The sequence below is a fragment of the Rhipicephalus sanguineus genome, chromosome 1 (assembly GCF_013339695.2).
Source record: "Rhipicephalus sanguineus isolate Rsan-2018 chromosome 1, BIME_Rsan_1.4, whole genome shotgun sequence".
NCBI lineage: Eukaryota > Metazoa > Arthropoda > Arachnida > Ixodida > Ixodidae > Rhipicephalus > Rhipicephalus sanguineus.
Window position 1 is genome coordinate 339,488,788 of NC_051176.1, and position 206,671 is coordinate 339,695,458.

Below are 206,671 nucleotides of genomic sequence, written 5' to 3' on the forward strand. Positions count from 1 at the left end.
CCCGCTACTTTCGGGTCGGCAGTCGAGCACCGTAAGCACATGTGCCACCGCGGCGGACAATGCACTAGGATACTTATGCAAATTCTCTTTGGGTTGGACGGCGACGCCCGAGGGCGGAGCTAAAATTTTTTCTTAGGTCGTAACCTACTATAAAGTACGTTAAACGAGGCAACAACGAGAAAATTCCGGCTCATTCGGGTAATGGTGCGGCGTAACGACCTACCGTAGAAGCATAACGGTGCGATACGTTTTTCGCCACAATGTTTACATGCAACGAAGAGGATACAAGCAATTTACTACTACTCACCGCGGTCGTCCAGTAGCTATGGTGCATTGATACACAGCGCCAGGATGCGAGCTCGGTTTTCGGCATGGGCGACATGTGGCGGAAAGCAGGGAATTTAGGAACAATCCTGCGATATCTGCAGCGGCGAAGGGCCGCCTTTGCCGATTGAATACTGTTTCGCTACACTGAACTCTAAAAATCTGGGCTTTTCCGTGCCTAAACCGCGATCCAATAATGAGGCATGACGTAATGGGGCGACGACAGAATGATTTTGACCACCTCGGGTTCATTAAAGCGCACCTAAATTTAAGTATACGCGGGTTTGTGCCCTTGGCACCCTTTGGAGTTCAGCCGTCACAGCCGCGGGGCAAAGCCCTCGAGCTCAGTAGTGCAACGCCATATCCACTAAGCCCCTACGGCGGGTGCCTGAAGACTCCTGCGACCACGGCCGTTCGACTGAAAACTATACCTGCACACACCACAGTGGTCTATAGTGGTTATGGTACTCGACTGCTGACCCAAAGGTCGCGGGACCGAATCCCGGCTGCGGCGGCGGCATTTTCGATGGAGGGGAGAATGCTCGAGGTCCGTGTACTTACATTTATGAGCACGTTAAAGAACCCCAGGTGGTCGAAATTTCCGGAGCCCTCCGCTACGGCGTCCCTCATAATCATATCGTGGTTTTCGGAAGTAAAACCACAACAATTAAATTATTATGAAGGCTACCTGCTTCTCGGCGCTTATAATCACCCTACGTTGACGTTAGTCTTTGACACTGTTCTCCTTTCGCAGAACTTCATCTGTCATCTGCTGAATCGCAAATCAACGCCGATTTTACGAGCTACAGACACGCGGGCAAGTGCAGTGACTGCTGTTCTCTCTGAAATTTACGCGAAAATGTCCCCACTGTCCGCGTCTACGTTGCGCACGCTGCCAATCTCGCACGAACTCTTCGAGTGTGCAGGTCGTGCAGTAAATAGCGCAGGGGTTAGAACTTCCAGCGCAACAGTGCCATAGTGGCACGAGATTCAATGCCCAGTGGTGGTAATTTGTAAAGGTTTTAGTTACGAAACAGGCCTATCGCGCTCGTTGGCCTGTCGCGCTATGGTTAAGGCACGGCTTGAGATCAAACCAACGACCTTACGGTTTCAAGCGAGCCGTTCTAATCAGTACGCTACATCTGCCCCGCAAAAATGAACAGATGGCTGCATTCGGCGCCGACAAACAGTCGAGGGTTTTCTGTCGGGCCCAAAGTGGAACGTGGGAGCCATGCAGCTGCGGATAGCGAGTGCAACGTAAGCTAAATACAGGACGTTTGCGATCAAAACAAATCGTCGGTGGGATCTGCGACGCGTCCTTCGTTCGTTACACTGGTTTTCGCATTGCGCTGTGCTTGCATTCTGCGCAGATATGCAAGGAATCAGACCAGAATAAAATAAAAAAAAAAAGAAGATTCGTAAAGGCAGCCAGGCGTGATGGTCTCAGCAAAGATCTTTTACTAAATTATGATTACGTGCGATTGTCTACATATATTGAAATGTCGGAGGCTCTTATTTATTCCTCCCAGTACTATGTTAGGAACATCAGTCATTCAAGTACGTTATTTATTGTCCTCTTCACTATGATGTCGTCACGTGATGGCGACACGCTGGCGGCGTGCACCGACCAACCAACGGTCTCTTCGGCAGGTCGACATGGGTGGCTCTCTCAAGTTTGCGCACTAAATTGCCGTGAAAAGCTCTCGTATTTAGGTTAGACCAGGCTCACATTAAATCGTGATTACAAATACAGAGTGCTTCTCAAATGCATAGCACACTGTGTAGCTTGGAGCGTGAAACTGCCAGCAGTAGATAATTGCCCCTTCTTCCGCGCATGAAGATATCGAGATACCGGTGTATACGACTGTACGAAATACTATCATCAGCTCTGTATAGCACGTCGTATGCCGTGCGAGCATCCTGTGTCAAGGGATCCCGTCTGTCTCGATATTGGCTCAGCCAGGTCAAATGGGGTTATTACTTTGTGCAAAAAAAGCCGCATCGATGCTGTAATTTATGAATATTCTCCGCACTTAAGGGAGTCTTATATTTGCTTAAAAGCTGCCCGCGACGCCGGTATGCTGTCAACGGGGATATGCACCTTGTTGAAACAGAAATGGTTGCACAAACTTCTTCATTTCATAGGCGTGCGAAGGGTCATTAGGGGAAGCCAAGTATCTCCGCAGACACCCCCCCCCCCCCCCCCAAGTGCTCGAGTCCGAAAGAAAACAAAAGTCGCAATAGATGCAAGAATGCAAACGAAGCGACGACACGCCTTTGGTATCCAGCTCTCCTGGGACAAATTTGGGAAGTAAACGGCGCTTAACATGCGACATCAGGGGCCCCCGGCCACCATTATCGTCAAAAACCTGCATCGCTATAACACTGTACATTAAATAATGACGGGACAGGTCGGACTGAGTAAAGGTGTGGGGCAGACAAGACCCCCCCTCCATCCCCCCCCCCCCCCTTTTTTTTTTGCGCACGCCTACGGTTCCTTTCCATATGTCCGAAGCCATTCCCCCTGACTGCGCGCTTCCCGGACGTGCGCACGCTCTGCTTGGAGCAGCAAGCGGGTTTTCCTGCACGACGCCGGAGTCCTTCAGCGTAGTGCGCAGAAGCGTGACCCAAGCGGGCGAGGCAAAAGCTACGTTCCCCTGGAACGTGCGCGCTTTTAATGGGGTGAAGACTTAATGGACGACTCTTCGTCGCTAACAGTAAACAAACCGTATGCGAAACCACAACGACACCTATGGGCTCGGGTTGACGCACCAATGACTTTGGTTACTAACCCCTGCAACAAGCTTGGCTGAACTCGCGACGCACTTTACGAGTCGGAAAGAACAGAGTGGGTTGTAGGACACGCGTTTATAATGCCACGGTTTTCTGGCTCGGACACCGGCTCGGACTAGTCTTAACACAGCAGAACATGACTCACATAGTGACTTCGCTTTTTCAGTTACCTACGTACGCGACGCAAGCCGTACGCCATCAATTCAATCAGAATACAAGAGAGCGGTGTGATGAAACGCTGTGTGCTAGCAGACCATAGCAAGCCATCTGTTCCGGACCATTTATAAGCATAAATGAACCTGCAGGAAATGCGGCCGCCTAGCTCTTGGCAAGCGTCACCGCTTAAGACGAGGAAATAGGTCGGAAGCGGCGGTAAAGTGCCGTGCGCATAAACAGCACCGCATCTTGTAGAATCGAGCGCGCGGTGCTCGATCGCGTGGTTCTCGTACGAATTACTGCATACACCACAGCTGAGATCCAGTGTCTGTATCGATGATACGCTGGTCCCCTAGTTCCTAATCGGATGGGCGCGACATCAACACCGTGCGCGTTGTGAAACAGCATCTGCAACCTTAAAGATAATGTACTGGAGGTTGTTATCTTTCCCGTTTAAAATCTCCCGGCCTGTTCTATGACGGACCATCAAGCATTAGAAGATCAGGTATCGGAATAGCATTAAAACAACCCGGTAAGACCACGTACAGCTATATAGAGCTATGGAAAATAATTGCGGGACGCATAGCGCAAGAAATTCAGTACAGCAGAACTCATGTCAGTGCTACATGTGCAGCGCAGCGGAGTGATCATTTTTATTCACCGGTCTAAAAAAAAAAAAACAATGCCAAGCCATCGCTCAGCTAGCGCCAGTAACCTATTTTGATTGCTTACGGCTGAGCCCGTGGCGACACGACACATGTGCTTTAGCTGCGCATGGCAAAATACACTTCCCAGGTGGCACAGTCGGGAAAGTGCAATGCCTGCGCGGTCAAATGCGCTTCCGGTCTCCACATCGTTTTCGCTGGAACTGGCGTCCTGGCAGGTGAAGCGGAAAATAATGACGGTTAAACTGTCTCAAAACGACAAAGAAAAACGACTTTCCTTTCAGCTAGATCACAATAGGCGCACATGTCCGGCTTTGGCAACTGGCGATCATAACAAGACATATAGTCGCAGGTTCTGAAACAAAAGCGACGCGATATGGATCGACTACTTCGGGCACCATGTTCACATTTGTGTTATGCTACATACTTGGTGAAAACGTTAGCTCTGCGTCTCGTCTCCCTCGCCGCACGTCCCATGCGACGTGTAAAGAAAAAAGACAAAAAAAAAGGAACCGCCCGTTTCCACGAGTTTCGTCGTTCCCGCTGGTTTGACCAATCCGAGGGCACCGAGGCAGAGACCGAGAGAGAAGAATGACATGGCACTACATGGACAATTCATTATTCGCAAACAAGGGGTCATGGGTTGCGATTTTGCAAGGCTGCACGCTACACGATTTTGCGCTCAAGCAAGCGCGTATTCCCTCCCCTGCCGCACCAACACTGCTCTCATTGCTCTGGCGCCACTGTCCCCTGCATCCGCGCCGCAATAACTGTCTTCAAATTTTCGAGTCCTTCCGAGATAAGGAATTTCAAGGCTTTCGCTTCATCACTTATGAGACATTGAGCAACCTTTATCTTGAAGGTATACGTCAACCGCAGCAACCACAGAGCCCGCTGGCGGAGTGCACGCTGGACAGATTAAAAAAAAAAAAAGTGTACAGTCGCGCTCAGTATTACTTGCAACACAGGAGCGCGTGGCATCACGACCTCAAAGATTGCACATGGCTTCAACGTCACCTCATGTCCACAAGTAGATGATATTTTCATTATTGGGGATCACCCCTAAGCGCGAGAATGGCGTTTATTTCATGAAATACGGACAAGTTGAAGCCACGCACAATCTTTGAGGTCGTGAGGCCACGCGCTCCCGCGTTGCAAGTCATATTGAGCGCGACTGTATATACAATGTCTGTAGCATGTACTTAAGCAAAGGAATGGGGAAAGCTCTGGCAGATTGACATTAGCGCAAAGGCTATTCGTGTGCTGGCAACAGTGGGTAAGAAACAGAGGAAGTGTCGGTAGCCCACTTTCCGCGACCTTTTAGAATTTGGAAAGCATACTTAATCAGGCAAAACCGCAAACGAAATGAGTTCGCGATGGGGAAAGACGGGGAAGGGGTGAGTAAAGTACACAGGTCTCGCTGCTTATTATTATATACATATATATTTCATGGCGGTGATAGCGACGACTGTAAAGGGGACAACATGCATACGCCTTTTAAAAAAAAAGATAAATCAACGTCGTTTCGACAGAAACGCAAGGAACCGCAGCAGGAAACTTTTCGCGGCAAAATCCGTCCCACGGCGACCGAGAAGTGGATTGATAAAAACACAATGTTTTAGCGAAAAAGCGAGCATTAAGGCTGGCTAGTGATGCTTTTAGGAGAGTCAAGATTACGTCGCGTCACTTTTTACAACGATTTTCGCGCCAATGAAAGCGGTAGCGCAATGTTTCGTAGAAAGTGTCATTCACGACATTTCGCGCCAAAAGTTTCACTTGCAAATGATGCAAATGATGCCAAGTAGATCTGTGTGTTGCAGGCACACACGCACTAACGTCTTCCCGTTTTCCAGAGCGGCGCAGAAGCATTACGACGAAGCCGCGAAGCGGCACGGTAGACGTCACTGCTTTCGTTCTTGCACGACGCGTGCAGCCGGCGCTGGCACCAGACGGCAAAACTGGCAGCCAGGCGCCACTCAGCTGGACTCCGTCAAGGCGGCTCTCTTGCGCTTGCGATGGTTGGTCACCATGGGAGCCGTGGCGATTCGGTGCGACTCGCGACGCAGCCAGCGCTGAAGATCCTCCAGCGCCTCGCGCCCCAGCGAGAACAATGCACGTTCGGACAATGTCCAGCCCGCGCCGTCACGTCCAGCGCGTCCTCTTTGAGGCTACTTGGGAGCAGTCCATGATGTGCCGGAATCGGTTTTGAACGCCTGCGAACGGAATAACATAGGCAAGAGATCGTGCGCTCATTGACAGAGGAAAGGGATAACTTACTGACCGCAGTGTAAGTGTTGGTGCACTGTGCGGCCGGCACCTGGACATAGCGAGAGAGGAGAATGGAAAAAAAAAAAAAAAAGCCGGCAGATCCCACGCATTGTGAGAATCGATGTAATGCGAAGCAGCCAGCAACGAGCTGCATACATCGTCTTGTATGTCATTGAGGAAAATGCGTGTCATGGTTTCCATGTTGACTCCTATATTTATGTTCGTCACACAGTAACGTCGCGCAATACCAACTTCGGGGTCGATCAAGCTAGAGAAACGGCTGCCAGCGCACCATGAGCGTGGCACGTAAGTCATGCTGTACATGACATGTGTGTCATGACTTTCACGTTAACTCGTTTTAATTATGTTCGTCACACAGTCACGTCGCAAGATACCAATTTCGGTGTATATCAAGCTAGCGAAACGGCCGCCAGTGCTCCATGAGCGTGGCACGTAAGTCATGCTGTATATGACACGCGTGTCAAGATTTTCATGTTAACTCGTGTTATTTATAGTCGTTACACAGTCACGTCGCAAGATACCAATTTTGGTGTATATAAAGCTAGCGCAACGGCCGCCAGCGCCCCATGAGCGTGGCACGTAAGTCATGCTGTACATGACATGCGTGTCATGATTTTCATGTTAACTCCTATTATTTATGTTCGTCACACAGTCACGTCGCAAGATACCAATTTTGGTGTATATCAAGCTAGCGAAACGGCCGCCAGCGCACCATGAACGTGGCACGTAAGTCATGCTGTACATGACATGCGTGTCATGATTTTCATGTTAACTCCTATTATTTATATTCGTCACACAGTCACGTCGCAAGATACCAATTTTGGGGTAGATCAAGCTAGCGAAACGGCCGCCAGTGCTCCATGAGCGTGGCACGTAAGTCATGCTGTACATGACATGCGTGTCATGATTTTCATGTTAACTCGTGTTATTTATGTTCGTTACACAGTCACGTCACAAGATACCAATTTTGGTGTATATAATCTAGCGCAACGGCCGCCAGCGCCCATGAGCGTGGCACGTAAGTCATGCTGTACATGACATGCGTGTCATGATTTTCACGTTAACTCGTGTTATTTATGTTCGTTACACAGTCACGTTGCAAGATACCAATTTTGGTGTATATAAAGCTAGCGAAACAGCCGCCAGCGCACCATGAGCCTGGCACGTAAGTCATGCTGTACATGACATGCGTGTCATGATTTTCATGTTATGACTTGTATTTATGTTCGTCATACAGTCATGTTACGCCATACCAATTTTGGTGCACGTTTGATTAACCAAGCGACCAGGAGAGCACAAAGTCGTAGGCGGATAGATAGATAGATAGATAGATAGATAGATAGATAGATAGATAGATAGATAGATAGATAGATAGATAGATAGATAGATAGATAGATAGATAGATAGATAGATAGATATAGATAGATATAGTAGATAGATAGATAGTAGATAGATAGATAGATAGATTAGATAGATAGATAGATAGATAGATAGATAGATAGATAGATAGCTAGATAGATAGATAGATAGATAGATAGATAGATAGATAGATACGCTCAAAGTCGCAGAAGTTCGCTAAGAAATGCTTCGCATTTAAAAAAAAACGTAACAGAGCGGGGCAAGAAAAGAAGCGTTGACCAGCAAGCTATGCTCGTATACACTGCTCACCAAACGCTACACGTCGGGGCTCTCTCTCTTTCACAGACACGTACGCCCCAAGACGGTAAAAAAAGAAAGAAAAACCAGGAAGCGAAAAGAATCACGACGTCAGTTCACCTCGCGCACTCACATACCCCGTCGTTCCAATCCAAACTCCTCCCGATTCAGAATACCAAGGCAATTTAACTAAATGTCAACAACAGGCACTCCTATACATTACTCATGGTTGCAATAGTAACCAGGTTCGTAGGCTTCCCTCGGCCACTGCGATGCACAAATCTCGTTCGCTCTGAAATGCGAAGACTCGTAGTTTCCATTTACGAGGTTTATTCAAAAAGTAAGGGCTGTGTGGTCCGACAAAAATAAATGTTCCTTAGTAAAAGTCTTTATTGGCTGGTTTAGTTTAGTACAAAACTACTCGACTTTTCTATACAATCACTACCAACTTCTAAGCACTTTTCGTACCGCTGCACCAGTTTCTTTAGTCCCTCTGCATAGACGTTCGCCGCCCGGGAATTCTTTGCTGTTTGAGTTGGTGGGTAAGTATATTTAGTACCCTCCTTGCACACAACATGTGATATCCGAGCTTCTCAGTTACAATCGTGCAAATTGTAGTGCGGCTGACTAGAGGAAATTCATCCGACAGACCACTAACACTCAGTCGTCAATTTATTCGCAATTCCCGGTCCACTTGTGGAACAGTTTCAGTGGTCTGGATTCTGGCCCTTCCACTCCGCTCTTCGTCGTGCACATTTGTGCGGCCATTTGTGAAGTCTCGACACGATTTTATTACCTTTCCTTCACTCATCACTTCGGGTCCATAATTTAGGCACAACTCGGCATAAATTTGAGAAGCTGATGATCCTTTTGCATGCAAAAATCGAATTACAGCTCGCACGCTACAAGAGGCGAGAGCAACGATTTTCGCAGACATTGTCGTTTGCATTCCCCAACAAGCAGGCGACTACTTAGTCAGAACAATAATTTCAGTACGTTCGCGAAGAATTAACAGATGGCGCTGCACAAATAAATCTTTATTCTGACGTGTAAATATTTAAATATTAGCACACAGCCCTTACTTTTTGAATAGCCCTCGTATTTATTTATTTATTTATTTATTTGTGTTATTGATCGTAGACAATGGTAACTAAATACTGATCATACGCAAAGCTTCTGCGAAAGAGCTTCTGGCACGAAGAACTTCTGTACATTATCGTGCTGGATTTTCCAGAGGTAAGGTGCGATGGATCACTAAATGTCGCAATGTATTTGTATAAGAGACTCACGTAGTGAGTAAACAGCTAAACATGTTCAATATGACAGCCCCAGCCGTACAGTTACTGGATAATTAAATTTCCATACGCGATCGGAGTACAGCGGTTAAGCCAATTACAACGTCACGCAGTGACGGTTACAGTGGCCCTGAAGTACTGGCCGTCACCACCAAAAGCAGATAACAATCACTGTGGCAAGCACTGGGTCTGGTCATGGAATCGGAATGCGCGTCGCGCCTCCTCAGCACAATCAGCGCACACGCTTTGCATAGCTATATAGCGAACACTTTCGTTTCCTTCTTTAGAAACTGACGAACATGTGCGCTTCGTGTATTGCTAAAAGCGCCGTGCGCTGAAGGATAAGCGCTCCATATAAGTTACCTTCTGCGGCAAGCATGCAACGAAAAAAAAAAAAAAATCGCAAATAACCGAGCAACACAGAACAAACACGGATCGACACTCGAAAAGCGTGCGCGCCCGGCAGACGATTCGGTATTTTGAAATGTCGATCAGGCTCGGCAAAGTTATAATTTCCGACTCGTTTGACGACACAGCACAAGGTCAGCAAGACGAAAACCAGACAGGAATGAAAACACATAACGACACTCGCATTCGGCATGCGCGTCACTAAGGTGCGCTCGCGCACAGCATCAGAAGTTTATGGGTGGCGAAGCCATCAGCAGACAGGAGTAAGCAACTTTGCGCGGCGCCCACAGAGTTTCGCCACGTCAGCAGTGGCAAAGAGTAATACAAAGAATCAGTAACAGCCTTTAGTAGCGATCTTCCTCAGCTTCCACTCATCTCTAATCATCTGGCGCTCTGAGTGGCTGATTATGGCGGTAACACCGGTACACTGGCCTCGAGCCAATCAAAGAGAGAGAGAAAAGAGGGAAATAGATGGTCGCAGATGGTCCATTATAGGATATCAAAGAAAAGCGAGCGAGCAATCGTTTTCAAAGTGGAAACGGCGCTTCTTGCTAAAGCCGTGTGGCTAATTTCGTCTGCATTTGCGGACAATAACGTCGACATAAGCGACTACTAAAGCCTCTATAAAACCCTGAAACTGTAGGTGATGTACAACACGAAGTATCACACCCTGCCCCTAATATCCTAGCCCATATCCTGTCCGTCATGTCGCCAAAAGGAGAGAGTGATATTTACGTAGTTGATGACAAAGAAAAAAAAAAGGAAAAGAAGAACACATGGACAACAGTGTATCTGACTACTCAGCATTTGAACACCATTGGGCAGCAATGGGAAGGAGGTCAGAGAAACAAACAGGAGCAATAATACAGACAGCGAGGGGTAAGAAAACTGCGAGAGTGGTTGTTCATTGGCGTAGACAGGAAAGAGCACGTAAGAGGAAAGGGATGCTGACCTCATTGTAACTGTCTAACCTTGAGGCTGACAGTTGAGCACCGGCCTGTACACAGCAGAGGAAATAGAGAAGGGGGTAAGAGCGTAGGAATATATATTAAAAATGACGTGATTACGACAGTTATTCAATACATTCCGAATGACGCACTTTGGCATGCGCGCCGTAAGCAGTGATATCGAGGCCTTGGGCGCCGTCGCGAGTTGAAGAGAAGAAAGAACGCCAAGACCAGACTGCTCCAAGATGTCATAATATTATTTAGCAGCGGCAGCGCGCGGTGTATCTTCAAGATGGGGAACGCACGACTCTTCGCTGCGTCTGACATCACGGTTGCTCGGCAAAGTGCTGCTCGCTAGATTAATTAAAATGCATACATTCGTATACACAGTGCGTACTGCAGGATGTCCAAGCTACGCAATAACCTAGCACAAGTTAAAAAAAAAGAGGAAAACCTACACTGTCCAGCAAATAAATGGCTTTGGGTATCTATAAAAGCATACCCACGTATCCCAAGTCGTTTAACCGAATGAAATGCGAGTAGCTTCCTGCGAATGTTCGAGAAAATACAGTAATGTTTTTCTATAGAAAAACAGAAAGCTGGATGTGCGCCAGCTGCTTTGACGTCAAATCCTATAGGCGAAGTACAGAGCCGAACAGCCCACCACGAGCGACGCCGAACGCTTACCGTGACACGGTTTCGAGATCCCGACCCACAGACGTCAGAGAAATGCCAACGCAAACGGAAGCAGCGGCGCGACGAGGTGCACCCCGACGCATCGAATGACTGCAAAACAGTCTGTTTATATACGATATTTTGCTTGTTCGGTCATGCGCTATATTACTGTCGACATCTGGAAAGTAGGATCTGCAGAGACTGGGCTTCAGTGTCTGGTAGCTCTTGTTCAATGTCACGTACCACGTCGAATATACAGCCATCGAGATTGAAACGAAACGTTATGTGTTTCGTGCAATGCGGCGTACAAGCAGCATCATACTTGGTACAGCATGCATATACACTTCAAAACAACCCGTTGTTTTCAGATCACAGGACTTTTTTTTTTTTTTCTTCACCGACTTCGCAATTGCCGTTCTCGCTTGCTTAGGGAACTTGTCTGAATAATCTTCCTCGAAACAAATGCCCCTCTATCAGCGACCTAATAGGATATGGTCCGGGATTGAACAGCGATAACTTGACACAATTCGTGAAATCGTTGAAGCCCGAAAGTTCGTAAGCATTACGGAAAACTCCGAAGGCCCGTACAGTATAAAAGACGTCAGGCATGGACAGCGAGACGAATTAGCTTCAATTAACGCCCACGTGGAACATCTGTACTGGCTCAAATCACACAGCGAAAGTGCATATACGCACCGATGCCGATTGACGCATACGCCGAAGATGCGTCGCCTGGCAGCATCCCACAAAGTCACGCTCAGTGGTTGCCATTGCAATGGATAAAATGTCACACGACATGCCATAACGGCAAGACGCACCAACCTGTGCCCAGAACACGTGCATCCGCTCATTCGTCGCAATGTGACTGTCCAAAACAGTCGCAGTGTATACACCGACGAATGCAAATATAATATAAAGCCCTACGAGAATCCGCGTACGGGCTAGGTGGTACATTTCCTTTAATTGAAGCATGTGCGGCGCAATAAAATGTGGACAAGGAAGGGACACAGAAACAACATGGACTGGCGCTGACTTCCAACTGATTTATTTGAAAAAACAAGAAAACCTAACTTTTATACATGTACCCTGTTATCACGGACGGGAAATCCCAACAGTGACCAAGCCAAAACTGCATTTCCTTTTTATCTGTAAGGCTCACACACACAGCCTAGGCTCACTCACACAGCCAACCCCCGTTTTTCTAATGTGCACTGCCTCTATTAGCCCCCTTCCGTTATTGTTTTTGCATGCTTAAGGCCTGTCGCCCGATGTAGGTGGGGTTGTGCATCCACATCTGCTGCAGTGATCTGCAAGATGCCCGCCTGTATTTTTTTTTCTTTTCATTTACTTTCAGATAATGCGAGCGCACCCTAAATTTGACAAGGCACCTGGCTGGCTGTGGCGGCCATCTGTCCCGAATACCGTAAACGATACACTGGGTGTATCGTGCAACTTGAACCAAATATACAGACGGAGAGAGAGGGACACAGCTGGCGAACGAAACAGATCGGCAAATTGTTCGTACGCCTAACGACGTTTCGAGCTACTTAGACTACTTTTCAAAGTGCGATTAGTTACATCAATCCCTTATTTAAAAGCTTAAATATTTGCTTCAGCGCACAAATTGTATTTACCATGGTAGGTGCGCATGCTTTTTTTTTTTTTCCGTGGCTCTTCAATAGGCCCGCAAAATGGGAAGGGGGAAAACAGTGAAAGAAAAATACGTCATTGTAGGCTCGGATGACGTAATTTTAGCTCCCTCAATAGTCTCCAAAGAATGAAGCAAAAATAAGCGCAGGCCTGTCGCAATCAAAGCCAACGGGTGTGCTTAAATACACTTTCGGCTCCGACCAATCGCCCATCATTTAAAACTGTAGCAGGTTTCCATAAGACGTTACTGACGTGGCTGTCTGGCTTGCGCTGGACGCTCTAGCTTCGACGGGCACGCGGGCTTCGTCTCCTGTATAGATACGACTGAGAGCGACGTAATCCAAACCCGCAAGTATACAGCGACGTCCCCCACAGTACATCACCAACGGGGGAAAAAAAAGAAAAAAAAAAGAAAAAAAGAAGCACGCGTTCGCATGCGCGCGCACACACAAACACACGCTTATGATTACAAACAATAGAAGCTCGCTTTAAAGCACCAAAGATTCGCTAGATTTATAAAAAGTTAATTCCAAATTACACGAAATCGCCAACCAAAGGCGCGAAAAGCGTCAGGCTGCTTTTGTGCGTCACAAGGCTAATCAGTCGACCGGCGCAGCTCCGCAAGCGGAAATTCCGAAATGAATTGAAATCTGGCCGCAGGAATGTGAAATTGCGAACAGTGAACACCTGACGACCCCAGACACGCAAGGCGCGCTTGATATGACGAACGAGTCCGTCTGACATCCGTCGGCTTTCCAAAGCTGACGCACCATTTATATACCCCGCGACCATTCACAATGCAGCATCATTACACGCTGGAAGAAAGCAGCCAACAACGAGCTCTGCTCCTCTGCCGTACCCGCCACGGTAATCTAGTGGTTAAGGTGCTCTACTGCTGACCCGAAGGTCGCGGGATCGAATCCCGACCGCGGCGGCCGCATTCTTCGATGGAGGCGAAAATGCTTGAAGTCCGTGTACTTAGATTTAGGCGCACGTTAACGAACCCCAGGTGGTCATAATTTCCGGATCCCTCAACTACAGCGTCTCTGATAATCATATCGTGGTTTTGGGACGTTAAACCCCAATAATTATTATAATTATTAGCTCCTCCGCCGCCTTGCGTAGACACAAATCGCATACATCCGCCAAATAGAAGCTGCGTCTTGCGCAAGATTAGAGCAGCGCAGAAAATACAAAATCGTTAGGCTCGGTTATTAAAGGGGTGGTGCCACCAAATTTGTAGCTTGCGCGTTCTTTGCTGTAAGCGTTTCCTATAGCTCAAGGAAGCATGATGCACGCACCAAGATTCATTTATCCTCGCTAAATAATTTAATATCGCCTTTTGATGTGGGCAACTTTCGGTTTCGGTTTCTGGGCGCTGAGGTTGGGCAGTGACGTAGAAGTGTAGGAGGTGTGGTCACGTGACCACACAAGGCTGTGACGCACTTAGCCAGGAAGCGATCGAAACTCGGCGAGTGATGTAGCAACCGATGCTTTGCCGGTACTATAGTGAACTAGAATATATTCTAGTTCCACTACAGCCGGTACGTACGTTGCGGAAGTGGCGGAAGTCCGGAGGTCACTCACGTTACTACAGCAGATTTGGTGTGACGTCACTACAACTTTCGTTGCCCATCCTACAGATCTACGTCAGTGTTGGCGCGCTAGCGATGGGTTTCGATCGGGAGAATGGGCATTTAGGTACACTTTGGAAGTGAATTAAAACATATTCTAAACGTTTGCTGTGTCCGACCTTACGTGTGGAATGTCCTTGCATACAGAGGAAACCCACAATAGGCTGGTTATAGCCTCGAAATTTGATGGCACCACCCCTTTAACATTTCAAGCCACATTTCATTAAATGACATTCTACAACATACACGCGAGCAAAAGCTTTTTTCTTTATTTTCATACGGGCAGGCGAAATGACAAATCCACCCACACGTCAGCAAAGCCAAATCTACCCGAGACAAAAAGGACGTTTGAGGAAATAATCGTTCTGCAAGTCGGTTATTGATACAAATGCACTTTACGAACGTTAAAAAAAAAAAAAAAACCTTTCTAAAATATCCAGGTCAGACGCCGGAAGCAGCGCCGCGAGGTACATGAAGAAATGAGCATTTCCCCATGAAAAAAATGACATGTAAAAACTGTTTTGCATAACATGTGACAACTAATTTTGTTTACATGGAGATGAAGCTGCAACAATGCGTGGTGGGTTGCCACTACGTTTTCGCTGTATCCTAGATATCCGTGTCACTTCGCGGTTCCAAAATACACTCCATGGTAGCTTTTGGTCATCTGCGAGAAAACAGCGGCCGCTGGCCGGCATATGTGAAATTGTTGTCAATTTTTTCGAAGGCTGGCGACAAGTGAAACTCCAACACTTGCACAGATACTGTACTTGACGTTCAGTATGACTATCTCACATAATTATTTGCAAATCAACATTACGATACTCTACGTCCTCGCCGGTACCTTAAGGTTATGAACGGAGGGTGATAAGTAAGGCGCATACTGGAGCGAAAGGAACTGCTAGAATACAACCGGCCTGAAATGAGTGCGACTGCTGGTGATGGCTCAGCCATGCCTAGCAGTCAGCAGCGACAGCTTTCCAGCGAAAACAAACTTTCTCACTCGCATTCCACGCGTAGGTTAGCCTTCGCTGACTCTATGTAGATCCGGCTAAAAACGCAAGAGCTGCAGCGAGCTCCGCCGGCATACGCCCAGCGATATACGAGGATCTCACGAAAAGGCAACCACGAAACGCTCGTCATCACGAGCCTGGATTTGAGGCCGACGTGCGACAGCGGCCGGATTCCGTCGCCGCGGCTGCGTTCACTTTTGGCGGGGCACACTACCCGTCGCCTCGCCCAGAGGACTTCCCGCAGGCAGTGCGCGGAGAAAGCATTCAGCGGGCGCGGCGCTTTCGATTTCGCGCCGGCGCGCCTGGAACCGCCTTGGGCGACAGCGCGCGCGAGCCGCCGACCTCGAGCCGGTTCTTCCCGGCGGCTGGCCTACATCGGGAAGGCGGCATCACGGATCGGCACACGCAAACCTCTTCCAGATGCAGGGATCGGGGAAAGGGCTGCGACGCTCTGCGAGCAGCAGCACATTGTGCGATGACCCCACCCTCCCCACACTAGCAGTCTTCTGAGCAGCTTCGCAAGCTCTTCTCGACACGCACCAGGCTATGTAGGAGCGAGCGTGCAAGCAGAATGCGCCACACAGCAATTAAAGAAGAAGAAAACCAGCGCGAGGGATGCGTATATGCATGATGTGGCAGGCGCCATTCCTTAACGGACAGAATCCCCTTGCCCCTATACACTCGGCAAACGAGTTTTTATTCCACGCCGACTAGGCGCTCGGCGCCATTGACACAGAATGGGACACGTGTACAAAAATGATGCTCACAAACGATTCCCCCTTTGTTTCGGACGTGAAAGTTTGGCGCAATTTGTATGCCTCTTTGAAAACGACCGCAGTAACAGATGCACAGGGCACGGAACGACTACTTGCGTTCCGGCGTATAAGTACGCGGAACGCTCGGAAATCGCAACTATTTGGGCCGGCATTGTTCTCGGGCTATACATAGCACATTCTCGGATGCAAGAACACAACGAGAGAAAACTCCCAGAGCTAGTAACTGGTTCCTTGCCTCCAGCAACCTGTGTTTCTAAGCCGTTGAACAAGTTTTTTTTTCTTTTTCTCCTAACGCCCATTCCTTTGCTAGTCTTTAAAGGGAAATGCTTGTGACCTCGCGTATATATTATGTATCTTTTTGTATACAGCGTTTATACAGGGTTTCCCAATTGTAACGTTACCCAAGCTGTTGCTGGTTTACTTTTTTATTAATTTTTTACTTATTAGCTAAACAACTGGTTCTAAAAAATGTGTCCGTGGCTACGGAAAACAGATGACCAAACACCATAAAGACTCATAACTGCATACTGTGATACGTTTTGGTCGTTTATTTTTTAAACTTGGCTAACGTTAGCTGAGCCATTTCGTATAACCCGCCCGACTTCTCTGGAACACCTTGATGCCTTGCGAATAAAAAAAAAGAAATGAAATGAAACGTCACATGACGCGGCACGTGACCAGCGAACGATCAACGGCGGTCGCCGTTCTCGACAACTTTTGAAAAGTAAGCAGGCAGCCGTGCTGCAACCGAGCGTAAAATGTTTGCGCATACGAACGCCCCCTAATGTGCGGGAAAGCCAGGCGGACCGAAGAATATGGAAAACGTGTAGTCCGCCGCACGGCTTTCGCCTTCAAAGCGGCGACGAACGTGACGTCCTGCAAGTGGGCGCGCTTTCACTGAATTTCCATTCGACAGAGACACCCGTTGGAAGCGGGCTCGTAACGATTGCGCCGCGGCCCCAGCCACTTTGTCTGGGATCTGAAATTTACGCGTAAGCTTCGGCGGTCAGCTTTTCAATTAGTTCAACCGCTTTTTTTATCCCTATCCCAACATTCTTAGAGAAAAAGTGCAGCTACTAACTTTAGTACCCGTTACCATACCTCTGTGTTGGGTTGAAGAGAAATCTTGTCACACTTATGACGAGAACCTTACGTTGTTCTGCTTGTTGGGCTGGTTAGGCCAAGAAGCGGCTCAGTCCGAACTTCTTTGTCCTCTTCTACCTGTGGGGGCTCACACAACCATGCGGCATTAGTCCCCCCTTTGAAAAGCATCGACTCGATGCTTGTAAAAAAAAATAACTACAACACGCGCAGACGCACAGAACCAGAGACTAAGTACCAATAGCCGCAGGGAAAATAAGATGACGCACCGACACTTGCGCCATGTGCAAACAGGAAAATACAAAGAAAACAACCACAGGAGTCACATGGTAACAGAAGTAGCGCGAACGCACAAGAGCTACTGTGTGTAGTACGGCTTGAGTCGTACGACGTGCACGGTTTCGGGCCGAAGTTGTCGACGTGAAGACACTGCGCCGTCCGGAAATACTTCGTAGGTGAGGTCACTGACACGTCGTAGAACCTTGTACGGTCCGAAATAGCGACTCAGAAGTTTTTCAGACAAGCCTGGTCGCCGGATAGGTGTCCACACCCACACTCGGTCGCCAGGGTGGTAGGAGACGTTTCGACGGCGAAGGTTGTAACGTTGCGCATCTGCGTCTTGTTGATGGCTGATGTTTACGCGAGCCACTTGACGAGCTTCTTCGGCGTACTGGGTGTATTGTTCGGCGTCTGGAGCAAGTTCATCGCTATGATCGCACGGAAGCATAGCATCGAGCATGGTTTGCACGTTGCGTCCGTAAACAAGGCGGAAAGGTGAAAATCGCGTTGTTTCCTGCGTTGCCGTATTGTACGCAAACGTGATATATGGCAAAATCTCGTCCCAGGTTTGTGGTGTACGTCCACGTACATTGAGAGCATGTCTGCTATGGTCTTGTTAAGTCTTTCCGTCAGTCCATTTGTTTGTGGATGGTAAGCTGTTGTTTTTCGGTGACTTGTGCAGCTCAGTTTAAAAATGTCTTCCATCATTTGTGCCGTAAATGACGTCCCTCTGTCCGTAATCACACATGACGGCGCGCCATGTCGCAGGATGATGTGGTGCACGAAGAACTTCGCGACTTCAGACGCCGTGCCGCGAGGTAACGCCTTTGTCTCGGCATAACGGGTCAAGTAATCGGTTGCCACTATAATCCATTTGTTTCCGGTGGACGACAAAGGGAAGGGTCCTAGAAGGTCCATTCCCACAAGGTCGAATGGAGTCCGCGGTGGTGCAATCGGGTGGAGAAGGCCCGCGGGTTTCACAGGGGGCGTCTTGCGACGCTGGCACTCGCGGCAGCCTTGCACGTAGCGGTGTACGCTGGCCGATAGTCGTGGCCAGTAGTACTGCTGGCGCACTCTGGCGAGAGTCCGCGAGTAGCCCAAGTGTCCTGACGTGGGCTCGTCGTGGCACGCAAGGAGGACGTCATCACGCATGCCAGCTGGGACAACGAGGAGAAAGGCTTTGTCGCTACCTCGCGCGTTTTTCTTGTAAAGGATGCCCCTTCTAAGACAAAATGATGACAGCTCGCGAGCAATGTGTCGAGGAACGTGGGAGTTTCGGCCTTCTAAGGAATCGATAACAGGGCGCAATTCTTGATCTGCTCGCTGTCTTGACATGAAGTCAGAATCGCTGACTGCTCCGAGAAAAGCATCGGCCTCCTCTAAGTCCATATCGGGATGCCCCACAGGTGCTCGAGAAAGCGCGTCGGCATCTTCGTGTTTGCGCCCAGACCTGTACACAATCGTGATGTCGAACTCCTGCAAGCGCAAGCTCCATCGAGCGAGACGGCCAGACGGATCTCTGAGATTGGCCAGCCAGCACAGCGAGTGGTGATCAGTCACCACTTTGAAGGGACGGCCGTAGAGGTAAGGACGGAACTTTGCCGTCGCCCACACGACTGCAAGGCATTCCTTTTCTGAAGTAGAGTAGTTGGCCTCGGCTCGGGAGAGTGTACGACTGGCGTAAGCGATGACATACTCAGCGCCGCCGTGTCGTTGTACAAGGACAGCGCCAAGTCCGACGTTGCTGGCATCTGTGTGTACTTCAGTAGCAGTGTCCTCGTCAAAATGGGTTAGAACAGGTGCTGTTTGCATTCGCTGCCGTAACTCTGCGAAAGCTGCCTCTTGTTCTGTAGTCCAGGCAAAGGGTACATCATCTCGGGTCAGTCGCGTGAGCGGTTCGGCTATCTTCGAGAAGTTGGCAATGAACCGACGATAATAAGCACACAAGCCGAGGAAACGTCGCACTGCTCTCTTGTCTGACGGAACAGGGAAGGCGGCGACGGCTGCAGTTTTCTCTGGATCGGGCCGAACTCCATCCGCACTCACGACATGTCCCAGGAATTTCAGCTCTTCATACCCGAAATGGCACTTCTGGGGTTTTAGCGTGAGTTCAGCAGAACGAATGGCTTCCAGAACCATTCTTAGGCGCTTGAGATGTTCTTCGAAGCTCTCAGAGAAGATGACCACATCGTCGAGGTATACAAGGCAGCTTTGCCACTTCAAGCCAGCGAGAACGGTATCCATCATCCGCTGGAAAGTGGCTGGAGCAGAACAGAGGCCGAAAGGAAGAACTCGGAATTCATAAAGCCCATCTGGAGTTACAAACGCTGTCTTTTCTCGGTCTCGCTCATCAACCTCTATCTGCCAATAGCCGCTCTTTAAATCGATCGATGAAAAATACTTGGCGTGTCGCAACCTGTCGAGAGAGTCGTCGACCCGTGGAAGCGGGTAAACGTCTTTCTTTGTGACGCTATTGAGCTTCCTGTAATCAATGCAGAATCGTAGCGTTCCGTCTTTCTTCTTCACTAAAACGACTGGCGAGGACCACGGGCTGCTGGACGGTTGAATAACACCATCATCGAGCATCTCCTTTACCTGTGTCTGAATAGCTTCGCGTTCTTTAGCAGAGACACGGTAAGGTTGCTGTCTGATTGGGCGAACGTCATCGTCGGTAATAATTCGGTGCTTCGTGAGGGGCGTTTGACCGACTCGAGACGAAGAGGCGAAGCAAGATTGAAATTCCTTCAAAAGGTTGTGAAGTGCGGCCTTCCTCTCGTCCGAAAGCTTCGAATTGACGTCGATGTGGTCCAGAAACCTGTCACCATCACTCATTTCCTCGGACGCGAAGCACTCCGTGACGTCAGCTACAGGGTCACCATAGGCCACAGTGGTGCCGCGGAAAAGATGCCGGTGCTAGAAGTTGAAATTCGTCACAAGTATCTGTGACCGTCCGTCACGAACACGCACAAGACTTCGGGCTGCGCACACACCTTGAAGCAGCAAGAGTGATAGGTTGCTCTCGGCGACCGCGTCACCGTCTCGGAGATCTTCACAAGTGACCTCTATGAAAGCAGTCGCTCGTGGTGGCAGCGTCACGCTTTCGTCAGCAACACGCAGCGCCGGTCTACGACAGCTATCGGCGTCTCGATCTGTTGCGCGTTGCGTCGAGAAGGTCACCATTCGTTCGCGGAGATTTATAATCGCGCCGTTCTCGCGAAGGAAGTCCATGCCGAGGATGAGCTGACGAGAACAGTCCCGGAGGACGAGGCAGGTCATCACAAATGTTGACGCACGTATTTTCACTCTTGCGGTACAGCGACCCAATGGTGTAACAACATGTCCTCCAGCTGTGCGAATACGTGTTCCATTCCATGGCGTCATCACTTTCTTAAGACTAGAGGCCAGTTTTCCGCTAATAATTGAATAGTCTGCACCCGTATCCACCAATGCGCTGACCTGAAGACCGTCTATCAGCACAGGAATGTCGAGCGAGACTCGGTCACGGTTTTCAGATGTAGATTCCGGCGTTTCTCTGGCACTGCACTCAAACGGGGATTTAATGTCCTCGGCGTTTCGCGCAAGCGTCGATGGGAGGTCTTCCGCACTTTGAGTCCCAGCGACCTCGCCCCCGAAGGTCGCTGCCTTCAGTTTTCCCGACGAGGGCTTGGGGAACGTCCCCGTGCCGTCGCCCCGAAACGTGGCCCAATGGCTGCGGGTCGCCGTGGAGATGGTGACCGCGATTGACGTCGTGCGAAGGGTACACGTTGCTGGGCGAGGTATTCTTCAATCTCCCTTGGCCTCTGACCAACTTGGGGACGAGGCGAATTAATGGCGAAACCGCGCAGTCCCAGCTGTCGGTACGGGCATTCGCGGTAGATGTGACCGGCCTCACCGCAATGGTAGCAGAGAGGTCTTCTGTCCGACGTACGCCAGAGGTCAGACTTCCGCGTAGGTGCACGGCGACCGTCGATGTCGAAACCAGCGTGTGCTGATTGAATTGCAACTGGCGGCATCATCTGGATCGGGACTGCGGGGCTAGCGACCGGCAAGGAAGAGGCCGGCATGCGCAAGGCTTCGGCATACGTACGGCTCCGAATATCAGTGGACACAGGAGCCGGTTCCACATTGGTAGGCATCGGTTGATAGTGACGGTTATGCAGCACCTGCTGGACCTCGTCCCGGATAACACTGGCGATGGAGCCTACCTCGGGTTGTCTCGGCCCGTACAGCTTCTGCATTTCTTCGCGGACGACAGAACGAACGATTTCGCGAATCCATTCAGTGCTGTTGCTCCCAAGGGTGGCGCGAAATTCGGGAGACGATGCGGTATTCACTTGCCCGTCGAATAGGGCAGACCGCTGATGAAGTACTTTCTCCATCGTTGCGGCTTCAGTCAGAAACTCGGCTACACTCTTTGGAGGACTCCGCACCAGACCAGCAAAAAGCTGCTCCTTCACACCTCGCATAAGATAGCGCAGCTTTTTTTCTTCTGGCATTGCAGGATCCGCTCGCTTGAAAAGCCGTGTCATGTCCTCCACGTACATCGTGATGGTCTCGTTCGGCATCTGAATGCGTGCTTGCAGTGCACGTTCAGCACGTTCGCGGCGGTCGGGGCTCCTGTAGGTCTCCAAGAGGCGATGCTGGAACTCGCGCCAGGATGTCAAGACATCATCTCTGTTCAAGAACCATGTTCGGGCGCCGTCCTTTAAGCAGGAATAGACGTTGCGGAGCTTTGCGGCGTCATCCCAGTAATTGATCGCTGCGACACGTTCAAACTCACTCAGCCAGTCATCTACATCTTCAAACAGCTCTCCGTGAAATGGACTAGGCATCAGCGGATTCTGAACGGTGCAGTAGATCGGCGTAGAAGACGTAGGAACTTCCATGGCCGCTTGAGGTGAAGTCATAGTCACTGCGTCAGTAGGCTGTTCCGGTGCCTCCGGTGGTAAGCCTCGTTGGCGGCGGCTTGCTCTGTGAACTGGAGTGTTCACGGGCACAGGGCTTGTGTTTCGGCTACCGGGCGGGGTCTTGTGCATGGGGTGAGTCGTGCGTCGTCGTACCCAGCTCCTCCACCAATCTTGTCACACTTATGACGAGAACCTTACGTTGTTCTGCTTGTTGGGCTGGTTAGGCCAAGATTGGTTGGTTGGTTGGTTGGACCTTCGCAACCTGGCGCAACCCACTGTGGGGGATCGGCCATGAAACGGGCGGCACCTTATTTTTGAGATACAATTGTTTTACATTTCAAATATGTTTGTAAAAAGGATATGTAGGGAAAATCACACACTAATATTCAAGGCTAGAAAAACATTAGAAATATATATATATATTTCTTTTTTTTTTTTTTTTGAAGCCAGTATGAATGAAAAATAAAATGAAATTAAATAACCTAATAAGCAATTCGCTTTGTCTCCCGTAGAAAATCGCATACGGCTTCGAAAACGTTCCTGTGGCTGTGGCCCAATTCAATTGCCCCAAAGGAAAGAACCATCGGAAGGGATAAATTTAATCCCATCCTTCGGAGGGGTTCCTCTAGCAGTCTTTTTCTTTGATTTTTGTACAATCTGCATGTTATAAAGAAATGGTGCAGAGATTCACTCTCGTTGCAGTGGTGGCATAAATGTGTCTGAGACAGACCAGACCTGTGCAGGTAAAAGTTCAGTGGGGGAACTCGGCATCGTAGTCTGGTGATAGATATTTCTGCCCTTCTGCTGGAGCACCATCGATTTTTCCACGAAAAGTCAAGGTAAAGCGGCTCAGTCCGAACTTCTTTGTCCTCTTCTACCTGTGGGGGCTCACACAACCATGCGGCAATATGCAAGGTACAAAGATTATACCCAAGAGCCTGGCGAGTGAACAAGAGTTCACGACTGGCAACTAGATTCCAGAATCTGTACAAGAGCATGCCTAACTAGGTGTATCACTAACAGGGGAGCCTACTCAAGCTAAGGAATTTCACCGAAGAATAAGGAAGGGCTAGAGCGCGTATGGCAGGTATTCCCACATCATGGCCACCAATTTACCGATGTTTCTAAAGAGGAAAGTGTACCATCATTGTATATTGCCACTATGTAACATATCGGAAAGAAACCTGGCGGAAAACAAAGAAACTCGAGACAAAGTTAAAGGCTACGCAGCGTGAGATAGAACGGAAAATGACAGGCGTAATATTAAGAGATAGAAAGACAGCAGAATATATCAGAACAATCAGCAGCAGCCGACATCACAGTTTATATTAAAAACAAAAATTTCTCTGGGCGAGTCACACAGTGCGTAACCGATGCTCAGTTAGAGCGACGGAATGGGTACAAATGCATGGGAAACTTAACCGAGGATGGCAGAGAGTTGGGTGGGTTGATGGAATTAAGGAATTCTGAGGCGTGAAATGGAATCCTGCGGGACAGGGCAAATTGAGGATCAGTGAAAGAGGCCTTCGTCTGGAAGTGGACGTAGAATAACAGGCTCATGATCGTGCTGCCAGTTTACGGCAAGCTCTACTGCGAAACCTGGGCCGCCAACTTTCCCGACACATCGTGCCGACTGCACGCACGATGATGACGACTACCGCTTCTCCAACTGTTTACAGCCTTCGTAGTCGGTACTGACTTTATACCACGCAGTTGCTACGTCTCAGACACCGTTACTAACGTTTTACTACCTATTACCAACGTAATCACTAACAGAAACTTCGTGGCAATCTGGTCGTTGTACTCCGGCAGTCGAGTGCGTGTCCTTCCGTCCTTACCGTTACGCTGACGCCGACCGTTGCACTCTTCGGCGACACGTAACGACCTTTAAGGTCGACTTGAACACCACCAGCTTCACGATTACCACAGGGCGAAGAAAAAGAAAATTTGTCCACAACCACTGATGAAACTGATGGCGATGATTACTGATGAAATGCGCAATAATAGCCCCGGGCAACTGCTGCAAGGTTTTGCACTCCGCACAAACTCAGAGCGATTGCGCCTGTTCACGTATTTCGGAAACCGAACCAGCAATATCGTATCGTGGGCGACGATGACATTACGTGCATCGAAGAAATGTTCTTGGTAATACGACGATGTGTCGACATGAATATCTCGTTGTCATGCTCTTGCAGACAGCGTCGGTGACGCGTGTTTCCGTACATTAAAACCGGTCGCCGACACATGCAGGAGAGTCACGTGACTTGAGCAAAAACGTCACATATGACGTCCTACCACCGCCAAAATTTGAAACGAAAAGGTTCTGCCTGTCGTTGCATAAGCATCGCTATTTTGCCAGTGTCAGAGGTTGGCCCGAGGCCGGTCACCTGCCGTGCCGCCTCGCAGTTCTCGCTATTCTGCCAGCATCACTGCTGCCAGAACCAGAGTCGACAGCGACGTGCTGCTCTATACCAATGATGTCATATACGTGGCGTTTCCGCACAGGGCACGTGACTCGCCGCGTGTGACTGCGACCGGAAGTTGCGCTACTGCGCTCTTTAGGATACGAAACGCGCGTAGTAAGAAGCGTTGGGGTTCAACGTCCCATGACCACGATATGATTGTGAGGAGATGCCGTAGTCGAGGACACCGGAAATTTCGACCACCTGGGGTTCTTTGACGTGCACCTAAATCTAAGCACACGGGCCTCGAGCATTTTCGCCTCCATCGAAAATGCGGCCGCCGCGGCCCGGATTGGAAACGCGCGTAGTGGACACAAGAGACACGCACGCGAAAATAACGATGATCAGTTTCAAAACACGACACACAAAGCACGCGCCAATAATGAGGCCGTTGGGGAAAACAACTAAGAATATCTCTACGGCGTCACTGCTAACAGCGACGTCGAGCGATAACGCCAGTACACAGTAACTGGCAAGATTCACAGCTGCCAAGTGCCCAGCAGGGACAACGAAAGAGACGAGAAGGGGGGGGGGGGGACTCATTCATTTAGCTTGTGACATCAGTAATATCACAATCTTTGATCCTTGAGTTTAACCTCCCTGCCTTTCCTTCTCTACTATTTCTTCTCTCTTGACCTTAGAGTTGATACATCCTCAGACGGGGAATTAAAAACTTAACGCCTGAGAAGGAAGAAGCTTTCGACACTGCAACTTTTTTCATGTCCGGAGGCTTAGTAATTTATTCACACAAACAATTTTAATAGTTTAAAGGGATGTCAAGGTGATGCAATCGGCCAAGTAGGCGCCGGTACATTATCCTAAGTAATTATGAGAAAAAATTATGAATGTTTCACATATTTTCTCGAAACTTGTTACACTAAGCATAAGATAAAATCTCCCAAACACAAGACACATAAGAACGAAAATAAACTCGACGCAGAAATATTGCCTGAATCAAGCATACTAAAAGAGCAAGATTATGAACAGCCTTTAACAGAATATTTGCGTAGACCTTAGGCGAAACAGCCGCGAACAGATGGTTATACAAGACCCTCCACCACGTAATTAAATCTAGCCGGCATAAACAGGGGGTGTCTGAGTGTGCTAAAGTCTATCCATGTACGCATTTCAAACGCCGAAACATGCACTGCTACGACCCCCGGTAACCAATTGGGCATATTGCTTTTCGGTTGTTTCCTTTAGTTTTTTTTTTTTTTTGATAATTGTCTCGGAAGCGACTACGTAAGTTAATCATCCTCAGTATTATTGCCCGATGCATGCGGATACAAACGGCAATGGTGTAAACGCAAAAATCTACATCCACTTGGTGTGCACCAAATACGAATCGCGCCCGTAAAGTGTCTTTTGAATACCACAAGCCGTCACGAAAACCTAAGATGCCGCTTGAACATGCGAGCCTATGACGTCATTTTACAGCTTGACCTCCGTTTCGGACAATGAACACGGTTTTTACTGCAAGAAATCGGAGAAGACGGCTACTTTTGCCACCTATGTGGAAGTCCAGCCGTTAGCATGTTATTTAAACAAAAAAAAAATTTAAAGGGGTACTGACACGAAAATTTTCTAGCTGTCGTCTCTTTCCGCCAAATGAAAAGACAAGCCCTCAAGAGCCTATAAAGTGTACTACTAAGTGAGAGTGCACAATGAAAAAGTAATTACAGTATGTTTCTAAAAGCTAGTTTCGGTTTATACTGTACCCTGACGTCCCAACACGGTATGAGCTCCTTGACACGTGCTCGCGCAACGTTTCCACGGCCCCTCCACACCATGGTGACGCAGAAGCTGCCATCTTGGAAGTTTTGGTACCTGACGTCATCACAACTAGTCAGACTGCTGCGTGAAGTCACCAGAATTAGTACTGTATCCTGACGTCAAGCTAGTGTCGATGTAGGTGGGTGCTCCACGGCAGAATTGACTTTAACATCAAACTAAAATATCTTATCAGCATTTGCCGAGTTTCAAACTTGCTCGGAGCCGTCTCGGTATACAGGAGTTTTGTATGGAAGAGTAAACACACCTTTGAAAAATGGTGTCAGTACCCCTTTAATGCTCGTAACGTCTAATTTTGTAAAGAGAAATGACTTGAAATGCAGTTATGTACGCAGACGGTCTTCGGGTTTGAGGAGGATAAACAGGAAGCTGCGTACACCGCAAAAAGACAGTGTCAACTTATTAATATAATCTACTTTTCTATCTGCAGTGTCTTAGAATGTATAGTTATCGGTTAAAGTGTTAGATATCAAAATTACCTCGTATTCATAGCCTCAGTGTGCCTGCAGCCTTCATATTTGTGCGAATATGTGCTTGTGCTCATTGTATGTGCAAATAGTTACAGCTAACTTATTGCTGGGATGATAAGCTTAATTGCAAAAAAAGGCTATAACCAAAGCTTTGAGCAGCAATGGTGTCTCGAGCGTCCCTAAGGATATGACACGGTAAGGAGCAAGTATGCGATCTTACTGTGTCCTTTGCAACGTTATCAGTCTCTAAATGAGTTATAGGAAGCAAACGTACCCTAAGTAAGTCATCACACACCTTGTAACCTGATGCCTAATGTACCTAGTACAAGAGACTACAATGTGTTCTAAAACTATGATTCTGATGCAAACGAAGCTCAAGTTAGATCACATCGCCTGCATCCTTTCAGCTAACGTAACGATTCTGTTCATCTCCAAATTAGATAAGCTCGATGACTAGTGGTCCAGCCACTGAAGCCAACATTTGGATCAGGTGAACGAAAATACCAAGTTGATCGTAATAAGTTGGGATGTAGACGTCCAGTCCACGTGATAATTTATAGCGTTAATTATTATTATTTCATTATGAAGCAGCCAGAATCTCCATGATTTCTCTCGTTAAATGTAGCTGCGGGAATTCATCACTAAATTACAGTTTCTCACTGTTTACCAGCCTCAAATGCAGGGTCGATAATGTTCCCGAGAAAAGTGCCTCCCGATGCGCGAAACCGTTAAAGCCGACCGGAAAGTTTACCACATGTACGCAGTTTAAAGTCACGAGCACCGAGCGCTGTCAACACACACTTCAGTCTCTGTCCGAGAAAGCGTTTATATCGTCCCGTTTAGACAAACACAGCGACGTACTTCTGTTGTCTGCGGTTCATCGCTGTTACCGCGGTTATTATCGTATAGCGCATGCTGGGAGACCTCCGCTGTACTGTCGTTCTAGGAGAGGCTTAGAATAAAGAAAAGTCAAACCAGTTTGTAAGCTGGCATGCATACGCGATCAGGCGTTGTGCTAAAGCCTTGACCTGAACTAATAGATTGCAATCACGATCGCAAAGCGTGGTTCTTACGCGGCGACACACTTGACGAAGAAATTTTGTGTGCCTGCCTGCAGCAGCAGCGATACAGATAAGCGTGGTGATGTCTATATATATATATATATATATATATATATATATTAGATAAGCTCGATGACTAGTGGTCCAGCCACTGAAGCCAAGATTTCGATCAGGTGAACGAAAATGCCAAGTTGATCGTAATAAGTTGGGATGTAGACATCCAGTCCACGTGACAGTTTATAGCGTTAATTATTATTTCACACACACACACACACACACACACACACACACACGCACACACACACACACACACACACACACACACACACACACACACACACCACACACACACACACACACCACACCGGTTTCATCTTTCATTAATTCATACGGCCCCATTTAATTATCTTGCCACGTTCGGACGTTTGGTCAGGGCAACGTAATCGGCTAAATCCCTCTTTAAATATTATGCTTGCAGTCGTATCAATGAAGCAAACGAAAAATGTATAGAGCTGCGCCCGCAATATTTGGGACAGCTATAACGTGCCCGTGGTCCCCATCAAATGTACTTCCACATTTTGTTTCGCTTTAAGCTCCTAGATTAAGTCCGATAATTGTCTAATAACGCACCCTAACACTTCGACTCCACGTACAATGCAAATCAGCTCACGGTTTAGCAACGGACGGATTCAGAGACGCCGTGAATTGGGGCGCTTTGGATTAACGCTCACAGGCAGGGGTTCTATAAACCACACCCGAAACACGATACATCCGCGTTTTTGTTTGCTTGCTTGTTTTTTTTTTCTTCGAATTACGCCCAGCATCAGAACGTTATATATTCACTGGGGCACCGCGACAGGTATCTCCTGAACACTTTGTCTACGCGGCTTTAATGCGCTGCCTCACAACGGCAGCGCATTAAAAGTCTGCTGGCGATCTCCCTTTCGTCATGGCGCGAGGGAAACAAACAACCGAGTGTGCGGCTGAACAACGTCGTGCCACCCTTCCTCCGATTACGCGTTCATCACAGGGAAAGACCACGAGGGCAGATAAACCGCTTTAATCTAGACAGACCTCACGGATCTCTTGACGTCAGTCCAGCGCCTGTCAGATCGATAGCCACCCGTCTAAGTGACAAACATGTCCTGCCGCCCGCTTCACGGCTGCCTTAGAAGGAGGAATGTATTTTCGAACGGTCCATTTCATTTTCCGTTATTTTCGCCTTGCCTCATTGACTCAGCCGCCGTCAGTTATCGCGGGAATCGGCCGCTATACACTCCGCGCACGATAAGAACAGAATGGAAAATGAAATGGAACGTCGCAAAATACGGGCCGAGAAACGTCGCCTCTAATCACCTGCTGGTTTTTCGCCGGTAAACAAGAGCGGCTCGGGTCATCGCATTGATAAGAAATGCGGCTCGCGCGCTCGTTGTGCTCGCTGCGCAGAAATAGGGCGGACCTGCATGCCGTCTACATACCACTACTCCAAGACAGAAATCTCAAGGTCGTCGACCGTCCAAATCAGCACAGTAAAACAACCGTTCTATCGAGCATCTATACCTCTTTTCCGTTTATTCCTCCTTCGCCCGCTTCTAGTACTCCACAGTAGCAGTCTGTGTTCGACGTTGTTTGCGCCACGCAGCGTTCTCTAGCGTGATCGCATCCCCCCCCCCCCCTCAATCAAGGACGATCTCTGGCAGCGGTCCAAACCGGAGCCCTTTGCGCTCGGGCGGGCTTGCAGACACACTTAGGCTAGCGTTGCTTTTTGTCTTCTACGTCTTTCCTATAGCACCGCACACCGTTTCGCCCGCCGGTCGCACAATGCGCCGACAGTCCATTCGCTCGCTAAGCTAAACGTCGCCGCCAGACGCCTGTTTGTCCTCCACGCACTGCGCCCAGACCAACGAAAACACGCCGGCAGCGCGGTTATTTCATCGGACTACGCGCCTCGCACCATGCCGCACGTAGACCACTGGACATCGTGCACGAAGGCGCTGGTTAAAAAAAATAATAATAAATAAACAGAAAAAAATTAAAGCGGTCCGCAGCGAGCGATTAGTGTCACGCCAAAGCACCGAGAGAGCGGCGAGACGCTGCCGCAAGTATCAGGAAGGATTCGACCTGTGCTGTTCCGGGTTCACTTCCCGGACACGGCATGCCGCCGCTTTCTCACTCTTCTTTTCCTGCTGCTCGCAATTCAGGCGCTGTCTGTAGCATTTCGTTTTTACATTGTTTGTTTGTTTTTTCCTCCTCTATTTTCCGGGTGTCCCGAGGTCCACTTGAAGTCATTATACGTCTGCCGTAACCACGACGGCTTCCTTTGTTTTCTATATTCAGCGACGGCCTTATTTGGCCGTTGCTTAACACTCGTTCGTGGGGTTCGAATATATATGCTCCGGCAATGTTACACGGCATGAGCGTGTGAGGAAGGTGGTACGCGGAAGACGCCCCCTTTCCACTCCCTGCAAACTCCGGAACAAGATGTGTGTATACCTAGTGCGTATACACACGCTGCATACCGAGAATACGTAAGAAGGCCGACCGCCATGCTGCAACCCACACGTTTGTATTAGCGGAAGCCTTACGTGCACGGACGAGGCAAGAGAGCACGCCGCCGGCGTTGTTGCCGTTCTCGTCAGACTATTCAGCATCGCTGTGAACGAGTCTACTGCCGCGGTGCTTAACGGAAAACAAGTGTAATAAGGAATGGGAAGGCGGTACCTATACCTAAGCAAACGGGTGTTCCTACATTTCGCCTCCATCGAAATTTGGTCGCCATCGCCGGGAATCGAGCCCGCGTCCTCAGGCTTAGCCGCGCAACACATTAGCCGCTAAGCGACCACAGCGGGTGAAGAAGCACTAGAAAGGTTTACTAGTGCAACTACTATGACCATTCTAATATGCGAAACACGTCTTGAATGGCGTTTACAGAATGACCTAAAACGGATGTTATGCGATCAAATAATTATTACAAGTACAAAACACCGCAAGCACACGAAGCAATAATGCAGAGAGAAAACAGCACTGCCTGTACGTCAGGATATCTATAATTACTGAGTCAATACGGTAAAGCTGAAAACGCGAAACCGCATTTGTTTCGACAACGTGTAGTGTTCAGGATATCGCTAAAACAAGTGTCCGCTTTTTTTTTTCTATATTTTATACTTCAAACCAGACATAATCTGTTGTGAATTGTTTCTTTTTGTGAGCTTCGTTTCGCAGCGCCTACAGCAAGCTTGCGTTCGTAAAACGCGGAAAGATGAAGCAAATTCAGTTCTCTCAACTGAAAGTAGTTCTGAGTGGTTGTCATCAGAAGAATTCGCGATGCGACGAAGTGCCTTTTCCTGTAATATGTACACATGACTGTCGAACACTGGAAGCAGAAATCGTTCCCTATTGCAGTTACTCAAAACCAGGATGAAAAGTTACGAAAAGCGCTTCGCAAATTTAAAGACAAAATAGCGCATTTTCGTAAGCACATCGGCGACCAGTGGCTTGCTGTATATCTTCAATGTGGGGCTCTGAAAACATATCAGGAGTTCAAAGGTGTAAGGTTTAGAAATACATTTCTTTAAATTAGGCGCTGAGAAATAAGTTAAATATACCTCTCCAGATAAGTTACGCGGCCATGGGGACACGAAGTCAGATAATAATTTTCAATGTCAGGTATAACTCGTCAACAAAAGCCTGTTAATGAACCTCTTAGAGCCTGCAGTAAGTGGAATTTGTACTGGAAATTTTGAGGCGGTCGTTTTCCGACACACTTCCATTTGGCAGAATCCTTCTAGCGTGCCCGTATTCCGAGATGTCTGCCAGCAAATTTTCCATCTCATCGCATGCGTATGATTATACGAAATGAAGACAGCATGACAACCATGTCCAGCGGCAAAATATGGCCGACGATTGGGAGAAAAGAAAAAAAAAAAAGAGCGCATATGTATTGCGTCTTTCTCCACGAATCGCTATTCTAAGCACGAATAAGCGATCAGCTCTATTCCAAGGTGCGCGCCCTCTTAAGAGCGTCTGAATGGTGCCAAAGTCATATCACCGGTGCCCCGCGTATAGCGCAGAGCAAACGTTAGCGATAGAACTGCTTGTTCCACTTAGATGAAAGCGCGGCATTTCCTGATGCAGTAGTACACACCCAGCAACCCCACTCAAGCAGTGCAGCGTCCCAAATACCCCCCCCCCCCCTTTTTTTTTCCGCCTTGAAAAAGCAAACATAAAACGGTCAACATGAGGTGTACGACAGTGACAAAAAAGAAGTGCTGGAGCTAGCTCGTATATCGGGTGATTAATGCACCGTATAACAGTCAAATTCTCGCTCCCGGCGCGTGCTCTGGTTTGAATGGAGTCCCCTAAAAGGTTTAACCAACACAACATCAATCATAATTATGACAGAACAATACAAAACACCTAGAAGCACACAAACCCGTTATACTAGTCGGCGATTTCAACGTTGACATTATGGACCTTAGGACCTAGCTTTGTCGTCGACGCTCACTGTCCGCTGTCATAGTGGTTAGAAGACCGTTGCTATAGTCGAAACATATGTGTGTATGCGAATAAAAAAAAAAAGGTTCACAATAGACGAAGAACAATCATAATTGTGACGAAGCACTATAAAACACCTACAAGCACAAACCCTTTATACTAGTCGGCGACTTCAACGTACACATTATGGACCTTAGGACCGACCTTTGTCGTCGACTTTGTCACTTTATCACTCAATTTACATTATATGGGTCAACGCTCGGGTAACATATGTGAGACAAAAAAAGGTGGAACAGTACACTAATATCAATAATAATTGTGACAGAACAATATAAAACTCCCACAAGCATGAAACCTTTTATACTAGTCGGCGACTACAACGTAGATATTATGGATATTAGGACCTAGATTCGCCCACTCGTCATCATTCACTTCGTGGAGATGCAGTATATGACGTCTCGATACGCTCTACGATGCATTTCGTATGACTGCAAACACACAACAACCAACAGGGGAGCGTGCATACACTTCGACTTTGCCAACTTCAGGCTAGATCCGATTGGAGAACCATTGGGTCTACATTTCACGGACCACAAAGGAGTAATAATGAAGGCGAAACGGAATGCACAACTCAACACGACATACGAATTATGACCAATAAAACACATTGTATATCACTGTCCACACGCGTTGTCACTCATTTACATGCGCGAGTGGTAATGTCACGGGAGATTCACGGTTACCGAACGATCCCCAGTGCTTCGCCCACTCATCATCATTCACTTCGTGGGTATGCGTGATTTTTTTTTTCTTCGTAATGGAGAAGCTATGAAAAGACAGTAAAATTCGACGGGAACGCTCGGTTCCGAAACTCTAGTTTTCGAGAACGCTTGTTGAATTGGTGACTGCCCCCGTGCCACACGTTCTTTTCTTCTTTTTTTTTTTTTTTCGTAAAGACGCCTCTGAACTACGCAGGCCGCAACGGGTGTGACAAATGCAGCGGACCAGCTGGGAGCACGTTGTATCACGACGAAAGCGCCAGTAACTGGGTCCAGCATGCACCTCAGCCATCGGCCTAAAGGACAAGCTTCGAAATAAAGTGTCCCGAGTACGGCTGACCACACGTGTTTTCTCCACCGTAACCCGACGAATATTTCGAATAGCGGGAACACCGAGGGTGACTGCCGCTGATCTATTCTTTCTCTTCTTCTACATGACGAACTTGGCGGCATGCTCGAGAAGGGGGCATCGTGTAATGCGGAAGCATGCATAGCCTTCTTTTCACCTGCCACTCTTCGCGAATACAAACCTTCCTCGACCTTTCTGATTGGCTGTGGACATGCCCGCACGATTACCTGATTTTGGGACCTCGGGACAAGACCTCACATAAGTGAACGTGACGAGCAACGCCGAAGCCCATTACTTCTTTCTGACCATTTATATTTTCGCTTTCGATATTTCCCCTACCATAAATTCAAGTAAACGTACCGTCAGGCTTACCAGTGTGACGCGTACCACAAACCTCTCTCGCGGCACCAACGCGAAGCGAGAGGGACTTCTGACGAACGGTTCGATAGCGATGTGTCCAGGCAGTCTCGGACCTCAGCAGAACAGGATGCGCTTAGCTTTAAAGGGAAGCTGAAGCACTTTAAAAAAAAAAAATGACTTGGGAATGTGTAATCATATTTTGATCCTTGCTGAATACGAAAACCAATGTAAGAGCTCACAGAAGTGAACGAAAATGGCATTTCTTGGCAAAAAAAAACAAAACAAAAAAAAACAGCGGCTGCAGCCGCAGGGCTTCTTGAACTGCTGAGCGAAGGCGGTGACGTCAACTTCGGTGTGCCGCGTCATCGGCGCCATCATCTCTGTAAAAGCATGGCCTTCGCGATCCGTTCCACCAACGCGCGCAGCCAGAAGTAGTCACGGAGGCCACGGCTCCGCCATAACCACGGTGGTAGAATAAAACAGGTGGCCCATCGAGCGCGTCGCCGTACTGCTCGAGTTGCTCGCGGCCGCCGCTAGGTACGCGACGAGTTTTGGGGCCGAAAGACGCGCACCGCAAGCTCTCGCTGTGCTGTAAAAACCGGTTTCTCTAGCTAATTTTGTGGCTTTAAACGGTTGTTTGTGCTTTTACTAGCTTGTAGTGGCTGTCTGGCAACTTCGGCCGCAAGAGTAAGAGCGCCAGGCTTTATGAAGCTTAAAATTTTTTAATCGACGCGGGTAGTCCCGATATGACTGTCACAGGGTGCCGATTGCAAGAGACGTGCGCGTATTTTTTTTTTTTTTTACAGCGAAAGCTGTTATGTTATTATTTCACCGGCCGTTTTTGGCGCCGTAGTTGTCCGCCGCCGCCGCCGGTGTCCGTAACCAGTATCGCTCGAAATAAAAAAAAAAACGAGACAAGAAAATAAAAATTCCAGGATGGAACGCGGTTCGAACCTGGGTCCTCTGCGTGGGAGCCCAGTATTCAACCTCTATGAGCCATGCCAGTGCTTGAAATTGCTTTGCAAAAAGGTCCTATACAGGCTTCATGTCGGGAACGAACCACATTAGCATATGCAATATAGCGTTGTAGAAGAGTAAACTAAGCACAAGCGTCGCACAACGCGAATTCTGTAACCAGGCGTCACACAATGCGAATTGCACAACGAGTAGGTTGTTGAATGCTTCCAACCCATTACAAATGGCTGTCCCATAATTCTTCATCGTCATCAGGCACAGCATCAACAAAGTGCGCATAATGCCTTACATGCGTTTAGCAGGTACGACGACTCTCCGCAGAATGACGAAAAATGGCACAGTGCCTGCTGCCCTACTTGTCAAAAATTAGAATGATTTATAGCGCAGTGGGTTCCTCGCAAGTGCACTTGTATTGGTTGCCAATGAAGCCCATAAGCGCATGATCCATTTCCTCGGGGTGTCAGTAAAATTACAATGATTGAGAGCGTAGTGGGTTCCTCGCAAGTGCACTTGTATTGGTTGCCAAGGAAGCCCATAAGCGCATGATCCATTTCCTCGGGGTCTCAGTAGAGTTCTTCGACCCCCCCCCCCCCCCCGTCTCTCTCCCACGTCAACGTATGTTATACAGCATGACGGGAGAGTGAAATAGCGACCGGGCGTCACCCAATGCAAATTACATAACTGGTGGGCCGTTTAAAGCTTCCAAACCATTACAAAGGGCTGAGCCATAATTCTTCATCGTTATCAGTCGTCGCGTCAACAAAGTGCACATAATGCCTTACAGACGTGTAGCTGGTGCCTCGCTTCTCCGTAGAATGACGAACAATGGCTTAGTAGGTGCTTCCCAACTTCACAAAAATTGTGATTTTTGGCACAGTGGGTACCTTTCTAGTGTACTTCTATTGTAGCCCCAAGAGAGCTTACAACGGGCTCTAGAAACGCCGCTCTTCCAGCTTTCGCTGTGACTGTGCTGCGGTTTCAGCGCAGGCCTGGCGTTTTTTTCGAAAGCGTGAAAATTCCTACCGGCGAGTGTACAGAGTAAAAAAAAAAAGCATTTGGTTTTCACGTTATCGTATGTATGTCGGAGGACTGCAGCTGGCGGTCTTTCCATGGAATTGCATTTCTCCACAACTGCAGTCGCTTTTCGTCTTTCGGCGCGGAGAAAAGACACAGCTTTTCTTTGCACGTTTTTTAGCCAGATTTGCAATTTGGAGCGAAGCATTTTCGTCCCATTGTGGCCGCCGCATCAGCGGCACAGATCGAGCCACCGTGGTTTCAGCCGCGGTTCCAGCTTGCAAAGTGAGCGGAAACACCGATGCGGTCACGCGCGTTGGTTTGACAGAGCGCAACAAACGCGACGCATAAGAGCGGATCTCAAGCCGTGGGATCACCAAATCACGACCACCGTGATCTGGCCGTGATCATGACTCGAAGGCTGATTGCGACTTTGGGACGCTGGTTGCATCGCATAGGGACGCTCTTGCACTTCGGACGCTTGCACTCACGGACGCCTCCGCATTTATCGAAGATGACCAAGCAGAAAGGAAGAGACGCCGCTGCAACGCTGGTTGCGTTGCATGCTTTCATTAGTGGCGCGTCCGTTCTAAGCGACGGCAACTCCAGTGTTGCTCTAGGCCTCTCTGGTGTAATAAATACACCGCGGATCTTTCTCAAAAGTTAAAGATGTAAATTGCAGTTTAAATGCTCGCGACGCACACTGGCCACATGCTTTCAAATGCGCCGGAGCAGAGATATCGGCCCAGAGTATATCTGCTGCCACCTTGCGGAAAAGCGGCGGCAACTCGAGCACCTCCGTGACACGCGCGGCGCATTGGCGGAGCGGTGCGTCGGGCCACCTGTTATTCTACCACCGTGGCCAAAACTACCGACGATGACGTAGTTCCGGTCACGCCCAGATTTTCGGCGCGTTCGCGTGGGCGGAGCAAGACGAACTTTTCTTTCGCGTATTTTAAAGCTCCTGCTGCCACAACAGCGAAAAAAAATTACGCCATCGTCGACAATAATGTTGGTCCTTGTTAACAACAAAGTTTTACCGAATTGTAAAACCACTTCAGCATCCCTTTAAGTCTATGGCGGGCGTTGGCGGTATCGCAGTTTTCTTTAAAAGGGAACTGAAGTACAACTGCATATTTCTGAGATATTAGCCGTTAACCATTTATCTCACCTTTCCAATACTTCAGCATTAAATGAAGCCGGCTTGCCTGAGCCAGGAAGATTTGTGATCGGTGCAAAAGCACTGCTCGTGAGTGACTCGATAAGCGTGACATCCACAAGACGTTCACGGTGAGGCTGACGCAATATATAGCAAGTGAAGGAAGTACATGACGTCGATATATAGTCATGCTAGAGGCAGACGAACAAACCACAGCCGTCCCTTGCTGTGGAGAATATGAACCTACGCGCGCAAACTCAAAGCACAATCTCAAATGCACGACTCTAACAGTCTGCACCACAAAGAAGTTTAGCCTTTTCCTGCGTTCCCAAATTTGAAAAGGTTTAACTTGACACTAAAGAGAAGCACAATTTGAGCTATAATAATGAACTACACTTTCGCAATACCAAAAACGCCCCTCATACCATGAAACAAAAGACGCAAGAACGAAAGAGAGGTAGCGACGCTCCCTTGGAAGTGCCGCACCGGCTCGCCATGACGTCACAGTTTTTCAGTCGAGCTTATAAGCACTTCATTTTTTATCATGCAGTAAAAATAGACTGCATTCTACTGTAAATGAACCAAATACCTGACTGAGCTAGTTTCAAGAACTTTAAAGAGGTAACCGCACAAATACAATACGATATATTGAAATCCATAACGTCGTCAAATTGACATATCGGCACTGGAATTTAATCATTCTTGGGGTTTTAGGCGTCAAAACCACGATATGATTATGAGGCACGCCGTAGTGGAGGGTTCCGAAAATTTTAACTATTTCGTGTTCCTTATTGTGCACTGACATCGCGCTGTACACGGACCTCTAGCATTTCGCCTCCACCGAAATGCGACCGCCGCGGCCGGGATCGAACCCGCGTCCTACAGGTCAGCAGCCGAGCACCGTAGCCACTGTACCACCGCGGCGGACACAGTACTGGGGTTTCGACGCGAAGTTCAGAACACGGGACTCTGAACTTCGCTTTCTCTTCTTACAATCATCCTTCTAAATTAACGCAAATAGAGTCTTTAAAGAACAGTTTAGCAGTCTACACTAGTTTAGTGCATCTGTTTCGTGTCCATAGTAGGCTCAGTATGTTTAGTGCTTCTTTAAAAGCCCCGGAATCAATTCCAGCAAAATCGCACCTTTGCGGAATGTACGCGAGGTGTTTCCCTCGATTCTGCGTTTCATACCAAGAATTTCTCGCATACCATCAGCAAACAAGATTGCCACTAATCAATTGAAACGTCATTAAGCGCGTAAACAGGAAAACATGTTCCGACCTGTCCCATACAATCGTTAGCGATACGTGAATTACATTCATGCAGAAGAAGCCTTTTCCTTTTCGCCCGCCTAGACAGGCTCTACTTATAATGTAGAGCAGCCTGTAGCGGATGCATCGAGCATTGAACGGGGAAGTCGACTGCAGAGTAAACAAACGGGACGCACAGTTTGCGAAGGTATGTTATTACGCGGCCGTTTACGTGTGCTGGCGTGTGTATCGGGTCAAACACGTCGGCATTATGCCGCCACACGTCAGTGGCCCGTGGGATTGCCGATAGAACGGTAGCATTTCGTAAGTCTTTGTAGGCAGCAGAAATAAAGCAGGGTCTTGTGACAGCATTTATCAAAAGGCACACGCCTTTCAATGTTGATGGCGAACTCTGTAGTACTGCCATATACCTAAATAAAGATGAAATGCTGAAGACGGGCAGATCGATTGAAAAGATTTCGTATGGAAGTGGAAGGCACAGAGAGCTTTTTTTAGACAATACAGATATTTGATAAAGATCCGTTAGGTTCCTGTCGTTTTCGCACACGAACTCCGATGTCGAGGCTGAAATACTTCCCTCGCAGCTAAAAGGATGTGATGTGACTGATCAACAAAAACTCGCGAGTTAACTTTTTTAATTCTTGACTTCAGGGCGGTTGTTTTTATGGGAACGTGATAGTCCGAGACAGGTTGTGGCGTATCCATTCTTTTTTTTAGAAATCACGAAAGTTGCACGGAATTTGAGATATTGATCATGGCATTTTAATGGCGATATCGAAACTGACCGCGCCCGGCGCGCAGGAAACGTGGCCCACTCTGTTACGTCAGATGACAAGGAAGCGTCATTTTTCAGGTTTCGCAGGCTTTCTTTATCAACCGGAAAAAATGAGCGCGCAACTGTTGAAAATAGCGCAGTTAGACGTCTTTTGAACGTGCCTACAGATGCCTCATTGACATTTTGGTAATCAGGTGAGCACCTGTCGACTTACAAACATAATTACGATTAATTAATTAAACCTCATTAACAAGAAAAATTGGTAGTGGCTACTTCAGTGTACTGGAAACAATATGGGCGAGGTCTGCTTCCCGTAACGCCGTTCCTCTTTTTTTTTTTAAATCCTGCTCCGTGATAGTTGGGACACCCTGTATACGTATATCCGGGAAGTTGGTAACTGTAAACAGGGAACAAGTGGTACGAGATCGGTGCTTGTACGACGACATGGCAATTATCACTCAAGAGGGTGAATGACAGTCACGTTGTTTTGAAAGTAGCTAAAGTTTTTTACAGCGAGAAAAGTCGCTGTACGCACCGTCGGACGAGTTACGTCACAACTGCGTGCATAGACACGTGGCAAAAACTGCGAAATCCGCGCGGAGTGTATAACACACACACACACACACACACACACACACACACACACACACACACACACACACACACACACACACACACACACACACACACACACACACACACACACACACACACAACAAAAAAAAAACCTCCGGTGGTTTTCGCGAACCCCCGCAAGTGTCTGCCACGTCGCCGCCGCCTCGTACAAGCCTGGCGAGATCCCTGGCGCACGCTTTGGCCATCTGACGTGTGTCGCGGATAACGAAGCACAAATTATTTTATTACTTGAAGCAATCGGTATATGGTGCACCGATCGCCAATGAACGAGAGGTTTCGACGATTTGGCTATTATCGTAATGGTGTAATAGTGGGAAGGCTGTACTGAAATTAGGATTATAAGCAATAAGGTTGTACATGTCGACTGCTTATTTGCAGCAGTTTATTGATTCCCTAGGAAGATTAAGTAATCCGGTCCAATATTAAAGGGCAATGAAAGCCTTCTGTAAGCCTAACTGCACGAACATTCGCGGGTTTTGCGCACCCGCAGTGTGCAGGCGGCGCAGCTATGACGAGTACGCTGAATAAAAAAAAAAAGATTACTATTCTTAATGATACTAGAGCTGCTTCAAGAATGTCAGCATAAATCAGCGGACTAATACGGATATAGAACGCCCGTGTGTTCAAAATATCTTATGTTATAAAATCTGAGCTCAAGAACAAGTGAAAAGCAGAGCGTTCTTCTTTTTTTTTATCCCCGGCAAGTCATAGCCGCGTCTTCACACTTCCCTTTCCATTACATACATTAACGACCAGAGAATTTATTCGCATTTTGTGAGTGCTCTTTTCATTGCACTCCGGCAACGAGGCAAAGGTTGTGTACTAAAACAGGAGGACTGCAACTGTGATAATTAAACCTGATTACTTATATAACAGAAATCGTCTAATATCGCAATATAGCATGAACGCTGCATGCATGACCTCTTCAGAGCTGCCAAAGCGCTTTGACAAGGATGTTTCCAATCTGGCATATAAGAACTAAAGATGACAGTATGCGAGTTCGTATGACGACATTACAGTTCCAGAAACAGCGGACGCAAGTGGTTTCAAATAACGCGACGAGCCGGCGACCGTGAGCAGGATGAGCACATGAGCAGAAGCCCGACTATAGGGAGTTCATTCGCACGTGTACGACTAATAGTGTCTTAAAACTTTACGCCTTCACTGAATGTTCACAACACGGGTAGGCAACGTAAATTAGTAAACACGGTGCGAAAGCGACGACAACTGGCAGTCGCACGATATTTTTTTTGCTCCCAGTGTCCCACATACATTCCTTATGTAAAGCAGGAAGATAATACGGACGTACTCTCAGCCACTCATCAAACCTCTTTCTGTCGCTAAAAACGCACTCATAGGATAGGGCCCAGGGTCAAGGCTGAGTGAGACCAGCTGACTTACACTCTATGCGATGCGAATAATGGACCCGGATTCAACCAAGCTTGACTCATCTGATTCAGATTCACAGCTCGCTCGCAGTAAGGGTACTTGCTCAAGATCCTTGCGTGTAAATGTTATAGTGTCACAAACTGCGGACTTGTTTGTTTGTTCGTGTGTGTGCGCGCGCGTTAATGTAGGAAGCCCAGTATTGGCCACTCTCATCGTCTCATCGCGTTACCGTGTGCAACGAGCAACTCGCGCAGCTGAAACGTTTTCGGATCGTAGTACTACGCAAAAACGGAAGGGTAATACCGTAGCGTAAGCGGTACATAATTATACCGGCGGTGCCAAAACACCTCATTAAGTATTCTGTCAATGACGATAACTTAAGCAGTGAATAATGTTTGCATACCGGAGTGGGTGCGCGATTAGTTTATAACAAGGCACTGTAGGTTTAGAAAATTCTATTTAACGGACACAGATGCTGATTCACACATCCTTAGCTCTAACTGACAAGTGCAGAAGCGTAGGCGATTCCCTAGGGGCTCTGTGTACTTAGTCTGGCCTGTAGACTAGTAACGTAATTGGAATCTCGCCCGGACTTATTAAAGGTTTAATTCTGGCACTCAGGATCGCAATAGCTCGAAATCCCCAGGACTGACATTTATGCAGACTCACATCCGACTTTATTCAGACTCACACATATACCGTGGCTCACGGTGACTCACATGTTGCTATCGGCTCAACAGTAGGCCGACCTGTCTGGGGATGGCGCTTCCTAAAACAACGTTCGCCACGCGGAAAACAGCCTACACTTTTTGAAACACTGCCCGCCCAAAGCGGAATTTCCTTTTCTTAAGCGAGTGCTCTGCCCCCACATACGGCAACTAGCACTGGGCCAATACGGAACCCAGTGTTTTTCCACAGCAGTCGGTGCTGTGCCCGCAAACACAGCTGGTGGGGCCAGACGATCGAGAGATGCTAAGCTGTGCGAAGCCAAGGTGGGACTTGAAGCAGCCCAGAATGCGATGTCCATGACCCAAGTGGTGCCAATGAACCCCTCCGTTCAAACGGAGCTGCCAGGATTGGTCACAGCGAAGTCCCGCCGAGGGCTTCGAAGTAGGTCGTCGAGGAGCAACGACCGGCGGTCGCTCTCTGACCAGCGGCGAGGCCCGTTCACCTGTGCCCCCCTTTCTCTGCTTTCTTCTTCGCGGACAGCAAGGCAGTAGCCGCGTCCAGCCACGTCAATCATGCGCTTTTCTGCCTGCAAAAGAAGGGCGCGCGCCCGCAGCGAGGATTGGGCCGATCGCGGGGAGCCTCGCTGAGTGACGGCCACAAAATAAGGCCGCGCTGCCGAAAAAAACGCGCACCGGGCAGCGACCTCACCCGCCATCCTCAGTGACGGTCGTGCACCGCAGTCGCGGCGGCTCCCTGGGCGACAAGCCCCGCGTCACTTCTTACGCGCTGCGGTTACACAACGCCGCCTCACCTTGCCGGCCGCGAAGTAGGCCACAAAGGAAGCCTGCGCTGACGACGAACAACGCCTTTGTGGGCGCGACGGAAAGTTCTGTGCCAAGCGCAAGCGCGCGAGGAAAGGGAAAACAAATAAGGCGCCGTGCCCGCGTCCCGTGAAAGTAAGGCCAGCAGTATGTAGGCCAACGGAGCTCATCCATACAATACCGACCACTAACGGCAAGAATGAGCAGACGACAGAAAGTCATTGCTCGAGCCCTCTGCGCAGTCTACTTACTTGCGCCACCCAAAGCACCGACGAAGCTTCCCGCGAGAGAGAATATCGCAAGCGGGGCTTCAGGTCGCCCAGGATTCGCTGCCAACGAGGCGAGGTCAGTGGACTCAGTCCGGGAGGACAGGGTCCAGTGACCTTTTGAACCAGCACACAGTATACTAAGATTAGGCGAGTTCGTTGTAGTGACTGCAGGCATGAGCGCCACAACCGTTTGCAAGGACCAACGTGGGAATGTTTGAGGAGAAGTGGTTGTTAGCAAGGAACACAATTTCGCCACAAACAAGGAAAAAGAATGATGCTTTTGATTTCTTACATTACTTTCTTAGCTTTAACGAACAAATGAGAGTCAGCCATTTTCCTGGTGGTTTGTGTCGAGATAACCCCATTTGTTTTGTGCTACAACACTATTCTCAAAGCCGGGTCATTGACATCTGATGCTTTGTCTGTTCTTCCTAACGCTTCACATTTGCAATTCTCTCCATTACGCTTGCTAAGTGTACCGCCTGTAAATTAAGATAAGTGGCATTGATCGGCTGCACTGGAGGTTCACATTGAAAACATCACGGGAACGTTGCCCACAAAATTTTAAGAAAATATGAATTTGCCACATGGCGTCGCGTTAGCACGTTTACAAGTCGTGATTAAAGCAGTCACCATTTCAACCAATGCCTAATTCACCCACTGCACCGCCTTCGTTCAAAAATGTTTAACCTATAATCTTGACAGAACCAAAGCTTAAGAAGGAAGAGAGTTTGCTTTATAAGAGTTCGTGATGATAAGGGGTACTGACATAAAATATTCAAATATTGTCTTTTCTTTTCTTGTGCTTGAAATGGTGACCCAGAACCATCACATGATGGTAAAAAACAAAAGAAGGAAAATGCATATGTATTAAAACAGTCACTAGATCGGAGAGATAACCAAATGCACTAGCTGCTCATCTCTCGCGCATACTGCTCGATTTAAATGGCAGCAAAGCATAAAAAACGAGCACGAGACCGTTTCCACGGCGTATTTCAAATAATAAAATCTTGTTTTAGCATGTCGCAAATTAATATAGCATTAGTCCAACTTACATTTAAAAATAATACCGCGCTCATGCTCCTAGTAACTGCAAGGGAAAAATGTTATGGCAGCTTCGCAAAAGGAAGAGTGGCCTTCCTTGTTTCTCTTTATTTTTTCGTTCTTTAATCTCTTTCTTTATCTCTGTTTATTGTATCGGTTTTTCTCTCTCTTCCCCTTCTCTCTCTCTGCTTCTTTCTTCCTTTTTGTCTTGCTCTCTGTTCTTCCTATCTCTTTTTCGTGTGTGTTTCTATTTCCCTCTCTTTCTATGCCTTTCGATCTTTTTTTCGCCTTTATTCCATTTATTTGTCTCTTTCTTTATGTCGCTTTATTTCTCTCTCTCTTTTTCTGTCTTACTCTCCGTTTTCTCTATCTCTTTTTCGTGTTCGTTTTTTTTCTCTCTCCTTCTATGTCTTTCCATCTTTCTAGGTCTCTCACTCTCCTTTTCACTGCTTCAATTTTCTCTTTCTATCTCTCTCTTACACGCGTTTCCCGTGCTTCACTTCGCCGAGCAGTTTTTTTCGTTTAACGCTCGCACCTGCTGTACTCGGTAGTGGGGCTTGCCCGATGCCTGTGGCGCATACCCACCTGATGATTCATGATGATGATAGTTTTTAATGACGGAGCCCAAGTTACCGACACCTTAAAACAGCTTCGCTGTTAAAAAACGCGTTTTGCGATTGGTGTAGTTCTATATCCAGCGCTAAATGCAGCTTCACTACTGTGAAACCTGACGAAGTGCGTAGCACGGGCGCCCAGCGATTCCCGTTCGTAGGGTTCCCACTGCTCCGTTTACCAAACCGTCGTTGACGTCAATGTTTGAAGTAATCATGTAGGGTTTCCCCGGCATGAGCAGAATCTTGTTAGGTGTGCGACATGCGCGCTACTTTTAGCTGCGCTTTGTCGACTTCCTGCTTGTTACAGTACTTGAGATATGTGTCGTCTGCGGCGAGTTCCACCAGGTTGTTACCCCCTTCAGATGTAGCGACGAATGCGCCGGAGAAGCGCCGGTGGGAGGAATAATCGCGCGCTTGGCGAGGCGGTGGCGCCCTCTGTCGCGCGGCGCGGATGTCAGCCTTATGTCTTCGAAGCGTTTTTAGCGACCTTAAGTTAATTATTGCGATTACTTCTAGGTTATTAGATGCAAAGCATCTTATGGCGGAGTTTAATCCGGTGGTGGTGGGGTGCGGCGTGACCACCCTTACTGCGCATGCGCGAACCCTCTCCCCACACCTCCTCTCTCCCTTTCCCCTCTCCGCTCCTCCTCTCCCTTCCCCTCTCCTATCTCCTCTCAATTTCCCTATTCACTCCCCCTTTCCACTTTCTTTCTCATCTCCCCCCTCTAAAACGCCGGCTCGACATGCCGAAACGCTGCTTCGCATCGCCTCATGGTCCTCTTTAGCGGGAGATGGTGTAAGTTTTTTTCTGTTAATTATATTAAGGCGAAAGCCTTAGATGCCTCATCAAACGCGAAAATTGACCGTCGGCTTTCGGCGTCCCGCGTAGGCGGCGCCAACACAAGTGATGCAAGAAATCATCACGTAATGACGTCACCATATGAGGTCATCATGGGATCACATAACGTGACGTCACACCAGGCCCGTAGCCAGGAATTTTTTTCTGGGCGGGGGAGGGGGGGGCACTTGCTGAAGGCCTTGACCAGGGGCGTAGCCAGAAATTTTTTTCGGGGGGGGGTTCAACCATACTTTATGTATGTTCGTGCGTGCGTTTGTATGTGTGCGTGTATATATACGCAAGCAAAACTGAAAAATTTCGGGGGGGGTTTGAACCCCCCCAAACCCCCCCCTTGGCTACGCCCCTGGCCTTGACTATTTGAGCAAAGCACCTACTTTCATTATTTAAATTATAATGGGAAAATACCCCCCCCCCCCGTCAAAATTTCGGGCAGGGGGGGGGGGGGGCTAAACTGCGGGCCTGCGTCACATGATGAAGTCATCACGTGACGTCGTCGCTTGGTCAAAGGTAGGCCGATCACGGAGGCAACGCAAAACCGCGTTAGGTACAGAAAGCTTTTGCAGGGTAGCGGCAGAGGATCAATACATAAATTGAGAAGAAGATGGATTTCGCCTTCGAGTCGTCTTAGGCGTATGCATAAGGGACTCTATTTTAGACCTTGTTCGTTTATTTTAACCCGGTCTTGAGCATTGCTAGCCTTGCTTGAGGCCTGTATTGACCCCTTGATTTTGAGCATGATCACACCACATGAGATCTACGGATGGACGACAAGCCGGGCCCCTAAAGTGCTACGCACTTGGCTAGCCTGATCCCACTTTACTGATATGTTTTGTCCACATATGTGGACGCTGGGATACAAAGGGTTAACTGTTCAGGCGCATCGAACGGACCTCGTGTAGCAAGCAGCCGCTTTGTCGCGAAATGAAGTTCACAAAGTTCAGGAGTCCCACTTGACCACCTTGAATTCAAATAACCTCACGAGGTTCGCAGCGAGTAATTCTTTTATCCGGAACAAAAGCCAAAGCACAACAATAAACAAGGCCACAAGCGCGTTCAAAGCCGCAAGCACGAAGACCAGGCAAATTCATGTACTACTCATCATTCCCACGGTGGCTGAACGATCGCAGCGTCAGAGTTCCCTCTAGTAAATATTGTAGGAAACTCTATGGGCACCAGGGCTTGGGGGCGCGCGCTTCGACCAGAGGCACGAAGAAGACGACGAAGCAGGATAGAATAGCCGGCCCATCGAACGGGTGCTGTGTCCATGTCTCTTCCTTTACAATAAATGAATAAATAAATAAAAATAAATAACTAACTAAATAAATAAATAAGTAAATAAATAAATATTGTGAGCGCAATCAGTGACTCTTCTTTGTCGACATAGCATCACTTGTACAACTTCCTCATCAGAATATATCATCATCATCAGTGTGTCAGCTCGCGCTAGTTCCTCAGAAGTGACGGAAGTGTTGGTTTTTTCTCGTGAGGCCTACACGGGGCGAGCACGGACTACGCGATCGCTGCCTGAGCAGCTGCTGCTTGCCGAATGAGCCAAGAGTGCACAGGGTGTGAGTCGAGTGCGATGTGCGACAAGGCCGAGAAGGACCCAGAAGCCACCGTACTGACCAGCAACCCGGTCTCAGGGACGGGCGACCGCCAGGGCTCCTGTCCGGAATCTTTGGACACCTTGGGTTCCTCAACGGGAATGTTGGCGAGAATGGAAACTCTAAAGGCAGGGGCCAGTAGCAGCAGCGCAAGCTCTTCGAGCCCACATGCTGCAGGCGAGAAGTCGCAGTTCTACATCGAGGTTGACGCCGATTCCATGGCCAACTTGAAAGCCGGAACCCAGTACACGCTGGTGCCCATGGATGCAGATCAGGCGACGGCGGCTGCCATACCAACCTCGGGTATTGCTCAGACGCTTGCTTGGGGCCGCACACTGGACGGAAGACTACCGGGGGAAGAGGCAGCTGGGAACCCTAGAGTTGTATCAAAGGAAGAGCTGACCCGCGACGCGTTAGGCCTAGACCAGGGCATGATGAACACTTTCGATGCGACTGGCAAGACCGAGGTGCCGGACCAGCCCCTCGACGCAGAGTTCGAGGGCTCCGAAAACAAGATGACGTACACACCCCTCATGCCCGTCCCTCTGCAACAGCAGCAGCAACAACAGCAAACACAGGCTCATGAAGCAACTGCTGCAGCAGCCGCTGCCGCACAGATGCAACACGCCACAAACGGTTACGACGCCGCGGAGCTGCGCTACCGACACCCGACGTCGCCTATGTACTCGGCGCCGCCGCAGCACACGCTCCCACACCAGACGACCTTCCTGGTGCCCCCGAGGGGCAGCTGGACCCCTTTCACTGGCACCACGACCGCGCAGGCCTACCTCCCCTTGGCAACGGGCAGCCACTCGTGCGCTGCGGCTTGTGCAGCAGCCGGACTCGCCGGAGGTCCCTGCAGCAGCAGCGGTGCGGCGACGGCTGCCGGGAGTGGCCTGCACGCCTCGCTGGGAGCTGACGAGGTGACATCGGCCGGACACTTCGGCCGCAGTGCGACTGGAGAAGCCACGGGTGGCGACATTATGAGCGGCGTGACCCGAGTGGCCAACATGGGACAGATGCAGCACATGGTGGGCCCACTGGTAAATGTACCCTACTACATGCCCTTCCACGGCCGCGAAAACCACAACGAGAAAGAGCGCAAAAGGAGGGCCCGTATCAAGAATGCCTGCCAGACCCTGCGGTCGCTAGTGCCCGGTTTGAGCGAGAAGACGGACAAGGCCACAGTGTTCGAGTTTACTGTGCAGTACCTGCTACATCTGCGCAGGCACTTGGGAACCAAGCGTGATAAGTCCATTTCCCAGGAGTTCATGGAGAAGTATTCGCCGTACTAGGAAAGCAAAGGGCTCGTGCTCGATACAACAGCAAGCAGTCGAAGCAAGGAGCCAGGTGGAAAGAAGAGTCACTGTAGCTTAATAAAACAAGTTGTTTGTCTAGTTGGTTCATACTGTGCAAAAGGTGATGATGCAATGCATGGCAAAGAAAACGAGAGGACAAGAAAGAGCATCTTTTCTCCGTAGAAGAAGGAGCAGACAAATAGTCAGGGGCCACGCTCTTTCCTGTCCTCTCATTTTTTTCGCCTTTGCGTTGCGTCGTTACCTTTTGCAAGAGTCACTGATTGCACCCACAATATATATATTGAACTTACAAGTAACACACTTTGAAAACAAAAAAAGCACCTTTACTAACGTTTCGGCCATGGGGCATGGTCTTCGTCAGGGTAAGTAGGTCTGTTTTGGGAGGGGGGGAGGGGTCTGAAACCCCCCAAAAGCCCTCTCTGGCTGCACCAGTGCTTGTTGGATGGAATTTCATAACTCCTGCACATCCTGACATAGTCTCCCCGCGGTGTAGCTAAAGCTAAGATCCTTGTCAGTGAAACAAAGTAGAGGGAAGCAGACATACATCTACACTGTACTGTGGCGTACGACACTGTGGCATGCTGATCCACCCTTATGCATAGCTGCGGCCAGAAACACCCCCTTCATGAAATTTTTCATTTTGTATATGTATATAAACACACACATACAAGCACCACACTCGCACAATATACAGAAATCAGACCTCTCACCCAAAATGAAATCCTGGCTATGTCCCTGCCACTATGTCACCTGCTCGCAAGAGCACATGAGTACATGAAGTTTTGAAGCCAGCTGGAAGCATCCATTTCATTGACAGGCAAATCGTGGGTGCTTTATTTAAGTTGGGGTTCGAGGAAAGCGCTTGCAATCCACTTGAAAGTTTTGTGGACTGGTAAATTCCATTGCCCATGACAAGAAAACTCTTGGAATACAAATGTGGCAGCAGTTCTTCCAGACGCCACTCTTTATGGCATTAGCTGCCCACCTCTTCACTATACATGCTGCTTTCATTGCGTGGAAGATACACCAAGCATTCTGTTTTTACTTTGACAGGAGTGATGGTTAGGCACCTCTTTTGGTGACAATTATACTGAGGTGCACATTCCTATAGCATCAGGCAAACTTGACCGAAACCTTTACATTGCTAAGTGTAATGTTACAGCAAAAAAAGCAATGTGCAACTCTCTGAAGGGTATCCAAGTCAAAATTGTCCAATTTATTGCAGGTCGATACAAGCATTGGGGTGACTCTATCTTGCCTGTGAAGTTGACCTCCTTCATCAAGTTGCAGAATGCTATAGCTGATTCAGGTGACTGCACAAGCCTTGTCACAGATTATATTAGTTAGTGCTGAGAGTTTCTCCACGATCATTCTTCACACCAAAAAACCCTTTGATCACTGTCTACACAAAGTCCGTGACTACACAGTGTAGAGTGGAAAGGAAAATCATGGGCATATCAGTAAGCGATAAGAAGACAGCAGAGTGGGCCAGAAAACAAGTGGGCATAGCCGATATCCTAGCAGACGTTATGAAAAAAAATAAGGACCTAGAAGGTCCTTGCTTATCTGACCTTAATGCGTAGGTGAGATAAGCAAAGGTCCAGTTAGAGCGCTGGAATAAATACCAAGAGACGGGATGGACAGCCAAGGATAGCAATATAGCAGAACAGATTACGTGAATGCTTCCAAAGCTGTTGAAAAATACTGTCCGTCTGCAGTTGGGGACATCGCTGCCTATGACACGTAAGAGCCCTTTGCAATAACTTGTCTCCCTTATTTTTTTTTCCCTAAATTTTTGATGACATCTCATTATTTATCCTGCATGAGCTACAAACCACAGCACGGCTAAGGTTTCCCTAACATCAATGAAGCTTGTGTTCTTAAGTGCACTGCACTACTTTTGATGCAGCCATTGTGCTCATGTGACCCCTCATGCCACATCAACCCAAGTGAAATTCCAATCTTTCCAGCGGTGCCACATGCACCCAATGTCCCCACAAGGTTATTTAAGAACAATATGAATCATACTGATGAAACGACTTACACCCTTTACCTGAATTTCAAAAGTTGGGACTTGTCCAGATGCAACTTAAAAAGAAACAAACAATGCAATCCAGGCGTAATAACTATGCTCATTCTTTACTGTCCTTATGTTATGCACAACCACGTCATAAATAAAGATTAAAACAATGTCTGTCAAAACAGCAAAGTCCTGCTAGTGTACAAAATAGGTGTCAACTTAACTGATGTAAGTTATGGAGTCATTGAACTGCATATGAGTATGACTAAAATAGCTGTGTCCTTTATTATTTCAAACTCATTTCTTGCGTAGTTGAACAATCTTTCGTGTCTGAAAAACGTACTAGCGGATGTTCACTAAATATATGCAAATATTTTCCCAACAGGTTTAATTAAAAAGATTGACCGAGAGAGCTATTGCACACCTATTTAATATGAAAAAAATGCAATTATTGCAAACTGCACTTCAAAAGTTGGACCAGTAAAACAAAGTCAAGCATTGTTGGCCCTCTATTAGTAGCATACTATTATGGAAACTGAAACTAGAGCAGGGAAGGTAGAATGTAAAAAGGAAGAAAGATTTTCTATGAGCTAGTTTACATGCCACCACAGTTTAATTTACCATAAGACATGAGGTGCCTGGCCATCACATGTAGAAACACAAAAAAAATCATGAAATTTCATACACACATAATAACCAGTCTATGAGAATGCTACGATATATGGCTACGGATCAGTGTTTACTTCATGGTGCTTTTAAGGACGCACGGGACTCATGGTACACAAGAATTTTTAGATTACACCAGCATTTAAATTTGGTTGCTATGGCTGAGCATTCAGCTGTCCCATTGTTCTTACAGCATTATGCCATAGCCGCTTGGAGCAGTACCGAAAATTAACCATGTTACCAGCCGACCTACATCAAACAACATTTTAATTCTGCTTAAACATTGTAGCTGTACCGTTTGCAGTTCATCTGTTACCAATAGGTGAGTGGCCCATAAGAGGACTCTGGGGTAAGTATGCAACTCCTTTAGGTACTTTAATATGCCAATGTTTTGTGGTTTGTAGAAGCCTAAGTGTTTAATAGACATGCAACACGAAAATCAAAATCCTTTACCTCAATAAGGCTGTTGTTGACATATTCCACATCTGACAGAGGAAGCCTTTGTATAAGCAGCCCAAATTTGTAGTACTGTGGCTGAAGTCTGTACAGATCCACAGCAACAGCATCAGCACTAAGGATCTCTCTGTATGTTTCCCTGTACACTTTTGGAATTTCAGCAGAAACAATGCGACGGCTGAGCAGGGGTGCAGCCAACCAGTATGGTAGATCAAGTTTTGTCCCTGGCTTCAGGTCTTCTTCTTTGGAAGAGGAGTCTAATGATCCTAATGAAAGGAGACAAGATTGCATTGTTTATTGTTCAGTATAAACTACAAGTAACTAACTGCACAGTTGAAAGCAAGAATCTGTGGGCCACACACACCGCCCCCCCCGGACTGCCTCATGGGGGGGCAGAGCCCCCCCTGGCGCCGGCCCAGGGTATTTTTTAAGAGCTTGGCTTAGGTGCCCGGGTCGTCCTGTCTGGCAGCTATTTCACAGGAGGCTTATTATGCCTGCTTCTTTTTCATTTCAGCCATTTAAAGTTCGGCACATGGGCCAGTGACAAGTCAAACATTCAATGGAAAAGTGCCCCTCAAACGGATTTTTACGTGCAGAATATGTTGTGCTGATGAACAAGTGAAGCGACGACTTAAGCTATGACAAATTAAAAAATTCACCGGCGATTACGATAGTGCCTAGTGCCTAATTCGCTGAGCGCAGCCTCGTGTTCAGGCAACGCCAACTGTGTTTGAAGTTTTGACTATCCGCAGTTGTAGCAATGTAACATTCGTTACATACTGCTACAGAAACTGCCAGCGCTCGAGTGCTACACACACTCAGTGATGCTACCGAGGACTTCTGATTTGGAGCAATTTTTGGAGCAGCAAAATTTCCGTTTTGGAGCACTTTGGAGCAGCAAAATTTTCATCTTGGAGCACTTTGGAGCAGATAATTTTGCATCTGGGAGCACTTTGGAGCAGCGAATTTTATATCCTGGAGTGCAATACAGAAGGATATTGCATTAACATTCAAGCACCTGAGTATTATTATGGGGCTCTAACGAAGGCTAGAAATATTTCGATTCATTGCAAATCTCATGGATAAAATCATCTCAGGAGCATAGGCGTGCGCACAGGGGGGGCGCCCCCTCCCCATCATCTAAGGGGGGGGGGGGGAATCTGCCCCGTACATTGACCTTTGCGATGGCAATTATATAGACACTCTCGGCGGATTTTTGCCGTCGCCGTTGCCGTAATTTTCCGTATAAAGTCCAAATTAATAACATCACCACGCGCATTCTAGCCGCGGGTAAAAGCTCGCGAGCGCTGGCGACGAACGCGGCTGAAGCGGAGATTAAACTAGCCGGCCGTCTGTCTCCGCCGCACGAACAGCGCATGAGATAACATCTTCCCGCGTGCGGGCCTGCCGTCGATTGCTCATCAAACAGAGAGGAAACGCCCCGCCCGTCTTTCGTAAGGAGCATGACGGGACGCCCGGGGAGCGGAAGGGGGGGGGGGGGACCGCATCGTTCGAAGGGCGCAATCGCTTGCGCGCGCGCTATCTCGAGGCATCAGGAGACGGCTCGTAAACTTGCTGTGCTCTCAACGCTTACTTCGCGTTTAGAAAACTCGGAGCAAGAAAACGCTTCGGTTCCTGGAGGGGCCATATTCCCTTAAACCAGCGTTTTGTTGAGTTACGCGAGATCGGATCCAAAAGAGTTAGCTGCTAGTCTTAGTTCGTTTCACAATACAATTTTTTGGTATCGCATTCATTTCTTCGCTCTTAAGCGAAACTTAGTTTTTTTAACCGTTAGCTATTGACCCCCGGAAGCAAGGGGCGGACGTGTAACATGGCGTAGCCGCTTCACTGTGGGCCGTCAGCGACGGGCCCACTAATGACAGCTGCGCATTTGCGGCTGCTCCGACCAGGAGATATGATTTTACTAATGAGACGACATTTTTAAAAAAGCAAGCAAAAAATTCGAATTGGAACCCTAGCACGTGAGCTCGAAAGGGCAGGGCCTTTTAGGGGGTATTTACCGCAGAGTGATTACAAACTCAGACGTGCTGGCGGAAGGAATTACGAAAAAGCTGTTCTGGATGAAGATCCATTGATAAAGTATATCTGAGGAAAAGTGTCAACGCGTTTCCACCGTTCGCGTGCTCTTCCATAAACGCGAAGCAAGGAAAATTCGATATTGTCCCATATATCTACTGCGAGCGATCCCAGATTTCATTCCGCGATGTCCGGAAACAGAAGTGACAGACATTTTAGCGGCACTCATGTAGTTATTACTGAACATTGCTTTCCTTACGTGCTGTGCGACGCTTGAAACGAGCTATCAGCAGCGTTTCTGGAACAGACGACGTCCGCTAACGAATCGCCGTCGCACTTTCTCGCTACCGATAGGCCTAGACGTCACGAGCCTCTGCGGAGAGGGCGTTTTGCTGTCGAGCCGACTTGCAGAACAGAAGCTGAGTCGGCACCGTGCATGGCATCGTGGCTTACTCGGAACGCACGCGCGAGCGCTATTTATTCAGCGGAATAATTCTTGGTCCATGATTGCGACTTTATTGGCAGCCCCAAGATCGAGTTGCACATGTTCTGACGCGCCGGCGGTGCGATGGCCGGTGATAGACGCCCCCAATCCCGAGACTTTGGCGCAATTTGGCGCAAATTTCGTCGATATTATCAGGATGTCGCAGTAAATACAATTTGGCGCACTTTGGCGCAGTTGGCGCAGGAGTGGAATCACTGCACACTATATACTCTGTGCATTGCAGCTGTCGCGAACCAAGTGAAACGCCCACAGCCCCGTTGCGACAAGCGAAGCCAGCCGCAGTGCACGTGCCAGCCCTGCATGCGCAAGAGCTCCGACCGACGGGCCAGCGCGCGCGACAGAGGAAGAAAGCGAGGTTAGAGTCCAGTATCTCGTGATATCGACAGACTCCGCGTTCGCTCTCTTTCGTCCTCGTTTGCGCTATCGGTTACGCCGCCGACGGCAACGGCGATGCCACTCAACGCAGGATCGGACGCCTAAGAGCTGCGCTCTAATTGTCTTGAACCCCGTAGTGAATGGTTTTCAGTCAGTGAACGCTTTCGCACAAACTTACTCGTCAATAAAAAAACGGGTAATTTCTTGGTTGCCTACATATTGGTACCCTTCGACATGCCTGCTTATAAAAGTGCCGAGAAAAGATAGTACGCAGTTTGATTTATCAGTAAAGGGTTTTACTAAAAGTTCGGCCACCAATGGGCAACTTCATTACTCGTCCAGATTCATAACCGCAGCTTCGCACAAAAGGTGTAGTGGTAGCAAATGGTATTTGCTACCATCTCAGAATTACTTTCGGCCATCTTGAATTGAACTCACTGGCATATAATTAAAGCTTCCTGCGATAGCGTTAGCCTACTGTCTCCTGTGTGGCGCATGTTTTAACAAAGTAAAGCCTAACCCCACGTACTGCGTGAATCGATTTTACGCGACGCAGTCAACAAGTCAACGAAAAAGGTCGCCTACGCGACCTTTTTCGCTTCGAGCCAAGAGTTACGAGGTGGATCGATGTCTTTGTGTAAATTGAAAAATAAGCCTAGGGTCTTCCACTTACAGATCTTCATTATGATATCGCGGGCACCTAAGAGACTAAAGTTACATGAAATTCTTTAATTTGGAAGTTGGACTCCTCCCTCCCTCCCTCCCCCTCTCTCTCTCTCTCTCTCTCTATATATATATATATATATATACACACACACATATATATATATAATTCATTAAACTCTAAGGGCCAGATTGATGCAGTGTTTTTAGATTTTTCTAAAGCGTTTGATGTAGTACCACATGATGATTTAGTTACGAAACTGTCAGCTATTGGTGTTGATCAGAACATTGTCCGTTGGGTTGCATGCTATTTGTCATCATGGAAACAATATGTGATGGTCAATGACGGCGTTTTTGACTCATTAGACGTATACTCAGGAGTGCCGCAAGGATCCGTGCTTGCACCATTATTGTTTTTAGTGTACATAAATGATATTTATTTCTCAGTTCAATCACCTGTGAAAATCCGACTTTTTGCGGACGATTGTGTTATTTATGCCGACATTGATCAGCGTTCTGATCAAGCCAGACTTAACGATGCATTGCAATCCATCTGCTCCTGATGTGATAAGTGGGGCTTGAAGCTCAATGCATCAAAAACGGCATCCATCACAGTTACGAACAAACAAAACCCATTAGCATTCCAATATACCATTAATAATGCTTATGTTAAAAAGGCTACACAAGTAAAATATCTGGGTGTCACGCTTACAAGCAATTTAAATTGGGAAACTCATATAGACAACATCTGTAGCAATGCGCTAAAAAATTTAGCGTTTTTAAAACGTAAACTGCGTCACACTTCACCTTCTGTAAAACTAACAGCTTACAAAGCGCTTATCAGGCCTAAGTTAGAATATGCAGACCTGATATGGGCCCCGTATCAAAAATACTTAATTAAAAAAATAGAGAGGGTCCAAAACCTTGCTCTGAGGTTCATTTATTCTAGCTACTCTCGTTGTGCAAGCGTTTCTGCCCTTCGCGAGAAGGCAAATCTGAAGACACTCGCTCATCGTAGAATAGTCTCTCGATTGAAATTCACCTATCAATTGTACCAGGGTCAATTTAAAATCCCACCCAATCGTTACATAACCAACCCGCCCGTGCGCTTAGATCGTATTCATCATAATAAGACAGACAACCATTCAGTCATCTGAACGTTCATGAGTACTCATTATTCCCTCATGCTTTTTCATTATGGAACAAGTTACCTCAGGAGATTGTTAATGCGGACACAACACAATCGTTCGCCCATCTCGTCAATGACCTAGCACTTGATTTTTAACATTGCAATATATTATGTTCCTCATAAGTGCTGAGATTTTTTGTATTTCTGTATGAATGCCATTATTGCTATGTATTAATTATATTTTTCCCTGATGTTGAGAATTTTCTTAATTTCGTATCTTGTATTGTATTTTCATTATGTTTTTTATTCTGATTTTGTCAGACATTTGTTACCCACTCCTGCTTGGGCCCGAACAGGGCCTGCAGTATTTGTAAATAAAATAAACAAATAAATAAATAAAAATATAGGGAGAGTGAGGGAGAAATGTGGAAGAGCAAGTCGGGCCTGCGCCCCCTCCGGTAAAATGAAAACTCTCCGCCTATGGGTTAACTTTTACTGCCAACTTTGAGCTGGAATGAGGGTCTCCAAGAGGAGAAAGAGGACAAAAAAAGAATTGGAAACACTTCCATGCTATAACCGAGGCTGCAGAATTAGCAGATGAGAAACACTATAGGCACAGTCTCATAGTAAAAAGAGCTTTTTGAAAAGCTGTCCATTTAAATTGCTTTAATTGTAGGCCACAAGTGCCTCAGAACTTACCTAGTGCACTTGAACTTATCAAATGTCAGTGCTTGTACAGTACCAAAGAAGTGCAACCAAACAATCAGCGAGGCAAACATTTCATGCTACACACCAGTACCAGATATTAATGAATAAATTAGGATACTTTCCAAGAAAAAAAAGTGGTCAGTGACCACGGAAAGGGCAATGTAAATAAATAATGTGATAATTGCCACACTTCACGTAGAAAACAGCGCTACGAGACGGGACAAAGAAAGGGCACAAACACGGCGCTGAAAACACAGCGCCGTGTTTGTGCCCTTTCTTTGTCCCGTCTCGTAGCGCTGTTTTCTACGTGAAGTCATGCACCAACCAGCCCAAATCCGTACCCAATTGCCACACCCCTAGATCCCAGGAGCAGCGGATACGGCGAATGTTCAGACCAGCCGAAGTGGATAGATGGATGCCACTTCGTGGCATGTACAACCACTTTACAGGGCTCGCGGAAATTGTGAAAGAATCGGATCTGTGATGCCTGTTCATAAAGTGAGCAAGACAAGCAGTGGCCCAATTCCCATTGGGTCCAAAGGACAAGCACAACCTATGATACTTAACATGGTGCCTACAGATGCCAGTGCTGATGCAACCTCTTTCGTTTCATGCATTGCAATTTAACCAGCACTGTAAAATGGCTGTAAATGGTCTGAAGTGCCAAGAATAGCCAATAGAAATGCTAGACTGCCAACATCTGTTCATTTTACGTGCACGCACATACACAAAGTACACTGTTCTCCTCTCCCCTGTAATTTCAGATGTCAGTGGCACACTGACTCTACTACTACTAACACAGTGACAGCGCGTGTTCGTCAAGGCATGGCATGGTGCAGAATGAGTGACCGAACTACTGGATTCCCATGAAACACGAGTACAGATATACACCATCAGAAATGTGCAATGCATAAATAATGAAATCAGGAGAGGAAAAAAAAAAGGTATGTCGGGCAACAACGTAAATTTTATGCAAGCTCCCAATCCTGAGTGGGGGCAGGTTAAGGAGGGAATGTCACTGGTGTATGCTAGTCAAGGCACTGGGAGAAAGCCTATGCTGCAGGAAAAGCAGCTTAGGCTCTCTCTAGCATGGGACCACCGCTTGAGCAGCAAGTGGTCCCATGCTGCTAATTTCTCACAGAGTGAGTGCCCTCCCAAGTGACCATGTAGTTTGTTCTGCCAGGCACCAGGCCAGAAGTGCACTTGTGCTGTTTAACCAGTAAGTACCCAGAAATAGGGGAGACAACGAGACAATGGGGGAGAACCTGTGCCTCATACACGATACACGAAAAACACAAGGATGAAGGAAAGAACAGATGGCACAGTCCTCATGTTGTTCGTGCATCCAGTATAAATCATGACAAACTCGCCCAGCTGTGCTTCTTCTAGAATCTATGCGATTGGAGACTATAATTGAGCTCCTTCCACCATCTGCAACCAAGTTCACAAATACTTCTTATTCTAAAAAAAGCCCTATTATCTAAAATCTGAACACGACAGAGGGGCCATGGATGACCACTCATGAACAGTTAGCAAATAAGGGTGTAAAGCCAAGAAGTCACAGTTTTGAAATGCTGGCTCCAGGTCGAGGCTTCTATTGTTCAACCATTATGATCAACAATGCCTCATGAGTGCCACAAAAAACACTGCTCCATAAGCAGCATGACAGCAAGGTATGACTGTCATCATCATCATTCACAGCCTGTTTTAGTCTACTGCAGGACGAAGGCCTCTCCCAATGATCTCCTGTTTACTCAATCGTGTGCGAGCTGATTCCATTTTATTCCTGCGAACTTCTCAATCTCGTCATTCCATCTAACCCTCAGCCTTCCTCAACTGCGTTTCCCATCCCTTGGTATCCATTATGCTGCTCTTACTGTCCAACTGTGTCTGTTCTATGCATTACGTGGTCAGCCCAGGCCCATTTTACTCGCTTGATGTCAACTAGGATTTCTGCAACTCCTGTCTGTTCCCTTACCCATTCTGCCGTTCTCCGATCTCTAAGTGTTATTCCTATAATTTTACGTTCCATTGCACGTTGCATGGTCCCCAGCTTTTGCTCTAGTTGTTTTGTTATTCTCCATGTTTCTGCCCCATATGTTAGAACTGGCAGTATGCAGTGGTTATATACGTTTCACTTTAATGATAGTGGCAGATTTCCTGACAATATTTGGGAGTGCCTGACGAATGTGTTCCAGCCCATTTGTATTCTTCGGTGAATTTTTTTGGTGATTAGGTTCACCTGTGAGCATAGGTCAGCAAAAAGTGTGGAGCTCACTCAGACTTGCGCATGAAATATACTTTGCCTTTAGGGCTCACAAGGACTAAGACTCACCAAAATTTTCCTCATCCGGACTCATTCAAGACTCCGACTCACTGAAATTTTTCTCAACCACACTCACTCGGACTCACTCAGACTCTGACTCACGGTTCAATCTGAGTCTGAGTGAGTCGACTCATGAGTCCACTAGCGTATAATTAACTTTTTAGACCATAGTGTCAAAGCCCTTTAACATCATCTCATATAATTGGTACGCTACGTGTCGCGTTTTGATCTGGTACCTTTAAATACGAGTTATTGATGGTTACAATCCAGTAAGGACAATTTTATTGAAAGAGATGACCCGCACGAGATGTTTTTATCAATACCTTCCCGTGAAAGATTTTGCCGGAGGGAGGTCAAACCCCCCTCACCCCTCTGAAACTAGAGTCTCTGATCAATAAATATTGAGACGGCGAGTGAACGCTAGTGCTTTCAAGTATATGTGAGTAGATTAGTATAAACGTGAGTCGTCATAAGGGTGATAGCAATGCTGAAGTTGAGTAGATAGGACCACAGGTCGGCAGAAAAATGCGGAGCTCACTCAGGCTCACTCATGAAATATATTTTGCCCTCAGGACTTACTCGGACTCAGACTCACCAAAATTTTCCTCATCCGGACTCACTCGGACTCAGATTCACTAAAATATTACTCCCCCGGACTCAGACTCACGAAAATATTACGCAGCCCGACTCACTCAGACGCACGGCTCAACCTGAGTCTGAGTGAGTCGACTTATAAGAGTGAATTTGCCAACATATGCCTGTGAGTAGTTGTCCTAAGTACACATATTCTTGTATACACTCCAATGTGTGGTTTTTGATCTTAAACTCTTTCTGTTTTGCCAGGCTATTTAACATTATCTTTGTCTAAACCATATTAATTTTGAGGCCTACCTTAATACTTTCTCGGTTTAATTCTTCAATCATTTTTTGCAATTAGTTGCTATCGTTACTGAAGAACACTGTGTCATTTGCAAATCGTAGGTCGTTGAGCCATTCTCCATTAACCCTGATTCCTGTTTTTTCCCAGTCTAGCTGTTTAAACACTTCCTCCAGGCACGCGGTGAACAACATTGGGGATATCATATCTCCTTGTCTGACTCCTTTGTTGATCACAATTTTATCGCATTTTTTTAAATGGAGAATTAAGGCAGCTGTGGAGTCTTTGTAGATGTCGGCTAAAGTATTGACATAGGATTTAGGTACTCCTTGTCGACTTAGTGCTTTTAAAACTACAGATATCTCTGCTGAGTTGAATGCCTTTCGTAGTCTACGAAGGCTATATAAAGGGGTTTGTTGTATTCAGCAGCTTTCGCCATTAACTGATTTATCACATGAATGTGATCCATTGTAGAGTAGCCTTTCCTGAATCCGGCTTGTTCTTTCAGTTGGTTTAAGTCAGGTGTTTCGCTTATCCTGTTTGAGATTACTTTTGTAAATATTTTGCATATCACCGAAAGTAAGCTGATGGGCCTATAGTTCTTCAAGTCCTTTATGTCTCCTTTCTTGTGGATTAGTATAATGTTGGCATTTTTTCAGCGCACTGGAACCGTTGCTGTTCAGAGGCACTGAGTATAAAGCGCAGCAAGTTTCTTCCAAATAAATTCTCCTTTTAATTAGATTGGCTGTTATTCCATCATTGCGGGCTGCTTTTCCGCGTGGCATATCGCATATGACCTTTCTAACCTCGTCGGTAGTTACATATGGGACTTCCGTATCTTGCTTGTCGCTACTTGTACTCGAGGCTGGATGACTTATTTTCGGACTATATAGGTTAGCGTAGAATTCCTCTGCCGCCCGAACAATGTCATTGAAGTTGTTGATAATATTGCCCTGCTTGTCTTTTAGAGTGTGCATTTGATTCCTTTTTACACAGTCTCTTTTTCGCTGTTTTAATGCTGGTGCCTTTTTTTCACTGCTTCTTCATTGCTTTGATGTTGTAGTTCCTTATGTCACTGACTTTCTTCTCGTTGATTAGCTTTGTCAGTTCAGTGAACTCTATTTTAGATGTTGAGTTAGTCTCCTTCATGTGTTGCCGTTTCTTTATTAAGCCTTTTGTGGATTGGAAAAGCTTGCCTAGTTTTTGTCTTGGTGCTTTACCTCCAACTTCGACAGCTGCTTCAGAGATCAGTCTAGTTATTGTTTCGTTCATTCTTTCGATGTCAGTATTATCCTCTTCTCCTAAAGCTGTGTATTTGTTTTCGATCATGATCTTAAAATATTCTGATTTTATTCTTACTACGTCTAGGCTGCCTTGTCTTTTGGTATTTAGTATTGCTCGAGACTCCTCAGATTAAGTGCTATCTTCGCCTTTACTAACCTATGGTCACTACAGTCAATATGTGCTGATAATACGAACTTCTTCATATGCAGCTTTCCCCTTAACATACATTTGCTCTTCCTTTGCTTTTTCAAACAAGCATATCCACTACAACAACCAAGAAGAAAAAATACATGACCTAGGCATTTGACATAAGCAAACACAAGAATGAACATTTATAGAAAAGCAAAATATAACATAAAAAGTTATATAATGGCCACAACCATTAGTACTGGTCAGGAAAGAAAAAGCAAGAAAACTTAACTGTGGCCATTGTGAAGCAGTTGTAAGGTTTACGCAAAGTGGGATGGAGAAAGAAATTATAAGCTCCCCATTCTCTCACTTGGTTTCCCGCTCACCTGGGATCGACTGACTGCTCTCCCTCTAACCCTAACCAGGGCGCACACGAGGCTGCGCGAGGACTCAATGACTGCACCACCTCCGCAGTCCCCCTGCCCCACGGGGAACCCTTGCTCACATTCGACGAGATAATGAAACACTTCTATCTGTCAAAACGGGTATTTCTCCTCCCGTATCCTGCCTTTTGTAGAGCACGGGCAGTTACCCTTCCGACTTTTACAAGCCCGTGCATATCTTAACCTTGCGGTTCTTCATGCTATTTGCCCTGAAAGGTATCCCAGTGTGGACTGTGCTGCCTGTGGACTAACGGCAACATTGGAGCATGTGTTATGGGAGTGTGAAGCCATCGGCTCCGCCTTCAGAGAGGATAGGTGGGCAGTGCTCTTGCGCAGCCCCGAACTGAATGACCAAACCCTGGTTGTCCAGAGTGCCCGCGATTGGGCCATCAAGCTCAGCTTGGCGGTCCCTACGTGAGACTAGCCGGGTGGCGCGGTGTATCCCCTGCATCTTCTCTAGACCGAAATAAAGTTCACGAATCACCATCATCAGCTCCTGGCCACTGAGTTCTTGCCATTTTGAAAACAAAACGGTCAAGTTGCTTCACAAAGATGTCACCATAATGCCCTTGATAGCATATGTGGGTATACTAAAGAGACACTAAAGAGAAAAATGATTGATTTAGCTCTCATATTAGCAAATTACACTAGCCCAACACCAAAAACACCTCTCTTGTTGCTAGAAAGACACTTTGGAAGCCAAAAATGCGCAAAAACAAAAGACAGTTGACGATGCCACGTTGATGTGTCTGTACTAGCTTGCCGTGACATCACAGATTTTGGCAGTGTCTTCTAGGACATACGCATATTTATTTGTTGGTAAAAATGAATTACATTTTGTTCTAAGGAATCCAAAGACTTCTAATGTCAAGTTTTGCAAACCTTCATTGAGCTAACAGCTAAAATGCAAAAAAAAAAAATACTTTGAAATCTGTGACATTTGTGACATACTGTTGGGGTTCCAAGAGAAAATTAAAAAACGCCAGGCCTGCACGCAAAGCGCAGCACAGTCACAGTGAAAGATGGAAGAGCGACATTTCTAGAGCCCGTTATAAACTCTCTTGTGGCTACTAATACAAGTACATTAGCAACGTACCCACTATGCGACAACTCATAATTTTTGGGAAGTTGGGAAGCACCCACCACGACATTATTCGTTATTCTGCGGAGAAGCGAGGTACCATCTGTAAGGCATTATGTGCATTTTGTTGTTGCGACGGTTGATGACGATGAAGAATTATGGCTGAGCCCTTTGTAATGGGATGGAAGCTCTAAACGACCCACTAGTTACGTAATTCATATTGTGCGACGCCCAGTCGTTTATTTAACTGTCCCACCACGCTTTATAACATACGTTAACCGGAGAAACAGAGAGAGAGAAAGGGGGGGGGGGGGAATTAACTTTATTGAGAGCCTGAGGAAATGGATCATGAGAGCCTTATGGGCTTCCTTGGCAACCAATAGAAGTGCACTTGCGAGGAACCCACTACGCTATAAATCATCATAATTTCTGTGAAGTAGCGAAGCAGCCACTATGCAATTCTTCGTCATTCTGCGGCGAACCGTCGTACTCGCTAAACACCTGTAAGGCATTATGTGCACTTTGTTGATGCTGTGGCTGATGACGATAAAGAATTATCGCAGAGGTCTTTGTAATGGGTTGGAAGCATTCAACAACCCACTCATTGCGCGATTCGCATTGTGTGACGCCCGGTTACAGAATTCGCATTTGTGTGACGCCTGGTTGTTATTTTACTCTTCTACCGCACTACATTACATATGTTAATGTGGTTCCTTACCGACATGAAGCCTGTATAGGGTCTTTTTGCAACGCAGTTTCAAGCACCGGCATGGCCCTGAGGTAGAACACTGGGCTCCCATGCCAGAGGGCCCAGGTTAAAACCTCGTTCCTTCCATCCTGGAAATTTTTTCTTTTTTTTTTTTCTTATTTCGTGCGATAGCGGTTACGGACACCAGTGGCGGCGGACAACTATGGCGCCAAAAACGGCTGTTGAAATGATCTCATAACAGCTTTCGCTGTAAAAAAAGAAACCTTCATTTCCCCTTGCAATAATGAACATACGGTAACAAAATAAATAACAATAGAGTTCTCAAAGAATAGGTTATCAGTATAAATTGATATAGCCTCTCACTTGTGTGTCCCTTTCAAGGGACACTATAGTGAGACAATAATGCGGGTCCTAGAGACTGTTGAAGTATGGGCTCCAGAAACTGTTTTGTTTTGATGTGCACATTACAGTAGCTGAGTGAAAACAAATTCCTGCCAAAATAAATTCCCACTAGATGTGTACATTTTTAACACTAAGCAGCTAAATGAGAAACTGCCATAAGAGAGGTTCTAAAATTGTGTTGAATCAAGTACAGCTTTGTTAAATGCTGGTGCGCAAGCAAGGACAATGCATCGAGAATGCAAAATGTGGTCTTAGAAGAAATTAAACAGTAGGGGTGGTATTCTGTAAGAGTCTGCTCACAGGACTGTCCATTTCAGTGTGTGCTGATTGGATAGGGGTCGGTTAGAATTCGAGCCCTATCCAACCAGCGGTTACAATTGGTGCCGGTCTGCCAGATTTTGAGCTCTATCAAATCAGTGCTTGTTGAAATGGTGGGTCCACTTAGTGGGCCCTTACCAAATACCTCTCTAGATCTGAATGCTGAACTATTGGTCTTGCTGGTACCTCCAGGGCTAAGCCCCTTGTGCACGCACAAAAATAGCAAAGAAAGTTAACACAAGGATTTCGCCGACGTGGATGAAGTGGTGAAGCGCTGCATGCGCAATGCGGAAGATGTGGGTTCAGCTCCTACATGCTGCAAGTGACCTTTTTACCAGTTTCCTTTACCTTGTGAATTCTAGATATTAAACAAAACAATGAATTTCCCTTAATGCTTTTATCTATCTGGCATCATAGCCTCACCTCACATCCACTTAATTTTCATGACTTATGCATGTTATGGCAATAATTTACTTCTATTCACACCAGACTTGCTTGATAAACATTATAGCTGAGTGTTCAGGATGTATTATGCATAAACATTCTCAGAATGTGCTCACTTTATTGCTGCTATCATGTGATAACGCAAATTTATGAAACTTACATCTGGATTTAAGAATACTGAAATTCTTTCTGCACTCTTGAAATTATGTTACACTTGCAGAATTAAAGAGCATGGTGTTCTGCTAAAAAACAACGCCCACAGATTTATCAGCGTGCCTTAATTGTTGTGTTATTTCCACCGAAGATATTTGTTTACTAGCACTTTTTTTCTCGCCGTGTGAGCGGTAATTCGTGTATTTACATACCAAAAACGATCTGCGTTTTTGTTCTATAACAACATTAAAATTAAATTTGCATTTGGCGCTGTAGTGGTGAAGTTGAAATTTCGCAAAACTGCATTTTTGGTCCGCATCATTTAACACACACTTGGCATCGTTATATGCATGATTTGTTTGAGCGGTTTGTTGTCGACTGACAGCGAAACCTGCCCGCGTGTCATAAACAGCTCACCCCTCCGATGGCGTGGTGCGCATTGCCGATAGCGCATTCTATACTGCCGATTTAATCAAGCAGGCAAAGAATCCGGACGTATTCGCTTACGATGCGCACTAAAAGCGGCGATCTCGCAGCGAAATTTAAACAGGGCAGTGGTAAACGCAAAATACTACTCATATCTCTTTCTTCAAACTTTAATAAAGAAACACGTGTCACTAGGCGGCTCCATTTAGCGACATGGATACAGTTACCCGCACCAGCAGAACATGCAAACGCGCAATGCACATTGCAAGCGTCAAACGTTGCACAATTTTCCGGCTATAATTTCAAAAAGCGCCAGTTTACATGCACTTGTATGCGAACCTGCAAAGCTGTTATACACACATCAAGAGCACTCGAGCGCGCTCATCCCCCTCTATGATTTCGTTCAAACTAGTCAGTAGACAGCCAGCGCAAGTGTGAATCACATACATAACCATATTATCGGGCAATAGACGTGAATCACACTTTTAACAGACTGTACAGGGCCTGTCATCAGTTCAAACGGACAGATTGATGGGCTAGTTGGTAGCACATAATTCAGGCAATAGCGCAAAGAATCACATGGACGGCGAAAGCGAGACGGGACACAGCGCTAGTCATCGGTCCTGTCGCAAACATGCGGGTGAAGTGCTACAGGTGTAATCGGCCACGTATTATACCCTTCCACTACGTACCAAGCTTCGGTATGGGAAGTTCTATCTTGCAGGGGACCCGCTCATTAGTAGTCAATATGTCATCGAGCGAAAAATAATCTCCAAAGCTGGGCGCGCTCCGTCTCCCAGAGGCGGACGACATTTTCAGCTTGCCGCCAGCCCGCTGGGTGGAGAGTACGCAGGCGCGGAGAACAGCTGAGGACGAGAGTAGGCACGCTCTTTCCGCGCTTCTTTAGCGAGCCTTCAGCGCTTCAGCCGCCTCAGCTTCAGGAAGTAGTGCGGAGAATCCCTGCGGCGCAACGTGATGTATTTCTGACTCGCAGTACGCCCCACGAAAAGTCTTTGTAAGTCGCCTACAGAACCTTGTTTTCTGCCGTGAGAAAAAAAAAAGCGTACACTTCGTTCTTCACCGGCTGAACGCCTAAAATTTACCAGTCGCGGGCAGCGAATCAAACGTGCTCTATTTTCATCAGCGTAGTAGTACTTAGCTCACCTCTCGCGCAGCGTTCGACGTCTGGTGCAGAGAAAATGATGTCAGGTTAGAAAGTGGCTGTCGTTCCTTTCTTCGAGACAGAGAAATGCCGACGTTTCTCGATATTTGGTGATCTTCAAGTTACGAACCCAGCCTGGAGCCAAGCATGCCGGCGGTACTGTTGGATCGGTTGCCCCTGCCGAGCTTGCAGGCGTACACGGTCATAAGCGTCTTGCTGCTATCGGGATCTGTTTATTATGCTGTTCAAGTCACCTCACAGCTGGAATGGAAGATCAACGCGACGTTCAACTTTGACTTCACTACGGATATTGATACCACGATGACTGTGGGTAACCTTACTTTTGTGAGCAACCATCAGCTTACGCTTGAACAGTTTCTGTTAGAGCATCACTGCATACGGCGGCTGCTGGAGATCGTTTACTTCATGTTTCAAGAACCACTCTGCGTATGGGTGAGTATTTCTATCTATTCATGTTTCTCCCGAGGCTCTTTAAAAACTGATAGTATCGCGGTTGCCACCTTTAGCACCAAGAGGGATGCTTTGCCATGAAAGGCGAAGTATCCCTTTCCTTCGCAGCTCTGTCATATGGTGTCGGCAACGTCTGCGTGATATGAGCGCTGACTAAATGGTACTTTCACGGTAGTTAATCCCATTGTCAGGTGCTACACCGAATCTCTAGTCTGCCCGCTTCGACCCGTTTTGCGTGTAGGCCATTTCGATATGCTAAACTTATAGAACTGTACTCTTAGCTAGAACAGCTTTGCTAAAGCTGTCAGTTGCGGTTTGCTTTTGTATATATCTAGTAGTTCTCAATAATTGCACTTTATCTTTTTGCTTTAACTTGACTGTGTCTTTTCTCCGTAACACTCAGTATACGGTCCCTTCCTTTGCCTAATCAAAATTCTGGGTTACTTCTGCCTGACATTCCTCGGCGATCAAAAACTGAAACCGCAGGACCGCCATGTGCAAACGAGTATTCTGGTGGTGTTATTGCGTGAAACGGCGTCACTACGTGTGTGTACGGATTACTGCCAACGAAGTATGGTTGATGCTAATTGAAATATTATTCGACATTTAGTATGACTCGACGCAGGGCGTTGTGCAGAAACGGTATGCATAAAAAAACATTATGACGATGCGCTTTCTTTTATATATATATTGCTGCACTTTGCCTTGGGCAGGCCGAGCGCAGATTTCATTTGGATGCACGTCATAGTGGTTTGTCAAAACATAAATACCACTTTTGCATGAGATTTGATAAGAATGTTTGAAAAGCCCATTCAAGCAAATAAGCCATTCATGTGTATCGCAGCCATTTTGTAACTATTGGCAGCCTCTCCTGTAATCGTCCTTACGCAATGTATGCATAGTCAGAACGGTGGCGATGCTTCGCACCTACAATCTATGCAGTTTAATTCTCAAAAGCTCTTGGATGTTACTAAGTTCACTCGCAAAATTGCACCTTTAGCATAGGGTACACAAACATACTCGAACTTGCAGAAAAAACATTGCTCTCATTTTTCTACCATAGCTGCAGTTTCTCTGTTTTGGTCATTGAAGGGTATTCGACGTGAGAAGGCCATGACTTTTGCAAAACCTTTAAATTGTTCAAGCTTTTTAGTGCAGCAGCAGAAAAGTGTGTTTGTGCATTTTCTGTATTGACGTTTCCTGCGTCCTCTTAGTGCATAGTCACTAAAAAATGGGGCTTCAGCTTACACATATTGCATTAAAGCAGTCCAAATATTCAAATTGTTAACAATACAAAACTGGATCTCACCTTCAAGATGCCGTTAGAATTTTCGTTGTATTTATACATTCTGAAGTAATGTTGTATACTGGAAACATTGCTGGGCATTGTTCTTTTTTCATTAAGTGCATTAGGCAGTGTAGCATACAGTGATCTATTGCCATCGTTACAGTACATTGAAACTCAGTAAACATTGGAAAAAAAGAAGGCTTGGGCTGAAGCAATTAAATATTGTGACTTGAGGTATACACAGCCATGACCAAATAGCAGTTCATAGCCGTTCGAAATGAAAAGTGTCTGGCTTGATTTTCCATTCTGAGTAATGAAATTCTGTGCATGTACTGCTACACTCGACCCTAAGCAACTCAAATGAGGGTGAAATCTTTTATTATTCTGTGCAGGTTGTAGAGAAGAATAATGGAATCCAAGTGGCTCGATTTTTGTCAGTCAGAATTCATGATTTTGTCACAGTGGTGTGTCTACGTAAATATATGGCACCTTGTGTCATGAATTCATGTACTTCATGCCATTACTACATGGGCAGTGACACTTGTGTGAACTGTTCTCATGACGTCTGTCTGTAGCACTAGCCTTCATTTCCAGCATTGTGTTTGGCAGGACTTGCTGCTCATTTTTAGAGCATTGAAGCAAAGTTATTTTTCTAGGTTTTCGAGCAAAGGTCCAGATGAGTAATGTTTGTGACACATTTGGCTTCCATTCTCATCATGTGCTTTTTAAAAAAATTCCTCACGCAATATATCGAACACTATGGTTTTATGCATTAAGCTCACCGAACCAACATGTTTTTAGTCAGCATTCACACTGTTGTCAATCAACATTGTGTCAACATTAGGCACTGCTGAGGTATCATCAGGTGAATAAGATAAACCTTTTTTGTATGAAAAATGTTTACATATTTAAATAAATTAGAAGCTTATATGGGTTTCTGCTATACAATGGTTGTATTCTTTGTCATATACGGCAATTCATTCACATGGTGAAATTTTGGTAAGTGTTTTGTTGGCATCATGACATTCAGGCTGCCCGTACTGCCAATATACTTGAGAACTGTGATGTGAAAATCATTGTAAAAGGAAGTAGGATCACCCTCTAGCTTCATTTGTCAAGTGCACTTCTGCAGATTTACTGCTAAACATGCATGGAAAATGACATCCCTGAAACTTGTCCTTTTTTTTTGGCACTTATCTCCATTGCCGCACTTAATATGTCGAGCACCAACTGTGGCTGATAAATGGCATCCCTAGGAGGTCTTCCTTCACTTGGTACATAAAATATATTAAGTATGAAGCACTTGTGGCGTTGAACCTTTTTCCATGTTATATAATTTTGCACATTACAGCAGTTTGTTTTTAGCTTGTAGTGCAGGCATTTCATGAATGCAGGCATAGCTGTGATGGCTTGTAATTTTTCAGTTTCTATGTGAGTCATGGTATGTACTTTTAGATGCGATTGTCATTGGTTTCAGTTGGCTTGCAGTTCTGCTGCTTTGGAACTCTCCAGGTAGGCAGTTCACTAGGTGTGGCGCAAGTGACATGCTGTAGCAAGTTGTGGGCAGCACCATACGTCCCATACAAGTCTGACCCTGTGTGTGTGCCGTGTGCTGTTGTACCTCTGCTACAGTTAGGTCATTGATGATCTGCTGGTTATCTCTCTCTTTAGTTAGTTGTGAACTGCTTCCATGAACACTGTGAATGTGTTATACAGGGTCCTTTTTTTTGTATTACAAAAACTTCTTAAAAATCATAGCAAATCATAATAATGCTCTATTTAACGTACAGCTGTCCAGATTGGTAGCTTTTGAATAAGGAGTAACTTGCACTGTTCTATGCATTATTAAAGAAGTTGTGTTTACTAATTATATATTACGGGTGGTTGATGCAGTTTAACAGTGTGAAGCCTTTTCTTATCGTTACATAGCTGGACAACAATGTTTATTATAAAGGGACTTTTCTCTGAGCTACATGAACAAATATTTCACCTTTGCAGGCCTCAATAATCAAAACTCACTAGGAAAAAGAATGCCTGTGACACTGATCTCACCACGCCCACATGTCATCTCACGGGCGCAATTACGACTAGTCCAGTGAACTGCCGCCTCGCTTTCGATGGCAGCTAGAGTCTTCACTCCAGTGGTAATCTACATTACCATTCTATTAGGCATATATTCAGTGATAAGTTATAGACAAATGAACTGGAGAAAATCGAAATGAAGGAATAAACAAAAACGGGCTGACCCCAAGGCACCAGCCATTTGGGCTAGACCATCTGTGAAAAGTGTGGTTAAGGGGAGAGGGAGTGGATACAAGATTAGCATTGCAGGTGTCTGCCTTCCAGAGCAGTTTTACTTGAAGCAAGCCTGCAAGGATTAATTAATTGTTCTCATAGCTCTCATGAGAGGTTGTTCACTCGAATTTTTGTTGTTCAGCTAGACTACGTAGTGAACAGATGGGAACCTGCTTGAGTGCATTAGATGTATAAGATCAATTATTAGCATACTAACTAGAGTTATGCATAGCATACTAACAGGGTTATGCATACTAACTAGGTTCATACCTGTGCTAAGATTCGTGAATTTGATGCACAGATAGACAAAATAGTTTCACGTGCCACATTCCCTCCTCCTCCCCCAAGGGCGCTTTTGCATTTGTTGTGCCAGCATTCAAGTGTAGTGGCCAGAGCATGGCACTGTATATGAGGCCTAGCATGTTATTGCAATACAGTGTTGAAGTTATGCTGAACAAAATTGCTGAAACAAATGGGGAGTCTTTGCAAAACTAAGAAGAAATGTGTGAAAATAAGGAAACCCAGCATTATTCTGTGTTATCCTAAGACGAAGCACCTGCAGTGAACATTTTGACAACCAGTTGTAATTGCTCCTCCGAATTGAGAAAGTACGCTTAGAGGATTAAAGTGCCTCGACAAGATTAACATAGCAGCACTAGTGTGTTTAGTAGGAGCTGTTTTCGTTATCTGAAGGAATGGTGACATACACAATGGTGTCACTGCTTCCTGGACATACCGAGCAGCATTATGACTACATGACAAACATTAAATAACTGCACTTGCAAGTTGCTGTGCTATACAACAGCTTGCAAAGTATTTTTTTTTGTATGTGACTGGCTCTTTTATGACATATTCTGTATTTACACAGCTGACAGTAGAGCAGTATGAAGGGCAGATAGCATGTCGCTGGAGGTTTGCTTTTTGTTCACGTCATATCTATTATTTGCCACATCTCTGTGTTCATGCTCTATAAAAGCCTTTTGCTTGTTCGAGGAAATTCTTTGTTGCCTCTAACACAGTGTATTTGCCTTGTTTAAAAGTGGCTGGCTGGGATATTCATTTTCAATGCAGCTGTAGCTAAAGTGCTACCTAAGCTCATAAATTTTTAATGATCACTTTTAAGAGTATGAGAGAGATTGCAACCTACATGAAGATCATTTATGTTATGGACAAAGCAGTATATCTTTTCTTGTTGTCGTGAGAGCCCTCCCTACTGCGCCGCGTATGCAGGGAAACAAACACCTCTCAGGAAACAAACACCTCATGTGCCTTTTCAGGATTATGCATTCCCACACATTTATGTATTTGTGGGAGGAGAGCCAATTCAAAGCTGGCCATTTAATAGGTTGATTTACATGATTTTATTGCATAGTATATACTGATCAGGCAACCTAAAAAAAAAGGCAAAACAGGCTTGCTAAGCTTTCAAAATTTGTGGTGAGCTATCTTTACATTTAGTTTCTTGACAAGCAAAATATACTTAACAGTAAATGATGCTCAGTAGTGATCGGGTACACATTACTTGATGCTTTGCATCATTCTTCTCATGCATATGTGCCGATTTATTTCCAATTGTATTGCTCTTATGCAAGCTCTCGGAAATTCAATTTCGTTGAATTGACCGCCCTTTGTATCGCATAGAGACACAAAAGGTTAATCAAGAATTTTGCATGAAAATTCCAAGGTGCATGTCTCTTTGTAGTATGCATGCATGCAGACGTATAGGAACCGCCTTCGATCGAATGTGGTTTACCTAGAAATTTCGCGCATCGTTTCCATGGCTTCATTCTGTACGTTGCGATCCAGCATGACACGAACGCGCGCTCGCTTGCGGGCCTCAGCTACGGCGCGTGCAAATCTGCATAGCCGGTAGCTGTCGAGTGGTGCTCTATCGGGCGAGCGCCGACCGACGTGAGCGAAAACAAAGCGCTGATGGTGGCCCAAGGTCGCCGACATGATGGCAGCGGTTCCATCTTAAGACGTGAGTACACAATACAAATGAGGCGGCGCTGGGTGAGAGAGGGGGCACCGCCGAGGCAGCTCATTGTTCTGTTTTGTCCGGAGCGTCTGCTTTCGCCGGGTGCCCCGGTCGGCAGAGGACTTTTCTGTGTAAATGCGTGTCGCGGCTTCAAGGTGTCTCCTTTCTTCTTCACGTAATTACGCCAAAGCCAGCAGGCTGGAACCTTCCGGTTACGAGCGGCACACGTCATTGAAAGCTGTCAGCTGCTGTGTCGCCCTGCGGCACCGGCAGGCAGCGTGACGCACTGGTGCTCATTGAGTCACATGAGCAGGGAGCCTCTATGCCAAAGTGTGCTATCAAGGCACCCTGCATGTGTTTCGCTCGAGATCATAGAAGATGCGCGCTGGGCGCTCGCACTTCGTCGTCAGTCATCCGGGCGCATGGATATCCGTGTCCGCGCTGCGTGCTTCCAGTAATCACTGTGCCTCGGTGTAAATCGGGCGCATAGCTACGACTTCTCTACCACGGGCACTCATTGGCTTTACGGTCAATGCTTAGCCTGCCCGCTTCGCATGCATGTTGGATTTCCGTGTGGTCGTTCTTGTACCGGGAAAGTCAAGGCTCTGTTCGTACCCCTGCACGTAATGATAGGCAGGAGGCCGTGACTAATCTTTGCTCAAAGTTTCGGCCGCTCGCAAAATAAAGGGGGTGGAATGGCGTTGTTTATAGGTGTGCTTCGAGCGAACAGCGATGTAAATGCTGCCAAGTAATTAAAGATCCAGTACATACGTCTTCATTGTGTTCCGGCAAGCAAGTATTTTGGTGGTATCCCTTTCAGGTCATACGTAGAGTAGCTTTAAGAGTATATTGTAGGGGTGTGCGCATAGTACAATTTCATCTCGAATTCGAATCGAATAGTGCCGAATAGTGGCAAAAAATATCGAATACAAAATATTTTATTCAAAATTTGAAGAAAATAAAGAAATGTAATCTGCTCATGTCCTTGAGCACATAACGCGGTGAGTGACTGCTAACAAAGCACTACAAATTGTCATGCAGAAACACAGGCTGTTCCACGTGACCTGGCTTTAGGCTCTCTTGCCATGATGCTAATAAATCTGATGCAGTTGAAAAGATGCACCCACCGGGCGCCTCATTAACATGGATGGGAAGGTATCGCAAAGCAGTTTTGGTGATACCTGGGAAAAGTGCAGCTCCACGACCTTTTAAGTATTTCAAAGGACCATCGCTTTTTGTGATCAGGTGCTCTTTGAAGTATTTTTGAAGCGCGAACAAATTGTCAGATGTGAAGCCAATCAGCGAGGGTTTCGCGGGCCACTGTCGGGACGTTTTACGGCGCATGCGGCACACGCGACTGGACTACGTAAGAAGCCCGTGCTGGGGACCCGTGCATTCGTTTCTGAGGCGAAGTTGTGAAGCACTTGACAGTTTTCTCGTGTGTGTGTGTTTTTTTACGCGCGGAAATCACGTAATCTTTAAAACAAGCATGCGCTCGCTTTTGAAACAGGATATCGGTGAAACTTTTAACGAAAGACCTACTGTAAGGACGTCACCGTTAATTTTAGCCGCCCCACCCTAACCAAGTTGCCCCATTGGCCTTTGTCGCGTTTTAGATAATCGTCCTGTCGAATTATTCGAAACATCGAATACTGGCTATTCGAAAATCGAATCGAATTATTCGATTAAGTGTTATTCGATTCGAATTCGAAACTCGAATATTCGCACACCCCTAGTATATTGTCTACGCAGTAGCGCCGTCTATCAGCTGGCTCTTTAGCCGCCATGTTAGCTTGGGCGAATTGTACCACATTGTGAGTTCTGATTTGACTTACAGTGCTGCTACGGCGTTCGATTGGTTCAAAACGCCAATATGGCGGAATTTGACGGCGTCCATGACATTGGCGTAGCCAGATGGGATGGGGGGCAGGATTAGGGAGAATCTAGTGCTATGCGCGTATGTAGAAAATGTTGCCTTGTACATATTTGTGCATTTTCAAACATTCGTTTTACGAATACGCCCTTGTTGCCACATTTTTTGCTGTGGTTTAGCAGCAATGTAGGTAGTTAAGCATACTTGCAAGACGATCATAGCAGCACTGGTTCCGTCTTGCTATTTACCGCGACAAGTGCATAACAGTTGTCTGTTATTGCGCTACTAGCTCGTTAGTTAGATAAGGCTTTTGCCCCCGAATAAATAAAATTCTTAGGGCTAGTAATAGCAGAATGCTGCACAAACCACAAGGCGATGAATATTGATAAGCCGATTCGGTCTTGTTTGGCTTGTGTTATACCACGCAGAAATGGGGTCCTGGCAAAGAAGCATAGCATTTTTTTTTTTAAATGAAGGGATCATTTCATATTAGTGCTTTATGGGTGAAAGCTCCGGTGTTAAAACGCGAAGCTTATGTATTATCGACTTGTTACAAAAGGTCCAAGGATATAGTGGATTTGGAATGCGTAATAAAACGTTACATGTGGCTGACGCAAGTGTGTTCGCAATTGGCGCGTAGATTTTTCGGGGTTGCATCATGTTGGCCGTATACGAACACTGTTACATTTTTGTTCGCGCGCCGTATGATAGGTCAATTGTTTCCGTCTGCGGATTCCCTGCGTAAATACGCAGGGAATCCGCAGACGCAGGTTGATGCTCTTCGTCGAGTGGGAACTGACGCAGCCAGAATAATTCAGAACGACATACCAACAACTCATGTTCACGCAGCCAAAAGCTTTTGCTTTCTGTAGTTATTGCTGTAGCCGAAGACTAGACAGTGGATCCCCGAGCTCCTTGTCTGAGCTGTCATTGCGTATACAGGGTGTTTCAAGAAATGTCCAACCTTCTCGAAAAATCAGGAAAATGCGATATTTGATTGCTGCCTTCAAAATTGGTTTCTCTGTAGTGGCAGGGATTTTAACATGGTTAAAGAAATTATTGCAAAACTGTAATTAATAAAGTTAAGTTAATTAACTTTTTAATTAGTGGAGTTAGGTGGTTGTGTCAAATGGGAGAATTGAAGTTTTTCGTGCGAGAAACCCAACCCAACTTTAAGATTTCGAAAAAGTGCCATCAAGTAATATTTACGAAGTAATGAAATTCAACCAAATTCAATGGCGAAACCTAAACAGAAACATGGAAGAACGCAACTGCCATATTCTTCTGAGACGTCCAAAATGAGTGAATGACTTTTTCTGTAGCGCTAGGCATCTTAAGATGGTTAGAGACATGACTTGAGACAGTAATTAAGAAAGTTAAATTAACTTTTTAATTAGCGGAGTTAGGTGACTGTGTCAAATTGGGGAATTGAAGTTCTTCGTGCCAGAAACACATCCCAACATTGAGATTTCGAAAAAGCGGCCTCTAGTAATAATTACGAAGTAACGAAATTCCACCGAATTCGATGGCTTTTGCTGTTGAAAGCCGTTGCATTTCATTGAATTTCATTACGCCACAACAATTACTAGAGGACGCTTTTTCGAAATCTCAAAGCTCGGATGGGTTCCTCGCATGAAGAACTTCAATTCTCCCATTTGACACGATCACCTCACTCCACTAATTAAAAAGTTAATTAATGTAACTTTCTTAATTACTACCCTAAATAATGTTCGTAACTACCTTAAGATTCCTGCCCCTGCAGAAAAAGCAATTCGGAAAGCCCCGAGCAAATATCGTATTTTCCAGTTTTTTTGAGAAGGTTGGACACATTTCTTGAAACACCCTGTATAGTTACTTCCCAGAAGGAGTAAAGCATCCCGAAATCGTTCCACACCACACGATCGCAAAACATTCAAGCGGTGATGCGCCAGCTCGTACGCGCCGGAAAAAGAGGAAAGGCTCGCAATGCGCCAAACATTTCCTTTACGCCCGATGACAAGGTCAGTGCACCTTTATTGACAACCCACGGGGTCGCCAGCGTGCACTTCGGCAGCTTCTTCATGGTGAGTCTTGTCCAGGTTACATGTAACCATGGGCGTTCGCAGGATTTTGTTTTGGGGGTTGCAAACCCGTGTTGTATCAGGGAGGGAGAAGGGTAGTGCTTGTGAGGCTTGGGTAGGGGGCAAGTGCGCCTCTTGCACCCCATCTGCCGACGCCCATGCATGCAACTTATAAACGTGAGGATAGCCATATTCTGCAGTTTGGCGGCAACGTTTGCGGGTGACTTCTACTGAACCGTTCACCGCAGACCTGCGAACACCGCCCTTCGTGGCGGAATGTGAAAGCATGTGTACGCTAGCAGCTGAACCTAGTCGGCTGCGTAAGTGCATTTGACACAGTTGTTTGCACTAATAATTCTTACATAGATGGAATACTCTAAGGTGACAAGAGACGCGTTCACTTTGACAGCAGTCGTAGTAGTACGTTTGCTGCGTTGATGTCTGCTACGAGCACACTCTTTTAACCAAGAGAGTTGTCGTGCTTAGTATATAATTTTGAATCAGACACTGCATGAGCATGTCAATCTGGCTGGTCCGCAAGCACGCCCTTGCGTGGTTTGTTGCCACGATGTCAGTATTTTGGCCCAGTCTTCAAGGTCTCCTTGAAAACACAGTAAAGCGCTGCAATGAGAAAAAAAAATTGAAGACATATAGATTGTCGTCGTCAATGATATGCCGTGGGGAAAAGAAGCATGTACAGCGCTTACAAATTGAAACGCGAACAGCAGCGAACATATTTTACGCGTAAATACATGAATATGGAACGTGTAAATGTTCACGAGTCAGTTCATAAGCTTATGGTGGTCCAAAGGAAGTGTCCAGAAATCCGAGTTTATATTTACCCACCGTTACAAAAACAGGGCAAACTGGATAACGAACTAATTAGTTGTAGTAGTTCGAAATTGTTAATGTGCGCAGCAATGTATAGGTCATACTAGTCAGTGCCACCAGGCGTTACGTTTTGAAGAATGTGAGTGCACCAGGGTTTAGCTCACGTACTGCGTCGCGAAAAATATTGTATTGATAACTAAGGCAAGAAGCATTGAAGTTGCTACATGGGCGTTGCATCATTATACCTATGAAGTCTGGACGCGACAGTGCTCTCATGGGCAGCAGCAGAATGTTTTACGCATTAACAGGTTCCCTACCGGGATCAATAACGTAACCTATATTTTTGTCATGCTGTCTCAGTGTTGTCCTTGAAGTTCTTTGAATGTTTCCAAATGGTGGTTGAAATCGATTCTGTAAGAGAGGATTGTGCTAAAGCATGTGCGAACCCGACTGTGATCTGACGACGGATGATTTGGGCAATCCGTTCTTCACAGGTGAATGGAATTCCATATCGGCTCCTGTCATTGTAATATTGGTGCTGCAATTTAGCCTCTGCCACGATGTATTCAGACTACTTGCTTGGCGCTGCGGGCAGTTATATGGTGCAGCGATTAAATTCCAACGGTGGTGTCGGGGCTTCAAGGTCCCGCTTGTTTTGTAGCGGCTTTGAGCGTATACACTGTTTTGAAAGCGGGGGCCATACCGAACGCCCGCAGTCGTGCGCTTGTCGCCTTGCGTCAGCATCGTCCCGCAATCATCGCGATCGCGCCGTCTCCGATTGTTCCGCACTTTGCCGGCTGCGATGGCTCGCAGCGGTACTTCTGACCCTTGTGCAGCGCGCTGATTAAGCTGCTGTTCGGAAAACAACATGACAGTTATTTTTAGTTACCAGTACCCGCAGCGGGGTTTGGCTGGGGCAATGCGCCTCTTGGCCTGGCGCCATCTAGGGCATGGCCAGCCGAATGCGCCTAGTCGTTGCACTGTGGGTTTTGATGGGACGCTGAGCGAGCAGCGGTCACGCTATCGCGAACGGTCGCAGTGCCGAGTCCGGCGAATGCGAATCATATCGAGCTTCGCGTGGCAGCACGCCGGCACTGCATGAACAACTGCACGGCAGACAGCCGTTTGGAAATGGCTTCCAGACGGAGCAGTGCAAACGTCGTGCGTCTTTTTATAGAGGCTAAGGGAGACCAAGGCTTGCATGCATTTGGTCCAATATGCTTGCCGGCTGGAAACGTGCGTGGTGAAGCACTGTTTCGGGTATCTGACATGCTATTATCATTTGGTCGTATGGTTCGTTCAGGGTACAAGGTCGATTGCAGGGTACTCGCTGACTCTTGTTCCGGTAGTTTCTGCGCTTTTTCGGCTCGGCGAAATGGAGACACGGCGAAATTTGTGTAGTCAGAGCTAATCGATACCAGTATGTTTTAGTAGACGTGCTTTTAAACATTTATTAAGGTGAAAGTTCGTCCTCTCTCAGCGCCTCTCACAGGCACTGAGAGAGGACGAAGCAAAGGTGCAGTGACGCCGGGAGACGGTGCATCGTTTTCCTCTGCTAAATTATTTTGGCCCTCCAAACCTGCTTTGAAGTGATGCGAACTTGCTTTTCGTAATTTCGTCGCGGTGAAGCGTGCATCGTGCTTTAAGCAATTGAATGTCGCTGGAGGAAGTGTATTGCGTCTACCGTAGAGTGTGTTGAAGGTGACCACATTGTGTCCGGATGCAGTCCATGCGGAGATGGCATTGCGCTGCTTAGCTCTAGGCTAAATCCCAGCCTCATTTCGATAGGGTGAATTGCAAGAACACTCGTCTACCCAGAATTGGGTACATATCAAGGAACGCCAGGGGGGCGGGGGGGGTCAAAACTAATCCCTGGTCCTCCTAATCAGGTCGTGATTTCAGCATGGAAAACCTTATTATTGAAATAGAGTTCGCGAAATGATCTCTTTTTAAAACGTACTGCCCGAACTTTTCGGGCGGCTGTGCTTCGTATTTGTGTTTAGAAGCAGCCCTTGTATGCGTGGGATACTCTCTCTCATAAAGGATGTCCTCAAGTAATGGATCCTAGGTACTCTAGAAGAAAGAATTCGTTACTATAGGCTTGTTGGTGTCAATGTTTGCTTGACATGTTGTTCCTGGCGCAAAGTTTGCAACATGAAAAATGGATAGGCAAGAGACGGAGGAGCGCCAACTACCAACCCTTTATTAAGGGTCAAACCGTGGTCAAAGGTAGAAAGGGAAGTAAACTCAAGCATGCGCAGTATCGTGCAAGCGTGACGTCGAACACGTCATCACGAAAGCTGATCATCAAAAAAAAAAAAAAAGAAACAATCGTGAGGTTTATAGCACAGCTGCATATTACCAGTTGGTGGGATTTCTTCGTGTGCGCCGACATGAAACTCCCACAAATAAATAAAACGAAAAAAAATTTCGCCAGGGCTGGATTTTAACCCGGGCCTCGACGCTCCGAAGGCGAGTGTATTAACCGCTGGGCTACACACCCATGGTAGCAGAAAGTGAATATATCTAAACCATAGAAATGCGTTGTACCCGCATTGCAAAACGAATGTAAAAAGAGAGCACTTTCTACGAAGGCTTCGTCGACTTTCGTGGTAGTGGTATAAAAGCCCTCTGCAGGACAAGATGTAAAGCCGGCGTGGAGAATCGTACGCATCAGGAAAGTTGGGGCTTTGCGAAAGTCAGATGTTACATATGCGTTTGAGTGGTCGCGCAATCCTTTTTTAAAGGGATACTAATCAACGGGTTTATATTGATAAATTGTACTCTGAGAATTCTAATGTCGCTAATTTCACCATCATACGTTTATTAATCGATGAGAAAGTCAAGGTCAGAGATTCGTTTTTAAATGTCGCGCCGAAATCTCCGCGCTTGGTGTCACGGATTTTAGTGTATTTTTTCGTATTTTGGCGACATTGGCTCAGCGAAATGACCTGAAACTTGGTGCGCTAAATCTATAGCCCCCTCAGAGGACAATGATCTTCGTGTTTACCGATTAGGAATTACGTGTGACGTAGTAGACGCCGTCAAAATTTATGACGTCATGGCGTTCGGTGCGGGAATTTCAAGGTGGCGTCGCCACCCGCATTTTCTTTTCGCGCGTTTTCTCGCTTACCAAGCGCCTTCTCGCGGTAAGAGAGGTGCTTTCAGTACTGTGAAATTGTAATTTTCTAGTAAGCCAAAAATCGTGTTTCTCTTTAGTGTCCCTTTAAGGGACCGTTGAAGAAGCTGACGAACGCTTTAAAGAACACGTCATACCGGTGCCCCTCAGTGCCGATCCAGACAATGAATGAGTTCACACCTTTGTTGAAAATTCTGTCTAACCTCCGTGTCGTGTGCTAAACATCTTCGCTGGTCATCCACCTTCGTAGTGTGGAATGGCTCCTGATTTTATACATATATATATATATATATATATATATATATATATATATATATATATATATATATATTATATATATATATATATATTGTTTTTATGCACAGCGTTTGTGAGGCGCAGCTTTGACGGCACGCTTACATGCTCTGCTTATGCTTTGCGTCATGAACAGTATGTTTAGCAATCAATGGCTGAGAGGTACAGGGTGCATTGGGATTGGCCGAAACGCGTTGTCCCGGCGTGTCCCCGCTCTGTGTCCCTTCCGTCGACTCGCGCAGGCATGATTGCCGCAGCGCTGTACCGGCTTCTTCGACAAGACGTTTCCTGTTGCTCGGAAACGCCCGCGATTGACATGCCAATTGACGCAGAGATGGAGTCGACGGGAGGCCCAAGGCCAAGTGGGGCGTATAAATAGGCCCTTCGCTGTCGCGCTTGCGCTATCGCACCGTCAGTTCGGTACACTTCCGTAAGGTGTCGCGTAAGTGTTCCTCCGTGATCTGTAGATGATGAATGTTGGTGCTATCGCTCGAACGTATAATGCCAGTCTGAAAAATTTGTTGCTTGTGCTCTGATACTGCGGAAGTATGTAGGAACTTGGACCCATGGATCTGCTCCTGAGTAAATTCTAAGCTTCTTGCTGTAAATGACCAGCAACAATGCTACATCAACTGAACCCGGGTTCATATTGGCTCCAAAGGCAGTATTGCTTTCGAGGTCCATGAGTGTGGCTTCTTCGTTACATTATATATAGGTTACTGTGCCATCCACTATGTTATATGGAGCTCCGCATACATACGAATGCCGTGGTTGATTTTAGGATAGTGGCGGTCACTGTGCTGTTATTGCACTTGTTTCCCTTAGCAAAAACAGGCTGACATCTGGTACGCGAAACTTCGCTTTACTATGCATACTATTCTGCACTGCTTTTATCACGTGCAGTTAGCCTGGCGACTTTGTTCCCTTTTTCTGGACGTCATACACCCGTATACGAAGACATTATTATTATTATTATTATTATTATTATTATTATTATTATTATTATTATTATTATATTATTATTATTATTATTATTATTATTATTATTATTATTGGTTTCGTTGTTGTCTCTCACTGTGACAGTATCAGTCGCGCCATCGCCGAGCGAGACGGGGTGTTTGCGGGTCGCCCTTGTCCCTGCTGCTGACTTCCGACCTCCGGCTTGCTGTTTTCGCTAGGGCTTGCCACGTGCGTAAGGCCGCCTGATCGGCCTTTCAATAACAACGCGAACGTATACGGTTCTATGTGCACCCGCCGACGCCAATGGCGAAGCGGGAGAGAAACGAGCTACGGCGACGGCGGTGATACGCGTTTCCAGGATGCCGCACCCACGAGCGGGTGTTTGCGTGCTGTCTGTACTGCATGGCCCTCGTTGAATCAACGTGTATCTCCCTTAACATATGCAATCAGCCGCCGCTGTCTGCAGCACTGCCGGCGAAGGTCTGTCGAGAAAGAGCCGCAGCACGTGCCGTGGCACCGTCGGCACGTTTCGCAACGACGTCCGAAAAACCTTCGCCGCTGTGTCGCCGCCTGCCTGTCCGTGGCACCGCCTTCTCTTCGTGGCTTGCCTAGTGCTAGTAGGTTTTTCTTCGCACTTCACGAGAATGGCTTTTATTCCATACATTTGTAGGTTCTACGTGGGGTATCGATCTCAAGAAAGTGACTGCTTTCTCATTTACCCGGCCCGCTGGTCTATACTGGTCGTGGCGTCATGAACGAAAGCGTATTTACGGGCTCCAAATGGGGCTTTTGTGTGCGCCTTACAAAACCTCAGTTGGTCAACTTAACCCGGACCCTCCACTGCGGCGTCGTTACTTTGGCACGGTAAACTCCGTATTATACATATTTTTTGTCATATTTCTTTTCTCGATACTGCTACATGCACTTTCGATCTGTCTGTCCTGGCTATATGTTCGTCTGAGCCTCGAATCGGCACGGGTTTGGCTAGAAGATTGCTCAAGCATTTGCTGCGAAAATTTTGAAAGTTTCATTCCGCGTGTGGAATATGTGTATAGTTTTTTTTATCTTTTGTAAAGCCTAATTCCAAAAATATGATCTGATTTCCTGAAGCTGCTTATGTCCTTGTAGTGGCCCACCCCGACTCGTGAGTTACTCCCATCGTAAAGGAGTCGTTATGTAATATATATGTAATATAATTCATACACTACAGAACGCTTTTCTGGTGCGCGTGTAAAACAGCACTCTGGTCTTTGTCCGGGACTCGGGACTTCCCTGTGACCTTGTTAACTCATTCTAACCACTGTGCAAACACCGTAGACGTTCGGTGGCGCCAGAATTATAGTGGGTGCAGCTTCCAGCGTATCGTGGCACCACCAATAAACTATAGCCTCATGTCAGCGAGCTCGCCCACATTCGTTCGAAGCATATCGGAGTGGTAAAACTTAAAACTTACGGAAACGCTGTTACTGATGAAGCCGAGCATATTCCCCAAAAGACTCTAATAGAACGACTGCAGTTACTTTTTTCCTTCTGTATTAGTGTAGGGATGGTAAAATCGATGAACGATTAATCGATTAAAGGTCCACAATTAATCGATTAATCATCATCGATTTCCACCTTTCGATTGATCGAATTAAAGCTATTCGATTAATCGATTACGGCACCCCCACTCCCGCTGGCAACCTCCCCCCTTGGCCGGAGCGCATGACTTCGAGGCGCGCTATCCTGAGACGCAGATGCCGTGCACATCGCCTCTCTTTCACTGCTTTCACTACAGCGCATATTTCTGCGCTAGCAGAACGAGCCCTGAGCTGGCGGCGGCCATACCCCATAGAGAAAGATATGAACTCGCCCTTAACCCCAAGCACTCCCCAATGCTTCAAGACCGGACAGGAGACGGCTCCACCCCCTCGAGGCAGAAATGAACTTGCCCGTTTTGCTCTGGCTCACAGTCTCCTGCTGCTACTGCCTTCACTCCTCTCCCTCAAGCTGGTTGAGCGTCGCCTGAGTATACGTGGGGCTTGCGTTGCTTTCGTGTTTATTGTGTCATTATTACACATTGGTGGTTATACTGCTACCTTTGGTGATGTCATAATGTCGGGCAATCGGAAGAGGAGCGCAGTGCGGTCGTTGTTCGCTGCAGATGAGAAAACCGAAGACTGCGAGGTGCAATTAATGTGGCAAGCACTTCTCGAAGCCAGCGACGTAGACTCTAAGATATCACCAGCTGCACGCCCACTCTATTCACGTGCCAAAGATCCATCTCCCAAACAAAGGTGGTAACGACGAAGGTGACAGTGTTGATAACCCTATCCTGAAGACAATAATCCGCCTCTTCAGGGTTTATTCAGTAATCTCGCTATTAGCCAACAGCCAGCTCCCGATGATGGGCCCCTTGTGTCGTGTGCGAAAGTGGGAATTTTCGCACACTGGACACAAGAGGCCCGTCGTCGACACTTTCGAAAGCGGGAATTTTCGATCGCCAGCGCCTCTGATAAAAATATTTGGGTCCATATCAAGCACGAACGATGGCTCTCAAAAAAAGAGATATCAGTTTTAAAGCACCCATAAAAAATGTCGATTAATCGATTAAAACTTTCCACCGAAAGCAATTAATCGATTAAAGGCTAAATAGGCGTTCACCTATTGTAACAGCTTGTTTTTTTGCCTTTGTCCATCCTGACGGTATCGCGCGTCGCACATGCGGAGCCGGCCTGTGGAGTCTAATCTGTATTTTTTTTTAGATTTTTGTTTAAGGTAATACTGGAAACCTGATAGTGAGGGAGGTGTAGTAGGTTCCCGCGCCTGTCTCAATCTTGGCGGGAGCCGTGTTAGCGCCGTTATCGCTCGAATGGCACAATTAATATACGGGAGATCGTATTTTAATTAGTCCTTGGACACGTAACTGTAGCTGTAAGCTAAAATACGATAGCCTGACGGCAGTCTGCCATGTGCTGCAGCATCCACCTCGAACTTGTCGTATACGTCACAAGCGTATATAGTGACCGTGCGATGAACTGTTGATGAGTGCTCATTTCTATATGTGTGTCCGTGCGGCCTCCGCGTAACGACGTCTTTAGCTGCCGTAAGGCCAGGGAGCTCATTACGAAGACGTTGCCGCATAAATGCGCATCCGTGGATCTGTTATTTCATGAAATCGCCGCCTGGCCTGAAGCCAGAGTCAAAATGTCTCCGTGCGGTCGACGCATTCGAAAGCGATAAGGACGCTCGCTTCAGAAAACTCCGCTTGCACACTTCAAGGATACTTGTTCTCGAAAAGGAGTCGGCCATTATGCCTACCTGTGCTATTGATAATGTCCTCGAGCTTCGTGTACTGCACTGGCGGCATCGTCCGCGAGCTGGTTCGAACGACAACGTTCCCGCTGTGTGGGCGACCTTTGTATGATCTTTCCTGTTGTATATTTTGCGCGGTTCGTATCGGGAACGTCGTCTACGCCACAATTAAATTTAATAAATGGCGTTGCGACGCCGTATAAGTACAGTTCCAAACGTATTTGTGAAAAAAAAAAAAAAGTGACTACTAGCGGCTGAGTACATAAACGAACATATGTATAGTTTCTTCCTAGTTTCGATATTGCATGCTTTACGCCTAATTCTAATCGTTGCATAGTTAATTTCAACATGCGTGCATCAACAACACACAACGACCTCTGTCACGTGAGGGAGAATGGCAAGCACATTAATCCATGAAAGGTGATTCATGACTGCTGGAAACGTTGAGGAACGCTTAGTGAATAAGATTTGATAGGATATTCTTAAAACTCAGTGACGGTGCGGTCACCAGAGGCGACCGAAAGGGAAATAATAGGGTGCCACCGTTAGATCAGAACAGGATCTATAGCCACCGCCTCGGCACAGCAGCGCACGCCGAGATTACGCTGGGATGGATGGCTGCGTTTACGGAGCGTTGAATCAAACGCGGCTTGTAGATGGTGCACCCGGACACACTGGCTTCGAGCAGCACAGGCTGCCCAATTGTCACTTTATTGTCACCCGTGTCTGGCGATTTCTTCACAGTGTCGGTTGCTCATAGACTCGTGGTGTTAGTAATTCCTTAATGGGACGTGAGCGACGTGGTAGCCTTACTGAATTTAGACGAATGGTTCTCCGTGCATTACCTTAAGCGTAAACGGAACACGTTCTCCTTTACATCTGAGAGGTTCCGGATAATCCTCTCTTTCTCTTTATATTTATAAAACTGTCGCATACGAAGATAACTGAGGGCGTAGAATATAAAGCTGTATGGTGCCTGAGCTCGCGTGTAGTTCTACTTTTTTTTAATTTGGAGATGTCTGGTGCTTTTTTCCTTCCTCCCTTCCTCCTTCTTCATATAAACTTTTCCGAAACTAGACTTTCTCATGCACTAATCGGTGCACTAATAGGAAACAGTAATTCAACCTTAAAGGGGTCTACTTTTTTTCAGTAATCAGTATCGGAGTGTACTGCCTCCCGAATCGATTGCCGCAAAAATTTCTCGAATCCGTCAAGAATCAGCGGAGTTACGGGGGTTTGGCGCACGCTCCCAGCGCTTTCTCTCTTTCTCGTGCCGGCGAGCGCCTGGAAGCCATGGGGAAAGAAATTACGCCAGCGCGCGTCATGAAACGCGATCGCTCTCCCTGTGATTCGCTTGCGCGAGTGCGGCTACCGTGTACTGAGGAGTGCGGCGCCGGCAAGTGGTGGCACCCCGCAGCAAGAAGCGCATCTGATCCGAACGCCGCTCTCGATTTACGTCGGCTTCGGCCAATAAGCATGCATGTCTCTTGCTACGTCGGTGAGAACCGGCTGTTTGAAAGACTGGGGAAACGGCAACTTCGCGCTCCGCTTGTGGCCAGGGTGCCTACGCGGCGCGGCACTTCGCGCTCCGACTGTAATTACGCGGCGCGCACGACAAGCATTCATAGCCGTGTCAGCTTTCCGCAGGATGTGTTTTTTCAATCAGCCCAAGGGGTGCTTCATGACCCCTTTAATTGTTTGCGCTGCCACGGGTTCGAAGAACTTCCTGCGCATGATCAGTGCACTAATCAGACCATACAGCCATCTGGTAGGAAACAACTTGATTGCGCTGCTACTCGTTCGGTGGGACTGTCAGACGCACAAGCCATGCTACGGACTTCGCCCACCAGTTATATATACACACTATCAGCTTCTCGCGCCCTGCTTAATGTTGTAAAGGCTACCGTTCAATAATCTCGCTCGTATTTTGCTCGGGGAAGTCATAGTCGTTTAATGTGGCCGGCAAGTTGTGTAACTGTATACTTTCGGACGGTTTTTATCCGACTCAAATCGTTTTTCTTTAGCAAAGCATGAGCAAACCGCCGACCTGGCAGCATGTCGCCTCTGAACAGGCGTTTAGCCAGAGTATTCTCGTGTTCGGTGGGGCTCAAAATAAATTCCCCGCACGTCGAGCGTGGCAGGCGTGCTGTTGACAGTGACCGCACTGGCGCCGCTAAAACGGATGAGCGCGAGTGCATGGACCGCATCGGTAGGCATTTCATGTGACGTCACGAGGCCTCCGTGCGGTCGCGCCACTGTTACCGTCATCTAACAAGCATCTCCCGCACTTCAGTTGCTTTTATCCATGATCTGAAATTTACTTCTGTCATTTCGGTGACATTTCCGTCGATACCCAATAAACAAGTTCACTGACGAGGTATTTTATTTATTTGAACGTACCTTGTAGCTAGGGCCCGATGGGGTATTGAGTAAGGGGGGCTATAGTAGCAGTTACACGAACAAGAGGTAGCAAAATTGCATAAAATACACAGCAAATAAAATAATGACAGTAATAGCACTATCCAAAATACAATATATGGCGGGTGGGAGGTTCAGCTGTTTAAATATATGTCGGTAACATGTAACAAAATAGATAACGTCAAAAGCATATATATAAATCCAAATTCGAATCGTGGAAACAAGCTAATAAGTATAGCTCCTAAGCCGAGTGCATTCACTTTCTTTTTGGTTATTTCTCGACGATGATTTGTAGGTTCAGCGGCTGGTGTGTGAGCGCAAATTCTCTGTATACCTGTTTGGAAATGCTTTTAAAAGCGTGGAATCGCAGTACACCGTAAATTCCCTCTCGAGCTGTATGGAAATGTGTTGACGTCTCAGTTTGCGAAAGCTTGCCAGCCGTTTCTGCAGTAATCATCGTTATCACGGCGGGTAAAGAATTTCTAATATCAGTGTAGGTCAAGAAACTCTCGTAGTTCTGTGCTGCGTTGACCGATAAAGAATTAAAAAAAAAAGGGAAATTCTATTAACACAGACTCGAATCGGGCTGCTCAGTCAGTGCGCTGCGCGCTTTTTTTTTTTTTTCCCTCTCTCTTTCCTGTTCTTTGGGTGCTGCTGCAGGCTGAGCCGCAACGAGACGTTTACCGTTTGCGAGTCTGTTGTAGCTCGTTCAGCGTATATAAACACACGAGGTTTTGTGCGAGCGATGTTCTCTGCTTATGATCTCACTGATCTATGACGCTGGACAGGGATTACGCGTCAGCTGAGGTAGGCCAGTTGCGCGAGGTGTCTTGACTGACAGTTTTTCGAAAATGACGCGCGTTACCAACGGGATGATTTTGAAAAATGTCAGGCTGTGTCATGCTCTCAAAGACTAAGAGACCTTTTATGTGAATACGCTCATTTGCTAATTAATCTTAGTATTTTATCCCGCGAGCTGTGTCCTTCCGTCTGTATAAGTCCCTAGGCAGAGTTGTGTTGCCTACGCTCACCAGTGCGATCTTTCTAAAGATTCTGGATGTACGCAAGCCAGTACGCGTCTCGGTGCAAACGGGCAGTTCCTTCCTTTCCTTTTCCGGTTACTCGCGCAATCTCTTTGTCTGCCTTTTCTGCAGTATCATATCTTAAAAGTTGATATTGTAGTAGAACTTTACATACGTAGGCGTATTTTATGCTTTAAATAAATAAATAAATAAATAAAAGTTACTTTCTTCTTCAATGTTGGGTTCAGATGTCCTTGTTCTAGCTTTTTGTAACTTCTACAACGACTGCTGTTTGGTTGCGAACAGCCTGGCAGTTGAACATGTTCGTACAGACAAATCGAGTCGCTCTGTATTCGTTTGATCATCTTCACGCTCCACCAGATATTGGCCGAATAATTGAACGCGCGCTCCTGTGGCTGGCCACTTCACCTTGCGCTGCCTTCGCCGAGGGAGTCCTGGCAATAACAACTGTAAACCGCGCTGCGATTTTGAGAGGATCCAGAAGCGAGCATCTGCAGTGTAAACTGTACTCTTGTGCGCAAAATGTTTGTGTGTTAGAACACTGCCCTTCCCTCCTGCGCGCATATCGAGCGCATTTTCAGTGTCCCTGTTGGACATGGCATTTACAAAGAAACGAGGAAAGATGATCGTCATTTTGCAAAACTATTCTTACAGTCAAGATAAACAAGGTGTGAGGCCTTGCAGACGACGTAGTAAAATAGCCAAGGCCATCTTGCTACATGTGTGTAGTTACAATATTTGCAAAATGTTAGTAAACACTTGTGAAGAAATTAACGTCAAAGTATATCGATCGTATTGCAGTAATTCCTCATTGACCTTATTGGAGCAATAATGGGTCCCTGTAACCAAATACATTTTTGATGGAAGTAATTGTGATTATATTATTTGCACGGCGCGTAAGACTCAGGATAGATGGAGGCGAAAATATTGAGGCCCGTGTACTTAGATTTAGGTGCACGTTAAAGAACCCCTGGTATTCGAAATTTCCGGAGCCCTCCACTACGGCGTCTCTCATAATCATATCGTGGGTTTGGGACGTTAAACCCCAGATATTATCATCATTAAGACTCGCGATATTGTGTAGCGCTTTCATTTTCTTTCTTTCTTTCTTTCTTTCTTTCTTTCTTTCTTTCTTTCTTTCTTTCTTTCTTTCTTTCTTTCTTTCTCTTCTTTCTTTCTTTCTTTCTTTCTTTCTTTCTTCTTTCTTTCTTTCTTTCTTGTGTAAAACACCGGTGACAGGCCATGAGAAATATTTCTGACGTTGCCTAAAAACTAATCTCCGCGACGTTCATTGCGAGGTAATTTCGTTTTGCATTGCTTAATTGATACACATACAAGGTCAAAATTGTCAGATGGCGCAGTCGCTTTTCTTTAACCTTGTTTTCACACCTCTGGCTTCGACCGTCATACATGCTATAGTGTACGAGCGATTCCTGCACGCAGCCTTGCCATATATGTGTACTGTATATACTATAGTTGTAGGCTGTTTGCGGTATCGCTGCACTGGATCTTGCGCAGGCCGTCAAGTGTGGCCGCGATCGCACTGTTCGAGCAAAGAATTAAAGAGTGCGCGAGGGATCATTCCATCGACTTGACATTGAGGTTGGAGGTCAAAACAGCCGCCCGATTTCACTGTCAATTCTGCACTGGAGGCAACGCGTGACTCGCGCCGATTGGGTTTCAGCGGGGACCTGCGCTCGTGCTTGCCGTGCAGTCTCTGCCAGCCGCGGCGACAAACAGGCCTGCGCGGCCTGCGGGATATGGGCGGCCTTCCTGGCTTGTTCACTTTTTACAGCTTGCGCCGGTTAACGATAACGGGACTGACGGTGGCCTCCTCTGACTGCGTGGGGCTCGATTCGAGCAGGGGAACTATTGTCGCCTTTGACGTCCTCTTTAATTTTCTTCTTATTCTGGTCCTCTGTTGATAATTTTTCGCTTTTATCTGTTTCTCGTGATGTGTCCTCTTTTTTCATCCGCTGCGCCTGGCGCGGGTTTTCTCGTTGGAACGCTTACTATAACGTGCCGTATTCAACCTTGAGGCTAAGGCGGAGCCGGCGCGCGTGCCGATGGGCGTGCCTGCGGACTTCCGATTTTGTGTTTTCGTTTGCCAGTAAAACCTGTCCATTGGTGACAGAAACTGATGATAGTGAGGCTTTCGAGTGGTGCTTTGATAAAACTGCGTATAGTGTCGCGGTAGCTGTTCGTCCTCGAATAGATACAGCGCTTAGAAAATGATTCACACAGCCTTTGCATTAAAGCTGAATGCTTGGTGTGGAGGTCAACTCCTCGGTGTCCGTTTTCCTTCTTTTTCTGTTCTTTTTTCGGAGGTGCGGTGTCATCAAGAATCGTGTGTTAAAGTGCTTGTGCTGGTTACATAGTGAGTCGCGGTATTCTGGGGATTCTTTTTTTTTTGTATGTTCTTAATGTCCATTCCTTTTACCGCTCCCAACTCTCATTTGCATCATTCATAATTTTAGGACATTCAGGCTTCAATTTAGCTGAATTCATTACTGCGGCTATACATAGAAAGGACGGCGTGTGTGGATTAAGCGTCACCGTCTGTGGCTCTTTAAATCGCATTTGAACCTTAGTACGCGATCTTTAGTTTCGCTTTTCGCCCCCATCGAAATGCGGCTGGTGATCGAAGCCGCGATTTCGTGTTCAACAATGGAACGCCATATATAGTTACTGAGCCACCATAGCGATATGGGTCGACCCTCGCACTTGCCCGTGCCTGGGGACTCTCACTGTCGGTGTAGCTCATCCAAGCGTGCAAGGGGACCAAGCTTATGGCAGACAGTTAACGCTTATGGGAAATTTTGCGCCTGTTTCAATGCACTATAGTTTCAACATACCTGCATTGCCGCGTCTGTTGCTGCCGTACCGACTCCATGGGGCGATTCCCAGTTTAAGAAGCTACTTTGTTAGCATCGATCGCCAAGGTCAGTTTTCGAAATGTATCGGTTGTTGCTCAACGTTCGAGTGATTTGCTTTTCAAATTCCTCGTATGCCGTAAGCGGCACCCGCCGTGGTAGCTTATCGGCTGAGCTATTGCGCTCCATGCATGACACGCGTTTCATTCCCGGCCACGGCGGCCACATTTCGGTGAGCGGCGAATGCAAACTCACCCGTGTACCTAGATTTAGATGCTCATTATAAAGAACTCCAGGTGGTCAAAATTCATCCCTTCCCCCTCCCTTCCCACCAAGGCATGCCTCGTATTCATGTGGAGGTTTTTGGCACTTAAAGCCTCTAGAATTTTTCCGTAAGCGGAGTGACTCTAATTCAATTATAATTTTATGTGAACGCCCACGACGTTGCCTGCCACGTTTGTGTAAGCCACTGGGGCCTGGCCGCAGATCGTGCTTTCGTGAACCCGATTCAGTTGCGCAATATGCTTGCCTTCTTTTTCTTTCTTTCTTTCTTTCTTTTTGTTTCTGCCGTGGCGTCGGTGTTTTCCACTGCGTACGCCAATTCGTCAGTTTATAGCGACCGCGCGCTTTACCTTGCTTTTCATTTTCTCGCATTCTGCAGCGCCTGTGTTGCATTTGCCGCGCTGTACACAGTGAAGTGCGCTGTAAAGCCGTCTGTCGGTCTTGTTCCCGCCTCGCGATTCCGTTGGTGCACACAAAGTTCAGTCTGTCGCAGTGAAAAACGGTGTTGAGGAGCTACTGCGGCAGTGCTTCTTTTTTTTTTTTTCCGAAGCGGTGCTCACTCGTACATTGGTTCACCTGGTGTATTCTTGAGTATGTAACCAGCCATGGTAGCTTAGCACGTATAGGTGTCGCGTTGAAAGTATCTAGGGGTTCGGGTTCGATTCTCCCGGCCCCGGCGGCCGCATTTCGATGGGGGCGAAATGCAAAGAGCACACATGTACTTAGATTTAGGTGCACGTTAAAGAACCCTAGGTGGTCGAAATTTAATCCGGAGCCCTCCACTACGGCGTGCCTCATAATCATATCGTGGTTTTGTCACGTAAAACCTCAGCAGTTATATTGTTGAGTATGCAGGAGAGCAGCCCCGAATTTCATAGTAATGACAGTCTGCATGTTCTATCTCTACAGCATCATAAAAATTAAGGCTACCGCACGAGCTTTCTTTTGTGTGTGTGTGTATGTGTAAGAGAGAGAGAGAGAGAGAGTTAGAACTTGAGAGCTGTGGTTAGCGTTAAGGAGTGCCGCGTGAGCTTCATTATTTGTTTAGCGCTAAATTATTCCGTCGGCGCCGCGCATTCATTTATAGGAACAAACGCGGAACGTCGAGAAATAATGTTTTTACGCTATACACTGCATAAACGACTCTGAACGTTATCATATGAAGCCATCTAACAATGAATACCAAAGGAAAGCGTAGGGTAATTTGTGTTGTGTATTTGAAATGCGCAATTAAAATGTATTATATGTTTTGATTTAACGAGACAAGTAATATACTTTCCTCGGTTCGCAGTGCATGTTTGCTACAATACATGCTCCATTGAGTGACATCTTTCTTTTAAAAAAATGTTCACAAACAGGGAACACTGCTTCCCAAAATATGCCACCGACCAAAAAATATGAGAAAAGCCGTCGCGATCCACCCGTTTCCGCCTCCCTCGTAGTCCCCCCCCCCCCCTTTTTTTTTTCCTTTGCACGCATAAATGCCAACTACATGAAGTCTTCGTGAATCAAGGAGATCATAGGCGAAGAAGCGACCTGTTATATTTGTTTATACTACAATTAAATTGGTGAAATAATTACGCTGGTGTTGAATTGGTTATAGTCTTCAATATATTATGGGGGAAGTGGACGTGCATGAAAAAGAGTGGTTTGTAAGAGCTTAGCCCGCAACCTCTAATAATAATAATAATATCTGGGGTTTAACGTCCCAAAACCACGATATGATTATGAGAGACGCCGTAGTGGAGGATTCCGGAAATTTCAACCACAAATCTAGGTACACAAGCCTCAGACATTTTCGCCTCCATCGAAAATGCAGCCGCCGCGGCCGGGATTCGATCCCGCGACCTTCGGGTCAGCAGTCGAGCCCCATAACCACTAGATCACCGTGGCGGGGCCCCGCAACCTCTGCATGATCACGTCAGACAGTTCGCTTCCAATCATATCGACACCGTAAGGGGTGTTGAAAGACCTCCAGGTGGTGTATGACACGCTTTCTCGTTTCTTGCAGTAATGAGATCATGGTTTAATTGGACTTTCTCACTTTTTTTTTGGGGGGGGGGGGGGGTGGAGTTCTTCCTCTAATTTCGCGAGTCGTTACAGGACTGCATGCTGGGGTTGAGCTGTCTTACAGTTTGAAAACCATTGTGTTATGAAGTTTCCACATCCGCAAAAGCTAATTCTGTTCTTGATGGGCGAAACATGTTAGATTTAATTAGGTTCAACGTTCGATGACAAGAGCAGGAAGAACTCGGCGACCGGCCTGTATTGTCTGTGCTGCTCGCGCGCGGTTTAATGACCGGCTGTGAATGGCAGTCGCGAAAAATTCCTCGGCGCATGTACACGGCTCACTTCCCGCGTCCTCGTATGCACGGCCAGCTATATATGATATGAATGTATACGTACCTTGTTAGCGGCGGACACTTCAACTATCAGCTGTGTCTTTCTTTCTTTTTTCCTTCTGTCACCAAGGGAAGCGGCCGCATGTAGTCAGTGACATCACTGTCATCAGCAGAGGGAGGCGGTCTTGCGGGCTGAGAGATAATAGGCCCGCCCTAGGGGGCAACGTCCTCTTCCCGCCGGTTAGTTAGAAACTGTCGCTGCACTTTAAGGTAGCGTTGAGCTCCGCCTTGGCTGTAGTTCTCCTTTTTCTTTCTTTCCTTCTTTCTTTCTTTCTTTCTTTCTTACCTGCCTCTGTATCATTGGAACATTCCAGCCGTGGTGGATACGCCTAGAAGCCACTTTTCTCGTCTCCTCAAATGCACGCGCGCACTCTGCTAGTACAAAAAGCGCAAAAGTGCAAAAAAGTGCCTTCACTGTGGAAGCGGGGCGCAAGGGAGACTATAGGAACCTCTCGGGTGATTGTCAGACTTTTCTTACCGCATAGCGGAGATGCTGTACTCTGACATGCTCAGTTCTGGTGAACCATTTCAGTGTGATGTGCTGTTGTAATAGGGCGCCAAGTTAATCTTCAAAATGTTTTTTTTTTTTAATTGCGCTAAAGACACGAATAGAAGACCGAAAGTACAGGACGTGCGGACTCGCACGCCCTGTACTTCTCGTTGTAAGAAACAGCGCAAACACACGAGACAAGAAAGACAGACTGGACTTTGCGCTGAGCCGCCGCGGTGGTACAGCGGTTACGCTGCTCGGCTGCTGGCCCGCAGGTCGCGGGTTCGATTCCGGCCGTGGCGGTCGCATTTTCGATGGAGTCGAAAATGCTACAGGCCCGTGTACTTATATTTAGGTGCACGTTAAAGAACCCCAGGCGGTCAAAACTTCCGTAGCCCTCCACTACGGCGCGTCTCCTAATCATATCGTGGTATGGGCAAGTAATATCCCAGAAATAGTTATTGGACTTGGCGCTGCTACAATGAGGCCTAACCAATAAGCTCAAGGTCAAACCTTTTTACTGTACTTTTCGTCGTCCGTGTTTTTAGCGCAGTAAAAAACCTTCTTCCGAATTGACCGCATTATCGTTTACACGAACCCTAGCATATTTTCTGAAAAAGCGCCACCGCGGAGTCGCCGCAAGGAAAAAAACAACAAATGAAGATATAAGTAAATAGAACATTTTTTTAACGGGCTGCTCATTACGTGACAATAACAGTAATGTCGCTCATTGTGTGCAGCTGTGATGAGCATTGCAAGCGCCCTATATTGGAATGCGCCTAAAGTGGTGCAGCTTATATTGATGTGCGTGTGCGAAACAATTTTCTCATATAAATATATCGCAAATAGCGTAAATAATGAAAATTACCTTTCTGTAATTGTATTCTCTCATCGACGCTTTCATCTTATGGAACCAGTCATTGCGACGTAAACACAATTTCTTTTTCGATGACAGTATAGGCAGGATAAAATGTCTTATGCAATTATCATAGCAACGTCGTCATTTGTATTACAAGATTCGTTGTAGCAACATTTCTTCATTGAAGGCTAACAATGTGTATTATTTTTATTGTATTATTCGAGACGTCACTCTTTTGTAATATTGCAATAATTATAATTATTGCGTTATATAGTATTGTATTAATCCTTAATAGCGCAGTATAGAACAGAGACCATAAAAAGAAGGGAAGCTGCGCCCTTCATTTTGTTACATTATCCATCTGTATTTGTATATCGATGTGTTCCCGCGCGCGCACGATGTTGTACACCGTTTGGCGCTCTGATTAAGCAAATAACTAGTGATAAAAAAAGATCTGGCCCGCCTGCTAGCCGAGTTTAATCGTATGCTATAGGCTGTATTCGCCGGCGCTATCATTGCTGCCGTCGATTAGCCACGTATATATGTGCCATGGATACCGCCATGAAAATGCGAAGAAAAAAAAAAGCATTTGCTTTTGACGTCTTTTGGAAAGTGAAAAGCTGCGGTATCGACGGGTGTAAACACAAGGACGAGTAAAAAATTTTCTCTGTAAACGAGTTTTCTGCAAGAGACCTGCGGCTCCCATTGTAGTTTTGTTTAAATTTTTCCGGACATTACATGTATAACACGGCCACTGAGGCCCATGTATTTCGCACTACAAGTCACGCACGCAGTGCCGTTCGGTGAAGTTGGCTGGGACGAAATGAATATTATATAGCACGCGAGTGTTCGGTCTCAACTGCCGCCAGCACGGCCGGTTTCCGCAACTCGTAAACAAGTTTGGTTGACCTTGCTCGTTCACTGCTCCATAGCTCTGGCCACGTTTCCGCCCCTGAAAAAAAATATATATATATACGCGGATTGTAGCGCTTGGCTGACACGAAGACGAGCACTGGGATATAGTAAAAGCTCGAGTCATCAGCGAATCTGAACCCCGTGAGACAACAAATACATTAATCATTTCGAGCTCGAGCTCAATGAAATAGAGGTTACTTTTAGCGTTTCGGCGTGTTTGGCAGGAAGAGCGGTTGGAAGAATGATATCGTGCGTTACAGAATCGGTGCGTGTAAACGAAACCCGCATTACTGTACTATGACGAGCTATTTGCAAGTGCCGCGCAGCACCTGTGATATTTGCGTTTAAAAGATTTAAAACACGCGAGAGCCTCCGCTTCTCTGCGCAACTTGCCTTAATTTAGGTATGTCACGCTGAAGTGGAAAGCGCTTGCAAAGCGTTCACTGGCGTTTTCTTCCGCGAACAGAAAAATAATGCTTTATGGCAGTCGTCGTGTGCCCTAATAATTGTAGGGGTTTTACGTCCCAAAACCACGATATGATTGAGGGACGCCGTAGTGGAGGGCTCCGTTAAATTTGACCATCTGGTGTTGAACGTGCACCTAAATCTAAGCACACAGAACTCAAGTATTTCGCCTCCATGGAGGTGCGGCCGCCACGGCCAGAATTCTATCCCGCGACCTCCGGGTCCGCAGTCGAGCACCATAACCACTGGACCACCGTGGCGGGTCGTCGCCCTCGAATGCATGCAGTGAACACGGAGGGAATACTTTTTGAACGATTCCAACCTCTCAGACGGCGAAATTTTAATTGCGGAATATGCCGTTTTGCGTAATGCCAAGCACTGCGTCTGCAAAGCATTGTATTGAGAAGGCGGAGTTTGGTAGGGCTTGGCCATCTTGCGATGACGTTCGAGTATATTTTGGGGGGACCGCAGATAAGGCAGTTGTACAGTATATAGCTGCTTGAAATCGCGAGCTCGCGCAGTAGACGTAATGAGATCGGTCTATTTTTTTACTCTGTCTGGTCTTCTAACAACCACGAAATAACGGTTACGTATACACGACCTATAAGTCATTTCAGAACACTAGTCTGACATACTCGAGTCACCACAATCCAAACTTTCATGTATCCACACAGCGCACATGCTGTTGTGCGGTTCACAGTATCCGTAGCCATAGGCGTGCACACAGGGGGGCCGCCCCCCCTAATCACCTAAGAGGGGGGGGGCGCAAAATCTGCCCCGTACATTGACCCTTCTAGTCACGTAAGAGGGGGAGCGCAAAATCTGCCCCATACATTGACTTAGTAGGGTGTGGGGGGGCGCTGCGATGAACCTTTGCCCCCCCCCCCCCCCCCATTGATGGGGAACCTTGCGCACGCCTATGTCCGTAGCCATCAGCTTGTGCCGGGTTAAACAGAAATTTAACGACATACCATGATGACTGAGAATTATGCCCCCCGATTGATAGGTACCAAAAAAAAAAAAAAGCTAGTGCAAATGACAACAGGGCGCTTATACAAAAAAATTGGCCGCGTATCTGCGTGCTTCGCTGCAAATGTCGTCGAAAGACGATAGTCATCTGCCGGCCGTACTACATGAGTCCTCCTCCTCTATGTTGAATCGCCGCATCTGGCTCATAGCGTCGCATTTGCAGCGCAGCCCAAAAAACATTAGTATTTTCCACGCAGCCTAAGAAACACTAGGGTCTTTATATTTACGTATCTATGCATTTTCCAGTAAAGGAACACACCACCTAATACTTATGTATTGATGTTGCGCCTCAGGTATGCGCAACATTTGTTTTTTGATCGACAATGTTCACTAGTATGAATGGCAGTACCAGTTCAAGAGCGCTGGGCGTTCCGCAAGTGGTTAAACTTTGGCCGGGTGGCTGAATCGGTTGACAGACAGACAAGCAGAAAGACAGACCAAATTTCTGCGTTTAAGTTCCCCAAGAAAGACTATCGTCTTTAAAAAGTAGAATTCACTTCGAGAGCAGTGAGGCTGGTTCACACTTAAGGGAGACTCCTCATTAGTACTTACGCTGGTATGAAATCTCTTCTGCTCCGTGAGAATTATGCGTCTTACATGTCGCCTAGTGATGATATCAATAAATGAAAGATTTAGTTTTCATAATTTACGCTCACATCAGCTGATACGAGCTCTCGATTGTAACGCGATGCTGTAGTTTCTAGTTTTACTCGGGGCACGTTCTGCGTAAACGTAGGTAATATAGCCTTTTTGTATCTTCGCGCATGTCTCAGCGTGTGTTTTTAGGGGTTGATGGTCACTGATAGCTGACACGCATCGGCTGCCATCCTTTGTGCACGGCCGGACTGGATTGAATGCGCGATCGATCTATTCTAGTCCGGCGGTACCCCCTTCTGAGGCCTGGAAAGCTATTGCTTGTCACGAAGTCCCGGGTACGACTCCAGGCCGCGGCGGCCGCCGTGGCCTAGTACTGAGACACGCGCCACATGCGCACTTCGCGGCGACGGCGCCAGATGGCGTAGCATGTCTGGAGGGAAGAGACTGTATATGCTACCTCTATAGAGTCACTGGAAATAGTTCCAGTGTTCCAGAAGTGCTTATGCGATGCGTGGCAACATTGCTTCATTGTTCACCGTGTAATGTTGACAGCCATCCTGAGGTAGTTGCTGCCGAAGTTTTGTTTTTTAATTGTACTCATACAATTCATAAAAACTATAGCTTGCGGGTAATGAGAGGACGATTGTTTATCTCGATTCCCACGAACCTCTAAACCAACCGTGGTTTCTTTGATGTAATCACTTCCCTAATTATTTTAACCATGATATGTTAAATAAATAAATAAATAAATAACGGGCATCAGCTTAGGCTCATACGGAAGTCTGACCGCTGCTGCCAGGGATCATTACGCGCACTACAGCATAAGACGTCCGTGGAAGCAAAAACCAAAGTGCTGAAATTAAGAAAGTGGGCTATTTTCTTTTTTCTGGAATTCAGAAGCCAGCTCAACGTTGGCAGTAGTGTTCTGGCACCACTGTGTTTATTTTAGCACTCAAATGTGAGTCAAGATTTTCGGATGGTTATTTTCTGTTTTTTTTTTTGTCTGACAGTGTAATTGCAGATATGCTTAATCGTCATTGTTTGTGGACACTGAATAAATCGTTGCAGCTTACACCGTCAATCTGTTCACCAATCTAACATGCGGCGCACTTGAAGGCGTTAAGGCCTGAACACACGTACGCGTTACAGCGCGTCAACGCGTGACTTTTTGACGCGGCGTCGCGCCCTCTCCCTATGGGGAGAGAAGGCGCGCAGCTTCGCGTAGCCGCGCGCCCTCTCTCCCCATAGGGAGAGGGCGCGACGCCGCGTCAAAAAGTCACGCGTTGACGCGCTGCAACGCGTACGTGTGTTCGGGCCTTTAGTGTTTGCGCGTTGGAGCGCGTTTATCCGCTGTCGGTGCGTCTACTGCCTTATCTACCTTATTTGGAACTTGTGAACAGATTATAGACTTGCCGAGTTGGAAGACCAGGAGCCACTGGGGCAATAGAGAGTTTTAGCAAGTTACGGAAATACGGTACGCAAATACGCTACCTAGGACGGTACCGCTCCTCCTTTCCAGGTCGTCGACCTTTTGCCGGGAAGGCACCCCAACACCACAAACGCTTTTTCAAAATTTACTGTGGGGTTGTCACGGCTTATTGTTGCCCGCCAGCCCACGCATTGTTAACGAGACACCTGTCGTTTGGGGTACGCATTGTCACTGGAACGGGGAGCGGCAAAAGCACAACCAGCGGGAAACGAGGAACGCTACCGTACTGCCTTACCGATTTGCGTACCGTATTTCCGTAACTTGCTAAAACTCTCTAATGACTGTATAGCCGAGTCCTGGCAGCGCGAACGCAGCGCTCCTTTGGAAATTACGTGGGCTCAGCTGCCGCGTGGGCAATGTACGAGTGGCATTGAGAACGAATGTTTTATATTGTCACGTGGTCGTGACGTCGACGAAGACAGCAGTCGGCCTTTGCAGGGTGAAACTGTTTATTTGGCCGAACTTGTGGCCGGAAAATGAGAACTAGAACTACAGCAATACACGCTGTACAATGATAGCGGCGAACAGGGCGTCGTCCGTCGATCAACTGACAAGCGGTCAAGCGCGTCGGCTTTTATACAGGCGCTATCGGACTTTCCAGCGATATCGCTGGTGGTTGCGCAATCTCTAGAATGAGCTCGAGCGTTCGCGTCTTGCGCGCAATCTTAACAAAATCATCTACAACAATCGTGAAGCTTCTTGAAGAATGAGGCGCGGTTTGTGCTGAGCGTTGCCGACAGCCTTTGTGGGCGAATGCAGCAAAAGTGATAAGAAACGTACTACGTGGCAATATCAACGACGTTGAGCCTTCGCTGTACGCTGTGCTTTGCGGCGTAGCTGTCAGATAAATAATGGGACGTCGAAACATGAGAGAAATATTCAATCGCTGCAAATAACTGTCTGTACACGTCCTCACGCACGAGGAAATCCCATATGGCTGCATGACGGAAGTATTTTCGTGCGGCTCCAGGAAGCGTTCGCACAACGATGATTGCTCATGTCGTGTCAAATACTCGCATGCTCCCACTTAACTCAAACCGCACGGTGCAAATACGTAAGTATGCGTTTCGCGTACACCACGTATTCGTCACAAATATGTTCTCTGGCAAACGATACAAGAGAAGACATAACATAACTTTGTCCTGTCTTTTCCTTATTCTTTCGCTTTTCCCGCTATATGCAGGCATGATGCCCACCCGGCGTTATCATATTCAGGCGCTGTTGAGTAGTCTTTTATGTACAGACGGGTCCACTGTTAAAGGGAACGCTTGCGTGCGGGGCATGTTTGGATTGCGCTCTTTTGCAAAAACATAGTGGCTAAGATTTGTATAACAGTACTGGTGATTGACAGTTCTGCCTCTTTTTGACAGACTCGTGCAGCGCATGAGCAATGTTTCCCTGTCCACTTGCTGTTAGAGGGCCAGCAAAATGAAAGGTGCTCAATTCGAGTGTTCCCTTTAACAGTGGACCCCACTGAATCAATTTTACAGAATCGTTTTGTGAAAGTGCGATTCAGCCAATTCAGGTGGATTACCCGAAGATTGAGATTCCCGCGACAGATCGCAGTGTACAGATAGCTAATGACAAGGATGCCCATTAATATTTTAATTAATCGTGACGTGTCAAAATCGTGAAATTGAGTCGCAGTGGAGTCATGCCTCCTTTGAATTGCTGTGCGAAATGAACAGGTGTTAAGTCTCCAAAAGCCTTTAATCGTCGGGAATGATACAAGCATGCACCTAGCGCATTCTGTGGACGGTTATTCTTAAAATAAGGCTACAAATAATCTCGAAGTCTACTAGGCTAATATAACTTCTGGAGTTATCGATATCTATTTTGCACTTTCAAGCGAATAATTGAAAACGTTTATGAACCCGCCATGGTGGTGTAGTGGTTATGGAGCTCGACTGCTGACCCAGTTTAAAGGTCGCGGGATCGAATCCCGGCGGCTACGGCGGCCGCATTTTAGATGGAGGCGAAAATGCTTGAGGCCCGAGTACTTATATATTTAGGTGCACGTTAAAGAATCCCAGGTGGTCGCAATTTTCGGAGCCCTCCGCTACGGCGTTTCTCACAATTATATCGTGTTTTGGGACGTTAAACCCCAACAATAATTGTAAAGCGTCTATGAAAATGTTTATTAGCCACGTGGAAACATCGATTTATGGTGAACTTACTCTGTTTCTTTATTTGTTCGATGTAAGCAGGTTTAAATATTGTAAGAAATTTGTAAGAAAGAGTGTTCAAAAAAAGAAAAAGGAATGGCAGGACTGATCGCAGCGAAGTATAAGCATCACGCACTTGCGTATGCACACACTCGTGGGGTCGATCGCTGCGCATGCATACGAGGCGTGCGACTGCTGCATTAGTTCGTCATTAGCTTCAGTTCTACGCGCAACGTACAACAATAACATACTTCACATCGTAATTCATTTAGCAATTGCTTGTTGTAATGCTTTCGGTTTGCCCAGGACCGTTACTCGACAGTGGACAACATAGCTCCTTTTGAAGGCAGAAACGTCCAAGAGGACGCCCGCGTGGTTTGTCACTGTTTCTTAACAGCGAAGCTGTTTCGCAAATCGTTCCTTGTCCGGTGAACCAAAAAACCATCATCGTCATAAACGGGCATGTGCCACAGAAATTGGGTAAATCCCAGTACTCACCACTGGTCCGCTAAAAACGAAGAAGGCAACAGTCAGCCCAACAAATGGCTGCGAAGTGACGGCGGCAGCGAAACGATGGAAGGCCTACGCCAACGATGACTTGCCCGTAGATCTGAGAGGTGCGAACGCTTGGTTTCAGCGCGAGGTTCTGTCTCTGCAGTTTGGACATCCGTGTCGTGTCTGTGACTGTCTTTGGTTTAACTCGAACCTCTCTGCGCTGAGAATCAACGTAGAAACAACCTCGCATCACCTAGCTAAAGCTTAGCAAAGAAGAAACCTAGAAACAACCGGCATCACCTAGCTAAGGCCTAGAAACAACCTAGAAGCAACCAGATTAGTCATCAGAATCGCCCCGTTTCGCTGTTTCAAGCCTTGCGCGGCTTAGTGCAAACTTCGCCATTTTTTTTTTAAAGCGCAGTAAAATAAAAATTTACGCAGCTAGGGGATAAAGTGTAGTGAACACTGCTCGCACTTTGATGTACTGCAGTTGCCTGTGAAACTACAGTAGCAGCAAGAGAGGGTTCTACACTATTTCTTTTGAATTTGAGGGCAAGCTTTGTAGGCGTAATGCGTGTAATGCCTCGTTCAAGTGGATCAAACAGCATAATTTAAAGTTGAACAAGGCATTGTGTCTTTGATTTTCATTTCCAGCATAAATGTTTTCCCTTTGGCTTTGTGAGAAACAATCGGACGACTTCCTGTTCTACAAGCTTGTGTCATGCGGAGCGTATACATGGTGTGGTGCCATGTTGCGGACGTTGTGGCTGGGGACTTGATCGTTGAGTTTGCGCGGAGAAAACTACCGTCTAGCACCCTATTTTCTCGGAGGAAGGGTGCCCACGAATAGTGCGAAAGGACAAGTGAGAGATGCTAACACGCTGCTTCAGCATATCGGGTCGTAAACAGCGTAAAGAGTAGGACGGGTTGTCTGCTTGGCTCACTCCTCTAGTTCCGTATGTTTTTGCTGAGCGCAGCATAAACTGTGTTGAAAGGCCAGCCTTGTCCCGGCCTCGTGTCTTCGTCGCTTGTCTGCGTTGGTTTTAATTCGCGTGTTGGCGTGCCGTCCGACTTGCATTGCGAAGCTAGTGGCGCCACTTGTCGGGAACCGCCGGCAACGTGCGCGGAAAGAAACCTGTTTTGCATGGCCGCCGTGCCCGCGCGGCCGAGAGAACTCTCTCAAAGTTTCTCTATAGTTTCTCGGCCGCTTCTCTATCGGGCCGATGTGGCCATTTTTATCCTGGGCCATTTCACTAATCTGGCGCCATCGGCGGCACAGCCTCCTAAATGGCTCCCAGCGCTCCCTGCCTGCTGGCTTCCTGTTGCGACCGATTGCATAAACTTTTTCAGCAAAACACAACAACGCAGGCGCTCGGTTTAGGATAGTCCAGAAAGAGAAGCCAGGCGAGCGAGCGTGCGCACTCTGTACGGCGGGTCGTGATCGCTTTCGGAGCGCTTCCTGGATCGAAGGGCCGTGCCTTCCCAGACAGGTGTGCTTTGGGCTGCATGCCTGCTATCACGCCCCACCTGGATGTTAGGTAACGGTGGCTGTTCGAACACACAGGTTGCGTTGCGTGGTGCTTTATGTATTTTTTTTTTCTTTTTCGCCTCTCTGCGATGACAGATATACCTCGAGAGTTCATGTCTTGAGCGCTCTTAGGTGTTGTGGTCCTTAATCGGCGTACCGAAGTTGTAGCGTGTGCTGGTTTTGCGAATTTCTGCTGTAAACATTTTTTTTTCCTCCAAGGCTCGTTGGCGCTTTGGATCGCTATTCAAACGTGATGCAAACATGGTAGATGGGCGGAAGGTAAATCACCTCTAGTCAAAGGTATGTGTAACGGTGACAAAAACAAACGAGAAAGAGAACTTGCATGGGAAATTTATTCCCTGTGCAATTTATGGCCCTAGAGCCATGAGTCGCATTGGAATAATCCACTTTAGTATAGGCAACCTTTGGACGGTAAGGTTGGATCCGTGTACAACGTGTAAGGAAAAGATCTAGCACAGCGAACGTCGTTGATGTGCTTCCAATGCGTTCTATTTGGATTGCTCACCGGTGTGCATTCCTGCAGAAAACTACGTTTTTGTCATTGGCGTAGCCAGAGGGAGGATGAATCTGGCTACGCCAATGACAAACGTAGTTTTCTGGCACACGTCCTGCACTGAAATAATTCTGTACGGAGACGTCGTGTCCCAGCATTGCAAGTTTTCGATTGGTATCCGCATCCTAGATATTAAAACAATGCTGTCGTTTACTTCAGGTTGATTAATTAGTAAGGCACAGGAGATAATCACGTCACTTTTTGAAGTTAATAACTTCCACATATTCAGCTCGGAAAGGGAAGGCGAAATAATGATGCGTATGACATCAACAACGAGCAGTACGATGAAGCCTCACTGGACTGTGACCACAAAGACCCAACTTCTCAGACTTTACATAGACGTATTGTGCGTAGAATAGCGACTTAACGAGTGCTGTGCCAGATTCAAAGACTAGCAGATTCAAAGATTTCTCACAAGCACTAATACATTCGGACAGTTTATGGGGATGTCCACGCCGAGTATCCTCATTTACGCAACAAATATGGCGTTTTTTTTGTTTTTTTATTTAGAAAATGTGGATTTTTTTAAAAAATGCTTTAGCAGTAAGGAACCTGCCGTCTTCGCATACGAACTTGTAAGTAGAAGTGGAGATACCTTGCTGTTGGTAAAGTTGCCATGAAACGACCAACGAAAATTGGTCAATTAACTTTATTATCAACTTGAGGGCAGTAAGGCATCACAGTTTATGGCGTGCCCATTTTTTTTTTAGAAATGAAGTGTTTGTAATTAAGCAGGTTTTGGTAAGTGGTCATTTCACCGTAACTCTAGCAGCGGCAATGTATTTCTGTCTCGCCTAAGAGTTCATTTGTGAAGGCGACAGATGTATTCCTGTCATGACATTTTTATGAAAAAAAATTTGTATTGTCTAAAACAAACACCCTGTATAGAGACCCTGATGTCCCTGCAGGGGGACATGTATATTTCAGACAAATCGAATCCGTTATCACTGAAATTACGGTTGGTTGATCTTACGAAGATAAAAATAGAAACCATCGTCGGTGAAATAAGCATTTTCCCTTAGTGTTCGCGTCTGAGGCGGACACATGTATATACGACGCCGGCGGCTTCATCTCCTTTGACCACATTTCCGTACCTGATGCCCCCCTCCCGAAGAAAATTTTTGGCTACGTCCCTGTATTCTGTAGGTAGATACAGAAGCGCTTTGGATAGTTTACAACTCCACCGTCTTCGACGGTGCTCAAGCGTGTAATAGTGCTCCTGTATTAGATCTAGGTGGACGTGTCAAAGTAAAGTTAATCCGGAATCCCCCACACCGGCGTGCCTCACAATCAGGTCACTGTTATGGCTACTCAAGCCCGAACATTTATTTTCGTTCTGCCTTTTCAGTCTGATCCTGTTAACATTAAACCCCGAGTCTGTCGTGTTGTTGTCCGATAGAGTCTAAAACATTCACTCATGGATGAAAGGGTAAAAGTGTCGAGAAGCTGTTACTAGGTTCAAAGCCGTTTAGGCAATTTCCTGGACTTTTTTGTCATTCAAAGCACCAGGCAGGAGCCGGGAACCGGAGAAAGGAAACACGAATATTTGCCCGAGTGCATCGACGCTGTTCGTTATGTAACCCGTGTCCTCGCTGTTTCGCGACAGTTATTCCGCGTCTCTCTATAGTTAGCGCAGCATTTTTATATTTTGTTTCCTCTGGCCTTGTCGCGAAGCTTTTTTTGCCAAGCGGACAGTCTGATCTCTAGTGCTGACATGGTTATCTGTGTACGTTCTGCCTCCTGGAAGTCCGCCAGTCGTGCCCCGCACGGCGTCTGCACTCAGTTCAACGACACATTGTTTACGACGCAACCGGTCGTATCAGGCGGCATCGGCTCGCGCTCGAGTGTGAATTCAAAACAGTCGCTTGATGGCCGCATTTATCCTGGCTCGGGTCCGCGCGTAGACCTTCGCGATATGCGGAGATGAGCGCCCACGCGTGCTTGGTGGTGTACACTTCTGGCACGCACGTATGGGGCACTTGCTTGGCGTCGCGGCGTTTAGCACTTTTGTCGAAATTGTGCGTAAACGGAGGACCGGTTTCAGTTCTTGGTATGGAGCGCTTTGTACATTCGAAAGCCTTTTTTCCATGCAGGGCTTAAACGCTTTGACTGCCGTTTCGTGCTGTCCAAAAGCCGATTCCTCGTCATCACGTTCTCCCAATTCATAATGCACAAACTCTTCATAAATTAATTGCTCTTTGCAGATGGATCTGTGTCATTGGTTCGCCACAACAGCCCACCGAGACTGAGCGACAGAGCACTGAAGCATTTTTTTTTAATTTGCCAGTAGAAATATAACTTCTTTTGTGTGTGTTTTTTTAGATTACTTCTCCGTAGCTGACAGAACAGGCACGCAACGTTGTTCTTTGAACAAGTTGCATCTGAAGAGGCCAGAGGGTGGTGAGAACATAAAACGAGTACTCAGATATTCGACGGAGCCCAGGTTAATCACGTCGTGACTTGACCTCTCGATCGTGAGCCAACGTTAACAGAGGTGAGCGCTGCGGCGCCATGTGTTCTACGTGTACCACGTAAGATGCGCGAATCCTTAAAGAAAAACGCCCCCTTCGGGCACACGCAAACGTGACATCTATAGTGCACGTAGAGTATACAAGCGCACCGTGAGGATGTTTTCGAGTCACGGAGCTGCGTGCAGTGAGCACGAACGCCACGGCAAATACTGAGTATCGTGACCCGTGACAGCTTGAGTTCCTATACTTCTATAGTGGCCCTGCAACACTTTTTCAGCATGGTCAGAAAACGCTGCCGATCTGTAGTCGAGGCTCCTGAGAACACGCGAGCCAAACATTATAGCGCAGCACGCGACCTGGAATTTACAATTAATTCTCAAAGTACGCTAGAAATCGTTCCCTCATCTTTTTACAAATGGTGCTATATACCCAAATGATCGCACCATATACCCTAACTTCAGGCCCGTTGTTTATTTGAGCATCGTGAGCTGCGCAGTTACCGCGATCGTCGCGAGAGTCCGCCACGTGGCCGCGCGCGATCACTGAAAGCAAGCCGAGCGTTCGAAAAAAAAAAAGTGCTCAAGGTCATGACGAGCGCGTTACGTAACTTCTCCCGTGCCATCACTCCCTGCTTAGTTTCCAGCGCGCTTGTCGGGACGAGAGGAGAGAGAAAGCAATTACAGCGTGCGACAAATCTCTCTAACTGCGCTGTAGTTGACCGATTCTAATACTTGAGGCAATAAACTCCTTCAAAAAAGCCACTCAATTGTTACTTGCGAAAGTATTGCAGGGCCTCTTTAACGAGCTGGGCAGCGCCTGGTCCCTTCTGTTTTCTTTCTGTGTCCTCGTTATTTTCGCGCTGTTTCGAACCTATGAAGCCTTACCAACAAGCTCAGACGCATCTACCCTTTTAGAGCTGGGCATTTCACGCTTACAGTTCTAGATGTCATTGCAATTTATGTAACTTGTTTATGGCTCCGCTTCGGCAGGGCTTTGCTTCTCATAACACTGAATTATCGAAGTAGCACTTCTCTAGTCGTGAGATTAACCGATAGTTGCGCAGAAGTTTGTTGGTTTGAGAACAGAATGCGCTTAGCAACGGCTAGAAAACAACTGACCGTTTTTTTTGTTTTTTTTTTTTGGGGGGGGGGGGGGGGCTGTGATGCGGGCACGAGCAAATGTAGCGCATGCACTCACGGTTGTTGGAGCCAAGTTGCTCGCTCATTGAGAGTGTTCGCTCTATCGTGAGCTATGCGCGCTAATCGATCTCCCATAAGCTCCATGGGAGATTTTTTTTTTTTTTTTTGCCATTTTGGCGTGTGCAACATACAAGTGGACTGTCATTGTTTTTCACCCGTCTATAAATGTTTAGGTTTTTGTTACGTGACGCGCTCATTGCCACGAAAAAGAGCAGGGGATATTCTGTAGAGTCCACTAAATGGAATGCCCATTTTAGTGCGTGTTCATATTGAGTTCGAGACCGGCCAATCATCGATGCCGGTATACTCGAGCTCTGACCAATCATCGCGCGCTGAAGTGGACACACCTCGCCTGGCCTCTGTTTGCTATAGCTGCCGGAAGCAAGGTGTCGTTTCCAACGTGCCCTTGAATTTGGTGAACTATTTGGAAGCGTCTGGAGTACCGCAGTGAAACTTACCGTGTACGCGTCTTTTTTTTTTTTTTTTTTCAGACGTTTCGTGAGTGCGAATGATTTGCTTTGGTCTTGCGACAGATTCCTGTGCAAACACCATAAGTGTATTGCGCAGCCTATACTTTTATGCGTTATTGGGGTCCTATGCCTATCCGCATTTCTTTATCGCTCAACCGAGTACGCGCGCACTGCCACTAGCTGTGTGCAGCATCGATTTCTCGCCTCCCTCGCGCATCCCCGCCGCTGACGCTCAGACTATCGTATCTTGTGACCGAATTCTAGGCAGGCACTCCGAGACCACCAGCGACTTGAGCAATCGGTACACCTGTGCAACCGTGAAACTGCAAAGAAGTGCTTCATAAAAGACGTAACATCACGGCGTCGTACGGACACTTGTTGTTATGCAATGCATCAGAGGTCCATGTGCTTCTATTCGTTCTGAGTATAGCAGCGCATAATGATAAAAAAGCGGCAACTTCCGTCATATCTTAGCATCTAAATCCTATGCGAGTTGTTGGAACGCGCATTCTTTTTGATGCCGCTAATGCTTCTCGCCTCATTGGGTTGAACGCTATACGGTACATTTCCCTATTCCGTTTACGCGTTGGTTTCTGCCATAATGTTCTCGTTATCGATTGGTCTACACGATAGCGCCGTGGTTACCGGCACTAGCTAAACTTTACCGCATGTGAGGGGGTTGCATAGCCAGTTGCATCAGCGAGCGCCTATAATTTGTGCCGCGCTAGCTGTAATGCGGCGGCTATATCTTGCTGCGCGCGCGTCGGCCCAGATCGGCGCGTGTACGGGGCGGAAGCAACTCATCGTGCCCAGTCCGGCCGCGTGCTGGGGTGAGCTCTATGTTTAGACCACGCTATACGGTTCCCTTGACAGGCGCTTCCTCTCGGTAGTTTGTCGGTGACGGAATTGTCCGACAGCGGGTATACGCTTTGGCCAAAATGAGTGGAGGGAGAGAAAGACCACTCAGTCGAAGCGGCGGGCGTGCGTCTTCTTCGCACGTCTCGCGTGGCACCAATTTTGGCAACACCAGCATGAAGTCGATGCTTGGAAATAGTACGGGTGGAATATATATGATCGCTCGTGGGGCTGCCTATTTGCAAGCTTCTTTGCCGCTGCTTAGAAGCAGTTGTTATGGAAGTGTACCGTTTATTTTCTTCGCTATCCGCGCAGGAAACAGTAACAGTGCCTTCGATGCGAAATGCAAATACGTTTAGCGTGAGAATGACGTTGCAAAAACCAAATAGTCCCATGTATTATGGATAAAGTTCATGATAAATCAGAGAACATCTCGGCACTTGAGTGCTGTTTACTGAGAAATCAAGATGCGAAAGCAACGCATGGGCGCCGGCTTTTCTAGCTGCTTTGCAGAGAGTTTTGGCGTTCATTCGCATGGAGTATTGCTGGTCATATACGTGCCGCCATGGGCGAACAAATTTACAGGCTGCAACGCGAGGATCAGCAACGCAGAGAATTTTCACTTGTGTACTGTTAACAAGTGCAAAACGCGGTACACGTGCACACCGGTCCACTTGATCTGCACGTGAACGTGCCCGTGTTACCATAGACACGTTTAATACTTGGTGCATGCGTGTATGTCGAAGGAGGGTAAACGTGAGCGAAATTGCTATCATCGCTGAAGCGAGTACCTTTCCTGATGTTGTGCCTCCTGTGTGTTTCATCTACTCGAGTATTAAATGACGCTATCGCAGCAGATGCGTCGTTCGTTCCCACTGCGAGGCAAACGACCCTGGAACTCTCACACGCTGGCGCCCTTGCACGTCTCGCTTGAGTGCCTTGATCGTGCTCTGGTTGGGAATGCGATTCCGGAGGAAACTGTGTCGAGTTCCCGAGTCATCTCTCGAAAGGCACAGGGGAGGTGCTCTTGTTTGCCTCGAATGGTCATGCCCCCAGTTTGACGATTTTCTCACGAAGCGGGCTTGGCCGGAGTTGGGGTAAACAAAATGCCGCTGGCTCGGTTTAACCCACCCGCGCTTGTGACGACCGTTGTCGCTCGTTTCTCACCGTTTCGTCGGCCAGTGTCGTGGTTATGGGGCGGGTGTTGAGGAAGGCCTGTGGTCACACCAGTCGCCCTTGAACCGCGTTGCGTAACAGGTGGAAGGCCGCCGCAGGGTTTGGCCGGGCCCGCGGCGGAAGCGCCCGGGGCCTGTCGCCTTGGCGGAAACCTGTTCTGCCCTGTCCTTTGGCGGCGCTCTCTCTTTCGTGGCGCGCTTTCCGACGGTCGAGTTCGACCTTGCCGCTCGTTTCGTCTCTCCTGGCGACGAGGAAACGCGAGCAGGAAGCTCGCTTTCCGTCTCTCGCGGGGTGAGGCGCACCTCTGGATCGCCGCTTCCGGGTTGCAACGACCGGAAGCGGGCACTTTCTTCCGAGCGCTTCGGCCAGCCGGCCGCCGTCCGCGCTGCCACCGCCGCCGCTATGGAGCCCGCTATCGTCGCCGTGGCTTCGTGCTTCGACCGAGCCAACGACGTCTACAAGGTGGGCCCTGCGCGTTAACTGTTCCGTTTGTCGCCGAGCGGCCGTTGTCCGACCTCGCGGCTCATTGACCTCGGCCGCTCGGGATCGCGGCATCGAGCCAGGTGTCTTTCGCATCACCCCAGCCCACTTTTCGGCAGCATGCGTTCGTCTGTGAGATTTGCTGCCGCCGATTCGCAGTGAAAGCTTGGGGATGCGAACTGCAGACCGCTTCGTGCCGCGTTGTATTTGTATGTGCTGCAAGATACTTTCTTTTCGCATGCTGCTTCAACGCCGTGCGCGAAGTGCCAAGCGGTCGGTGTGCTCCGTGGGGAAGTGCAGGTTTTCTTTCTTATTGACTAGCCGTGACCTTTCTTGGCGCTCTGCAGCTGGAGCAGTTTGCTCCCGATTTGTGAGTTGACTTTGTCTGCTTACTCGCAGGGAACTTTCTGATGTTTGCAAACGTGCTTGAATCATCCTACGGCGCAATTTATGTCACGGTGACTTCTGATTGTCGATTGTGATTTCGCATATAGCATGTCAACTACCGCAGCGGGAAGCTTCAGTTGCCTTGTTTATCCTGGATATGGATGTTATCGTATTCCAGTCAGGTATGCTTCGCACTGGAATTCGCATTTCGTTTGTGTTTCTTCGAATAACAGGTAGCGACGTTACTTTTCTATCTAGCGGCCTAGTCGTTGTCAACCAAAAGCGAGCTGGCTGTCGGTCGGTTTCGAAGTGTGAACGAACAGGCGAAAACTCTTCCATCGTCGCTTTGTGATATCGTCCTCGTTTATTACTTTGTGCAGCTTTGTCGTAAAACATGTTCCTCAGGAATTGTGTCTACGGTCTGGTCTATACACCTCTGTCACCGACTGGTTTCCATACAGTACTTGAATTGAGTGCGTTTTTCTCTCTCTTCCTTGTTTGCACAGCATTAGCTTTGCATTCTGCCTGCAACCAACCGCACTCGTGCCGCTCGCCTTCCCGCGTTGAGGCACGTCGGAACGTTCGACGTGGCCTCATCGACGACGCCTTCGCATGGCTCGGCCTGTGTGGGGCGTAGAACGTTTGCCGCGCGCGCCTTTGGGTGGCCTTGTCCTTGACGCTGTGTCCTTGTTGGCCGCGCGGATCTGCCTCCAAATGTATGGCAGCCTTCGGGGCCACCGCCGACGGAACTCCTCCGCGAAGGTCTCCCCGTGATGGCCTTGTGTCTGGCAGATGTCGCTTGACAGCAGGCGGCCCGTTCCCATTTTTCTTCGTCGGGAGAAAGCGCCTTACGTTACCACCAATACTTCTCGCTCCACCACGCGGCCACGAAAGGGCGTGGCGTGCTGCCGTTGCTTTTCGAACACCGTGGAAAGTGCTTTAGGTTTGCTTCTGCTTCGTTCGCAACCAACATCGCTTGTCGCATGCCCGGTGCAGTTTATTGTTCTGCTGAATGTAATGGAAACGCTACCGTGGGTGTTGTCTTTCGATGTATATACGGAGTACACTTCGCTTACAGAATGTTGATTCACGGTTTCTCTCTCTCTCCCCCCCCCCCCCGCTCTCTTTCTTTCTTTCTTTTCTACACTTTCGTAGCTGATATGCATGCTTTCGGATATTTGGACAGGTGTTGTCATTCATGCGTGCTTTCTTTCCGTAACACAATAAACCATAGTTACTCCTTCGTTTGTGAGGATATCTTCGATAATAAGTTTTAGCGGGCAATTTGTTTCGCTGCTGCGACGCGACGCTGCGGAATCAAATGGGAAGCACAAAGAAAGACATGCGGCTACCGCTTTCTCCCTGTTTTCCATGTACTTTGCAGTTATTGTTCGTGCCCACGGCGTGACGTCGTACGACGAAAGCGAGGATGGGGCACGAAAGGTGGCAAATGTCGCTTTTCGGAAAAGCATCTCATTGAATGACACATACAAAAATTTGGAACGAAAGAAGGGGAATTGTTCGAGGCTAAACGAAATCAAATGACTCCCAACCGACAATTAAACCAAGGAAAGCATAGGGGATATTGATTTTTTTAAGTGTATAGTGTAGTAATTACGGCGTAAATTGAAACAAATTAAAGTGGACGAAAAAAACACCCTTTCCGTCGGTGGGGCGCGAACCCACAACCTTCGTATGTGGGTGCTGCTTTTGTATTTGTTCATTCAGCTGTGCGTGCCATGTGTGCCATGCGGGCATAGCCGCGAGACCGCTGCAGAACGATTCGTTCGCTGTCTTGTATTGATGGGAATAACTTACACCAGGCGCGGTCCAATTCTTAGTGACTGTGGCGTTCCGCTGCGACGAGCAATGTCTTCTGTTCGAATCTCAGCCACGGCCGTCGCATTCTGACGGGGGCCCTGTTAGCAAAAAAGAAAAAAAAGATCTCTTGTATACTTATTACGTTCAGTGCACCTCGGGTGGTCAATATTATTCTAGCTAGACCCTCCCTCATCATAGAGCAGCTCTGTGCGTTAAACTCGTAACGAAAGAGTTGCCATTTGCTGCGACGTTTGCGAAGGTTTTCGTTGGAATTTTTTTTCTCTCTGTTTCTCTCCATCTCTCTAATTATTTGAGTGATGTTGCAAGTTTTCTCGCTTGTTATATCGCTGTTATGCTGCAGACAAAGTCACGTGTCATGTTAATATGATGTCTATTTGTCCCATGCGCTCGATACCACCCCCGACACATTGCATATCGCCTCGCATTATTTCGTGCTGCTACCTCGGCAGCGCTGCTGTGTATCGAGAGTCTTCGTACCGTGCCCAAAAGAGCGATTGGTTATGCGAGTGCACGTGAAAGTATCCGGTTGACTAAACCAGTCCTGCAACATTTGGGACTCGTCGGCGCAATGTGGGCTGTCGTGCACCATTCGTATACGCGTCATTTGTCAAGGAAGAGTTCGTTTTGCTTGGCTAAGCACTGCGAACATGAATGACATGAATGTCGTTGATGTTCTAACATGAATGACAAAACTGAAATGAGTGACCAAATGACAAAACTAACATTTTAAGATAACTTCAGTGAAAAAGAAAAGAAAAACATGTCAAGTAACAAAATAAATAAAATATCAGCAATACAGAGTTCTTTCGTTCAGTTGTGCTTTAAAAGGCTTGCCCATGATTGCATTGAATATCATTGTCGACGACACGCCTTCGATATTGAACGCTGAGAGGTAGGCTGGCCTCTTGAGGATAACGCGGGACTTCCTTTCATCGATTGTCAAGAGCACCCGCCTATGGCGTTGCGCTGCAGGAGGTCACGTGATGAAATCCCGGTTGCGGCGGCCTCTTTTCGATAAGGTTGAAATGCAGAAACGCTCTTGTACATAGATTTAGATGCGAGGACATGCCCATTTTAGTCTGATTTCTGAGACACTAGCATTAGTCCGGAGACAACCGTCTGTGCTGTTGAGCTTGTTGTGTACATCTAACTCATGTCCGTGTTGTTTGCGCTCCTTCAGTCTTTTGATGGATCCGTGTCCAAGCCGCGGAACAAAATGCATTTGTGTCCCGTCCACTGTTTTCCCGAAACGGCACCTTCCTGCACAGTGGGTCATAACTGTATAGGTGAAACGCCAATGTGTTTGTCTCACCGTTATAAGACTCGTTTCTTAAGGTGGTGCTCATCTAGGCTGGTGCTCAACTGCATACATATAATACAACCTCATTACATGCCAGATTTCCTTGCCGCATAAGTAGGATGCCCCGCAGCGTACAACACTAATGACAATTAATGCTCAATTTGAACTTGTGCACGTAATAACCGCCGAAGAAGCGACGGAAACTTGCAACCTGCTGCTGGGGATTTTAACGCAATATTTATCACCAAAAAGGAACGCCCTGTAGATCGTGCTTTTTTTCTCATTTCTTTTTTTTTTTTTTTAGTCTTAGCGTTCCAGCTAACGCCCCAAGACTGATGAACTGGATACTGCGAAAAATGCATGTTGAAAGCTTTTTCCCTGGACCGTTTGTAATGGGAGTGCTACAGTGGGCGGAAAACGGCGATTTCGCAGTTTACCACTGCGCTTAGACTTTTTGTAACTTGGCCCCAAAAGCGAACTCAGCGTTCAATAAATTTGACAACCTCACTCTATTTCCATCTCATCCCATTTTAGAAGATCTCACTTCTAATTTTCAACTTCCCCTCATTTCACTAGTCGGCTACACATTGTCGAATGCGTGCTTATAGTCTTTTTTTTTTTTCTGTGCATAAAACTGTGTGAACATGATATATGATGCCACTCACTCAGAAGGCTAAAGCCACGATACAGAATGGCTCGTGATAGTTTGTTCAGTAGGTTGTTTCAGCGTTCAAGCAGGCGCGTAGCGACGTCAAGGCGCCCTATTTATATAGTGAAGTTCAAAATTTACATCAGGTATGCTGAACACATCCGCCTCATCCCTTCAGGAGCAGCTATCCCCCTAACATATCTACGGAAATCTTACTCAACCTCGCACACTTAAAGCTGAATTTCTAGCCGTCGCCAACTTCGCCTCATGCTCACATCTGATGTCAATCTCGTAAGGTCGGACCCTAGTTAGGACCGGAACCCCAAGCTACGGCGTGGGCTCATAATCACGTCGCTGTGTTGGCACGTAGAATACCAGATGATTATTATTTTAATGCCGCAAATAACTTCGCAGTTCGGTGTTCGAAAATGACCTCGCACATAGTTGACTCTGAACGGTCCGACGCTGACTGAAGTCGTGTACCTGAGGACAGCACGGCGCGGAGAAACATGAGCCGGGCGTTCTGCAGGCGGGGGCCTTTTCCGCGTCTCGGATATCTGAGACAATGGCTTGCTACGTACTGGCGTGTTTCCTTTCTTTGCGTTCTTGCCCCGCGGTACTTGGCTTGGCCTAAGTGGCAGTCGGCGAAAATTGCGCCTACTTGAGCTGTTTTACTCTTTGCCTTTTGTTTCCTGGGCGCTGTCTGGACCTATGCGACGAGCGCTAAGTGGATTACGTCACTCTCTTCTTCTGCCGTAAATGCTGACGTAGTTTACAGCTCCGCAAAAGTAGCGCTTATACTCGGTCTCGCGCTTTCGGCAAACGTGGTTGTCTGACTCATAGCAACTTTGTGTGTGTGTGTGTGTGTGTGTGTGTGTGTGTGTGTGTGTGTGTGTGTGTGTGTGCGTGTGCGTGCGTGCGTGCGTGCGTGCGTGCTTACACTTAAGTGGAAAATATTGAACATAAATACATTGTAGCCTGTAGGACCTTTCTTATCAGACATGCGTGGTCTAGAGGCGTCATGCTCATTGGTACGTAGGATTCCTTGTATGTGGGAACTCGGAGCGGAGCCTTGCGGTTGATATTGGTGTGTGTATTGTCGCCATTGCTGCATACTCGTATAACGGATTTGAGTGGCACAGAAATTGAGCTCACGTCATTCCCTATAGCCTGCGCTCCTGACCTTGGCTCAACCCCCCTCCCCCCCCCCCCCTCTTCGTTTTTTTTTTTTTTTTCCTTTTCGTCGACTCTGTCTGCCGCAACTTCGTGTGTAACGGTATCAGTATTCTTGGCATGTTCATAGTGCCACTGTCGTCTGTTGTTCTAGCTCTCCAGCAGTGGTTCTCGTGTGGTTACGTCAGCGATTAATAAAATGTAGGCAAAGATCGGAGATGAGAAGGTACCGCACCTGATCTCAGGTGCTCCAGCCAACTGCACTCCCACACATTGCCGAAGCGCAACCGCTATATGAACGGAGCGCCTCGCGAGGACGATTTATTTATTTATTTATTTATTTATTTATTTATTTATTTATTTATTTATTTATTTATTTATTTAACCCTCAGGGTCAACAGACATTACAGAGGGGAGTGGTAAAAATAATAACGAACAAGTTTGTAAGTACAAAGAGGCAATACAATGTTCCTGATTATACAACAGATTATGATAGGCAAAAAATACAAAAATAGCAAATATAAAAATGGCAAAGAGGAAAATAGAAAATAGAAGGATACATTCTGGTAAAAAATAAGAGAAACGTTTCTCAATATACAATAATCGCTGTTACAATTCAATACAACAGGTAACAGTGCAATGTTCTTATTTATAGAGATACAGATATGGCATATCAGATGAAAACTACTACAAGGTATTAAAAGAATTGGCTAATACAGTCACAAATGTGTCATGATCTGAAATTGTTACAAGCGATGCGGTAAGGCAATTCCAATCATTTGATGTGCGCGGTAGGTATGATTGCCGAAATGATTCAGTTTTACACGATGGGATGCCAACCTTATGAGCATGATTCAAACGGTGAGGAACATCAATAAAACGGAAAGGCGGGCTAGTTGGTTTGGTTGCATAATGATAATATTGCGCACGCAACACAAAGACACAGACGAAAAGTTCACAAACTTTTCGTCTGTGTCTTTGTGTTGCGTGCGCAATATTATCATTGTGAGGAACATAATGCGGCGAAAGTGTTAGCAAATCACGTAAGTATGAATGGTGGTAAGGTTTGTGAAAAAGGGTTAAGCGGAGCATTGTACGACGAGAAGCAAGTGAAGGTAATTTAAGGTTAGATTTCATTAGCGTGATACTCGCGTTTCGATTGTCATTAGAAGTTATAAAGCGAACAGAGTTATTTTGTACCATTTCTAATGAATGCACCAAGTTATTGTGATATGGATCCCAAACCGATGCGGCATATTCGAGTTTAGTGCAAACGAGTGTTTTATACAGCATTAGTTCGACAGAAGAAGGTGATTTTGTGAAGTTACGGCGAAGATATCCGAGCATACGATTAGCGTTACAAACAACATAGTTAATATGAGTATGCCATGTTAGGTTGTTACTGATATGCTCCGAGGTACTTGTATGAGGTGACACTGTCTAATTGTGTGTTATCTAAGTTGTAAACAGGTAAACTAGTGATTTTTCTTGACACACGCATGAATTTACATTTTTTACTGTTTAATTCCATGAGCCATGTGCAGTAAGGTCAGATTGAAGAAGGGCGACGTCGTTAGGTCCAGTTATTTCACGAAAAATTACACAATCATCGGCAAACAGATGAACATATGAGGAGACGCAAGATGGCAAATCGTTAATATAGATTAGAAAAAGAAGCGGACCAAGGACGGAGCCCTGTGGTACACCAGAATGTACCGCACATTCTTCGGAATTAGTTCCATTAGCTGAGACAAATTGTGAGCGGTTAGTAAGGAAGTTTTCAATCCAGGTTACAAGGCAGGAATCAAGTTTAAGTAGTCGTAATTTATAAATGAGCAGTTTGTGACACACCTTGTCAAAAGCTTTAGAAAAATCGAGGAAAATACAGTCTGCTAAGGAGCTGTTGTCAAGAATGGTGTTTAGTTTATGTACGAAAAGTGTTAATTGAGTTTCGCAAGAGTATGATTTGCGAAATCCATGATGGGAATGATTGAAAAATGAGTGCAACTCTAAAAAGTTTGCGAGGTGGGAAGCCAAAATGTGTTCTAATATTTTGCATCACTTGTTGCCCCCGCGAGGCGCTCTGTCAGGTCCGTCTGCACTTGAACAGTCCAAATATTTTTTTACGAAGAGTTTGTGAATCATGAATTGGGAGAAAGTGGTGACAAAGAATCGGCTTTTATATAGCTTGAAATTGTAGTTGTTTTCAGAACTTGAATCGCATAGCCTGCTCTTCTTTTTGCGTGCTTATATCACTCAATAACCAGGGGTACTCTAAACAAGGTAAAGTACTCTAAAAGCAATTTCTTTCTTTTTTTTTTTTTTGCAGCGGATGATATGTTTCCTACTGCATTTGTGTGAATACAGGATTTCCAGTTATAAAAGTAAGCGTTGCGTAAGAGAAAAAAAATTGCTTCACTCATGCCCAAATGCGAACAGTATGCTGACAGAGGGCAGTATGAAACGTTTTTTTCTTATTTGTTTGCTTATCTAAGCTCGCCTTGTAGGTTTGTTCTCGAGGTGCCCTAGGCGTCGCTTTTGTTGTAGCACATTTCCTGCTGTCGCTGTAGCCACGGTCGGCTCCTCAAAAGGGTAGCAGTCCGTAGCTGCGCTCACAGACGGCCTTATATACCAGAGGTTTCTTCCTTCTTCATTTATTGTGCATTGTCCTATCGTTGCCCACGAAGTCGCACATCCACAGCCTGTCAATTACGGGACATTGCATCTAAAAGTAGTTGTGTGTCACAACAAACTGCCGCCCTTAGGAAGGACACAAAGAAATGTGCGAAGGAGTGACGCAGGAAGGAGCTGGTGACGCATGTTGTCGAGTGCTCGTTGCTGCTTCTCGATCTTTATTTTCGTTTGTTTCCACCACATCGTAGCAAGCGGGAATAGCGAGCGAGAGAGACCAGAAAGTTATGCTCTAATAAGGCCCCGTTAACTGACATTGTGGCAAGCAGCCGCCGCCGTTTTGTGTAAACAAGGTAAAAAGTCGGCTAGGGAGCTGTCAAGCAGCCGCCGCCGTTTTGTGTCACTTGCATGTGCAATGCGACTCGGCGCTTTAGTGGCTATCAACGATCTCGTCCAAAATCTCCGGTTTTTCCTTTTCTTTATCTTTTATTATCTTGCAAAAAAAAAAAAATTCCCTTGGAGCTTTTCATATTTTGCCTTTTCCCGGATTCCTTTTGTGGTCCCATAATTAGTCGTTCGTATGCTCGTTCCAGCAACGCGTGTTTTAGAATGTGGCAACTGAAACTCTTTTGTCTTTGTGCATCAAATTTTGCGAAATGTACAGCACAGATATGTAATTCTTCGGGTTGATTTCAATACTTGTTATGAAGTTCAGTGCTGTTCAAATAGTGAAAGTGCTTTGCGAATCTCATCGAATAATCGAATGCTCGCACACTCTTACTTGCTTACTTGCTTCATTTTTGGGTCATTCGCAAGCAGGATGGCATCTTTGCACGGCCATGAAGCGTGCGGTCTATCGAAATTATGGTCGTACAGATTCTCATTCCTGTCGAAAACCCGGTGGTTTCGGTTGTTGACGATAATGGCGCTTCGGATCTCACGAAATATCTTGGGCAGTACTGTTCGCTAACTACGTTGTTCGCTGTCGCCGCGGATGTCTCGTTAAAATTGTGAAGAGCTACGCAAGCTGGAGCTCTGAAATGGAGTTGCGAATATTGAAGAGCTCCTTTGCCACTTGATTGATTGTGCTGAACGTTAGGCGTCTACCTGCGGCTGTGCGAGCGTTACGTTTCTTTATTGTTTTTTTTTTTTTCTCCCCTTTCCAGCGCTCGGAGCTTTTACAGCGAGGCGCGCTTTTGGGGGCTTGGCGAGGCAGGTTGGGACTTCGTGAGGCGTGGGCGTTTGCATGTCTGTGCTGTGCAAATGACACAAAAATAAACGTGAACACTGACGCGCACGCAATTAGGCAGCCGCTTTCAATAAATCTTTGTTTTATGTTAGTCGAAAAGAAGAATTATGTATATGGTTTCCTGTTAAACTACCTCAATACAGCTTTCCAAAAAGAGCTCTTTCTTGATCGAAACTTACGTATCAGACCTGGCGTTTTCATTTTGGCTGCAGTGTACGAGTTGTCAACTGGCAACATGAACGATTGTTATAATTACGGTGTTGTCTTCCTTGCGGTACTATTTCCACAATCGTGACTGACGTGTTTGGGGCCCTGCTTGATTATATGTAACCGACAAAAAAAAAAAAAAAAAAAAGAGCGACTTGGCTTGTCAAGATGACGTGTCACTGTCCGGCTTGTGTAAGCGTTGGTCGATCCTTTTGTCTGAACGTTGGTTCGAACCGGGTAAACTCCATGCGTTGATCCAGGGGGCATTTCCGGATGTCCTGACCCCCCCCCCCCCCCCCCCTTAGACGTTTGTGTCCGCAGCGTACGGCGGGTGACAAACACATGGAACCCTTCCCGGCTGTTACTGTGTCCTTAGAACGCTCACTGGGACGCGAATTAATATAATTGTATAACTGTTGGTCCATAAGCATCTATGCAATCATTGTCATCATCAATCGTCATCTCAAAGGCGATTGAAAAAAAGTCCGTATCCGCGCAGGAGACCTGCTTTGTTTTGGCGCACGGGTTAAGGCGGTGGTTCGCAGTCAACAATAGCTGTTTTCGGCTCTCAATACTGGCTGCTCTGTCTCCCCGAAGCGATTTCGTGTACATAGACGCGGTATGGTCGTGTTGTCACGTACTACAACCACGGTTCATGCAGATAGACTTATTCTCAGAAGCTTTTCTTTTGCGTCATGACGTCGCTCGGCATTTGGAGTTTCGAGAAAGCCGGTGTGTTGTAGTTTTTCGTTTATTTGCATTAACAGAAAAGAAGCGAGAAACGCACGATTCATTCGTGGGGTTTAACGTACTAAAACAACACTGGGGTTATTACAGGCGCCTTACCCGAGCGGTCCGGTTTGAAATTAACCTTAAAATGTTGCGATGAATTCGTACTGCACGTCGTCTGGGTATGTTTTCGTGAAAACGGACGACCAGTCATTTGTGGCTGCTACATGATACTGAAAAAAACAAAAACTTACGAGCCGAATCAAGAGTTCAGACCTCAGGAGCGTGTACTGAAACCCCATGAGACAGGTACGTACGTGGTATGTTTTAGTAGGGCACAAATAAGGGTGATGCACTTGTGCTTTCAGGTTCTTTGCTACTTTTTACTTAAGTTGTGCACGAACGACCCCCAACCGTGAAGCATCGTGCAGCACAAATATAGTGGGAGTGAGCGGAGAGGCGCGGTTTCACGTGGATGGTTTCAACAGTCGTTGGGCCTGTGCCGGGGGAGGCAAGTTGAGGTTAGCAAGTCCAACTTTCTGGTTGGAGACATTAGTTTTTATGTAGTTTCTATTTACCCGTCTTCTGAGGAAGCAGCGGTTGTAGTTATTTTCGCTGCAGATAATCGACGCGTGCGCTTTGATTATCTTGTACAGTGAAATCGTTGGCACCCACCGTTGTTTCTCATTGGCTGTGGCGTTGCGCCGCCAGCAACAAGGGCGCCTCATCAATTCCCAGCCAAATGCAGACACGTCCATGGCCTCGGTTTGGTTGTCATGTCGCGGTTTTGGCACGTTAGACCGCAGATTATTATTATTATTATTATTATTATTATTATTATTATTATTATTATTATTATTATTATTATTATTATTATTATTATTATCATCATCATCATCATCATCATCCCGTGTTACCTCGTTCACACATGGTTCTCACGCTTGCCTTCTCTAGAGAAGATAGTCGGGTAGAACGTGCATATGTCGCAAAAATAGCAACGGGAGGAGACACCGGGCTCATTGCGCGAGCAGCGCTTGAGCAGGAGACGACGCCTGCGCCATGCGGCACGCGTTACGCCCGTGCTGGTAGTTCCGACTGCTAGTGTTCTTAGCTGACCACACCATAGCGAGCATCGCCACGCGCGATGAAAATAGCTCGTGCTGGACAGCGCGGCGCGCACGGCCTGCTATCGAGCGCGCAACAGTTTATCGCGCGGGCATCGAGCCCCGTAGCCCGCCCGCCCGCCACCTCCCGCACGAATTTATAACCAGCACCACGTGACAGCGCCCTGCGAGCGGCAACGACGCGCTCGCGCGCAGCTAGCTAGAAAGCGCAGTTGTTGTGTGTGCGCAACGCGCCCCTGCTATAAACGGGCTCGATTCACCCGCGCGATTCTCTGTCAAAAGGCGGGCCACGCGCAGGGGGTGGCTCGTGATGTAACTTTTCCTGGCCTACTTCGGAAAGGAGCTTACGTAACAGGGTCGCCGCTGCGTTTTTTCCTCGCGGAAGCGACGCCGTCCTAGTTGAAATAAGGAGAGGGGAGGCTGGCACCATCAACTTCCGCTTTTTACTTCCGGCAGTGCGCTTACTTCAGAGCTGTCAGCGGCCCTATCGGGCGTCTGAATCGCCGAGCGTGTTTACTCATTGCGCCGCGGCCTTTCTTCTCCTTTGTTCAGCTCCGTTATGGCCGATTCAGTTTTGAGAAGGTATACCGCTTTGCTGTGGACGGTTTTTTCCACGCTTATGTTTTTGCATCATTCCATTTCACGCAAAAAAAAAATAAAAACACTGCGCTGGCAGGCATTGTGCAGGAATCGCATTGCTCAAGATTGTTTTTCGAATGAGTAAGTGCAACAAAGCTAAAACACACTTTACGACTTACGTGTGGGGCTTACATGAAGTTAAAAAGGGCCGTCACACCATATTGTGTCGCCTGTCAGCTCATGTCACCCTGTTTTTCATTAGTCAAATAGCCAACCTGTAAAATATGGTTAGGTTTTAGTATTCCTCAAATGCTTTTTCATAGTCGACGTTGATTGTTGAAATAGCGGTCCAGCAACCTCGTAGTACTACTTTTGTGCCAAGGAAGTGCTTATTTTGAAATAAAATCACGTTTTAGCCGTCCGCATCGCGTTAGCGCACTTCAAATCACCCGCCTGAAAGCGGTATTTCGCACGTCACTGTTGCCGTGCCCAACGTGCCCGCCTTTACTGCGCGGTGGCGTGCACTGGCGGCGTGCACCATTCGGGCATCCGGCAACATCACATGCATGCGGTATTTTGTCTAACTTTCTGTCAGAGCGACTTTCACGAGCGTGCAAAACACACGCGGCAGTACGCGATACCGAAACTACAAGAGACGCGACCGCGTGAGCGAAGCAGGGTGCCTGGCGAAGCGCAGTTCCCCATGGCAACACCAAAGAGGTTCTTTTTATTGCGATAGCAATTATATGGACAGTCTCGGCTGGATTTTGCCGTCGCCGTCACCGCCGTCATGCACCGTATATGTATAAGTATGTATATAGATATAAAAGCCCCAAAGAAAAATAATTCAGAAATATGCTTCCGAAGCGCGGAATCGAACCAGGGACCTCTAGCTCCGCAGCGAGTGACGCTAACAACTACGCCACGAAACGCAGATCCTCCACGTAGCTAACGGCGAGCGTTATGTACACACCCTTTACCGCTTGACGGACTCACAGACGGCTGCGCCAATAAGCGTTTCTTCATTACCAGAGAGATGGCGCTAGGAGCGTGACGGGTGCATTTAAAAGTCGTCGGCGAGCTCGCTCGCTTCTTCTTATACTTGCGCAGGGAGAACCTTGCCCTTCCGCTGTCTGCTCGCGCGGTTTCCTCGTGCTGAGGGGAAGAGGGATGTTTCACGCTTTCACCGTGATGTCCGCGCTCATGTTACGGAGCGTACGAAAGCCATTCGAGCTCAAGGGACGCCGCTAAACGAACAAACAGAAGATGTGCGCGAACTATCAAGTGTCACAGGTCGACACTTGAAGCACGCTAGTTTCCTTCGCTGCTTCGGCCGCCTTTGCAACACGAGCGCTGTTCAAACTGAGAGTATCCATTGGCGAGCCTCACTTCATATAGCATTAGTTTCTTGCTATCGCATTCATTGCTTCGGCCTTGCGGCGAAACTGTGACTTTTTTTCCATGAATGAAACAGAAACGAACAAACAGCACTTTTTTTACGTCTCTTGATGCACGGAAGGTTCTTTTTTTTATTGCAGCTAGTTTGATTACTAGTGATTAATTGTATTCACTCTCCCACGTCATCGGTATCACTTCCAAATTGTCCCACTCGTGGCGCTCATCGTGTGATACATTTAGCTTAATTTCTCTGTAAGTAGGGCACTGCTGTTGATAATACTGCCGTTTTAGACGTTGTCATACATTGAGCTTTCACTCTTGACATAAATTGTTATTTCCCTTTGGTGTCCCTTTAAGTGTAAAAATTGTCTGCTTGCATACGATCTAACGAATTAAGCTGTTTATGGAAGCAGTTCAAAATCTTGTTCTAGAACTGCATAGTCCGCAGCCAGACATCCCATCAGTGCAAGATGACAGCGGATAGGCTTACAATACAAATTGAGAGCCAATAAAAAGAAGAAACTTTTGTGTAGGCTTGTCTTGTCAGAAAGTAATAGAAACCAATTAAGCCAAGGTGTTCCTTTGCGGAGGACGGCTACTGGTAATATCATTTTAAAAAAACATGTACATAAGACAATGACAAATCCTGTTCAATGTGCCATGAACAAAAGTAGCTTGACTTCTCTGTCAGTGCTGCCAAAAGCTTTTTTTTTTAAGAGCGGAGCTCTAAAGCTTTTCGTTGCGATGGGTATAGTGCGAACAGAAACTATTATCACCATAAATCGGCACGCGTTCTCTTCGACCTCTTCTTCCTCTCAGTCCTCTCTGCTTCGCTCCCAAGAGCATGTGCGCCGATTTCTCTGGCGCGTGATGGAATAACTCTGATGGGTGAGAGAACGAGTACAGAAAGAGAGAAAGAAAGGCAAAGGAACAAAGAGAAAGAAATTCTTGGTGAAAAAAATTCTTGCCAAGGTGGGATTCGAACCCGCGTACCAACGATCCGAAGGCGAGCGTCCTAATCGCTCGGCTATCCAGGCACGCTAGCAGAGCATAGCATAGTCTTGTATAGTGTAGTATAGTATAACGAGGTGGCGGGAAAGGGAAGTGAGGGTCAGGATGAGGGAAATGAGTTGGGGAAAGAGTAAAGCATAGCATAGAAAGAAAGAGAAATAGAGAGGAAGAAAGGGAAGAAGACAGACAGAGAGAGAATCAAAGAAAGGAGCATACCATAGGAAGAAAGACAGGAAGAGATAGAAAGAACGACGAAGCAAGAGATAGAGAGAGTAAAACATAGAAAGAGCGAGAAAGACAAGTACATATAGAGAGAGGAAAAAAAGCAATATAAATAAACAGAGAAAAAAAAAGACATAAAAACAGAGATAGGATAAAAAGAAAGAAACAGAGGAAGAAAGAAAGAGAAACAAAGAAGGCCGCTTAAGGCCTGGTACCCCTAGTGCGAAGCTGCCTTAATTTTTTTGTTTTATTTTATTTTATTATTTTTGTCATTCTCTATGGAAGCGCTAGCGGCCCTTTCCTTCCCGTCATTTTTTCTTCTGTAAAAGGTCAGATCCAGTGGTCTGTTCAGTAGTCGCCAATACTCATCTTTAGGCCTCTGTTAAATTACCACTGGTATGAGGTGGTCATCTGCAGCCGACTATAGCCCCGCCACGGTGGTCTAGTGGTTATGGCGCTCGACTGCTGACCCGAAGGTCGCGGGATCGAATCCCGGCCGTGGCGGCTGCATTTTCGATGGAGGCGAAAATGTTTGAGGCCCGTGTACTTAGATTTAGGTGCACGTTAAAGTACCCCAGGTGGTCGAAATTTCCGGAGCCCTCCACTACGGCGTCTCTCATAATCATATCGTGGTTCTGGGACGTTAAAATTATTATTGCAGCCGACTATAAGAATGGAATAGGATCGAGCAAGAGAAATCGCTACACTATACTGACCATAGTCTCTTGTTGGCCTGTGACAAGCTGCCACATTCACTTTGGTTTTCTGTGGATGTGCAGCAGGTTGCTTATTACATGCGTGCGAAATGTCTGTTGTTTGATTTTGCAGGTATATGCATGATTCCCAATAACGTTTTGTACATTGTGTCGTTTCAATATGCATTCTGATGAATTCTGATGGTTTTTTCTTCCAGACTCTGATCAACATGGCCTATTGCTGCCTGATCCTGATTGGCAAAGTCATACAGAAGCTTGTGTTTGGTGAGCTTCGTGTCTCTGAGCAGCAGGTAAGGTGTACTCACTCACTCATTGTTTGTCTTCGCCCTTTTTTTTTTTCATTAGCTTCAGTGCCAATTGAGCTTTCACACAAGCTTGTTATTAGTGAGATAGAAGTATGCCCCTGACATGTGAGGCTGCCGAAAAACGTAGAATATTTTTCAATGAATATTTGAGAAGGGGAGGGGGCGCTTTTAGTACAGGGAAACCCTTATATATCCAACTCGCAAAAAAAAAAAAAAAAAGTTGCAACCCCGATTCTACCTGAGTCCAGCTATCGTGCACATAATACACCCAGGTTTATACACGACAGACAAGTGCAGACATTGTGACTCTATAGCATATCCTATTGGGATGGACAGCGACAGCCGTTGCTCAGCTCGGACCTGGAGCACCAACTCTGGGCTGGCCAGCTAGCCGAGGAAACCGCCAAGGGCCGGCAACCCTTGGCCGAAGCATAGGCAGGATCCAGGCCCATCCCACCAATTTGTAGGGCACTCAATAAATATTTGATCTGAAGAAAAAGGGGGAATTAGTTCGACAGGTCGTATAATTCGATATAAAACTTCAAAAAAATATTTTCAATGCGCAAGTTGACTTCACGGCATTGCTTCACGATAATACAAGGAAACTGACTTGATGGCAATATGCGGGGATTTTTTCTTCGTAGTTTTTAAGCATGAAATGCTTTTAGCTCCCGTTGTCGGCGGCCTTCAAGTGACCTTGAGCTAAAATCAAGCGCTGTTGTAATTGAGCTCATCCGGGTAACCAGCCATTTTTTTTAAATGCGGTTTCTAGCCGCTGACCCATTGTACAACACCGCATTGCATACGCTAGTTATGGCCCAAACGAATTACAAAAACATTGCGCTGAGGCAAAAACCAGTCAAAAAAGACGCCGGACAAGGGGAAGAAGTGACACACACAACGACTGGACTAGCAACTGTGCTTTATTAGCTGACAGCAACTCCCAGAAGAACCACTGCGCATGTGCTGATCCCGTAAAACCATGAAGCCAAAAACCAAAACATGAAAAAAGCAGAAAGCAAAAATTGGCCTACATGGCGGCCAAGAATCTACCGCCAGAGTGACAGGAATTCGCATTCCTTCTGTAATAATGAAATGGACATAGTGCTGACACAATCGTCACGGTACATGTTGATATGATATGCTTCAAGGATTTCACGCTCCTCCTTGCCCCCACCTCTACCCAAAATCTTAACATTGGAAAACAGCGGCACGCAACCACAGATCCGGCAGTGGCGGGGAAGATTAGCCCCGTCTGACAAGTTCAACGAATTGTGGTGGTCGCGCAATCGTTCATTCAAACATCGGCCAGTTTGGCCGATGTATACTTTTTCACATGTTAGAGGGATCGCATACACAACATGTTTCGCGCAGGTAGTGTACTTGGTTTTATGCCGAATAGAACACACTGGAGTGCTAGTGTTTCCGCGAGCAACACGTGCACACAGGGCGGAAAGTTTGCAAGGCGCCGAAAACACATCTACGCCCTGTCTCAAGGCGACTTTTTTCACATTATGGGAAACCTTATGTATGTAAGGCATCACTACAACACTCTTCCGCTGGGAAGCAGTTGGTTCTGGACAACTATTCAACGGCCTTTTAACCTTTTGCAGCAGAGTTTCTGCTACAGCTGTCAAGACCTGCTTGAGAAAACCCGCTGCTTCCAGGCGCTCAACCTGACAGTCAAAACTCGACTTAATGCAGTGGTGGCAGCTCTTCTGCAGTGCATTACGGAAACAATTACTCGCGATCCCTCTCTTAACAATTTTTGAGTGAGCAGACGAGTAGGGTAACAAAGATTTTTTGTTTCTGGGAGAAAAGCACCAGCACAAATGTCCATCGCCCCTAAAAGTAAGCAAAAGATCCAAAAACCTAATGACAACACGGTTTGACCTAACACAACGCGGTTTTGACTGGTTTTTGCCTCAGCGTCATGTACCAATGACCCAGACTTCGACGTTATTGAAAAACATTGCTTCCGAGTTCTTTTTAGTGCTTGTTCACACTAATACTGAAGCTGTAACTTCTAGTACGCTGTTTCATTTGTCATTTCCAGTAGCAACATTCGAAAGGCAGATACAGCACCGTGCCTGTGCCCTTTTAAACGCCAGTAGTTGGCAAGCGTCCGGAGCTGGTCAACGGTTTCGTGGTGCCTGGTGCCGGTTGCCACCTCCTTAGAGAGATGGCGCTACGCTGCGTGCAGCGCTTTATGCGGCACTAGGGTGCCTCGATGTGCAGAGGCACCCTGTGCTCCTATGCGGAGCACCAGCGAGGTGTCTCATCGTTGCCGCATGTCGCAGCCGCCCCCGCATGCGGCTGCGACAGTGGCTGCTTGCGATGCTGTAGGCAGCGGCACGCATGGGCGTCGGCAGGACTTTGTCTAGGGGGCTGTAAACCCGTGGTGCATCGTGACTGGGGCAGGGGGTAGTGATGATGTAGCATGGGTGGGCAGCAGGTGTTGGTGTGACTTGAGGGCGGCAAGTGCCCCTTTTGCACCCCCCTGTCGACGCCCATGGCGGCACGTCGGACTTCTGTTCACCACCTTCGTTTGTGTTAACGCCAGCTTCGCAGAGAACAGCAGCTTCTTCCGTTTCACAGCAGCCATCACGTTAAGAAGGAATGGAGAATCGCTGAAGCGAATGGCGAACCGCGCAGGACGGGCCCACGTGCGCGACGATGAGGAATCATGGGAGATTTAGCACGCGATGGCAAGCGGTAGAGTTAGCATATACAGTAACTCTAGCAAGCGGTAGTTTCTACTCGCTCCGCGCAGTGCCCTCCTATCACACACTACAGACCCTTCTGTGAGGAAAAGCCAACTTCTTATGGGGGAAAGCCAACTTCTTGGGGCGTTTCACGCTGCCCGGTGTTCAATGTATGAATTGTTCCAGCTGTTTTTGTTCAATGTAGCCGTAGATTTTCCCATACATTGACGTTAAATGATCCCTGCAACCAGTTTTTATCCGCTGAATTTTACACTGCAACACGTTCCTTGTATCGTGCTGAGATGGATGCAAAAAAAAAAAAAAAGAATTTTGGAGTTAGACGCATGCATACAAAACTGATTGAACTTGCAAATTCAAAATAAAAGGAGGCTAGAGAAATTGGCGTACCCTTTCATATTTCACTCACCCAGCGACGTGTCAATCCAGTTCTAATGAAAGAGCGGCTTATACCCCTGTCACACGGCAAATCAAATGTCATTTACAACAAATGACATTAGGTGAACTTAATGTCATTTTACCTTCCTGCTGTCACACGACGAAAACAAATGTCATTTTAAAACGATGACCATGACCTTAGCCCTCCTGAGCCGTCACGTTGGGAGAAATAAAAATATATTAAAACTTGCATCTCACATGCGTGTATCCTCGAAAATAATTTTCTATCACTAAAAAAGTCACAGTTTCGCCGCAAGGGCGAAGCAATGAATGCGATAGCAAGAAACTAATGCTATACGGAGTGAGGCTCGCCAATGGATACTTTCAGTTTGAACAGCGCTCGTGTTGCAAAGGCGGCCGAAGCAGCGAAGGAAACTAGCGTGCTTCAAGTGTCGAGCTGTGACACTTGATAGCTCGCTCATCCTCTGTTTGTTCGTTTAGCGGCGTCCCTTGAGATCGAGTGACTTTCGTACGCTCCGTAACATGAGTGCGGACACCACGGTGAAAGCTTGAAACAACCCTCCTCCCCTCACCACCACAAAACCGCGCGAGCAGACAGCGGAAGGGCAAGGTTCTCCCTGCGCAATAAGAAGAAGCGAGCGAGCTCGCCGAGGACTTTTAAATGCGCCCGTCGTGCTCCTAGCGCCATCTCGCTGGTAATGAAGAAACGCTTATAAGCGCCGGCCGTCTCCGAGTCCGTCCAGCGGTAAAGGGTGTGTATATAACGCTCGCCGTTAGCTACGTGGAGGATCTGCGTTTCGTGGCGTAGCGGTTAGCGCTACTCGCTGCGGAGCAAGAGGTCCCTGGTTCGATTCCGCGCTTTGGAAGCATTTTTCTCAATTATTTTTCTTTGGGGCTTTTATATATATATACATACTTATGCATATACGGTGCATGACGGCGACGGCGATGGCAAAATTCAGCCGAGACTGTCCATATAATTGCTATCGCAATAAAAGCTGCTCGAAGAATATAAACGCAGCTGTTTTACACAACTTGCCACAGCTGTACGACACAAAAGAAGTCAAGCCAAGAACTAATCGAAAATCAACATGGCCGACGATATGACCAGGCGTTGGTACAGTGAACTAAAGCATGCGAGCGCGACTGACACTCCGGCTGCAGAAATGAGACGGCGGCAGCTAATTCGTGTAGTCACCACCTTGATCACCACAACACGTGCAATCGGACGATCAACACCCGCGATACGGGCAACAACAAGAGAGCACAAATGAAACATGGCCGGCGACCAGCCGCTGTAGTTGAGAGTAGCTTTCTTTTAGAAACTTTCGCGCGTGCTGTTACATGATCAAACCAGTAATAAGTTAATCTAGTAAATAATAAGATATTTACGAATTACAAAAGTTACGCATACATAAGCCAACAGTTATCTCCCTAAAAGGTCCCTGGCGTCGAGACTACGCATTCGGTCCGAAATCGAATGCGAATGTGTTTCGGGAACTCATTCGACAGGAAATGTCATTTTCATCGAATGGCATTAGTTTCCCCGTGTGACAGCAAACAAATGCCATTACAAACGAATGACATTAGCTGTAAATGACATTAGATTTGCCGTGTGACAGGGGTGTTATGTTGTGGTGTACCATTTGACAGTGCCACCTGTGTCATTTGCATATAAACAAGTTTTTCACAGCTTTAAGAAGTATTAAACACATTATAATTTGTAAATTCCTCACACTGAGTACATTGCATGCGTGCACAATATATTGTTTATTTCCAACCACTCATAATGCCCAGCATGATACCTCACTTCCACCAGCAGAAATTGTTGATGTACGCTACAGTTGGTGCCAAAACCTACTTTGGAAACAAATTAAAATATAAAGCACTTTGCTCCCGCCACTTTCACAGTGCTGCATACCCACAGCCAGCAAACGGCGAATAAAAACAACATGCGTAATTTGGGGTGCAGGGCCCCTTTAAAACATTGTTGTGTTTGGAAATAGTTCAATGTAAAGGATAATTCGATTTATCTGAGTTCAGGATAGTGTGATTTGACTGTATGTGACATTATGGCTATTGTATCCATGAATAGCAGTAAAAAAAATTAAAGCAGTGTATCCACAAGTACAGTATATGCAGTATTGCCAGTAATACGCAACTTCTTTCAGTAGCTGAGTAACGTACTTGTTACCGTGATGGAACTGCAACAGGTAACGTACTTACGTTAGCATTCTTTGGAAATGTGAGGTGTCACATTACTAATTACTTTTTATTCTAATTAGCCCCGCTGCCCCTTTTTCCAGAAAAAAAAATTGTGTAGTGCATCAAAAGGGATGTTGCAAATAAACAAAATGTACTGGTGCTTCCAATGACCGTTGTTGCAGCTCACATGCATGCCAGAAAATGACCATTCGGAAAGATGGCTACTGCGGCCAGTCGCATGTTACTGACACTTGTGTGTTCTCACAAAACATCTATGTAAGCGTATACACACCAATTACAACAGCGATGGCACCCCTGGATTTGTCAAACTGTCACAATGTACATTGTACGATGTGCACACTAAGGGAACCATCGGTTTTGCCTTCTTAACATCATCGCTAACGCCAACTGAAGATGAGGAACTCTCTTTACCTTTTGGTGCTGCGTGACATTGTGCTGAGTGGGCTCAAGGAGAACTTTCCACGTGTTTACCAGCTCTTTCTGAAAGAATACAAGAGCACCATCTAGTGCGCCCATCGAGCGCCTATTTAACATAGGTGTGGACGTATTCACTATGAATCAAAGCAATCTGTCTGATGACCACTTTGAGATGCAGCTTGCTTAAATTCAACAAGTTGTAGTTATTAGTAATTTGTTCCTGCAGTGCTCTGCCGCTGTTTGCCAACTATGTTTTCAAAATAAGCTTTGCTTCTTTCTATCTGCAAGTGTGGCTGTGCTCCTGGTTATTGAATTCCTGAGTGAGCGAGGCTGACTTTGAACATCGTCACATAAACACTTGCAATTTTTTGCTGTAATTATACAGGTTAAAGTGAAAAAAAAAGTTGCTTATGTGTGCACATATTTTTTCCCCGAAACTATGCCACTTTGTTTCCTTATTCCTACAAAATTGGTTCATCTATGACATTAGTAGAAGCACGCCGTCACAATTACTGTACATTTGTTGAGAGTTCAGGGATGTTTTCCTTGCGGAGAGCATTGATGACGAAATCTCATTTTGTATTTAATGTCACATTGAGAAGAATGGCTTTACCATGTGCCACAGAGTTAGAAGCCGTCACATGTGACCTTAGGGGCAACTTTAGGCCTCCGTAATATTGCTAAATCCTGCACGTTTGTGCAAAATATTCTTGTTTAATCAGTATTTCAAATAAAATCGTTCTTTGGGCTTGAAGTTTTATGTGAAATATAAAAATTAGCTTTATAAAATTGTTATTGTGGGTTCCTGAAGCAAAGATGCACTGATAAAAAATTTCTCACCATGGAGTGGCCGAAGTAATCTGCATTACTTCTTTTTTTTGTTGCTGTAGTGGTATCGTGTTACCTTTTTTTTTTTGTAGGTAATGCAGGGCGGTAAAATGTTCCTTTGTGTTTTTCAAAGCATAACGAATAACATATTTACTTACTTTTCTTTGGTAACACTTACAGCACTGAGTATGCGCACCGATTACTGTTCACTACAAAAAAGAAATGGCTGGTTCTCCCATAAACGAGAGTAGATGTGAGCATGAAATGGCTGCCCGCAAAACATATTGGTTGGAGATGATACTAGCCACGATCTCATGCATGTTCACTCGGATATACGCCATCAAACTACACCACACTACACTGTGCACTGTTCCATATAGACACCATTGTTTCCTGCCCCTGTGTGAGAAACCTTGGGCTTTGCCAAACACATGCAGCCACGACGCAACGCCTCGCTGGTGCGCAGCACGCAGCGTAGCATGACCTCTCTAAGGAGGTGGCAACCGGCACTGGGAAACCGTTGATCAACTCCGGACGCGCACCGCTTACTCACCAACCACTGGCATTTAAAAGAGCACAGACATGATGCTGGTGTTTAAAAGAGCAAGTTATAGTGCCCTGTATCTGCCTTTGCAACGTCGCTGTTCTAAATAACAAAACTTCAGAGTACTAGAAGTTACAGCTTCAGTGATGGTCTGAAGAGTCACTAAGAACTCGGAAGCAATATTTTTTGTATTTTTCTTTAGGCCGTAACTAGTATATATGTAATGCAGTCCATATGTAATGCAGTTTACAACAAAGGGTTGGCAGCCAAAGACATTTTTTTTAGCTTTTGACTGGTTGCTTGGATTATCTCGTTTGAGTGCCCGGGTGTCTCATTTGAGTCTCCAGATAACGGCAGTGACTTTTGGCTGAAGGTCTCTTGAAAGCAGCCGACAATGGGAGCTAAAAGAATTTCATGCTTAATAATAAATTTATTAAAGAGAGGAGAAAAACATACAAGCATAAGTGAGTAGTACATAAGATGCTTAATGCAAAATTATGGCTTTACACAGAATATATACACATGTTGAGTATACATACATGAAGCTATCCCATCAGGTAGTGTATTGGATTTAGCATATAATTAGCATAGCAGGGATTGAAAAGCAGCAATTAATTTGTGCAAATTGGGCATACTATGTGGTTAAGAAAAAATTTAAAAAAAGGTGTTCTGGCACATTATACCTATAAGCAAGGGATATTTTAATAACAGATGACAGCAGAAAAAGATGTACAGCATGTTCTAGTAGTTAGTGTGGCGACATGATGCAGGGGTGTGTGAATAGTGGTTTATAAGGTAAAACTGAATAGAATACAAACCAAATGGTGCTAAATTTGTAAATAACATACAGCCTTCTTTCTTACCATTTGCATCAAACAGTTTTCACATACTGGAACTTGCAACGTTATAAAACACATATTAATGAGAACTAACCGACAATAATGCCATTTGCATTATTGTCAGTTAATTCTCATTAATATGGTCTGACAATGAAAAACAAGCTCTTAAAAGTCAACTTCCTTGCTTAAAACGCATATTAAGCAGTTTGTTTGAAAATCGAAGCATTTAGGAGTATGTGGTCATTTAATAGCATTATACAGAGCCTATGAAGATGGCCTTATTAGCCAGTTAATCTGTGTACATCTTTAGTCCAAATCAGAAATGCCTGCCCTCTTCAGCGATAGTATAGGGCAATCAAAAGCACTTTTTTAAATGAAGATGCAGCCTGCCGTGGTAGCCTAATGGCTAAGGTGTCATGCTATGAAGGTCGAGGACAGCGGGTTTGATTCCTGGCTATGCATGCCAGCTGCATTTCGGTGGGGTCGTGGTGCAGTAACACCCTTGTACATGCATAATAAAGAACTCTCAGGTGGTCAAAAATTAATCTGGAATTCCCTGCTAAGGCCTGCCTCGTAATTGTGCATAGGTTTTAGGCATGTAAAAAGCCAGAAATTAATTAATTTTAATTAACAAAAGGTCACAACAGACGATGGCACTTTCGTATGCAGTATGTTACAATGAGGCATACTTGTAATTTGCCTGATCAGGGTACATAGGTTCTGCATCTGCTATAAATAGTGGCTAACAAAGCTTCCTGCCAAATAGCTTGTCTAACTAATAATGTATTGCAAATGATTGTGCTTAGCTGGAAAAACACAGCTTTTATATTTCATGAATTGAGCAAAGTTGCTCATTGTGCTATGAATTGGTCACTTTATAACATAGAGTGGCAAAATAAGCTTGAAAGGGCCTGGCGGCACTCTTTTCGAAGCACCATATGTGCTTTAGATTATTCTCAGCATTTCAAGTGAACAGAGCAAAACAAATTATGATAAATGCACACAAACTCAAGTTATCAATAATAGAAATTCCAGTATACAAGCAAAATGGAAGTTACCGTTGGCTTTGAATTTTTGCCGCTTTAGATGTCACATGCCATTCTCTCATGACTTCATAGGGTTGCACCAGTACCAGCAGTTGGCACTCCATAGTTACCTTGCTTGCTCAGCCCGTTGATGGCATTCCTATGGCTTGTGCTGTAGGGCAGCATGCAGTCCAATCTCACAGGCCATACTGTTGCTTCTATAATTACAAAAGCTTCCATGTACCTCTACGGGCATGCCAGGTATTTGGCATGTTGATGCATTGTTCCCATGGTTACAACACCTTGCCCATGGCTGTGCAATACCAGAAGTGGTTGTAAAATGTAATGCTCTAGGTTTTCTTTTTTATCATAGTTACTTGCAATATTGCTTGAGTGCACATCACACGATGCATCTTCAACGAAATATCATTGTGCCACTCAATTATGGCATGAACAAAAGAAGGGGGATTTTAAGGGCTCGCTTTTCTTTGCTAGACACAACATCTCTGTTGGGGTGTGTCTAACAGACATGTGTCATGTCTGTTAGACAAATTTAATGAAATTGCCACATCATAACGCTACTATAGGTAATACCAAACAAGCTTTCTTATTAGTGTTGCAGGGCCTTTTAGGACAGCTCCAGCTACTGTTGTCACATGTGCCAAACAGGATAACTATAAGCTATGCAGCATTCAATATTGTTTTCACGAGTTATTTTTAAATATTGGCTTTACACACTTGTGATCACGCCCTTAAATGGATGAGCTCTACTATCCAGGTTTTCTTTACCATTTGTAACATCATAACAGGAGTAAAAGGGCTGGCGATAACTTCTTGTGAATCTCTGTTTAAAAGAAAGTTTGGAGGGCTCTTCTTGCTATTATAGACTCTGTTCAACTTATCTGGTGTTGTAAAAGTTTTGAACTTCGTACCACAGTGTTTAGTTTAACTTTTTCTGCCATGAAGAACTGTGCAGCACTAGAATACTTGAATATTATTGTAACTAGCTGAATGCATTGGCTGAATATATTGCTCTTGGGTTTCCCATTGTTTTTGTAGAGGCGCCTGCTCTAACAACACTCTGCTGATGTCGTGAGCAGCAGCTCTCTTTGCTGCACAAACAATTTTAATACATTGTGGTGTTCCTTGCTTACTTAAAATTACTACTGTGTCCTTACGCAAAGCGATAAAAAAGAACACTGAGAAACTCAGTTATGGCCTGGCATGGTCAAAGTATCATTAAAATTCGCCTAAGTTTATGTTGGCACATTTGTGTTGATTAACTAACATTAGTATGTTTCTGTCATTATGGATACTGTAGATGGGGCATGAGATGATAAGCCACGTTTCAGAGGGAGGGGGTTGGGCAGGAAGTTTTTGAAGCATTCTTTATGTGTAGTTGAGCACAAGCTTGGACCATTGAAGGACTGGGAGCACACGTCAGCATCAATTCACCCATTTTTTAGAAGACATTTTGATGAAACATGAGCTCCTACACCAACAAAATAGGAGACAGGTTTATGATGCAAACTGTATTTTTTCTTATGGACATAATATGCATAATGTGACAAGTATAATGTGCCTGCTCAAGCATGACTTCCACAGCGACATCATAATTAGCTCTTAAGCACTGCCATCTCATGGCAGTACATCTAAAGCTTCTTTGAAGGATAGTGTAGAGGGCTCTAGGTTACATTCTACCATCACCATAATGCATTTGCTGTAGCCAGACATCAAACCTTGTCTTGTGCTCAGCAGCAGATTTTAGTAGGTACCAAGTCAGTGCAACAGATCTGCTGGAAAAACTAAGCCTTTTATAGTTCACATGCAGTATGGCACTGTAATAGTTAACATCCTGCTTAGTGCTGAAATGCTGCTTGTGTTCGTGTATGCATTTTTATCTATAGTACTCTTCCTATCTGCATAACAAATGTGCATTTCTTGTTTCAGCACATGAAAGACAAGTTCTGGAACTTCGTCTTCTACAAATTTATCTTCATTTTTGGTGTGATGAACGTTCAGTACATGGATGAAGTGGTTCTCTGGTGCAGCTGGTTTTCTGTCCTGGGTTTCCTCCACCTGCTGGCTCAGCTTTGCAAGGATCGATTTGAATATGTGAGTTACTGTGGTTGGCCCACACTATGTATCAAGTGCAACTAATTGTCTTGTATGCAACATGGTAGAAGGTGAAAGTTTTTGGTTATTATAAATATATCCTTGTGGTAGCCAACCCTCTCTCTCTCTCTGCTTTTTATTTAGTGGCAGTGAGATTTTTTAAACTGAAGTGATCATGTCATTAAGGAAGACCTTAATATGATGAACTGTATAAGCTGTTGTTGCTTGTCTTGCCATACACAGGGTACATAAATTATAAATATTTATCCCATTCATTCGTGATGTTTACACATGGAGATGCTACTTAATGGGCCGTGACAAGGATGAAAGAAGTGCAAATGCAGTGCTGAATCTACCATAAGAAAAAAAAAACACTCACGCGTCATGTTAAGTATGGAGATTAAACAAAACGGAGTTTCATGGGAAGAGGGAGACTTGAAGTGATAAGAGTGGACAGACAAGGGATGTCTATGGCGCCAACGCTTTGACAAGGGAACTTGTCTTTTTCAGAGCAAAGACTAAGTCCTGACAACTCTCCTTGTTGTTACATTGCCTCCAATGACATCCCATTATCCATCAAATGTTGAGCCATTCAACTAGTTCCTTTGTGCAGCTTCTAGTGACAATTCTTCCATGAGAATACCCTATACTAGTTACTGTTTAGTACAGCTTGTAACAAATAATCTCGGTATATGTTCCAAGAAACAGTGGATCATTTGGGGTATGCACCTGGCTCTCTCTTTTTTTTTTTTCGTTCTTGTAACTGGGCAGAGGTGCCCTGCTATATATTCATGCTAAAGGATAGAACCTTTTCTGTATCTTTTTGTTATGTCCGCATTTTGTTTCCAGAAAATATAGTAATGTGAAAGGGTTAACAATATTTGGCCAGCATTCGTAACTGATGATGGTAACTGATGGTAGTGTATTGGCGAGAGGACCATTGTGTTGGCATACAGGCTGAGAGCCCCCTCCCCAATAAATCAAGAGGATTAGGGGTGGGGTGTGAATTCCTTATTGTAACCTTATTGTTTTGCCAGCAGCATCTAGAAGCTCATATATATATCATTTCAGTGATGTAACACAGTTGTACACAGTCAACAACGTTGACTGTGTACAACTGTGTTAGATACATACAGTCAAACCTTGTTATAACAAAATGGGTTATAACAAGGTATTTGGATATAAGAAAATATGTATTTGTAGTTCCCTTGATATTACCATACAGATACATGTATTTGAAACCTTGATTTAATGAAGTAAAATTGTGGTGTCAGTGGATGTATCAAACTAAATTGGGCTCTTGAAGGGACACTAAAGAGAAACAATGAAATGGTTTAGATTGATAAAGTGTGCTCGGAGAACTCTTGTGTAGTTTATTTCACCACCATAGGTTTATTATTAGAGGAGAAAACCAAGTTCAAAGTTTCATTTTTAAATCTCGCACCGAACTTTGTAATTCGTGACGTAAAAGACTTCAAAGAGCATTTAACGTATTTTGGCGCCACTGGCACGACGAAATTTCCACAAACTCGTTATGTCAAGTCTCTGGCCCCCTCAGAGCACAATGTACTTCCATTTAACCGATTAGGAACTATGTAGGCCCAAGCAGGCGCCGTCAAAAATATGTGATGTCACGGCAAATGGTGCGGGAATTCCAAGGTGGCGTCGCCACCTGTATTTTGTTTTTGCGCGTTTTCTCGCTTATTAAGCTTCTTCGCACAGAAAGCGTGGTGTTTTTGGCATCGTGGGAGACTACTTTACTAATGCGAAAAAAATCGTTTTGCTCTTTAGTGTCCCTTTAAAGGAGTACTGACACGATTTTGAGACATCGCAAAAGGGACCTTTTTTGTTTCCTTAGTATGCAATGTGAACGCTGACCACACACCAGAGTCGAAGGACACTTATAAAATATTTTAATTTGACTTTAAAGTTTTCGTCGCTGAGCATCTGCAAGCCAGCCCCACTGCAATGGACATTATCTCGACGATTCAAGACAGTTCCCCCGAGTTCTGCAGCCTGCACGCAGCATAAATCGTAGAAATCACTGTCAGGGTCACTGGACGACAATTCACTCATCATTGTTTATGTGCACCACGAGCAGATGACGGATTTGCCACTAGTTCGTCACGAGTTTCTGTATCCCCGTGACGTCATACTGCTATGAAACGTCACTGAGAAGCCGCCCCCTCGATATCGAAACTGAAAGTGTCTTTTTAAGGTAGTGGTAATTAAAATATATAGATGCATTCCCAGGCACAACAATACTCGTTTTAGGTTTCTTGACACGAGTATTTTTATTTAGAGCAACAATCCGAAAATTTTTAAAATTCGTGTCAGTACTCCTTTAAACCAAGATATTCCCACCCTATAAATTTGTATTTTCAACCCTAAACCACTCCTTGACATGTTCAGCATGATACTCCTCCATAGTGCAGTACTTTGTTTATATGAGAAGTGATACGCTTGACTGTTGATATATGTGCTTCTGTCACATCCATGTAGTAAGCACTGCTAAAGGGCTACACCTCGTGTGCACCATTGAAACAGCTGAGGTGGCTATATCAGTGGGAAAGTTAGCACACTGGGTTGTGCGCTGTGGACTGCTTGTTCACGACAGACCTTTTCTCATTCTTGCCTCTATTTGACTGCATCACCATTTTGCTATCTTTGCGGCATTATAGACAAGCCATTCGCATACCAGAAGCGAAATACCGTGGCATAAACAGAAGGTAGCTATCATGAATATCATGAAGGCTGTCACACCAGGTCATACAATGCCAGCGCAGAGATTCTTTTACTGTGTAGAGCATTACTGTGGGCCACAGCACCATCTTCTTCTTTGCATGTTTAAGTTTTGCAGCCTGTTAGGTGTATTTTAAAACGAACCGCATATGCAATGGCAATGTTGCAAGCACGGCAGTCGTGAACAAAGTGGCCATGATGTTAACTGGCACAGAACTAGTTCTTAGATTGCCAACTTGCTTAGTGACATTGGTTATGCCAAGCAGCCTAAGCAATGTGGCTGGTGGAGTGGCTGGGGACAGGCCACGTCGAGAGGCTTACTATAGATGTGTTTGCACTTATTCACCTGCCACAGTAGCGAAGTACAGGTTCATATAGCAGCCCCTCTGTGTATTAAGTCTGCTTGGCTTGGTTAAATTATCAGTGTTGGCAGCTCATTGTGTTGATCACATGTGATAACAGTGTTCATACATTTATGTATTTACAGTGGTGGAGAGCATATGAAAGTAACTTATGGATAAGGAAATTATGGTGTTTTCCGAGCCTTGTGTCAGCACTGCAAAATGTCACTGAGTCATCGAAACCTATACAAGGCCTTTTGCTGACCCATCAAAGGCACCTCGCTTGCATTTATGTCTCATAAATCGGATCGTGCCTTTTTTTCGCCCACCGATAGCTACGATGCATTCTTGTAATGAATATTTTATATAATGCAGGTACTTCCTTGGGCGATGTGTTTTTGTTATGATGAGGTTCAGCCGTATTCTAATGCCTAGCTGTTGCTGTCAGTCGTTTTTTCTGGCAGAACTGCAACGTTTAAAATCTTGGACAGTGTGTATGCCCGTGTATCAGTGCTCTGAAAATTTCCCAAGATTTCATCATTTTGCTTTGTGCTCTTGGAGTAACCTTTTTCTTCTCCTGCTTTGTTCAATGCAGCTATCATTTTCACCAACCACACCAAAGTTGACACACATACGCCTGCTTGCACTGCTGTGTGGCATCCTGATCCTTTCATTAGGCCTCTTTGCAGTTTGTGTTGTGGTGGGCTTACATGCAGGTGCCAACACATTTGCTTTTATGGCCGCTGAGGTGAGCTTTTACTTCCTTTTGTTTACTTTTTGCCATTTGGTCTCATTTACCATTGTACGTTTATTACCTTGTAATGATAAATCTCTCCTGGGTACTTGTGGTCTATACTAGCTATAGTATAGCTGTGGTGTGGTATAGCTATACCACACCGTTGTGCAGACCTTTTGGCAGCAAATGACTTGGAAAGCTTTTCAAAGCAGCTTTGCAAATATTGTGACACAGTGGCAGAACAGTCCTAGCATGGTTGCCTTAATTAAGTTGTCAGAGGGATCTTTTTAAGTGGATAAAAAGACAGTGAAGAAAAACACAATGTGTAAGCATGCTGCTTTTAAAGTGTGTCCGAGATGATTTTGCTGTGCCTAAGGGTTCATCCTAGGTATATGGTGTACATCTCACAGAATGCTTTCTCACAAAAATTTTATGTGGCTTACTTTCTGCCTTATTATTTGTTCTGTGCGACCATGGTTATGTATTCTTTTTGGCACAATTCCTTAGTTTCACAAGCGTTGTCTACTTCCAATACACTTTAACTGGACGTGTTCTCGCATCACTGTCAGGTGCAATTTTTTTTGTTACTGTAGTGATGGTGGCCTCCAAATTGCTTACATGCACCATTTCTGTTTTTTACAGCATGGTAGAGCTACAGTATACTCTCTGCAGCTCTTATCTTTTTTTTTAAAGACAGCTTTTATTTCACACTTTCTCTTGCACAAAACATTGATTTCAATAAACATCACGTTAAGGGCATTTTGTGTTGAAGTGTTCAAAATCCAAGAGGTACCAAGCTCTACGTTAATGTGTGATAAATGTGTTATGGATTTCATCTTGTGGCATGAAATATGCAGCTGTTGTGGGCCTCTTTTAGTGAGTCTCTTGTGTATCTGGCAGCTGTTGGAGGCTATTCTGTAGTTATTTTGTAAAAGCCTCCACAGTAAAACGTTAAAAAAACTGGACACCAGTGTATTGAACTTTTCTGAGCTGAGTTACAATGAAAAGGTCATTCAAGTTTACTATGGACAATGTTTTGGATACTCATGTACTGAACAGTGATTAGTGAGCTATACACATTATCTACATCAGTAATTACTTTCACTCTCTTAACCCTTTCAGATGCCACCTATGAAGAACTTTCTGTAAATGTGTCAGATTGATACAACGTTATTTCAAGGCACTCAGTATTCTATTGCAACAAAAATAATGTCATAATATGTTAATTTATGTGTGTTTTAGTAACTAATCCTAATTAAGTTGTAATTAAATATTTATTTATTCTGAAGTCATTGATGCTCTATTTTGGCATAAATAGAATGAAACTCAGGCTAGAAATATAGTGCAAGTTCATTTTTGGTTATGTCCATTTTGAGCAAAGAAAAAATACTTTTCATATGGATCATAGGAAGTGGCACATTGAACGTGGTAGTGCCGTCAGCAAAGTGATCATATGCAACAGTACACTGCAAAATGAAGTTAATTAAAAACAAATTTATTATGCAGGTGGTTCAATTCATTCAAAGCTCTATATATCTTGCTCTTTCTTAGCCCCTAGTTGATACAAATAGCAAAAACAAGTGGTGTACAATAATGTGCACATAGTGCCTCAAAGGGTTAAACAACTTCTGGTATGTATTGAACAGGCAGGCGTTGAAGTTCATGCCTTACAGGACTGACTCAGAATGCAGCTCTATAACTGAACTATGTGCATACTAGTCTGAGTAAAACATTGATATTGTTCTCTTGCAGTGTTCACTCGTCACAGTACGAACATTGTACGTGATAGTGAGGTATGTACCAGTTTTTTCTTATGTTCCTTGCACGTCGCCAGTCCGCAGCAAATTTTTAGAACTTCAGGCAGCCCCATTTTTTTCCTACTCATTGACCTTTTTTTTTTTTAAGAACGGTAAAAGTGCACTTCAGATAGCATCATCTCCAGTGTGCTCTTGCTATTCTTAAAGATGGACTACCAACGAGCCCAGATAGCTACCTTGGTATACTCAGTGATATTTGTCGTTACTTTTCTAGCATTTAACTAGTAGTAAATACTAAGACTGAAATGTTTTTATTTGTAAGCTTTGGCACATTTCTTAGTACAGCTCATCACTTCAGTTACCTGTGCTGAAGGTGTGTTCCACCAGGGTAATTTGCCACTAAAGTAAACATGGAAATGTGTATGTATCACTTTTGCTCATTACAACACCAGTTTTGGCAAGTAATAGGAGCACTTTCTTAGCTCAAACAACTTCCAACAAACTGATAGCAGATGTTGGCTCAGGAAGCATAAGCACTAAACGCATTCTTATAGCCACTAGCATTAACTTTGTCATGTGCAAAGCTCCTGCTGTTGTATAGTGCTACTTGCCTGTCCAGAATTGTGTGTGGCGATGTTAGTGTAATATGTATTCTTCTGTGTAAACAACATTTTGCGAATTTTGTTCCCTTTGATAATTGCATAACATCCTTCGGTTTTTTTCTTTTTTTTTTACATTTACTGGATTGTGCTCTGTCATGTAAAATAATATGAAAAGTAACTGAATATTAAGCTCACATTGTTGTTACATAAAACACAGCATGAAGAGCTTTCTGTATGTTCTCTGAGCAATCTTTGTATTTCGTTTTCATTGAATGAGATTTCGCTTAGTTATGCGTGCTAAAATGTAGCTGCAAATTGGATAGTGCCATAACCCATGCATGCTTAACTTCTGTAATGGTTTACTTTAAGAAAGCAAGGTTTAAATTGGGAACACCACATTAATATTTGACCTATGGTTCTTGTGCAGAACACTTTTTTTTTTCTTGGTAACTTGTTTAGAAATTGTGTGCAGGCACTTATACAGCTCTACCACAGCTGCAGCGAACGATAAAAGCCCCTAGTGAAAATTTGTTTATATTTGCATCCAAAATTCTATGCTAGAATAAACTTGATATCATGTGTGCTCTTTAAACAAGCCAGGTATGTGTCATTGAGCATGGACATTTGCTAGTGTGCAGTTGAGCACTAGTTGAATAAAAAGCAACTGGCCATTATTTTCAACTTGACTTTCTTTTTATTCTGTCACCTGTATAAGAGAAGCAAGCCTGCACATGTTTTTGCTAAAAACGAGAAAGAAAGTGCTGGTTTTTAACACTGAATCATGCACCACGAGAAGGTGAAATGTCACAGTTTATGTGCGCTGCTATATTTGTGAAGTTTTTACAAGACATAACTTAAAATTTGTTGTGCATTGTTCTAATGCTGTAAATTGTTTACATTTTAAATAAAAAATTCCAAGTGTGCTCCACCGGAGGATTTCTGCCTACTTTGAATGTTGACGTCTTCCAGCATATTCAAACTAGAACCCTGCTGTTACGTTCCTCACTGCTGCGTTTTCCCGGCTGTTACGTCGTTTTCCGCCGGTCCCGGCATAGCTCCCATAGGATACAATGTATTGGGAACCCCGCTGTTGCGTCGTAACTGTCGGACTGTTCCCGTATGATACGTCGCGAAGTGCGCTCGGAGCCGACCGAGTGACTACTGAAGAGAGCGGCCATGGTGCATTTTCACGCAGCTTGGCCTGGTTTGACCGTAATATTAGCTGCATGAGAGGCGCAAGCAACAAGGTCTTTTTATTGATGCAAACAAAAGCATGGCCTTCGAGATTCGTATTGCAAAGATGGCGTCTCTGACTTAATTGCTCGCGAAAGCAAGGTCTTCGAGATTGGCATTTACTATTGACAAAAGCATAGCCTTTGAGACTTGTATTGCACAAACATGGCGTCTATGACGTAATTGCTTGCGAAAGCAAGGCCTTCGAAATTGGCATTCACTTCTGCCATCGCGTTGGCGTAGACTCATCATCATCGTTATTTGTCGGAGGACGGGAGGGAAAAATCTAGGGACTTTAGACGGGAGGAGTTCGAGCTGGTTAGAGCTCGCATGGTCGTGCGCGCGGTTCGCGGTCGGACTCGCCGCGCTGATTGTGATTGCGTGTGCTTAGTTCTTTCATGCCTACAGCTGTTGGTGTTAAAAAAATCACATACGTTGATTACATTTCTGTGGATGAGGCCATCCCCAGCTCCGCGTTTCTATCCATCGACTAGATCGCGGCTGAGCGCGCGAATTTTCGTGCTGCTCGTAAGCACTGAAATAAAATTCTGTACCACTAAATATTTTGTCGTTTTTCCTGTTTTTCGGCTCTTACGTTTCCCGTCTCTTACATTTATTTCCTACGGTCCCTTCAAAAACGTATCAGCGGGGTTCTACTGTACTAGAAGTCTTAGCAGTACCTGCCATGTTCTACATAAAAGTGAAACTTGCGAGTCAGTCACAGGCATAGTAATGTAGATTTTAAATGTTGAAAAAGAAAAAAAGAAAGAGTGCTGGATATTTTAGGTTACAGATGCCAATGAAAGAAGACATATCTTTTTTTCGCACCTGGCATTAAAATACCAGGTGACAGATCCAGGTGACAAATACCAGGTGACAAACAAGGTGACATATAGACTTCAATTTCATACTTTTTTTTTTCTGCTTAATGACATACATTTTGTGCAAAAGTATTTTTTTTTTTTTTTGTCTCTATATCCTCCAACTGAGAGCAAGAGAGGGCAACAACTTTATTAAAAGAAGGCTGTTGTTAACTCTTGTATTCCACACTTGGAACACTAACACCTTCGGCATGCAATCACGATTTAGGAACAGCACCACGTTTTGTTTTTGTTTTTTTTTTTTTGAATGAATGCATTTGTAACACTTGTGACTAAATGTTGGGAAAGGGTTCATACAGCGAACATCTATACATATTTATCTTTGTGCATTAATGCATGCAGTTCTGTTGTGAATATATATGTACAATTTGAACTTGTCAAGCAAAGGCTACATGGTATGCTTTATTGTAGATTTATTCCAAGAACTGAATGATACAATGTACTGTTTGCCAATAGAAATGTTATGAGACTCTGTAAGCTCGTAGGGTGAACATTTTTTCTTATTATTCAAAGTACCAGCATAATTTTACCATCGATAAGATTCAGGAGTGTTTAACATTGGCTTTATCTCGTCGTAGGTATGGGATCCACCTATGGGATATCCACTGTGACAAAGTGTGGGAAAATCGTGCTGCGTATGTGTATTATGCCGAGCTCTGCTTTGAGTTGACAGCCCTTGCCATCGATTTCTGTCATGATCTCCACATGCTGGTGTGTGTCTTCATCTTTTACTTGTTTTACACCTTGCAGCATTCTGATTTAAATGGGCCTTAATATGTTTTAAGTACTAAGTGTTGCACAATGACAAGTTCCTCGTGTGGTCTCAAAGTGTATGCAGGGAAAAAAATGACGTTGATGTAGGCAAACAAAAGTTATGAACTTAATCGAAATAGAAGTAGGCAAAAAAGGAAGCTTGCGTTTAGCATTTCACTTACCCAATAAGAACTTGACTTATGATGCTTGCACTCAATATGTGGCCTACATTATGTGTTAATGGAAGTTGTCTTTCCGTTGTGGCATCCCAATGACAACCTGCAGCCACACTTTTGTTGCTGTGGTTGTAATTGCCACAAGAGCCATGCTTTAACAGAATGCTTGCTGGTAGCAGCATCTTGATACTTTCTTGAACCATAATGTCTGAGAAACGTTTGTGTTGTGTCGCTGTCTCGCAGAAGAAGAAGAAAGAGTTTTAGTGTGCACTTGTTATTGTTGCTACTGACACCTTTGCTTCAGCAAATACCTATGTTGAACATGTTTGGTGCAATTACAAATTTGCTTGCTCTGATTGACATAAGTGTCGCAAGGCAATGGCACCAGTACTTCTAAGTGTGGCTGTATCTTCAGTGTCGCATGAAGCAGAACAATGACGCAGAGATGATGAAGACGAGCACTTATTGGCAACTGAAGGTTGTTTCCTACAGACGTCTTATAGGAAGAGCAGAAAAAAAAATAACAGATCAAGGAATGTGAATGCTACATACAAAAACACCGCCTCATTGCCAGCACCGTTAGTGCTGGTGTCTTTCAGCAATGCCAGCTCTCTTTGGGATAAGGCTAACAGTGGCTTACTTATGCAAGGGCATTGTTCATGTACCATGTGGGCTGCTTATACAACAATGTGGGTGCTGTCGCCCGTGTGCATGAACACCTTATTTTAATGGAAAGGGGGGGCTCAGGTGCATATGCTTCAATGTATGGCTATAAAACTGTCCCTTCCATTTCTAACATTGCTGGCATGCCCTCGCAGGTGATTGTTCAAACATCTGTCGGCTCGACCCACATAGCAAGCACCACAGCTCAAGGAGATTCTATACACAACACCCTATGTACATGCTACAAGTTGTTTGCGGTGGCACCGCATATAATTTTTGTGGCTCGCAACTCTCTTCCTGATTGGAACCAATTAGTAAAGAAGCGAAGCACACGAGTAAAATTTTGGGGTGGTTGGTTGTTTGGAAGAAGTGTCACTGAATGCTGGGCAAAGTTTTCCTGTAACACATCTTTTTTCCAGAATCAGCTGTGATTAAGCTAGGCGACAGCAGCAGATAGTGCGTGGCTCTCTGATCCTATCCATTTGTGAGGTCTTCGTCTCCTGTCCACTGATTGACGATGTGGTAACCTCGACTAACTTCTCTTTCTGCCTGTTGTGAGCACTACAAGCAGTTGGCATAGTGCTCAAGCCATTTGCTCGTATGTTCCCTTTGTGGGGTCTCTCATGTTCAAGGAACAAAGGACACAGTATATCGTAGGGCAGACCAACAAAAGGACATTTATTTGCACCATTTATTTGCAACAGGCGGCCTGTGTGCAGGCTCGGTGACATGACTCCAGGTCAGGACTCTTCAAAGACAATGGCATTTGGCACAAGAGAGCCACAGCAGCCGGCTCAAGTACTAGCTGCTGAGGGTTGTGAGCAAGATTCATGTGGATGTTGGTTCGAAGGTAGCTAGGAGGTCACAAACATCTCTATTGCCTGAGATGTCTCAATCACAGTCCTGGGCAGCACCGACAATGATGTGCAGAAGACAGCCAGTCGCGGGTGACATCGCTCCTGCTGCATACACTCAAAACACTCTTGACAGACTGGTGCAGTAGGGCGAAGGAAAGCAACTGTATGTGCACATCACCCATGTGGCACAATGTTCAATTCAGCTAGTAAAGATATTGGCGGTGACTGAGACTTCTTGTTCAAGTGAACAAAGGTTGCTTTCCTAAGATCACTTCGTGCAAGGCAACCTAGAATGAGGGAAGCGAAAGTGCGACACCTTCAAGGACCAAGAGCGAAGGGGAGAAAGGACCTTCTCTCATGGCCCTGCAAACCCTCGCCATCTTTAGCATGGCGTCAACTACACCAACTTTGGCTTGACCATTGTCCTGCGGGGAAGCCGGCCCACAGTCCATGCGGTGAAGACAACTTGTGAGGGGATGCGAGCATCCCCACCTATTTCATAAAGGATCTGCATGTGTGGTATGATTTCCATACTTTACGAATCATAATAAGCAGCTGAGGATATATGCATCAGAGCCTTCTGCTTCATATTCCTTTCTGAAAAGCAGTAAGTGCTGAAACTGATTTCTGATGCAAATTAAAATATTGAATCTCCACCCATTCTCTGTTGCTTAAGTATGGCAACTCAGGTGTCTTCATTCTCCCTTTCTCTCTGCACTGGTGCTTCTGGAGCTTAACTTCTGAAGTTTCACAGCTCTTGTTCTAGGGTAGCCAGAGCAATAAAGCTGGTCTAATGACATCCCCTGAGTCATACCATTGATGTCCTGTTAGAGCTGATATTTTTGAAATTGGCAGGAGCTTAAGGAAGTTTGCATGAAATTAGAACCAATGGCGATAAAAAAAAATGGACCATATATTTGAAATAAGCACATATGCATATATATATGTTCCAAATTTTCAGCACCATACCTTGAAAAATAGTATATTGAAAAAAATGTTTGGCTTAAGGTATATCTTTGCATTCGACATTTCATGTTTGTTCAGGGTTGCAACTGTGGTTTTAGGGAGTTTCTCATGTTGATAGTTGCACTTGAAGCTTTGTTGTAAAAACTAATAGTACAATGAATGAATAAATTTTAATGTGTAGGTCATTCTACATCGGTGCACATCCTAATCTCGAATTTTACTGCTGCTTCTTAGCCAAAATTAGCTATTCTGTAGAAGGTGAGGGAGTATAGCACATTTGTGCTGTTAAATAACAAGTATTGCTCTTTCTATGATCTTTTATTTTAAGCATATCAGATTGCTGGGTCAGCAACAGAGAGGTTTTAAGAGCAAATGGTTGAAGTGAGATCTTGTTTTCCAGCCAAAAGTCTCTCGCCAGACATCAGCCTGGTTTCAGGACTGGACACCTACCGATTTAGAAAATAGTTTTGATAGGTACCAGCAGCCCCACAGCGAAGTGTCTGGCTACTTAGAACAATTACACTGCACCAAATGTCACCACTTTATATGAGTATTCATCCTGCTACAAATGTTCAAAAATATATTATGTACTAGTACACTTAACCTGCATTATTTAAAATACACAAAGTACAAATACCATTTTCTAGGCTTGTGCGAATAGTAAATTTTAGGTCCGAAGCGAATTCGAAGCGAATAGTGATTTGGTCGAAGCGAATTTCGAAGCGAATTCGAATAGTTTATATCACATATAAAGAAAAATGAGCATATATTTCATGACCCAACTAACCAGCGCAATATTTTTAAAGTTGAAACAAGGCATATGCATATGTCATTCTTTTTGGTTCAAATGGAAGTGGAAGCAACTTTGAGTAATAGCAGGATTTGACTTTCGGTAGAATGCAAGTGATGAACCTGTAAAATATGTTACGTTTTAAAACTTACTATACTTAGAGCATATACGCTGGTATAACAAGCTTTTAAACTTAAAAAAAATGATGAATCGATGTGAGGGTAATACAGTAACACCTCATTAATTCGAACTCTGCTATTTCGAAATCCCGCATAATTAGAAGGATTTCCTTGGCCCCGTATTTTCAAATGTAAATTTCAGTGGATAATTTGAAGTGGCAGTCAGTACCAGCCCGGTTAATTCGAAAACTTTGGGTGCCATGTGTCAATTCCTCGATCCCGATTTAGCCGCAAATCCGCAGAAACGATGACCCTTAGGAGCCACAAGGCAATGCAGTGAGCGATACTAATGAGTGACAAGTGAAGCATCCCAGCCTCGCTGCTGCCAGCGCAAGAAAAAATTAAACAAAAGGTGGTCTCGTGGTCAGCTGAAATGTGCCCCTGCGGAAAAGAAGACGTGCTTCACTGCAATACAGCGGTGACACGCGGACAGCATGCCGCATGCTTCTCCCAACGTCAGCGCATCATGATTTACCCATTCTTTCTGGGAAAATAGCGAAATTAATAAGGGCGGTCTGACGGGATTCGCAATGCATGCGAACCTCCGAATGGTGGTTGTTCCGGCAATTTGCGTACTTGCACTGCTGGCGGAGTACTTGCCTGCAACGCCTACTTCGAAAACAGTTTGAAAACTTCAATGACCATCTTTTCCACCCAGACCACATCGCGAATTCCGTCACACTGGTCATTATCAAATTCTTTATTTTACCAGAAAGAATGGCCGAATGGTCGCATCATGACGCGCTGACGCTGCGAGGAGCAGGTGACATGCTGCCCGCGTGTCACCACTGTGTTGCAGCGAAGCACGTCTTTTCCGCAGGCACGCATTTCAGTTGACCACGAGACCGTTCTTTTTTTCCTCTTTTTTTTTCTTGCGCTGTCAGCAGCGAGGCCCGCCGTTTCCCCGGCTTAGCGGCAAAATTGGGACCAGGTATTGCTGGAAGACATAACCCTTGTAGCCGCAAACTAGCAGGAGCAGCAAACGATCACCTCTGATTACTTCCAGTAATTCAAAGTTCCTTGCATCCGCTTTTTGTATGTTTGGTTCATTCGAAAACCCGCTTAATTAGATTTTTCACAGTCCCAGTGACTTTGAATTAACGAGGTTTTACTGTATGTTCATTTAAACTTGAAGTGGTGCTTCGCGGCAGTGCGGATTTCTCCTGGAAAGATGTATTCACGGTATCGCACACCTCCACTGCAGTGAAACCACCTTTACAGGGGGTTACATGCGGTTTATATATGTTTATTCGTTCATTTCGAATACTTCGAAATTTCCTAGAATTTAAATTCGTTTCGAAGCGAATTCGAATACTGTAATATTCGTTCGAATATTCGAAGTGCTCGAATAATCGCACAAGCCTACCATTTTCGTATGATTGAAGTGCTTTTTAACTCTGGACATGGCTTATCAAGTGCTCGCACATCTCACTGCTAATTGTGCTGCCATTCAGGGTGGGCATCCGCATGTCGTTTCATTTCTTATCCCAGAACTACAGACACAACTTTTTTTCTCAAAGTTTATTAAATGTATTCACAGAAAGTACTGCCAAGAGAGAGTGATTTAGGTAATGAAATATATGGCACCCTCCCATTAGTGTGTACTTATGTGCTAAATCTGCCTTATTCCAGCTTTTCTCTGTTGTGCACCCATGCTTTTTGTGCATTTGTCCTGCACATTCAGTCAGCTTTGCCTCCTGCGCAGGTGGTAAACGAGAGGGGAAATAAGAGTGCTTAGATCAGTGATGTCGAAAATTGCTGCAAATGTTACTTTTTGTTTGTGTGTGCGCGTTTATGTGGTGACCACGTTGGTTACATGTTTATCTTAAGGGTTAAACTTGTTCGTTGTTATCTATTCATAGCAGCATGTTCTAGTCTGCATCATACCATGGTTCACAGGAAAAAACTTTCAGCGAAGTGAAATATACAGTCTCTTAGTGCAAACTTTGCACGATGAAAGTATTTTAACATTGCTAATATTTAAAGAGATGCAGATTTCATATTATGAGATTAATTGTGCTCATGAGACATAAGTACACAAGTAGAAAGTTTTAGAATCACACGTGTTCATTGCACACAAGGAGCCAACTGGGACTCCATAATGTTGATTTTTTGTTGTTTCTTTTCTAGCTCTGGGGAAACATTTTCCTTTCGATGGCCAGCTTGGTGATCCTGATGCAACTTCGGTATCTGTTCTATGAAATCCAGAGACGTGTCAAAAAACACAAGAACTACTTGAGGGTTGTGAAGCACATGGAAGCCAAGTAAGTTGAATGTTTTGTGGCTCTAGTAAGCTTACTTTTCCTGCATAAATGAGTAAACTTACTTTTCCTGCTTTTCATGTATTTTCACTGTGGAACAGTGTTGTTTCATGTGCATAGATATTCCAATCAATTCAATCTGCATCATACTTGAAAAGGCATGAAAGAAATACCACAAAAGGAAGATGGAAAAAACAGGATGACTTGCTACTAACAACTGACGTTCTTATTCAGAAAACATTCACTTGTTCGTAGCACATTGTCCTGTTTCTTCTGTCTTTCTTTTGTGGTAGTTTTCTCAGGCTTTTTTCTCAGTATGCATCTGAACCAACTCTACCAACTTTCCATTGTGTTGAATCTGCATCAGGAATTGGTTTTACCAGAGCAAGTATTACCAAACTTACGACAAGTTGTTTGTAGTTGTATTCAAAGCACTCATGTGTTAATGTTTAGTTTATGCTTTTCATTGTGCTTTACAACAACAAAATAGTTTGATGCTCAAGAATAAAAATTGGATGCACTGTTCTCTAACTACTACATCGTGGGCGGGGCGTCTGTCCGTTTACGTCGCGGATTCTGTCAGTTACGTCGCAAGAGATATAGCATGCTTATTGGCCGATAGCCGACGTAAATCGATGAGCGGCGTTCGGATCAGATGCGCTTCTTGCCGCGGGGTGCCGCCACTTGCCGGCGCCGCACTCGCGCTAGCGAATCACAGCGGGAGAGCGATCGCGTTTCATGACGCGCGCTGACGTAACTTCTTTCCCCCATGCCATCCCTCCCTGTCTAGCTTCTAGTGCGCTCGTCGGCACGAGTAAAGAGAGAAAGCGCTGGGAGCGTGCGCCAAACCCCCGTAACTCCGCTGATTCTTGACGGATTCGAGAAATTTTTGCGGCAATCGATTCGGGAGGCAGTACACTCCGATACTGAGGTCATTAAATCATTACTTGGAAAAGTGGTTCATGACCCCTTTAACCCATATATGCCCAGTGTCCTACATATAGGACGCTTCTTTGATGCACTCTAACATCGCTATTTCTTTAGCTGATGACTAGCGCCACCTAGAGCACATCAAGCAGGCCTTATTCTCAACGTATGCAAGCCTAGACATTGCTTGCTTTTTTTTTTTTTCATGCTGCTTCGTGCCGACCGCTTTCTCCAGGCAAACGTGTGCTTTGTGTGAAAGACGTCATTGAGAGGAAGAAGTGCACGCGAAATGCCGACTGCTTTCTCCGGGCAAACGCGTGCTTTATATGAAAGGCGTCATGGAGAGGAAGAAGTGCACTGTGTGTGTGCACGTGAAATGTTTCAAGGCTTACCACACCTGCACATAGCATCCCTAATGCCCAGTGTCCTGTATGTATAGGACAGGCTTGAAAAACAGTATTGCATTTACGTGGCAGTAAATAAAGAACTTGTGCTTTCTTTTGAGGGTAGAAGTGCACTTTTCGTGAAAAAAAAAATATTTGTTTTGTCATTTTTTCTGAGTTTGGGCATATGCGGGTTAACCTACATGATGCATATTTTCTCCACTACGCCGTCCAAGGCAACTGCAAAGACACCACCAATCTTGCTCAAACATATTTCACCAAATATTGGCATGACATGGGAACCAATGCAAACTCCCAATCTGTGTGCACATAGTACACTATTCTGCCATGCAACTGGAATCCATGCTAAATATGAATGGGCTGCGCGCATAGCTCTGTGCTGCACCACGTACGGAAACATGAATGGACCGTGCGAACTTTGCTGACACTGCTGCTCCCAAATTGCTTGCTGGCCCCTCATTCCGCATAGTTCTGCCAATGGGTTAAGTTGCTTATGGTCATCATTGTGGGCTTTCTTGAAGTTATACCTGTCCATGTGGTTTCTCCACCTTGTTTGACTCGCTGCTGAAATGAAAGAAGGCTGATCCGCCCCCTGATTATTGGGAATGCACAGTGTTGCCAGCAAAAAGAAAGCATACTGCTATAGAGTTGGAAATGAGGTGCAGTGCCGTGAAGAAGTGAGGGCTGTCACAACCAACAGCATTGACAGTCATCTGCTTGGCAGAAAAGTTCAACAAAGAAAACTACTTGATAGACAACAGGCGCAAATGCGTTCAACGAGGTTCCTATATGGAGGTGGAAGAGGCCCTGTACTAATGGTCTCTTGGTGCCCGCGCCATGACCTTGCCGCAGGCTAAGCAGAAGTTGGTGAAAAAATGCTTCCCCTGCATCCTCAACAACTAGATTGACAACGCCGTATATAATGGTGATGAAACGGGACACCTCTTTCAGATGTTGCTGTCTAAGATGGATGCTTTCAAAGGAGACACATGTAAGGGCAGCAAAAACAGCAAGCTGCGTCTCACTGTGGTTTTCTGTGCCGACATGGACGGGAGCAACAAGTGCGCTGCATTTGTCATTGAGAAATTTTAAAAATTCCTTCTTCTTCCGCAGTGCTCCCTGTGATACCAGTACGCTACTGTAACAGCCACAAGGCATGGATGATGGATGATACGAGAACTGTTTTACTTAGTCATGAATGAGCTGGAGCACAAGGGCATGTTTTGATTCCAGGCCATGACGGATGCATTTTGATAAGAAAGTGCACACATGTAACATGGAAACCAACTAAATGCCAATTACAAATTTGCACCTTCTGACATGCGCCACTGCTATCAGCTCGACAAAATATTCAAACTTAACCCCAAGTTGGGTTACTTCCAGATGTCCTGACTTACCGACTGTCCTGACTGTCTGGTGTCGATGTAATCGGAAATAATTGCCCCCCCCCCCCCCCATGAAGTTTTTTTTTTCATTTTGAGATTATACACACACACACTACATACATACATACATACATACAAACACTCACACAAGCATACTTGAGCAAGGGGGTGTAGGAGCCCCCCCACCCCAGAAGTAAACTTCTGGTCCTGAGGCAAGAGTCCTGCATGCATGCTGTGTTATTTCTTAAAATATATTTCTTAGAATATAATTATCCTTGTTAAGTCAGTATCCTCTGTTTATTTATGCTGAGAAATTGACTGAGGAGCTTATTCCACAACCACCAAATTGCTAAAAATGCAATGTAGTTGCTCCATCAAAGTACACTGTTGATGCAATATCGTACACTCAAAGTCAATGCCAAATTGACCATATCATTTCATCACCGTCATTTTCAGCCTATTTTATGTCCACTGCAGGACAAAGGCCTCTCCCAATAAATTCCAATTCACTCTGTCCTGCGTGAGCTGGTTCCATTTTATGCCTGTGACTTTCTTGATTTCGTCACTCCATCTAGCCCTCAGCCACATCTCCTATCTCTTGGTATTCATTCCATTTCTCTAAATTGACCGTTCTTTGCATCAGATGACCTGCCCAGGTCCACTTTTTCTTCTTAATGTCAGCTAAAACGTTAGCTACCCCTACTAGTTCTCTATCCCACTCTGCTCATTTCCCCTCTCTTAACCCTTTGTGTGACAGTGGGACACATATATCCCACTTGTCCGTGTGCAGAAAAAATTTTCTCCCACATCACCCGTTGCAATGAGCGCAACGCTAAGTCACTCAAATCTTTCCCAAGTCTTTGTAATCTCGAGGAACATTCTTTTACCATGCTTTCGAAGGGTAGAAGTGGTGTTACAATGGCGTTGAATTTCGATAAGTTTTTTATGATAGCTTCTGAATTTTCCTCTTCTTCAGATAGAAAGAACCTACCAATCAAAATGCCGGATAATTTCCTCTTTTTCTGGTTTTTCAGAGAGGTGATTTTAGCTTCCAGTCATCACGCGTTTTTGTAAATTTATGCAATAACTTGACTGATAAATCCATCGAAACACAATCCCCTGCAAAATTTCCACACTCACCCCTCAGCGTAATTGCAGATATTGGTGCGTGGAAATATTTTCTTGATATCATATACCTTCTGAAAATTCAGGGACAACAGCCATACTCGACAATTTCGACGGCCAAAGCAAGGACAGGCAAATGGACAAACAAATGGTTGGTGAATGTGGTGAAGTAAGCTTTAGAAGAACAGACTTCAGCGCTAAGAAGGCCCCAAGAGGTGCACGTGCAGGTGGTATTCTACTGCTGGAAATGAGGTCCGCACAACTTTCCTGAGCACAACTTGGGAACTGATACTCTGTGCCACTTGCTTTGGCCGTTTCATCGCAAATACCCATTGATGCAATCGCGAGATGGTGCCTTCATGAGCCAGCGGGACAATGTTTTCCCACTTTTAAAAAACACTCTCATGAGTCAGTGGGACATATATGTCCCACTTCCTTTCAGTAAACTACTGGCTTGATTTTGATGAACTTTGTTTTATACTATTTCTTTGTTAGATTATGTAAATATACCACAGCCGGTTTTTATATCATGTCAGAAATATAGGCAAACCTACATAGGGTTAAGGGGCCCTGCAACACTTTTTCAGCATGATTGGAAAACGGTGCCGATCGGTAGTCGAGGCTTCCGAGAACACGTGAGGCCAAACATTATAGCGCTGCATGCGGCCTAGGATTTACAATAAATTTGCAAAGTCAGCTAAAAAGCACTTCCTCTTCTTGACAAAAAATGATGCATATGGCGTCACAGACAGGTTCCACGCCATTGGCTGATTTGAACATGGCGCGCTCGGTAGTTACTGCAGCCACTGCAAGAGGCTGCCACTCGCCCGCACGCAGGCGCGATCGCACTGAAAGTACGCCATGTGTTCAAAGAAAAAAAAAAGAAAATGTGCTCAAGGTCATGAGGCACCCTTCTTCCCCCGTGCCATCCCCCCCTGCTTAGCTTCCAGTGCTTTCGTCGGTGCAAGAGAAGAGAGAAAGCAATTACAGCTTGCGAGAAATCTTTCTAACTCCGCTCGTACTGGACGGATTCTAAAAATTTTTGCGGCGTTCGACTCATGATGCAATAAGTTCCTTTAATGAAGCCATTCCATGGCTACTTAGAACAGTGTTGCAGGGCCGCTTTAATGTTATGCCCATCACTTTTCGTTCCATGGCATGTTGCTTGACCTGCTCCAAATCACAAGTCCTTGGTAGTATTACCGAATTCACTATTACAAGTGTAATAATTTTTCTCTTCAATGTCCATTTAAATATTTGTGAAGTTCATTAAATCAACATTAAACAGTAATCTTGAATGAAGACTTTTGTAGGCAACCTTCTATAAATCTATAATCTGTAATCTATAAATCTACAATCTATAAGCTGAAATCTATAAATGAGAAAACCTAATTGGTTATATGATCAGGACAAAAATTTTTTTGTCCAATATTTTTCCAATAATTAGAAAGTTCAATACTTTAGTTTGGTGATATCATAAAATTGAATTTAAACGAATGAACTTGTTGTTTTTGCTACATGAAAAGAGATTCAGAAAAATATCTCCATGCTTACACAGCCTTTTCTTCACGTTGCATATGTAGTGCTAAACAACGATTAGGATGATGGCTCAAAGGCTTAGGCATAAATGGAATACCTTGTATGCTCATAACTAGAGGCCGGATTTTTAGGCATTAAAAAAGCACGTTTTATGTGCCAAAAATAGGCAAGCAGGACAATGTTTGAGGCCTCCAACATTGTAAATACGGGCACAATAATTTTTTACATAATTGCAAATAATTTCAAGTGAAGACGTGTGCAACCTGTGTCTACGAGAGGAAAACAAAAAATGTTGTTGGGTTTATGATGTCACAAAGGTGCCCACAGTTGAACATAGCCGTGCAATTGTGCTTCGTCCCTCACGGTTCACAGTACACGGTCTCTCGGTTTATTCTGTAGCATGGTGAGTCAAGTGTCCACTGTCAAATCAGCACACTCCTGGGTGTCTTTCCTTTTGGCAAGGCTGTGAAGGGCAGATCAGGAGCAGGTAGCCAGACCACTAAAAGACCAGAAGTGAGGGATGGATGCCTCCTATTAGCCGGGTCGAATCGCGTAGCGCCAATTTCTCCCCTAGTGGTGAACACCTTAAAAGTAAATTACAAACAAAACAAAAGTCGCGTGCACATCACATTTTCCTTCCTTCTTTTGCTCTTCGCTATCTTTTCCCCTGATGGCTCTCCACGGTTTTGCGTTCGCCAACCACCCGCGCCATGTCAGCGCGGTGGCATATGCTGGCTGGCGCGTCCCGCTTCACTGCCGCTAGCGGATGTCTTCCAGGAGTTGGTTGAATTAGGGGACGAGGTTAAACCCCTTTGGTTTCCAAACAATGTTGCCCGACAACATGTATAACAGTCTCAAACTGCATCGGAAAGCAAAACTTGAAGCTAAATAGCGTTCATATAGGCACCGAATTTGAAAAATAGGCATTTATAGGCATTTAGGCACAAACGCCAAAATAGACATTCATAGGCACTATAAGAACACTATAAAAGCCCTTTTTAAGCTCTAATTCCTGCTCATATATCAAAATAGTGCGATAGGAACGCAAGGAACAAAGTAGGCATTTGCCTAAAATCTGGTCTCTACTCATAACTGCATCGTGAGAGCGTCATACAAAAGAAAAATCTGTTTGAGAATTTGTCTGCTGATCTGCTTTGTTTATTTGACAAATCATAATTTCTGAAGAGTTGAATAATTACTGTACCCTGTGGCGGATTTTGGTGCACTGTGTACTAATGTACATATCTGTTTTTGTCAGCTGGAGTTTGGTAAACACTGCAGTGTTAACTTTGTGTAATTAATTTTATTTACCTAGCTATCCAATGGCTACAACGGATGAATTGGAAAAAAATAGTGACTGATTGTGCAATCTGCTGGGACCACATGGAGTCTGCAAGAAAACTTCCTTGTGGCCATCTCTTCCACAAGTAAGTAGTTTGCACAACTTTTATGCCTGCAGTACACAAGCTACATTAACCGGGTGCTGCTATTACAGGAATGGTGGGGATAGGTGGTCACCCTTCAGCTGTGCGTTTTGGATAGCACTCAAAAAGAGTGCTTTTATGAGCAAAATACAAATGCATTGTAGCTGAATTATTTCAGAATTGCTTTTTTTTAATTCCTGAGGCTTTCATACTGTGCGGCCTCTAGACAACATCGCAAAATGGACGATTACTGCAGGAATGGTTTGCTATATAGGGTCCTTATCGTCACTTTGTCTTCAGTGCCATCATCCAAGGAGATGTGCTGGTCATCTGAAGACACCGTAATTCCTCCTCAGATTAAAATTATCTTTAGACTAACCAAACTACATAAATTGAAAATGTCACCATCATCAGTGTTCTTTGCTGTGAAAACTATGTATGAATTCCATAGAGTGTACTGCTAAAGAGGGTCGTCCACATACAGGGACACTGCAAAGTGCTATTATCAAATTTTGAAAAAGTTTTTGAAAGGTGCTACAGTGAACACGCAGGAGTAATCCATCCAATGCATGTGTGCTTTCCGACATCCGAGTGGAACGGATATTTTTGTGTGTCAACGAGGGCTCGACTGTGAAAGTATCACTGTACATGCAAAAGTAAGTAGTGAGGCGTAGTCAAGCTGCAAATGGTCGCATACTTTTTTATTCGTTTATTTAGTTCTCACAGCACTATGCAAAATGTCAACGTGGAAGGACCAGTGAACTTCCTCAAAAATCAATTCAATTCTCTATGGCATCAACATGAATACATTATTGCTGTAACCAGGGGCCATATTCTGAGATGATCACTTTTGGAAACATCGCCATTATCTCCATAATATTTGTTTCAGTGCGCACCGATTGGTTGGTTGATAAAAGGTGGGCGTGCAGTTGCTTCAGTCAATGGGCACGCAAGATTCTATGTCACGCACTGCAGGAAAGAGATTTGAAAACCACTTTAGAAAAGCTATGTTGGGACATGCGTTTTGGTATCTACAATGCATGATCAATGCTATATCAAAACAATTTAATTTTACTGAAAATGTGCTGAAAAAAAAAAGCCATCTCTGTCACCATGGATGGTTAAAAAAGCTCACGATTATGCATAAACAGCGGCCTTCACAAAACCTCCTTCCATCTTTCCCACCACCAAGCACTGCCATCTTGGCATCTTTCGAAAGCTGATAGTTTCACCTTATTGTTCTCACCCTTGCCACCTATGATGGCTGCATAGAAGATGTGCAAACAACAAAAAAAATTGTGCTGGTCTGATGAAGTTTGCAGTGCATGTGGCCCTAGTGCATTAGCATACCAAGAGGTGCCTTCCTGTTGGCTGTTGCTATGGCAGCATTTTGCACATTTGCTGCAGGCTTGCTTCATTTTCAAATACGACATTTATTGTCAATCATGCCCTATATTGTAAGTTGTAAATTGAAACTTTAAAAAAAATTTTTTTTGAAATCTGACATTATACAAAAAACGAAATGGAAGCCCCCTCTGCTTCGTACCAAAAAAACAGAATACCGTTAACACAAGGATCAGACAAGCTGATTATGAAACCTCACTGGGCTGAACAAGTGATCTGCACGTCCTGAAATCTTTTTCTGTGTTTGTAATAAAGCGACTCTAAAGCAAACAACCGCCCCTTGCTGTCAATCCATGTACAGTGAAAGCTCGTTCGGATTTCACAGGACCGGAAAAACTGTCCGAATTAATCGAATGCCATATTATCGAAAGTATCAAGAAAACAATTCACAAATTTCAATTTCATCAATGCACTTCAATTTTCTTGAAGCATATGTAAGCTCAACGATTATTTCGCATAAGAGCAGTGCAAAAGCCCCAATTTTCATCATTTGCGACTTCAATTAGAGTGTGAACATGGCTCAGGACCCCAGTGTCTTAATACGAAATATGATCTAAACCCATACCTTATTACACACCTTTCAGAAAGCACGCAGCCATTTCGGGTTGTCCGCAAACGCCGTTTTCGTTCCTCTGTCACACATTTGCGGCGCTTCACGCTGAGCGTGCTCAGAGGATCGTCCGAATCAACCGTGTTGCGGCTAAATATGACCTAAGTAACGAGAATTTGATGCCATTAAACAATATTTATGCTGGCTGGGGCCAGAGAACATGTCCGAATTATCCGATTTTCCTAATTAAGAGTGTCGAATTAACAAGATTTTACTGTAGTGGGCATGTGCCACATTACTGTTTAAACCAGAGCCAGTGGGCTGACATATGCACGGTGCTATGCTATGCCTGCACGGTGCTATGCTTAACCATGCAGTTTATGTTCACACCTTCTTTGTCCTTTTTTAGACAGTGTGTGTCTAAATGTTATCATTAGCAGAAACAGTGTACCCACTGCTTTTAGAAAAATGAAAAATGTGAAAAAGATGCTTCGGCAGCGAAGCATAATAGATCGTTGCGAAGCCAATGTTGGCCCCAGACTTCCGAGTGTGGCATCAGTTTTGCAACGAGAGTGCAGTTTTTCACATGCGACAGTTAATGCTTCATGTAAGTAGTTGCCAAAGATGGCAAAGCTTTGCCAAGGCAAAGACCCACTACTACAGCTGCCTGGCAAGACATTTCTGAACCAGATAAGTGGTGAAACTGTCCAGTGTGTCCTATGTTGACGTGTAGAGTGATGCCTTTGCACGCCATAGAAATGCAACAAATGGGAGGCTAATACATGTGACATGTAGACTAGAAACTGTGCTTTTTAGCATCAGAGCCAGAAAAGTTACTAACAAGGGAACAATATTTTTCTACTGTGATATGTAGCCACAGCAAGAATGAGAACTGTATGTCAGTGTTTAAAACAATAAAAGGCAGAAAATTGGTTCTTGGATATTAGTTCTTGGAGCCCCGCCATTGTGGTCTAGTGGTTATGGAGCTCGACTGCTGACCCGAAGGTCCTGGGATTGAATCCCGGCCGTGGCGGCTGCATTTTCGATGGAGGCGAAAATGTTTGAGGCCCGTGTACTTTTCCCGAGCTCTCCACTTTTCCCCCGTGTACTTTTCACCCGTGTACTTTTCTCGAGCCCTCCACTACGGCGTCTCTCATAATCATATTGTGGTTTTGGGACGTTAAACCCTAGATATTAAAGATCATGATACATTTCTCCATGAACCAATGGTGTGTTAAACAGTGGAAAAAATGAGGGAAACGATGGGTTCAATTTTTTTCCGCCATATGTCGGTAACATTAACTGAACTACCTACTACTTTAAATGAAATTCTATAAGTATGCATAAGGATTAACTTTGGACAACCTTATATCTTTGTTAAAAAGAAAAAGATAAGTGAAAGTGTAAGAAGAAACAACTTGCTGCCTATTCGAATTCAACCCAAAACCTTTGCGTGATGTGTTCCGTGCTCCACTACGACCTGTGGCGACAGCTGTCCATCTGTTCACTTTCTTGGAAATTTGTGTTCACATAATAAACCTAGCCCTGAAAGTGTTAGCCAGTACCTCCCATGGTGATGGCAGTGGATGTGGACATTTCGATGGACTGCGGGAAAGCTCATGGCATCACAGATCTGAACTTTGCAGCCTTGATTCCTTAAAGGGGTCATGAACCACTTTTCCAAGTAATGATCTAATGACCTCATTATCGCAGTTTATTGCCTCCCGAATCAATTGCTGCAAAAATTTCTCGAATCCGTCAAGAATGAGCGGAGTTACGGGGTTTGGGCGCACGCTCTCAGCGCTTTCTCTCTTTTCTCGTGCCGACGAGCGCACTGGAAGCTACATAGGGAGGGATGGCACAGGGGAAAGAAGCTAAGTCAGCGCGCGTCATGAAACGCGATCACTCTCCCGCTGTGATTCGCGTGCGTGAGCGCGGCTACCGTGTACTGAGGAGTGCGGCGCCGGCAAGTGGCGGCACCCCGTCGCAAGAAGTGCATCTGATCCGAACGCCGCTCGCGATTTACGTCGGCTATCGGCCAATGAGGATGCTATGTCTTTTGCGACGCGGCAATGCAGATCGCGACGTCAATTGGCAGACGCCCCGCCCACTGACGAGAGTGAGAATCGGCCTCTGTTTGAAAAGAGGGCGCCTGAGAAAACAGCAACTTCGCGTTCCGCTTGTAGCCTTTACGCGGCGCGCATGACTGCAATATTTGGCTGAGCAGTTCATAGCCGTGTCAGCTTTCCTCAGGATGCATTTTTTCAACAAGCCCAAGGGGTGCTTCATGACCTCTTCTTTAAGCAAGAAGAACAATAGGAACCTAGAGGTTTGATTTTTGTTAGTTACAACCATACATGTAACTTCTTCAGGTAGCAGTCAGTTTTGATTCATTAGGTCACACAGTATGTGGTGCCTGCAGTTTGAAGCATCCGTTGCCACATCCATGGGCGGTGCTGGCTAACACTTCCAGGGCTAGGTATTGATAAGGTACCTTAACCATGGCAATTAGTTAAGAAAGTGTACAGATGGACACCTGTTGGTGTAGGTGAACTGGTGAAGCCCTGTGTGAAAGTTGTGGGCTTGGCTCTCACCAATGGCAAGCTGCCTGTTCTCTCTTTCATTTTCCTTTTATTAAGAATGTGAAGTAGATCATGAAATTTAAATTTGATCCTTAGGCATGGTTAATTCTGCAGTTCAATACAGATTACTTTTTATTGTCTCTTGGCTTCATGATTGATAAAAATATTTCCCCGCCACGCTGGTCTAGTGGTTATGGCATTCGACTGCTGACCCGAAGGTCGCGGGATCAAATCCCCGCCACGGCTGCTGCATTTTTGATGGAGGCGAACATGTTTGAGGCCCGTGTACTTAGATTTAGGTGCACGTTAAAGAACCCCAGGTGGTCGAAATTTCCGGAGTCCTCCACTACGGCGTCTCTTATAATCATATTGTGGTTTGGGGTGTTAAACCCCAGATATTATTATTGATAAAAATATTTAATTATTATGGAAAATTTTATGAAGTCAAGGTTCACTTAAATTTGGAAGGCTTGAGACAAGCAGCATTTTCGTAATGTTCAACCTGAATGAAGAACATTTCTGTGGCATTGTCGTTCTGTACTGACATCAGTGTCAGACCACATAGCCTAGTGAAGGGGGGAATCATATCTTACGGAGACATTGCACATTCACAATGCTTTTTAGCCAGCATTCATATGAAGGTCAGAATTCCCACATATATATAACTGTGCATGTCATACGCATTAAAATGCCGCAGTGGATCAAGCAAGGTTTCACTTATCAAGTTCGCTTATCAAGGCATGCATCCGTTGTTCAGGATGGTGTCTTGTCTCCTTTCCATCGTAGTCCATGCAGCTGGTGTTTGCAGCGCTTGTAAAAATTGAAACAGCTGCAGCGCCATTTGGTCCATGTGTGTTCCATATATTTGTAAACATGATTGACGTTTCTCTTATGCAGCTCCTGCCTTCGATCATGGTTAGAGCAGGACACATCGTGCCCAACATGCCGAATGTCCCTGTCTGAACCAGGAGGAGCCCTGGCTGGAGAGAGCCTACGAGATGAGGGTCGCAACACAGCATTGCTGTTGGGGGCTCTCGGAGGTCAAGAAGATGCCCCAAGGCATCAACAAAATGCTACCACAAACCACTTTTTCCACTTTGATGGTAAATTTATGGCAACTTCATTTTTTCTTGGTAGTGTCGCAAGCTTTGAGCTTTGCTGTTGTCTGAAGTGCATGGCTACAGCCTGCTTTGTCTATGGCTCAGGTTCACGCTACGTGAGTTGGCTTCCCAGCTTTTCTGTAGAGGTCACACATACCAACCTCCTTGGCGGACAGCCACCGCCTCCAGTACAGACCTCACAGCTTGACAACATGGTAAGGACAAAATTTCTGTGTTGTTTATCAGGATATTTATTAGGTACTTTGCATCTACTTGTATGCATCACATTTATTGCATCTTACAATGAAGCAGATCGCTTTACTCACAGTTAGTGAACGGTATGCATGCTTCCTCTACATTTTAATCTCATAAGTTTGGGTATGTTGGTATGTCATTTCAGCAGCTAGCACACAACACAAGACAAGGACTGAGTGACAGCTGCCAAAGACGTGTGCAGTCTTCGTCACTTGTCACTTTGTCCTTGTCGTGTTGTGTGCTAGATGCTGAAACTCTACATTTTCTCTGTACTGATAGTCAAGGAACTTCGTTAAGGTCGTGTTAGTCTTCTGTTAGCTCGTACCACTGCAGTCTCTCTGCACTACTCTAGGGAGTGCTAATTACAGCATGTTAGAGCAGATTGAAATGCTGAGCATGTCAGAAACTGGTACACCACAATGAGCTGCAGTGAGCATAGAATGTTTCTGAAGAGCATCAGGTGCTTTGCAGCAAGAAATGTCATATACCTAAGTAATTCTGAATAATCAGCAGTGTGTTTGCAAATGTTGCAGAATTTTGCCATGTTAGCTGCTCTATCATGAAACATTAGCAGAGCACAGAATTGATACGTCAAACCTGGGTATATCATGTTAATGTTTATATTGAATATAGTTGTAACCAGGGTGTTGAATTGAAAAAAATACTGATTCGGGTTCAACATGCTCCTATTTCTGGTTCAGTTCCAGTTCGAAGAAATAAAAATTTTTAACGGTTCATAAGCCTGTTCACAATGCTGAGCTGGTTCTTAAACTGGTTTGATACAGTAAACTTCACCTTGCCCGATGACAACACGTTGTACAGTGTCATTAACTCTTATGCATAATGCACGCACACATTTTTCTAGAGGAAACAAGAAATTGGCTCCTTCACACATTGGAGATGGTGATTGACCCTTTTACATAGATATAAATGAAGTCTGATGTCATATAGCTGCAGTAGGTGTGCTCATGAACACGGCCACATTAGGCGGTGGTGTCGAAAAAGTGCACAGCCCGCAGTGTGGCCCTTCGACATACCTATTTTTGCACTCCCTCTTTTTTGTACTTCTCGTTATTCATAATCATGCTGAGTACAGCAAAACCGCAGGAATTTATAGGGTCATTCGTGTAGTGAAGTCTTCAAATCGGTTCAAATATGAATATTCAGGAAAAACAATCCAACCGGTCACAACCAAATTCAAAGTTTTCTACTCCATAAATGACACGTTGTCGTATAGAGATGTCACACTGCAAATATAAAGAAAACTTAAAATATAAAGAAAACAATGTACTAGGTTACGCATTTGGGCTGGTTGGTGCATGATTACCAGTAGAAAAACAGTGCTAAAAAGACGGATTGAAGAAAGGACACAGACCACGGTGCTGACTAACGACCAAATGTGTTTTATTCTTCCAGTCAGCATATATATACTCCACCACTATCTCAGTGAAACAGAAAAAAAAAAAAAAATGAAGACTCAGCCTGGGCAGAGGCAATAAACATGTTCAATGGGACTGAAATGCTAACTCCTTCGGAAGGAGGGAAATCGAGGGGAGGCTTACACATGCCTCACCGCTATTGTGGATATGATAACCTTCAAAAATGAGGCACCCGTGTTCATCATGGTATTTTGACAGGGAAGTCGAATCTTTAAAAGATGGCTGGCAACCGCAATTATTACAATGAAGAGACAATTGACTATCTCTAGCTTGTTTTTGAACCTTGTTCGAATGCTCGCGCATGCAATCATTAGCGCACTGCCCCATTTGACCAGCATAATAATGCCCACAAGAAAGAGGAGTCTTACGCACAACACCATCGCAACATTCAACAAATTTCTGCCTATGCTTCTTATGGCATCTTTTGTTCTTTATTGATAATGTAACACAAGCAGTGGGGGGCAGTGGGGGGTCTAGTGGGGGGTAGACCACCGTGGCGGGCGGGTGACGACGTTGATGTAAAATGATGTCATCAACTTTCAGGCACACCGTCAGGCACCATATATTCTATGCATACAATTTGCGCATATGAACTGATAATATGACAGTGCAGCGCAATTTCAGCAAGCACGCAGCTGAAAGAACTTGCTGAAGAATAAAAGTGGTTTGAAAATATTTAAGTAGTAAGGACCGAAACACTAGAAATATTTGTGTTCATTCAACTTTACTACGTTCTTACAGGCACTATACTGTACACTGGCCAAGATTGGCCCATTAAGTGAACTTGAGTAATACCTGGATTATGCACAAAAAGCGGGAGAAACATGATGTCCGATATAACAAAGATACATGAGAGCACTGCGCGAAAACCTTCCGACTTTGTCATTCTTGAAGATAGTGCTGGTGCTTCACAGATGCAAAGTCAGAACCAATCACGATCCAAATTGCCACAAATGAAGGCACACAGTATGGCCAGTGCAGTGCTGTGAGATCAGTGTGAAAACAAATACCAATGCTCATTGCAGGCAGCACGTGCATTATTACAAGGAAACAAAAGTGAAGTAGGGGGCCAACCAAGCTCTGAACAGAAGTGATAACTGGCCCAACAAAGTTCTGTACATAATTTGCCATTTATCTCCCTTGCCTTTCATGGCAGGGTCGGCATTGTCGAGAAATTCCTGTTAAAATTTCAGTTTGGGTACGGTTTTGTGTCTGTGTTTGGATCGACAGCCTGGTTGTAACATCGAAAATGTATATCGAAAATGCTTGCCACCATATTCATTATATAGAATGTTGTGCTGGGTTGCACGTGTGCAAGTGCTTATGTTTGCCTGTGTGTGATACCATCTCTGTTATTTTAATTAGTAAGTGAATGTTCACTGTAATGTATACTGCTTGCAAAAATACAGTTGAAACTCTGATTTAACGAAGTCATGACAGCACTGAAAGTACTTCGTTAAATCTGGAAGTTCGTAAAATCGAGAAAGGAATTTTTTGCTCCTCAGAAATCTAAAATTGAAACATAGCGAAACCCAAAAACTACAGCAGCATTTTATACGCCACTAACACAAACCTGCGCGTGTGAAGAGTTCTTGAGGGCAGCTCGTGCACGGAGCCTCCAATGACTGGGCTGCCCTCATATGAGTCTCCCTTGCTTGTACTGCCCGGATATGGAGCCTCCCATGTCCAGGCGATACAAGCGAGGGAGACTCGCACGTAGCTATCACAAGATGCCGATATGCAAAGACTGGGAGAACAAATGCAGGGATTGTGCAAGTAGACAGAGTAAGAAAGTTGCATAGAGATGATTAGTGCCATCTCTAGCATAAACCATTAAATAATGAAAGCTACCACTTTCTGTTTCATTTTGTACGATTAAGTGCTAGAGACTGCTAAATTTGTTGTGTACCTGGGCGCAGCATGCAGCCTCGTCAACTAGGGTCATGACTAAGGCGGCGAGATGTTTTAACACGATAGTATTACAGTGCAAGGCTGAAGAAAAACTCGTGTGTGTCAAAATTATAAAGAAATCACTGCATTTTTACTCAATTATTTCAGGAAGAACTTTGCTAAATCAGTTTTAGTGCCATGAAAGCTTTGTTATTTCGAGTTGATGACAACATTGAACCCTATGGGCACCTGCCAGGGAATGGAAATTTCTTCGTTAGATTGGGAAGTTTGTAAAACAGGGTTTCATTAGATTGAGTTTTAACTGTACAAACCTTCAAGAGTGCAGCTCTGTACAAAGCAGTTCTGTACCATTGTTGCCTCGTGTGTTACCTTGAACATATGAAGAAATGAATTTAAGTAAATCTACACCATGGCGTTATCATGCTCCATCACAATATTGTACTTAGCAGCTTCTTTCTGTAGGTGCACTTCATAGTGTAGATTATTATCCTTTCACCAGGGAGCTTCACAAGAGAAAAGGTGTTGGGTGCCAATAGAACAAGTTGAACTGTGGAGATGTAAAACTTGTTTCGAATGTTTCCTTTTGGACACAACAGTTTTGGAGCACTTACGACCTGTGAATGCTATATGAGAGGAATTTTGTCCCCTTCTATTTAACTTTCTCTGCAAACTCCATGAGCAAGACCCACAGTCATGTGTACATAATAGCACTCTTATTGCAATGCCAACACTCCAATCCCAGATCCATGAAGGCAAGGCTTGTGCATACTGAATAGCAGACTAGTGCCTCTTGTTTGAGAGATACCATATACAATAAATAGCTATCTATGTAGCAATATGTAGGGTCACATCTAAAAGAATTGTTTAGACAGAGCATCTTTCAATGGAATGCTTTCTCACATATGGTTCGTATATGACAGTATGGTGTATATTAAAAAAGAGTTGTACAGAGTTAAAAAATACCCATCTTTGAAGCGCCAGCATTCCCCTCAACTCGTATTTCATGTATGCCACTTCCCATGACTTCGACTGTGTGTCATTTCTCTGTGCAAATGTAACGAGGTCTGTTTTGTTAAGAAGTGCATTAAAATAGTAAAATAGATTACCAACATGCCCAAGCCTATGTTCTGTAAAGAGATCGTTGTTTACTCCCGGTTGTTTTGAGATAAATGCATTCTCACATCTCTTTCACCCGTGTTATTATACTTCTTTATGGTGGCCGCAGTGGGAGGCATATCCAGTGCACCCGTAACTTCTGCAGCATACAGTCACTGCAGTTAAGTCCCTGCATGCACCTGTATTTCAAGAAAATGAGTGCTGCTTCACCAGTGCTCATGAGGGGTGAAAAAAAGAAATACAACACTGGCAAGCCGTTGTGCAGCAAGTGTATGAGAGCACCCAACATGCTTTTTTCTCCCACCAGAGGAAGACATTGCTGCACCTGCTTTCGTGCGAGATTATCTGCACTGCCCCATTCCCATTTTACAACGTCCAAATATTTTAAAAACTCCCGTTGCAACTCTGTGGCAGCCATTTCTACTGCTCTCTTGTTAAACATTGAGGCATTCTTTTCTCACCCCTCCCCATCATCTGTGCATCCCATAGAAATTTTTTACTGCATTATTTTTCTTATGCGTGTGCGTAATTACACCCTTGCATAGAGCTGCTGGAAGACAGTCCGCATTGTCAGGATGACGTATGCCTCTGCTTTGAAGAATTGACTCCGTATATTGGCATTTGTGTTTCTATCTTAACGCTTAAGGATATCTTGTATTCATCAACTATCAAAAAGAATATTAGTACAATGGTAGGTTTAATATATTTCCAATGATTTTGCACAAAGATCCAATGAGATCCTTTTTTAAAAAAAGGGATATTGCATAAGGTAGACAAGAACAAGAAAGTAGACACTAGTCAACCCTCTTGTTCATGCCTGTCTTATGTAATTTTTTTTTCCCCATAGCATTACGAATGAGCAAGCCCAGCAACAAATTTAATTGAACCAATGAATTGCTCATTGATTTCCTCATCTATGGTAGATCACTCACCCATTCTACATTAAGTTGGTAGGGAAGTGTGTGTAAATATTTATAAATTAAAGGGTTCATACAGGGCATTAAAGTTGTCCTTTAGTGTTTGCAAGAACCTCTTCTACCATTTTACCCCTTTAAAGGCAAAACATAAATATCTAAAGGAAGTTTTTATTTTTCATTTAAATGTGCAAAAGATGCCGAGGATAAGCCTGTTCAATGAAAAGAAAAAAAAAATGCCCCCACCTCCCCGAAGGGAATCGTGAGGAAATGCGAATGCATTTCTTGCGCCGAGAGAGGTTACCGTTGCCGTCAGACATTCGCCTTCACCGACTTCTGCCATCGCCTTGAGAGGCGCCCAGCCAGCGAACGGTCGAGAGTGAGGCGCGAGCGGACAGGAGAGTGGGGCGCCAGCGTTCTCGGCTCGGCATTGGCGTTTCACAGCGGCGTCTCGAGCACACATTTCCGGATGTTCTTGAGAGGCACCCAGCCAGCGAACGGTCAAGAGTGAGGCGCGAGTGGACGGGAGAGTGGGGCACAGGGAGGAGAGAGAGCGAACGGCGAGAGGAGCGGCGAAGCACTGCACCTACCCTCTCCTACACTCTCTTGCACCACATGCTCCGGTTGCTAGGGGCGAGGATAAGCGCGCGCGCCCGCAGCTGTTACTATGGGAGAGGGCGCCGCGGACAACGCTGGATGCCTTACATAGCCCGACTAAGAAATGCATTCAAAATTTTTAAAAAATTTGGAAAAGTGTTCAGCAATAGGTAGGCAACTCCACACAGAACATTGCATGCAAGTTTCATCTCAAGCCGCCTGTGGTTTCATTTGGAACTTGCACAGACTGTTATTAAATGTGCAACATGTGTACATTGCATTTGCTTTATGCTACCTGTATAGTATTGGATTCAGGAATTCTATAACCCGCCACAGTGGTCTAGTGATTAAGGTGCTAGACTGCTGACCCACAGGTCGCGGGATCGAAGCCCGGCTGGGGCGGCCGCATTTTTGACAGAGGCGAAAATGCTAGAGGCCTGTGTACTTAGATTTAGGTGCACATTAAAGAACCCCAGGTGGTCAAAATTTCCAGAGCCCTCCACTACGGTGTCTCTCATAATCATATGGTGGTTTTGGGACGTTAAACCCCAACAATTATATTATTAGGAATTTCATAATGCGGAGACCACACAGGGGTAACAAGAGAAGACTGATCCTGGAGCCACCATTTCAATAAGAGTATGAGCTTGCTTGTCAGGACAGCTGCTGTGGATTCCCATGTTTGACCACTGTTGATCAGCTCATTCCTAAAAGTGCTTTTAGGGGGCTAAACATTAGTCTGTATAATTCCCAGAAAGAAGACTGTGTTATAAAAGTTGATTTCACTTGTTTATCTCAGCAGCTTGAGAACTCATTTGAACCAATCTGTAATGAATGACCATTTTGCAGGCTCGCCAGGTGCAACAGATGTTCCCAGGCATGCCATTAAACACCATTGTCGAAGACCTGCGGAGCACTCGGTCTGTGGAGCTTACAATTGAAAACATTCTAGATGAACGCCTCGTAGCACCTCCTGTAAGTTTTCAAGGCTTTTTTACTGATCGAAACGAAGAGCACAGTCTTGGCAGTCACATGGAAGTGGCTATATTGGGAGTTTATCATTGTGACCAGATCACTTTCGTGTTTTTTTTTTCTTTACAGACATCCATGTATCAAACTGCTGTGCCAAGAAACAGTCGAGGCACAGTTTACCATGCTGGTTTTCAGGTATGCACCTCTGTCTAACAATATTGTTTTCAGCTGTGTCATCACAAACTACAGTTTTCTAGCTATTTAATGTATGCTCATCTAGAATCTAAAGGTGTTAGCTCCTTTTAGTAGGTTTCCTGCTATTGATTAGCTAAGATTTATATGCAGACTACCTCGCATTAAACAGCTAAGTGCAGTCTCGTTACCCTTGCTAAGCTTCTGCTGCAGTTACAAGTCCAGTAGGATCTTGTTAAATGGAACCTGAAGGCACCAGGAAAATGTGTTCCATTTAACAGGGGCTCTGTTTACTGAGAGAGGAGCTGGGGTGCTGAATCCAAGTATGAAACCAGTCATAATAGGGGCAGTTGTTCCGTTCAAGAGATTTCCATTTACTGAGAGTCTAATGTATTCAGTTCTTCGTGGAATGGTGCAAATGCCATCTTCAATCAAATTTGACATTTGTCTTCAAAAAATTGAAACTATTGTGTGTAATTTCCCCAATTAGCTCTCAGGCTGTAGACTCACTGTAGTGATATTTACCTGTGGACATTAGCTGAGGATGATGCAAAGTTACTATCCTGATTTGTTGCTGTAAATGGCCAGATGTTATTATGGAATCCTTTACAAGAAGCATGTAGACTGCACTGCTGTTTAAAAGCATTCAGTAATAAAATGGCAGGCATTTATTTGTACAAAATCTCTTCTGTTTATTACAAAAGTTGGGCACTATGCAAGGAAATAAAAAAAAGAGGAAGCACTGTCAATGAGCTAAATTTGTTGGCCGTTTTTACCACCCACTGATGAACCCAGCTTGTCCATTGCATGGAAGGTGTTAATGTACATCCAAATTTAAGAGAAGCGTTTTTTCATTTCATCATCAGAATGTGGCCGTCACAGCTGGGAATCGAACCCACCTACTCAATCCCTACAGTATAATACCATAGCCACTGTTCCACCACGGCATATTAACTTTCTCCTTCCTTAGTTCGCAGTCAACATAATGGTACCCATGCACTGTCTTAACTTTTTCTGCAAAAAGGAGAGCATTTAGTAAGTGCCTAACTTCTGTGTACAAAAGATTATTGCAGTGAGAACTGTACAAGCATTGAAGGCTTCTTTTAGCCATCTCCACAACCACCATGCTTTTCCAGGCATGCTGTATTACTTGCATTAGAATACACGATAACTTTGTCTATTTGATTTATGGCCTCCTTCAACAAGAAGATTACACAACAACACAAATGGAAAGCAGTGCTGGAAGCAAACATGCACTGCTATCTTGCAGTGCATTTGCTTGGCACCATAACATAGACTTCTAATGTGCAGAAAAGACAACAGACAAACAAGGCTTTTTCTCTGCAACCTCTTGGTCGTATTTCCTACACTCTGGATTATGTATGAAGAATTCAGTACCAGCTAGACCACCTATCCACCCTATTACCAAAACCCAACATTAACATTATGTGCCATCGGCTCCACCGTGCTATCATCTTCTGCTTGCCTCTTCTAAATGTGTTCACCGTGCTGTCTCTCATTTTACTGCGATTGCTTTGTGAGGGCCTCTGAGCTTCATGGCCTCATTTTAATGCAGATCAAGAGCAGACCATGAAAAGGAATACTGGCTACCACCTAGGTTACTATAAATGGTTGTTAGGGTCCTTTCATACTCACTGCAATCTCTCTGCAAGGAGTGAGAGCTCGAAACACAGCGTGTCACCCCCACTTGTAAACAGCAGCACCCATTATACCAAGATGGATCACTAAAAAGGAGAGGCCATTAAGCGCAAACTAAAGGACTACCTTGAGCCTCTGTCACTTTTGCACAATTGAGAGCAAAGTTCTGCAAGCTTTCTGCCTTTCATGGGCAGTGACTGCTGCAAACCTTCAGAGTTCAGTTACAAATCATGTAGCAACGTGTACAACAGTAATTTTTAAACATCAAAGGTCAGTAAATGAGTGAGCAAGGAGTGCATCTGACTCATCTGCCATTCACACCACACCAGGCTGTTTGATAGACATTCCTCGCCATGACAACTGTAGTGCATTCCAATGTGAGCAGAATGCAAAAAAGCGCTTGCAGATATATTTAGGTGCATGTTAAAGAGGCCATGCAACATCCTTCTGAATTATCATAGCATGACCTTAATATTGGACTCTGCCTCATGAATCTCCTGCTGCAAACATTTTTCAGTTCGGTCGACTATAAGCAGAGTCATCTCATGAAATACACACTTTCTGTCTCTTTTTTTTTTTGCCCTGGGTGCTGTAGAAGATAACAAGGGGTGATGACAAAGGGGGACGTACGGACCAGAATTTTCATTTTGCATTGCTGCACGTGTCATGGCCTTGAGCCTTCTCTTTTTTTTGCTTTGATCTTGTTGGCCACTACTTTTTGTTCAAATAGGCACGGCACCAACACTTGAAAGTACCCCATGGTGCCTTCACGTGTTGGTGCGGTACCTACACGACATGGCACGTGGCCTCCACGATCTTACACTTGTGCACCGTTCATGAAATCAGCCAATACCTTTCATGCCCACTTGCTCCTGCCTGCTGCGTAGTTTGCCGAAGGTAGAGCAGCAAATGTTTGGTCATCTTTCACACGGAACTGCATATTGCCTGCTGTGTGCAGTGCAACAATATTTGGCTTGTGTGTTCACAAGAGTCTTGACTACAGATAGGCTACGTTTTCTGACCATGTTCAGGAAGTGTTGCAGGGCCCCTTTAGGGTACTCCAGGTGGCAAAAATTAAGCTCTAGCCCCCTGCTGTGGTGTCTCATAGTGTGTACATTGCTTTGGATCGGTAAACTCCAAATTGAGTTTCAGTTTGATTTTGTAGTCTCTTTAAGTCTTCAGCAAGCATACGTCAGTTGTCTACATCTAGAAAAAAAGTGCATTTGGTTTGTGCCTTTTTGAGAGCAGGGACAACTTGCAAGGGCACTGTCTCTGGCATGCAAACTTATAGCATGCAAGCAACTCCAGTCTTTTGCAGTGACCTAGGAACTTCTGTGCCTACAACGTTCAATGTACTGGCAGTGCTGAGTGTACCAGGAGTAGAACTTAAGTAGCACTCTTGCCAGACAGCTACTGTTGAGTTGCACATATCTGCATTTGCACTGCTTCTTCTTGTTATAACAAGTTACTTGCTATGTGTGCTACAGATATTGTTCTTGTCAAACTGCTGAATGTGGTGATCTGTTTGTATGTGTTCTCTTGTTAAATAGGCAATGTAAATGCACAAATTTGTCTTTTTGTTTTTGTTTTTTTCCACATAGTAGTTATTTGAAGCAAGGATGACAGGGCTAACTGGTTTGTGTTCATATACAAATTAGAAAATAAAGCAAGAGAATGAAGGATGAAAAGTTTAATGCCACTGAAGGCCAATAGTTTTGCGTAACATGTAATGGGGGAGTTCTTTTTTTCTCTCCATTAACAGAATTTTTTAAATCATCCTTGGCATGTAGCACTTTTTTACTACTTCAACTGGATTACTCTGAGAGGTAGAAATTATTGGCACGAGCAATCAAAATTGATATTTCACTAATTAACGAAATTTTGCTAGCTTGTAAACTAATTACTGAAAAAAAATATCAGAATCAAAAGAATTTCAAATTATTAGAGGTATTTGTTAAACATTAAAATGCTTCTAAATGAACACATCTTTATCTGCTGTATGAATTCACAATTCTGTTCTTATTTTGCACACAAGTGGTGTAGGATCTGCAATTTGTCATCTCACAACATCCTTTCCAATGTGGCCACCTGTATCTTTATTAGAGAAGTGCTTCGCAGCTCCTCCCCTGCCTTATTTTGCACACACGCTGGTTTTTCTTTATTTTCTTTTTTATAGCTGGCCGGCAACAAATGTATTGGATGCATTTGATGTCGGCATACTAGCCATCGTAGGTGACTTTCTAAGGGCTCATTTTTGTTTGTTAGACACAATATTACTGAGAACTAACAGACAATAATGTTAAGGAAAGTATAGGGGATGTTATTTGTAGTAATTAGAATATAAATGTGAGGAAAGTAAAGTGGACGAAAAGATAACTTGCCGCCGGCAGGGACCGAACCTGCGACTTTCGAACAACGCGTGCGATGGTCTACCACTGAGCTACGGCAGCGGTCATCCTCCCGTCCACTTTATGGGGTATATATGTGGATTTAAGCCTAGGAGTGTTAGTCAGCACTGATCGCAGCCATGGCGGCGTTTGAACGCTCTTTTTCTGCCTGTTGGCGTCACGTAGCACGTGATCTTTTTTTACGAACGGGCAGCTGAATTCATGCATTGTGTATGTGTATCATGGGTAGCGTCCTTGCATTGCCGAAAGCATACATCCAATGCAGTATCATGCACGGCAATGACCATGCCCATACAGGCACAAAATGTCCTGGCATTCCTGTTGTGTCCCCGTATATTTCCCGCTGATGTTTATAGTGACACGGACAATGTCACTTCGTTTTGGTTGGATGCTACTGTCGTTTACCAGTAATTACCCTCATTTACCGATAATTTTAATCCTCATAGAAAGATTTTCCTCCTTGTCATCTGCAACATATTCTATTCGTTTAAAATGACAGCTGGTGCCAGTTATCTTCTGGCTGGTTAGATACAAATTTGACACTGCAGAAGTAGACAGCCATGAAAATGATTGTACGGAAGCCAAAAGTTTTTATTGAAAAGAAAAGCAGGTGCGCCGCATATTCACAACAATGTGAACATATAGCTCAAGTTCTCAAAGAAGTCTGTGAGAACAAAGATTACCATAAATATTTATTGGAATGAATTTCAAGAGGCAAACGTTAGCATATGTTAGCTAACTTTGAGGAGACCCTACTTATATTCCTCATTGAGCAGGTTTGAGCCATAAAATTGAAGAGCAACTGACACATTTTCAGCAAACACATGATTCTTGCCTTTAAGTGCAATGGTTTGAGCATGAGGGCGTGTGCGATCATTTGTTCGTGTGGAACGAAATGAAGCAATTGTTCTGCCTTGAAGGGCAAGGGTATTGCCTCACACTTTTGAGGAGACTTGCATCTCTGCTCCTTCTGGCTCTGAAGCACCCAACGACCGGCCCATACCAGAAGAGAAAAAGTTCATTGTACTATAACATAAAAACAACCCATTGAGAAACCTTACGTTATCTGCTCATAAAAGCATATTGGGTCAGTTTCACTCATGCTGTGGCGAAAGGACATCCAAGTGGACATTGCTGCATTTTTGCAACATAGCTACTTTGAACCAGTGTAAACTAAGTATTTAGAAATAATAATGCTGCTTGGTATCTGATAAATCAAAAGATGTAGGCAACAGCTCACTGTTTTGTTTGTTTGTTTTTTTGTGTTATTGTACCAGGAAACTGACTGAAATCTGTGCTGATGAGCACATTTGATCCTGACTAACTCCTTTCAATTTAGCTTTTGCTGCTGTAGTGTGGATAGCATTACTCGGTGCGGAGTTTTCGAAGCTATGTTACAATGATGTGCACAGGAAGCTTAAATCTTGCGAGTACGTCGGATTTGTGTTGGCAATTTTTCGGTATTTTGCAGATTTGCGAAATTGTGCAGCAAAGCATTAAAAGTTGGTTATGAAACTTGGTTGATTAGTCATGAATTTTTTTCTCGTGTAAGTAGTGTTTCCATTATTAGTATTGTGCATCCAGCTCAATGATAGATCTACAGCAGACAGTGCAGTCATGTTTCATCAGCTTGATTTGATGAAGAGGTTAGTGACATTTTTTGGATTATCAGTTACCGGTAATTTTAATCCTCATACAAAGATTTTCCTCCTTGTCAGCTGCAACAGATTCTGTTTATGTTTAAAATGACAGCTGGTGCCAGTTATCTCCTGGCTGGTTAGATATAAATTTGACCTCTGTTTTCTGCTTTCCAGAATCATGGGCTAGACACTCATAAAGAAGCACTTGCAGACGAGAGATTTCCAAGAAACTCTTCTGCAAGTGCTCTGGATTCCAGTTCCACAATGTTTCTTGAAGATCCTGAACCGTATTCCCAAGCCGAGGAAGCATCCACATCAGGGTAACATTTGGTGTACTTGTGCATGATAACAGGCCTAATAAGCTGTAGGTTGAAGCCGAGACATTAAAGAGCCTTTCACCAGGTTTCGGCATTGAAAGCAAGCAAGCCTGGTATGTAGATCATGCAGTGGCGGTTGTGTTGGCAAAGTATCAAACTGCTGTGTGCCATGGAAACAGTCATAATTTCAAATAGAAGGTTGCATACCCTTCCTCTCGAAGGAGCCATGCTTCACTCGTCTCGTGTACAAGTGCCCCCTATGCTGCATGCACTATTTGCGACATCACTAGCTGTGGCACATGTCTTCGGTTAATCATCCACTGTGGAATGCGAAATTCTGCAACGGTGAAAGTAGAGGTGGAATGCCACTTGCAGGTGCCAGTCAAGGCAGATGAAGTGTGTGCAGTGTCAGTGAAGCTCTCCTCCTGGTGGTGTGATAAAGGCTAGGACAGTTCAGTTTCATGTAACTTCTCCAATATTGAACCAATTTTTCAATAAAATGCTTCTCAGATGCCACCTTCAAGTGTATAACCGAAATTGATTAGCAGTGGGACCTGGTGAGGGGCCCTTTAATGCCTCAGTCAAGAACTTGCTGCTCTTCATTATTACATACCACACTTAGTGCTTCATTAATTTTCCACATTTAGGCAGATTTCTCAAGACAAGTTAGTTGCCAAAGGCATAACTAGATGAGCGCTAAGCGTTTGAACAGTTCATGATGTAAAGAAAGTCTCATGTTGTGTGGCAGTGTAACATTTTTGCACGGAAGTGACAAAGTTTATCTATTGGCAATGGTAGAAGAATTTTACGGAAGAATAAGCTATGAAAAAGTAAAAGTGAAAGCAAAAAGGTGTTTGTTAATGAAATTCTGCCTTGATTTGGTGGGCCATACTTTTATCTCCTTCATATAAACATTATTCATATGTGAAATGCATGCACTTTGATGTGCAAATGCATGTCACATATGGTTAATGCATCTTGTCTTATGATTTGTGCAATAGCGTAATATGATATTTGTTGGGGTTTTACGTCCTGAAACCACGATATTATGAGACACCGTAATGGAGGGCGACAGAAATTTCGACCACCTGGGGTTCTTTAACATGCACCTAAATTCAAGGACACGGTCCTCTAGCATACTTGTGCATTAACACATTGTAGTTCAATTGGCGTTAGTACTTCCATGGTGAAATTGGCTAGCCCAGCCAAAAGCAAAATACTTCTTAAAAAAAAGCAACTGGGAGCCCTATAGGTATGTGCACTTGCATGTGCATATGTTTGTGTGTGTACACGCATATGCACACGTGCGTTTACAAAAATTAAGCAGAAGCATGCAGGGATTTATTTCACTGGTCTGTCTGGAGCTGCCGACCAAGTCCCCAAAAGGGTACTGACGCATTAATATTGTCTTGATTTTTTTGCCTACATAGTTAGACATTATAAGGCATCAGTTTTTTTTTTTTTAGGTGCATTGAATCATTATTTGTTATATGTTATGGGCTGTAGTTAATTGCTGCTGCGCAGTACACAGGGTCTATATTGAACTTCAAAGGGAAATTTCTTCTTTGGTTGTTCACAACCAGCATCCACATAAGTATCACTGTGCCTTGTCATAGTTTCTCGTGATATGTTATTTGGTATGGTAAACAGTTGTCAGTATCTTTTCCAAGGGTGTCTTAAGATCCTAAAAAATTTAATTATGTATATAGTCCACATCCACGAACAGTCCACACAATATGAAGTTGTAGCTAGTACTTGGAGTGGACATGTTTAACATGTATACTCCACATACTATAGCCCTAAAAGCTTGGCGTGTTGGCTTTTCATGCAACCACTTAAAAACACTTGCCATGTTCGGCATTGCCTGTGGCAAGGTGTGCTAAGCAGGATGCTTTCATGCATCATGAATGACATAGATGGTGATAACATGGTATAACAAACTATGAATGCATGCTTCATTCAGCCCGATGCAGTAGTCACCAGTCACACGGTTTGTGTCACTGAAACCATATTGCACCAGCCATTCTTTTCTCATTTCATTCTGCGCTTTTCTGCAATTCACACGAAATATGTCTGGCGACACTTCTCATAGAACATCGAGTGCCATTGTTATCTTCTGCCCCCCATTATTCCATGGAGCGCCCAATGCACTCCGCCTTCGACGAGATGATCACATTGTGGTTTGCAACCCGAACACCAGGCCAAAATCCATCGATGATGTCACATAGCCGTCATCTTAGATTTTTTGCATTGAGTGGAGAAGCTCTGCTGAACACACTCGAAGTTGCACACCACTTACCATGCATATTAAATTGGCTGTATGAAAAGATAGCATTATGGTAGAATTGTTCATTGGTTGCATGTTGGTGCCTCATGCTGTGACTGTGAAGTTTCATTCTAAAAAGACAGGGCGTGCAAATACGGACACAAGAAACTGTGAAGTTTGCAGTCAATAAAGTGAGACAATTTGGTGACATTAAAAATAAAATAATCTAGTGTATTTTCACTGTAAAAATACATCTAGCTGTGAAAGAAAGTTCTTTATACCAGACCATTGTGAAAGTTGCCACATATGACCAGTTCCAGATAACATACGTAATTTCTACAGGATGTTTTCTTTTAGACAATATAAATATTTTTATAAAAGTGCTATGACAGTGGCTCTCCTCTTGTCTTCACACACAAACTCTACGCTGAGGTGGAAATACTTTGCCAAAGCTAAAGTGACTAATTGACGGAACGTCTTAATTAATTAGTTAATTCATTGTGCCTCAATTCCAATTGTGTCACTTCCTTGTCACGAGTAGCGCCAGTCTAATGTAACAGAGTGGTCGCATTTACTGCGCACCGGGTACGGTCAGTTTCGATATCAGCCTTAAAATTTTATAATGAATATCTCAAATTACATGCAACTTTTCTCTTTTTTAAGAAATGCATATTCCATAAATTATGATGGCCTGTAATTTTCCCATATAGGCAACTGCCCTCAAGTGATTAATTAAAGAGTTAACACATTTTTGTTAATTAGTGACTTCAATGTCACTTCAGCTGCGGCAAAGTATTTCTGCCTTGTCGTAGAGTTCATGCATGAAAACAACAGGAGACTGGCTGTCATAGGATTTTTATAAGAAAATCTGTATTGTCTAAAAAGAAAATCGCCCTGTAGAGTCGACAGTTCTGTGAAAGTCAAAGCATCAAGGTAATTTCAGTTCCATTAGCAATGTTAATGGTTCCGCCTGAAATGCTAATACAGGGTGCTGTTCTGGACTCTACCCTAAATTTAAAATGTTTTAATTCCACCATCTCTCTTCCTCTCTTTGTGAGAAAGAGGTGGCGTAGGAATGTTTCAAGACTGCTCTGTTTTAACAAAAGTAATTTTAATTATGTACATTCATACACTGTCACCTTTAAAATAGTCCCCTTGTGCAGCTATACAGCATTTCCTGCATTAGTGCCACCTTGCAAATATGTTCTGGAAGTCTTTCCAGGAGGAGCTAAGCACCCAACTGTGATCCCAGCTTGATTTTTGATTTAAGCAACTTTATAAAACTGGCAACATTAGAGCGTGGTTTTTAATTTTAGAAAGAGATTGAAATAAACAGGAGTGAATCCTTTTGAATGACCCTTATTTTATGTCAAGGTTCATCACCAGAAGCGATACTTCAGTTTACGGGCAAGACCGTAAAACAGTGCTACAGTAATTGCTGTGGAAGATCAACTTATCCATGGCTAGAGAAAGGCTAGGCATGTCAACAGCTTGATAAAGTGCGTGCTCATCAGGTTTTTTCACGCTCATGTCATCATGCATTGGGAATTTCTCCCAATTGGCTAGACTATGAACAGAGGATTTTACAGAGAAGTTCAAGTGTTCCTGAATGTGGCCCATCCATGAGCACACGAGGAACTTCAGGTGCTGGACAGTGACAGTGTACCTTGTCATGCATCACTTTGCATTCATGATTTTCTCGATGGAAACATTTTCTACCTTGCTCTTCAAATCTGCCTCCCTCTTATTGCACTCTTCCCAAAGTTAAAAAACCCAGCTCACAGTTTGCCATTTTGACACTCTTGCCTTAAGCTCGAATCACAGAAAAGCGCTCAGCTACTGTTTGAAAGATGTCCAGGCCCTGTTCTCAAAGTGACAGTGACACAAGTGATGTTGTATTGCTGTGCAAGGTGACTGTTCCGATGGGTGCAGTGTGAATGTGTGTAAGCAAATTGCTTTCCTCAAAATGCTAGAGCCAGTATCGTAACATTCCGATAGCACATCGTGTGTGCATGCATGTGTTTTCTACTTCAATTTAGCGATATAGGAAGGTCGTAACCCATTCTGGCAGGGAGTATGGTGAATTCAACAACAGTGAAGTGCCCCGAGCAGTGCTGTAAAGCGCGCAACAGCAGAAAATGCCGAGATTATACAAAAATTGTAGTGCTCTTTGCTAGTATTTATGTAAAATGCTTAAAGCAGAAAACATGTCCTCTGAGCAGGTGGAAGTGACATGGCACACCTTTGAAGTTTCAGCTTAATTCGTGCCCTGTAGGTGGACCAAGAAAGAGCACTCCACTGTGAGGGTGTTGATCTAAAATGACTACTCAAACATGCGAACCTGCTCCAGATTGACTGGTTGAATACAAATTCTCTTTTACAGAGCAAGAGGGTGAAAAAAAAAATAGACAGCCTCAGACCACCAAGTGCAATTCACCATTAGTGGAAGTAATCTAAGAAGCAGATTGAGATGTGATCAATCCTTGCTGTAGCATGCCACATTCAGCAAAATTTTTGTTGAGGCTATATCAGCTTCACAATGCCTAACAGAAATATAGATAAGCTTATTTGTTGTCATTGGGTGACTTTAGTGAATAAGCAAGAATTATGGAGTCATTAATTACAACACCTGCGTTTTCTCATTTAAGTAATATCTTTTTTTTTTTTTTTTCAAGGGACACTAAAAAGAAACAATGAATCTGTTTAGACTGACGAGCTATTCTTTGAAAACTCTTATTGTCAATTTCACCATCATAGGTTTATTAATAGAAGAGAAAATGGAGGTCAGAGTTTTATTGTTAAATTTAGTGCCTAAATCTTTGCGCATGAATATCAGCTTGACATCATGGATTTCAAAGTTCCTGGGCGAGTTGGTGCATACGTTTGCTTTGGTGCAATGCTCGAAACATGAAGGAAGGACAGAGAGAGACAGAGGAGCACCAACTACCAACTGCTTATTGATGCTCAAAGCTGGAACATGGAGCTTCCAAGCATGCGCAGTGGCATCGAAGCGTGGCATTAAAGGGGTCATGAAGCACCCCTTGGGCTTGTTGAAAAAACGCATCCTGCGGAAAGCTGACACGGCTATGAACTGCTCTGCAAAATATTACAGTCGTGCGCGCCGCGTAAAGGCCACAAGCGGAGCACGAAGTTGCTGTTTCCTCAGGCACCCTCTTTTCAAACACAGGCCGGTTCTCACTCTCGTCGGTGAGCGGGGCGTCTGCCCGTTGACGTCGCGGATCTGCCAATTTACATCGCAAGAGATATAGCATGCTTATTGGCCGATAGCCGTATGAGATGCGCTTCTTGCCACGGGGTGCCGCCACTTGCCCGCGCCGCACTCCTCAGTCTGCTAAATTTACACGGTAGCCGCACTCGCGCATGCGAATCACAGCGGGAGAGTGATCGCGTTCATGACGCGCGCTGACGTAACTTCTTTCCCCCGTGCCATCCCTCCCTGTCTAGCTTTCAGTGCGCTCGTTGGCACGAGAAAAGAGAGAAAGCGCTGAGAGCGTGCGCCAAACCCCCGTAACTCCGCTCATTCTTGATGGATTCGAGAAATTTTTGTGGCCATCGATTCGGGAGGCAGTAAACTCCGATACTGAGGTCATTAGATCATTACTTGGAAAAGTGGTTCCTGACCCCTTTAAGTCTCTGGCCCCCTTAGAGAATGATGTACTTCATTTTTACCAATTCAGAACTGTGAGGGCTCTAGTAGACGCTGTCAAAATCTATGACGTCACAGGAATTGGTGTGGCAACTTCAGTGTAGCGTCGCCACCTGCATTTTCTTTTCGAGCATTTCCTTGCTTATCAAGCGTCTTCTCACTTGAAGAGTGGTGCTTTTGGTAACTTAAAAGGGTAATTCACTAATATGAGAAAAATCTTTTTTTTCTCTCTCTCTCTTTCTTCTTTAGTGTCCCTTTAAAGGGGCCCTGCAACACTTTTTGAGCAGGGTCAAAAAGCACTGCCAATCGGTAGTCGAGGCTCCCGAGAACACGCGAGCCAGATATTACAGCGAAGCGAGCGGCCTGGAATTTACAATAAATTCCCAAAGTCAGCTGGAAATCGCTCCCTCTTCTCTCGACAAATGATGTATTAGTCCGCAATATATGACGCGATTGTCGGTAGTTCCACCATTGGCTGATGTTATAATCACGATAACACCCTCATTATTACCTTCGTTGGTATTTTTGAGTTCTATAAGTAGATAATATGCATATATATTATATATGCATATTATATCATATTATATATGATAATATGCATATATATATATATATATATGTAATGTGCATTTATATTGTGTTATGCCGTTAAAACACCGAGCAAATATTAATATTAGCACTTCCGGTCTCACCGACAGCTCGTCTGCTCATAGTTGCGTGGTTGCGTTTTCTTCACCATGCGCAGTGCCGAAATCTTGAATATTTCTGTGCTTTTAACCATCGCCGGTTGCCGTTAAGAGTGGAAGCCGTTTGAGTGTTGCCTCGTCAGCTGGAAACTGCATCGTCGGCACGTTCTCACGACCGACCAAGGCAGGGGTGCAGCATTTCTCCGACAACAATGCTGGCGCCGGCTAGTTCAGGATACCTGTGTTCGCTGTATGGCGAGAGTCCCGTTCGCTGTCTGTTCAGTATGTCATCGAGCCGTACCTCGGCGTATCCTCCCCGTAGTCTCACGTTCCCGAGAAACCGCGACACAGCAACCAAGCAGACTCGCATTTTCAAGGTAGCTGCAGACAGCCGGGGGATGGGTCCGTGCCGGCCCGATGCCGCACGATCCTTTCTTCTAGTCTTTAGTTCTTTGTTGTCAGCTCGCATTCGAAGAGCAAACAGCATCGAAGTGCCCACCCACCGGCTTAAATGCTGTCAATCCAGTACCGCCACTGGGAGAAGGGTGCGCGCAGCTTTGCCGTGTTGAATACGATTCAAGCATGAGCAGTGCGACGAGGCGGTGTATCGGAGTGTGGGTCGAAACCCATCTCAGCTGTCATTCGTTCCAAACGCGCACGCAGGTTTGCGTCCATGGTAGGCAGAGCGATGAAAACACTACGGCAGTTCAAGGTGCACACCCAACATTAGCAAACCGACTCGCAGTTTTCAAGCACGCGCGATACACGGTGCAATGGGCTCCGCTCGACGAGGACCACGCTAGCCGACCGGAAGTGGCGCCACAGACCACGTGGTTGCGCCCAGACGCCAGAGAGAAAAAAATGAAAAAAGTTCTGCCAGCGCTGACGTAATTCTTGGGCACCTCCTCGCTCCCTCCCTCCACGCCCCACGCAGCTTTCCGCACGCTGGCGGCGTTGAGCAGAGGGAGAAAGCTGCGGAACGTGATTTCTATAATTTGGTAACACCGCTTAGACTTGACGGATTCGAAAAATTTTTGCGGCATATGACTTGCGAAGAGTCATACGTCAGTAATGAGACTATTCCAATATAACTCAGAAAGGTGTTGCAGGGCCCCTTTAAGGTTTAGTGTGTGCTGCTGCTGTGTTCTTGCTCAAATTTCGCAGCAAGGTCACATATTATTGTCCAGATTGTTTGCTCTACAGCCGGCACTAGAAGCAGCACAGCCACCATGTTTTAAACACTGCTTACTACAAGGGGTGCAGATGAATGTGGTTTCTTTTCCTTGACAGACCAGTGTTGTGTTGAACAATCTTGACTATCAAATGTGATTGCTGTGGAAGTTGAGGGGGGATGAGGGTCTTGAAAAAAATGTGTTTCATTTATTATCCTGTCTTAATGAAAATTGGCATGCATGTGCATCATTGAATGGAGATTTCATCTGCAAACATATTTCGAATATCTCATTCAAGAGGGAAGTAATGACAAATTTCCACATTGTAATTAGGTCATTTCTTATGGGTCGTTATGGTAATTTACAATACAAAAAAGTTACTTTTCATAACTACGTGGTTCTTCTTAAAGGTCCAACCCGCAAGCTAAAGGAGATTAAATGTCAAAACAGCTATTTCTTTCATCAGAAATAATGTTCAAGCTTTGAAGGTAAAAATTAGCTTCCAGTAATTAGCTGTTACTTATCAAACAATTCCAGTTGCATCAAGGTTGAAAAAAAAAGAAACGCTTTAGCCTGTAGTTCAGTTGTTGCTGGAAAGAACGATACCAAGTTTGTTTAAATCTGTTCATATAAACTTCTGCAAAACTTAAGTAAGGCAGAGGCACTTCACAGAAATTACACAGCCTAGAAATTAGTGTTTCAAGTTTTGAGAACATTTGTCATTTTCTCTATTGAGCCTGTAAGAAAAAAAAAAGAAGACTACTTTTGCCATAGCCTAATATTTTTCCAGAGCATAATTTGGACTATAAATACTTCGAAATTGTGATTTCCAAAAATTGACATTTTTTACGATTTCTTGCTATTTTGGTACTCTCGTCCCCCCTTAAGCAGGAATATAATAGCAGTATGTACAAAATTTGTAAAATTAATTTTAATTGAATAAGCGATTTCCATGATGTGGACCTTTTTAAGAGTGAAGTACACATTAATTGATTCTTTATATTTTTTTCAGTGATTAAGCTGCATGTTAATACAGTACACGGTAGCCAATTAGGCTCGTGTAGAGGTGTTTGCAAGTAGAATTCAGTTTTAGAGGAACAGTGCGATGCCTTCCTAAATTATCATGGAATGACCTTACTCTTTTGAACCCTGTTGCTTCACAAATCTTCTTTCACACAGGTTTTTCGAATCCATCAAGTATAAGCAGACTTATTGCATAAGCCAAGCACTTAGTCTCTCCTTTCATTGCCACAAGCGAACTTGAAGCTACACAGCTGTTGATGGCAAGAAGGCAATGCGCCACCTAAACGTTTACATTGCTGCATGCCATGGCCCATGACCATTTTCTCTTCTTTCAATGTGTTGATCACTACTTCTGGTTCAGGCATGTGCGGTGCCTGTACGTGGTGGTACCCTGTGGGTGGCCACGGCATCTACATAACGCAGCCTGTGGCCTCTGAAATCACCTGCGGGCGTGCCATTCACGAAATGGCTATTACCTGTCCGGTCTGCCTTCTGTGTAATTGGCATTGATATTACAACGGATAAATCTAGTAATTTTGGCTGATTTGACAGGAAATTGTCGCTTTTCTGCGGCATGTAGTGCAATAATATTTGGCTCACTTGTTTACAAGAGCCTTTACCATAGATCATGCCCCTTTTAAAGCTTTCTTACCCAAAATGATTATTACCTCTTCTTCCTTCTTAAGGAAGTGGCAGAACACTTCAAATTATCTGTCACAACTTGTATGATTGCAGTGATATGCATCATATTTATTCAAAACTATGGCCGTTTTCGTTCCATCTGTTTCTATGTCCCTAATCACCACTGTGTTCTACAGGGACAACAGCATGGGACCACAAGTTGGTGGCCGCTTCTCCAAATCACCTAGTGAGAGGGAACGCATGCTGTCACGGAGGAAAGAGGAGCTTCTCAAAATGGCCCGCAAGTGAGTATTGTTCCATCATTAGGCCCCATACTTTAGGCAAATTTCATGGCATCTGCATTGAATTACCTATGTCCGACTGTGCAGGAAATTTTTGGATAGATCAAAAGCGGGACCTTCACTCCAAAACCTACGGCTGGCATCGGACCTGTCGAGCATGCCTCTCAGCCAGGCCCACCGACGATCGCGCCAGCCTCACTTGGGATCCTGAGGGAGGGAGACCTGCCTCTGTGTGGGTTGTGACATCACACCCATTTTGTACAGTCGGTCAACTGTAGTGAGACTGGTGTTCTCATGGTCACTGTTAAATCACGTGGACATCGTTGCAAACAGAAGAGAGCAGTAGCCTTCTTGAAAGTCTTAGAAAGATGCTGCAGTGAGCTTCCCCCTTTTTTTTCCCCTTCTTCCTTTTAAGTCTAAGCGTGTGCATGTGTGTGTGTGTGTGAAAATGTGCATTCGATCTTCTGGTGACGCCCTCCTGCATACCGGCCGTTTGTGCAAAATGAAGCATCTTCTGACTGTGGGTGCTGCAAGTGCGCTCTCCAAATCCAATGTCTACAGACTCTCATGTGTTTCCGGCATGGTACTTGGCAACCGGGAACTTTAAAGGCAGCCAAGCCAGGACAGGTGGACATGTCCAGTTGTGTGCTGTGCTTTGTGGGGGGCTTGGTAACCGCATTTGTGTTCATTTTTGCGTGGATATGCTCTCCTCAGCAAGTTAGCCTCCAGATTGGACACTAGACTTCTGACTGTCAAGAGATTTTCTTTATGCACACTATTGGCTGTGCAGATCTGCACGTACAAAGAAGGCTTATGTTTTTTCATTTATTTTAGGGGAAAATTATTCAGTAATGATGGCATAGTAGCTAGCTACTTTCATGGGCAGTTGCCTACTTGTTTCTGGTAATGCACCACTAATGCCTACACGTGCAACAGGAAGTCTTCGAAGACAGTGCTTCACAAGCGTTGTTCAGTCTCCTGGATCAACACATGCAAAAAATTTGTCTAAATTAAGACTTGTACCAGTAACTTGCTGTTTGTAATACATAGGATTTCCTTGCAGAAGTTCTTGTATTAAAGTACATTATTTCAGCGTATTTGCTTGGTCTTCTGAAGCCTCAGTCCTTCTAAGCTTTGTCTTTTTTACATTATAATGAAATGCCTTGTTTAATAGACTCTTCCATTATCCTCTGGCATTTTGTCGGTCCTTCACATGCATTCACCAATTTACCTATTTCCCCCAGTTTAGTGCCACATTTGCTTTTGTGGCTGTTGTGCAACACAGCTGTCTACCTTATATGTATTGTTGAACAAACACAAGAACAAAGAAGCATTTTAGATGTTTGTTTAGAGTTGGATTAATAAGCACCATGTTAAGTATTAAGTACACCAGAAAGGCAGGAATTACTTTTATTTTTACTGCTTCTTATGAAGCAACCTAGTTTTCAGTCTTGCTGAATTAAAGCTTGACTTTGTGCAAGAAAAAGCATGTGTACTTAATACATTGCATATTACAAATTGTAGACCGGGTAGAGGTAAGTGCTTGTGCTATTTGAAGAATTCTGCAGCCTAGACAGTCTGAAGTAAACATAACAATGGCACCAAACGTTGTGCCAAAGCTTTAAAAAAGTGTTGTCAAGCAATCTGCTCAGTTATTCACAATTTATGCCATTTTTATTTTTTTTTTAGTGAGGACTTCATGTGTTTGCTTTGACAAAGATAGTGCATCTTATTTCCAGCCACATCTCTTCTCAGCTTGTCATGTCTGCTTTGAAATCAAAACCTAACTGCTAATGAACGATGCTACTTACTTGCAGTACTGTCCACTGTGTACCTTTAGTGATTGACTATCATACTTGTCAGACGAACGGAAGTTTACTTTTTATTTTAAGGCTGCATAGGGTATGTGAGGGTTGTTAGTGTGTTTACCAGCCAAAGATATGTGCTTGCAATTCAACTATGGCATGAGATATGGTAGAGTACTTTGCTACTGGCATATTCAGAGACCTTGTGAATCAACTTTTTTTTTTTTACACATATAGTTGTACATGTATTTATGTTATTGTCTGTACAGTGTTTTTACCAATGGCTTAAGTTAAAGGGCAAACACATTACTTTCATCATAGCTTTTTGTAAATCTTGCTTCTCTGAAAAGTGAATAAAGTTGTTGCTCAAAGTAAATAGGCAGCAGTAGTACAGTGCAGTTTTGATGCAGTGAAAGCTGTCTGCAGCGCACTATAGTTTATGGCAGCTACACAAACATGGAAAGAATGAAAATTTGCCTAGTTTTTGAAGCGCTTAATGTCAATCGCGCTCTAGTATGTGAACTTTCAACATACCTTGCCATTTTTACAGCCTTTCAAGGAAGCAATATTACACTTCATCAGTACTCTTATCAAGTTCTTCGTTCAGTATACTTCGAGAGGGGAGATGTGGAGTAGGCACATGGGCAGAATTGCATTGGCAAACATAGTAACAGCTGACCATGATACCTTATTGACGATCAATTTCGCCAGGCACTTGGTGCTATCATTGAGCATTTATGCACAATTGCCAATTGTATTGAAAAATCGATAAAATCAAAATGTAATTTCCGGTGCCAGTAATAATCGAAGCTCCTATACGTTGCATATATTTTCCCTTGAATTATCGGAAGTTGAATAAAATATGCCCCAAAACTAGTTTCTTTTTTTTGTTGTTCTTGCTAATGGCCACTAACTATTTAGCACTGTTAACATTATACACTGCATGAAAGTAAAGTACAAGCAGAAAATGATGAATTGTTAAAAATTACCATTGTGCATATACTATAAGCATTTTGCATCACTATCATAATTGATTGTACTGGTATGCATAAATTGCCATGCAGTATCTTGGTGGTTAAAGGAACATGGCCTACATTGCACATATTAGTATATTTGACATAATGTGCCTATCACCTTGAGGGCTTAGCAGCTTGAGCAATGAGAGGCTGTCTAAGAGATGATGTCCCGTCATCTTGTCATGCAGTCATTAAGATGGCGTGTTTTAGTAACGTGTTTTAGTAAGTGTAGTAGTTGTGTGCGCATCGGGGCTTACCAGGCACGTCGACAACACTGGCTTTTAAAGGGTAACTTATGGTCTGACTCAACGTCAGCACTCACGTTAGAGCACACAGGTCAATATTATCGAAACGAAGTGCACTTTATGGCGTGATGATGTGAATATCGTACAAAACTCGTTAGCGCATTCATCCGTGGTCGAACAACGCTTGAATATACCTTGCTGAATCATAGGAATACAAATGTAATGTTTATTAGGCTGCTATAAAAGCGGTGCCAACACTGGAACCACATACGTTAACCTGACATGACTCGCCTTCATCGTAGGAGTACATATTTAGTGCTTATTGCCTTGTTATTAAATTAGATAGCTAGCACCACAACCACAAGTGACTTTGCACCGACATTACACCTGAATAGGGCGTTTTTCCAAAGCAGTTTCCAGACCTGGCATGGCTCTGTGGTAGAACGCCTGACTGCCACGCAGAATGTTTGGTTTTGATTTCTGCTAAGATCCTGATTTTTATTATTTGCATTCGTTGGGTCAATGGTGCAGGTGTCGGCAATGTCTGTTGTTGTCATTCTTTGGTAGATATAAACTGTCAATCACCTCTGGCGCGTACCGATATGCCATGGCCCATGTTAAACGGGTATGTGCCACACGTGTCTGGAGGAAAGGGTTTGACGACGTACACGGCAGGATTTTCACGTTATTCATGTCATTACCAGACAGTCATATTCATCAAGTCCTCTTACCCTCCCATGCTAATTTTGGTCTACACCAAGTTAAGGAGGCGATCACGAGAGTACCTAGACGTAGGCGGCTAGATAGATAGATGAATATAGATAGATACGTAGATAGAAACGCTCAAAAGTGCTGGAGGTTCGCTAAGAAATGCTTCGCATTTAAAAATCCTTCGGCTCGTTTATCAATGGGATTGTTGTGCTCAGGCCTATGGTGTATACTTTGAATAAGTTTTCATTTATATCCCCAGTGTCGTTTCACACCTTTACATCTGAACACCCCTTGTATATACAAACTAAGCAGAAAGAGTAGATATTAAGTGTACAGACAGTCAAGTTCAACGGTGCACAAACGCAAGAAAAAGGAAAACCGATTCCACTGACCTTTCATGCTTTCAAGAATCGGTTCTTTTTAGATGCAAAATATACTGCGGTGTCTGCAAACACTATCTTCTGCTGGAAGGTTTGTTCTACTCTGCAACAGTGCAAACCTATATCTTGGAACGACACTGCCTGCAGCTGAAAATGTTAAGTACTTGCTTCACGTCACCGCCATATGACGGAACCAAGTTGCAAAAGGATGAGTGAGGGTAAGTGTATGCCCACAATGGACTGAGCTAGGCACATCGTCTGCTAGGTTCTTCCTTCTTAAGGATGTCCATATTAGCACACTTCAGATGAACAGGCAGTGTGAATAGGCAAATGGTTTCGCTCATATTTTACGCTCTGAAGATGAACGTTGCAGCAAAAAATTCAGGAAATAAAATTTAACATTCTCTGGTGCTGTTTGCTGCTTCAGTTGTTGCAATGTTGTACTTTCAAATATTGCCCGTTTTTATCTTAATTATTAACTTCTGTATGATATCCAGAGTTACACTTCCATATTTTGTATTTCTTTTATTATGTCTTTTGTAACTTCAGAGAAGCTTGCCTGCTTGTTGTGATTGTATAACAGTTCAAATATTTTCACAAATTGCAGTGCGGTTTGAGGTGTCTTGCAAGTCGCGAGGTTTGCGAATCTTTTACGCAACAATAAGTCGATACAACAAAATAGGAGTGTAGCAACATCAGCTATAGCTCTTTTATTAAGCCAGTATGCAAGATAACAGCTGTCATGCAGTGACTTGCACATATGATAAGCAAGGCCCAGTTTTTCATCTCGGAAAGCACTTTCACTTCAGAAGGCACCTGAGTAACAAAGTTATCACATGGCTGCTGCAATGGCAGAGATACTGGACAGTGTGGTTGCACTATGTGCATTGCTGCCAGCAGCATGCAGTGTATATTTTGCCACCATTGTGCACAAAGCTTTCGATTCATTTTACCTAGAAGTGGACCTGTCCAGAACTACAAGACGAGCATACAAGTTCTTATAAGGGCTTTGTTCAAATGTCCACTGTCCAGACAGCAAGGTTTTATATTGATGAAGCAAACAAGTTGACAAAGTTTGGTGTCCCCAAATAATGGCCTTAAATCAAGTCTCTCACACTAGTGAACATTCAATATTCCCCTTGAAGGTCAGGCAATCTTTTATTTACATTCCAAGTATACACATCACGCAGAGCAAACTTGTACCACTGCCAATTCACAAGTGGAGATGACTGCTGAATCATTCAAAGATTGGTGAATGGCTTGTTAATTGGAAAATTCACACAGCCTATCAAAGCCTTCTCTTGGATGGCCTGAAATACAAAAGAAAACCTGTATAAAAGACACTTTTGAAAAAAGTCAACTCACCTTGTTGTACAGCTGTGCCATAAGACGGTTTGTTCTGTACTGTTGCTCTCTATGCAATCTTGTTTTCGAGTCAATAACCTCAGGCAGCTTTTGATACACCCTAGGAAATATAAATAAATATATTTAGCTTCCCCAGTTTCACAAGCTATGAAACCTACCTCTCAGTCTGTTCCCTCATTTCCTTGTGTGTAAATGTCTTCTTTGTTGAGGCTCTTCCTTTGTTGGTGAGGAAAAAGGAAGCACAAGTAAGCTAACCATTTTAACTTTTAGTATAACAAAAACAACACTGCAATACCCAAGACAATATCAGTTAAAGCAAATTTGTTTGCTCGTGGCTCAAAGTACAATATGCCAAATACTCAGGAAGGTAAAAAACACACTCTAGATGCATATGCACGTTTGAACCGAAGGCTAGGCTTGCTCACAAAATGAGCCAGCGTGCCGATCTTTTGCGAGATTTTACTGATTGTGCAACTGAGTCTTAATAATGATACTAAGTGCATTTGAATAACCAACTGTGGACCTGGCTTCCCTGTGGGAGCTGGAGCATCCTTTTAATTTGTTCACCAAATGTGTTTTCAGTTCTTCATTGCTCTTTCAGTTGTCATTATCTTTTTATTCAAAGTGCACTTGTAAGTTAATTTATACTTAACATAATTGATGACAAGTTCAAAATGTCCTGTGTCACACTTTACCACATATTAATTAGAACTAACAGACAAGAAAGCCAAGGAAAGTATAGGAGATGTTATTTGTAGCAATTGTGATGTAAATTCCCCTTCTTTTGTTTACCCCATCTTGTATTAAAATGGGTATATGAAGGAAGGGACAAAGTTATGTCATCAGGCATACTGATGCCTAATGTCTACAGCCATCTATCGTTCTCACCAACTCTGTGCAGTGGACTGGAAGGTATGTGGTGTGCCGTGGCAGCCAAAAGTGTGCAAGAATATGTAGCTCCATGACTGGACTTGGTCTACGGCACATTTGGTTTGTCTTTGCTCAAATTAGCTGCAGATCAATGTTTGGCTGCTTCGTTAGAACCATATATGATTATAAGGGACACCGTAGTGGAGGGCTCCGGAAATTCCGACCATCTGGTGTTCTTTGATGTGTACCTAAATCTAAGTACACGGGGCCTCTAGCATTTTGCCTCCATCAAAATGAGGCCTCTGCGGTCGGGATTCGATCCTGTGACCTTCGGGTCAGCAGTCAAGCACCGTAACCACTAGACCACAGTGGCTGGCGCTTCGTTAGAACCAAAACAACTGCATCTTTTCACCGCAGGCCATCCTACATCGTCTATGAATATACAATTAACTGTTCCATCATCTCCTCAGTAAGCACTTACAAATACCTTGGTATCAATCCCCGCCCCGATATGTCCTGGTTCACACACATTACCACTATAACAAACGATGCAAACCACGTGCTCGGCTACTTACGCCATAACCTCTGACTTGATCCCGCTTCTGTCAAACATCTAGCATGTTGTACTTTCATCAGCCCTGAAGTCTAATACACATGTGCTGTATGGGATCCTCACCAAGCTAACCATATTAACATGTTAGAAGTAATTCAAAATTGTGCAGCACTGTTTATTTTCTCTGATTACTCATACACTTCAAGTACCACAGTTCTTAAGTTGCGAGTTAACCTACCTAGCCTTGTACTTTGCAGAAAAGCTTCCCGTCACTCACTATTCCTCAAGTTTTCTGCCATGCATCTTCCCGAACCTCCAACACTTTGATAGAGTGTTGGACCACTAATTAACAAAACCATGTTAATTCAATTTTTAATTATTGGCTTGAGGACAGTTGTTTAGATTAGAAAGTTGTAGTGCATGACAATTTATGGCATACCCATTTTTTTTAGAAATCACGAAAGTTGCATATAATTCGAAATATTCATCATCGAATTTTAAGGGCGATACTGAAGCTGATCACACCCAGCATGCACGAAACGCGACCACTCTGTTACATCAGACTGGAACTGCCCCTGACATGGAAGTGACAAAATTTGAATGAACGCGCATCAGGGCCGTATCTTTTCGTGAAAAGCAACAAGTCATCTCACTTGCACCAGCAGATCGCCTTACCTTGGCGTGTGGTGTTGGTGCTTACGTGTTTCTCTCTAGCTGTGTGCAAGAAAACCATAGTGTCAACCGTTTCTTTCTCCATTCATGGAGAAAACTCTGGGGCAGCCACTGCGGCGCTCCTTCTTGCATACAGGCGAAATAGTTTTTCACGCCTGTTTATAGTTTAAGAAAGAAACAGACAGGCATCACACATCGCACCCAAAGAATAAGCTGTCTACTTGTGTGTTTCAGAATGCTTGCCAATTTTCCCGGCCAAATTCCGCTTTTCTATTAATATCTCGAATTACGTGCAACTTTTGCGATTTCTAAAAAATGGGTATGCCATAAATTGTAATGCACTGCAACTTTCTAATATGAACTGCCCTTAAGTAAATAATTAAAAATTAATGAGTGCCTGTTAATTAGTCGCATCAATGACATTATAGTCGCAGCAAATATTTCCGCCTCAACATATAGTTTGTGTGCAAAAAGAACAGGAGCCTGACTGTCGTAGAATTTTTTATTAAAAAATCTGTATAGTCTAAAAAAACACCTTGTAGACAGAAAGTCAGACACTGTGTAATTGGACATTTTGCAAGTTGATCTACAACTTTCTCATTGGAATTTTTTGCCCAGCTTCATTGCTCTAGAAGTTAGTTAACCTTGCCTAATTAAGCAGAACACAAAAAATAGAGTGACTTACTCCATGCAATAGTCAGCAACATGCATTTGGTTGCATCGTCATAAAGTGTGTCACCATATTTTTAATCTCTGGCTGGAGTTACCTGGGGCACCCTGTGTATGTATGTATGAAATAAGAAATGCAGGTGCATGTACAAAAACACAAACATTTACAGTTAGAACTCAATCTAATGAAACCTGATTTTATAAAGTTCCTGACCTAACGACAAAATTTCCATTGTGTTGTAATGCTTATTTTTTTTAGGGCCGCAGCAACATCATAGACAGCCCTGAATGATTGCCAGTAAAGTTTTTAGATGTCAGCGATCACAGTGGTACTCATTATTCTAGGGTGCATGCACGAGTGTGTTAATTAAGGGACAAAATTTGCTGTGTCCCCTGACAGTTGATAGCCCCTTCCCAATCTTAGAACACTTTTCCGAATGACACCTGCGTAGTGTGGCGAAAGTGGCTCAAGAGTTGTGCACACAACAGACCAAGGCCAGACTGTCTCAGTAATTCTTTTTTCATTCAACATGCGATTGTTGGTGCATGCAGTTTTGCCTGGTTTGACCGCTTTGTAGGCAGACAATCAGCTTTATTCGCAACCGTTAGTGATATAAAAATGTGAATGTTCAGCTAAAGGCAGCAAATGTTTTCTGGCATGGACAAGCAAAAAGTATCAATCGACCGGATTTATGCAACAGAGCAGTTTGAATTAAATGGCTTTAAAGGGACACTAAAGAGAAACAATGAATCGGTTTAGATCAATAAATCGTGCTCTGAGAGCTCTAATGTGATTAATTTCGCCATCATAGGTTTATTAATAAAGGACAAAATAAAGTTCAAAGTTTCATTTTTAAATTTTGCGCCGAAATCTCCCCTCGACGAAATTCCAAAGTGTACTTATCGTATTTTGGCGCCATTGGCCCAAAAAAATTACACATACTTGGTATGTCAAGTCCATGGCCCCCTCAGAGGACAATGTACTTAATTTTAACGATTAGTAACTACGTAGTCCCTAGTAGGCGCCGTCAAAACATGTGACATCACAGCGAATGGTGCGGAAACTTCAAGGTGGCGACGCCACCCACATTTTGTTTTTGCGCGCTTTCTCGCTTACTAAGCGTCTTTACGCAGCAAGCGTGGTGTTTTTGGTATCGTGAAAGAGTATTTTACTAATATCAGAAAAATCGTTTTGCTCTTTAGTGTCCCTTTAAAGTACATTAAAAATAGTGGGCCAACCAAAATTTTGAAATTTGTTTGAATTAACCAAAAGTTTGAATTATCGCGAGTCTACTGTAGTAGTTTCTTAACGTGTTTCCTTGACTTGCTTGCTTTGTTTGCTTGTTGTTGACCACCACAAGAATTCCTTTTACGAACACACAAATGCACAAAGAGACAAACCTAAATTTCCTGGTGGACGAGGGTGCAGCTGATTTCGCCCTTGCAGCTGCACCTGCAGTGGTGCCAAGCGCTGCTTTTGTCGTCGTTCAGACAGGATAGCAAGCTGAGTTTGCCTTGCCTCTGAACGCTTGATTAAGCGGCTACAATGGGCTGCAAATGCTGCCTGAAAACACAGTCATGCTTTGATTAAACCGTGAAACCAGTCAATGCAGAATGACATATTTCCGTTATTAAAAAAACAAGGAAAACCCAACATGAAGCAGACAAGATGGACAATGTCTGCTTCAACTTGTGTGTTCCCATTATTTCAGTGCAGTTCTTTTCAGTGCTGGCCATAACTGCACTTGACATCATGACCACCCACGATGAAACAACTAGAATGATGAAAGTTGTCCAGCTTACTACTGCTAGCAAAATAGTGAAGACTAATGGTTCATTAATATTGAATCTAACATCAAATGAAGCCATCTATGAAAACCCAGGTGAATAGTGTCAATTACCTGCAGACTCTCTTCTTGCTTGGTGTCCTGGTGGTTTCTCTCTTTTGGGGATGCTCCGTCTTGTTTATTGCCACTGTATGGGGTGTTTAACCCCACAGGTACTACCCATGCTACAGGACGCTTGGAGACAGCTTTCCTCCTCTGCTGTGAAGGGTGGTCTCTCTGCTTCTTCACCGACTGGCCAACCACTGACACAAAGCACCTTTCCTTGACCACAGTGTCCTCATCATCACAGCTGGTAAAAAGTGACTGAGAAGTCTGCACTGCAACGCTGTTGCTGTCTCCGTTTCTGCACACCATTCCAACGTCCTTTTCTGGTGAAGTGGTCTCTGTTTCTGCTGAAGATGCTGTGCGACTGACGTCTGCTAAGAGGAACAGCTGCTCAAGTTTATGCAGCCGTTCTACTTCTCGTTGCAACTGCTTCAAGTAGCCATGTCTTTGTCGATTAACAAGGAACCTTAGCTTTTCCAGCTCTCTGTGAGCCATCCGTTTCAGCTTGCAACTCCTACCATTCACCGTCAGCAGCTGTGATGAAGTTCCTTCGGATAAACTGTTGCACGAAGCAGAAGAGTTGTGCTGACAATGCTCCTCTTGATTTTTGCAAGATGCCAACATCTCTGCTGAAGAACATGCTTCGCTTTCATTTGATCTTGAAAGCAAAGTGTCTGGAAAGGCAAAAATCACTAATCATCACACACGTCTGCAGAGGGGCCTCTCAATGTAATACGTGTGGGAGATAAACACCTATTAAAGCCTTTTTTCCTACCTTCAGTGTTGCTCTGCAACAGCAGTGTTGACTTGGCTGCCCCATTAATGGGAGGTATGCCGTCCATCTTAGTAAAAGAGGACATGGTTGACAATCCTATCCTGCAAAACATTTCAAAAGGTTAAAAATTATGCAGATCCCTTGCACTGTTGTAATCGACACATCTGAACTTTCATAAGCCAGAAAGGCAAAGTGACGCATTACAAAGGGACACGCTGCAGCTCTAGAAACAAATAAGCACTACACACCAAAGGCAAAGAATAAGCAGTCCAATTGTGTATTTGGGATGACTTGCTGTTTTTCCTGACCAGATTCTGCTGCGATGTGCCTTATTTTAGAGTTTGTCACATGAGCTTCCAGTCTGATGTAACACAGATGTCGCATTTACTGTGCACCGGGAGTGCTAGTTTTCAATATCACCTGAATTGGGGCTTTCAATTTTAATGATTAATATCTCAAATTACGTGTGTATCTGAGGATTTTTATTAGAAGGGTATGCCACATATTGTCACGTCCTACAACTTGTCCATATAAACAACTGCCCTCAAATTAATAATCAAAAAAGGTAATTAATGAGATTTTGTTCATTTACTCATTTGCCCATAACTTTAGGTAGTGGCAAAGCTTTTCCACCTTGGAATAGAGTTTGTTTGCAAAGACAACAGGGGCTCGACTGTCATAGCATCTTCATTTAAAAATCCGTATTGTCTAAAAAAACATCCGGTATGTGTATGTGTGTATACACACACACACAAAATAAAAATATCAGGGGGAACAGTGGGGAGTGGTTAAACCACCCTGGCTATATCTGTGCAGGAGCGTGGTTAGGAAAGTACCAGGAGAGTTTGTAAAAAAAAAAAAGCTTCACTTTAAAAACTGTTAGTTCACAATTCTCAGAGGCAATCAAATCAGCTTTCATCAAATATACTTCATTTGACACAGAATTTCAATTTGCTGCAATTTGAAATTTTTATTTAGAACTGTGGCACATGAGCAATCATACCAGAATGAAATGTAAACAAAAAAGTGAACTGCCTTTATACCACTCACCCCCTGTACCACTAACCCCCCCTATTCATTTGGTCAAGCAGGTGAACTCAAAGGAACATTTCCATTTCCACATAGGCCACTGTGTTTAATACCGAAGTGATTCAATTGCTTGTCACTGCCCAGCTTAGGGTGATAGTGAAACTCAAATAGAAGCTTAGTTTCTTGGGGGCAGAATGCATTTAGCTTCCATCCACACTTAGATAACACATCTTTGAAGCAATCAGGCATAAGTGTTCATTTCTTCCAGTTCATGTTTCATCCCAATGTGATAGTAAATCGTTACAGCTTCACCAAAAACTGTTCACTGGAAGTGCGTAAGCAAAACAACAAATCAACATTTCACTAGTTACTAATACTGCAGCACATGACTAAAGAACCACAGTGTACTCACCCAAGTTTGTCTTTTGTAATGAGTTTTTGGCACAGTGCTGCTGTCTGCTTTGAAAACACCGTGCTGGCTTCGGATGTTTTCAGTGCTGAATGTGATGCTGGACGGACAATGTAACGCTTTCGTGTCATCCCACTGGCACCTTGTGCTGTTACAATAGTCCGAGCATTTGCCATATCAATGGCTTCTTGCCTTTGAGTTATAGATGGGAGGCATGACCCTGATACTACAAGCCTTGGATCACAATTTTCTTGCTTTTCTGTGGCTGGTTCAGCACTGTGAATACGAGGTAGGATGTCTACTTCAAGGGGCACCACTGCAGGCACATAAGGAAAACCAGAGCTAAGCCAATAATCAAGCCGCCGCTTGTTAAGTTCACAGCAAGCACGAGGAAGCTCAGCAGGTGTTGCACTTCGAGAAGCCAGTCCAGGCACAGTCGTAGGCAATTTCATTTTCATTCGGTTGTTGTTTATAACTGCAAAGCCAGTGACATCCAAAGGTTCAGATTCTACATGAGAAGTATCAGAGGCAGAAACAAAGTTATTGCTGCAATGTCTTCTCTGAACATGGCTAAAATCCGACGCACGTTTTCGTGTTGAACCTGCATGCTTCTTTCTAAGGTTCCTATGCTCTTTGAAGGTCTTGTGGCTATAGCAGAGCGAAACGCTATTTGCCCGATCACGTTTTGGCATTTCAAGGCTCTTTCTGCCTGGAGGTTGCTGAACAGCAGGCTTCAAATTGGCACAAACATAGTTTGGTGTTCGATCGGTCACATAAAATCCTCTTTTCTCCATGCCAGTTTGTTGGTGTACGCTGTTAGCAAGTGAAGTTATGGAAGATCCTTGCTTGGTAGATGCAATACTACTCAAATCTGTCGCAGCACTGCCTGATACTAATAAATCAGACTGCTTTGTTGATGCTTTCATATGAGTCTGAGTAGACGAAAGATCTGTCACAGAAGCATTAGCTTGGACTCCAGCATCTTTGATTGAACAAGCTTCAGTCTGTACAATAACATCACAAAAATGTGGCACAGCAAATTCATGTGCCTTTTCATCGGGGGAAACACTCACTTGATTGATGACATCACTTTCGCTTGGCTCAGAAATGTGCCTCACTATGTCGCGATACCTTGACCCTCCTTGCTCGTGTGTTCTACCACTAGTGCCTGAATATCCAATGTCTGCCCCATTGTCCCACTCTAAACGCTTGCTTGATGTGTAACTTGAAAGAGAGGCTGGGGATGCTCTTCGTGGCGCATCACTGATTGTAGAGTGCTCCTGGGAAAACATGCCCGAACAGCTTTGCAACTCTGTTTCACAGATGGACAGTTCGTGAATCACACTTTCCACAATGTCTTCAATAGATGCATCTATTTCCAGATGAGAGTCCCATGACTGTAAGCTAGCACCTCCACATGAAGAAGTAGAGTACCTTGGTCTACAAGTCTTAACACATGGTTCTTTGATCACTTGTTTCCGCTCCAAGCTTTTAGCATTTGCGGTTGTAGAACGCACCCGAAGTGACTGTGGTACCACTGTCAGCACTGACTCAAGAGAGAGGGCCAATTCTTGATTATTCATTAAGTTGCCTTTTCCAGTATCATAGTTTGAAGCAACTACTGCATCTGAGGCTGACAAGCATGTACCAGGAAAAAAAACACTGGAAGAAGCTGCACGCTCCTGCTCCAGCACTTTTTCTGTACATGACTGTACTTCTCCATCAACTGTTCCAGACATTGTGCAGCTGCTACTTCCATGTTCAGTACTTCCTTGCGAAGTAGTCACAACTGGTATGCTCTCGCTGCTAAACGAACTTGCAATCGACGTCCCGCGTGATGCTGACATCAAAGCTGGCGGTGCCGAGTACGATGTGCTTTGCGAGAAGCCCTCAGTCGGTTCCATTGAATCCTGTTGCAACGTCTGTAGAAACTTTCTCAACACTAGGTTTGTATGTTCATTTCCCAGTTTATGTTCGTGCGTGGTATTTATAGATGGTGTTGATCGCGACGATAATGCTGTATCCGAGCACAAACTTCGCCCACAAACGCCGGTATCGCTGCAGTCCAATGTACTCAAGCTCGTTCGTAATGTTGCAGAATGGTTTTCGCAGAATGCTGATGTCTCGCTATCAGACTTCGCCTCTGGCGTCGCATAACACAAAGGAAAGAAGAAGGCTGACTGGTAGCTTGATTGCGTTGTCAGAGGTAGTTCCATCGCCTTTCAGCACATCATTTTGCCTACGTTCAAAAAGAAAAAAGAATATTGATAAGATACCCTGAGGCGACAGGTCAACAAAATGCACACGATTTCTCCGATGCACTGAACTGAGATGAAAATTGGCAATCATGGAGGTAGGAAAAAAGTATGAACATTTTATTATTTCAGGCTATCGAAAGAGTACTATGACAATACTAGTTAACTGTAACGCTGACCACGGCTAACTTTTAAGCTGATCAAAAGCGTTTACCCGCCTTTCTTGAACATTTAAAAGTCTTTTTGAACATTTAAAAAGGCGATCAAGTACGACCCACAGCGCTGATAACGACTTCAACTGTCACTTATAAATATATATATATATATATTATTCAAATGGGTATCAAGGGATTCATTAAGTTTAAATTTAAAAGAAACAGCACGGCCACAAACAGAGGTGTTTCCTTACCTAAACTGCAAGCACGACTGCATTGTAAGTACGTGCTAGCCCGAACCGGCCCGAACTGCACGTAGGCAGCGTAGCAGGTACACAAGCCACTCACATCGAGCACAGAAGCTATGCACTCCGCTTCTACGCGAATGGCACACAACCACACAACTAAAACAAGCCAGAACTGCCGCAACCGTTGAATACCTCGCCACCTCGCCCGCTCCTGCCGATCGCTGGCTACAAAAGTTACATAGAGATAAGTAGTGGTCGAGGAATACAAAAGCTGCTGCTTACTATTACCCACATGCACCGAATGGCGCTGCTGTAGCATGCGCTCTTTGTAAAACAGCTGAATACTTTTACTAGTAAAGTCTTCCTTTCTTCTGTTGTTGCTGAGGTTCTGCGCGCCGCCAACACCATTCACAAGATACTTTTACCGCTTTTACTTCTGCTTTTACCTTCGTTCTTTCGACTTCGTCGACTTCGTTCCGCCGTCCGTCATTGCTCAACACTCAGCCAGGCTCAGCGTCGGTGCGGTGGGCCTAGACCACTAACTTTTGATGTTCAACGCGAGGTTACGATACGAGTTTGTCGTTCGCCTAAAATATCACGACTTTGCCAACTTGGCCTACCATGCGTCGGAAGAAACGAACTTCCTCTGCTTCCTCCATGATCCTCCGTACCAGATTGACGGAAAGTGATAAGAAATAAAATTGAAATGAATCGATAGAATATACGGCCCCTGACCCCATATCCTTTGACGGTATTACCTGGTTGCCTAGCGCGTCCCGCGTGTGCGCGTATCCACGAAGAGCATGCGACAAAGCGTCGCTCTCTGGCGATCGTTATGTGGACTGCTGAGTGCGGAGGACCATGAGAGGACCTTGAGCAGAGTTCGGTCATGCGAAGCGGCGCTAAAGCGCACTAAAGAGGTCATGGTCTCTGGAAGCGTTTGTTTTCATCTAGGTCAAGGCGGTGGCTATCGTGCGTTACTGCAACAAATTATGGCACGTCTCCCATTAGCAGTGATCCGATATTTGACATTTTTTTATTCACAAAGCGGGAAAGAAAAGCGAAATAGCGTCACTGTCGTTATTGCGTGTTGCACGTAATATACACATGATAATGCAGCAACGGAATAGGTGGGTATAAAAACACAACTTTATTCCCAACCAATGCACGAACCGACTTGAGCTGTGTGTTCCTTCACTTGACTGTCAAGTATAGCATGCACGTCGGTGCAACCTTTTACAGCTGCGTCCAGCATTTTCTGCAAGTTATCCACGTGAACACGAGAAGTCATTTCGAGCAGAACCATCTGCTGCGACTTCGGAAGCACGGCCACTGTCAGCTCAGGACCACGTAAGGACTCTTCTAGATGGCTTATGTCAACAAGAGGAACAGCGTCAACAAAACCCACGGAACAAGCACACACGTAGTCTTTCAGTGCAATACCAGCATCGATTAGCGCCAGAGTGGCGGCATTGATGCAAACACTCAACGTGCCTCCATCCGACTGCAGCACTTCCACGAAGATATCAATTTGTGAACGAGGGTACAGTTGGGTCAGAATAGAAGCTTCAAAGGCTTGCTGGATGTGTAGGGTCATTTCCTGCGACTTCTTATCACCTCGGGGACGACGTTTCCTTTCCAAAGTACTGAAAGTGGCCATGCTGAACTGACAGTTGACTAACACACGGTCATGGAAAGAGCGGGCACGACTGCCTCGCGGTTCGTGAGGACCGTAAACTGCGGCAAGGACTTTGGCATTACCTTGCTCGATGTAGGCTGATCCATCAGCTTGAGTAAAAACACCTAACCTACAGGCTATCTTTCTCTGTTCAAAAGGCTTTCGGCCGTCTAATCGATAGCCTTCATCAGACAGAAGTTCTAAGCCCGCCATTTTTTTTTGCACGCTCTCTTCGCTCTCTCAGCGCGGCAGAATCGCAGAATCTGCAGGCATTTTATTACATCCGAAATAAAAAAAATACCTCACCGAATCAAGACTATTAAGATTCTAAGCGTCGCACAAAAATGATAAAATAAAGTACACTTTAATTCAGAAAATAGCCTTTCTTTATGTGATAAACTCATAATATTAGCCTTTTTTGTGCTGCCATCTAGGAACCGTACTCTTCACATCTGTGCAGCCAGTCCTACACTTTGCATGCCGCGGCGCGCCTGTTCGTTGCTCGACTGTCAGCATGGTGGTGCTAGTCACGGTGCTAGTAGCTTGTTACCCTGGCCCCCTGCCCAAAAGACAATTAACTGTAGGTACTCACATTTGGGTAGATTGCTTCTCATAAATCGAACTGCATACTGAAACCGATGTCCGGTGGTGCAAGTCGAGACCGACGCTACAGCGTGTAACACATATGTGAATTCCAATGAGGGCACAATCTCTGATACGAGGTGGGGGAAGCTTGGGAGGCCGACCTCGTATGCTCTGCAGTGCACTACCCGAACTTCCCTGGAAAATTAAGGCGACTAAGCGGTCTCCTGGACCAAATTGGACGAGCAGCGGCAGCCACTGATGTCCTGCTCTGGAGTGGCCCACACTTGACATCCTCCTCGCCTAATATGTGCACGTTCTCATCGTAGTGACCGATGCATTTATGAGACGTGTTGGAGTCATTGCA

General features: G+C 45.0%; 4 protein-coding genes across 6 annotated transcripts; 2 read left to right on the forward strand and 2 right to left on the reverse strand.

Moving 5' to 3' along the window:
* The first annotated feature begins 47,311 nt into the window (after positions 1-47,311).
* LOC119379609 (uncharacterized) lies at positions 47,312-48,823 on the forward strand. Its single transcript, XM_037648915.2, has one exon. The coding sequence runs from the start codon at positions 47,376-47,378 to the stop codon at positions 48,726-48,728; it is 1,353 nt and encodes a 450-aa protein (XP_037504843.1). The 5' UTR covers positions 47,312-47,375; the 3' UTR covers positions 48,729-48,823.
* Positions 48,824-66,835: 18,012 nt separating this feature from the next.
* LOC119379608 (E3 ubiquitin-protein ligase AMFR-like) lies at positions 66,836-191,176 on the forward strand. Its single transcript, XM_037648914.2, is given in 16 exon segments — positions 66,836-67,518; positions 127,238-127,330; positions 138,297-138,461; positions 142,140-142,292; positions 144,033-144,073; positions 147,332-147,464; positions 153,268-153,401; positions 160,094-160,136; positions 160,138-160,205; positions 165,636-165,841; positions 165,944-166,053; positions 172,920-173,045; positions 173,172-173,237; positions 179,116-179,261; positions 188,891-188,998; positions 189,083-191,176. Coding segments are annotated over 16 exon segments (2,022 nt in total). The 5' UTR covers positions 66,836-67,212; the 3' UTR covers positions 189,207-191,176.
* A 2,655-nt stretch (positions 191,177-193,831) lies between these two features.
* On the reverse strand, positions 193,832-204,238 carry LOC119379610 (uncharacterized). Of its 3 annotated transcripts, none has more exons than XM_037648916.2 (8): positions 204,051-204,235; positions 201,390-203,625; positions 199,949-200,049; positions 199,183-199,847; positions 198,683-198,845; positions 194,676-194,733; positions 194,518-194,617; positions 193,832-194,462 (listed from the first exon to the last, which is right to left on the reverse strand). In XM_037648916.2, the coding sequence occupies exons 2-8, from the start codon at positions 203,600-203,602 to the stop codon at positions 194,394-194,396; spliced, it is 3,369 nt and encodes a 1,122-aa protein (XP_037504844.1). In that variant the 5' UTR covers positions 203,603-203,625; positions 204,051-204,235; the 3' UTR covers positions 193,832-194,393. The 3 variants fall into 3 exon arrangements, 2 of the variants coding, with proteins under 2 accessions (XP_037504844.1, XP_049267990.1); XM_049412033.1 differs by having other exon boundaries at positions 199,183-199,865; XR_007414956.1 differs by lacking the exons at positions 193,832-194,462; positions 194,518-194,617 and adding an exon at positions 197,298-197,389 and having other exon boundaries at positions 194,685-194,733; positions 199,183-199,865; positions 204,051-204,238.
* A 938-nt stretch (positions 204,239-205,176) lies between these two features.
* Positions 205,177-205,950, reverse strand: LOC119379613 (exosome complex component RRP41). Its single transcript, XM_037648921.2, has one exon. The coding sequence runs from the start codon at positions 205,933-205,935 to the stop codon at positions 205,195-205,197; it is 741 nt and encodes a 246-aa protein (XP_037504849.1). The 5' UTR covers positions 205,936-205,950; the 3' UTR covers positions 205,177-205,194.
* Between the last annotated feature and the right edge of the window lie 721 nt (positions 205,951-206,671).

Excerpts from the sequence above, each read along its gene's own strand:
- LOC119379609 (XM_037648915.2), top strand. The coding sequence starts at position 47,376 with ATGAGCCAAGAGTGCACAGGGTGTGAGTCGAGTGCGATGTGCGACAAG.
- LOC119379610 (XM_049412033.1), bottom strand. The coding sequence starts at position 203,602 with ATGGAACTACCTCTGACAACGCAATCAAGCTACCAGTCAGCCTTCTTC. Across the intron at positions 194,734-198,682 it reads TCGTCCACCAGGAAATTTAG|GAAGAGCCTCAACAAAGAAG; the intron begins GTTTGTCTCTTT and ends TCACCAACAAAG. Across the intron at positions 194,618-194,675 it reads ATGAGGGAACAGACTGAGAG|GGTGTATCAAAAGCTGCCTG; the intron begins GTAGGTTTCATA and ends TATATTTCCTAG.
- LOC119379613 (XM_037648921.2), bottom strand. The coding sequence starts at position 205,935 with ATGGCGGGCTTAGAACTTCTGTCTGATGAAGGCTATCGATTAGACGGC.